The sequence below is a fragment of the Saccopteryx bilineata genome, chromosome 5, assembly GCF_036850765.1.
Source record: "Saccopteryx bilineata isolate mSacBil1 chromosome 5, mSacBil1_pri_phased_curated, whole genome shotgun sequence".
NCBI classification, from domain to species: Eukaryota; Metazoa; Chordata; class Mammalia; order Chiroptera; family Emballonuridae; genus Saccopteryx; species Saccopteryx bilineata.
The window spans coordinates 123,311,720-123,527,310 of NC_089494.1; the positions used below are offsets into that span (position 1 = coordinate 123,311,720).

Sequence of the window (215,591 nt, forward strand, 5' to 3'; positions counted from 1 at the left end):
TTTCTGGACACTGACTCTCTCCCAGTCCACGCGAGTGCCCCCCCCCCCCGCACTCTAGGGAGGCCAGCCAAGGTTCATGGGCCTCCCTTTGAGTCCTGAGTCTGTCTCTGCATCCCAGGTCAGTTCCCTCTTCAGGAAGCAGCCATCTCATCTAAGTCTGCAAGCAAGCCCCTTGCCTGCAGAAAGAGCTTTATGATTAAAAAAGCAAACCTCGCTCAGCCTGTACACAGCATCACAGTTTAGAGTCTGGGTCAGGGCACATACAGGAATCAACCATGAATGAATAAATAAGTGGAACAACAAATCAATGTTTCTCTCTCTTTCTTCCTCCTTCCTTTCTCTTTCTCTCTCTCTCTCTAAAATCAATAAATAAAATTTTTAAAGAAAAAAACAGTGATGGGGAGAACCAAGTATTGAATACTTTATAAACAATAGTATAAACAGGGTCGCTTTAAAATGGAGCGGGAGCAGCCATCCACAGCAACTGCCTTGCCTGTTTTATGTCTTAAATCTTTGCAGTGGTAAAAACAAGACAAAAAACCTTTGGACTAGGACTAAAGCAACCTTGTGTCTCAAAAACTGTTTGCCAAGATAAAAAAAAAATTATTGTGACTACTGGACTGATGACCACTGGACTGAAAATTAAAAACTTTCTTTAGAAGTAGCATCACTACCTGACCAGGCAGTGGTGCAGTGGATAGACCATCGGACTGGGATGCAAAGGACTCAGGTTCGAGACCCCGAGGTCACCAGCTTGAACGCGGGCTCACGTGCTTTAAGCAAAAGCTCACCAACTTGGATCCAAGGTCGCTGGCTCAAGCAAGCGGTTACTCGGTCTGCTGAAGGCCCACAGTCAAGGCACATATAAGAAAGCAATCAATGAACAACTAAGGTGTCACAACGAAAACTAATGATTGATGCTTCTCATCTCTCAACTAATGATTGATGCTTCTGATCTCTCTGTTCCTGTCTATCTGTCCCTGTCTATCCCTCTCTCTGACTCTCTCTCTGTCTCTGAAAAAAAAAAAAAAAAAAGTAGCATCACTGCCTGACTAGGCAGTGGTACAATGGATAGAGCGTTGGACTGGGATGCGCATGACCCAGGTTTGAAACCTTGAGGTAGCAGGCTTGAGCATGGGCTCATCTGGCTTAAATATAGGCTCACCAGCTTGAGCACGAATCACCAGCTTCAGCATGAGATCATAGACATGACACCATGCTTTCTGGCTTGAGGCAACGTTTGCTTGCTTGAAGCCCAAGGTCGCTGGCTTGAGCAAGGGGTCACTCTGCTGTAGTCCCCCAGTCTAGGCACATATGAAAAAGCAATCATTGAACAACTAAGGAGGAATTAATGCTTCTCATGTCTCTCCCTTTGTCTGTCTGTCCCTGTCTGCCCCTCTCTCTGACTCTGTCTCTGTAAAAAAAAAAAAAAAAAAAAAAAAGTAGCATCACTATATTAGTTCATCTTCACCAATAAAAATGCTTTCTTTCTATTGATGTAATTATTGTCCTCTCTTTCTCATAGATACCCATGGCCTTTGTCTCCTTAACTGAACATTATTTGGGCCTGACCTGTGGTGGCGCAGTGGGTAAAAGCGTCGACCTGGAATGCTGAGGTCGCCGTTTCGAAACCCCAGGCTTGCCTGATCAAGGCACATATGGGAGTTGATGCTTCCTGCTCTTCCCTCTGTTCTTTCTATCTCTTTCCTCTCTCTGTCTCTTTCTCTCTCTGTGTCTCTTCTCTCTAAAAAGATGAATAACTTTAAAAAAAAAAGTTAAAAAAATAAATAAATAAATAAATTGCAGAACATTATTTGGGCTTCTGCCTGAATCAATGCTTGTAAACACTTGTTTGCCTCTCACTTTGGAAGACCTTTTATTTTAGATGGACACCTATAAAGCCAGTTGCCAGGGCCTCCATCACAGTAACCTGGCCCATGCAAGTTCCACTAGAATCAGACAGTCGGTAATGAAACAATGGAGCCAAGAACTGGTGGGCCATTAGCTTTAATCCTAGCTTGCACCCGGCGAGCAAGTAAAACACACACTGGGCTCCAAAACCCACTCATTCAGTGCTCACAAAGCTACTAACTTATCCGAGTTTCCTAGAATCAAAGGTTTCTAGCTCACCAGACTTATTCACTTCTGTTCCCCATCTCCTTCTCTCTGCACAAACTCTGCACAAACTGGCTTCTTACTCAGCACTCCACCATCTTGGCTGCTTCTCCTGGCCTCCTCCACATGGCCTTTCTTGCTCTCCTCTCTAATACTTATCTCAGGAACCAAGAGAGAGCAAGGTCCTGGTCTGCCCCACTTTATAGTGTAAAAACCAAAACCTTTTAATCCAATATAAAAACAAGGAAGTCTCCGATACAAAGTCACTCATCTGAGGTATAATGGGATTCCTCATGAGAGTGCACCACCCCACATCAAAAAGGGTGGGAAAGGCTTAGTCCTAACACCAAGCCCCAGGCTACAAGTGTCCTGCCTGCCCACAGCCTACCCCCAACACACATTAATATAATCATGCCCATCCCAAGCAAGAAGGGCAACTAATATCACCTGGGTGACAGGCTTCCACGTGGGCAGTGCCATCTTTAACAAAGTGAGCATAATATATTTTATCTGCCCAACAACACCTTTCTATGATGAAGTGCTACTGACAAGACATTAAAGTGACTTCGAAATTAATATAAAACCATTTAGGAAATCTATTCTGAGAAAATTATTAAACAAACAAAACAAAAACCCTCCCTCTACCTAAGGGGGGTAGAAGACATTCCAAAGAACTTGGGTGTGGGATATTATGGCTTGGTAGAGTTTAATGAAATTGAAGTCTATCCCTAGATTCCCAATGTCTCATCTCCGTTTGTCCCTTCATAAAAAAAGGTCCCGCCTATTACTCTTCAGCAGGCCCAATACAAAGGCTTGTTCAGAAATCTTGGGCAATAATTCAGACCATATCAAAGCTTAGTACAGTCTAGTCTTTGTCCTTACCCAGCTAGCATAGTCTGCATTCCCAGCTGTGCTCTGGTTGGCCCTGTGTCCAGGTCTGAGCCTACATTTGAGAGTCCACATGGCTGCTGGCCCGTAAGTGGCTGCCAGCCCAGGAAGCTCTTAGAGCTGCATGGCTACTTGGAGAACTCACTAACCAATGGGGTGAGCACATTACCAAATTAGAGAGAGGAGAGAGAGAGCTCCTTTGTCAGTTTTGGGTTATATTATCTCATTGGGGAGGACTAGGCATCTTTTAAACTAACCAGTCAACTTCCCAATCTTTCATGGACTGTGCTGAATCGTCCCCCTAATCCATCCATTTCCCAGACCTTCCAGGGTTCTGTGTCCCTATCCAATCTTATCCTTTTCCCAGGCTAGGCTGACAGGCCTTTATGGCCGCTATCTTGGTTCCTGCTGTGCTGCCTCAAAGTAGAAGCTCCTCCCCCTGTGCTATCTTGACTTCTACTGCACATGCATCCGGCAGAGTAATTTCTCTCCTGTTGCTATTCCCCTAGTTGTATCCTACAGAGATTGAAAAGCTAGTCCTCCCTAGACAGGGGAAGAGTGTTAATCTCATCGTGGGGCAAGGGTGAAACTGTAATTTCCTAGTGAAGCAAGCAGTTTTTATTTATTTATTTATTTATTTATTTATTTGTATTTTTTCTGAAGTTAGAGGCAGGGAGGCAGAGAGACAGATTCCCGCATATGCTGGACCGGGATCCTCCTGGCATGCCCACTAGGAGGCGATGCTCTGCCCATCTGGGGCATTTCTCCATTGCAACTGGAGTCATTGTAGCATCTGAGGAGGAAGCCAATGGAGCCATCCTCAGAGAGATAGAGGGAAAGGAGAAGGGGAAGGATAGAGAAACAGATGGGCACTTCTCCTGTGTGCTGTGACCAGGAATCGAACCCAGGACACCCACATGCCAGGCTGATGCTCTACCACTAAGCCAACCAACCAGGGCCAAGCAAGCAGGTTTTTTAAAGTCTGATTCCCTTTGCCTCTTCCCCTTATTAATATCTGGCTACTGCTGACCAGGCAGTGGCACAGTGGATAGAGCATTGGACTAAGTCACAGAGGACCCAGGTTTGAAACCCTGAGGTCCCCAGCTTGAGCACAGGCTCATCCAGCTTAGTGCGGGCTCACCAGCTTGAGTGCAGGATCGCTGGCTTGAGTGTGGGATCATAGACATGACCCCATGGTCGCTGGCTTGAGTGTAAAGGTTGCTGGCTTAAAGCCCAAGGTCGCTGGCTTGAGCCCAAGATCACTGAATTGAACAAGGGGTCACTGGTTTGGCTGCAGTCCCTGATCAAGGCACATATGAGAAAGCAGTCAATGAACAACTAGGGTGCCACAGTAAAGAATTGATACTTCTCATCTCTCTCCTTTCCTCTCTGTTCCTCCATCTCTCTCTCTCTAAAAAAAAATTATTTTTTAATTAGGAAATTATAGATTCTTAGATTTGAAAATACTGGATTGGTTTGTGAAAGAATAAGTGTTTATATGTATCCTAAAAGTCTTTGTGGAATTTAAAGCTTTACTAAGTCCAGAATTATAAGTGCTACAAATTTGTAAAAAGTATTATTTAAAGGTTACATGTGATTCTTTTCTACTTAGATTTATAAACTTTGAATAATAACTTATTTTAACTTTTTGCTTGTACATCTCTCTAATTGAAAACACAACAAAATCCACTACTCACAGCACACAAAATTAAGTAAGTGCAAAATATCTGTGTCTGGGTTTCTGATAAGAACAGATACTACACTTGATCTTAGCCAAAAGGCCGAGAAGCGATGTGTGTCTGGGTTTCTATAAAACAAAACATTATGTGGGCAAGCTGGAGTTGAGGACAGAGGAAATAAAGTAAAAATCTCTAGGGAAATAGCCAAAATTTCAGGATCAATGTGAGGTTTTCAAGGTTTATAAACTGGTGGGTCCCGGACTGTTGGCTCAGTGGTAGAGCATCGGCCTAGCATGTGGATGTTCCGGGTTTGATTCCCGGCCAGGGCACACAAGAGAAGTGCCCATCTGCTTCTCTACCCCTACCCCCTCTCATGCAAGCGTTCTGTCTCTGTCTCTCTCTCTCTATCTCTCTCTCTTCTCTCTCTCTCTCTCTCTCTCTCACACACACACTCTCACACACACACACACACACACACACACACACACACACACACACTTCTTCTCCCCTCCTGTAGCCATGGCTCGATTGGAGCAAGTTGGCCCGGGGCGCTCAGAATAGCTCCATGGCCTCCATCTCAGGCGCTAAAAAATGGCTCCTATTGCAACGAAGCAAGGGCCCCAGATGTGCAGAGCATCGCCCCCTAGTGGGCATGCTGGGTGGATTCCAGTTGTGTGCATGCAGGAGTCTGTCTCTGCTTCCCCTCATCTCACTGAGTAAAAAAAGAAAAAAAGAATCTGGTGGGTCTCAAGTCAGGATCTATAAGGACAAAGGAAATTAGGTAACATCTGGATTCTGGATGAAATTAACAGAGAATTGGGTAAAGTTTCCCTGGCAGGGTGAGAGAAGATCAGGAAGGCCCGTTTTAAAAGTCCCAAATGGCTCGAGCAGGGGGTTACTCAGTCTACTGAGGGCCCGCGGTCAAGGCACATATGAGAAAGCAATCAATGAACAACTAAGGTGTCACAATGCACAACGAAAAACTGATGATTGATGCTTCTCATTTCTCCGTTCCTGTCTGTCCCTGTTTATCCCTCTCTCTGACTCTCTCTCTGTCTCTGTAAACAAACAAACAAACAAAATTTATAAAAGGCCCGGAAGGGTACGGGCACATGTGGGCCTGCAATGTGTGGGAGGAGCAGTCTCCTCTTCTTATTGTCCCCTCCCCCACCCTTAGGAACCTTTGTGACAAGGCCACAGCTCTGTCACATACTAGCCTAGGGTTCCGCACCCAAGTGAGTGCCAGTGCTCAGTTCTCTGAGTGCAGCATATGATGCAGATGACAGAGAATACTCTCTCTTCTCTGAAGAGTATGATTGCCACCTGGCAGAGCTCTAGCCCTTCCTTGGTGATTGATATCATCTTCGCCATCGTATGTGGAATGATGCTCTTCCTCCTGTTACTCCCCTGGTTGGAGAGTAACCCATCCTTACTCCCAGCTAGGAAACATAGAAACACCAAGAAGGTAAGGAACCTCTGGCCCAGTCCCAATGGATATTTTTTCTTTATTCTTATTTTCACTTTTCTGAATCATCTGGAGAGACTCCTGAGATGGGAAATAGAATGACTTTATCAGGAAAGAATAGAATGTCTTCGTTCTAGGAACAAGCCGAGTTGGGGTTAGAATGGGCATGAGGATTTCTACTGAATGATCAGAGAAAAACCAGAAATCTCAGACCAGGAGTCCAGAGGTGGTGGAAGGCTCTACAGCACAGTCCTAAATGCAGTGACCCATGGCCGAGGACTGCAGACTAAGAGCTGGATCTCTGCTGGGGGACAGGCTCAGAGCCCTGGTTCACCAGCTGCCTTCCCATGGCAGGTGTCTAAGGAGCCTCTCTTCTCTTGGGGCTGACCCCAGGACAGTGACCCGCGGGAGCCCCTGGGAGCCCCTGAGCAGAGGCTGGAGGGGGCTGTAGTCTCAGGAAGCAGCGTCCTACCTGAGATGGGCCTCAGCGTCTGAGAATGTGTGTATTTCTTAAGCAGAGGAACAGGGATGGAAAATATCAATGGCAGATATCACATAGAAAGTTCTTGCTTACATACTTCAGAGAAAAAAACCAAAATATTTTATCCACATTGAAAATAAGTATAAAACCAGCTTTTTTTTTTTTTTTTTTTTTTTTTGTATTTTTCTGAAGCTGGAAACGGGGAGAGACAGTCAGACAGACTCCCGCATACGCCCAACCGGGATCCACCCGGCACGCCCACCAGGGGGCGACGCTCTGCCCACCAGGGGGCAATGCTCTGCCCCTCTGGGGCGTCGCTCTGTTGCGACCAGAACCACTCTAGCGCCTGGGACAGAGGCCAAGGAGCCATCCCCAGTGCCCAGGCCATCTTTTGCTCCAATGGAGCCTCACTGTGGGAGGGGAAGAGAGAGACAGAGAGGAAGGAGAGGGGGAGGGGTGGAGAAGCAGATGGGCGCTTCTCCTGTGTGCCCTGGCCAGGAATCGAACCCAGGACTTCTGCACGCCAGGCCAACACTCTACCACTGAGCCAACCGGCCAGGGCCAAAACCAGCTTTTAAACCAATGTGGTTTTATTTGTCACAAAATACTCACTGTACCATGAGTTTTGAAGTGTTTTTGGAGAATAAAATAAAAGCTAAGAATCCAAAGAATGTTTTAGCATTAAAGAAACTTTGATACTAAAAAATAGCAATAATAAGTAAAAAGGAAAAACCAGAGAGCCCCATTAGTTAACATAGACAGTCATATTGTTCACAAACACTGAGTGTCTGCAGCTTGTCTGGAGAGAGGAGAGTGAGGATGTGGACCCAGCCCTCATTTTCTCTTGTCTTTCAGTGTCCAGGGGTGCCCAGGTCAAGGAGAAGCAGGAAGAAAGGTGGAGTTTTGAAAGGTGAGCTTCTGTCCCTCAGCCTGTACCCCTTGAAGGCCAGGGCCAGGTGTCTGAGGATGCCAGCAGCAGAGCCTGTCTCTCAGGAAACAGAGCTCTCAGGTGGGCAGGCTACTGGGCAGGAGGTCAGGAACCCAACACAACCCAGGTCCCATGCTTGAAGTGAAGCCTGGAGGGCCTGGAAGTGGTGTCTCCCTAGCAGGGCTGTCCCAGCAGGGATGTTTGGGCTGTTGTGGGCCAGCACTGCCTGCCTGGGAGGTTGAACCTCCAGGTCCAACTGTGGGCACTTTGTTGACCTTCTCTCAGATTCCTAGTGAGGTGACCCCTGTTCTCTCTCCCCCACAGGTAAGTTGTGAGGGCCACAGGGGTAGTGGATGTAGAAGCACTTTATAAATGACACAGCACTACCCATCAAGAGTCTTGCCATCACTGTCAGAGGTCATGTGGTCTTGGCCCTGATGCTTGGGCTCCAGAGTCCACTCTCCCAGGCGTATCCCCTAAAGGGCCATGCACTCAGCCTCCTGTAAGACTCCCAGGCCCTGCACCACCATGTGACTCAGTCTCCTGATTTCCAGCCTGCAGAGATTGCCTGCAGGAGCTAGAAGAAGTTCAGGACATGATTCTTCTTCTTGGAAGGTAAAGGATCTTCTTCTTCTCTCCTGGGCCCTCCTTTCTGAGATGTGACCTGTGATGTGACTCCAGGGCTGCACCTGCCTTGGACTGACCTGGGTGGTGGTAGTGGAGGAGGGAGGGAATTGGAACAGGGTATGGCTACAGCCCTGGGGTGAAGGATAGCAGGAGCACTGGGAAGTTGCTGTGGGGCCATGAGGACCCAGGTGCCCACCCCTGCCAAGCCCTCCAGGTCCTCCCAGACCCTTTTGCTCCTGACTCAGCCTGTGCCTCCATCTCCAGCAGACACCTGGGGAGGCCCCCGGACAAGGGCAGCTTTTGTCAGCGCTCAGGTCAAGACCTGCCTGGTGAGGTGTGCAGAACAGCGCCTGAGGGGGCCCACCGGTGTTGCGGGGAGCCTGTGGAAGATGCTTCTCCTGCCATATCCACGTCGGCTTCCCCAGCCCCTCTGACTGAGTGCCCGCTACCTCTGGCCTCTACCCTGTCACCAGACCCAACAGCCTCCTCAATTTCTGTTCATCCACATCCATCCCTGAGTGCCTCTCAGCCACCAGAGCCTTCCTTTCCCATGGACGACCTTTCACTTTCCCATTCCCCCTCACATCCCCCTGATTCAGAGGCTCACCCTCCACCTCCAACAGCCTCCTCTGCTCTCCCACCACCAAACTCCACTCTGACTCTTCCCCGGTTTGACTCAGTGGTACTGCCACTGGGCACCAAGCCACAGAGCTCGGCTCCACCTACCCTTCATTCAGCTTCTCCCATCCAAGCCACCTCAGGTCTTGGGCACTCAAGCTCTCCCACTCTGGCCCTGTCTTTGTGGCAGCTGACAGCCAAAGCCTTATGCCTCTCAGCCTCATCACAGTTCAAGTCCCAGGGAGAGCACCTATCTCATCACCCACCAGAGGCCTTGTGCAGGGGAGACTCCACAGGCAGACAGATAGAGGCTGGTAGCTCCTCCTTGCTCAGGTCTGAGAAGCACAATGCCCTGGAGATACAAGTAACAAAGACAATCAAGGTAAAAATTTGGAAGGAAAAAGAAAAGGACGGATTATATGCAAAACAAATGAACCCCAATGCTGAGCTGTGCACCACAGCTTCCCAACCCCTCGGGAGCACAAAAGGCAAACCAGAGCAATTGCCCAGACCTCAGCAACTCTCATATCACAGGGTGTTGGAAGACCATCTACAGACAAAATATGACCAGCTTTTCTGGGGTCTCCCCTCTCTGCACAGTGAATCCCTGATGGTTACTGTCTGGATCTCTGAGAACTTTTCCACATTACAGTCTCCCTCTCTCTTATTCAATGGAACCTCAAATGCCTGCCCAATTCCACTGCGAGCTAAATTATCTCCACTGCTTTCTCATTCCCAGCCCCTGTCCTACCTGGAATTCCAAACTCAACCCTTAATTCCAACCACACCTCAATTCCAGCCCCCACCTCTGGCTCAGGTCCAGACTGAGGGCCATCTCCAATCCTCTCTACCAACCCTACCACCTTATTCTCCACCTCACATTAGGGTGTGTGGAGTATCTTGCCCGACAGCCCAGAATAAACCACAACCTCTAATCCCTGTTGGGATTCAACAACCAGAATGGCCCTTGTTGCAGAAGCAACTAGAAACTGGGTGGAATTTATCCTGTGTAGTGAGAAGGTCTCACCAAGTCTTCAATGTCTTCACTGCCAATCTTCCCAAGGACAGCTCCGTGATCTCCATCTTTTCTGAGAATTTTCCAATCAGTTCTGAGCTCCAGAAGCAACTGGAAGAACACCTCCAAAAGTTGCTTATCCAACAGCACCAGGAGCAGCCTCCCAAGATCCAAGAGTCTCTGGAACGAAGGCAACATGAGGGTAAATCAGTAGGGGCATGCCAGGCAAGGGGTCAGCATGGGCCCTCACAGCCCTCTTCATTCACAGGTAAGAGCAGCAAGGAGGCACAGAAGGTGGGACTCCAGGTAAGCCAGGATATGGGCAGGGGTCTAGGGCATATTCTGGGGAAGATCCCAAAAGATCTCTCCAGGGGCCCAGAAAACTCCCTAGTGATGTTTCAGAGGGTAGAACCTGAAGATTCAGAAAGAGGCTTGATGCATATGAAGAGTGACTCCGGAAGTGATTTACTGAGGAAATTAGACAAAAATGTAGAAAACATCTTGAAAGGACATTTGGGCAGCAAGAGCAACAGTTTGGTCCCTGAGAGTGTACATCAATCCTGGCTTCCTATCAACCACTCTTCTGCCAAGTTCCACACTCACACAGAAACCAAAAATCTGGGAATCTTAAAAGGTTGGGAGCCCCGTGTGAACAGCTCCCATAGGGTTTCCTTTCCTGATACAAACACTCAGGAGGTGCTGGAAGCACACATTAAGAAATTCCAGGTAAAGCACAGGTGGGGCCTGCCCCTCAAGGTCCTCAGGCTCGTGAATCTCCTTAAGTTGAAAAAGGCTCAGGCTTTGCCCATTCTGCAGTCTGCCTTTCCCCCCTCACCCACCTGTGCATCTGGGACCCACTGGATAGTCAAGTGTGCCGAGTTCCTGGGAAACCCTCCTCAGTCCTGTCCAGGAGAGGATGTGGAAACAGAAGAGTCAGCTCCCACCCTGGTGAGGCCTCTCCTTGCACCCTCACCTGTGTGTGAGGAAATCCAGAGGGCTCTGGGAGGGACCCCATCTGGTGGTGACCCTGGGCCCTCAAAGGCCTCTCTGACCAAACAGGAGGACAGGCCACCTTCTCAGTCTCTCACACTCACCTGGCAGAGTGGGCCTGTGGAGTGGGCCGAGAGAGGCAGCCTAGATCCCAGTCCAAGTTCAGCAATGTCCATGAATGATTCAAGAGGGAAGAGTTGGGGCCAGGCCTCGCAAGACTCCTGCAATAAGGGAAAAATACTGGAGATGAACTTAGGATCCCAGTTTCTGAGGGCCAAAGAGGCCAGGGACACAGAGGAGGCCAACTTTTCCCCTGCTCTTCATCCAGAGTCTACTCTCCAAAACAAAAATGCACATTTGAGGAGTTTAGAGGCTCCAAGGACCAGCACAAGCCCCTCAGTACCTAGGATGTCCATTCTCCATGACCCAGCAGAACCATGCCTTAACAAAGAGCTTGTTAATGCATTAAAGTCTAAAGTGAAGGTACAGTCAAAGAACCAACCTCAAGACTGTCCCACACAAATGCCTCTTGCTGCAGAAAACTTGGCTTCTCGGGTGCCCCTATGCCACACCCAGCGAGTTCCCACTGGAGACAGGCTAAGGCTAGCTCCCTATGTGTTATATGGTCCTAAGGCTTCCCAAAGGAGCAGCCTAGAGAAGCGGGAACCCAGGATCTCAAATATTCAGGGCTCTGGGAAGAATCGGTGCAAAATGACTACCCCTACTTACAAGAGTGAAAACTACAGGAGGCTCAACCCGGGAGACCGTGCAAAATGGCTTGAAAACTTGGGGACCTGTCAAGCTAGAAGCATGTGCCCTAATGCCCAAGCCAGGGGAACAGTAGACTCTGTTTGGAGGAAATACCCTCAGCTCTGGCCAGAGAGGAAACAAGTTCCTCCAGAAAGCTTCTTCAAAAAAAGGATGAGGTTCTTTTATCAGTGGATTTCCCCTCATAAAAAACTCGAAAGTGAGGATACTCTGCAAAAATACAGGCCCCAATCGGCCATGGCCCAGAGCCAAGGACCAGCCACATGGAGACCAATGATGCACAGCAAGACTGCTGAGGCGCAGGCACTTGTGACAGCTGTGGGACAGAAACTAATGGACAAAACAGACACTGACCATGAACTCCATACCACAAAGTTAAATGAGCACAAACAGGAACTACAAACCCCAGTATGTGGGTGTTTTTGCCACCGCAGTGTTCCCTTCTACCCAGAGAAAGGGAGAATGATGACTTATATGGCCTGTGGTCACCAGGCCAACTCCAACAGCCAGAGTTGTTCCACTGCGAAAGGGCAAGTCAGACACAGACTATCCTTGAAAAGTGCCAAATTCAATGATGAGCAGCCTGGCCCCAGTGACCTCCCATCCCTGTCCTCTAAGAAGGCTTTGTTTCCAGTCAGTCCCTGCCAGTATAGGCCAAAGATACCAGGTGTCCTAGGCCACCATCAACACTGCCCAAGGCACTGTCCCTTTCGGGGAGGTGTCTTGCCTGGTCAACCACAAAATGCTTCTCTAGCCTTTCCTGGTGGGAAAACATGTCCTCAGGAAAAAAATTCAGTCCATGTAAAGAAAAATTTTTTCTCATTAACACATTAAAGATATTTAATGTTCCCTAATATATGTTTCTTTCTCATGTGGGGTGGTGTGGAGGCTTCTGTCTTGATGTGCTCATGTGCACTTTGGCTTCTAGGAGGAAGGGTTTGGAGGGAGGCTGACCGTGGCATTGCAAGCTTGCTCCTTATCCCAAGTCTCTTCATTGCACCTGAAGTTTTCACAATACTGTCATTACATAAACAACAAAACTATTCTACAACTAAATGAGAAAAACTCTTGAGGACTACACCCGAGGATCTGGTTCAACCTATCTTTCTCCTGACCTTGGGTTTTTTCTAGCCAGCAACCTTTGGGCTCAAGCTGCGGAGCTTTGAGATCATGTAGCTGATTCCCTTGTTCAATCCAGAGACCCCACACTTACAAGCCCATGCTCAGAGCTGGCAATCTCGAGTCTTTGAACCAGTTATCCCAGTCTTCTAGGACAACGCTCTAACCACTGTGCCACCACCGGTCAGGCCAGAACATACTTAATGGAAATTGACACTTCTAACAGCAAGTGTGTAATAGTGAATACAATTCCCACACATGCAGTTTGGTTCTGCTCCTTGATCTGGGCTAAGGTCTGCCACCATTGCTTGCGTCATCAGTGTATGTTTCACACAATTGTTCCAGGATGAATCCGAGAGTCAAGAAAATTTACCAACAATTTGAATATTTTGGCACCATTTTTCATGGTGATCAGTGCAGATCTTCAATGATCATTGGTACTGATACTGGACAAATGCAAGGAAAACAACAAGCCTGACCATTTTTGTTGTTGTTGGTCCATTGATTTATGAGACAATAGTGCTGGGAAGTTATCAACTCAGTGTCGTGTTTGCATCTTTAACTGTGGAATTGGAAATTGGTGGGGCTACCATTTCTTTCATGGCATATCTTAACTAACAACTTGCACAGATAGATGGGCTTTGTTTGAAAGAACTGTTAAGAGGTAGGTGAGGAGCCATGTGTTTCCAGGAGGATTTGGATGCTCTGGCTTGCAGCTGACCTTGTCAGACAGGGGCTGTAATTTATCAGGAAGGTAGCTAGTGTCCTCAGCACTGCCGCCATCTATTGCATGACCGGAATACAAGGGATAGAAAGGGGACATGGACAGTGGACACCCTCACAGATAGCGCAGAGCCATCACCTGCTGCCTCCTCCCCTTCATTGCCCATGGAAGGTGACGGCTTCCTGTATAGTAGATGCTATTGATAGCACACTGACCATCTGAGGAGGCTCAAATACCAACTTCTCACTACTCAACAGTCAATGGAGAAATGGAGGGTAAGCCTGACCAGGAGATAACACAGTGGATAGAGCATCGACCTGGGATACTGAAGACCAGGTTCAAAATCCCCAGGTCACCGGCTTGAGTGTGAGTTCATCTGGCTTGAACACGGGGTCGCCGGCTTGAACGTGAGATCATAGACATGACCCCCTGGTCTGGCTTTAGCTCAAAAGTTGCTGGCTTGAGCAAGAGGTCACTGGCTCAGCTGGAGCCCCCGGTCAAGGCACGTAAGAGAAAGCAATCAATGAACAACTAAAGTGCCGCAACTATGAGTTGATGCCTCTCATCTCTCTCCCTTCCTGTCTGTCACTATGTGTACCTCCAGCTCTCCTTTGCTTTAAAAAAAAAAAAAAAGATTGGAAAACTCAAAAAATTTCAGTAGGTTCAGTAGGGTTTAGGGACTGCCTGCTACTTCTAATATGTTAGATTGCTTAGGCTCAGCCTGGCTTCACATCACTCAAGGACTCTCCTGGCAAACAAGTGCAGTGGGTATATCTAGAAAGCAACCAGTCTGGGACAAATGTGTATGTTTATTTCAAATAGCCTTTTGTCTAGGAAAAAACAAGGTTCTACATCATGCTGGTAATAGATAGTGTCAATGTTGTATGAGTTAGGACTATGTTTGGCATGACATAGGGTTGTCTTTCACATTAGACAAATTTGACAGGTCAAGGCAGGAGTCTCTGGAGAAACACCTTTATAAGAACAGAGCTTCTCTCAGCAAACATCACTTTCTGTATTCACCAAACACTTTCCTAAAGTAATGCAAACTTTAGCCCTTGGACATAAAGCTGGCTATTGAACCTTGTTTACAACAAAGCAGTCTGAATTTTTGAATCCCAAGATTTTGTTTGTATTTTAGCCATATATTTAAAGTATTGATGGAAGTAGGTGGAGAACAGTGTGTATAATGTGCTATTGTTTCTTTAACAAAAGAGAACCTTTGACACATATTTGCTTGTAAAAGTATAAACATATATGCAACCTTGGGAATGACACACAAGAAGCTAGTGAGATTGGTTTCCTCTAGGAAGGAGAACTGAGGGGTAGAGAGACAGTTGTGGAAGGGAGACTTTGCACTGTACATTGTTTTATAACATGTGAATGTATTCCTTATTCAAAAGAATAAAATTTAAAATGTAAAATGGAAGGACTCCTGGGAAGCCCAAACTCTGAGTGCCTGGCTTCTTAATCAAGATCAGCACTAGGCCCAGCTGAACTAGAAGATACAGGCCTGGCACCTGGCCCTTGGTAACAGCCCAAAGCAACAGCCTTACACCTGGTGCCTGCCACTGCTGACACACATACAAGAAGGCCATCGCCCAACTTAATAGCAAAGGTCCTGTCACTTTAGGGACACAGAACTCATCAGAGCAACTGTTACAGCATGAACATCTTATAGGAGGAAGTTTTTCATTTCAGGAGATGCCTATTGAAGTATTTTATGATGAAGCATCCTGATGCCTGAACTTACTTTGCCTGAACTTACTTTCCAATGGTCCAGGGGGAAAAACATGGGTGTGTGCAAACACAATCACACACACAAGGGGCTATGTAAAAGCACAAAGAAAACAGAAAGTTAAAAGACTATTGTGCAAATTTTGTTGTGTTAAAACCTATGGAATCCAAGTGGATGAAACATAGCTGTTCTTGTTGTCACTGTTTATACTCTTGGGGGAAGGGTAAATATTTCTAAATAAAAAGGCATGAAAATAAAAATTATATATTAAAGTACTTCTAACAGTCCACTTAAAGGGGAAAAACAAAATGATGCAGAGCCTTGTTTATTCCTAGACAAAAGGCTATGTGAAATAAACATACACATTTGTCCCAGACTGGTTGCTTTCTAGATATACCCACTGCACATGTTCACCAGGAGAGTCCTTGGGTGATGTGAGGCCAGGCTGAGCCTAAGCAATCTACAATAGAATTTATCTGCAGCATGACTACCACATGGATAAATGTGGGTAGTGGGCAGAGGCTGGTGGGAAGTCAGATCAGACAGGGTAAATCAAGTATAGCATCCCTGCTCAAAGGACACTAAACAACACCAGTGAACTTAAGATATGTGGTTGAATCCTGAGACCCATTCCCCAGAACTGCTGGTAATTTAAGGTTCCAGGGCTACTTCTCCTTCTCTTCCTTGTTTATGGGGCTCCCTCTAGAGGTCAGAGTGTATCACTGACAAAAGTATTGGGCAAGAGCTAAACTGCACACTGTTCTCTTTAGTATGATCTCTCCCACAAAGCGGGTCAGTTGGAAGAGAGTCAGTAGTGGTCCTTGACTGCCACTAGGAGATACCATTCTGTTCCCATGGGAGTACATAATTCCCCCAATGTTGGCAGGTGGACAAGCCAGAGGGAGTGCAGTGTGCATAGGAAAAACACAGGAAGTAAAAGATCCTGATTACTGTGAACTGGCAGCTGTGGGAGGTGGACACGACCTATATGGCTATTGATATGAGCAGTGGGATGTGGACATCTTGGGTCTACAAGGCCTTGTATGTTGCCAAAAATTCAGGTCATGATCTGGGGGTCTAAATGTGAAATGATGTGGTCAAAGAAGTCACAAAAGTAGGCCGGACTCCCTCAGAAGGCAAGAACAGGTCTGTAGGGCCAGACACTACAGGATTCCCATTCTATCCTGCTGATAATTTTAGCTGTTTCTTTTTTCTTTTTTTAAGCTGTGTTTCTTATGTCCATTCACCTGAACTGTGTGCTACACAAGTGAGCTCCCCATGAGGGCTGTGTGCACCCTCCTGTTATAGTTGAAACTTGATTGCTGTTGACACATCCATTAGTGAAATTTACCCCCAGGACAATCAACTGTGAGGACTAACCCAGTCCACAGCAGAGGATCTGCTGTGCCAGGGCTGACCCCACAGAGCAGGACTTACTTTGTTTGGCAGGGCTGTGGTGCCCAATGAGTTGGCATTTTAGTGCATTGCTCATGGAGGTGATTGGGTGGTGTTTCAACACAGTCTGAAACTGTGCACTGGGTGCACTGTCTCTGACACCTCCCAGAAGGTATAGGCCTAAGTCAGCCACCACCTGTGTGCCCTGTCCAGGGCCACCTGCCATGAGCTACAAAGCAATCTGCACATAGCTGCTACAGGTGTTGGGTTTGGAGATTCCCAGGAGAGGCCAAGCTGCTAACCAAAGCTGGCTCTCTCTAGTGCCAAGCCCAGAGCCATTTAAGAGGCACAGGACATACCAAGGCCATATGCTACTTGTTACGAGTTTGCGATTTTTAGGAAAATTTGCAGCATGAACCAAGACATGCCTTGTATGAAAGAGCCACTGGAAATGGCTTGCGTGGATCTGCAACTTGAGTGGGTTGGGTTCTCAGGAAATTATTAGGGTGATTTTGGGACGTCTATAAATAAGAAATTAACCCAAAGGTACAAATACTACAAGCAAAGTGTAATGACAAGTATGGCTCTTAGTTTCAAGAGGCTGTTAAAATTTTTATCTGGGAATTCTTTATAATAAAAAATTCAACAAAGCAAATTTTTAAAAGCCTATATGAGTGGGAAAATGACTGAGAGTTAGATTGTGGTCCTGAGACAAGTCTTTTGTGCGGACTTTGGAATGCCTGGTCCTGCAGGGACAGAATGCTGCCCTTGCAAGCACTGGAAAGATTGTTTAAAGGAAAACAGTTGATCTCTATGGCCTTTTCCTTACATACCTGAAAGATATTAGTTAATTACCTTTCTATGCACCTGAACCAAGGCTCTGTTAATTTACCTAATGAGCAAAGAGACCAATAAATTCTATGAGAAGACCAGGCAGTGGCACAGTGGATAGAGCGTCGGACTGGGATGCGGAGGACACAGGTTTGAAACCCCGAGGTTGCCAGCTTGAGCGCGGGCTCATCTGGTTTGAGCAAAGGCTCACCGGCTTGGACCCAAGGTCGCTGGCTCAAGCAAGGGGTTACTCAGTCTGCTGAAGGCCCATGGTCAGGACACATATGAGAAAGCAATCAATGAACAGCTAAGGTGTCGCAATGAAAGGTTGATGCTTCTCATCTCTCTCCATTCTTGTCTGTCTGTCCCTGTCTCTCCCTCTCTCTGGCTCTCTCTCTGTCTCTGTAAAAATAAATAAATAAATAAATAAATAAATAAATAAATAAATAAATTCTATGAGGCTGCAGAGATCTGGGCTCTCAGTCCTAGAGGCTGGGAGTCCCCTGAACCCATCTTTCTCTGTATGTTGTGTCTTGTGTATGTTTTTTCTTCAGTTCTGCAGTGCCTTCCTTTCATGTACGCCCACGGGTGAGCTGGTCTCAGCATATATGATCAATTGCTATTCTTGTATTTATACAAATAACAGGTCAAATTTATTGAAACTTAATTTATTTTGCAAATAAATTACTTTGTTTATCTTTGGTAACAATGAGGGTGGCTTTAGAGAAAAAAATCACATTTCAGTAGGAAACTATAATACACATTTATGGATATTAAATTCTAGTCCTGCCTGACCAGGCGGTGGTGCAGTGGATAGAGCATTGGACTGGGATGCAGAGGACCCAGGTTCGAGACCCCGAGGTCGCCAGCTTGAATGTGGGGTCATCTGGTTTGAGCAAAAAGCCCACCAGCTTGAGCCCAAGGTTGTTGGTTCCAGCAAGGGGTTACTCGGTCTGCTGAAGGCCCGCGGTCAAGGCACATATGAGAAAGCAATCAATGAACAACTAAGGTGTTGCAACGCGCAATGAAAAACTAATGATTGATGCTTCTCATCTCTCTCCGTTCCTGTCTGTCTGTCCCTATCCCTCTCTCTCTCTGAAAAAAAAAAAAATTCTAGTCCTATGAACTTCTTTAAAGTTTTTGCTATTTACCTTTAAACTGGACTGGATCTTGAATTCTAATTTTTTGTGGGTTTTTTTTTTTTAAATTTGGCTGCAGCCCTCTTAACTAACATTTTCATTTTTCTCCCTTCCTTTGATATGGAATCATTGAGAGCTAAAACTGCCCTTTTCCCTGACGCCCTATAAGCTGCATCTGGATGACTTAATAAAATTTTAGAGTAATCATCAGAGCAACTCTTGCTTGGACAATCTCCATGACTGATGTAAGTAAGCCACACCTACAAAAAATTTTTCCTGAACACCCGATGACATCACCAGAGACATTTAAATTAAAAACCAAAAAAAATCTGTCAGATTGTCACTGTCTGCCCTAACTCTAGCAAAAAAAGCTATGAGCCTGATATCTAGAAATCTTAACTGGCAGCCCTCCAGGCTCTGAGATTGAGTTCATAATTTGTTCTAATTATAAACTTGAGGGTTTTTTTGTTTGTTTCCATAGACATGTCTCTTGTTACTAAATAGCTGACTGCTTGCTTACACAATATAGGTTTCACTTTGAAGACTCATATACATCCCCACCTTCTAGGACAAGGGGAACCAGAGTTTACCTACTCCAGTATCCACATGGGATACTGATTTTAAAAAGCAGAAAACTTTTCCTGGGGTGGCAAAAGAGATGAGGTAGAAGGAAGAGAGGAGATTTAAAACATGAGAGGGGGGCTTGCCTGGTCAAGGCACATATGGGAGTTGATGCTTCCAGCTCCTCTCCCCTGTCTCTCTCTCCCCTCTCTCTCTCTCTCTCTCTCTCTGTCTCTCTCTCTCCTCTCTAAAATGAATAAATAAAATAAAAATTAAAAAAAAAATAAAAAAATAAAACATGAGAGGGACTTAACCTGCCTACATTTGGGGCTTTAAAGGTGGAGTAAGGGGGCGGGCCCAAGAAATGTGGGTGGTCTCTAGAAGCTAGAAACAACTCTCATACAAAAACAGCAGGAAAACAAAAATCTCAGTCCTACAACCACAAGAAACTGAATTCTTCCAGTAGCTCAGATAAGCAACGAAACTGCTTCTCCCCTAGATTCTCCAGAAAGGAAAGCAACCAACTAACACCTGGTAAGAATCACATCAAATGGATGACCTGCACAACAGTAAGATAATGTATGGGCTTTTTTCAGTTGGTGGTAATTTGTTATTACAGCAATAGAAAACTAATTCAGATATATACCATTCACTTTACAAATGAGTGAACTGGAATAGAATAAAATTTCCCTGGCTGAGGATTTTCCAAAAGTGTATCTGGACTTAACGGAACCACAAAAAGTTATTTGTCTTTCTCTAGATAACCAGTCAGCAGATATGGTGACTTTTGGTGTTCTTGGTTTAAACCACCCAAACTATCCTGTGTGGTCAATATCATTTTCAAGAGTCAAAATACTAATAAGCCTCTGAAAGTGGCTGGGGTTGAGTAGTTGACAAGTGTGGAAGGTTCAGTCTTACCAAAGCACAAGGAGGTTGTCTTCAGAACACCAAACTCAGTGAATGATAATTCTAAGCCCAAGCAATACAACCATGGGTGAAACATCCATTTTCCTTCAAGTGTAAGGGACTGAAGACTTGGGTGAATATAGCAGCAGAGGTTGTCTGTCCCTGGTAACTAAGGAAAATTCAGATTTTCTTTATGTACTATGATGTGTCCATCATCATACTCAGTAAATATTTATCAAATCCTTCCTGTTGATGGGAGATATAAAGATGAGTAATTTCTCCACCTACTACTGGAGTAGAAAGTGTAATGCCATAACAGAGGCACTAAAGAAGTTTCATGGAAGTATCCTGCACTATGTGGGAAGGAGAGGAATTCAAAGAAGGCTTCTTGGAAGATATAATTATCATTTGTGGACTCTGAGAAAGAAGACACCTACTAAGAAGGGCTCTTGGTGGCTATCTAGGCTTAAATTTTTAAAAAAGAAAAAAAAAACCTAGCCTGAATTGCATAGTACATAGAGCGTTGACCTGGGATGTTGAAGGAAAGCCAAACCACCAAGTGACTTTCTGTTCCTATCCTGGGGAAGTGAAGGTTGAGACCAAGTATACATGACTGAAAGCAGTAGTGTCCAGGGCAGGCCTAAGGATGTGGATGCTTGGCCCTGCTGGAGCTTTCTGCAGGTCAGGAATCAGACAGCAGATGGTGTGGTATGTCTCAGAAAGGTCAAGAGAAATCTAATCAGTTTTTGCAAAACTAAATAATAAAACTGTACAATGTATTCTGTTAGTTTCTTATGCACGATGTCATGTTTCTGCTTAATAAATTGGATAACTGATCTCTCTAAGGCACCTCAATACTGGAGACATTGGGGTCCTCCACTTGCTGTATTGTTGCTGCCTCATTCCTTTGTAGCTCCTCTTCATGAAACCCTGAACAATAACGACACTGGGACATTGAAGTTTCAGGTTCAAAACCCTAAGGTGACCAACTTAAACACGGGCTCATCCAGCCTGAGCACAGGGTCACCAGCTTGAGTGCAGGGTTGCCAACCTAAGTGTGGGATCATTGACATGATCCTAAGGTCACTGACTTGAGCCGAAATGTCACTGGCTTAAAGCCCAAGGTTGCTGGCTTGAGCAAGGGGTTACTGGCTCAGTTTGAGTGACCCCCATCCCAATTAAGGCACATATGAGAAGCAATGAATGAACAACTGAAGTGAAACAAGTTGATGCTTCTCATCTCTCTCCCTCTCTCTTTCTCAAATCAATTAAAAAAAAAAAAGTCTAGCAACCATTTCTGCATAGGAGTCTCTCATAAAAACTGCACTTCAGGAAGAAGCCTGCAATGAACTACCTGCCTCTTCACTGAACTGCCTGCTTGCCTTCTGAGACAGCCCTTAAAAAGAAGTTCTTGGAATCCTATTTCATAGGAAGGAGGCTTTCTCCAACCAATTAGAGTTGCACAGCTCTATATCCATCAACTTCTTCACAGACCAATCAGAGAAGCTCACTTCTGACCAATCAGGACAGTGCCTTTTAGACCAATCAAACTATGACAACTTGGAGTCTTCATTTGCATGAGGATGGACCAATCAGGGGCCAGAATGGGAACTTTTGGCTATATAAGTCAGCTCCCTTGGGTTCAGAGAGCTACTTTTCCTTTCCACAGGCAGGGTTGCCAGTGAAGAACCCTCAGTGGAGCAAACCAGCCCAAACCTCAGCAGACTGGTACAGAATGAAGCAGAGACCTTAACTCATAATCAAGCTGTTGTCACAGCCATGCTGTTATCACATTAACTTGTTTTGCACTGAATAAAAACACCCCTAATTGGAGGATTCTTGTTGGTGATGAATTGGTGCTGATGGCTATCAGTTGACACTTTCCAGGTAGGTGCTGTGGAATTGGCAGCATTCTACCAGATGATAGCTGAAGGTTAAGGCCTACATAAGGCACTTCGGGATTTGGCAAAACCCTGTGGAGAATTGGTGGAACTATGACTGAGACAGGATCCAATGTTTGGCAAGGTCAGAGGATAAAATTATTAAACTCTTTAAATACTGGGATTAGAGGTTTGGAATGTATTCTGAAGTTATTAGACATCGCGAATGGGCCCTGGTCAGGTAGCTCAGTTGCTTAGAGCATCCTCACAATATGCCAAGGTTGTGGATTTGATCCCTGGTAAGGACACATACAAGAAACAACCAATGAATTAATAAATGAGACAACAAATGGATGTGTTTCTCTCTTTCTCTCTCCCTTCTTCTCTAAAATAAAGATCATGGATGTGAAAGACTCAGAGTAATGCTTAAGAAAAAATTGTGGAGGATAGCTTCAGGGTAGCAAGAGATCTCAGTGGGGCAGCATTACTGTAATCCAGAAAGGAAATAATAAAAGTGGAGGCCAAGGCTATGTAAAGGACTGGAAAGAGGGTAGAGAAGTACATATGGTGACTCTGGAAGATGGAAGAATGGAAACAAGAATAAAACTACAGGCAAAGAAGATGGTGATGTCATTAACCAAACCCAGAAATCAGGAGGAATAGAGATGAGGTAAATCAAGAAAGATGTTCAATATGTTAAACTTCAGGGGCTTATAAGACCTATGTGTTGACTAGTACAGCATGTGGAACTGCAGGTATACAACTCACAGAGGGCTACTATGTAGACACAGTTTTGAGTCATTTTCAAGAGCTACTGAAACTGAGAGTGCATTTATTTAACCAGTTAAGATGAGAACAAATCAAGGACCACTGGGGTAAGTTGGGTAGGTCACTGGCAAATTTGGGAAAGCATTTTGAGAAGGGTGGCAGAACAGAATCCATCAAGTGTGGAGACTGACTAGATGAGAGAGTCTGAAGTATATATTACAGCGTTCTTTCAGAAGAGATTTGATAAGGTAAAGTGAGGAAGGAAAAAGGCTTGAAGAAGGAGGAAGGGGTATTTGAGACATCCTGGCAAGCAGTTATCTTACATAGCTGTGCATGATAAGAAGGTATTTGAGACCAGTTTATTTCTTACTAGTCACAAAACTCCAGGCCTAAATTACCACCTGGGAAGGCAGGAGGAGGTCGTAGTGTTTATTATCAAACCCAAATTTTGCTAAGACTTCTACAAGTGTATAAACTCCTACCCTTCACCCCCTACCCACCGCCCCAACAAAACTATATCATCCCATTTGGCTTCTTTGTAATGTGCAAAAACTAAGCAGGAGCCCAGTGCTGGGGTCCAGTGCCAGGAACCGCTCTCGGAATCGGCCTGCTTTAACCCGGGGTGCTCGCTTTCTGCGCCCCCGTCCTTCCACAACGATTAGGCATTGCCGTCTGTGGCTTTCGGTGGTGACATCAAATGCACACGCCGCGCGGGGAAGCGAGCCTCGTCAGGAAAACCTTCGGCCTTTCTATGGCCTCTTTTCCGCTGCACCCAGCCTCCTCTAATATGTTCCTGCGCCGCAGTTTCCTCGGGAAATGCAAGCTAGAGAGAGGGGGGTCTACTCTTTCTACTAAGCTAAGGGAAAAGGTAAAGAGGGGGTGTTACCCCTACCTAATCTGCGGGAGGCCCCGCCCGAACCCGCCTCCTAGCGTCCGGGACTCTATTGCCCACAGGCCTCCGCGGTCCGCAGGGCGGGTCTGTCCGCTCTCCGCTCGCACTGGCGGCGACTGGCATCACAGAGGAGAGCGGGGCCTGCCCCGGCCAATAGCTGAGCAGTTCGTTACGGCGGCGGAAGCAGCGGCGTTGGGCTGAGCCGCAGGAGACTGTGTTCGCGCCCCAGCGGCGGCGAAGGCGGGCTTGGGACTGTGGATCTCGGCTTCACAGACTGAGAGCGAACGGGTACGAGACCACGGCGGAGCGGTGGCCTCTCGGCGCAGCGTCCAAGTAATGGCGGGACAAGCGCCTGGGAGTGGAAGGGGCGGAGAGAAGACCAGAGGGCGGGGCGGCCGAGCCGAGCTGCAGCGTCTGTCCCGCTACTTGTCCCCGGGGAAGGGCAGTGGTGGCCGCTCCTTCAGCGGGTCCGACCTAAGCTCTATGGCGAACTGGGCATGGCGGTTGGGCCGGTGGCAGGCGCCGGGGGTCCTGCGGCAAGAAAAGGAGAGGCGCTGGGTTGGTTTGGGCGGGCTTGGGTCTTGGCGTGGAAGCGGAGCCGCCGGGGCAGGCGGCTGGGCAGTCGGCTGAGCAGTCAGCCCGGGAGTTTGGCTCCCGGAGCAGTTTAAAGTGACTCTCCACATCCGGGCCCTGCGCCCGCCGCTTTTAGACCCCGGCGGAGGCGGGGCCTCCCAGATCTCCGCCCCCTTCGCCAGGAGCACTAGACTTCTCGTTGGCTCCCCCTCGAGGGGGGTTGGCAACGGTGAGGCTCGTTCCTGATTGGCTGGCAGTCGGCGGGAGAGAAGGGCGGGACTAGAGCGCGCTAGTCGCGGCGGATTGGTGCTGGTTCTCGAGTGACGCGCCCGTCGTGGAGCCAATAGGCCGGCGGGGCATTTAGGGGTAGGTTCGTGGGAAGAGGAGTAGAACCGCGCTGCGGCCCAGTGTCCGGGTGAGCGGGTGGAGGGGCTGGACAGTCGCGTGTCCGGGGCGCGCTCAGTACGAGTCCTTCCCGCAACTCCGGAGCCCAGCGCCCCCCCCATGGGCCCTCCGCGACACCCACAGCCCGGCGAAATGGAAGCGGGAGCGGCGGGCGGCGGGCGGTGGCTGCAGGTAGAGAGACCCACAGCTTTTCTTGCGGCTTCTCGACAAGCCTGTTCCTCGCCCCGAGATGTGGTCCTAGAGTCCCGAGGTGTCTGGAAGACGGTCCTCCCATCTCAGCGGGGGTCTTTGGGTGGGGCGGGGATTGCGGCGAATTGGGCATGTCCTTGAGCTTGGCTTCTAAGGGAAAAGTGTGGGTCGACTTTAGAGAAGGCAGTGAAGGTCTCGGGTCCCTTGGCTCAGTGGAGGTCAATGAAGAGTGGGGGAAGAAATCCCTAAACAGAGAATTCCTTTTGGACCAAGTCTGGTCCAAATGTAAGGGTTTCTGATTCTTTCTTAGGACAAGGCATCTCCCCTCCAGTTCCTCCTAAGACATACTGATGACACTGCTGTTCACCTTGGTGTGAGGGTTAATTAAGCCTTTCAAAGGGATTTGACATTTTCCATAAAACTTAACACATACTATGTACTGTGTTCATGTATGTGGCTGTTGTACAGGATTCAGTGTTGATTTTGTAATCAAGCAACCCCCAAGAATTGGTTAGTAACCCCAACACCATATAAACCTTTTAACTATTAATTGAACTATGTACATCCAAAAATTACAGAATTCAGATCATTGCTGCACTGTAGATGAATGGCAAGTAATTTTTTTCTATAAATGATGCATTTGCTTGTGAGAAAAGATATGGGTACTAAAGATGCTTTAATTTTTCATTGTGGATTCTAATCTCAGAGTCCAATAATAACCATATGACTGTATGTCTGCAGGTGGAAATGAGTTCTCAGCAGTTTCCTCGGTTAGGAACTCCTTCCACTGGTCTAAGCCAGGCTCCTTCTCAGATTGCAAATAGTGGTTCTGCAGGATTGATAAACCCAGCAGTTACAGGTGAGATGTGTGATAGTTTTCTGTATTGCTTCCTGCTTTAAAAATATTGCTAGTTTTCTAATTTAAAAATTAGCAAATTCCTTGTGGGACTTTAGTAAATGCTAAGTATCTAATTTAACAAAAGGATATGTTACAATTCTAATTTAAATTTAAACAAGGCTTTTTTCTTCCTGTTTTAATCAATTCAATCCCACATACTAGAGCAGGCATCCCCAAACTACGCATGTGGCCCCCTGAGGCCATTTATCCACCCCACCCCCCTCACTTCCAGAAGGGGCACCTCTTTCATTGGTGGTCAGTGAGAGGAGCACTGTATGTGGCGGCCCTCCGACCGTCTGAGGGACAGTGAACTGGCCCCTTGTGTAAAAAGTTTGGGGACCCCTGTTAGAGTATACATGAAAGTCATAATAAAGCATGTCTGCAAGAACTATTTTTTAAATGTATTAATGTCTTCTTATTTAGTTAAGGCCCAAAGATATGGTAATTGGAGCCCAGAGGTGTGTAAGGCATAGGACTTGCTTTAGAGACCAAAGATGCTGCTAAACATCCTACAATAAGCAGGACAGTGTGTGTCCTTCCCCCCACCCCTGCAACAAAGAATCCAATCAGGTTAACAATGCTGAAGTTGAAGAACTTTAAATAGTCTACTCAGTAAGAAGATGACGCTGCAAAGTGAAATAAAATATTCCTTTTTCTATTTCTTTTTCTTCACTACCTGATTGTTGTGTTCATTATGGTAAATGGTACCCCTATACTGATTGCTCAAACCAGGAACTCTGGCATCATCTTTAATTGCTCTGTCTCTTGCCTGTGAGCTATGGCCCTTTGTCAAATGTTTCAGCCTCACTCTCCATTGTTTTGCTTCCCTTCTGCCAACTTAGTTTTTGTTTTTTGTTTTTTTGGGTTTTTTTTTTTTCCCCATTTTTCTGAAGCTGGAAACAGGGAGAGACAGACAGACTCCCGCATGCGCCCGACCGGGATCCACCCGGCACGCCCACCAGGGGCGATGCTCTACCCACCAGGGGGCGATGCTCTACCCATCCTGGGCGTCGCCATGTTGCGACCAGAGCCACTCTAGCGCCTGAGGCAGAGGCCACAGAGCCATCCCCAGCGCCCGGGCCATCTTTGCTCCAATGGAGCCTTGGCTGCGGGAGGGGAAGAGAGAGACAGAGAGGAAAGCGCGGCGGAGGGGTGGAGAAGCAAATGGGCGCTTCTCCTGTGTGTCCTGGCCGGGAATCGAACCCGGGTCCTCCGCACGCTAGGCCGACGCTCTACCGCTGAGCCAACCGGCCAGGGCCCAACTTAGTTTTTGTTACAAGTTTATTTTAGTTCTGTTTAGTCTTAAAGTAATTTTAAGCTACTTCCTGTATGATACTAGATACTCATGTTTTCTGAACACATTATAAAAAGTTCTTGGCTTTCTTAACTTTAAGAATTTACATATTCTTTGACCATGAGTGTCTCCTGCACTTCTGTATGGATTATACTTGCTACAGTGAAGGGCACAAAGGTAGTGGTCAACAAGTCTTGTAGACCCACTTTGAAGTGCCTTACTCTTTAAATATTTTTGGCACTGTTGTGTCTTTGGTATAAGTTTATAACAATAATTTAAAAGAATATAGCTAAGAAAAATATTTTTTAACATCTGTACTTTACGGGAAATTATATTGCTCATTTTAAAAGCTGTCAGCAATAACTGCTCTAAAATTTTGTTGAGAAGGAAATCATTGACTTAGACTAAAATTGTCTGTAATTTCACTTCTGAATGGTATCTTTTTTCTTCTGTTATCATAAAAAAGGGATTTTTTTTTTTTATTTTTTTTTTTTTTTTTGCATTTTTCTGAAGCTGGAAACAGGGAGAGACAGTCAGACAGACTCCCGCATGCGCCCGACCGGGATCCACCCGGCACGCCCACCATGGGGCGACGCTCTGCCCACCAGGGGGCGATGCTCTGCCCACCCTGGGCGTCGCCATGTTGCGACCAGAGCCACTCCAGCGCCTGGGGCAGAGGCCAAGGAGCCATCCCCAGCGCCGGGCCATCTTTGCTCCAATGGAGCCTTGGCTGCGGGAGGGGAAGAGAGAGACAGAGAGGAAGGCGCGGCGGAGGGGTGGAGAAGCAAATGGGCGCTTCTCCTGTGTGCCCTGGCTGGGAATCGAACCCGGGTCCTCCGCACGCTAAGCCGATTCTCTACCGCTGAGCCAACCGGCCAGGGCGGGAAATTTTTTATAAGCAATATTTTCTGTTGCTCTTATCAAAAGTGATTTGGAATCCTGAGCATATCAGGATTTCAAATACATGTCCAAAGTTCAGAGGAATAGATTATAACAGTTCTCTACTGCTTCAAGATTTTTTTCTGGTAAAAATAAATGGAAAATGAGAACTCTAATGTCTGGAAGGAAATGATAAATGGTTCCAAAAAGAGCTTAATGGGAGATAGTCAGTACATTGATTTTATAAAGTCTTCCTGGACAAATATGTGTGGGGAAAGTTATGAAATCATCCATTTCCTTAAAATTTTAATTAGGGGAAAATCTGTTTGGACAAATTGAGAATGGAAAGACAGAAGTAAACTGTCTTTATTCACAAGCAACATGCACATATGCAGAAAATCCTAAAGAATGTTTGTAAAAAACTTAGAACTAAGTTAGTAATGGTTGCAGGATAAAAATTTAATATACAAAAAACAATTCTATTTACTAGTAATAAAGAATGAAATTTTATAAAACATAGGTACAGTGGCATCAAAAAAGAAATAAAAGCCCACAGAAAACTTAGGGACATATTAACAGGCTACATATGAGACCCAAGATTAAGTAACCATGTAAAACATTGCTGAAAGAAATTAAAGACCTACCTCAATGAAAAGATCTGTCTGCCATGTACATCTCTTTTTAAGATATCAGTTCTACCAAAGAGATATATAGGTTCGAAGAAATTCTAACCAAAATTTTATCAGCCTGTTTTGTGACAGCCTGAATCTAAAATTTATGAAGAAACCAAAGGACCTAGAATAGTCAAAGCAGTTTTGACCAAAAAAAATGAGAAATTTGGAGAACTCTTCTGCCTTACTTCTAGACTTGCTATAAAGCAACACTAATCAAGACAGTGTAATTTTGGCATAAAGATAGAAATATAAATCATTGGAACAAAGTGTGTAGGATCCAGAAATAGACCCACACATAGTGATCAATTGATTTTTGACAAAAAAACATTGGTAATTCAATAGGGAAGTGATAGTCTTTTCAACAACATAGTGCTAGGACATCAGAATATCCATGTGGAAAAAAATGACACTTTAACCTTTACCATACACAAAAATTAACTCAAAATGTATTATCGTGGATCTAATGTAAAACTTAAAATTTCTAAAACAAAACATTGGAGGAACTGTTTGCAATCAAGGGTAAGCAGAAATTGCCTAGGTCACAAAAAACACTACTTATAGAAGAAGCAACTGATACATTAAAAATGATTGCTTGTCAAGATACCATTAACAGAATAAAAAGGCAAGCCATAGACTGAGAAGACGTTTGCAATAAATGCATATCTGCAAAGGATTTATATTCTGAATATATGAGGAACTCATAACAAAATGGTAAAAAAAAACAAACGGCCTGTTATATTTAAATTGGCAAAATATTTGAATAGACACTTCACCAGAGACCCTATTTAAATACCAAGTAAGCACATAAAAGATACTCAACATGCCTGATCAGGTGGTGGTGCAGTGGATACAGTGTCGGACTGGGATGCAGAAGACTCAGGTTTGAAACCTTGAGGTCGCTGGTTTGAGCGCAGGCTCATCTGGTTTGAGCACAGCTCACCAGCTTGAACCCAAGGTTGCTGGCTTGAGCAAGGGGTTACTCGGTCTGCTCTAGCCTCTGGTCAAGGCACATATGAGAAAGCAGTCAATGAACAACTAAGGTGCCGCAGCAAAGAATTGATACTTCTCATCTCTTCCTTCCTGTCTGTCCCTATCTGTCCCTCTCTCTGTCTCTCTCTGTCTCTGTCACATACAAAAAAGATACTCAACAGAATTAACCCCCAGGGCAATGCTGTTTAAAACCACAGTGAGAAACTACAACACATACACTAGAATGACTAAAATTAAAAGACCAACAATTCCAAATTTTGATGTGTCTATAGAACAAGTAGAACTTACATATTATTGAAGAAATGCAAAGTTTCTAGCCACTTTGGGAAATAGTTTGTCAGTATCTTATACAACCCCACAATCCCATTCATAGGTATTTACCCAAAACAAATGAAAACATACATATAAAGACTTATTCTTTAATATTCATAGAAACATAATAGCCAAGAACCAGAAATAGCCCAGATGTTTATCACCTGGTGACTAGTTGAGTACTGTTTTGTTTATTCATACAATGAAATACTAAACAATAAAAAGGAACAAACTTACTGGTATGCACAACAACGTGGATGAACCACAAAAACATGTTAAGAGAAAAGCCAGGCACAGAACCACATGTGCAGTTCAAGTGATCGACAGTGGTTTCTAAGGAGTAGATGTGGGAGGAAGGGAACTCACTGCAAAGGGGCATGAATGAACTTGTTAGAGTGATAGAAAATGTCCTGTATCTTGATTGTGGTGTGGTTACAGTAGTGTACTGTAATGAAAATTTATCTAATTTTATACAAGGAATTAGAGGATTTTATGTGTAAATTGAGCCTTAGTAATGTTTATTAAAAGATTGGCAAGAAAGATGAATATACAGTGTGTCCGTAAAGCCATGGTGCACTTTTGACCGGTCACAGGAAAGCAACAAAAGACGATAGAAATGTGAAATCTGCACCAAATAAAAGGAAAACTCTCCCAGTTTCATACCTATTCAGTGCAGTTCGATGTGGGCTCAACCCAGATTTTTTAGGACTCCTTAGGTAGCTATTCCGTATAGCCTCTACAGACTCATCACTGACTGATGGCCTACCAGAACGGGGTTTTTCCACCAAACTGCTGGTTTCCTTCAACTGCTTATCCTGCCAAGAAATGTTATTCCTATGTAGTGGTGCTTCGTTATAAACGCCGATATTCACGTTGCACTTTGGTCACGTGATTTGGATTTGAATTTAGTGAGCCACAGAACACACTGAACTTTCCTCTGTACCGTCCACATCTTTACTGGCATGGCTGTGGGCTGCTCCGCTGTATACACGGTGTAACGTCATCATCTGCACATGCTGCCACATCATCCTACAGAAACGGAGGGTTTTCCTTTTATTTGGTGCAGATTTCACATTTCTATCATCTTTGTTGCTTTCCTGTGACCGGTCAAAAGTGCACAATGACTTTACGGACAAACTGTATACTTCACAAAGGAAGAGGCATATAAATGGCCTATGATCACAATAAGAAGTTCAGGGCCTGACTTGTGGTGGTGCAGTGGATAAAGCCTCGACCTGGAACACTGAGGTTGCCAGTTTAAAACCCTAGGCTTGCTTGGTCAAGGCACATATATGAGTTGATGCTTCCTGCTCCTCACCCCTTATGTCTCCCTTCTCTCTCTCTCTCTCTCTCTCTCTCTCTCTCTCCTCAAATGAATAGTTTGAAAAATGTTTTAAAAAAAAGTTCGGCATTACTAATCATGGAAATGCTCATGAAAACCACAATGAGAGCCTGACCAGGAGGTGGTGCAGTGGATACAGCATCGGTCTGATATGCTGAGGACTGAGATTTGAAACCCCAAGGTTGCCACCAACTTGAGCAAGGATTTGCTGGCTTGAGCCCAGGGTCACTGGCTTGAGCAAGGGGTCACCCCCAGTCAAGGCATGTACGAGAAAGCAGTCAATGAACTAACGTACCACAATGAAGAATTGATGCTTCTCATCTCTCTCCCTTCCTGTTGGTCTCTCTCTTTCTTCTATTTTTTTTTTTAATTCATTATAGAGAGGAGAGAGAAGGGGAGAGAGAGAGACAGAGAGGGAGAGAGAGGAGAGAGAGAAGGGGGGAGGAGCTGGAAGCATCAACTCCCATATGTGCCTTGACCAGGCAAGCCCAGGGTTTCGAACCGGCAACCTCAGCATTTCCAGGTCGACGCTTTATCCACTGCGCCACCACAGGTCAGGCTCTCTTTCTTAAAGAGGAGAAAAACACAATAAGATACCTGCTTATACACTCACTAGAATGTGTGTATCAAGAATTGGTAAGGATGAGGAACAGCTGGAACTCTGATACACTGATGGTTGAAGAGAAGATCACACAACTACTTTAGAAAGTATTTTGGAAATTTCATAGAAAAATTAAACATTTACTTAGCATTTATTTTATCCATCCATTCTGCTCTTAGGTTGTTGGTGACAATGTTTGTAAAAATATTGTTGAGCTCTCTTAGAGTAACCATTTTATTATATGTAAATTATACCTCAATAAAGTGGTTTTTAAAATAGAAATTTTAAAAATCTTAATGACCTGAGAGAAAATCAGTATATAGTAAAATATTAAATATACATTAATCTTTTCACCTAGCACTTGTACTTTGGAAATATTTTCTTCAGATCATTGAACAAGGACTCAAAGTACATATGGATATTCATCCCAGAGATTTTGTTAATATAAAAATTTGGAAATAACCTAAAAGCCCATCAATGTTATAACGGTTAAAAAAAAAACTGTAATACATCTATGCAATGGAATCTTATATAGCATTTTTTAACTAATAATAGTGTATGTTCAAATTATTGATTTTCATTCCTAGGTATATATCCAATAGAAATAGGTCCTATGTTCACCGAAAGGCATGTACAAGAATATTCTAGCACTGCTATTCACAGTAGCAAAAACTGAAAATTACTTGCCTGACCAGGTGGTGGCACAGTGGATAGATCATCGGACTGGGATGTGGAAGACCCAGGTTCGAGACCCCGAGGTCGCCAGCTTGAGCGTGGGCTCATCTGGCTTGACCAAAAAGCTCACCAGCTTGGACCCAAGGTTGCTGGCTTGAGCAAGGGGTCACTCAGTCTGCTGAAGGCCCGCGGTCAAGGCACATAAGAGAAAGCAATCAGTGAACAACTAAGGTGTCGCAACAAGAAACTGATGATTGATGCTTCTCATCTCTCTCCGTTTCTGTCTGTCCCTATCTATCCCTCTCTCTGACTCTCTCTCTCTGTCCCTGTAAAAAAAAAAAAAAAAGAAAACTACTTAAATGCCTATTAACAGGAAAATGGGTAATTTTCATTTATTTACACAATGGCATACTATATGTACTGAAATTGAAAGATCAGTAACATAGATGAATCTCATACCTGTAAGTGAAAGAAGCAAGACACAATGAGGGCTTACATTTGTTATATGAAGTTTAAAAGTAGACAGTAGTAATCTGTAGTATTAGAAGTTGTAGAAATCACTGGGAGGGATATGGACTGGAATCGTGCTGAACAGAGGGTTTCTAGGGAACCTGGAAGTTTTACTTCTTCATCTGGGTGCTGGTTACTCAGGTGTATTCAATTTGTGGAAGTTAATTGGACTGTACAATTAATATTTTGCGCTTGTCTTTATGAAGTTTTAATTCAAATAAAAAGTTAAGCCTGAGCAGGTGGTGGTGCAGTGAATAGAGCATCAGACTGGAATGCAGAGGACCCAGGTTTGAAACCCTGAGGTCACTGGGTTGAACATGGGATCATAGACATGACCCCATGGTCGCTGGCTTGAGCCCAAGGTCACTGGTTTGAGCAAGAGGTCACTCCCTCTACTGTAGCCCTCCCCCCCATCAACACACATGAGAAAGCAGTCTGAACAACTAAGGTACCGCAGTGAAAAATTGATGCTTCTCATCCTTCTTCCATCTGTCTGTCCCTGTCTATCCCTCTCTCTGTCTCTATCACACACAAAAAAACTAAAAGCCCACCCAAAGTTAAAGAGGTAAGAAGCATCTGAAGTACCAAAATATTAACTGCTGGTGTCTTTGGGAGCAGCTTTTTTTTGTATGTGTATATGTGACAGAGAGAGGGACAGATAGGAAGGGAAAGATAATAAGCATAAATTCTTCATTATGGCACCTTAGTTCATTGACTGCTTTCTCATATGTGCCTTGATGGGGAGGGGAGGAGGCTCCAGCTGAATGAGTGACCCCTTGCTTAAGCCAGCGAGCATGGGATCATGTCTTTGAATCTGTGCTCAAAGTGGTGAGCCCATGCACAAGCTGAATGAGCCTGTGCAAGCTGGCGACCTAGGGGTTTTGAACCTGGGTCCTCTGCATTCCAGTTCAATGCTTTATCTACTGTGCCACCGCCTGATCAGGCTGCTTTATTATCTTTATAGTTTTCTAAATAATTAAAAATTTATTCTTTAAGTATAATCTTTTCATTAAGAAAAATAATGTTGGCCCTGGCCGGTTGGCTTAGTGGTAGAGCATTGGCCTGGCGTGCAGAAGTCCCGGGTTCGATTCCCAGCCAGGGCACACAGGAGAAGCGCCCATTTGCTTCTCCACCCCTCCCCCTCTCCTTCCTCTCTGTCTCTCTCTTCCCCTCCCGCAGCTGAGGCTCCATTGGAGCAAAGATGGCCCGGGCACTGGGTATGGCTCCTTGGCCTCTGCCCCAGGCGCTAGAGTGGCTCTGGGCGGACAGAGCGACGCCCCCTGGTGGGCAGAGCGTCGCCCCTGGTGGGCGTGCAGGGTGGATCCCGGTCGGGTGCATGCGGGAGTCTGTCTGACTGTCTCTCCCTGTTTCCAGCTTCAGAAAAATAAAAAAAAATAAAAAAATAAAAAATAATAAAGTCTGGCTCTGGTGGAGTAGGTCAGTTGGTTAGAGCATCCTGACACGTCATGGTTGCAGGTTTGTTCCCTGGTTAGGGTATATACAAGAATCAACCAAAAAATGCACAAATAAGTGGAACAACAAATCAATGTTTCTCTCTCTCTTGCTTTCTCAAATCAGGAAAAAAAAAAAAAGAAAAAGAAAAATAATGTTAGTGTTAGATGATAAAATGATAGACAATGAGTTACTATTTTCTTTATTTTTTTTTTGTTACTATTTTCACAGACTCTTTTTTTCATTACATTAGTTCCTTGATTTTTTAATTTAATTTTTAAATAGGTTACAAAAATAGTGCACAGTGAAGTCTCTCTCCCATCCTGTCCTTTAGTCCTCTACTTTCTTTCCCTTCAGACATCCAAGATGCTTTTGGAGATATGTTATCCATATACAAATGCCATGAACCAGCGCAACTCTTAATTGATCAGGTCCTGAGAGAGAACAGTGGGGCATGAAGAAATAAACATAGACAAAGAATGGGATCAGGAGGTCTCTGTAGGCTGGTGACCTACAAGAGCACAGACACCCCCAGTCATTTATTTTATAGTGCAGAGAACAGAGCAGTTTGCAAAACATGGGAGTCTCCCATATAGTCACATATCTGAGGTATAAACAGGACCTTTCTCAAAAGTGCATAATCCTTTTATCATGCATAATATAACTAGCATTTCCACAAACAAAGGGTAAGAGGATGGGCATATATATTGCTTCAAGGAGCAAAAACTATCAGAGGGTATGGGGAAGAGTTTAGCCTTTGGCTTAACCCTTAGACTGCAAGGAATTTGTCAGCTTATAGCCTGTCTTCCACATACAAATATAAGTATATATATGTATGTATGTGTTTTATTTTTTTTCAGTGTTCTATACTTTGCTTTTCTTTAACTTATATATTTTCATATATTTTTACATAATACATTGCTTGTAAAAATTAGGGGATCAGGGAATGTACAGATACTCCAGTTCTTTTAGCCTTATGTATAAGTGCATTTTCACCAATGAAATAAAAGTTGGTTTTGCATCTCATTTGCATAATTGAACATTTTTCTTTGTCTTGTTTGCTTTTCTTGTTTAATAAAAAATGCTTTTTTTAATTGCTTCGTACTCATTTTGATATATCCTAATTTTTGTGAGAAGTATATATGCTATAGGTTTTTCTATAAGAGTACCTAAAAGACCTTGTTTTTATAGTTGCATGTAGTCTATTGTGGAGTATACCAGTAATTTATATAGCCAGTCTCCTGTTGATGGACATATAGAGGGTTTTTTTGTTGTTGTTGTTTCAGTTTTTTTACTGGTATAAAATTGCTGAAACAAATAACTTTGTACATAAATGATGTTACACTTGTGCTATGTATCTGTGGGAGACATCCCTGCAAGTGGAATTGTTGAGCTCAAAGGGTGTATACCTTGCAGTAATGATGGAGACTGTCTTGTTCACTCAGTAAGCATTGGGACTGAGAAATTTATTTTGAAAAATTATATATTCTTGGACTTAAGATCTATACTTAAATTATCTTTTTATTGGCCCTGGCCGGTTGGCTCAGTGGTAGAGCATCGGCCTGGCGTGCAGAAGTCCTGGGTTCGATTCCCAGCCAGTGCACACAGGAGAAGCGCCCATTTGCTTCTCCACCCCTCCCCCTCCTTCCTCTCTGTCTCTCTCTTCCCCTCCCGCAGCCGAGGCTCCATTGGAGCAAAGATGGCCCGGGCGCTGGGGATGGCTCCTTGGCCTCAGCCCCAGGCGCTAGAGTGGCTCTGGTCGCTACAGAGCGACGCCCCGGAGGGACAGAGCATTGCCCCCTGGTGGGCAGAGCTTCGCCCCTGGTGGGCGTGCCCGGTGGGTCCCGGTCGGGCGCACACGGGAGTCTGTCTGACTGTCTCTCCCCATCTCCAGCTTCAGAAAAATACAAAAACAAAAAAAAAATTATGTTTTTATTGTGACTCAGGTTTGCTATCTTATCAGGGGAATCTGATGGGCAAATGCTTGTTGTTAAGAAATTCTTGCAAGGAAATGGCCAGTTTATCAATCTAGACTTAACTGCAGGTGACACTTCTATGTGTGCTATTATATTCATTGATATTGGGAGGATGTGACATGCTGTTTTACCCTTAATGTCTTCACTAGTCAACGATGAATCTAGTCGAGATGCTGAAGTCACAGCCAGGGAGCACATGGGTTCTGGTAGCTCCCTGCAGTCCCGTGAAGAGAAGCAAGAGCCTGTTGTGGTGAGGCCCTATCCACAGGTGCAGATGTTGTCTACACACCATGCTGTTGCATCTGGCACGCCTGTAACCGTGACAGCCCCACCAGCACATCTGACACCAGCAGTGCCACTCTCATTTTCAGAGGGACTTATGAAGGTAATGGAGAGGTTTAGAATTCCACACTGAACCACAGCTGAAGGCTGGCTAGAATATTTCTGACAATTATCGCAAAGTGTGTGTTTGTTTGTTTTTTGTTTGTTTGTTTTAACCTATCGGTTCAGCTCTTCAGTGTAACTCTGAGTTCTCCTGTACTGCAGTGCCTTGTGTTGTGCCGCTAGGCAGTTGACATCACAGAACCTTTTGTAGTTATCCATTTAACATTGATTTTATTCAAGTTAATGGGTGTGCTAACTCAGTTTTTACCTTGGAGTGGCACTCTTCAAGGTTTTATTTTGATAGCTTGCTAATTTGGAGGTATCTAAAAATATGGGCATATTATGTTGTGATTATGTTTCAGTTATTGGGAGTTTTGTTTAATTCTGCCCAAACATGGGGGAGGCGGCATTGTACAGAAGACTGAGCTATGAGCCATACATATCTGGGTTTTATTCCCAGTTGTAGTTGTTGCTGTTTGTGTGACTTTAAGCAAGTGCCTTAGACTTGTTTTGCATGTTTCCTCATCTGTACCTAATACTTCAACGGAAAAGCTATGATGATGGGAGATAAAACATAATAAGGTTTCTGGCGTTTTCCCTGGCACTCCCCTGGGTTGATTTGTGTGCTTTTAACTTCAGAATGGAATGCATCACTAGTAAAACACCATTGATGTGTTTCGTGTGGTTTTCTGTTTGCAGCCACCTCCCAAGCCCACCATGCCAAGTCGTCCCATTGCTCCTGCTCCACCTTCCACCTTGTCACTTCCCCCCAAGGTTCCAGGGCAGGTCACCGTTACCATGGAGAGTAGCATCCCTCAAGCTTCAGCCATTCCTGTGGCAACAATCAGTGGACAACAGGTTTTGTTTCCTCTTAATTTGTTTATTTTCTAACTGAGATGCCAAATTGTTGACCATTATTTATTGAATGCCGGCAGTACCTTAGGCACTATACTAAATAAAAAAATAAATGGTCATTTATATCTACAAAGGGAGACAGTAGTCTTGAGGTAGACAGATGGCTGTATGGAGTATGACCACTGTACACGGTAGCCTTTGTCATTTAGCCAGTAGGCATTGAGCATCTGCTATGTATGAGGTAGTGCCTCAGTGGGAGATACAAATCTCCATCAAACAGTCCACATCCTTGAGCTCAGAGTCCAGTGGTGCTTACTCACAGGTTCAGAATCCTGGTGGGTTGAGCACAGTCTCAGCAAGAGTGCTCCTCTCTTAGGAGAACAAATGCGTATTTCATGGCTGACTAGCATGTTCTCAAGCAGCCCACCAATAATGAACATTTATTTATTTTTAAGTCTATTTTAACTTTAAAAATATTGAAATTATAGTCTTGTTGCATCATATGTATTTGATTTATTTAAATATTTTGAATTACCGCCTGACCTGTGGTGGCACAGTGGATAAAGCATCGACCTGGAAATGCTGAGGTCCCCGGTTCGAAACCCTGGGCTTGACTGGTCAGGGCACATATGGGAGTTGATGCTTCCAGCTCCTCCCCCCTTCTCTCTCTCTGTCTCTCTCTCCCCTCTCTCCCTCTCTGTCTCTCTCCTCTCTAAAAAATGAATAAAAATATATATATATATAGTGTTTAAAAAAAAAAAATTTTTGAATTACCAATGAAGAACTGAATCTCAAAATTTTACCTTCCAAGTATTCAAGAAAAAAACTGATATTCTAAAAAGATGGACTGTCATTTTCCTTTCTTCACACTGCTACATACACCCAGAAGTTCTGGTACATACACCCAGAAGTGCTGGGTCAGCACACACCTGAAGAGCACTGAGGTCAGGCTGGGAGGGTGAGGAAGGCGTAGTCAAGAGGTGAGCTGAAGCACCGAGAGGGGAGTGCCTGTGGGGGCGCATTGACATCTCTGGAGACAGAGCTAAAGACTAGGTGCCTATAGCCTGACCTGTGGTGGTGCAGTGGATAAAGCGTCGACCTGGAAATGCTGAGGTCGCCGGTTCGAAACCCTGGGCTTGCCTGGTCAAGGCACATATGGGAGTTGATGCTTCCAGCTCCTCCCCCCTTCTCTCTCTCTTTCTCTCTCTCTCTCTCTCTCTCTCTCTCTCTCCTCTCTAAAATGAATAAATAAAATTTAAAAATAAATAAATAAATAAATAAATAAATTTAAAAAAAAAAAAAGAAAAAAGACTAGGTGCCTATAGTGGCACCTGCAGTGACATGCAAAGGAAGTGGTGATAAAGGGAAAACAAGCTTTGGTCCAAGACCGGTAACAACTATGAAAGACTAACATTAAAGGAGAAAGTCCGAAAATGAACAGTGTGTCATCTGTTACATGGGTTTAACAGCTAGACAGTTGGTGTGTTCTCGCAGTCACTTACATGTACTCTCTGGTGTGAGTCCTCACACAGTGTGCTGTCTAAGGAAAGCTGGATGTCCTTTCCCTTAGGATGCTCACTGTCTGAAAGGAGCAACCTGACCCACACCGGGAGGCAGCTGACTTCCTAGAAGCAAGGTGTAAGCACCAGTGACTAACAGCATTTAAGATAATGTTGTGTCCTGTTTGTTGTAGGGCCATCCCAGTAACCTGCATCACATCATGACCACAAATGTACAGATGTCTATTATCCGCAGCAGTGCTCCTGGGCCACCTCTTCACATCGGAGCTTCTCATTTACCTCGAGGTAGAGACTGCACATTTTATTGAACTCTCAAAATGCAGTATACATTTGGCAGATGATTTGATTGCTTAACTTAGTAAAGTTAGAGGACAGGAGAAATAAAAGCAGTAGACATTTTTAGCATGGTCTACTATATGTTTATTGTAGTTGCATTACAACAAGTTTGTATGTATGTAAACTTAAAGCAATTCAGATTTTTAGTATGGTCTAAAAAGTGTCCTTTTTAGTGAGGAACCTGTCAAGGCTGTGACAGCTTAAACATGGTGTTCATTTTTAGTAAATAAGTCACAAATATTAATACTAAATATAGTATGTTTAAAGTTTAGTTATAACAGTGATTCAGATTTTTTACTCATATAGCAATAAGATGACTTGAGTTCTAATAGGTGTGAAAAATTAAATTTAGTGAATTTTCTCAAATACTTAATCAAAAATTGTTACCGTCTAGTGGAGAATATAAAATCATTGCTTACAAAATTAGATTAATGAATATGAAACAAGGTTAACTCAGTTATAACATAATTTAGTCTCAGGGTGAGGTTCACAGACTGCAAAGGGCCTGTGTAGATGAAAACTTTTCATGAATGTACTAAGAAATCATTGGCCTTTCCACAATGTTGGCATTTGCATTGGTGGTGCAAAGGCAGTGGTGGTGTGGTGATTCAGAGGAACTCTTCCTGTCTGGTGTTTAAGCTGCTGGAGCCTCGGCCTGAATTAGGGCAGCAGCTCCATGCTCTACACTTGCAATTAAAAAAAACACAACGGTGAGTTTCATTTAAGAATGTCCTTGAAGAATAAACTTATTGAATCTCAACCCTTGAGTGTACTTTTTCTTAATTTTCTGTGTGATGAATTAGGAAGTATACATAAAGCACTTCTGCTGAATAATGACAATGAGTTTTAGAAATTCTGATTGTTTTCCCAGTTGAGAACTATTTAAATTTTGAGTCTACTAATAGCAAACCACTCTTTCAGGTGCAGCTGCTGCTGCTGTGATGTCTAGTTCTAAAGTAACCACCGTCCTAAGGCCGACTTCCCAGTTGCCAAATGCTGCTACAGCTCAGCCAGCAGTCCAGCATATCATTCACCAGCCAATCCAGGTACCTCCAGGGTGTAAGACAGCTATGAGTACAGGGCCTGCCCTGAGCCATTCATTCTGCTGGGTACTGTGAGAGTCCTGACCTCAAGTGATTTAGTGTACTTGCCAAGAGGTAGGGAAGGTCATGTGATCTGCTGTAGGAATTTAGAAGAAGTAGTAAGGGAAAGCTTTTTGCACCAATGGGTGAGCTAATGGGGAGTCAGAGAAGTGAGGAGGGCAATTGCAGGGAAGACAGTGATGGCTACATACAATGTTTAGTACAGGCTAGTTAGAACTAAGGGGTTCTAATTTGGATAGGGGTTTATGAACCCCTAAATATTTTATGCAGATATATATACTTTTGTTTAATATTTTTTTATAATATTTTTAGTTTATTGGTAGACATGTCTTGCCAAACCACACTCAGTTGTGGGCTCTCCGGCCATTGCAGGTAGTATATTGAAGGCAAGCACATGCTAACAAGAGTCTCTGCTGCAGAACCTGCGGGCTGCCCAGATGCCTTCTGTTCGTTCTCACACGGTTTCAGGTGCGCAGCTTAGCATAATGCCATCTGCACGCTGCATCATGCACCCTCCACCCCAAACAAAGTCTCCTTCTGCCCTCGTTTTCCCCCTTTGCCCTCCTCCCCTACCTCCATCTCCCTTTACATATGTATATCTTTTGAGGAGGATGGTTTATGCCTTTCAACTTGTTTTCGAGGAAATCTGTGACTTCAGTACTACTGAAGTACAATGCATTACTCAACGATACTGTGGTGTCTCTAAATTTGGAACTCTAAAATATGGAACGTAAACTTGATTTTGTACACTGCAGTGAACCACCAAGTTTTTTTAATGCAGTAATGTATGGTCAAACAAATACCTATGAAAGATTAATCTAACTAAATTACGTGCTGGAGGTGGAAATTCAGATACCTTTGATGACCAAACTGGCAATGTGTACAAAACAGCTGGGTTTAAGACAGTAAGGAAAAGTGCTCATTAGGATACTGGGTAGTACATGTCCAGCCTAGATCATTCAAATGAAGACAAAATAAAAGACCTTGCTGGCTGACAAAATACATTTGGAGACTGATTAGGCCCACCAGGAGTATATGTGATACATAGTGGGGCTTGGAGACAGGATAACCAAGATAGGAAGCTCACTAGTAGGGAGACAGTGCAGCAGCCCTAGAGTGAGACAACAGCCTGTCATAGTAGGTACAGCAGCTAAGAGGTTAGAAGGTGAAACAGAGATCAAGAATGGGCAGAGTTTACAGATTTAAATACATTTAACAAGGTCAAAGAGGAACTACTGAGGAGAACTCGGATGAATGGAAGACTTGACAGGGAACAGGCAGGTGAAGCTCAGTGTGAAACTTGCTTGTCAGGTGAAGATTTCACACACGGACGTACTGGTAAGGAAAGTGTATCCAAGAAGCATCTGGTAGCCTGCATCTTCTACAGTGGAGACTAACACGCTACCTGAGATGACCTGAGAGCCCACAGCTGAGCAGGCACTCTGGAAAACACTTGGTTGTGTGTTAGTGTAAAACAGGGGTCTCAAACTCACGGGCCGCATGCAGCCGCCGAACAATTTTGTGCGGCCCACAGACTAATCCACGAAGTTCAAAATATTTTGGATAAAATTAAGTAAGCCCGTGGATTAGTCTGCGGGCAGCACAAAATTGTTCAGCGGGCCGCGAGTTTGAGACCCCTGGTGTAAAAGGTCTACACCAGGACCAACTACAAATCTGTGGGATTTCTGAATCTGAAGAGTTCGATCCTGGTTTATACTAATAGGACAGAATTTTGATCCAGTTGTATTTGAAGGCACTTGTGTTTTATCCATCTAAAATTGGGTATTTTTTAAAATAATTCTGACTCTTACCTGACCAGGTGGTGGCACAGTGTATAGAGCATCAAACTGGGACGCAGAGGACCCAGGTTCTAAACCCCAAGATCTCTGCTTGAGTGCAGGCTCATCCAACTTGGGTGTGGGGTCGCTGGCTTGAGCAAGGGGTCACTCACTTTGCTGTAGCCCCTCAGTCAAGGTACATATGAGCAATCAATGAACTACTAAGGTGCTGCAACAAAGAATTGATGCTTCTCATCTCTCTCCCTTCCTGTCTGTCTGTCCCTCTCTCTGACTCTCTCTGTCTGTCAAAAATAATAATGCTGACTCTTGTTTTTATAGCAACTTACTCAAAAAGAGGATTCCTTAATTAGAATAACAATTTAATATCATTTGGGCAGTAACATACTTATTTGAAGGCCCACGTTTCAAATTAGACTTTTACTGTTGGCTTACTGTATTTTATTTTGCTTTTTGTTTCTCCTGTCCTGGTAGTCTCGTCCCCCTGTGACCACCTCTAACACCATCCCTCCTGCTGTGGTAGCAACTGTCTCAGCCACCAGAGCCCAGTCCCCAGTCATCACCACAACAGCAGCACATGGCACTGATTCGGCCCTCAGGTAGGTCTTCTCCCTTCTTTCCTCCCTTTTCCTTTCCTTCTTTCATTCCTTCATTTAACTCAATGAATACTTACTGAGCCCTTTTATAAATGAGCTATATGGTGTTCTAGATACTGAGGATAAAAACAAGTTCCTGCCTCAGAGCTTCTATTTGTAGAGTCTGGAGACATACATTATATATATACTTTTTTAGATGATGAAAAACATTTTGCAGAGAAAATTAGGTAGGGTATACAAGATTTGGAGTGACAGGATCAGCAGTGCAGAGGTCTTTTTTTTTTTTTTTTTTTTTAATTTTAATTTATTGTGTTAACATAGATTCAAGTGTTTCATTAAATATAACACCCTTGCCTGACCAGGCTGTGGCACAGCGGATAAAGTGTGGACTGGGTTCGAAACTTTGAGGTTACTGGTGTGAGCATGGGCTCATCTGGTTTGAGCAAGGCTCACCAGCTTGAGCCCAGGGTCGCTGGCTCGAGCAAGGATCACTCGGTCTGCTGAAGGCCTGCAGTCAAGGCACATATGAGAAAGCAATCAATGAACAACTAAGGAGCCGCAACAAAGAATTGATGCTTCTCATTTCTCTCCCTTCCTGTCTGTCTCTCCCTCTTTCTTTCTATCTCTCTCTGTCTCTGTCACACAAAAAAAACAAAAAATAATATAACACCCTCACCCCCACCTCGTGTCCCTATTTACAACCATTTTAACCTCCTCCTCCTAACTCCCCCCACCTTACCTCTGGTATTTGCTGTCCTGTTATCTGTATCTATGTGTTATGTATATAAAATTTCACTAAATCCCTCCATCTTCTCTGATCCCATCCCCTCACCCCCCTTCCCTCTGACAGCTGTCCCTTTGCTCCCTGTGACCCCACCTCTACCTCTGTTCCATTCCTCAGATCACTTTGTTCATTAGATCATACGATATTTGTTTTTCTCTGCCTGGCTTAGTTCACTTACCATCATAATCTCCAGGTCCATCCATGCCATCTCAAAAGGTAAAGTTTCCTTCTTTTTTCACGGCTATATAGTCTATTATTTATATGTACCACACCTTTTTTTTTTTTTTTTTTTTTTTAACAGAGACAGAGAGAGAGTCAGAGGGATAGACAGGAACAGACAGACAGGAACGGAAAGAGATGAGAAGCATCAATCATCAGTTTTTCGTTGTGACACCTTAGTTGTTCACTGATTACTTTTTCATATGTGCCTTGACCGTGGGCCTTCAGCAGACCGAGTAACCCCTTGCTCAAGCCAGCGACCTTTAAGCTTTGAGCTTTGCTCAAACCAGATGAGCCCATGCTCAAGCTGGCGACCTCTGGATCTCGAACCGGGGTCTTTCACATTCCAGTCCGACGCTCTATCCACTGCACCACCACCTGGTCAGGCTGTACCACAACTTTTTAATCCACTCGTGCACTGATGGACACTTGGGCTGTTTCCAGATCTTAACTATTGTAAACAATGCTGCAGTAAACACGGGAGTGCATATGGGATTTATTCCTAAAAGTGGGATAGCTGGGCAAAAGGCAGTTCCATTTTTAATTTTTCGAGGAAACACCATACTGTTTTCCACAGTGGCTGCATAAGCTTGCATTTCCACCAACAGTGCAGAAGGGTGCCCTTTTTGCCACACCCTCACCAGAACTTACTTGTTTCGATTTATTAATGAGCACCATTGTGACAGGTGTAAGGCAATATCTCATTGTGGTTTTAATTTGCATTTCTCTGATGATTAGTGATGTTGAACATATTTTCATATGCGTTTTGGCCATCTGTATGTCCTCTTTGGAGAAGTGTCATTTGCCCATTGGATTGTTTTATCTTCCTGGTATTGAGTTTGAGAAGTTCTTTATAAATTTTGGTTATTAGCCAACCACTTATCAGACCTACTGGTGAATAAATTCTCCCATTTTGTGAGTTATCTTTTTATTTTCTTCATGGTGTCTTTTGCTGTGGAAAAACTTTTTAGTTAGATACAGTCCCATTTGTTTACTTTGTCCTTTGTTTCACATGCCAGTGTAGATAAATTGGCAAAAATATTGCTACAAGAGATATCAGAGAGTTTACTGCCTATGTTTTCTTCCAAGACGTTTATGGTTTCATGAGTTACATTTAAGACTTTTGTCCATTTTTAGTTTATTTTTGTGAATCTTGTAAGTTGGTGGTCTAGTTTCACTTTTTTACATGTGCCTGTCCAGTTTTCCCAACACCATTTATTAAAGAGACTGTCTTTACTCCATTGTATGCTCTTACCCTCTTTGGGTCAAATATCAATTGACCATGAAGGTGTGGGTTTATTTCTGGGTTCTCTGTTCTGTTCCATTGATCTGCATACCTGTTCTTATGCCAGTAACAAGCTGTTTTGAGTATAATGGCCTTGTAGTATAACTTGATATCAAGAATTGTGATACCTCCCACTTTATTCTTCTTTTTCAATATTGCTGAGGCTATTCATGTTCTTTTTTGGTTCCGTATAAATTTTTGGAATATTTGTTCTGTATGTTTGAAGTATGCCATTAGTATTTCTTTTTCTTTTCTTTTTTTTTTTTTTTTTTTACAGGGACAGAGAGAGAGCCAGACAGAGGGATAGATAGGGACAGACAGACAGGAATGGAGATGAGAAGCATCAATCAGCAGCCCTTTGCTGCAACACTGTAGTTGTTCATTGATTGCTTTCTCATATGTGCCTCAACCGCGGGCCTTCAGCAGACTGAGTAACCCCCCACTCGAGCCAGTAACCTCGGGTCCATGCTAGTGAGCTTTTTTGCTCAAGCCAGATGAGCCCACACTCAAGCTGGCCATCCTGGGGTCTCGAACCTGGGTCCTTCTGCATCCCAGTCCGACACTGTATCCACTGTGCCACCACCTGGTCAGGCACCATTAGTATTTTAATAGGAATTGCATTGAATCTATAGATTGCTTTGGGTAATATAGACATTTAATGATGTTTATTCTTCCTATCCATGAGCACGGTATATGCTTCCACTTGTTTGTATCTTCCTTGATTTCTTTTTCAATGTCTTACAATTTTCTGAATACAAGTCTTTTACCTCCTTGGTAATATTTATTCCTAGGTACTTTATTTTTTCTGTTATAGTAGTGAAGGGGATTATTTTATTAGTTTCTCTGACAGTTTATAGTTGATGTATAAAAATGTCACTGATTTCTGAACATTAATTTTATATCCTGCCACCTTGCCGAATTCATTTATCAGGTCTAGTAGTTTTTTGACTGAGACTTTAGCGTTTTCTATGTGCCATATCATATCATCAGCAAATAACAATAGTTTTACTTCTTCTTTTCCAATTTGGATGCCTTTTATTTCTTCTTCTTGTCTGATTGCTGTGTCTAGGACTTCCAGGACTATGTTGAATAAGAGTGGTGAAAGGAGGCACCCCTGCCTTGTTCCTGATCTTAGAGGGATTGCTTTTAATTTTTGCCCATTGAATATGATGTTGGCTGTGGGTTTGTCATAAATGGCCTTTATTATGTTGAGTTATGTCCCCTGTATTCCCACTTTGCTGAGAGTTTTGGTCATAAATGGGTGCTGGATTTTATCATGCTATTTCTGTATCGATATAAGCATGTGATTTTTATTCTTTTGTTTTATGTGATGAGTCATATTTTTTATTTATTGATTTTAGGGAGGAGAGAAAGGGAGATGAGCAGGAGGCATCAACTCATAATTGCTTCTTGTATGTGCCTTGACCGGGCAAGCCCAGGGTTTTGAACTGGCGACCTCAGCATTCCAGGTCAATGCTTTATCCACTGTGCCACCACAGGTCAGGCCATGAGTCACATTTATTGATTTGCAAATATTGTCCCAGCCTTACCTCTCTGGAATAAATCACACTTGATCATGATGTATGATTTTTTTAATGTATTGCTGAATCTAGTTTGCTAGTATTTTGTTGAGAATTTAAGCATCTAAGTTCATCAGGGATATTGGCCTAGTCTTCTTTCTTTGTAGTGCCCTTACCTGGTTTTGGAATGAAGATAATGCTTGCCTCATAAAAGGAGCTTGGAAGTCTTCCCTCCTCTTAAATTTTTTGAAATAGCTTGAAAAGGATATGTGCTAGTTCTTTGAATATTTTGTAAAATTCGCCTATGAAGCCATCTGGTCCAGGACTTTTGTTTGCTGGGAGTTTATTGAGAACTGTATCAATTTCATTGTTGTAATTGATCTGTTTAGGTTTTCTGATTCTTCCAGATTGTTTTGAAAGATTGTTTGTTTCTAGGAATTTATCCATTTCACCTAGGAATTTATCCATTTCACCTAGGTTGTCTAATTTTTTGGCATACAGATCTTCATAGTATTTTCTTACAATCCTTTGTATTTCTGCTGTGTCAGTTGTTACTTCTTCACTTTCATTTCTAATTTTATTTATTTGAATCCTCTCTCTTTCTTGATGAGTCTGGTTAAAGGTTCTTCCATCTTGTTTACCTTTTCAAAGAACCGGTTCTTGGTTTCATTGATCTTTTGTATTGTTTTTTTAGCCTCTGTGTCATTTATTTCTGCTCTGATCTTTATTATTTCTTTCCTTCTACTTCCTCTGGGCTTTACTTATTGTTCTTTTTCTAGTTCTTTTAGATCAGGGGTCGGGAACCATTTTGGCTGAGAGAGCCATGAATGCCACATATTTTAAAATGTAATTCCATGAGAGCCATACAACAACCCGTGTATGTTACTCATTATTTAATAAAATTTTGGTGTTGTCCTGGAAGACAACTGTGATTGGCTCCAGCCACCCGCAACCATGAACATGAGCGGTAGGAAATGAATGGATTGTAATACATGAGAATGTTTTATATTTTTAACGTTATTATTTTTATTAAAGATTTGTGTGCGAGCCAGATGCAGCCATCAAAAGAGCCACAGGTTCCTGACCCGTTTTAGATGTAGGGTTAAGTTATTTATTTGAGCTTTTTCTTGCTTCTTAAGGTATGTATGCCTATAGTGCTATGAACTTTTCTCTCAGGACTGCTTTTGCTGTGTCCCATAAATTTTGAGTTGTTGTATGCTCATTTTCAATTGTTTCAAGGAAATGTTTTATTTCTTCCTTGATCTCGTTGTTAACCCATTTGTTATTTAATAACATAGTATTTAGCCTCCAAGAGTTTGAATGTTTTTCAGTTTTTCTATTGTAGTTGATTTCTAGTTTCATGCCATTGTGATCAGAGAAGATGCTTCATATGATTTCAATATTCTTAACTTTATTGAGACTCATTTTGTGTCCTAACATATGGTCTATCCTAGAGAATGTACCATGAGCACTTAAAAAGAATATTCTGCTGTTTGGGGGTGAATGGTTCTGAAGATATCAATTAAATCCAGTTGATCTAGTATGTCATTAAAGGTGGCTGTTTCTTTGTTAATTTTTTTGTTTAGAGGATCTATCCATTGATATTTGTGGGGTATTAAAATCCCCTACTATTATAGTATTGCTGTTGATTTCACCCTTTATGTCCATCAAAATCTGCTTTATATATTTAGATGCTCCTATGTTAGGCGCATAAATATATAATGGTTACACCTTCCTATTGGATTGCTCCCTTTATCATTATGTAATGACCTTCTTTATCCCTTATATAGCCTTTTTTTTAAGTATTTTGTCAAATATAAGTATTGCTACTCCAGCTTTTTTTTATATTTCTATTTCTGTGAAATACTTTTCTCCATCCCTTCACTTTCAATCTGTATGTACCCTTTCTTCTGAGGTGGGTTTCTTGTTGGGTTCTGTTTTCTTATCTATTCACCTACCTTCTGTCATTTAATTCATTTACATTTAAGGTTATTATTGACATGTACTTATTTATTGCCATTTTATTGTTTACATCTACATTCCCCTTTTGCTCGATTTTTTTTGTTCCCCTTTGCTCTTTTTATAGCAGGCTCCTTAACATTTCTTGCAGTACTGGTTTGTTTGTAATGAATTCCTTCAGTTGTTGTTGTTTGGGGGGGGTTATTTGTTTTTGTTTGGGGTTTTTTTTGGTCTGGGAAGCTTTTTATTTCTCCTTTAATTTTAAATGATAGCCTTGCTGGATAAAATAATCCTGGTTGTAGGTTCTTGTTTTGCATCACTTTGAATATTTCTTGCCAATCCCTTCTGGTGTCAAGTGTTTCTGTTGAAAAGTCAGATGTCATCCTTATGGGGGCTCCTCTGTAGGTAATTAACTGTTTTTCTCTTCCAGCTTTTAGTATTCTTTGTCTTCTTTTTTTTTTTTTCTTTTTTTTACAGAGTCAGAGTCAGAGAGAGGGATAGACAAGGACAGACAGGAATGGAGAGATGAGAAGCATCAAACATTAGTTTTTTGTTGTGTGTTGCAACACCTTAGTTGTTCATTGATTGCTTTCTCATATGTGCCTTGACCATGGGCCTTCAGCAGACCGAGTGACCCCTTGCTTGAGCCAGCGACTTTGGGTCCCAGCTGGTGAGCTTTGCTCAAGCCAGATGAGCCCATGCGCAAGCTGGCAACCTCGGGGTCTCGAACCTGGGTCCTCGACATCCCAGTCCGACGCTCTATCTACTGCGCCACCGCCTGGTCAGGCTCTTTGTCTCTTAACTTAGGCATTTTAATTATGATTATGATGTATCTTGGTGTAGGCCACTTTGAGTTAGTTCCTCTTTAATGGGACTCTGTGCTTCTTGAATTAGTGTGACTTTTTCCTTCATCAATTTAGGGAAATTTTCAGCTATGATGTCTTCAAACAGGTTCTCTAACCCTTGTTCTTTCTCTTCTCCTTCAAGTACCGCTATGATGAGGATGTTGTTTCTCTTCAGGTTGTCACAGAGCTCTCTTAGAGTTTTCTGTCTTTTTGAGCCACATTTTGGTTTGCTGCTCTACTTCTGTGCTTATGTTTATCTTTTCTTCTAAATCGCTGATTTGATTCCCTGCTTCATCTAGCCTGCTGTTGATTCCTTCTAGTATAGTCTTCATTTCTGATATTGTATTGTATTTGTCATTTCTGACTGGTTGTTTTTTATGACTTAATTGTCCTTTTTGTTGCTTGCTATCTCTTTAGGTGCTCATTATGTCCATTCATTGTTACTCTGAGATTCTTGAGCATCCTAACAATCATTATTTTAAACTCTGCATCTGGTATTTCGGTTCCTTCCATTTCATTTAGTTTTTGGCGGGAGGATTTCTCTTTTTGATTCATTTGGGTTTGCATTTCTTTCTGCCCATTTTGTCTGTGTATTAGGTAACACTGTCAGGCTGGAATTTTTGTGGTGTCTTTATGAGGAAGATGGGCTCAGTGGTACTGACCTCCAGGCCACCTGTTTTCCTTGTTCTAGGAATGCTTCTTGAGGGTACTATATTCCCTCCTTTTGTATATGAGTATTGAATGCAGTTGGTCCTTTCATGGGCACGGTTATTTCTTCCAGCTGGCTCTAAGGGTCAACCTTGATCATGTGTATTACACACTGTGCAATATCTGTCCTTTTGGATGCATTTATTCTTCCCAGTGTCTTGTGCCTGCTAGACTCCTCCTTTGGGCGTGCTGCTTGTGTCACTGAGTCTTGGGTTGGTGTCATATGTTGTTTATAACCTGCTGTGGGCTACATGTGTACAGATATAGCTCTTTTTGCTGTCTGTGTCTGCATTTTCTGTGCCTGGGTAGTTTGGGAGGGGCCAGTCTGTGTATAAGGATTAGTTTGCTCCTGCTTAGAGAGGACAGCAGCTCTGTAAAAGCCCCAACTCTGTAAGATTTGCCTCCACTTTTCAGCTACTCCACCTCCTCTTGTAGCTGCCTGGTCTTCCTACAGAGACTTCTGTACAAAGACTGCAGTGTGGGCTCAGACTGGCCTCTCCCAACCAACCCCTCTACAGGTTGCAAGCTTGTTGGATTAGGGCAACTGAGGTTGGGAATACGTTAGTGGGACCCCCTACTTCATGGGTCTCTTGGTCAGTAGCTCAGTACGGGGAATGTGGCCCCTACTCCAGAGCCTAATCTCTCCGCCATTACAGGATACTCAAATTTTTTCTCCCGTCAAGGTGAGCAGCAGGTTAGATTGAGTGTGGCCGACAGTCCCCTCTGCAGATGTTCTTTCAGCTGGTGAGACCCTGGGCTCAGGGAGGAAGACTGAGAAAGTCCTCTCCTGGGGCTGACTTTGCCTGCCCAGAAAGTGGCTAAGCCCCTCAACCAGATCCAACAATAGGCTCATAAGGACACACAATTTAAATATCCATGCTCCAAGCCTCTCTCCCTTCCCCCTGTGGAATCTAGCCCAGCAGGGCTGGATATCCAGCACCCAGGCCAGCTTACTGAAGCTGCACTGTATCCAGTACACATGAGCTGCTTTGCTAGTGCTGATCACAGAGAGTAGAACTTGCCTCAGCTGGGCCAGGTGTGAGGAGCCCTTCCTTAGGATACCTCTATAGCAAAGGTTGTTCGGTCCTAAACTGATGCTTTCTGCAGCTTGCCACTGACTGTGCCAGTCCTGGGCCTCCCTAGCAGGAACCCAGCACAGGCCAGTGGAAGACACTTCCAGAGACTAGCCCTCAGCAACCTTCTTGGAGGTACAAGCAATTCAGAGTTTGTGGCTGCCTCTACTGGGCCCAGGTGGGCATGGAAATACCAAGCTGCCCACCTAGGCTGGCTTTTATTCACACTGGTCCTGGAGGAAGGTCTGCTTTATTGGCCAAGGTTCCCTGAGTCCCACCTCCTGCAGCCTCTGTCTGCTGGCTGCTTATTGGGCTCGGCCACTGAAAAAACCTCTGGTAAAGTCTGGATCCTACAGCAATTTAGGGATTAAGAAGGGTGGTGGGTGTGGCTCTGCTGCTCTGACCCAGGTGTCATTCTGTCCAGACTTTTTTCAGGGTATGGCCCTCAAATTCTGTGGGTGTGGCCTCTGAGACCCAGATTTGTGATCTTCTTGCACTCCAGACAGTCTGTACTGAGTTTCCGGTAAGATGGAATTATCAGTCTTAGACTCAGGAGTGTGAGGGGGAAAGCTCTGGCCTCAACACCAGAAAACTGAAGCTCCTCCTGCTTCCTGGCTTCTCAGAACGACCCAGTCGCCATGACTGAAGCAGGAGAAACTCCTGAAGGTGGAGCAGTTGCATTTCCCCAGGCTGATGCCATTTTGAGGGGAACTGCTCCACCCAAAAAAGATGTCAACTGCAGTATTGGAGAATGACTCAGCACAGGGGATCCAGTGGCCGACCCCCACAGTGTCTCTCCGTGGGCCTACAACTTTACACTCTGCTCATGCAACTCCAGTCCTCTCAGTTCTCTCTCCACCAGAGCCCCGGGTAAGTGACTGTGAACAAGATTTTCTACGTGGGCCCTTTAAGACAGAGCCTGTGTTTCCAAGAGCTCCTTCCCTTTCTCGCAGACAGAAACCCACCTCTTTTCACCTCCAAATGCTGTGTGGGCACCTCTTCTAGGCTCTGGGGCTCTAGGCTGGGGCTCCGAGCCTGGGGCTGAGCACCCACACCTCTTAGGACGACGCTCCCCAAAGTGAGAGTCCCTCTGGACCATTAGCCACTGCTTGCTCTTGGGAGCGGGTCAGTTCCTTCCTTGTCTCTGCCCTCCCTACCAATCTTAGTATGGCTTCTTCTGTGATCCTTGGCTATAGACTCCTCTTCGTTTAGTCCAAAGTTGGTTTTTCAAGATGATTATTCTTAAATTGAAGTTGTAATCCAATTTGGTCCCAGGAAGTAGCAGTTGGAATGTCCACCTACTTGGTCTCCATCTTGGAATTTCCTTACTTTTTCTTATCAGGTTATCAGAGAGGGCTTTGTTGATAGAATATATTTGAGTAGAAAATGGAATGATGTGAATATGGCTGTCTGGGGTAAAAGCATTCCATAGTAAATGCAAGGACCTGGAAACCGTGATGTTTCCCTATAAAAGGAGCAGCAGGAGATGAGGTTATAGGGTTCCCAAATCACATGGGGCCTGTGGACTACACAAAGGGTTTGGACTGCTTGGTGCAGTGGGGAGCCTTGGCAGTGCCATGATAGGAAGTTTTAGTTGGATAAGCCTGGTTGCTGGGTAGAGGAGGGTGTAAAGAGGCAAAGCTGGAAACAGAAATTGTTCAAAAGGGCATGGCAGAAATCTAGCAGAAATAATTTTTGGAGGTGGAGAGACATGGTTAGATTCTACACAAAATGCTGAAACAATTCAGTGGGTTTCTAAGGAAGTGCATAGGGTGGTAGGAGAAAGAAGAGTCAGGATTGCACAAGCACTGGTTGACCTGTGTAGCTGGGAGTTGGAGTTGCATTAACTTGAAATGCGGAACAATGGGAGGAGTCAGTTTGGAGGAGGAAGTCCAGACATCATCAGTTCCAGGTATTGTAAGGTTATCCTGACTTCTTAGCACCCAAGTGGAGATGTTGAAATAGGCTAATATGTACAAGTCTGGAGTCCGGGGAAGAGTTCTGGAGGAGATAATTTAGGACTACAATATCTATGGGAAAGAGGTGTATGAGGGAGGAAATGGCTCCCAGTTGAGAGGTCTGTAGGGAGCAGTGTTCCTCAGGAGAACCAAGCTTCACTGGGGCAGGAAGGAAAGGATATGTTCAGAAAGAGGTTGAAGTCCAGAGGGTACAGTGAATGGCTTGGGTATTTGAAATGGGAAGATGGTATAATTAAGAGATTGACAGAGCTATACAGGGATAAAGTGTGCTTGATGAGGGATGATCTCTGATGATACTTGAAGTGACGCTATTAGGGATGAAGACCTGGAGGTATTGTCTTCCAGATCCCTGGCTGTACTGTGATGATGAGGCTACGAGAAGCTGGTTGGGGACAGCACTAGAATGTGAGCCCTGCCAGGAGCACAGAGTTCTGGTAGTCTTTCTTGATTCCTGCCATTGGTTATGTGGATGCCAGGGAATACCTTTGGCAATAGAAACAAGTAATTCACTAAACAATAGAAGGGTAATAGGTAGGAGAACAGAGCTGTCAGAAACTAGAGACCCTCCTTAGGACTTGATGAGGAGCTGGGGGCGGGGCAAACTAGAAGAGGAAGGAGTCTGGCACCACCTTAATTTCTTCCTGGCTAGACCAAGTACATGGAAAGGAAGCAGTTTTAGACAGAAGGTTGTGTTTTGGGATCTGAGTTTCTCTTGAACTATTAAATGGCTGTGGTTAACAGGTGGCTGAAGAGATAATGGGTTTAGAAGTCAGTCACGTGTCCTACAATTAAGTCTGTGAGATATCTGCAACCATCCAGGGGAAATGAATAGTGAAAAGAGGGCCCAGAACCAAACTGAAGAAAATAACATTTAAATGCAGAACAGCACCTAGGACTTACTTTCAACCATTAGTTCTGTCATTTACTAGCTGTGTGACATTAGGCAAGTTTCTCAACTTCCTTATTCTTAGTCCCCTCTTCAATAAAATGAGGACACTTTTTGGTAATTGAATATATTGCCTGAGGTACAAAGAGATACAGATGTCCAACATAAAGTAGACTGTGTTGTCATTTTAACTTTATATTACCTTTAAAAAGTTAATAGCTTCAGACGGTATGAAATTCAAAAGGTATAAATTTGTATACAATGAAAACTAGGATTAGATTAAGGGTTTCTTAAAACCCTATTATTGGAGTATCTGTCTTTTCCAGCATATTGAGTTTTTAATAAAAAATGGACATTGAATTTTGTCAGATGTGTTTTTTTTTTTCTTTTTCTTTTTCTTTTTCTGAAGCTGGAAACGGGGAGAAACAGACAGACTACCGCATGCGCCCGACCGGGATCCACCCGGCATGCCCACCAGGGGCAACGCTCTGCCCCTCCAGGGCGTCACTCTACCGCAACCAGAGCCACTCCAGCGCCTGGGGCAGAGGCCAAGGAGCCATCCCCAGCGCCCAAGCCATCTTTGCTCCAATGGAGCCCTGGCTGCAGGAGGGGAAGAGAGAGACAGAGAGGAAGGAGGGAGGGGGTGGAGAAGCAAATGGGCGCCTCTCCTATGTGCCCTGGCTGGGAATCGAACCCGGGTCCCCTGCACGCCAGGCCGACGCTCTACCTGAGCCAACCAGCCAGGGCCCAGATGTGGTTTCTATATTTACTGATGCAGCAAATACAGGGTGAGAAAAGGAGGGTTACAGTTGTGAGCACACAGGGTATGGTATGGAGTTTACTCTTGTATTATTACTGAATTATTGCACTTTTCCCATATGAACACCTGTGACCCTGCTTTTGCCCCATCCTGTAGTTATTGTATACCTGTGTGCCAGTCATTGCTCTAGCACTAAAAATACACTAGTGAAGTAAATAGACAAACACTCTTAAGTATCAGATGATTTTTCTAACACAACTCTGATAAATTTCTAATATCTAACTCCTTTTGAATTCTAGAGATAGAAAGTTTAAACAGACAATTTTCCATATAAGAAATAGAGAACAAATTTCAAAGTACTGTTTCCCAGAAAAGTCCCAGACCTAGATTATTTCATTGAATTCTACCAAACACCTAACATGTGGTGCCACAGTGGATAAAGCACGACTTGAAATGCTGAGGTCACCGGTTCGAAACCCTGGGCTTGCCCAGTCAAGACCCATATGGGAGTTGATGCTTCCTGCTCCTGCCCCCTTCTCTCTCTCTCTCCCTCTCCCTCTCTCCCTCCCAAAAATGAATAAATAAAATCTTTTAAAAAAAAGAAATCTTCCAAACCCCTAAAAGCCAGATAAACCACTGATGATTAAATTGATTCAAGACATAAAAAAAGAAGGAAAGTTCTAAAATAGTTTTTTAAATGGTAAGTCTCTGTTACATAGAGTCAATTGTGCCAGTTCTTTGATCTTATTTGTTGTTGTTCATTACTCAGTGGAATGAAATTCTCTATTTCTTTAAGAAGGGCTTATAATAACTGCTCAGATAGCCAGTACTGAAGTAGTAGTTTGGCTGACAAAAAATTGTTTTGATTTCTGTATTCTTCCCTTGAGTGCTTTATAAGTGTTTTCCTCTGCTTCGAGGGCTTGATATTTCTGTACAGAAGTCTTGAGATCAGACTGATTTTTTTCAATTCTTTCAAAGGACCTTGATATTTTTGCCTGGTTGCCTAAGATTCTTTTTTGTGTGTGTGTGTGACAGATAAGGACAGACAGACAGGAAGGGAGAGAGGTTAGAAGCATCAATTCTTCGTTGTAGCACCTTAGTTCATTGATTGCTTTCTCATATGAGCCTTGACTGGGGGCTATAGCAGACCAAGTGACTCCTTGCTCAAGCCAGCGACCTTGAGCTCAAGCAGGTGAGCCTTGCTCAAACCAGATGAGCCGCACTCAAGCTGGCAACCTCAGGGTTTCGAACCTGGGTCCTCTGCGTCCTAGTCCGATGCTCTAACCTCTGCGCCAACACCTGGTCAGGCCCTAAGATTCTTTATCATTGATTTTTTTTTTTTTAGCGTTGTTTTATTTTTTAGTTTATTTTGTGACAGAGACAGAGAGAGGGACAGATAGGGACAGACAGGCAGGCAGGATGAGAGATGTGAAGCATCAATTCTTCGTTAAGGCACCTTAGTTCATTGATTGCTTTCTCATATGTGCCTTGATGGGGGGGGGAGTTTACAGCAGACCGAGTGACTCCTTTCTCAAGCCAGTGACCTTGGGCTTCAGGCTAGCTACCCTACAATCAAGCTGGTGAGCCTACGCCCATGCCGGCAACCTTTTGGGTTTCAAACCTGGGTCATCTGCATCCCAGTCCAATGCTCTATCCATTGCGCCACCACCTGGTCAGACTGTCATTGAATTTTAGCAGTTTTACAGATGTGTGTTATAGTGACCAGTGTGAAGCATAAAACAGTAAGAACTTTGCTTGAATTTTATCTTTATATGCTCATTCTATTTTATTTTATTGGGGGGCATCCAATTATGTATTTTTTGGATCTTTTTAAACTATTTTTCCCTGTTCTATTTACTTTTTTTTATGATCTTCTCGGTCCCTGAGTGTTTAGCATTGTTTCTTGTTCTACTTTTAATTGTTCCTGAAATAGCTAAGTGCTTTTCTTTTGTTTCTCTCTCTGTTTTTGCTTTTGTTTTTTTATTTTATTTATTTGTTTGTTTTTTACAGAGACAGTGAGTCAGAGAGAGGGATAGACAGGGACAGACAGACAAGAATGGAGAGAGATGAGAAGCATCAATCATTAGTTTTTCATTGCGCATTGCAACTCCTTAGTTGTTCATTGACTGCTTTCTCATATGTGCCTTGACCGCGGGCCTTCAGCAGACCGAGTAACCCCTTGCTAGAGCCAGTGACCTTGGATTCAAGCTGGTGGGCTTTTCCTCAAACCAGATGAGCCCGCATTCAAGCTGGCGACCTCGGGGTCTCGAACCCGGGTCCTCTGCATCCCAGTCTGACACTCAATCCACTGCACCACCGCATGGTCAGGCTCTGTTTTTTTTTTTAAGAAATTAAATTTATTGGATGTCATTGATCAATAAGAGTACATAGGTTTCAGGTAAACTTTTTTTTTTTTTTAAGTGAGAGGAGGGAGATAGATTCCTGCATGTGCCCTGATCAGGATCCACCCAGCAATTCCCGTTTGGGGACAAGTGCTCTAATCACTGAGCTATCCTCAGTGCCTGAGGCTGATGCTCGGTCCAACTGAGCCACTGGCTGCAAGAGGGAAAAAGAGAGAGAAGGGGTGGGAGAGGAGAAGAAGAGAAGCAGATAGTTGCTTCTCATGTGGTCCCTGACTAGGGAATGAACTCAGGACATTCACATACCAGGCCAGTGTTCTATCCATTGAGCCACCTGGCCAAGACCATGGTAAACATTCCTATAGCATTGTTGTTGTGTGTTTTTTGCATTTTTTCTGAAGTTTGAAACGGGGAGGCAGTCAGGCAAACTCCCGCATGCGCCCGACCGGGATCCTCCTGGCACACCTACCAGGGGGTGATGCTCTGCCCATCTGGGGCGTCGGTCTGTTGCAACCAGAGCCATTCTAGCGCCTGAGGCAGAGGCCACAGAGCCATCCTCGGCACCCGGGCCAACTTTGCTCCAATGGGGCCTTGGCTGCAGGAGGGGAAGAGAGAGACAGAGAGGAAGGAGAGGGGGAGGGGTGGAGAAGCAGATGGGCGCTTCTCCTGTGTACCCTGGCCGGGAATCGAACCCAGGATTCCTGCATGCCAGTCCGACGCTCTACCACTGAACCAACCGGCCTGGGTGTAGCATTTTAACTGTTGATTATGTTGTGTGCCCATCACCCAAAGTCAAATCACTTTCTGTCATCATACGTTATCTATGTCCTTGAATCTCAGTTTTATGTCCCACCTATGAAATCCTGTATTCTTAGCTTTTTCTGGTTTCCTTATTTTCTTCAGTATAATGTTCTGAAGGTTCATCCAGTGTTTCTGTTTCTCTGTTGAGCTCTGTCGTTTAACTTGTCTTCTGCTGTTGTCGTCACTTCCAGGGAGCTCTTACCTCTTTACTTGTGCTTTCATTTCATGGAAGCAGTCATATGTTGCTTCTTGGATCTTGGAACCGATCTGGGTCCTGCTTCACTGCCAGCTCCCACTGTTACAACTTACAACAAGAGGTTGGTCTCCTCTGTCAGAGGGTGCTCCTTACTTTGGACAATTATACTTAATTGGGTTTCACCCCTTAAATTGTGGCTGTGGAAATCCTCTCTTAATTGACTCCTGTGTCACTTGGTTATTACTACATTGGCAGTTCTGCTACCTACTCTGGGTTGTTTTGTCAAAAATGGAGGATGCATTCTTAGTTTTGGTTTTCCTTGTTACTATTCTCCAAAAAGAGAAGAAAATATCAAACTGCTGTTCTCTGTATGCAGTACTACTTGTCTTCACTCCAAAGAAGTCAGATAAGGATCACTAAACACTAGAGGTGGTCAAAGTCCACTTGTTATAAATTAACTCCTTATTTTTTTTTTATGACCTGTTCTTAAATTGAGTCTGTGTCCCTAGAGTCATCTTTGAGGCCATTAAATACAAAAAACTGATCACTGGGAGAAACAGTGATGAAGATAACATAACTTGAAAGCTTTTCCAGCTAGCTGACTTTACTTCATCTTTTTCACCCTTTGGTGAGGGCAGGAGACATTACAGTATGGACTCAAGAATGTTTGAGTTAGCCTGACCAGGCGGTAGCGCTGTGGATAGAGTGTCGGACTGTGGATAGAGTATTGGACTGGGTTGCAGAAGACCCCAGTTCAAAACTCCGAGGTCGCTGGCTTGAGCGAGGGGAGCAATCAGTGAACAACTAAGGTGCCACAATGAAGAACTGATGCTTCACATCTCTCTCCTTTCTTGTATGTCTGTCTGTCCCTATCTGTCCCTCTCTCTGTCTCTGTCTGTCACCCCCTTTTTCTCCCAGTTGCTCCAAATTTGGCTAGTAATAAAATCTCTTCAAGCTGGCCAAGTGTCCTTTTGATACCTACTATTAGTCTTTGAGTACTTTCTTCTCTCTGGTAGTATGAATCAGGCTCTTTTTTACTTTCCTTCCTTCCTTCCCTAGTCTTGACACCAGTCATTTCTCTAAGATTCTTGGTTCTTGTTAGTGGGAATAGAATTTGGAACCCAAGAACTGGGTGTTAAGGGTATACATTACTTCTGAGATGTCATAGCTTTTGGATTGTTTCTGTGAACAGCTGTAGTCAATATGGTAAAGACAGGTCTTCACCTGATATTTCCAAACAAAATTTAACATATGGTTTTTTCTTGCTTTCTTAGATTTTATATTTGTGTGTCTTTTCATTGAAAACCTGGTGTTCTAAAGACATTAATATAACTACTTGGTTTTTTTTATCCTCAAGATACAGAAAAAAAGTAGTTTTAAAGTAACAGTTTAGAGTCCCAAGACCACTTGTCATAAATTAACCCCTTGTTTTCTGTAGATTGCCACTAACAGTAAGACAACTGAATAAAGTTTAAGATTTTTTCACGACCTGTGGTGGCGCAGTGGATAAAACGTCGACCTGGAAATGCTGAGGTTGCCAGTTCGAAACCCTGGGCTTGCCTGGTCAAGGCACATATGGGAGTTGATGCTTCCAGCTCCTCCTCCCCTTCTCTCTCTCTGTCTCTCTCTCTCCTCTCTAAAATGAATAAATAAAATAAAAATAAAAAAATAAAAGATTTCTTCACATTCTTTTTATCATCAGACTAGATCCCACTAAATAGAGTGGGGATGTGTTCCAAAGTCACTTCAAGTGATTCTTTTCCCGTTGGAATATAAAATAACATTTTCTTTTTCCTAATTTATATTCACATGTTTCCAAAATATAAACCAGAAAAGGTATACAGTGAGGTATGTCACTCTTCTCCCTCCCTTTGCTTTCTTAGGTAGCCTGTTAATTTTTTTATTCTTTTTAGTCTATGTTTATTATTATTTAATATGTAGTTAGAAGTATTTGTTTAAATTTGTTTTTTATTTTAGATTTGCCTTTTTGAACTATTTTAAACATGGAAAATATTGATTTGGTTCAAAAATTAAAGCAAATGTAGTCTGACCTGTGGTGGCGCAGTGGATAAAGCGTTGACCTGGAAATGCTGAGGTTGCTGGTTCGAAACCCTGGGCTTGCCTGGTCAAGGCACATATGGGAGTTGATGCTTCCAGCTCCTCCCCCCTTCTCTCTTTCTGTCTCTCCTCTCTCTCTCTCTCTCTCTCTCTCTCTCTCTCTCCTCTCTCTCTCTCTTTTTCTCTGTCTCTCCCTCTCCTCTCTAAAATGAATAAATAAAAAATTAAAGCAAATTTAAAGATAAATTCACAAGTACCCCTGTTTCCTCCCAACTTACCATCTGTTCTTGTAGGCTGCCATTTTTAATCATTCTATGATTTGTCCTCTAAGACTGTCTTTTCATGAGAATACATAAGCACACAAATAAACACATTTTCCTTCTATTTTATTTAAAAAAATACAACATGTTATATTTACAGATACTGTTTCTTACCTTGTTTGTTTTTGTTTTCTGTGAGAAGCGGGGAGACAGAGACAGGCTCCTGCATGCGCCCTGACTGGGTTGCACTCAGCAAACCTCTTACGGGGTGGTGCTTTGCCCATCTGGAGCAGCTGCTCCATTGCTTGGCAACTGAGCCATTCCAACACCTGAGGTGAAGCCATGGAACCATTATCAGGGCCTGGGGCCAACTTGCTCCAACCATTGAAGCCATGGCTGCAGGAATGGAAGAAAGACAGAGAAGGGGAAAGGGAAGGGTGGAGAAGCAGATGGTCACTTCTCCTGTGTGCCTCTACCGGAAATTCAACCTGGAACTTTGACACGCCGGGCCAACGCTCTACCACTGAGCTAACCTGCCAGAGCCCTATGTTTTTTTTATTATTATTTTAAGCAGGGGTGGGGACAGATAGGGACAGGCAGACAGGAAGGGAGAGATGAGAAGCATCAGTTCTTAGTGTGGCATTTTAGTTGTTCATTAATTGCTTCTCATATGTGCCTTGACTGGGGGGCTCCAGCTGAGCAAGTGACCCCTTGCTCAAGACAGCGACCTTGGGCTCAAGCCAGCGATCATGGGGTCATGTCTATGATCTCACATTCAAGCTGGTGACCACAGTTTCAAACATGGGATCTCAGCGTCCCAGGTAGATGCTCCTATCTGCTGTACCACTACCTGGTTAGACTGCATTTTTCTTTTATAACAGTATGTTCTGTAGATGACTTTAAATCAGTACATAGGCCTGACCTGTGATGGCGCAGTGGATAAAGCGTCGACCTGGAAATGCTGAGATCGCCAGTTCAAAACCCTGGGCTTGCCTGGTCAAGGCACGTATGGGAGTTGATGCTTCCAGCTCCTCCCCCCTTCTCTCTCTCTGTCTCTCTCCTCTCTCTCTCTCTCCCCCCTTCTCTCTCCTCTCTAAAAATGAATAAATTAAAAATTATTTTTAAAAAATCAGTACATAAAGATACCTTAATCATTCTTTTTGTCTGTGTTGTACCCCAGCTTAGAAATGAGCTGACGGACATTTTGGTATATGCTATTGTATATTTGTGAGGTGTTTTTTTGGGGGGGGTTGTTTTAATAATTTTGAGAGAGAAAGAAACAAGAAGGGAGAGAGATGAGGGGCGTCATCTCATAATTGCATCACTTTAGTTCATTGATTACTTTTCATGTGGGCTTTGACTAGGGAAGTGCCAGTGTCCCCTTGCTCAAGCCAGCGACCTTGAGCTTTTCATGCCAGTACCTTTGGGCTCAAGCTGACGAACTTTGGAATCGGGTGGATGATCTTCTCACTCAAGCCACTGACCCTGCAATGATGAGCCCACACTCAGGGCTGGCAACCTCAGCACTGCTGTTCAGCACTTTATCCACTGTGTCACCACCAGTCAGGCTGTGAATGTATACCCTGAAGGTATACATTTGTGGAAGTGGTAGTGCTAACCAAGTAGTAAATGCCCCAATCTTCTCTCTTAAAAAATGTCAATAATGTTACCTATTTCAGAGATCATTAGGAGAAATAACTGTATACTCTGTGTAAAGCATACCTGGCATGTAATATGCATTATAAATACAGGATGGGCAAAAGTAGGGTTACAGTTGTTGTATGGAAATGACACAAATAAATAGTACAATAATTACTGTTTATTTGTATACACAACTATAAACCTACTATGCTTAACCTGTATAATACTCCTGAGGGTATTTTTTCATTTGAGCTTGACTTCTTAAAATAGGTATGTGTTTAAGTTTGAATAAAGGAGACATTTTCCAGGTGTTTCTGTTGGTATTGTTTTTTGTTTAAAGGATTTTCAGAATTGTTTCTATAAATAGGTTCTTTTTTTGTGACAGACACAGAGTGAGGGACAGATAGGGACAGACAGGCAGGAAGGGAGAGAGATGAGAAGCATCAATTCTTCGTTACGGCAACTTAGTTATTCCTTGATTGCTTTCTCATGTGTGCCTTGACCCGGGTGGGGGGCTACAGCAGACTGAGTGACCCCTTGCTCAAGGCAGCAACTTGGGGCTCAAGCTTATGAGCCTGTGCTCAAGCTGGTGACCTCAGGGTTTCAAACCTGGGTCCTCCATGTTCCAGTCTGACGACCTATCCACTGTGCTACCGCCTGGTCAGGCTATAAATAGGTTCCTTTATCCTAAAATTTGTCATTGTGTTAAATTATGTATACATGTATCTCTCAAGGTTTTTCATTGTAAATGCTGAGAGTGCCTGGCTTTCATGGCACTGTACTTGGTGAGCTACACAGTCAACTATTAAACATCCAGTCTCCAGTGGTATACTTTCTCCTCAGTTCTACCCCGTTCCATAGTTGTGCCTGCGTCCAGGCTTTCAGCTTTCCTTTGAACTCGAATGATAGGCCATTTGGTTTTCTCTCTGCAGGCAGAAAGCCATCCTTTATCAACTTTCTTCATCACTAGCTCACTTGGTCTGATTTTAAAGCATTTTGAGAAGGGATCCTTATAATGAAAACCACATTTTCTTCTCTCTACTTCATATTCACATGGTTCAAAGGTATAAAAACATAAAAGGATGTAGAATAAGGAGTATTAGTCTCTCCTCTGTACCCCATCTACCAAACTCCTGTGGACCTTTCTTTTTCTAAGGTAACCTGCTAATAGTTTTTTAGGTATCCTTCTAATGTTTCTTAAATACAGTTGAATTCAAATGCAATTCTTTTATCTTTTTACACTGATTTTTTATTCTTTTTCAAGTGAGAAGAGGGGAGATAGACCACCAAATGCACCCCAACTGGATCTACCCAGCAGCCCCAATCTGGAGCCAATGCTTTGTCCATTTAAGAACCATGCTCACAACCAAGCTATTTTTAGCACCTGAGGCAGAGGCTCCACAAAGCCATCCTCAGCACCCTGGGTGATGTGCTTGAACCAGTTGAGCCATGGCTGCAGGAGGGGAAGAGAGGGGAGAAAGGGTAGGGGGAGAGAAGCAGATGGTCACTACTCCTGTGTGTCCTGACCAGGAATCAAACCTGGGATATCCACATGCTGGCTGACACTCTACCACTGAGCCAGCTGGCCAGGGCCTATATTGTTCTTTTAGTAGCAACAATGATCCATTGTATAAATGGGTTTGAGGTTGTTGCTAGTACCTTACTATCATAAATACTGTATTTCTCCATGTATAAGATGCTCCCATGTATAAGACACACCTTAATTTTGGGGCCAGAAATTTGAAAAAAAATGTATTACATAAAATTACTGAACTCAAGTTCTATTCATTATAATTCATACAACTGCTCATCACTGTCAAAACTCCCATCTATCAACTTGTCCTTATCTGTGTTTGATTACAAATCACTGTCTTGAACAGTGAGCACAAAACCAAGTGTGAAAAAGGGGGAAATGCAAGTAAAAAAAAAAATCTGCATATCTACAACCACTGTATAAGACGCACAGTTTTTAGACCCCAAATTTTTGGGGGGAAATGATCTTCTTTTTTTTGGTATATTTCCAAAGTGAGAAGCAGAGGGGAGGCAAACAGACTCCCACATATGCCCAACCAGTATCCACCCAGCATGCCCAGCAGGGGGCGATGCTTGGCCCCTCTAGGGCATTGCTCCACTGCAATCAGAACCATTCTAGCACCTGAGGCAGAGGCCATGGAGCCATCCTCAATGCCCAGGCCAACTTTGCTCCAATGGAGCCTTGGCTGCGGGAGGGAAAGAGAGAGAGAGAAAGAAGGAGGGGGAAGGGTGGAGAAGCAGATAAGCGTTTCTCCTGTGTGCCCTGGCTAGAAATTAATCCTGGGACATCCACATGCCGGGCCGATGCTCTAGTGCTGAGCCAACGGGCCAGAGCCTATGTGCTTCTTATACTTGGGGAAATACGGTAATATTGTAGTATATGTAGCTTATATGCATATGTGCAAGAATATCTGTAGGATGAAAATTCCAAAAAGTGATTAGACAATTATATGTGATTATAATTTTAATTTTATTTATTCAGTGAGAGGAGGGGAGGCATAAAAAGATTACCACATGCTCCCCAACTGGGATCCACCCAGCAAGCCCACTAGGCAGTGATGCTCTGCCCATCTGGGGTGTTGTTTCGTTGCTCTGCAACTAAGCTCTTCTAAGCACCTGAGTAAGAGGCCATGAAGCCATCCTCAGCACCAAGGGCAAACTTACTCCAATCGAGCCATGGCCCTTGGAGGGGAGAGAAAGAGAGAGAGAAGCACAAGAGGGGAAGATATAGAGAAGCAGATGGGCGCTTGTCCTGTGTGCCCTGACTGGGAATCAGACCTAAGACATCCACACACCAGGTTGATGCTCTACCACTGAGCCAACTGGCCAGGACCATGATTATAATTTTGATACCTACTTTCTAATTGTCTTTGTTGAGGTTTACAGTCCCTCCAGAATGTTTGAAAGTGACTGTTTCCTTACAGCTTGAATACCAGAGTATGCCATCAGTTTTTTTGTATTTTTGCCAAGCTGATAGGTGAATGATGACCTCACAGAGTATTTTAAATTACATTTTCTTCCTTTACTCATTGATTTCTTGGAGCTCTTAGTACATTCAGAAGGTCACACATTTACCTGTGGGTCTTTTGACTTTGGTTGTATGTTTTGCCATGTAGGATGTTTGCCTATTTGTTTACAGAGAAAATTTACTGATCTTTTATAGCTTGTGGATTTTGAAAGCTTTTAATTGTTAGAAAGGCCTTCTCCTACTCCAAGGTTATAAACGAATTCTCTTACGTTTTTCTCATGTACCTTTTTTATTGTTGTTAAATCTTTGATCATTTTAATACTTATCCTGGTATATTGTGCAAGGTATGGATCCAATTTTATTTTTCCCAAATAGCCACATATCTTTCCAACATTATTTATTAAATAGTTCTCCCCCCTCTAAGTTGAGATGCCAACTTTATTATACTGTCCAGTGTTCTTGCTGTTGTTGAGTTTCAGTAGCTGGCTGCCAATTAATTTGATTTGCTTTCTTCATTGATATCCTTTTCAGTCGTTAGACAGTCATAACTAACTTTTTACCATTTGGCAAAAAAAATGGTAGACCTGTGGTGGTGCAGTGGATAAAGCGTTGACCTGGAATGCTGAGGTTGCTGGTTCAAAACCCTGGACTTCCTGGTCAAGGCACATACAAGAAGCAACTACTGTAAGTTAATGCTTCCAGCTTCTACACCAGCGGTTCTCAACTGTGGGTCGCGACAGCGGTTCTCAACTGTGTATTTTCCGATGGCTTTCGGCGACCCCTGTGTTTTGGTCGTTCGACCCCCGCCAGGATCGCGACCCACAGTTGAGAACCACTGTTCTACACCCTTTCTCTCTCTCTCTCTCTCCCTCTCCCTCCCCCTCTCTCTTCTCTCTAAAAATTAGTAAATAAAAATTTTTTAAATTTAAAAGAAAAGAAATGATATAAAATTGCAGGGCGGGAGGGTCAGTACTTCAAGGGTCACAGATTAAGGTGCCGTTAATCAAGTTTGTCTGTATTCTTCCCTCACAACAGGGAGAACTTGGGAGTGTCTTCAACTTCATCTGTAGAGTAAAGTGTGTTTATTGTAGTAATGCTTACTTGAGATTGTGGAGTATTGATTAACTGTGTGAAGGATACTGAGAATGGTCTAGGTTTAATGTATGAAGCTCACAGTAATTTAAGAAGAGAAACTTGATGGACCGTTTACTTCACTGGTTCAACAGCAACCTCACAGACCTCTAAAAAAAAATACAATTCTATGATTGTGGTCCAGCACAAGGTAGTAGGTGGTCTTGGTGCACAAGTGATAATTCAAAATGTCTTTGCTGTCTTCTCAGTCGGCCAACTTTGTCTATCCAGCATCCACCCTCTGCAGCAATTAGTATTCAGCGTCCTGCCCAGTCCCGGGACGTAACAACAAGGATCACACTGCCATCTCACCCTGCCTTAGGGACGCCAAAGCAGCAGCTGCACACCATGGCTCAGGTAAAACCAGGAGTGGGGAGTCAACTGTGTGATTCTTCTGTGGGCTGAACAAGACCTTTGCCAAACCTGCTAAGAGCCTGAATGTAGTGAGAGCACTGATGTGTGTACACTAGATCTAGTGGGACATCTTCTTGGTTACAACTCTGTGTCTGGGTGTTCCCCACAGAAAACAATCTTCAGTACTGGCACACCAGTTGCTGCAGCAACAGTAGCACCCATTTTAGCAACCAACACCATTTCTTCAGCAACCACAGCCGGTAAGTCTGCCACCCTGCTCTTTATTTCTGCCAGGAAGAATGAAGCATAGTGGTGGGTTAATTTTTCATTTCTCAGTTTCAGTTAGAGGAAAAGAATATGCTATAAAAATTCTCTTAACCTTTCCCAAGGGTTTTTCTCAGGTTTTTGAGAATCTATAATGTGTGCAGAGAGGCCATTGTTGAAGAGTTTTTTTCCTCCCTTTTTAGGATCTGTGTCACACACACAAGCCCCCACGAGTACAATTGTTACCATGACGATGCCCTCACATTCATCCCATGCTACTGCTGTGACCACCTCAAACATCCCAGTTGGTAAGTGTTGTTCATACTTCAGACAAGCTTAAAAGGCATTTTTCAGCCCCTCTTACCAGTTCTTATTGATGAAGAGTATTGATTTTTTTTTATTGTTGTTGATTTTCAGAGTAACAGTGAATTTAACTTCTAATATTCTTGATACAGATTTGGCACTGACAGTAGGGAGGAAAGGATAATAATCTTTGAGAGCTCAAAGTAAACTATTTTAACTCTAGTTGTTTTTTTTAAGTTTTTTTTTATTTTATTGATTTTAGAGAGGTAGGTAGAGAAAGAAGCATCTATCTGTTTTCTGCATGTGCCCTAAATGGGAATCGAACTAACAACCGTTATGTATCGGGACAATATTCAAACTAACTGAGCTATCCAGCTAGGGCATATTTTAAAGAAATAAATTAACTTTACTGACATTGTTACACAAGAGCACCAGCAAAAGCAAGAGAAGCAAAGATGTGGAATGAAGAGAACTCTGTGCAGTGATAGATTACTCAGGAAAATCACCTACTCAGGGTGATGCAACAGTGGAAGACAGCTAACCCTCAAGTGGGTCACCCCAGGTTTCCATCTGAGTGCTGCTGCAAGATACAACAATCCTAAAGTTCCTTCTCCGCTTTTTAAAATTTAAACGTGTATACTTAGAATATTTAAAAAATGAAAGGTTTCTGCCAGCCACACTTCCGTCACTAGGCGCAGAGATTGGCAAATTTTTTCCATAGGACCAGACAGTAAAAGACAGGCCTCATAGGTCTATGCTACAACTATTCACCAATAGACAGTATGTAAACAGATGGTCAGACTTTGTTTCATCAAGACTTTATGGACACAAAGATTTGAATTTCATATCATTTTTATGTGTCACAAAATTCTCTTTTTTTAAGTCCCCCACACCACCACCATTTAAAAGAGTAAACCTATGCTTAGCTCACAGGCATTAGGCAGGATTCGGCTCATAGGTCCCTAAGGTCTATCCCAGAGGCTGAAATTTTACTGTCACAGCGTCTGAGGCAGAGACTGGCCTGTGGAACTAGTCTCTTTCATTTACCAGACACAGGTGTTAGTTTCTGCTGTTGCCTTTGTTCTATAATAACGAGTGTGTCATCTTACTGTTCTCTACTCCCAAAGATCTGGGGCTGCTACCATATTTTTAATATACTATACTTTTTAGAAATAAGGCTCTTTTTGTTAGATGACACACTAACTTACTGAATTGTCAGAATCTGGTGACCAGACACAAATTTGGTTTCCCTCCTGCTGTGTTCGAGTCCTGGTGTGGGTTCTTCTTTCTACTTTCTTTCTTCACATGTGAGACAGGCTACAGCTTCACAGCCTTCTTATCAAACCTGGAGAACACTTTTTCAGAAAAAAAGTTGTACCCAGGAAACCCTTACTCCTCTTTTAAATAACTGGGCCATGCCAGCCCATAAATTGGTCCTGAGCCCCACAGAAGACTTTTAGCAGAGAGGATATTGCTGCTGGGTCTTTCTCATGTGACAGCTCACTACAGCTTGGCACCAAACTTTTCTCATATCCCTCTGAAGTTAATTTCACTGCAGTGAAAAGAAGTTTGTTATGTGTATGTGTTACTTCAGCAGTAATGCACTTTTCTTGAAAAAGGTCATTTTAAACAAAAGAAAAAGATCACTGAATGTTCCATAGTCATGTGAGACCAATTCTGGCTGTGCTTATCATTGTCATCAGTTCTCCTTCGTACCCTCACCTCAGAGCCATCTGTTTACTTTTACAGCCCAGAGTGTCACTAGGGGATCCACAGCTGTGAAGGAAGTCAGACCAAGGAAGGGGCAGTGTGCCAATCGGGACATCTCGAGTGTGGCCTTCTCCCCTAACTGTGAAACATTGTTTCAAGATTAGTTCTTGTTAATGTCACTACTTCTTGGCAAGAGATCACAGTGTGGGTGTCAACTCACTAAAAAGACCAAGAGACAGAACTGCTTTATTCGTTTTGGTCAAAACTACCAACTTTTTACCTGTCCTAAGTTACTGTACTACTGTATTTTGTATCTCACCAGCTCATTTATCTTTGAACTTGAACCATTTACTGAATTCTAGGTATGAAAATCATTTGACAAAGGTGTCCAAACAGACTTAACATCTGCTACTTAATGTGATTGGTTTCATCTAACTTCTGTCAAGTTTATGCTCTAGTTTTGTTTTCCTTTTTTTATAGTAAACCAAATACTTCTATTTTTTTTTCCCCATTGATTTATGAGGGGTGGGTGGAGAAAGATGGGAGAGAAAGAAGCATCAACTCATTTCACTTTGTGCACCGCTGGATTACTTCTCATACGTGTCCTGACCCAGTCTCAAACCAGCAACCTTGGGGTCTAACCAGCAACCCCAGGATCGGAATTGCAACTTCGGTACTCCAGGACAACACTTTATCCACTGTGCCAATGGTCTGGGTTCAGATACTTTTGTTACATCATAATAGGATCCATGTACAAAGGTTGAGAAGGATAACTTGACATTAGCCCTGGAGTACTGATCTTCCAAGTTTGGGGACAGGAAATATATCCCTAAGTGGCATTGTCCAGGTGAGATGAAATATTGAATTTAGCTGTTGTTACTAATGAGACTACATTGAGTCAGGAGTAAAAATACTGATGAATGATGAACCTAGGTTTTTAATCTTTTAATGAATGCTCGTTTCCAATGGCATGTCTTCCTGATTTTCTCCACGCTCTTGCCTACAGTGACCATATTCTGAGAATTATAAAAGGCAGATTCAGACGGTCACAGCATTCAGAAAACAGGATTATCTTTGGAGGTAGCATTATGGCCAGCTTATGATTCTGCATTGTATTTTCCTTATGTGTTATTTATTTTTAATAATTGAGAATATGGCTTTTTTTTCTTTTTAACTAAGACGAGGGGAGATGGAGAGACAAGACTCCTGTATGCGCCCCAACCAGGATCCACCTGGCAACCCCCGTCTGGGGCCAGTGTTTGAATCAACTGAGCTATCGTCAGCACTTGAGGCCAATGTTTGGACTAACCGAGCTATCCTCAGCGCCTGGGCTGATGCTCGAACCAGTGATGCGGGAGGGGAAGAGAAGCAGGTGGTCACTTCTCATGTGTGCCCTGATTGGGAATCGAACCTGGAGTATCCACACACCAGGTCAACACTCTACCACTGAGCTAACTGGCCAAGGCCTGGCTTTTTTAATTGGAAAAAAAGTATAGATAAGGGTGGGACAAAAGTATGTTTACAGTTGTGAGGACATGAAACAGTTTATTGTTTATACAAATAACAGTAAACCTACTTTTATCCCACGTATATAGTCACCAGCCACTGGATAGTTACCTGCCACAAGACAGCGGCATTCCTACTGGAAGTATTATTTTCTCCTGCCTTTTGTGGGCCCAGAGGAAAAAAGGCTTAGTTGCTTTCCACTCAGCAATCTATGTGCTACTGATAGAAAATGTGTCATGCCAGCTTCTCTCTGTTAGCAAATAAATGCCTTAATTAGTGGTCACATTGGGCATCTCAGCCATCATCCTGCAGAAACTTCTCCATCTGTGTCCCTCAGGAAATAGCTGGGCATCGTGGTGGGTTTGTGTTGCTCTTTTTGGTGTTCATTGCATCGCACTTTGGGTAAGGTGGTAGCATCATCCTAGTCTCTAGTGGTTATGTGCCTCTCCCAGGGTCTTGACACAGATGGAACCCCTGTCCCTCTATATCTGAGGTCAGAGCTTTTCTTCGCAAACTTTCAGGCATAAAGTTAACAGATAAGTCTATAAGAACTATAAAGTATGTCCCAATTCAGCTATACCATCTAAACAAACTTTGATTGCAAATTATAGTGCAAAAGCAAATGTTGAGCCTTACATTAAATTTGAAAACTATTTTGGTTTTGCTATAAAATATTAGATAAAAATCACAGGACATTCAAAATTAAGTGATTATCTGGAATAGTCCTCAAAGACGAGGAAACAGAGACTTGGAAATTAAAATGATCTAGGCCCTGGCCAGTTGGCTCAGCGGTAGAGCGTCGGCCTGGCGTGCGGGGGACCTCGGAGGACCTGGGTTCTATTCCCGGCCAGGGCACATAGGAGAAGCGCCCATTTGCTTCTCCACCCCCCCCCTCTGTCTCTCTCTTCCCCTCCCGCAGCCAAGGCTCCATTGGAGCAAAGATGGCTCGGGCGCTGGGGATGGCTCCTTGGCCTCTGCTCCAGGCGCTAGAGTGGCTCTGGTCTCAGCAGAGCGACGCCCCAGAGGGGCAGAGCATCACCCCCTGGTGGGCAGAACGTAGCCCCTGGTGGGCGTGCTGGGTGGATCCCGGTCGGGCGCATGCGGGAATCTGTCTTGACTGTCTCCCCGTTTCCAGCTTCAGAAAAATACCAAAAAAAAAAAAAAAATGATCTACTCAGTACTGATTAGCTACTTGTTACTAATTAATTATGGGCCCAGTTACTCAAAGAGGAAATATAAAGTCTTTGTCATTTCTGTATTTATATTTTTGTTGAGTTTTTTATTTTTTTAATAAAAGTTTTCTTTGTTTAAAAATATGGGGGTTCTTGAAGAAGCCAGGTCAGGGGGAAGGGGCTTGGTTGGAATCTTTTTGTCAGAGTATTAATGTTGAACTCTGCTTTGAAAAATAGCAGGGTAAATATATTACCAGATCATTAGAGAAATAATTTAGTTGAACCTCATCTTTCATTTTCTATTTTAATTGACACTGAAAACGCGGACTTCAGATTATTCCTGGCCAAGGACCATTCGGCTGGCCAGTGAGATCGTGTGAGCAGGAAAGTAATGGGGTCTCACTCTTGCAGCTAAGGTGGTGCCCCAGCAGATCACACACACCTCTCCTCGAGTCCAACCTGACTACCCCACGGAGAGGGGCAGCCTACTCCCCATCTCAGGACATCGAGCCTCTCCAAACCCTGTGGCCGTGGAAACACGCAGCGACAACAGGTAGGAGGGAATGTGCCAGCTTGCTGCCTCGTTGTATCCATCATTGTTTTGATTTTTCAGTAAAACAGTATCCCACAAATATGGCATATACTTCCTTATAATTTTCCAGTTTCCCCCTGAAAATAGTACATTGTGTTATTTCTTTTAGTTTTATGAAAATGTATATATTCAACCATCATCCTTCTGGTAGATGTTGTTCTCTTAGTTTTTTCTGTTTCTGTGGTTATTTTGAGAGTACAGTATATAGATAGCATTATAACCCTTTATCCCTAAATACTTCCATTTTCATCCCTAAAGAACGAAAACATTCTCTTAACCATAGTTGTTATCTCTGAAACAATTTTTTAGCTTTCTATTCTCTTTCATACATTCATATTTTTTCAAGGGTACAGGTAGACCAGTTTTTGTAGACTATTCTTCCATTGGGTTTGTCAGAATGTTTTCTCATAGACCAGTGGTTCTCAACCTTTCTAATGCCGTGACCCCACAATACAGTTCCTCATGTTGCGGTGACCCCAAACCAAAAAATAATTTTGGTGGCTACTTCATAACTGTAATTTTGCTACAGTTATGATTCGGAATGTAAATACCTGATATGCATTATGTATTTTCCGATGGCTTTAGGCGACCCTGCTGGGGTTGTGACCCACAGATTAAGAACCGCTGTCATAGACTCAAGCTGCATTTTTGGAGCAAATGCCACCTGGGTGATACTTTCTTCTCCTTTCTGTTATATCAAAGAGCTCATACTATTCCTTTGTCCCATTATTATGTCAGCATTGATTACCTAGTGACTGATGTTCGCCAGGCTTTTCTACTGTAAAAGGGGTATTTTTCTTTATACTTTGAGGTTATAAATATTCTATTCCCCAATAAACTTTCACTTAATAGTTTGTCTATTGATGATTTGTGGCTGAATCAGTTAAAGGTTACATTATGGTGGTTACCAAGTAGTGACTTTTTCTATAGTTTCTTTCACATTTAACAGTTGGCATTTTTATATAAAGAAATTTTCTCTCATCTAACCCCATTTCTTTATTTTGTTCTCCATATTATTTTTTTTCAAATCAGTGTTGGCTCATGGATTTGATTTTATTCACAACTAGTTGTACAGTCTTTTGTGTCATCTATTGTGATGCTCAAGTTATCTCTGTGTTGTTCCTTGGAAGCCCCTCCAGACTAGCTCCTGTGGTTTTTGCCATGTCCTGGTCATTCTAGCCCTTTCCACCACAATAAGATTCTCCAACTTCCTCCTTTACTTTGAGCCCTGGAATTCTGGTTCCTTTTCATCATTTAGAAACCCAGATAACCTGACCAGGCAGTGGTGCAGTGAATAGAGCATCGGACTGAGATGTGGAGGACCCAGATTCGAGACCCTAAGGTCGCCAGCTTGAGCAAAAGGTTACTCAGTCTGCTGTAGCTCCACGGTCAAGGCACATATGAGAAAGCAATCAGTGAACAACTAAAGTGCCACAATGAAAAACTGATTGATGCTTCTCATCTCTCTCCATTCCTGTCTGTCTGTCCCTGTCTATCCCTCTCACTGACTCTCTCTCTGTCTCTGAAAAAAAAAAAAAAAAGGAAACCCAGATATAGACATTATTTCTGTGCATTGTTCCTGAATAGTCATTTCTTTTAAGCTCTTTCAGCAGGCAGGGGTAAGAAGTCTGTAACATCTTTAAAACTCTATTCTGACCTGTGATGGCAGTGGATAAAGTATTGACCTGGAACACTGAGGTCGCAGTTTCAAGACCCTGGGCTTGCCCGGTCAAGGCACATACAGGAAGCAACTACTACGAGTTGATGCTTCCTGTTTCTCCCCGCTCTTTCTCTCTTTCTCCCCTGCCCCCATCCAGTAATCAATAAATTAAATCTAAAAAAAATAAACACAACTTTTTATTACATCTTTACACCTATAGTTCAACCCCATGGCCTCCCATTGCATGTTTCCATCTCCCTTCTCCCACAGGGAGCACAGGGTAAGTTGCACATGAAGTCATTTCAGGGTTGGATCATTTTGACATGATCTTGTTTGATTGTTATGATGTATAGGAGTGGTAATAGGTTTTAGTGTATTGTGTATCCATTCTCTTTGCTGAACATGACTATTAGCTCTAAAAGTTTGTAAATTCTTTTGGATTTCCTGTAGATGTTTATTTCATCTACAAATAAGGACAGTTTAAGGATGATGGAGTTTCTTCATTTATGTTTTATATACTTATGTTTTTCTTGCTGGCTAGTGCTTCCAATAGGATACTGAATATAGCAGATACAGTGAGATTCCTTATCTTGTTCCTGGCCTGAATGGGAAGTCTTCTGAAATTTCATTGTATTGTAAATACAGCTTTCACTTTGAAGAACAAAGTGTCTTTCTGTTCCTGCTTTCTTAGACATTAATATCAAACATAAGTATTGAATGCTATTCAATGTTTTGTATTTTTTACAAAGTTTCAAATTAGTATTCTCTTATAATTTTTAGTATGATTTAAAACACTAATAGAAATTCTGATATTGAATTATTTCTATCTTTCTGAAAGAAACCTTATTTGATCTTGATGTGTTTAATTTTATATAGTACTTGGTTCAATTTTATTTAGGTATTTTTCTGTCAATATACAGAGTGAAATTTGTTTATAGCCTTTTTTCATACTTATTCTTCCTGTTTAGTTTTGATACCAAGACTATATTATTCTAAAAAAATAAGTTAGGTTACTTTACTTCTTTTTCTGGTCTCTGAATCTGTTTGTATAAGTTTGGGATTATCTGTTTTACATATTTTTCCATAAAATTTGCCAGTAAAAACAATCTGATCTTAGAGTCTTTCAAGTGGAATTGAGCAAAGAAGACTATCATTGCTGTTTGTTTTTTCTTTTTGTGTCAGTTTTGCTAATTATTCCATGTATGTTTTACATTAATTGATATTTATAGTATTCATTTATTTAAAAGTATTGCTCTGTAGATCTGTGTTCTTTCATGTAACTGTTTGAAATGCAGTGGGGAATGTTGGTATGAGAGAGGATGAAGATCTGGGGGATGGGAGTGTTTGAAAGTAAAGAAGAAAATAGACCCATTTGGTTTATTATTATTTATGTTCCACCTATAGACCATCTGTTCCTGTTCAGTTCCAGTACTTTTTGCCAACATACCCACCTTCTGCATACCCACTGACTGCACACACATACACCCCAATTACCAGCTCTGTGTCCACCATCCGACAGTATCCAGGTATGAGCCCACTGTTAAGATGACTTTAACATTTTAATTTTTCAAGCAATGAAATAAAAATCACTCATTGAGTATTTAGCATGCATTTAATTACTCTAGCTTCTATATTCAAATTTAGATAAAGCCAAAATATGAAGGTTTATGGTTTAAAATCACCATTTCTTTGTTCTGTGATAAGGTTGTTGTTGTTGTTAGTGATATATGCACAATTTTTGTCCCATCTTGAGGATAATTATGTTAACAATTTCTGATACACCTTAGAATTGTAGTACTGTATAAACAAAGGTCGGCTCTTATAGGGCTTCTGTTGCTTTGTGGGGTGTGTGTTGTGATTTTTGTTTTTGTTTGGTTTGTTTTTTAATTTTTCCATTGATTTGAGAGAGGAGGAGGAGAGAGGGAGGGGAAGAGAGAGAAAAAGAAACACAGAAGCATCAACTCATTATTCCACTTAGTTGTTCCATTTAGTCATGCACTCATTGGTTATTTCTTGTATGTGCCCTGACCAGGGATCAAACCTGCAACCTTGGCATTTATTGATAACCTGCCGTATGCCAGGCTTTATTTTTAAAGCTGACTCTTAAACAGAGCTTGCTTTCAACAAGCTTGGAGTCTAGTAGGGAGGTGACATGAAGAGATAATTATAAGTTGCTTATAAGTTCTGCTTCTGAGTTAAGAGAGGTTATTTCTACATGAGGTGGGAGGGTTGGAAGTCAGGAATGGTGATCTAAAGGAAGTCATATTTGGAAAGCATGTCTCAAAGTAGATAGGACAGAGCCGTGGTGGGATCGTAAAAAAGCATGTTTCTGCCTGTGAAGAAAGTGTCAGCATAGAACATGTGCTTGGAGCAGAGTGCTTCAGTCTTGGCCGGAGCACAGTGTGAGTGAGGAGGCAAGTTTTTCAAGACGGGACCTGGAACAGGCTTGGAATCGTGACTAGATTTCTTGTCTGTAACAAGCAAATGACCAAGAACTATTATTGAACAGAAATAACAAAGGTGCACTTCTCAGAAAGAAACTAATAATGCTCTGTGGATCACTTACAACAAAGAGCTACAGTATCGCACTAACTATGCATTTATGTATACTAACTTTTCACTACACTTTCCCATCTCATTCATTTAAAAAAATCTTTTTTTTTCTGTATGATGTAAAACTTTCAATTACATCTTTCTTATTTTAGGTATAAAATTGACATATAACATTAGTTTCAGGTATACAATATACTATAATTTGATAATTTCTTGTGATGAGAACTTTTAAGATCTACTCTCTCAGCAACTTTCTAATATGAAGTTCAGTCACCATGCTGTACATTCCATCCCCAGGACTTAGTTATTTTATAACTGGAAGTTTGTAACTTTTGACCTCCTTCACCCATTTTACCCACCCCTCACATCTTACATACCCTCCCTGCACTCCCCACACTCCTCCCCCTTCTCACACTTTTCCCAGCCAGCCTCTGGCAACAACCAGTCTGTTCTCTGTGTCTTTGAATTTGATGTTTTTATTTTTTCTTAAATTCCATATATATCTGACTGACATTCACTTAGCATAATGCCCTCAATGTCTATCCATCTTGCAAATGACAGATTTCCTTCTTTTCTATGGCTTAATAATATTCGTGTGTGTGTGTGTGTGTGTGAGAGAGAGAGAGAGAGAGAGAGAGAGAGAGAGAGATTTATCCACTCATCCGTTGGCAGAAACCGGTTGTTTCCATATCTTGGCTGTTATAAAACATAAATGTGCAAATATCTTTTTCTGGATACTTTTTACAACCAAGAAGAATAGTCATTGTGTTTGTTTTCATTCCATAGGTACTGAGAAATTTCTTTTTTTGTTGCTGCTTGGGGATGCTATTTTCAGTTTTATTTTTGAGTTGGTTTTTAATATACACATAATGTGTTTGCCTGATACAAAAAAAGAAACTTGCTTGTTCTCTTTTTAATGGATTTATGGAATTTAAGATTTATAACTACTATATTTCAGCAATGCCTGTGATAATGGTTCCTAAAAATTAAGACATAATCTTGACTTGGCAGTTATGGATGTATCTCAGAAGTTTTAGATTTTAATTATTTAGCACAATTGCTTAGCTCACATTTGAAATTTAATAAATTGTTGTCTTAACTGGTAGCAGAGCAGTGGATAAAGCATCAACCTGAGATGCTGAGGTCCCAGGTTTGAAACTACAGGGTCTCTGGCTTGAGCGCTGAGTCACCAACTTGAGTGTGGCATCATCAACATACTCCCAAGGTCACTGGCTTAAGCCTAAGGTTGACAGCTTGAGCAGGGATCACTGGCTCATCTTGAGGGTCCCCCCTACACCCCCATCAAGGCATACATGAAAAGCAGTCAGTAAACAACAAAAGTGATACAACTACAAGTTGATACATTTTATTATCTCTCTGCCTTCCTCTCTCTTTCTCTCTCTCACTCTCACTCGCTGAGGGGAAAAATCCCTCAATATATACGGTAGTTTTATGTAGTGATTTTTTTTTTTAGCTTGATCTTGTATAGTAGGAAAATTCTGTTTTTGTTTTAGTGTTTTTCTTTGTGTGTGGACTGTTTCTGATCAAAGCCAGTATGTTTGTAGTCAGTTTTTGCATCATTTTCAGTTTCAGCTCAGGCTCCAAACTCTGCCATCACAGCTCAGACTGGGGTTGGTGTGGCATCCACAGTTCACCTAAACCCCATGCAGTTGATGACAGTGGATACATCTCATGCTCGACATATTCAGGGGATCCAGCCTGCTCCCATCAGCACACAGGGGATCCAGCCAGCTCCCATTGGGACCCCAGGAATACAGCCAGCACCAATTGGCACACAGGGAATTCATCCAGCAACCCCAGGACTTCAACCCACATCAGTGAGCACTCAGCAGCCTCCACCTGAAGGAAAGACTTCGGGTAATTTTAATTTTTGGCATGGAAGGTGGTGTGGAGAAAGAGATACATTGGGTTTAAATCCTAGATCTGCCACTTGTTGGCTTGTGATCTTAGGTAATTCCACTAAGATTCCGTTTCCACTCTGTAACGTGAGACACTTGGAGCTTACCTGGCAGGTCATTAGAAGACTGCAATAGCCTTACAGCCATTTGCACATGGTGAGAAACATTCTGTTAAGCACTCTTAGTTGAATGAACAAATTCACCTTATAATTGGTGCATTCACATTCCATTTAAGATGAGGGAGGTATGTAATGCTATAAAATTAAGATGGACTGGCATGTTGGTACCATTTTGGGGATTGAAAGTGATTGTGTTTTACAAAAATCAGAAGTTCCATATAAATCCATAGCACCCTAAAAGTGCCCGACCTTGCAAAAATCAGAAGTTCCTTGAAATATATACTATTTCTTTATGCATCTTACCTCATTTATTAAAAAATATGGTTATAAAGCTAAGAGAAATAGTTAGGAACCATACAGCAATAGACTTAATAACCTCTCCTACTTTGCCTTCTGTTTTTAGGCACATGAACATTATATTTCTATTTCTTCTTGAAATTGGATAGTCACAACATGGATATTCTAATTCTGGTTTTTTATTTGTCTTATGTGACATTTTAATGATGTTTCTTCTCTTTGTCTCCGTTGTTCTCTCCTGACTTCTCCCTGTCTTCAACAGTGGTGTTGGCAGATGGAGCCACAATTGTCACCAACCCTATTAACAACCCATTCAGTGCTGCTCCAGCAGCAACCACCGTGGTGCAGACCCACAGCCAGAGTGCCAGCACCAACACTCCAGCCCAGGGCTCATCCCCTCGGCCCAGTATACTTCGGAAGAAACCTGCCACAGATGGGTGAGTAGACCCATTAGTGCCAAATGACACCTCTGGTTCTGAGTATAACTGGTAGAACTGGGTTATTGGCAATGCCTATGTTCATCTCTAATACTTCATTCTAATGGTTTTTCCAAGTGCTTGTACCCACTTATCCCTTACCGCTGTGGGCATCATTGCCTTCATCATTACCAGTTCTTACTGGCACACTTGATAAATGTACATTCATTCTTTGTTTATAGTGGTATATTTAATTAGACCTTTATGTTCATTCTGCTTTTGGAGGGTGGGTCATAGAGTTGGTTTTGCTTTATTTTGAAGCAAATTCCAAAAAGGATTGTTTCATTTATATATATTTCAGCATGTATCTCTTGAGAGAGGCACACTAAAAAATATATAGCCTGACCAGGCAGTGGCACAGTGGATGGAGTGTTAGCCTGAGACACTGAGGACCCAGGTTCAAAACCCTGAGGTCGCCGGCTTGAGCACAGGTTCATCTGGCTTGAGTGTGGGATCATAGACTTGAGCCCAAAGGTTGTCAGCTTAAAGCCTGAGGTTGCTGGCTTGAGCAAGGGGTCACTGGCTCAACTAGAGTGTATCCCCCTCCTCATCAAGGCACACATGAGAAAGCAATCAATGAACAACTAAGATGCCTCAGCTATGAATTGATGCTTCTTATTTCTCTCCTTTCCTGTCTCTCTGTCCCTCTCTTTCTCTCTAAAAATATATAATATATATATAATAACCCTTTAATATCATCAAATATCTAATCATTGTTCAAATTTCCAGTGTTCTCAAATGTCACAGATTTTATTTTATATTATTTATCTGAATTAGTATTCTGATAAGATGTAAACATTATGGTTAGTTGATATGTCTCTTAAGATTTCTAATATATAGGTTTCCTCCATCTTTTTTATTTTTTATTTTCTTACAATTTATTTGTTGAAGAAACTTGGTCTTTGGTCCATTATTTTTTCCTCTCTCTCCCTCCTTTCCCTTCTCTCCCTAGATCTTGTTGAATGCATCCCCCTTGTGTTAGTTTCCTGGGACTGCTCTAACAAATCACCACAGATGTAGCGGTTAGAATAACAGATCTATTCTCATAGTTCTGATGGCTAGAAGTCTGAAGTTGAGGTGTTGGCAAGGCTGGCTCATCTGAATGCTCCCAGGGAGAGCCCACTCTGTGCCTCCCTCCTGCCTCCGGCACCTGTCGGCAGGCCTTCGTGCTCCTCCCTGCATTGCAGACTCATCACTCCAGTGTTCAAGCAGTTTTCTCTCTGTGTCTCAATTCACTCTCTTCTCTCTGTTATAGAACTACCAGTCTTTGGATTTGGGGCATACCTTGAATATAGAGCAATCTCAAAATCTTTAACTACATTTGCAAAGGCTCCCCCTGCCTCTTTTTTTAATATTCACCGGTGCCAGATATTAGAATTTAGATGTTTAGATGTATCTTCTCAGGGAACACAATTCAACCCACTTTCCCCATAGTGTTGTTCACCTGTTCTTCTCCATGTTTTCTCTTAAGTTGTTACTTGAGTCATAAAGGCTAAATTAGAGTTACTTTTAAATTTTTTCTCAAGAGTATTTCACAAGTCGGTGATTGAGGCTTTTACCAGGAGATGTGATGTCTAGTGGCCACCCTTTTTGTGACCATAGCTGTCTTAAGGTCAGTGTCTGGATGCACTGATTTCTGGGCGTTGTAACTGATACATTCTGGTTCTGGCCATTTTCTCTCCAACCTACTCATCTAACACTTGCTCCCGTTCAGCCAAAACTAAACATATCAGGATCACTTGTGACTTCTACATCATGATAAACCCAATGGCTAGTTTTCACCCTAAGCCCCATGTGGTCTCTATAGCATGGCAAAGTTGATCTGTAACTATCTTTTGTGTGTGTGTGTGGCAGAGGCAGAGTCAAAGAGAGGGACAGACAGGGACAGATAGGAAGGGAGAGAGATGAGAAACATCAATTCTTCGTTGCGATTCTTTAGTTGTTCATTGATTGCTTTCTCATATGTGCCTTGACGGGGGTGGGGGGGGAGGCTACAGCAGACCGAGTAACCCCTTGCTCGAGCCAGCAACTTTGGGCTCAAGCTGGCAACCTTGGGGTCTCGAACCCGGGTCCTCCGCATCCCAGTCCAATGCTCCATCCACTTTGCCACCGCCTGGTCAGGCTGTAACTATCTTGATCAACTTTTTCACTTGACTTCTAGAAACTTGTTTGGTTATAAATACATGGACATAATAATGATTGTGAACACTTAATATGACTTTAAACTTTAATATTAAGTAGAAAAAAGATAAGATATGTTAGAGCAACTAGAAGAGTCATGGTCATTGCTACCTGGAGAGTGATGAGCAGGAAGTAGGGAGGGATAAGGAAGGGCCTGCTGTGTTTTGTTAAAAGCATCTTAGTACTGGAGAACTTTTTCAGTATCATGCCTACATTACTTTGATAAAATAAAAAAATTAATTTAAGATACTTAGCCAATGTAGTGCTTTTATTTTGCTATAGACATGCATAGGAAATATGTCTTGTACTTCTTACCTTTTAACATCCTCGGACTGCTGTTTTTCAGGTTGGTCTCTTGTCTTTTTTCAGAATTGCAGTTCGGAAAACCCTTATTCCTCCTCAGCCTCCTGAAGTGGCTAGTCCTCGAGTGGAGAGCTCTATGCGGAGTACATCTGGGTCCCCTAGGCCTGCAGGGTGAGCACATACGTGTTACTACTCTTTTTGGTATTTTTCCGAAGTGAGAAGTTGGGGGCAGCAGACAGACAGACTCCTGCATGCACCCTACCGGGATCCACCTGGCATGCCCACCAGGGGGCGATGCTCCCCATCTGGGGCATTGCTCCACCACAACTGGAGCCATTCTAGCGCCTGAGGCGGAGGCCATGGAGCCATCCTCAGTGCCTGGGCCAACTTTACTGCAGTGGAGCCTTGGCTGTGGGATGGGAAGGGAGAGACAGAGAGGAAGGAGAGGGGGAAGGGTGAAGAAGCAGACGGGTGCTTCTCCTGTGTGCCCTGGCCAGGAATCGAACCCGAGATTTCCACATGCCAGGCCAGGGCTGTTAGGACTCTTGCTTCCAACTGCACACAGCCGGGGAGGAGGGAGTCTAGTACGTGTGACACATTTCACACAGCTTCTTTGTGTGCATTTCACATGTGCTAGTTCCAGCCACATATCCTGCATATGCTCTTCAACTTCTTGGACCCTCATTTGCCTCAAATATGAAATGGGCATGTGGATAACATTTACCTCATCAGATTCTTATGTATAAATGAAATGATTCATCACAAGTACTGAGAACCTGTGTCTTGATAAACACCCAGTTATTTTTGCTGTCATAAATGGTATCATAGCAATAGTTAATAGATGATTTTTGTTTTTTTATCTTAACTCCAAAAGTGAAATTATTTTGAATAAAAGTTAGACAGTGTAGCAATATTTAAACTATAATGTAAAAATCATTGTTCTGTTCTTTACTCACCTTGTGAGCCCCACTCCCCAGAATATGGTTGATTGGTAACAGTTTTAAGTACCTTTCCACATTTTTTTCAACACCTATAGATAGATTGACTGATTGTTCCTTATCTTGCTGATTGTTCCTTATCTTTTTTTTTTTTCATTTTTTTTTTTTTAGAGATGAGAGAGGAAGAGAGAGAGACAGAGAGGGAGAGATAGGAGAGAGAGACAGAGAGAGAGAAGGGGGGAGGAGCTGGAAGTATCAACTCCCATATGTGCCTTGACCAGGCAAGCCCAGGGTTTCGAACCGGCGACCTCAGCATTTCCAGGTCAACGCTTTATCCACTGCGTCACCACAGGTCAGGCCCTCTCTCTCTCTCTCTCTCTCTTTCTTTTTTTTTTTTTTTTTTTTTTTTTTTTTTTTTTTTTTTTTTTTTTTTTTACAGAGAGAGGGATAGATAGGGACAGACAGACAGGAACGGAGAGAGATGAGAAGCATCAATCATCAGTTTTTTGTTGCCACACCTTAGTTGTTCATTGATTGCTTTCTCATATTTGCCTTACTGTGGGGCTACAGCAGATCGAGTAACTCCTTGCTCGAGCCAGCAACCTTGGGTCCAAGCTGGGGAGCTTTGCTCAAACCAGATGAGCCCGCACTCAAACTGTGACCTATTCACTGTTCTTAAGCTTACTTTCTAGTGACTGTAGAGGAATAATAAATATGGGAAGAAAAAGAAAGCAGTGTAAAGTGAATGTAAAGTGATGGAGAAAGATGATGTCTTATACAATGCTTATCTCCACAGAGGTTTAGGGCATGAAGGAGTAAGCCACATACTCTGCAATCTTTGTGTCCAGCAGAGGAAAGAGCAGGGACCAAGACTTTGATATAGAAATACTTGGAGTCATAACTTTGCTCAGTAATGCAGGAGTTTTAAAAAAGTGAATACTGAGGTTGGTAGTTGGAAACCCTGGCCTTGCCTAGTCAAGGCACATATAGGAGTTGATGCTTCCTGCTCATCCCCCCTTCTCTCTCACTCTCTCTCTCTTTTCGCCCCCCTCTAAAATAAATAAAATCTTTTTTTAAAAAATGTAACCTGGCCTGACTAGGCGGTTGCACAGTGGATAGAGCATCGGACTGGGATGCGGAAGACCCAGGTTCAAGACCCTGAGGTCGCCAGCTTGAGTGCAGGCTCATCTGGTTTGAGCAAGGCTCACCAGCTTGAGCCCAAGGTCGCTGTATTGAGCAAGGAGTCACTCGGTCTGCTGTAGCAGCACCCCTCCCCCCCATCAAGGCACATATGAGAAAACAATCAATGAACAACTAAGGTGTCCCAACAAAGAATTGATGCTTCTCATCTCTCTCCCTTCCTGTCTGTCTGTCCCTATCTGTCCTTGTGTCTGTCACAAAAAAAATGTAACCCGAAATTGTGCAAAGTTTTTTTGTGTGTGTGACAGAGACAGAGAAAGACAAGTATAGACAGGGACAGACAGGACAGGAAGGGAGAGAGATGAGAAGCATCAATTGTTCGTTGTGGTTCCTTTGTTGTTCATTGATTGTTTTCTCATATGTGCCTTTCCCAGGGGGCTACAGCAGACCGAGTAACCCCTTGCTCAAGCCAGTGACGTTGGGCTTCAAGCCAGCGCCCTTTGGGCTCAAGTCAGCAAGCAAACACTTAAGCCAATGAGCCTACACTCAAGCCACTGACCTTGGGGTTTTGAACCTGGGTCCTCTGAGTCCCAGTCCGATGTTTTATCCACTGCACCACCGCCTGGTCAGGCCAAAGTGATCTTAATCAATGAGGGAAAATGGGATTTTGAGTTTCAAAAGGATTTGTGAAAATACTATCAATTATATATAGGGAAATGAAAAAAATAGTGAAACTAATTTAGTACATTGTAATTCAAAACATTGGACACTGAGAATTAAAATGTTTTCTTTCTTAAGGTGATTCAAGAGTAGTTGACACAGCCCTGGCCGGTTGGCTCTGCGGTAGAGCGTCAGCCTGGCGCACGGGGACCCGGGTTCGATTCCCGGCCAGGGCACACAGGAGAAGTGCCCATTTGCTTCTCCACCCCCCCCCTCCTTCCTCTCTGTCTCTCTCTTCCCCTCCCGCAGCCAAGGCTCCATTGGAGCAAAGATGGCCCGGGCACTGGGTATGGCTCCTTGGCCTCTGCCCCAGGCGCTAGAGTGGCTCTGGTCGCAACAGAGCGACGCCCAGGAGGGGCAGAGCATCGCCCCCTGGTGGGCAGAGCGTGACCCCTGGTGGGCATGCTGGGTGGATCCCGGTTGGGCGCATGCGGGAGTCTGTCTGACTGTCTCTCCCCCTTTCCAGCTTCAGAAAAATACAAAAAAAAAAAAAAAAGAGTAGTTGACACAGTGTGTACCTTCTTTAGGTTGTGTGTCTTTGAATGCAGATGAGTCCCTCTCTGCCTTGTTGAATTGACATACTTCTAAGTTTGGATCCGCTTCTGACATTTTTTTTTTGTTAAACTAGCTGCCATGTGATATTAGTTTCAGGTGTGCAGCAGTGATTAGCTATTTATCTATCTTACAGTGTGCTTACCACATATTCTTCCCTGTATACCCTTCCCCCTTCTCACTCATCCCCCCACCCCCCTCTTCTCTGGCAACCCTTTGTTTGGTCTCTTTGTGTTGTTTATTTGTTTTGATTTTTTTAATTCCACATATAACTGAAATTGTGTAGTGTCTGTCTTTCTCTGACTTATTTCACTCAGCATAATGTCCTTTAGGTCCATCCATGTTGGTGCAAATAGCAGGATTTCAGTCTTTTTATTTCTGAGTAATATTGTTATATGTACTACATCTTCCATATCCATTCATCTATTGATGGATACATAGGTTACTTCCATATCTTGGCTATTTTAAATAATGCTATAATGAACCTTTTTTTAAGTAGTTGAATTTTATTTCCGGCCGAAGCGTTGAACTAAACGTCCTCACATTTGCACCTCACAGACTGGTAGAGGAGCCCAGAGACAAAGTACAGTGGGCAAAGGATGACAGAGTGTACAAGAAAAACCACCAGCCTGACCTGTGGTGGCGCAGTGGATAAAGCGTCGACCTGGAAATGCTGAGGTCGCCGGTTCGAAACCCTGAGCTTGCCTGGTCAAGGCACATATGGGAGTTGATGCTTCCAGCTTCTCCCCCCTTCTCTCTCTCTGTCTCTCTCTCTGTCTCTCTCTCTCTCCTCTCTAAAAAAAATGAGTAAATAAAATTTTAAAAAAATGTAAAGAAAAACCACCACAGACCTGAGTGCAGAGCAATGCAGTGCCAGCAGCAGGAGAGCAGAATGCCTCCTTGTCTGAGCCCTCTGTCCAGGCAGAAACAAAGCCCTTGCACCCCATTGGACTAACCATATGGCCTCCTTGCAGCACTGCAGAAGGACACTGGGGGCAGGGTGCATATAGCTTTCAAATTTATGTTTCTTTTTCCTTCAAATACCCAGAACTAGAATTGTTGGTGTAAGATATTTTTCCTCGCTAAGAAGGAAGGAAGGGACTGTAGCCACAATGTGTGAAATAGCAAGTATTTATTTAGTACAGCGCATCCCGCCCGACGAGGTCCTCCGGTCCTGGGGAACAGAGGCCAGAGGAGTCGCATGGAGTGACTCACATGAGAGATATTTAAAGGATCCCGTCTAGGGTGGTCGAGCTTATATGACGTGGTGAAATCACTGGCTGGCAGACTGCCGCTTTTTTCCAAAGGACCTTTGGGAAGTTTCTTTTGTCGTGCTTGGTTGTGGGCAGTTGTAGCTAAGTTCCAGGATCTGGGTTCCCCACATGACCGTCCCCCATTGCCAACCATACCACAGTTGGGTCATATGGTAGATCTAGTTTTGGTTTTTTGAGAAATCTCTATATTTTCCATAATGACTATCCCAGTTTACATTCCCACCAACAGTGCATGTGAGTTCCCTTTTCTCCACAGCCTTGCCCACACTTTTTTTTTTTTTTTTTCTCAGAGACAGAGAGTGAGTCAGAGAGAGGGATAGACAGGGACAGACAGACAGGAACGGAGAGAGATGAGAAGCATCAATCATTACTTTTCATTGCATGTTGCAACACCTTAATTGTTCATTGATTGCTCTCTCATATGTGCCTTGACCGCGGGCCTTCAGCAGACCGAGTAACCCCTTGTTGGACCCAGCGACCTTGGGTTCAAGCTGGTAGGTTTTTGCTCAGACCAGATGAGCCCACGCTCACGCTGTCGACCTTGGGGTCTCAAACCTGGGTCCTCTGAATCCCAGTCCGATGCTCTATCCACTGTGCCACCGCCTGGTAAGACCCCACACTTATTTTTTATTGACTTTGGTAATGGCCATTCCAACAGGTGTATGTCCTGGTTTTGAGGTGCATTTCCCTAATGATTACTAATGTTGAGCATCTTTTCATATGTCTGTTGGTCATCTGTATGTCTTCTTTGAAGAAGTTTCTCTTTATATCCTCTGCCCAGTTTTTGCTCAGATTATTTTTTTGTTGAGTTATATGAGTTCCTTATATTTTTGGGATATTAATCCCTTACTGCATATATCATTTATACTATATTCTCCCATTCAGTGGGTTCTCTTTTGTTAAAGGTTTTCCTCTCAGTGCAGAAGCTTTTTAGTTTGATGTAGTCTCATTTCTTTTTATTTATTTATTTGGGGGGGCATAAAGACAAGCATAGAGCTGCTCCTGTATGTGCCCTGACAAAGGAATCAAACTGGCAACTTCTGCACTTCGTAATGATGCTCCAGTCAACCAAGCTATCTGGCCAAGGCTTAATTTATTTGTGTGTGTGTGTGTGTTCATTTGTTTTAGAGAGAGAGAGAGGAGGGGGAAAGGAAACATTTATTCGCTGTTACACTCAGTTGTACATTCGTTGGTTGCTTCCCATGTGTGCCTGACCAGGGATTGAACCCACAGTCTTGTCATTTCAGGATGACGCTCTTAACCAACTGAGCTAACCCACCAGGGCCAAAGTTAAGATTTCCTTCTTTTCGCCTGACCAGGCAGTGGCACAGTGGATAGAGCATAGGACTGGGATGCAGAATACCCAGGTTCAAAACCCCCAAGTTGCTGGCTTGAGCATGGGATCACATAGACATGACCACATGGTTGCTAGCTTGAGCCTAAAGGTCACTCGCTTGAAGCCCAGGGTCGCTGGCTTGAGCTAAGGGTCACTCACTCTGCTGTAGCCCCCTAGTCAAGGCACATATTAGAAAGCAATCAATGAACAACTAAGGTGCCTCAACGAAGAATCGATGCTTCTCATCTCTCTCCCTTCCTGTCTCTCCCTCTCTGTCTCTCCCTCTCTGTCCCTCTCCCTCTCTGACCTTCCCTCGCTTTTTTTTGTAGTCCCCCCAATCCCCACCCCAGGCACAGGTGAGAAGCAATCAATGAACAACTAAAGTGCCCCAACTCTGAGTTGAACTTCTGCAGAAGTTGCCAGTTTGATTCCTTTGTCAGGGCACATACAGGAGCAGCTCTATGCTTGTCTTTATGCCCCCCCAAAATAAATAAATAAAAAAGAAATGGGACTACATCAAAAAGATTTCCTTTTTTTTTTTTTTTTTAGCAAGAGAGACAAACAGGAAGGGAGAGAGATGAGAAGCATCAATTCTTCGTTGTGGGTTGTGGCTCTATAGTCTCCTTAATTGTTCACTGATTGCTTTCTCACATGTTCCTTGACCAGGGGGTTACAACAGAGTGAGTGACCCCTTGCTCAAGCCATCAACCTTGGGCTCAAGTCAGCGACCATGTTGTCATGTCTGTGATCCCACGTTCAAGCCAGCAAACCCATACTCAAGCTGGTGAGCCCTTGCTCAAGCCAGTTGAGCCCACACTCAAGCCAGTGACCTCGGGGTTTCAAACCTGGGTCCTCCACATCCCAGTCTGATGCTCTATCCTCGGCATCACCACCTGGTCAGGCTAGCTCGGTTGATTTGAGCATCAGCCCCAGGTGGGGGTTGCCAGGTGAATCCTGGTCAGGGCTCACACAGGAGTCTATCTCCCCTCCTCTCACTTAAAAAAATTTTTCACCTGCAACATATGAGATTCTTATATTCTACAGCCTTGCTAAATAAACTCATTAATTAGCACTAGAATCCCCTTTTGTGGATCTAGCTGCTCCAAACCCTTTCATGTACTTGGTGTTATAAGGTTTTTAAATTTTACTTTTACCATTCTGATATGTGTGTGGTAATGCATAATCGAGGTTTTCATTTACATGCTTCTAATGACTGATGGTCTTGAACATCTTTTAATGGGAAATTTGCTCTCTGAATATTCTCTTTAGTAAGGTGTCTTCTTTATTCATGTCCTGTGCCCATTTTCTAATGGGATTGTGTGTTTTCTCAGTGTTGAGTTTACAGAGTTCTTTATATATGTTGGATATAATTTCTTTTTCAGATAATGTGTTTTGGTGGGGTTTTGTTATTGTTTATCATCTTAACCATTTTTAAATGTACATTTTAATGCTACTAAGCACGTTCACACTATTGGACAACCAATCTCCAGATCTTTGTTATCTTACAAAAAACTGCAGCCCGCTTGACCTGTGGTAGTGCAGTGGAGAAAGCACTGACCTTGAATGCTGAGGTTGCTGGTTCAAAACCCTGGGTTTATCCAGTCAAGACACATATTGGAAGCAACTGCTATGAATTGGTGCTTCCTGCTCCTCCCACCCCCTTTTCTCTCTGTCTCTTTCCTTTCTCTAAAAAAATCAAATATTTTTTTAAAAAAACACTCTGCAGCTCTGCCCGTTATTCCACAATTCCTTATTTTCCCTCCTCCTAGCCCCTGGGAAACACCATTCTACTTTCTTTTTCAGTAACTCTGACTACTGTTATTCCACTTTCTTTTTCAGGAACTCTGGCTATGGTTGTATGAGTGGAGAGCCACGCGGTATTTGTCTTTTTGTGATTGGCTGATTTTACTCAGCATCATGGTCCTATAGTACATCTGTCACATATATTTCCTATATATTTTCTTTCGATCTATACCTCTTGTTTCCAGCCTCTTGAAATGGTCTTTAGCAAAGCAGAACTTATTTATTTTGGTGAGGCTCCATTTATCTGTTTTTTTCCTATTATGGAGTGTGCTTTTGGTATCATGTTTTAAGAACTCTTTCCCCTAAATTTAGGTTTTCTTTTGTATTTTCTTATGTAAGTTTTATAGTTTCACATTTAAACTTAGCCCCTTGTTGTATTTTGTATATGGTGTGAAGTTTAGGTCAATGTTGAATTTTTTGCCTGTGGAAGTCCAATTGTTTTTGGCCTTGAACTTAAGAGGTACTGTTTCCTGTTGATATCCTGAATTTTCAGCAGTAGTAATATACGTAAGCAAACCTTTGCGGCTGTTAAGTGAAATATTTTACTTAAAAATAATGTTTATGGCCTGGCCCACAGTGGATGGGGTACCAACCTGGAACATTGAGGTCACCTGTTTGACACCCTGAGCTTGCCCAGCACATACGACACCATCCAATGAACAGCTATAGTGAAAAATAATGTATGTGAAGAATTTGTAATGATATAAATGAATTGTATTTATAAAACTGAAAAAAAACTAGGACATACACTTTTTTCTTTTCCTTTTTTTTTTTTTTTTTTTTACAGAGACAGAGAGTCAAAGTGAGGGATAGACAGGGACAGACAGACAGGAACGGAGAGATGAGAAGCATCAGTCATTAGTTTTTCGTTGCACACTGCGACATCTTAGTTCATTGATTGCTTTCTCATATGTGCCTTGACCACAGGCATTCAGCAGACCGAGGAACCCCTCGCTTGAGCCAGAGACCTTGAGTCCAAGCCGGTGAGCTTTATGCTCAAACCAGATGAGCCCGCGCTCAAGCTGGCGACCTCGGGGTCTCGAACCTGGGTCCTCAGCATCCCAGTCCGACGCTCTGTCCACTGCGCCACCGCCTGGTCAGGCAGGACATATACTTTTAAACACTTTATTTGTAGCTACTTTAGATGCTTGAAGTATTTCTGGTAAAAGATACTGGAAAATTGTAAGAGTGATGGTTAAATGACTGGGTTGTGTGAAGTGAAGGGAATTTTTTGTGTGTGTGTATGAGAGAGAGACAGGCAGACAGAGAGCCACTTAGTTATTCATTGATTACTTTCTCCTATGTGTCTTGACTGGTGGGAGGCAGGTTCCAGCTGAACCAGTGACCCCTTTCTCAAACCTGTAACCTGGGGGTTTCAAACCTGGTATCCCGCCTTTGCAGGTCAGCACTCTTATCCACTGTGCCACTACCGGTCAGGGAGAGAGAAATTATTTTAAATTTATATTCTTTTGTATCATTGCTGTGTATATGAGTTTCCTGTTTTATAAAAATGGGTATAAAGAACCTACACATAGAAGTATGAATACAATTGTAATTAATCCAAAAACCTTGTAAGATAACATGCATTATTAAGGAATTCTGGGAGGAAAATGCACAACATAATGAAAATTGGTTGTTTTTTGATGACATGACTTTGATTTCTTTAAAATGTGCTTGGATTTCTAAATTCTATTACTGCCTATAACAACATGGTGGATGGGGCAAGGAGAGGATTTTTTTTTAACTGTAATTTCTTTTAAAACTTTAAAGTTCGGCTTTTATTTTATTTCTTTTAGTTTTGCTGTGTGTTTTACAAAAGGAATTGGACAAATATTCATTCTCTGAGATGTTGCAGGTTAAGGAAGTACTCTGTTGTTTGCTACATTATTTTTGCTTTTGTGTTTCAGTGCCAAACCTAAGTCAGAAATCCATGTATCAATGGCCACTCCAGTCACTGTGTCCATGGAGACTGTGTCCAGTCAAAATAATGACCAGCCCACCATTACAGTCCCTCCCACCGTGCAGCAGCCTCCACCAACCATTCCAACCATGATTGCAGCAGCCAGCCCCCCATCACAGCCTGCGGTCACCCTCTCAACCATTCCTGGAGCAGTACCCATTACCCCACCCATCACAACTATTGCTGCTGCCCCTCTGCCATCAGCAGCTGTGGGTGGCAACCCCTCCTCTCTGTTGGGCCCTCCTGTACCTGAGGTAAAGGTTAAAGAAGAGGTGGAGCCAATGGACATCATGAGGCCAGTTTCTGGTAAGTTTGTTCACAGAATATTCTTTATTGGCAGGTGCTTCTTCCCCTTTTCCTAACTCTTCTCCAAGTCTATATTTAGGTTACCCTCAGCCAAGAATGCTGCTGACTCCATTCCCATTTTAAATTTGCATTTTATTTTTTACAATTTTTAATAAATAGAAGCTCCTTTTGAAGATTGAAACCATTTTGCTGGTTTTATAATTTTATTTCTTACCAGAATTATGAAAAAGATAAGTATTTCCCCAAGGATATTTATATATCCTTTAGTATGTGTTTTTTGTGTTCATTAAGAAATTATCACCATATAAGTAGGGTCAAGATACAATCGAAGTATGATTGGAAGAGGGTTCAAGAGAAAGCTTGGAGAGAAGCATTGGAGATAGTGGGTACAGACATGACTTGAGGAATCTGTTGCAAAGGCATGGAAAAAGGAAGTGCAGTATCTAAAGAGAAATGATGCCCAGAGGAGGTTATTTCTAAGATGGGGCAAATCACAGTTTCATATGGGCATGATTCAGGTGAGAGGAAAGAACTGATGATGCAGGAAAACCAAGCGAGAATCCTGGAGCCATGAGGAGATAAGATGGAGAAGGCTGCTGTGCACATGAAGAGAGGTGCCTGCTGAAAGCACAGTGAGAAAAGAAATGCGTGATCTCAGTGCTGGTGAAGAAGAGGTACATCAGCTGAGACTCAGGCTGGAAAAAGGAGGTCCTAGAGGTGTGAGGGAGCAGACGGGTGAAATAATGATCATGTGGAGAGTGAATGGACTTAGCAGCTACAACCAGACTGGTCCCATAGCAATAAAGGCCCACTGGAGGTTCATGAGCATGGTAACAGACCAGTCAGCATTGCTTTGTAGCTTCCTCTACAACCTTCAGCTGCATAGGTACAGACTGCAGGAGAGCTGGATTTAACCGAAGTGACTACAGTGAAGCAAGAGCAGTAACAATGAATAGAGTAAACAAAATTGATGATAGAAGTAATACTAGTGATTGGAGAGGTGATAGCAAACAAACAATAGGATGAGTGGATAAGAATTCCCAGTGGGACTGCAGGCTGTTGGGGACTGGTGACTGAGAGGACGGACCTGGAAAGGTAGTGGAGAAGCAGATGCTAGCTAGATGGAGACGTGATGGCAGTGTTTCAGGTGTGCCTATTGGGAGTGGGGTTGCAGTAGAGGAGGAAGAGGGTGGCAAAGGATACAGTGGAGTGAATGGAAGAGTTGAGGTGAGATTCTGTCATGATTTGTGCATCCCAAGACTTATAATCCATACAAGCCCAAATCAGCGTTCCCTCCACACTGTACCCCACTTACATGGAGGCAGTGCAGATGCACTGTGGGCACTGCAGAGCATGAGCTCACAGCCAGAAAGCCTCTGCCAGCTCCCAGCTCTGCCACAATGGACTGGCATGATCTGTGCTTTATGCTCTCATCTTTAAATTGGGGATGATAAGATAATGCATACTAGTACTACTACAGATTTTTTTAAGATTATACAATTTAATAACTTCTAGGAATTAATGCTCAAAGTCTTGAAAAATAGGCCTTAAACGTGTAGGGTTTTGTCTGCCTTGGAGCAAATCCTGAGGTAGTCTGGAGACGGGGCACAAACTCCACAGGATCGCTAGAGATGTGAGCTCCTACCACCCCTAGAATCTGACCCTGGTGTTCTTTGTGTGTGTGTGTGTGTGTGTGTGTGTGTGTGTGTGTGTGTGTGGCAGAGGCAGAGAGAGTCAGTGAGAGGGACAGATAGGGACAGAAAGACAGGAAGGGAGAGAGATGAGAAACATCAATTATTCATTGTGGCTCCTTAGTTGTTCATTGATTGATTTCTCATATGTGCCTTGACCGGGTGCTACAGCAGACTAAATGACCCCTTGCTCGAGCCAGCGACCTTGAGTCCAAGCTGGTGAGCCTTGCTCAAACCCAATGAGCCCGCGCTCAAGCTGGCGACCTCAGGGTCTCAAACCTGGGCCCTCCGCGTCCCAGTCTGATGCTTTATCCACTGCGCCACCACCTGGTCAGGCCCCTGGTATTCTTGATTCACAGTAGCTGCTAGAACTAGCTATGACAATGCAAAGATGAGAAATGGAGGGCCATGCCTTCTTTTTTTTTTATTTTTTTTTATTTTAATACTTTATTGATTTTACAGACAGAAGAGAAATGGGAGCATGGAATGGGAAGTAACAACTCATAGTTGCTTCATGTTAGTTGTTCATTGCTTGCTTGCTGTATGTGCCTTGACCAGGGAAGCCCAAGGTTTCAAACCGGCAACCTTGGCATTCCAGGCCAAAGGTTTATCCACTGCACCACCACAGGCCAGACCCTTCTTTCTTTTAAGGTAACTTCTTAGAAGTATTACAAAAACTTCTGTTTTTATGTCATGTGGCCACACCTAACTGCCAGGGAGGCTAGATGTTTCAGCTAAGTGGCAACATGCCCACCTAAAAGTGGGGTCCTTATGCTCAGGAAGGTGGAATGTGGCATGTTAGGAAGCAGGTGGCAGCCTTTGCCACAGTTAGTGCTTAGCACAGTGTCAGGCACAGAAGAAACTTAATGTTTCTCTTTCCTTCTTCCTCGTCTCATTGGTAGGAACAGGTGAAGCTTTCCCTTCTCTATGTCTGGGTTCTCATACTCATGGTGTCCTTTTACCTGTGACAGCTGTTCCTCCACTGGCGGCCAGCACTATGTCACCATCACTTGCGCTGCTGGCTAACAACCTGTCCATGCCTACGAGTGACCTGCCTCCTGGTGCCTCCCCAAGGAAAAAGCCCAGAAAGCAACAGCATGTGATTTCCACAGAAGAAGGGGACATGATGGAGACAAACAGCACTGATGATGAAAAGTCCACTGCCAAGAGTCTTCTGGTGAAGGCTGAGAAGCGCAAGTCTCCTCCCAAGGAGTATATTGGTAATGGTCATAGTGACTAGTGTCGTGTGAAGCTTTCTCACTGAGTCAAGGATCAGGCCCAGAGGCTGCTTACAGTCAGGTTTCACTATGGCTTACGTACTGGAGTTGTGCCTAGAGGATGGTTGTAAATATATAATAAGCTATTGAATATCTCCTTTTTCTTCCCCTTTGAACAGATGAAGAAGGAGTGAGGTATGTCCCAGTGCGTCCAAGGCCTCCCATTACTTTGCTCCGTCACTACCGGAACCCCTGGAAAGCTGCTTACCACCATTTTCAGCGATATAGTGATGTGCGGGTCAAAGGTCAGATTCTCCCAGAAATATCCAGTGTTCGTGCATGAAAAATGGGTCTTTCACTTGCCTATATTACAGTCACAGTTTTTCAGTTTCTAAAACTTTTTAAGCTTTTGTTTTCAAATCTTGAAACTTTGTTTATCTTAGGCAAAATATACATTTGAATATAAAATTTGGAAAATTATCTTTGACCTGAGAAAGCTTTGTGTACTTCAGTGGAAACCCAGTCTAATGAATAAGTGACAACATTGTGTTTAGTAAAATTCATGTGTTAATCAGCTCTACAAATAGTAGTGGATGACCTCCTTCGCCCCAGAACACTTGTGGACAGAGCTATACTAGATTCTTTTGACTCAGTCCATAGTAGTTCCTAGGATGCTCAGATGTGTATCCATCTTAAGCCCCAGGAAGTTTTGTTTTCCAAAAGACCACTGTTTATTTAACATGTGTAACTCTTATAATGGTCTAGGACCAACCCTCATTAAATATTTCTGTTGTTGAACTTTTTTTGTGTGTGACAGAGCAGAGAGGGACAGACAGGAAGGGAGAGAGTTGAAAAGCATTAATTCTTCATTGCAGCACTTTCGTTGTTCATTGATTGCTTTCTCATATGTGCCTTGACGGGGGGGGGGGGGGGACTATAGCGAGCAAGTAACCCCTTGCTCAAGCCAGTGACCTTGTGCTTCAAGCCAGATGAGCCCATGCTCAAACTGGTGACCTCAGGATTTTGAACCTGGGTCCTCTGTGTCCCATCTGACGCTCTATCCATTGTGCCACTGCCTGGTCAAACAAACTTTTTTTATAATTTTTTTTTTAAATTGATTTTCATAAAAGAGGGAGGAAAGAGGTGTCTCGATCTGTTCCTGTATATGCCCTGACCAGAGATCGAACCGGCAACCTGTACACTTTGGGTTGATGGTCCAACGAACTGAGCTATCTGGCCAGGGTGTTGCTTTTGAACTTAAGAATGACATTTTGATAAGCCCACATGTAATGAAAATGGCTGGTAGTAATTCATAAGTATTTGTACTGATACACTTTATGTGTCATTGATCTCAAATAGAACCATTGCACAAAGAAGTGTAAGTTTTCAGAGAGTTGCCCACATTTCTCATTCCCCCATGTAAATTCTCCTGGGAAAGTTCTCTGAGGATTTCCTTGTAGCCTCAAGATAAGTCAGTATTGGGTGATACTATACTCCCTGTGAGCAGGGAGAGGGTCCTAACAGTTGAGGCTCTGAATGGAGGTACTAAGGGATAGCACATCCCAGCTTTTCTTTTTCACGATTGTCCCCAAGGTTTGAAAAGAGGGCAGGACTCTCAGGGGTCAGTCAGAGAAGGAGAAAAGGCTGCCTTTGGTGGAGGCAGGACACAGACCCCTGAGCATCTCTTCATGCCACAGGAGTTCCTTAGCATGGCAGCAGAGCGTTTAAAGGCTTCCCTGGTAACGTTTTAAGCCATACTAAAAGATTCTTACTATTTACCAGGATTCACTCTTCTTAACCGTATCAAGGAAAGTAATTTGACAGCAAAAAATATTCATGATTCTTCCTTCAGTCTTCTATTTGAATATGTACATATTAATCATCTTTGTGCCAAGTCTCTTGACTGTTAAGCTTTGGTTGAACTACTTTTCCTAAGCTTTAAAATTATATTGATGTAAATAAATCAAGATAGAATAGTAGAAAATGGTCAGGTGATTCACAGAAAGGAAAGAGAAACAGTATCAAGAAGCACAGAAAACAGATAATAATGTGGCACACTTAACATTAGTATCAGTCACTACTTGAATGTGAGTATTCTGAACATACCAGTGAGAATGCAGGATAGCAGAGTTGATGGGGGAAAAAGATCCACCTATATAAATGCCTGTAAGAAACTCACTTCACATACAGTGACAAATGGAGAAATATGTGCGATGCAGAAATTTTAAAAAGCAAGAGTAGCTATGTTAATATCAAATAAGTGTAGACTTCAGAGGAAAGAAAATTACAAAAGACAAAGAAGAGCATTGTGTACTATTTAAAAAATGTAGGGACAAAAACCAAGAACTGCAGGATATATGAAACAAAAACAGTAAGAGGAGAAATAGGAACATGTTCAGTGGCAGTAAGAACTTCAACACCCCATTCTCAGCAGCTGATAGAAGTACTTGACTGGCCTGACCTTTCATGGTGCAGTGGATAGAGAGTTGACCTGGAACACTGAGGTCACTGGTTTGAAACCCTGGGCTTGCCTGGTCAAGGCACATATGGGAGTTGGTACTTCCTGTTCTCCCCCCCTCCTTTTCTCTCTCCTTCTGCCTCCCTTTTCCTTCCGGTTCCTCCCTTTCCTTCCTTCTCCCTTCCTCTCCCTCTTTCCCCCTCCTTCTTCCTCCCTCCTCTCCCCTCTCTCTCAAAAAATGAATAAATTTTTTTTAAAGTACTTAACAAACCACAAAACAATGTCTAATGAACATTTATAATTTATACAGGATTTGAACAACAGCAGAATATAAATATTCTCTTAAGTGCACAGAATATGTGAAGATAGTGTCCTGCGTCAGAACGCAAGCAGATTTAATAGAATTAAAATCACACAGAGCAAAGAGTTCTTCAACAGCCAGTCTGCGAGTTAACCACCCTCATGTTGTATGAAAATTATAGCCCCAGTGATCTTAGTCAAATTCACATATGCTCAGGGTGATCTCTGCCTTAGTGCTCCCCGAAATAATTCTGTTTTCACTGGTCCCCAAATGTGAACAGGTTGAAAACCACTGACATAGCATATCTTCATTTTCATTAATGGAATCAAATTAGAAACCAATAACATAACAAAAACCTTCCAAACTATGGAATTACACAACACACAGATTCTAAGTAATGGGTCAAAGAGGAAATGTCAAGCTAAATTTTTTTTTTTTTTTTTTAGAAAAAGTCCAATTACTATCTTTATTTTAATTACTTCTATGGATACCGTCTTTTTTTTTTTTTTTTTTTTTGTATTTTTCTGAAGCTAGAAACCAGGAGAGACAGTCAGACAGACTCCCGCATGCGCCCAACCGGGATCCACCCAGCACGCCCACCAGGGGGCGATGCTCTGCCCCTCCAGAGCGTCGCTCTGCCACGACCAGAGCCACTCTAGTGCCTGGGGCAGAGGCCAAGGAGCCATCCCCAGCACCCGGGCCATCTTTGCTCCAATGGAGCTTTGGCTGCAGGAGAGTAAGGAGAGGGGGAGGGGTGGAGAAGCAAATGGGTGCTTCTGTGTGCCCTGGCCGGGAATCGAACCCAGGATTTCTACACGCCAGGCCAACACTCTTACCACTGAGCCAACCGGCCAGGGCGGATATGGTCATTTTTATAAAAAATCATAACAGACAAAAGAAAAAATTCACAATGGAAAATCACCTGTTTGAAAGATCTAAGTGAAATATTATTCTGTGCTTTTTTTGTTGTTATTTTTTTATAAATAAATTTTTATTTTAATGGGGTGACATCAATAAATCAGTGTACATATATTTAAAGAAAACATGTCCAGGTTATCTTGTCATTCAATTCTGTTGCATACCCATCACCCAAAGTCAGATTGTCCTCTGTCACCTTCTATCTAGTTTTCTTTGTGCCCCTCCCCCTCCCCCTCTCACTCCTTCCCTCCCCCCGCCCCCTGTAACCACCACACTCTTGTCCATGTCTCTTAGTCTCGTTTTTATGTCCCACCAATGTATGGAATTCTGCAGTTCTTGTTTTTTTCTGATTTACTTATTTCACCCCGTATAATGTTATCAAGATCCCACCATTTTCTTGTAAGTGATCCGATGTCATGTCATCATTTTTTATGGCTGAATAGTATACCATGGTGTATATATGCCACATATTCTTTATCTAGTCTTCTATTCTTTTTTTTTTTTTTACAGTGATTAAAGTCTTTAAGCAAACTCTTGGCCAATACAGCAAGAATCCATAAAAGAGTAGTATCCTTAACATGTTCACCAAATCCAAGTTGGCCTCAACACCATGCCAAATCCCTGAAAAATGCAACCCAACCCCAGATCACTCTGTTAGGAGCTGTCACAGGGAGCAGGAGTCCAGGAAAAGTCCGCATGGCACTGGAGTTGTTGTCACAATTCTGTACTTTGCAGCTCACGTCCAAGTCCCAATGACCGCTGCTTCTGGCTGGTAATGATTCAGGTAGACTGGAAATGCCATCTGCAGCATGCGTGGATATGGAGCTTCTGTTCTCCTCTGCCTGGAGAGATGAAATCAGGTTGCTTTTCCCTGGAGCTCTGTGACTGTGGCTTGGTAAAGAGAACCTTGGGATACACTAAGCTGGGTGGCAAAGGCAGGTTCATAATCAAAGTTGGCAAAAGGGGGAAAGAGAGCTCTAAATTAGGAGTAGGTCCCAGCCTGAAATATGAGTGGGGCATTGAGGTAGGAGGGATAAAGGAAACACTATATATTAAACAAAGCAGCAGAAAATAGGACTATCAACACCCACAACAGAGATCTTTGAGGGAAGAATAAAAAACCTGACTATTCAGGCAAGACTTAGTTAATTGGCCCTTGTGCAAATGAGATCAGTTTACTGCTTCTTGGAAGAAGTACCCTAGGCTCGTCCACAGTGTCGTAGATGGGCCAACGGCCCTGGGCACCTTCAGCCTTCCGTGGCAAACCCCAGCTTTCTGGGCAAGGTTAGGTCATAGGTGGCTGGAGCAGGGCTGGAAGAGACTGAACCCTCCCTTCGAGGAGTGAGGGGGAAGCCTACCTTCCAGTGTCCCTGTTTCCTCACAACAAAGGCATGTAAGTCTGGCAGGCTTTAGCTCAATGACCTTCCTTTCCACTATTGAAGCAGGACCCAGATGGCATCCTATGAGACCCCTTTGGGGCGTTGGAGCCTTTAAGGGCATATCCTAAAAGCTGGTAGTTCCCCTGATCTCTATTGGGCTTTTTCTGCCTTTTGGTATCTTTTTTTTTTTTTTTTATAATTTTTATTCATTTTAGAGGGGGTAGAGGGGAGAGAGAAAGGAGGAGGAGGAGCAGAAAGCATCAACTCCCATATGTGCCTTGACCAGGCAAGCCAGGGTTTTGAACCGGCAACCTCAGTGTTTCCAGGTTGACGCTTTATCCACTGCGCCACCACAGGTCAGGCTGCCTCTTGGTATCTTAAAAGCCATGCTCAGAAGATCTCGCTGAGGAGTTTGAGAATCCCCATCCGCCTATATAAATCTTTTCCATATATCTGGAGCTATTTAGAAAAAGACAAAACAGTGTTATTAGCTGGATCAAATAAAGAAGGTAGTAGTTTACAGGAGAAAAAGATTTGGCGTCTCCTGTTCATCAGCATTCAAAAGAAATTTAAATTTTTTTTAAGTAAAAAGCATGATATGGTAGACCCGTAGGAGTTCCAGGATATGACTACCCCCTTTTAAATTTTTTAAAATTGACCTTAAAATATTTGCTGGGTACACTTTAATAATACCTTAACTTTAAAGATTGTAAGAATGACAAAATACAGTAAATGCTTTTGCTCCATATGTAGGAGCATTTTCAGTTTAACCAGTTTAGGAAATCCAATAATAGAACAATGCATACAGACAATGAGCTATAACATGTTTAGCAGCCTTTCCTGTTCTGACAGAGGTTACTATAAATCCAGAATATGTATCCACTGTGATGTGGACATAGGACTGTTTGCAAAATGAAGGTATATGAGTAACATCCATTTGCCAAAGTTGTCCTGGTATGGGGTCCTTGAGAGTTAACTCCAAATGAAGGGGCAGTATTTGGAGTATAGGACCCCTTGGACAGGGTTTCCCAATCTGCCGTGCTGCTTCCCGAGAAAGTTGAAAATGTTTACACAGGGCTGCAGCGTTCTGGTGATGAATAGTATGAGACTGAATTGCTCGATCTGTCATGGTTGCTCCAAATAATTTTCTTTCGGGTAGCTTGATCAACAAGGGCATTCCTAGACCCTGGCCAGTTGGCTCAATGGTAGAGCGTCGGCCTGGCGTGCAGGATTCCCTGGTTCGATTCCCAGCCAGAGCACACAGAATAAGCGCCCATCTGCCTCTCCACCTCTCCTCCTCCCCTTCCTCTTTGTCTCTTCCCCTCCAGAGCAAAGCTGGCCCAGGAGCTAAGGATGGCCCCGTGGCCTCTGCCTCAGGCGCTAGAATGGCTCTGGTTGCAACACAGCAACACCCCAGATGGGCAGAGCATCCCCCCCTGGTAGGCGTGCCGGGTGGATCCCGGTCAGGCGCATGCAGGAGTCTGACTCCTCCCTGTTTTCAACTTCAGAAAAAAAAGAAAAAGGAAAAAATAAAGGGCATTCCCTTGTGCTAAAGCTCCAGGGAGCATGGAGTGATCTCGAGTATGTCCTATAAAACATGGAGCTCTAAGGCCCTGGCCGGTTGGCTCAGCGGTAGAGCGTCAGCCTGGTGTGCAGGGGACCAGAGTTCGATTCCCGGCCAGGGCACATAGGAGAAGCGCCCATTTGCTTCTCCACCACCCCCCCTCCTTCCTCTCTGTCTCTCTCTTCCCCTCCCGCAGCCAAGGCTCCACTGGAGCAAAGATGGCTCGGGCGCTGGGGATGGCTCCTTGGCCTCTGCCCCAGGCGCTAGAGTGGCTCTGGTCGTGGCAGAGCGATGCCCCGGAGGGGCAGAGCATCGCCCCCTGGTGGGCAGAGCTTCACCCCTGGTGGGCGTGCCGGGTGGATCCCAGTCGGGCGCATGCGGGAGTCTGTCTGACTGTCTCTCCCCGTTTCCAGCTTCAGAAAAATACAAAAAAATAAAATAAACAAAAAAAAAAACATGGAGCTCTTTGTTGATATACAAGTCTTTGAAGAAGTAGAAACTGCTGAGATAGTTCATCCGCAGTTGTCCCTAAGACAGCAGTCTTTATAGTGGAAACAACCATAAGTAAATATTTGCTGTCTGTATATAGATTAAAGGGGGAATATGGCAAATGTTAAAAAACCATGATAATGGCAAATAATTCTAGACTTTGAGCTGATTTTAAGTTGACAGTTTCAGTATAAAGTTGTCCATTGATTTTCAAGAGCGATTTGCCATTTTGTGGAAGTTTCCCAGAGCCATTGTTGTTGATCCTGTGAAAAAAGGAACAATAATAATTTTGAGGCTCAAAAACCTATAAGCTGTAAGGATCGCCTATGCCCCTTGATAATCCAGGAGGCATCAAGATCAAAATACAGAAGTGTATTCCATGGGCTATTAGATGGTTCAATGTGCCCAAGCTGTAGCTGCTCTTGTACCAATTGAACAGCTGCCCTAAGTTTCTCCTGAGAAAGGGGCCATTTGTCTACCCATACAGGATTATCTGATTTCCAAGTAATTGGGTCGGCACAATGCATTATTGAGGTAGCAGGAGCTACCAAGGCCCCTATGCTAAATTTTGATATCCTAATCCACACCTTCTGGTATTGGATGCCACTTCTATGTGGGTAAGGATTCCTCGCTGTTCCTTCCCTAGTCCCTTGGTGGGCAAAAATCCCCGATCAAGCATCTGAGTACTGACTAGGACTGACAAGCAACGCTCCCATATTTTTCAAAACATCTCTACCCCACAAATTCACTGGCCATCCAGGGAGCACATAAGGCTTAAAAAATCCAGAATGACCTTCTTAATCTTCCCAATATAGAAAACTAGAACTTTGTTGAAGGGATTTACTCTGCCCTATACCATGTAATTCTGTGGCTGCTGCATGAGTGGGCCAGGAAGGAGGCCAATGTAGCTTAGCAATAACAGATACATCAGCTCCAGTATCTAAAAGTCCTTTAAATTTATGCTCATGTATTGTTAGTTCCATTTCAGAGCGTTCCTGACCTATTTTTTTTTAAATGCAATTGGCAAAATCAGAGGGGCCAAATCACCAATTTGCCTGGGGCCCCTTTTCCAGGATGTGGCCTGAGAAGCAGAATTAGCATCCTTATACTATTCTTCTAACTGCCTGAGTTACCTATGAGACACATTCTTTTTTTTTTTTTTTTGATTAATTTTGATGGGGTGACATTAATAAAATTGTCTTCCGTCACCTTCTAACGGGTTTTCTTTGTGCCCCTCCCCTCCCCCAACCCCCTATCTATCTTCCCCCCCCACCCTGTAACCCCAACACTGTTGTCCATGTCTCTGAGTCTCATTTTTATGTCCCACCTATGTATGGAATCATATAGTTCTTAGTTTTATCTGATTTACTTATTTCGCTTCATATGATGTTATCAAGGTACATCCATGTTGTTGTAAAAGATCCGATGTCATCATTTCTTATGGCTGAGTAGTATTCCATAGTATATATATACCACAGTTTTTTAATCCACTCGTCCTCTGATGGACACTTGGGCTGTTTCCAGATCTTTGCTATTGTGAACAATGCTGCCATAAACATGGGGGTGCATTTCTTCTTTTCAAACAGTGCTATGGTGTTCTTGGGGTATATTCCTAAAAGTGGTATAGCTGGGTGAAAAGGCAGTTCGATTTTTAATTTCTTGAGGAATCTCCATACTGTTTTCCACAGTGGTTGCACCAGTCTGCATTCCCACCAGCAGTGCAGGAGGGTTCCCTTTTCTCCACATCCTCGCCAGCACTTATTCTGTGTTGTTTTGTTGATGAGCGCCATTCTGACTGGTGTGAGGTGATATCTCATTATGGTTTTAATTTGCATTTCTCTAATAATTAGTGATGTTGAGCATTTTTTCATATGCCTTTTGGCTATCTGTGTGTCCTCTTTGGAAAAGTATCTATTCATTTCTTTTGCCCATTTTTTGATTGGATTGTTTGTCTTCCTGGTATTAAGTTTTACAAGTTCTTTATAAATTTTGATTAACCCCTTATCAGACACATTGTCAAATATGTTCTCCCATTGTATAGTTTGTCTTTTTATTCTGTTCTTATTGTCTTTAGCTGTGCAGAAGCTTTTTAGTTTGATAAAGTCCCATTTGTTTATCCTGTCTTTTATTTCACTTGCCTGTGGAGATAAATCGGGAAATATATTGCTGCGAGAGATGTCAGAGAGCTTACTGCCAATGTTTTCTTCTAAGATACTTATGGTTTCACAGCTTACATTTAAGTCTTTTATCCATTTTGACTTTATTTTTTTGAATGGTGTAAGTTGGTGGTCTAGTTTCATTTTTTTGCAGGTAGCTATCCAATTTTCCCAACACCATTTGTTAAAGAGGCTGTCTTTACTCCAATGTATGCTCTTACCTCCTTTGTCAAATCTCAGTTGTTCATAAAAGTGTGGGTTTATTTCTGGGTTCTCAGTTCTGTTCCATTGATCTATATGCCTGTTCTTATGCCAGTACCAGGCTGTTTTGAGTACAATGGCTTTATAATACAACTTGATATCCAGAAGTGTGATACCTCCTGCTTTATTCTTCCTTTTCAAGATTGTTGAGGATATTTGTATTCTCTTTTGGTTCCATATAAATTTTTGGAATATGTGTTCTATATCTTTGAAGTAAGCCATTGGTATTTTAATTGATATTGCATTGAATTTATAAATTGCTTTGGGTAATATAGACATTTTAATGATGTTTATTCTTCCTAACCATGAGCACAGTATATGCCTCCACTTGTTCGTATCTTCCCTACTTTCTTTTTTCAGTGTTTTATAATTTTTTGAGTACAAGTCTTTAATCTCCCTGGTTAAATTTATTCCTAGGTACTTTATTTTTTTGGTTGCAATGGTAAAGGGGATTGATTCCTTAATTTCTCTTTCTGACAGTTCATTGTTGTATAAAAGTGCCTCTGATTTCTGAGTATTGATTTTATATCCTGCCACCTTGCCGAATTCATTTATCAGGTCTAGTAGTTTTTTTACTGCAACTTGAGGGTTTTCTATATACATTATCATATCATCTGCAAATAATGATAGTTTTACTTCTTCTTTTCCAATTTGGATGCCTTTTTTTTTTTTTTTCATTTTTCTGAAGCTGGAAACTGGGAGAGACAGTCAGACAGACTCCCGCATGCGCCCGACCGGGATCCACCCGGCACGCCCACCAGGGGCGACGCTCTGCCCACCAGGGGGCGATGCTCTGCCCATCCTGGGCGTCGCCATGTTGCGACCAGAGCCACTCTAGCGCCTGAGGCAGAGGCCACAGAGCCATCCCCAGCGCCCGGGCCATCTTTGCTCCAATGGAGCCTTGGCTGCGGGAGGGGAAGGGAGAAACAGAGAGGAAAGCGCGGCGGAGGGGTGGAGAAGCAAATGAGCGCTTCTCCTGTGTGCCCTGGCCGGGAATCGAACCCGGGTCCTCCGCACGCTAGGCCGACGCTCTACCGCTGAGCCAACCGGCCAGGGCCTGGATGCCTTTTATTTCTTGTTCTTGTCTGATTGCTGTGGCTAAGACTTCCAGGACTATGTTGAATAAGAGTGGTGAAAGGGGGCACCCCTGCCTTGTTCCTGATCTTAAGGGGATTGCTTTTAAATTTTGCCCATTGAGTATGATGTTGGCTGTGGGTTTGTCATAGATGGCCTTTATCATGTTGAGGTTTGTTCCCTGTATTCCCACTTTGCTGAGAGTTTTGATCATGAATGGGTGCTGGACTTTATCAAATGCTTTTTCTGCATCTATTGATATTATCATGTTGTCTTTCTCCTTCCTTTTGTTTATGTGATGAATCACACTGATTGATTTGCGAATATTGTACCAGCCTTGCCTCCCAAGAATAAATCCCACTTGATCATGGTGTATGATTTTTTCCATATATTGCTGGATCCAGTTTGCTAATATTTTGTTGAGGATTTTTGCATCTAAATTCATCAGGGATATTGGCCTAGAATTTTCTTTTTTTGTCTTGTCTTTGCCTGGTTTTAGAATCAGAATTATGCTCGCCTCATAAAAAAAGCTTGGAAGTCTTCCTTCCTCTTGAATTTTTTGAAATAGCTTGAGAAGGATAGGAGTTAGTTCTTCTTTGAATATTTGGTAGAATTCACTTGTGAAGCCATCAGGCCCAGGACTTTTCTTTTTTGGGAATTTTTTGATAGCTTTTTCCATCTCATTTGTTGTAATTGGTCTGTTTAGGTTTTCTGATTCTTCCAGATTGATTTTTGGAAGATTATATGTTACAAGGAATTTGTCCATTTCATCTAGGTTGTCTAGTTTTTTGGCGTATAGTTCATAGTATTTTCTTACAATATTTTGTATTTCTGTTGTGTCAGTTGTTATTTCTCCACTCTCATTTCTAATTTTATTTATTTGAGTCCTCTGTTTTTTTTGGTGAGTCTGGTTAAAGGTTCATCGATCTTGTTTACCTTTTCAAAGAACCAGCTCCTGGTTTCATTGATCCTCTGTATTGTTTCTTTAGCCTCTATGTCATTTATTTCTGCTCTGATCTTTATTATTTCCTTCCTTCTACTAGCTCTGGGCTTTACTTGTTGTTCTTTTTCTAGTTCTTTTAGATGTAGGGTCAAGTTGTTTATTTGAGTTTTTTCTAGCTTCTTGAGGTATGCCTGTAATGCTATAAACTTCCCTCGGGACTGCTTTTGCTGTGTCCCATAAATTTTGAGTTGATGTATGCTCATTATCGTTTGTTTCTAGGAATTTTTTAATTTCTTCTTTGATCTCATTGTTTACCCATTCATTATTTAATAACGTGCTATTTAGTTTCCAAGTGTTTGAGTGTTTTTCAGTTTTTCTGTTGTGGTTGATTTCTAGTTTAATGCCATTGTGATCAGAGAAAGTGCTCGATATGATTTCAGTCTTCTTAAATTTGTTGTGCCCTAACGTGATCTATTCTAGAGAATGTGCCATGAGCGCTTGAAAAGAATGTATATTCTGCTGTTTTAGGGTGAAAGGTTCTGAAGATATCTATTAAATCGAGTTGATCTAATATGTCCTTTAAGTCTGCTGTTTCTTTGTTAATTTCCTTTCTTGAGGATCTATCTAATGATGTTAATGGGGTATTTTTTTTTTTATTTTTTTTTTTTACAGAGACAGAGAGAGAGTCAGAGAGAGGGATAGACAGGGACAGACAGACAGGAACGGAGAGAGATGAGAAGCATCAATCATTAGTTTTTCATTGCGCATTGCAACACCTTAGTTGTTCATTGATTGCTTTCTCACATGTGCCTTGACCGCGGGCCTTCAGCAGACTGAGTAACCCCTTGCTGGAGCCAGTGACCTTGGGTTCAAGCTGGTGGGCTTCTTCTCAAACCAGATGAGCCCGCACTCAAGCTGGCAACCTCGGGGTCTCGAACCCGGGTCCTCTGCATCCCAGTCCGACGCTCTATCCACTGCGCCACCGCCTGGTCAGGCGTTAATGGGGTATTGAAATCCCCTACTATTATAGTATTGCTGTTGATCTCTCCCTTTAAGTCCATCAAAGTCTGCTATTTAGGTGCTCCTATATTAGGTGCGTAGATATTTATAACAGTTATATCTTCCTTTTGGATTGCTCCCTTTATCATTATGTAGTGACCTTCTTTATCTCTAACTATGGTCTTGGTTTTAAAGTCCATTTTGTCTGATATAAGTATTGCTACCCAGCTTTTTTTTTTCATTTCCGTTTGCGTGAAATGTTTTTTTCCATCCTTTTATCTTCAGTCTATGTGCATCTTTTGATTTAAGGTGTGTCTCTTGTAGACAGCATATGTATGGTTCCTGTTTTCATATCCACACAGCTACCCTATGTCTTCTGATCTGATCATTTAATCCATTTACATTTAAAGTTATTATTGATGTGTAATTGTTTATTGCCATTTTATTCTTTAAAACTGTATTCCTCTTTGCTATATTCTTTTTCTCCTTTGATCTGTTTACAACAGGTCCCTTAGCATTTCTTGCAGCCTTGGTTTGGTTGTAGTGAATTCCTTGAGTTTTTTTTTGTCTGTAAAGCTTTTTATTTCTCCTTCAATTTTAAATTATAGCCATGCTGGATAAAGTAGTCTTGGTTGTAGGCTCTTGTTCTGCATAACTTTGAATATTTCTTGCCATTCCCTTCTGGCCTCAAGTGTTTCTGTTGAGAAGTCAGAAGTCATCCATATGGGGGCTCCTTTGTAGGTGATAGTTTTTTTTTGTCTAGCACCTTTTACTATTTTCTCTTTATCACTTAGCTTTGGTATTTTAATTATGATGTGTCTTGGTGTTGATTTCTTTGGGTTTCTCCTTAATGGAGTTCTCTGTGCTTCCTGAACATGTGAGATGTTTTCCTGCCTTAATTGAGGGAAGTTTTCAGCTATGATACGTTTGAACAAAGTCTCTATCCCTTGTTCTTTCTCTTCTTCTTCAGGAACCCCTATGATGCAGATGTTATTTCTCTTCATGTTGTCACAGAGCTCTCTTAGAGTTTCCTCAGACTTTTTGAGTCTCTTTTCTTTTTTCTGCTCTGCTTCTGTGCCTTTATTTATCGTGTCCTCTAACTCGCTGATTCGATTTTCCGCTTCATCCATCCTGCTTTTAATTCCTTCCATTATGTTCTTTATTTCAGATATTGTATTTGTCATTTCTGACTGATTCTTTTTTATTATTTCAATGTCCTTTTTTATATCTGCTATCTATTTAGGTGTTCGTAATGACCATCTATTGTTATTCTAATATCTTTGAGTATCCTAGCAATCGTTACTTTAAGCTCTGCATCTGGTAATTGGGTTATATCTGATTCATTTAGGTCCTTTTCTGGGGTTCATTTGTGTCGCATTTCTCCCTCCGCATTTTCTCTTCACGGGAGTGGCTGTGATCACGTGCTCAGGTGCACAAGCCTCGGTGGCCTTGACCTTTGCCCCGCCCCCATGGGTGGTGTTATGCTCGGTCCTGAGGGCACTGGCAAACACCTTTGCTCAGCTGCAGGTCTCCGCCTGTTTCCGGGCTTTCACCCCGCCCTTGCAGGAGGAGCCCGCTCATGGAACCGCTACTAGGCTTGGCTCTACCTGCCGAGGAGGACTGCGTGCCCATGCTCAGCTCAGTAGCAGAACTCCGCCTGTTCTGGGATTTTGGCTCCACCCCCGCTGGAGGAGCTGGCTCCCAAGTCAGGCCACAAGCCTAGGTTGCACAGGTGGGGCAAGGCTGTGCTCCTGCGCCCTTACTCAAGGGCTGGTATTCACCCCTCCGGGGTTCCCTCCCTTCTCCCACAGGCTGGATTACAGGCAGCCGGCAGCTGGGCTTGACCGCTTTTGCCCGCCTACTCCTCCCAAGCGGGGCAAGACTGAGCTCACACGTGAGCCCAGTGGTGGCCACCCAGCTTCTGCCCCAGCCAACAGAACCATGCCTCCACGTCCTGCCGCCGCCCACCCTCTGGCGAGCTCTCAGCCGTGTGGGGTGCGGGCACTGTAGATCAGACCCTAAGACTCCCTACTGTAGCCCCGAAAGCTCCCTCCTCCTAAAGCGACTCTGCTCTGAGTGCCGCGGGTGTTGGGCAGATAAAATGTATTATGCTCACTTTGTTAAAGATGGCGCTGCCCACGTGGAGGCCGTTAACCCAGGTTATATTAATGTGTGTCTCTCTGTGCTGTGGGCAGGCAGAATCCTTGTAGCCTGGGGCTTGGTTTTGGGATTAAGCCTTTCCCACCCTTTTTGATATGGGGTGGTACAATCCCATCATGTCTCTGATAAGTGACTTTGTATTAGAGACTTCCCTATTTTGTATATTGGATTAAAGGTTTGGATTTCTACACTATAAAATAGGGGCAGAGGCCCTGGCCGGTTGGCTCAGTGGTAGAGCGTCGGCCTGACGTGCAGAAGTCCCGGGTTCGCCCTGGCCGTTTGGCTCAACGGTAGAGCGTCGGCCTGGCGTGCGGGGGCCCCGGGTTCATTTCCTGGCCAGGGCACATAGGAGAAGCGCCCATCTGCTATCCACCACTCCCACTCTCCTTCCTCTCTGTCTCTCTCTTTTCCTCCCGCAGCCAAGGCTCCATTGGAGCAAAGATGGCCTGGGCGCTGGGGATGGCTCCTTGGCCTCTGCCCCAGGCGCTAGAGTGGCTCTGGTCGCAACAGAGCGATGCCCCGGAGGGGCAGAGCATCGCCCCCTGGTGGGCAAAGTGTTGCCCCCTGGTGGGCGTGCCGGGTGGATCCTGGTCGGGCACATGCAGGAGTCTGTCTGACTGTCTCTCCCCATTTCCAGCTTCAGAAAAATACAAAAAAAAAAAATGCTCACCAGCTTTAGCCCAAGGTCGCTGGCTCGAGCAAGGGGTTGCTTGGTCTGTTGAAGGCCCACAGTCAAGGCACGTATGGGAGGGCAGTCAATGAATAACTAAGGTGTTGCAATGCACAATGAAAAACTAATGATTGATGCTTCTCATCTCTCCGTTCCTGTCTGTCTGTCTCTGTAAAAATAAATAAATAAATAAATAAATAAGATAATCTTTAAAGAAAAAAAAAATAGGGGCAGAATGGGAGCTTGCGCTCTTGGTTCCTGGGATGATTAGAGGAGAGAGCAGAGCAGAGAAAGGCCACGTGGAGGAGGCCAGGAAAGGCAGCCAAGATGGCGGAGTGTTGAGTGAGAAGCCAGTTAGTGCAGTTTGTGCAGGGAGGGAGAAGGAAGGAGATGGGGAACAGAGATGAATAAGTCTGGTGAGCTAGAAACCTTTGATTCTAGGAATCTCGGATAAGTCAGTAGCTTTGTGAGCACTGAATGTGAGTGGGTTTTAGAGCCCAGTGTGTGTTTTTTACTTGCCCGCCAGTTGCAAGCTAGAATTAAAGATGGTGGCCCACCAGTTTTTGGCTCCGTTGTTTTTTTATCGACTGTCCGAATCCAATGAGAACCTGCATGGGCCAGGCTGCTGTGATAGTGGCCTTGGCTACTGGCTTTACAACGGGGGAATTTGTTTGGCTGCTCTTCTGCTTACCTTTGCTGGTATTGCTGTTTCCGGGGGAAATATTCACTTCAGATTTGGGGAGTGACTTGTCCCAGGGGTTAGGGTGGCTATCTCCCAAAATGTTTCTCCCTGTGCCTCCTAGATTACACTCTCTTCCTGCTACTCTGGTACTCTCCTCTCTCCCCGTCCCCCGGAGCCCCAGGTGAGTGGTTGTGAGAGAGGTTTTCTGCATGGTCCCTTTAAGAAGGATCCTGGGTCTGAGAAATCAGTCTCTTTCTCGCAAACAGTATCCTGACTTGTTTCCAGCTAAATACTGTCCTTATGCCTTTTTTGGGCTCTGGGGCTCAGGACCCTCCCCTCTTTGCTAAACTTCTCGCCACATAAGTCTCTCCCGGCTGCTGTTCGCTCTAGGGAGCTGGGCATCCCTCTCCCCATTTCCGCTTTTCCTACCATTCTCGGTGTGCCTTCTTCAGTGTTCCTTGGTTGAAGAGTCCTCTTAGTTTAGTCCAATGTTGGTTTTTCCAGATGATAGTTCTTAAAATTATTCTGTAATCTACTTTGGTTCTGGGAGGTGGATGTTGGTACATTCGCCTACTCCAGCGCCATCTTGTCTTCTCTAAGATAAATTTTTTAAAATACATAAAGTAAATGAAAATGAAATACAACATAATCAAAATATATAGTAGGCAACTAAACAAGTACCAACAGGGAAATTTATAGTACTAAATGCAACTCATCAGTCAACTCATCAGTCAGCAGAGCCTACTATCAACAGTACAACAATTGAAATTTCTTTTTTTGAGAGCCCAATTTTTTTTTAACTTAAACTATATAGGTAGGTACATTCCTTATCGAGGTAGCGCCCACACGTGGTATTTTGTGGAAGAGCTACACTCAAGATGCCAAAGAGCTGCATGTGGCTCGCGAGCCACAGTGCTGACCAGGGTATTAAACAAAAGGAAAAATCTCCATCAATGTTCCTACATCAGGCCCTGGCCGGTTGGCTCAGTGGTGGAGCGTCGACCTGGCGTGCAGAAGTCCCAGGTTCGATTCTTGGCCAGGGCACACAGGAGAGGCACCCATCTGCTTCTCCACCCCTCCACCTCTCCTTCCTCTCTCTCTCTTCCCCTCCCGCAGCCAAGGCTCCATTGGAGCAAAGATGGCCCGGGCGCTGGGGATGGCTCCTTGGCCTCTGCCCCGGGCGCTGGAGTGGCTCTGGTCGTGACGGAGCGACGCCCCGGAGGGACAGAGCATCATCCCTTGGTGGGCGTGCCGGGTGGATCCCGGTCGGGCGCATTGCGGGAGTCTGTCTGACTGTCTCTCCCCGTTTCCAGCTTCAGAAAAATACAAAAAAAAAAAAAAATCCTACATCAAAAAACTAAAAAGAGCCTGACCAGGCAGTGGCGCAGTAGATAGAGCGTTGTACTGGGATGTGGAAGGATCCAGGTTCGAGACCCCAAGGTCGCCAGCTTGAGCGCGGGCTCATCTGGTTTGAACAAAAAGCTCACTGGCTTGGACCCAAGGTCGCTGGCTCCAGCAATGGGTCACTCGGTCTGCTGAAGGCCCACGGTCAAGGCACATATTAGAAAGCAATCAATGAACAACTAAGAAGTCACAACGCGCAACGAGAAACTAATGATTGATGCTTCTCATCTCTCTCCGTTCCTGTCTGTCTGTCCCTGTCTATCTCTGCCTCTGTAAAAAAAAAAAAAAAAAAAAAAACCTAAAAAAAGAGCCTCATAAACTCACAGAAAACATATGGAAGAAAATAATAAAGATAGCAGAAATTAATGAAATTGAGAACAGGAAATTACAAAAGTCAAGAAAACAAAAACTGAAAATGATCAATAAAATTAAATCTCTAGCAAGACCGAAAAAGAAAAAGGATTACAAATAACAGGATTGAAACCTGACCGCTGGTGGTGCAGTAGAGTCGGCCTGGGACACGGAGGTCCAGGGTTCAAAACTGCGAGGTCACCAGCTTGAGCGCAGACTCATTCAGCTTGAGCACAGGGTTGCCAGCCTGGGCATTAGATCATGAAAATGATCCCATAGTCGTTGGCTTGAAGCCCAAGGTTGCTGGCTTGAGTAAGGGGCCACTTGCTCTGCTGGAGTCCTCCAGTATAGAAAACTAGAAATCAGTATTCCTCATGAATATAGAAGCAGAAATACTGAACAAAATAGTAATAAATTGACTCCAGCAATATGTAAGTAGCATGTCCACTCTTTCCCTCTTTTTTTTTTTTTTTTTTTTTTGTGGCAGAGACAGAGAAAGGGACAGATAGGGACAGACAGACAAGAAGGGAGAGAGGTGAGAAACATCAGTTCTTCATTGCGTTTTCATAGTTGTTCATTGATTGATTTCTCATATGTGCCTTGACCAAGAGACAAGGGGGGCTACAGCAGACCGAGTGACCCCTTGCTCGAGCTAGCGACCTTGGGCTCAAGCTGGCGACCTCAGGGTCTTGTACCTGGGTCCTCCATGTCCCAGTCCGACGCTCTATCTACTGTGCCACTGCCTGGTCAGGTTCTTTCCCTCTTATAGGATATGAGTCATTGGATTCAGTGCCCACCTTACCTTAATCTTTATTATGTGCGGCTTAAGTGTCTGTCGCCAATAGCTTCTTGTTTGCTTGCGTAACTGTACTAGACAATGGGGTGAAGTTGCCACGGCTGAACGCAAATTGAGCGGGTCAGGGGGAAGGTGAACATTTGTTTGCATTGGCAATCATCTGCTTTTGAAACAATTTAAGGCTGAACGCAAATTGAGCGTGTCAGGGGGAAGGTGAACATTTGTTTGCATTGGCAAGCATCAGTTTTACTTAAAAACTACGTCTTAACGTAATTTCTTTTAAGAATGCCTCCTAGAAAATACAGCACTGAAGAGGAGAGAAAAGGAGCTAAAGCTGCACAAAAACGGCTTTCTCGACAAAAACCACTGAGCAGAGAAAGACAAGGCTTGCTTCAGTTGCAGAGCAAATGCGTCTTTCTCGGCAAAATGAGACTGATAAGAATAGAGAAACAAGGCTTGCCTCAGATGCAAGACAAAAAAGCCTGTCTCGACAAAATGAGTCCCTTGAACAAAGGCAGGAGAGAAATGCAAAAAAACGACAGAGTAATGCTGACCGAAACGCAAAAAGGATTAAAACATATTTAAGTCACCTTTATTTATTGAGCTAGCGGTGGCTCTTAAGAAATGTACCGCCAGTGGTTTCCTTCATTGCACTCTACTTTAAGCAATTAAGCAAGTAGAAGGGGGAAACCCCATGGAGCACTAAGCAAAGGGGCGTCCTCGCCGCCTGCCCTGGGTAATTCAGTTTGAATTAGCAGACACCTTTGCACAAATCATTTTAATTACAATTTATAATATCTAGAACAGCGGTCATTTCATATGACCGCTGGGCTTTCTAGTTTCAGTATAACTACTTTTTTATTACATCTGCAGAGACCCTACTTCCAAATAAAGTCACACTTTAGGTACCAAGGTTGAAGACTTCAGTATATCATTTGTGGGGTACGGAATACAATTCATCCCACAACAAAGGCTAAAGAAGAAAAATTACATGATTATATTACTTGATGCAGAAATGTTCTCTCTTGCCTGACCTGTGGTGGCGCAGTGGATAAAGCGTCGACCTGGAAATGCTGAGGTCGCCGGTTCGAAACCCTGGGCTTGCCTGGTCAAGGCACATATGGGAGTTGATGCTTCCAGCTCCTCCCCCCTATCTCTCTCTGTCTCTCTCTCTCTCCTCTCTAAAATGAATAAATAAATAAAAAAAAATAAAATAAAATAAAAAAACAGAAATGTTCTCTGACAAAATTCAACACTTTTTTATGTTTATTTTATTGATTTGAGACAGAGACAGGAACATAGATCTGTTCCTGTCTGTGCCCTAACCAGAGATTGAACCAGCAACCTCTGCACTCTGGGACTATGCTCTAACCAACTGGATCATCCAATCAGGGCTCAACACCTTTTTTTTTCTTTTTTTTAATAAAAACTCAATAGGAAGAGTAAGAAGTCTATAGAAACCTACAGTTAACATTATACTTAATGATGAAAGACTGAATGCTTCTTACCTGAGATTATCAAAACAGACAAGGCTGTCCTCTCTCACCACTCTTACTCAGAATAGAACTGGAACTTCTAGTCATACCTTAAGGCAAGAAAAAGAGATAAAAGGCTATACATGTTGGAAAGAAATAAATAAAACTGTCATTATTTGTAGATAACATTATTATCTACATAGAAAATTTAAGGGTTTCTTTGGAAAGAAAACAATCTGTATAATACAAAAATTAGTTGTAATTTTTAGATACTTGTGATGAACTTATGAAAACTTTGAAAAAAACATGCAATGTTTATAGATTAGAAGGCAATACAAAGATGTCAGTTCTCTCTAGATTGAAGAATACATTTAATACAGTTCCTGACAAAATCGCAGGCTTTTGTAGACACAGTAAAGCTTATTTTAAAATGTATATAGAAAGGCATAGGTGTTAAAATAGCTAAAATCTTGAAAAATTAGAGAAAAGCCTATGTTTTAACTACAATAATCACAAGAGTGGTATTTGCAGCAGGATAGACAGAGGTGACTATAATAGAAGAGAAAACAGAAATAAATCCACATAACAAATGCTTTCTCTCATACGTGCCTTGACTGGAGGGGGGTGGCTCCAGCTGAGCCAGTGACCCCTTGCTCAAACCAGCCATCATGGGATCATGTCTGTGATCCCACACTCAAGCGGGCAACCTCAGAGATTTGAACTTGTGTTCTCACCTTCCCAGGTTGACACACTATCCACTGCGCCACTACCTGGTCAGGCCACCTTGCATTATCTCTCAATCTGCCTTAAGTTGTATCCGTTCTCTTTTGCACCAGTTCAGATGTACTGTTGACTCCCTCTGGATTTAAAGTTTTTCATTGTACTTTTTAACTCCAAAATTTTCCCTTCTATTTTTTTTCTTTCTCTTTTACATTCTCTCTTCAATGTGACATAATCATCTTTTTACTAATGCTTGTTTTTCATTCCATGAATTTATTCATAATGCCTGCTTTGAAATCTTTTTCTAGTAAGTGACATCTGGTCATCCTCACAAGCAGTTTCTGTTGCCTTCTTTTCCCCTATGTGTGGATCATACTTTCCTGTTTCTATTGCATTACTCACCATTTTTGGTAAGAAAACAGGACATTATTTATATTATTTTTTAAACATTTTATTGGCCTTGGCTAGTTGGCTCATTGATAGACTGTCAGCCAGCACATACAAGTCCTGGGTTCAATCCCTGGTCAGGGCACACAGGAGAAGCGACCATCAGCTTTTCTTCCCCTTTCTCGCTTCCGTGTGTGTATGTGTGTGTGTTTATTTTTCCTGAAGTGAGAGTGGGAAGAGAGACAGACTCCCACATATACCTAACCGGGATCCACCTAGCAAGCCCACTAGGGAGCGATGCTGTACCCATCTGGGTTGTTGCACCATTGCAACCAGAGCCATTCTAGCGCCTGAGGTGGAGGCCATGGAGTCATCCTCAGCACCTGGGCCAACTTTGCTCCAGTGGAGCCTTGGCTGTAGGAAAGGAAGAGAGAGATAAAGGGAAAAGAGAGGGGGAAGGGTGGAAAAGCAAATGGGTGCTTCTTTGTGTGCCCTGACTGGGAATCAAACCCAAGACTTCCACATGCCAGGCTGACGCTCTACCACTGAGCCTACCTGCCAAGGCCTCTCTCTTCTCTTCTTGCAGCCAGTGGCTCGATTGGTTCGAAAATCAGTCCCAGGCACTAAGGATAGCTTGGTCAGTCCAAGCAAGCATCAGCCCCAGGCAGGGTTGCCAGGCACATGTGGGAGTATGCCTCCCTATCTCTCTCCCTCTTGCTTAAAAAAAAGGGTGAGGGGGATTTTATTTATTGATTTTACAGAGAGGAGAGAGAGAGATGGGGATTGAGAAATATCAACACATTGTTGCTTCATTTTAACTGTTCATTGATTGCTTCTTGTACATGTCTTGACCAGGCAAGCCTAAGGTTTAACTGGCAACCTCAGTATTCCAGGTCAGCACTTTATCTACTGCGCCACCACAGGCCAGGGTAGACATTATCTAGATAATATATTGTAGCACCTCTGGGCACTGCATCCCCACCTGGTTTGTTACTGTTATTTGCTTCTTTATTCGTTTAGTGACTGGCTGGGTTATTTTAGTGGTGAAGTCTCACCACCCACCCACACCTTCAAGATTGAAGCTGCTGTTGCTGTTGCTGTTGCTTCTCAGGGTGGTGCAGCTTTGGGCATGCATGCCCAGTCTCCTAGGACAGAGTGGCACTGTAGGCTCTTTCCCTCTCTTCCTGATCACACCCAGCAGATACACCCCACTGATTGCTGGCTATATGTGCTCTGCTAGAACACAGCATATTCTGGAATTTGCCTGGGAACACAGAGGACATTTCTCAGCAAAGTAACCCGTTAAACTGTACTTGTCAGAGTGGTTTCTGAGGTCCGTGGTGGGTATTTGTTCTGCCCCCAAAAGGGCTTCTCCCAGATTTCGTTCTTATTCTGTCCTCCACACTTTTCAGCCCCCAGTCGGGCTGTGTCCTCATTAGATCTATGAGTTTCCTCTCAGTTGCCTTTCACTGCAGCCTCCCTCTTCTCAGGGCACCTTTATGCTGGACGTCACCCTTTTACAAATGGGATGAGATGAGAAGCTACCTGTTGTATGGACTGTTTGCCCCTCTAGGAAGAATCTCTGAGACTAGGGCTGTGGAGGTGGGAGCTGGATGTCCTCATAACCTTCTCTCTGAGTAGCTCCCTGCTCTCTAGGAGGCAAGTACTCTGGATGGAAGAGGAGTGAGCAGCTTGAGATCTCTTGACTTGCCTCCCTTGGTGTGAAATCAGCACTTCACAAGCCAGAAGGCGGGCTTCTGGCATGCCAGTGTTCTCAGTATGTCTGGCCTGAGGTACAGTCTCCATTCCATGAGCGGGGCTGAACAGGGGGAACCGCACATCTCATTGTGTTCACCTGTGACTTAGCCTCAGCAACAAGTATCCAACTCCTCCTGGGAAAAAAGCCCTTTGCCTGGAGGACAGGGAACTCAACTTGTGGAATAGAATCTCTGCCTCACTAAGCTGGGAGGAGGGACAAACAAGGGAACGGTCCCCTCAAATACCACAGACTTAAAAAAAAAATACCACAGACTTGGTTTTACCACATGTTAGTAGATTTGCTTGAATAAATGTTTCTGCATTTGCTATTTACCCTTAAAAACTTTTCCTGAGGTTTATATGGTTATTTTAAAATTTTTCACCAGTCTCACTAGGGAGCAGGTTAGCATAACATGCTTATACATTACTGAGCTACTCTGTAAAATAACTTAGTGATTTCATAAAAAGTGAAATCTACACTTTTCCCATTACCCAACAATTGAACTCCTGAGCATTTATCCCAGAAGAATCAAAACCTATGTTCACACAAAAACCTGTACACAGGTGTTCATAGCCACTTTTTGTAATAGCCAAAAACTGGAAACAAGCAGATGACTATCAGTGTGCAAATAGTTTAATAAACTGATACTACTGGATACTACTCAGGAATGAAAAGGGAAGAACTGTTTATCACACACAGCTTGGATGGATCTTGAGGGCATTATGCTTATGCTTAGTGGGAAAAGCCAGTCACTAAGGGACATATACCATGTGATTCCTATCTGTTTCACATTCTCGAAATGAGTATACAGAGAATGCTAGGGGTAATGGTGTAGAAGGGGTGGTGTGACCACAGGGTATACATGCTAGAGGTCTTTGTGTTAATGCACAAGTTCTGACTCTTGACTGCAGTGGTGGTCACAAGCATCTGCACTCGTGCTGAAACTACACTCCACGTTCGAAGCGATTTCCTGGGTTTGACATTGCGCTGGAGTTACGTAAGAGGTAGCCAGTGGGGTAAACCTGACTTCTCTATACTATTTTTTAAATAGCTTTATTGAGATATAATTCACATACTGAATATATAATTTAGTGGTTTTTAATGTATTTACAGAATTGTGCATCCATCACTACGGTTAGTTTTTAAACATTTTTATTACCTCAATAAGGAACTCCACACCCTGTAACCTTCATCCCCAATCCTTCCATCTTCACTCCCCCTACCTGTCAACCCTGGGCAACCTCTGGAATACTTTCTGTCTCTAAATTTCCTGACGTTGCACGTTTAGTATGCGTGGACTCACAACATGCAGTCTTCTGTAGCTGGCTTGTTGCACATAGCATGTTTTAAAGTTCATCCGTGTTATAGCATGTATCAGTACTTCATTACTTGTTATTGCTAGATAATAGTCTAGTTTATGTTAATACCACATTTTGTCCATTTATCACTTGAGGGGCATTTGGGCTATTGCCACTTTTTGGTTATTATGAAAATAATACTACAAACATTTGTACAAGTGTTTGTGTGGATATCTGTTTTCATTTCTCTTGGACATATACCTAGGAGTGCAATTTCTGGGTTGTTTGATAGCTCTATTTAACATTCTAATAGCTGCTAAACTTTTTTCTAAAACAAATACATTTTAGTCTTCTATCAGCAGTGTATGAAGCTTCTGATTCCCCACATCCTCACCACAGCTCACTATTTTATTATACTGTGCTGGTTGGCAGGAGATGATTGCATCAGGGTGGTTTCAATTTGCATTTCTCTAATGCCTAATGCATCTTTGAATGTTTATTGGCCATTTGTGTATATTTTGGAGAGATGTCTGTTTGCATTATTTGCCCTTTTAGTTGGTTTGTCTTTTTATTGAGTTGTAAGAATTCTTCATGTGTTCTAGATAAAAATTACTTATCAGATTGATCTCTATACTATCTTTGCAACTTCCTATGAATCTGTATTTCAAACTAAAAATATATATATATATATTTTTTTTTTTTTTTGCATTTTTCTGAAGCTGGAGACAGGGAGAGACAGTCAGACAGACTCCCGCATGTGCCCGACCGGGATCCACCCGGCACGCCCACCAGGGGGCGATGCTCTGCCCACCAGGGGGCGATGCTCTGCCCATCCTGGGCGTCGCCATGTTGCGACCAGAGCCACTCTAGCGCCTGGGGCAGAGGCCACAGAGCCATCCCCAGCGCCCGGGCCATCTTTGCTCCAATGGAGCCTTGGCTGCGGGAGGGGAAGAGAGAGACAGAGAGGAAGGTGCGGCGGAGGGGTGGAGAAGCAAATGGGCGCTTCTCCTGTGTGCCCTGGCCAGGAATCGAACCCGGGTCCTCCGCACGCTAGTCCGACGCTCTACCGCTGAGCCAACCAGCCAGGGCCATTTTTTATTTTTTAATAATTGTAATGAAGTCCACAAATGCATCTAAAATGTGAAATCAGGCCCTGGCCAGTTTGCTCAGTGGTAGAGTGTCAGCCTGGTATGTGGATGTCCCAGGTTTGATTCCTGGTCAGAGCACACAGGAGAAGCTACCATCTACTTCTCTCCCCCTCCCTCTGCCATTTCTTTCCCTCTTCCCCTCCTGCAGCCAGTGGCTCAGTTGGTTTGAGCATGACCCCCGGCACTAAGGATAGCTTTCTTGGTCTAAAAAGTCAACTTGAGGCACTAAAAATAGCTCAGTGTGGGAGCATGGCCCTAGATGGGGTTGCCGGTTGACGAGTGGTCTTGGTCAGGGCACATGTGGGAGTCTGTCCCACTATCTCCCCTTCTCTCATATTAAAAATAAATAAATAAAAAGATTAGCATTTAAAATTAAAATTTTTTTAAGTAATTTTAATTATCCATGTCATAGATAAATGTTTTAAATACTAGTTACACCGTAACTAAAATTTCTCAGGTATAGCTGAAGTCACCTGTGACAAGCTCCCTTCAATCCTAGTTTGTCTTTCACTGGACTTTTCTAAACAAATTTAAGTTATTCAGACTTAATTTTTGTGATTTCTCTAAGATCTAGGTAACACTAATGAACTTCTAAGGCTTCATACCCAACTCTCCACATGCTTGCCTGCATCACACAGGACCAAGATTCTAGCCTCCTAAAGACCATTTTTCCTCTTTTAAGAGGTTAGATTAATAGCTTGACATCTTTTGAATTCACTAGATTAACAGAGCATGCCTTTAAAGCATTCTTATTGGATGGACAAAAAGAGAGCTTTTGTTCATGTTGTGACTTCTCTTCCTAATAAATTCAGAGTATTTATTTATTTAAAGATATTTAAGAGGGACAAGTAAACGATGATGGAAGATGATTTGACTTTGGGTGATGGGCACACAACGCAGTCTATAGTTCAAATGCTATATACATTCACCTGAAACCTATGAATTCTTATTGATCAGTGTCACCACCACCCCCCAAAAAAATCTTGATAAAGATTTTTTCAATATTTTTTTACTTGAGTGGCTTGAACACCAAAGGTTTTAGCTTTCTATAAACTGAAGTATACTTTTTATTTTGTGATTCCAGAGGAGAAGAAAGCTATGCTGCAGGAAATAGCTAACCAGAAAGGAGTGTCCTGTCGTGCCCAAGGCTGGAAGGTCCACCTCTGTGCTGCCCAGTTGCTGCAGCTGGTATGTGGGGTTTCAGCAGCTTTCCCACCGAAGAGAGAAGCAGGTGTTGGGGAAGTCTGAATTCAGAGCATTTTCTCCTGAACAATTCTGAAGCATTCCCAATTAACATGGGTCACAATAGAATTTTTAGGTGTGCTATGTAATAGAACTATCATATCTGTTTTCATAGATATATTATTATGTAAATATATCTTAGTGTTGGTACCCAGAACTAAAATGTATTGCCCTGGCCGGTTGGCTCAGCGGTAGAGCGTCGGCCTAGCGTGCGGAGGACCCGGGTTCGATTCCCGGCCAGGGCACACAGGAGAAGCGCCCATTTGCTTCTCCACCCCTCCGCCACGCTTTCCTCTCTGTCTCTCTCTTCCCCTCCCGCAGCCGAGGCTCCATTGGAGCAAAGATGGCCTGGGCGCTGGGGATGGCTCTGTGGCCTCTGCCTCAGGCGCTAGAGTGGCTCTGGTCGCAATATGGCGACGCCCAGGATGGGCAGAGCATCGCCCCCTGGTGGGCAGAGCACCACCCCTGGTGGACGTGCCGGGTGGATCCCGGTCGGGCGCATGCGGGAGTCTGTCTGACTGTCTCTCCCTGTTTCCAGCTTCAGAAAAATGAAAAAAAAAAAAAAAAAAAAATGTATTGAACACCTAAGGTGTAAGACCTGCAACTAAGTTTCACTGTTATGTACGGCCGTGACGTATGAAATGGGGAGCCTCAGATGGCCTCAGTGTAAGCACCTCCCCCCACACTCTGCTCTTTATCTTGGGACAAGGTACAGTTCTCACTCCTCCCAGAATCTCAAGCTTCCGTCCTCCAGCAGTTTGCGATATTGCTTAAGTAAGCCAGTCACATCCTTCCCGGGACCTCTCTCCCTGTTGATAGGTACAGCCTGCCTCCTACAGCCTCTGCTTATCCACTGTGTCCTGAGTCATGGCCCCTGTGTCCTGCGGGGTGTGCAGTGTCCTCCTCCCCCAGCCTTCAGGTCACTGGTAAACTGCTGTTGAGCTCATGGGTCCAGGGTCGATGAGCGTTGTGTTTTCAATCATTTCCAGAATCCTAGGACAGGAATCTTTCCTTCTCCAGTGAGTTTGATAGGATGTCAGTCAAACAGTCTCATGCAGTTTTCCATCTCTGGAGTAGCTGTGACCTGAAGAGCATTGTTACAAGTTAATTTTTTTTTTTTTTTTTTTACAGAGACAGAGAGTGAGTCAGAGAGGGATAGACAGGGACAGACAGACAGGAACAGAGAGAGATGAAAAGCATCAATCATTAGTTTTTTCACTGCGCGTTGCAACACCTTAGTTGTTCATTGATTGCTTTCTCATATGTGCCTTGACTGCAGGCCTTCAGTAGACCGAGTAAGCCCTTGCTGGAGCCAGCAACCTTGGATTCAAGCTGGTGGGCTTTTTGCTCAAACCAGATGAGCCCGCGCTCAAGCTGGCAACCTCGGGGTCTCGAACCTGGGTCCTCTGCATCCCAGTCCGATGCTCTATCCACTGCGCCACCGCTTGGTCAGGCACAAGTTAATTTTTAAAACAACACAAACACATACATACACACAGTAGTTCAATGGCTGGTTCTGTAGTTAGCAGAGAAGCAGACTTATTTCCAGAGGAACTGAATTCTGGGCAGAATATTTAAAAGTCACCCTTGTAGACGGACTGAATTATGGCAAGTGGTAATGTAAATTGTTATTTACCAACTTAGTCATTAAGAAAAAGGATTTTAGCCTGACCGGGTGGTGGCTCAGTGGATAGAGCATTGGACTGGGATGCGGAAGGACTCAGGTTCGAGACCCCGAGGTCGCCAGCTTGAGCGTGGGCTCATCTGGCTTGAGCAAAGAGCTCACCAGCTTGGACCCAAGGTCGCTGGCTCCAGCAGGGGGTTACTTGGTCTGCTGAAGGCCCACGGTCAGGGCACATGTGAGAAAGCAATCAATGAACAACTAAGAAGTCGCAATGCGCAATGAGAAACTGATGATTGATGCTTCTCATCTCTCTCTGTTCCTGTCTATCTCTGCCTCTGTAAAAAAAAAAAAAAGAAAAAGAAAAAGGATTTTAGCCTGACCAGGCGGTTGCGCAGTGGATAGAGCATCGGACTGGGATGCAGAAGGCCCAGGTTCAAGACCCCGCTGTCGCCAGCTTGAGCACAAGCTCATGTGGGTTGAGCCAAAAAAAAAAAAAACTCACCAGCTCGGACCCAAGGTCGCTGGCTCAAGCAAGGGGTCACTCGGTCTGCTGAAGGCCCGCGGTCAAGGCACATATGAGAAAGCAATCAATGAACAACTAAGGTGTTGCAACGAAAAACTGATGATTGATGCTTCTCATCTCTCTCCGTTCCTGTCTGTCTGTCCCTATCTATCCCTCTCTCTGACTCTCTCTCTGTCCCTGTAAAAAAAAAAAAAAGATAGATAAATGATTTTATCACCCAAACAGCTCTCATACTAGTCAGAGTGATTTAAAGTGGGTTTATTTGGCCTGACCTGTGGTGGTGCAGTGGATAAAGCGTCAACCTGGAAACACTGAGGTTGCTGGTTCAAAACCCTGGCTTTGCCTGGTCAAGGCACATATGGGAATTGATGCTTCCTGCTCCTCCCCCTTCTCTCTCTTTCTTCCCCCCTCCTCTCTAAAATGAATAAAGAAAGAAAGAAAGAAAGAATGGGAAGGGTTTGACTTTAAAAAAAAAGTAGGTTTATTTGCCTGAAGTTGACTCCAAAAAAAAAAGCATTTCTGAGGTCACAATTGTAAGGTATCCGCCCCCCCTCTCCCCCCCCAGGAAGAAGGAAGGGCAAAGCCACGAAGTGTGGAATAGTGAAAGATTTATTCAGGGCGCTTCCCGGAGGAGGTTCTCTGGTCCATCAGACAGGGGCCAGAGAAGTCACATGGGGGGATCCAAGTGGGTGTAATTTATAGCGTCTGTAGGGTGGTCGGGCTAATATGATGTGGTGAAATGTCATTGGCTAACAGAAGGTTGCTCTTTTCCAAAGGACTCCTGGGAAGTTTCTTTTGGCGCGCATGGGTGTGGGCGGTTCTAACCAAAGTTCCCACGTCTGGTACCTCATGTGACCTTCCAACCCATTACCAACTGACCTCACATTCTGACCTTTTATGTTAGATAGGGGCGACGCTGTTTTCCTGACTTTCTGCTGGTTAGGGGCGTTGTGGGGAAGGGAGGTCAGAAGGAGGTGGCTCTGAAGGGAGTCGCATATATGGGTGTAGGAGCATCTGGTTGACCGTGAATCAAGAAACCTTGCAGATAGGGCCCTGTAAGAATTTTAAAAAGAGGAGTAAATATGAGTAATATTCTGATAATTAGAAGATGACTTAGGATAGGGGCAGCTCAGGTGAGGATGGGTGACTGCCATTAGGAGTTAAGCAGGTTGTAGGAGAGATTCTTGTGCGGTTTCTCTTGCAGACGGTGGAGAACCCCTATGCTTTCTTCCATTGGGCCAGTCTCATTGAACAGCATTGCTCCCTGCTTTAGCTCACTATGGTGGCAGGTTTCTGGTGGGAGGGACAGGAGCAACAGGGGGATCTGCAGGGCCCAACCTTTTGGTGAAGCGAGAGACATGGTTATAAATGAAGGTAGTATTGATTATGGGGGAGCCCTTGGTAGTGAGAAAGATGTTGTCAGCTGGATAGTGGCTTCGAGACTTTGTAGAATGTCCTGGGTACAGGGCATGATGACATAGCTAAGAAGGAGTGCGAAAAGGGGATTCCGTCCAAACTGCATGTCAGGGGTGGCGTGCAAAGGGGTAAAGAAGGGGTCCCATCCACTCCTAATACTGAGACCTGTGAGTGAACTAGAGGTCCAGAGTATGATGGCAAAACAGAATAGGTAGCCCCTGTGTCCACAAGAAATGAGATGGACTTATCCGCTACCTGTTGCATTACCCTGGGGCTGGGCAAGGGTCATGGGGGTCTCCGAGTCTGGGCCACGTCAGTCGTCTATGAGGCCTAGGAGTTCAAGCAATGCACCCACCTGGCTGGCTAGGCCTCCCATTTGGGTGGCTTGTCCTCCACATAGAGGCGCTGAGGAAGAGCCTGTTGCCCAAAGGGGCAATCGCTCCGCCAGTGACCAAACTGCTTGCAGTCAGGGCAGGGCTTAGGGGGCAGCCAGGCAGGCAGGGGCACTGCCGGGCCCAGTGACTCTCCTTGCCACATTTAAAGCAAGCTTCTAGTGGGATTCCTCTTTGCGGCCCAGATTTCAGTCGGGCGCCTCCTGTGCCTTGACCCTGTTGCTCTGCTGGCCTCAGGGCTGCCACAAGAGTCTGGGTTTGAAGTGTTACCTTCTGCTGCATGCGGGCCTGGTGAGCAGCCTTGGCCTTTTCCTATTAGTACAGGTCTCAGATAGGAGTCTGGGGGTAAAAATAAGAGGAGGGGGGTTCCTGGGGAGCCCAGCACCCAGATCCAGCTGGAAATGCTGGAGTCAGAGGCAGGACAAGGCCAGGCCTTCCTATAAGGCGATTGGGGTTAGGCCATGGGGTGAGGAGCCCTGCAAACCCACCTGAGGGCTAATGGCTGGTAGAGGGTGTCTGATGGGGGAGGGGCTTAAAAACAGTGAAGAAGGGAGGGGCTCCTGGCTGGCAGGGGAGGAGAAAGAGGGACTGGTATTTGCAGGTGAATGAGAAACAGGATTTGGCAAAGGGATTGGAGGATCCTGATAGGACAGAGGGAGCTGTGCAGGAAGGGAAGAGAGTTGGGGGTCAGCGAAGGAGGAAAGATCAGAAGTGGAGGGTTTAGCTGAGGTTTCTCTGGGAAAAAAGGGCCTGCACCGTGTAGCAAAAGGCACAGAGATTAGGATGGGAGCGCAAATATTAGAAACCCTGAATGTAAGGGATCTCCAACCATTTCCCAGTTGTTTTGGCGATAGTTAAATTAGTGAGGATGTTAAAATCAAAAGTCCCTTCAGGAGGCCACCTGGTCCGATTATCCAGTGGGTTCTGTGGCCTGGCCAGAGCAGAGAAGAACAGTTTCCTCTTCTTTAGGGAGGGAGAGATTTTGGATAAGGCAACTCCAGGAGTGTTTTTGGATCAAGTTTAGATTCCTGTGTCCCACATGGCCACCCTCAGTCCTCGGAGTGATCAGAGATGAGAATTGGCATCCCGCAAGTCAAGCTCTGGCCACCAGACAGTTAGGTAGAGTAGGTTTGTCCAGGACGTCTCCACGGGCACACACACACTCAGAACAGATAAGAGGTCCCTGACACAGCTGTAATTTCAGACACGGAGTCTCAGCAGAAAGAACTGAGGGGAGGCTGGAGGCAGGGGACTTACCGCACCATGTGCCAAAGTGGGTGGGAGGTCAGAGGTCCTGGTTCTTCCTCCGAAGGGAAGGGGAGAGGAGCAGCCCCAGTGGGCTTCAACTCCTCCTGGGTTTCGGCACCAAATGTAAGGTATTTTGCCCCACTGAGGAAGAAGAAAGGGCGTAGCCACGAAGTGTGGAATAGTAAAAGATTTATTCAGGGCGCTTCCCGGAGGAGGTTCTCTGGTCCACGAGATGGGGACCAGAGAAGTAGCACAGATTTTTCTGTTTGGGGGTAATTTATAGCGTCTGTAGAGTGGTTGGGTTAATATGACGCGGCAAGATAGATGGTCGCTCTTTTCCAAAGGACTCCTGGGAAGTTTCTTTTGATGTGCATGGGTATGGGTGGGTCCAGCCAAAGTTCCCGGGTCTGGTTCTATACGTGACCTTCCTCCATTGCCAACCAACCTCACAACAATACCTTCCCCTTTGTGTGTTGCAGACAAATCTGGAACACGATGTTTATGAAAGACTCACCAACCTACAGGAAGGGATTATCCCAAAGAAAAAAGCAGCAACCGATGATGACCTACACCGAATAAATGAACTGATACAGGTTTGAATGAGCCTTTTCCTTTCCGATCATCCACTTTATGAAGCTATTTACTGTAAAGTTTTACTTCTTTTTTCCCTTCCTTCACCCTCTAATATGTTGACTTCAGCCTGCATTACCAAGAAACACTAAAACATTTTTCTGTGTGAAAGCCTCAAATGGTCTCAATCCAAAGATGAGAAGATCTTTAAAAGGCTAATCGTTTTCAAGATGACTGATACTGGCCTGTCTTTTATTTCAGGGTAACATGCAGAGGTGTAAACTTGTGATGGATCAGATCAGTGAGGCCAGAGACTCCATGCTGAAGGTTTTAGATCATAAAGACCGTGTCCTGAAGCTTCTGAATAAGAACGGGACTGTCAAGAAGGTATCAAAGTTGAAGCGAAAGGAAAAGGTTTAGATCCAGAAGAATCAGGACTTTGGAAAAAAAAAATTCATGAAGAATGATGGTGGGGGGGGGGGAGGGTTTTGGTTATTTTCAAAATGGAACATTGAAATAAAGGAAGTGTTCCTAATTCACATGTGGAAGCAAAGGGACCCAGTGCACCCAGTGTCACGAGAGGGTCAGAGTTGATCTGACGTGGTGACTTCCATTCTTTCTTTACACATATCTCTCTTAGACTGTCATGACTCCACACATTGGTGTCCACCAGTTGGAACCAGGGACACATGATGGCTGGCATTTTTCAGATTTCCAGTCTAAAAACTGTATTTATCTGATGGATTACTGTAGGACCCATGATAGATTACCATACTGAGCCTGGACTGAAAGTATCCACTTGGACCACCTGTTATCTATCGACACTGAAAGTCAAACCTCTTCCTCTCCCCAGCTGGTTCTTATTCTATCTGACCTTCAGGTGCCAGAGCTGGCCTTTTTTCAGCAGTACCAGGGCACCCTGAGATCAGGCACATTACATACTCTAAAGGGTTTGAACTATCCATACTGTCATTTTTTTTTTTTTTTCTGAAGTTGGAAACAGGGAGGCAGTCAGACAGACTCCTGCATGCGCCCAACCGGGATCCACCCGGCATGCCCACCAGGGGGCAATGCTCTGTTGTGACCAGAGCCATTCTAGCGCCTGAGGCAGAGGCCATGGAGCCATCCTCAGCACCCGGGCCAACTTTGCTCCAGTGGAGCCTTGGCTGCAGGAGGGGAAGAGAGAGACAGAGAGGAAGGAGAGGGGGAGGGGTGGAGAAGCAGATGGACGCTTCTCCTGTGTGCCTGGCTAGGAACCCGGGACTCCTGCACGCCAGGCCAATGCTCTACCACTGAGCGAACTGGCCCGGGCCCATACTGTCATTTTTAAGAACCATTTCAAAGTGAAATTATTACATTGTTCTGCGTGTGTCAGAGTTGGGTTTCTGTGAAGGCTCAGAGCAGGCAACACCACACACTGCTCTGAGGTCCTTGTTCTGAAGTGCATTCTTGGTTATCTGTACTTCTGTAGCAGGTGTGATGCTATTAATTGTATGTACTGTCCATCTCCCCCCAGTGTTAATAAAGGACTCAAAGAGGTTTTGTACATGAGCAGTTTGCATCGTTTTATAAAGTTAATCATTACTGTGCTAAACTCTGAATACTGACCCTGCTGGAGTTTCTTATACATGTTGAGGCTACTCTGTAAAAGTTTTGTCATTCCACAAAGCGTTCCACTTCTCCCAGTGTTTTGAAGATGTCACAGTGGCTCTTAGCTTAAATACAGGACTATAATTGTATCCTGTTGCAGATATAAACTGGTCAAATTTTATGACAACTAAGGTTGTAGTAGTGGGTGTGGAGCTTCCAGGATTGTGGGTTTTCTTCTCAGGGTTGCTGTTGCTTCCTGTTAATTTTCTGGTATGGTCAGGTGACCCAGGCTTGCTTCCTAGATACAAGCAACCATCTCTCCCTTCTAGCTGGGCGTTCTCCTTTCAGCTAGACACGTTTCCAGTTGCCAGCTTGGGGCTGGTTTTTTTCTCTGTGCCCTGACCTAAACAGACCTAGGACATGAATATGCCATTTCTGACCAGGTCTTCAGATCAGCACTCTGGCTCCATTTAGACTGGCTGACCTGAGATAGCCTTCAAATTGGAATGGCAAGGTCTCACCTGATACAGGATTAGAATAGAAAGGAGAGCCAGGCTTTCAGCCATTCTCGGTTAGGACACACAGGCCTGCATACCTTGGCTAAAGAAGCCCTGGGAGCAGTCATGCTGCTTCACTGGAGTGTTTTGCTGGGATGTGGAGCCAACTGTGAAAGGTGGCACTGATTGTTTCCTTGGCGCCAAACCCTGTGGCTAAGCAGAACGGCATCATCAGTGCCTAGCACCTCAGCGATTGCATGTGGTATGCTGGGGGTCTATTCTTTCTAAAAGGAATGTCGCTTTCATTTAAACAAAACTTCAATAACCCTGGTCAAAGGAGTCTCGTTGCAAGCTGCAATGTTAGTGCAAGTTGGAATAATAGTGTTTTCAGTATTGCTTTGCCTGTTGAGGACAGTTAAGATCAGAAGTTGGGAGAGACAAGGAGTAATGAATCTTGCCTACGTGCACCTTATTGAAAACCAATTAGTTTTCTTGCCTGACCAGGCAGTGGCACAGTGGATAGAACGTTAGACTGGGATGCCGAGGACCCAGATTCGAGACACCGAGGTCGCCAGCTTGAACATGGGCTCATCTGGTTTGAGCAAAAGCTCACTATCTTGGACCCAAGGTAGCTGGCTCCAGCAAGGGGTTACTCGGTCTGCTGAAGGCCCGCGGTCAAGGCACATATGAGAAAGCAATCAATGAACAACTAAGGTGTCGCAATGAAAAACTGATGATTGATGTTTCTCATCTCTCTCTGTTCCTGTCTGTCTGTCCCTATCTATCCCCCTCTCTGACTCTCTGTCTCTGTAAAAAAAAAAAAAAAAAAAAAGTTTGCTTGAAAACTAATTGACAATACAGAAGCTAAACATTTTAGCAGTGGTCCCCAGCCTTTCTGGGGCCATGGGCCGGTTTAATGTCAGAAAATATTTTTACGGACTAGCCTTTAGGGTGGGATGGACCAAGATAAGCGTCAAGAGTGAGTCTTAGACGGATGTAACAGAGGGAATCTGGTCATTTTTTAAAAATAAAACATCGTTCAGACTTAAATATAAATAAAATGGAAATAATGTAAGTTATTTATTCTTTCTCTGCGGACCACTACCAAATAGCCCACGGACTGGTACCGGTCTGCGGCTTGGGGGTTGGGGACCACTGTTGTTTTTTGTTTGTTTGTTTTGTTTTTTTCTGAAGTTGGAAACGGGGAGGCAGTCAGACAGACTCCCACATGCGCCCGACCGGGATCCACCCGGCATGCCCACCAGGGGGCGACGCTCTGTTGCAACCAAAGCCATTCTAGCGCCTGAGGCAGAGGCCACAGAGCCATCCTCAGCACCCGGGCAAACTTTGCTCCAATGGAGCCTTGGCTGCAGGAGGGGAAGAGAGAGACAGGAAGGAGAGGGGGAGGGGTGGAGAAGCAGATGAGTGCTTCTGTATGCCCTGGCTGGGAATCAAACCCAGGACTCCTGTACGCCAGGCTGACACTCTACCACTGAGCCAACCCACCAGGGCGGGGGGCCACTGTTTTAAAGTATACAATTTGATAAGATGTGACAGATGTGTACATATTTGAAGCCACCAGAGTCAAGATAGTAAACCTACATTCAGACCCATAAGTCTCACTGTACTTCTGTGGTTTCTGCCCTTGCCTGCCTCCCTGTCTTCCAGAAAGCTACTTTCTGTCTTTCTGTCACTCTGGAATGTATGAATGGAATCAGCCAGCAATAGTGATTTTTCAGGGAGTCTGGCTTCTTTACACATCATAATGGAAATTTATGCTGGGTTACATCGTGTTGCTTCTTTCAATAGTTCATTGCTTTTTTTTTTTCCATTAAATGTATTGGGATGACATTGGTTAATAAGGTGACATTTTTGCATTTTCTGCTGATGAGCAAGCATTCCACTGTATAGATATTCCACAAGCTGTTTACCCATTCACCAGTGAAAAGATGCTCTGGTTGTTAGTGGTTTTGCTGTACAGGGACAGCTGTTTTGCATATTTGTTTTTTGTATGGACATACGTTTATATACAACTTTTTTTTTTTTTACTTACCTGATTTTAATAACATGACTTAAAACCCCTACATTGCATGTAAATAAACATCATGCAAAATAAGTAGATGAATACTGTCTTCTTTTATTATTTCATTATTTATTTTGCAGAGACAGAGAGAGGGATACGTAGAGAGAGACAGGAAAGGAGAGAGATGAGAAGCATCAATCATCAGTTTTTCATTGCGACACCTTAGTTGTTCATTGATTGCTTTCTCATATGAGCCTTAACAGTGGGCCTTCAGCAGACCGAGTAACCCCTTGCTCAAGCCAGTGACCTTGAGTCCAAGCTGGTGAGCTTTGCTCAAACCAGATAAGCCCGTGCTCAAGCTGGCGACCTCGGGGTCTCAAACCTGGGTCCTCCACATCCCAATCCGACCTTCTCTCCACTGCGCCACTGCCTGGTCAGGCAAATACTGTCTTAAACAAACGTGAAAATAGGCAACTTTCCATTAAATAAATGAAATTTTTTAGCAAGTTTTGCCTTCCATAGCCTTTGAAGACAAGAAACTATCATTTAAACAGTATTTTAAGTTTGTTAAACAATTTTATATCCTATGCTCAAGTCAGCAACCCCAAGCTCAAGCTAGTGATCCTGCACTCAAGCCAGCAACCTCCGGGTTTCAAACCTGGGTCCTCAGCATCCTAGGCCGATGCTCTATCCACTGCGCCACTGCCCGGTCTAATTTTGTTTTTTGGTATGCATCTCTCCACTTTTTTCAACACCACTTTATGAAGAGACTGTCTCCATTGTAGATTTTTTAACTGTCCAGAGGAGGCAAATCTATAGAGATAGAAAAGAGCTCAGCGGTTACAGGGGCCTGGAGTAAAGAAGGTCAAGAAGTGGCTGCTAGCCTGACCGGGCGGTGGTGCAGTGGATAGAGCGTCGGACTGGGATGCAGAAGACCCAGGTTCGAGACCCCGAGGTCACCAGCTTGAGCCCAAGGTCGCTGGCTCCAGCCAGGGGTTACTCAGTCTGCTGAAGGCCCACGGTCAAGGCACGTATGAGAAAGCAATCAATGAACAATTAAGGTGTTGCAATGCGCAACGAAAAACTAATGATTGATGCTTCTCATCTCTCTGTTCCTGTCTGTCCCTCTCTGACTCTCTCTCTGTCTCTGTAAAAAAAAAAAAGAAGTGGCTGCTAAAGGGCATGGGCTTTTCCCTTTTTTTAAATTTCCTAGAGAGGCAGAGAGCGAGAAACAGCAATTTGTTGTTTCACTTTTTTATGCATCATTGGGGTTGATTATTGTATGTGCCCTTAACAAGGATCAAACCTGCAACCTTGGTGTATTCGGATGATGCTCTAACAGAGTAACCCAGCCAGGCCCCATGGGGTTTCTTTTTAGGGAGTGGGAAATGTTCTAAAATCAATCATGCTGCCTGACCAGGAGGTGGTGAAGACAGAGCGTCAGACTGGGATGCAGAAGACCCAGGTTCGAGACGAGGTCACCAGCTTGAGCGCGGGCTCATCTGGTTTGAGCAAAGTTCACCAGCTTGGACCCAAGGTCGCTGGTTCCAGCAAGGGGTTACTCGGACTACTGAAGGCCCGCGGTCAAGGCACATATGAGAAAGCAATCAATGAACAACTAAGGTGCCGCAACAAAGAATTGATACTTCTCATCTCTCTTCCTTCCTGTCCTTATCTGTCCCTCTCTTGTCTCTTTCGCTCTAAAAAAAATCAATCATGCTGCCCTGGCCAGTTGGCTCAGTGGTAGAGCGTAGGTCTGGTGTGCAGGAGTCCCGGTTTCGATTGCCGGCCAGGGCACACAGGAGAAGCGTCCATCTGCTTCTCCACCCCTCCCCCTCTCCTTCCTGTCTCTCTCTTCCCCTCCCGCGGCCAAGGCTCCACTGGAGCAAAGTTGGCCCAGGCACTGAGGAAGGCTCTGGCCTCTGCCTCAGGCGCTAGAATGGCTCTGTTTGCAACAGAGCAACACCCCAGATGGGCAGAGCATCGCCCCCTGGTGGGAGTGCCGGGTGGATCCCAGTCGGGCGCATGTGGGAGTCTGTCTGACTGCCTCCCCGTTTCCAACTTCAGAAAAATACAAGAAAAAAATCAATCATGCTGATACTTTATACAATGCTGGATATACTAACAACTGGATTGTACACAGGTTAATTTTATGGTATAGAAATTATATCTCTAGAAAACTTTTAAATACACATAAAGCAAACAGCTCTTCTGTACAGCTTTTTTTTTTTTTTTAAGGTTTGAACAAGCATTATTCCCATTTTCAGATTTTGAAAATGGCTGCATTGGATAAAAAACTCATTCTCTTGCTAGTAAGAGGTAAGGTAAAGTTGTCTTTAGGAATAACATTAATTTGAGCCTAAATGCTATGAAATTTATTTAGTGCTTAACACCCTTCTCCCAGGTCTCCTTCTCCATGTCAAAGGAGTATTTTCCAAAAAGTAAAGTGTAAGCTGAAGCGTGTTTACCTAACATTATGTGAAGAGTGAGCAGTTTGCCATGCCAAAAGGTGCCTTTTTGGGATATTGATTTTATGTTGGTTATTTTAAAGAAATACAAGACTCAGGAAGAAACGTTGACCTCCCCCCTAAATGCATAAAAGGAACTTAGATAAAGGAGCTGCTCCATATTGAGGCCATTATCACAGAAACCTGTATTTTAATTCAAACTAGTATGTGATAGATGGGGAAGAGCTTCCGGAGGTTCCTTTCATCAAAGTCCCATTGTTAACGACACTTCAGACAACATGTTTGTCAAACATTTGCTTCTTCTAAATTGCCTTCTTTCCCTTTGAAGTCCCAAACCACAACTTCCTACCCCCTTCTCCTTAGTTCACATGGCACATAAGCCTTACATGCCTTACATGTACGTACAAAATAAATTTGTTTTCTCCTGTTAATCGGTATCATTATGGCCAGAGGATATGCAGGTTGTCATTGGATTCGGGCAGACAGAATAGTGGAGAAAAAAAAAAATGGTGGGCTATTACTTTTATTAAAGTCTTGCACCGGCCAACGAGTAAATAGGAAGGGAAAAGATTTCCCTCTTCATTCAGAGCTCCCAAAACCCAGACACATAAGCCAGTTCTAAAACCAGAAGAATCTTCTCCGGTTTCTCCTAGACTCAAAGGCCCCAACAGTCTTAGCAGAGCTCACAAAGCCCATCAGCTCTAGTTCCCCATCTGCACACCTTCTCTTTCCCTGCCTATGTAACTTCTCTCTCTGCCAAACTCTCTTCTTCAGCACTCTGCATTCTCTCTCTCTCCCTCTGCCAACATGGCTTTTTTCCGCCTCTTCTCCTTCTCTGTTCTTTTCAAAACTTTCTGGCACGAAAACCTCTCCTCCAGCAAACATTAGAAAACAATGGCCCTTCACAAGCAGGAAGGTAATCTGCAATTTCACAAACCACATATACCTGGTGCTGCCCAATGCAAACTATAAGTGAGCAAACATAAAAATCTTTTTTAAAAACTTATTTGACCAACATGTCAATTTGATTGTACACCACGCAGAAGAACAGAGAAGGGGAAGAGGATAATTTTTTTTCTCCTTTGACATGTTCAGGGTTTGGGTTTAGGAATGACCTCAAAAGCCCTCTCTGCTTGATGCCCTAGGACAGTAGTTTTCAAACTTTTAGAAGTTGAGGGTGCATTTAAAATCCTACAAAATGCCTGGCCAGGCAGTTGCACAGTGGATAGAGCGTCAGACTGGGATGCGGAGGACCCAGGTTCAAGACACCGAGGTCGCCAGCTCGAGTGCAGGCTCATCTGGTGTGAGCAAAAAACTCACCAGCTTGGACCCAAGGTCGCTGGCTCCAGCAAGGGGTTACTCGGTCTGCTGAAGGCCTGCAGTCAAGGCACATATGAGAAAGCAATCAATGAACAACTAAGAAGTCGCAACGTGCAATGAAAAAATAATTGATGCTTCTCATCTATCTCCGTCCCTGTCTGTCTCTCCCTATCTCTGCCTCTGTAAAAAAATAAATAAAATCCTACAAATAGGCACACTATTTGTATATAGGCACACTATATACAAATTTCTGAGAAATATGTTATAATAATTAAGTCAAATATTAAAGAGAGAGAGACGATGGCAGCAGAGTAGGCATATGCACAAACTCCCAGCTCACACCACCAAACTGGATTACAAATTAATTTAGGAACAATAATCGTGAAAAACCAACCTTGGACTAAAAGAACAGGTCTCAAAAACCAAGGAGCAACCTGATTTGGCGGCGGTGCAGTGGATAGAGCGTCGGACTGGGATGCTGAGGACCCAGGTTCGAGACCCCAAGGTCGCCAGCTTGAGTGCGGGCTCATCTGGTTTGAGCAAAAGATCTCCAGCTTGGAACCAAGGTTGCTGGCTCGAGCAAGGAGTTACCCCGTCTACTAAAGGCCTGAGGTCAAGGCACATATGAGAAAGCAATCAATGAATAAGTAAGGTTTTGCAATGTGCAACGGAAAACTAATGATTGATGCTTCTCATCTCTCCGTTCCTGTCTGTCTATCCCTGTCTATCCCTCTCTCTGACTCTCTCTCTGTCTCTGTAAAAAAAAAAAAAAACACAAAAAAAACAAGGAGCAAAGAAGAATTCACATTGATCCTGATAGGGAGTGATGGGGTGTGGTGGGGCTCCCCTACTTCCAGGAGTGAGGGGAGGCTGAGGCTGAGAGCCCAGAAGGGCTCTCATTACAAGGAGAAAGACCCTGAGAGACAGGGGCCCTCAGTCTCAGAACCGGAGACCCAGCCTAGAAATCCAGGGACTGGAGGAGACAGACGGAAAGCATTGAGAAGGGAGAAGAGCAAAGTTCTGTGTGCGGGAAGCGGCAGGGGTGTCTTAAAGGGACAGAGCAGAAAATATCGCTCACAGTCTGCAGCCCTGCAGACAGATGATGGGAGAGCAAGACAGATGGTGACAGGCAGAGGAATGCATGGGATGACCTGAGAAGCTGACTCATCCAGTGCAGAGGCGCCCAAAGCTGGGGGAGGGGTTGATACCTCCACACAGCACAAGTCTAAAGTGGTTCCAGGTGACCCACCTCCAGAAAGCTCTCCAGCTCCAATCAGCACAAAAGACACAGCTGAAAGCAGGATGAAGGGTGGAGGGGCAGTAACTCAGGTCTCCAGGGAGATCTGAGATACACCTCCCCCTACTGAAGCTGAGGAAGCAACCCACCCCCAGAGAGAAGCTGGCAGATCTGGCCTTCAGAGTCTCAGGTTACACCCACCACATTCCTGGATACAGTTTCAAATAAGCCCGCTGCTGAGATACGTAAACAAACCTACCACTGAGTTAAGTAAACAGAAAACAAAATAAACAAATCAAGACTTTATTTAATTTTTTTCATTTTTCTGAAGCTGGAAATGGGGAGGCAGTCAGACAGACTCTCGCATGCGCCTGACCAGGATCCACCCGTATGCCCACCAGGGGGCGATGCTCTGCCCATCTGGGGCATCACTCTGTTGCAACCAGAGCCATTCTAGTGCCTGAGGCAGAGGCCACAGAGCCATCCTCAGCACCCGGGCCATCTTTGCTCCAATGGAGCGTCAGCTCCAGGAGGGGAAGACAGAGACAGAGAGGAAGGAGAGGGGGAGGGGTGGAGAAGCAGATGGCTGCTTCTCCTGTGTACCCTGGCCGGGAATCAAACCCGGGACTCCTGCACGCCAGGCTGATGCTCTACCACTGAGCGAACCAGCCAGGGCAACAAATAAAGACTTTAAAACCACTCTACTAGGTAAGGAGATCACAACTGGAACAAGCCTGCAAGCCATACACACAAAAACAATGGGAAGACAGAGAAACATAAGTCTTATGCTTCAACAAGAGAAATACTCAGAGATCTGGATGAAATGGAAGTAATCAAATTACTGGATGCAGAGTATAAAATAATGATTGTTATGATGCTTAAGGATCTCAAAGATACAGTGGATGAACTTAATGCACACTTCAATAAAGAAATTGTAAGCATCAAACAGGACACGGAAATCATAAAGAAGAACCAGACAGAAATGACAAACACAATATCAGAAATGAAGACTACACTAGAAGGAATTAAAAGCCGGCTGGATGAAGCAGATTATCGAATCAGCAATTTAGAGGACAAGATAAGCGAAAGCGTAGAAGTGAAACAGCAAAAAGAAAGGAGGATCAAAAAGTCTGAGGTAACTAACTCTAAGAGAGCTCTGTGACAACATGAAGAAAATATCCACATAATATGGGTTCCTGAAGGAGAAGAGAAAGAACAAGGAATAGAGAAAATCTTTGAAGAAATTATAGCTGAAAATTTCCCTAAATTGATGCGGGAAAGAGTCACACAAGTTCAAGAAGCAGAGAGAACCCATTAAGAAAAACAAAGAAACCCACACCAAGACACATCATAATCAAAATACCAAAGCTAAGATATAAAGAATATTAAAAGCTGTAAGAGTCTGACCAGGCAGTGGCACAGTGGATAGAGCATTGGACTGGGATGCAGAAGACCCAGGTTTGAGACCCCATGGTCGCCAGCTTGAGTGAGGGCTCATCTGGTTTGAGCAAAAGCTCACCAGCTTGAGCCCAACGTCCCTGGCTCAAGCAAGGTGTTACTCGGTCTGCTGAAGGCCTGCGGTCAAGGCACTTAAAAAAAAAAAAAAAGCTGTAAGAGACAAACAGTCAATCACCTACAAAGGAACCCCCATAAGGATGATATCCAACTTTTCAACAGAAACACTTGAGGCCAGAAGGGAATGGCAAGAAAAAAATCAAAGTAATGCAGAACAAGACCCTACAACCAAGACTTCTTTATCCAGAAAGACTATTCTTTAAAGTTGAAAAAGAAATAAAAAGCTTCCCAGACCAAAAAAAAAAAATCTCACAGAATTCATCACACCCAAACCAATGCTGCAAAAAATGATAAGGGGCCTGATGTAGACAGAACAACGTTGGGGAAATATACATATATAGTAAAAAGAGAATGTAGATTTAAAGAAAAAAATGGCAATAAACAACTACATATCAACAATAACCTTAAATGTAAATGGATTAAATGCTCCAATCAAAAGACATAGGGTAGCTGAATGGATAAGAAAACATACATATGCTGTCTACAAGAGACCCACCTCGCCTGACCAGTTGGTGGCGCAGTACACAGAGTGTCAGACTGGGATGTGGAGGACCCAGGTTCGAGAACCCAAGGTCGCCAGCTTGAGCATGGGCTCATCTGGTTTGAACAAAGCTCACCAGCTTGGACCCAAGGTCACTGGCTTGAGCAAGGGATTACTCGGTCTGCTGTAGCCCCACAGTCAAGGCACATATGAGAAAGCAATCAATGAACAACTAAGGTATCGCAAAAAAACCTGATGATTGATGCATCTCATCTCTTAGTTCCTGCAGTCTGTCCCTATCTATCCCTCTCTCTGACTCTCTCTGTCTCTGTTAAAAAATTTAAAAAAGAGACCCACCTCAAAACAAAAGATACACATAGACTGAAAGTAAAAGGATGGAAAAAAATATTTCATGCAACTGGAAATGAAAAAAAAGCTGGGATAGCAATACTTATATCTGACAAAATAGACTTTTTTTTTTTTTTTTTTTTTGCATTTTTCCGAAGCTGGAAACAGTGAGGGAGTCAGACAGACTCCCACATGCGCCCGACTGGGATCCACCCGGCATGCCCACCAAGGGGCAATGTTCTGCCCCTCTGGGGCGTCACTCTGTTGCACCAGAGCCATTCTAGCACCTGAGGCAGAGGCCACAGATCCATCCTTAGCGCCCGGGCCATCTTTGCTCCAATGGAGCCTCGGCTGCAGGAGGGGAAGAGAGAGAGGAAGGAGAGGGGGAGGGGTGGAAAAGCAGATGGGCACTTCTCATGTGTGCCCTGGTCAGGAATCGAACCCAGGACTCCTGCATGCCAGGCCGATGCTCTACCACTGAGCCAACAGGCCAGGGCCTGACAAAATAGACTTTAAAACAAAGACTATTCAATATATAGTAAGGGATAAAGAATTTCCCTACATAATGATAAAGGGAGCAATCCAATAGGAAGAGATAACCATTATAAATATCTAAGCACCTAATATAGGAGCACCTAAATAGATAAAGCAGACTTTGATGGACATAACGGGCGAGATCAACAGAAATACTATAATAGTAGGGGATTTCAATACCCCACTAACAGCACTGGATAGGTCTTCAAGAAAGGAAATTAACAAAGAAACAGCAGAGTTAAGGGACACACTAATCAACTGGATTTAATAAATATCTTCAGAACCTTTCACCCTACAGCAGCAGAATATAAATTATTTTCAAGTGCACCTGGTACATTCTCTAGGATAGACCACATGTTAGAACACAAAACAACTCTCAATAAATTTAAGAAGATTGAAATCATATCAAGCATCTTCTCTGATCACAATGGCATGAAACTAGAAATCAACTACAATAGAAAAACACTCAAACACTTGGAAACTGAACAGCATGTTATTAAATAACCAATGGGTCAACAGTGAGGTCAAGGAAGAAATAAAAACTTCATTGAGACAAATGAAAATGAGCATACAAGTCAAAATCAGTGGGACACAGTAAAAGGGACTGTCCCTGAGAGGGACATTCATAGCATTACAGCCATACCTTAAGAAGCTAGGAAAAGGCCCTGGCCGGTTGGCTCAGCGGTAGAGCGTCGGCCTGGCGTGCAGGAGTCCCGGGTTCGATTCCCTGCCAGGGCACACAGGAGAAGCGCCCATCTGCTTCTCCACCCCTCCCCCTCTTTTTCCTCTCTGTCTCTCTCTTCCCCTCCCGCAGTGAGGCTCCATTGAAGCAAAGATGGCCTGGGCACTGGGGATGGCTCTGTGGCCTCTGCCTCAGGCACTAGAATGGCTCTGGATGCAAAAGAGCGACACCCCAGAGGGGCAGAACATCGCCCCCTGGTGGGCATGCCGGGTGAATCCCGGTCAGGCGCATGCGGGAGTCTGTCTGACTGCCTCCCCGTTTCCAGCTTTGTAAAAATGAAAAAATAAAAAGAAGCTAGGAAAAGCTCAAATAAACAACTTAACACTGCAACTAAACTAAACAATGAACAGCAAGTAAAGCCTAGATAGAGGAAGTAGAAAGAAGGAAATAATAAAGATCAGAGTGGAAATAAATGTAACATAGAGACTAAAAAACCAATACAGGCCTGACCTGTGGTGGCGCAGTGGATAAAGTGTCGACCTGGAAATGCTGAGGTCGCCGGTTCGAAACCCTGGGCTTGCCTGGTCAAGGCACATATGGGAGTTGATGCTTCCAGCTCCTCCCCCCCTTCTCTCTCTCTGTCTCTCCTCTCTCCTTCTCCTCTCTAAAATGAATAAAAAAAAAAAAAAAAAAAAAACCAATACAGAGGCTCAATGAAACCAAGAGCTGGTTCTTTGAAAAAGTAAACAAGATTAATGAACCCTAAGCCAGGCTCACAAGAAAAAAAGAGGAAGGACTCAAATAAATAAAATCAGAAATGAAGGCGGAGAAGTAACAATGGACACAGCAGAAATACAAAGGATTGTAAGAAAATACTATAAAGAACTGTATGCCAAAAAATTAGACAACCTAGGTCAGGCATGGCCAACATATAGCCCGTGAGCTGAATCTGGCACCAAAAATGAGTTTATGCAGCCAGCAATTAAATTTTTAATATTCTCCGCTACTTTAAAATCTCAGCTACTCAGAAGCGGAAGCATCTTTGATTATTAGAAATCGAGATACTTAAGAAAATAGTAATATGTGGAAAAGAATTCTATGTGTGACTAATCTAAGGTTAACTTCAAATAATTGGTGGAATGGATTCTAGATCAGTGTTTCCCAATGTGGGGCCCACGCCCCACAGGGGGGCAATTCGATAGTTAAGGGGGGCAATTTGAAAATGGACTCGACACGATTTTAACTCTTTCGCCCCGGGACATTTAAATGCAATGCTAGATATCGGTGCCAAATTTAACAAAAAATGCAATTCTTAAATAATTGCGGTAAATAATTATTAAGTATAATTTTGTTTGATGAGACCAAAATATCAACTGGGTATTGGCGTCATCAAGTAAACTTCGTCCTGGGTACACCGCGGAGCGGGCCATCTGCCGCGGAGAACCCGGACATTTTAAAAACTCGCTAAACAATTCAGTTATTCTCACCTAATTGGCCCATTGCAACTTCTGTAGTGTTTCACATCATTCAGTTGGTGTTATTTTGAAATAAGTGTCAGTCAAAACTAAACGGTTCTTCAAAAAGATGACAAAGATGTAAAAAGCTATGCCACTCAGTAACAATACTGTTAGCAGAAGAATAGACAAAATGAGTGAGGATATTGAAAAACAACTTATTGAAAAGCTGAAAACAAAATTCTCCTTGCAAATGGATGAATCAACTTTGAGAGACAGTGAGGCAGTATTGATAACTTACGTAAGATATTTGATAAAGGACATTTTGCTGAAGAAATGTTGTTCTGTAAAAGATTAGAAAGCACCACTACCTCCAAAGATATATATAAGCTAAAAAACTATTGATACTTAGATGTCAATGATATACCAATGAAAAATATAACATCTTGTGCTGCAGATGGTGCTCCCAATATGATGGGCAAGAAAAATGGCTGCTTAAAATTGATGAAAGATGCGAATCCAGAAATGATTCTTGTGCATTATGTTATTCATAGGGAAAACTTGGTAGCTAAAAACATCTCACCTGTTCTGAATGAAGTATTACATACAGTAATAAAGTGTGTTAATGCTATTAAAGCTAGTGCCAAATGTGAGCATCTTTTCAAGCTATTTTGTGAAGAACAAAATGAAGACCATGTGAGACTTTTACTTCATACTGAAGTAAGATGGCTATCTAAAGGAAACTATTTGAGGCCCTGGCCGGTTGGCTCAGCGGTAGAGCGTCAGCCTGGCGTGCGGGGGACCTGGGTTCAATTCCTGGCCAGGGCACATAGGAGAAGCACCCATTTGCTTCTCCACCCCCCCTCCTTCCTCTCTGTCTCTCTCCCCCCCCCCCAGTCAAGGCTCCATTGGAGCAAAGATAGCCCAGGCGCTGGGGATGGCTCCTTGGCCTCTGCCCCAGGCGCTAGAGTGGCTCTGGTCTCGGCAGAGCGACGCCCCGGAGGGGCAGAGCATTGCCCCCTGGTGGGCAGAGCTTCGCCCCTGGTGAGCGTGCCGGGTGGATCCCAGTCGGGTGCATGCGGGAGTCTGTCTTGACTGTCTCTCCCCATTTCCAGCTTCAGAAAAATACAAAAAATAAATAAATAAATAAATAAAATAAAGGAAACTGTTTGAAAAGATTTATGGAACTGTTTGATACTCTTAGTGATTTTTTAAGCGACAAACTTGAAATGAAGTATCTGTTAACAATAGATGGTAAAGCATTTTTGAGTTATTTAGCTGATATCTTTGAAAAACTAAATATATTAAATAAGCAACTTCAAGGAACAAATAAAACTCTTGTCGATGCAAAAGCAAAGATATTTGGTTTCATTACCAATATTGAGTTATGTCAGAAACATATTAACAACAAAAACTTTAAACAGTTTCATTGGCTCCAAAAATGTGAAGTAACTGATACCACTTTACTTGTTATTGTCAATCATTTGAATATTCTATCGGCTGATTTAAAAGAAAGATTTTCTGATTTAAAACAAATTGATTTCCCAACATGGATGATGCAGCCAATGTTAGTGGATTTGTCTGATATATCAAATATGCAGTATCAAGGAGAACTCGCAGAATTGCAAAATGATGAGTCAGTTAAAGCTTTATTTAATATCAAAGGAGCGATGGCATGGGTTTGTGAGGAAACAGAAATCAAATACCCAAATTCAACTAAATGTGCAAGAAAACTATTGCTACCCTTTCCATCTTCATTTTTAGCTGAATGTGGATTTAGTGCTGTAAATGATTTACTGGTAAAAAAAGAAATCGGCTGGATATAACACAACGTGGAGACTTGAGACTAAAGCTAACCAAATTGGAACCTAATATAAAATCTCTGTGCAGCAAGCATCAAGCGCAAGGATCACACTAAATTAAAATAATAAATTAATATAGAAAAATCTGTATTAAAATTATTTGGAATTTAAATTTCTGTTTTTATTTTTTTTTTTTTTTTTTTTTTTCTTCTGAAGCTGGAAACAGGGAGAGACAGTCAGACAGACTCCCGCATGCGCCCGACCGGGATCCACCCAGCACGCCCACCAGGGGCGACGCTCTGCCCACCAGGGGGCGATGCTCTGCCCATCCTGGGCATCGCCATGTTGCAACCAGAGCCACTCTAGCGCCTGGGGCAGAGGCCACAGAGCCATCCCCAGAACCCAGGCCATCTCTGCTCCAATGGAGCCTTGGCTGCGGGAGGGGAAGAGAGAGACAGAGAGGGAAAGCGCGGCGGAGGGGTGGAGAAGCAAATGGGCGCTTCTGTGTGCCCTGGCCGGGAATCGAACCCGGGTCCTCCGCACGCTAGGCCGACGCTCTACCGCTGAGCCAACCGGCCAGGGCAAATTTCTGTTTTTCATGATATGTTTTGAAATTTTACTTACTGTGTTTTGTTAACAATTTCATAGTGATTTCTTCCTAGAACCTATCATTTATGTTTATTAAGTGAACAAATCAATTTTTTTTTTGTATTTATCTGAAGCTGGAAACGGGGCGAGACAGTCAGACAGACTCCCGCATGTGCCCTACAGGGATCCACCCGGCACGCCCACCAGGGGCGATGCTCTGCCCACCAGGGGGCGATGCTCTGCCCACCCTGGGCGTCGCCATGTTGCAACCAGAGCCACTCTAGCGCCTGGGGCAGAGGCCAAGGAGCCATCCCCAGCGCCCGGGCCATCTTTGCTCCAATGGAGCCTTGGCTGCGGGAGGGGAAGAGAGAGACAGAGAGGAAGGAGAGGGTGGGGGGTGGAGAAGCAAATGGGTGCTTCTCCTATGTGCCCTGGCCGGGAATCGAACCCGGGTCCCCCGCACACCAGGCCGACACTCTACCGCTGAGCCAACCGGCCAGGGCCCAAATCAATTTTTTAATGTTAAAAATTATGTATGTTACATAGGGGGGGACATAAAAATTTTAGAAAGGTTAAGGTGGGCATGGTACAAAAAAGGTTGGGAAACACTGTTCTAGATACTTATTTTTTTAAAAAATTCCATTATAAAGATTTACAACTTTTGTACTTGTCTGTATTCAATATGAACTGTTTTATATTTAGTGGCAATGTGAAACCCACATTCTTTTCTTTTTTTTTTTTTTACACAGACAGAGAGAGAGTCAGAGAGAGGGACAGATGGGGACAGACAGACATGAACAGAGAAAGATGAGAAGCATCAACTCCCATATGTGCCTTGACCAGGCAAGCTCAGGGTTTCCAATCGGCCAACGCTTTACCCACTGCGCCACCACAGGTCAGGCAACACACACACTTTCTTAGTAAGAGTTAGTAAATTCAGCAGGTCCTGGAGCAAATGTGTTAAGTATTTTCATTCTTGTGTTTATGAGAAACATGAGCCCCATGTGTCCTAATTTTTTTTTCAATGTTTGGGCATATATTTGAAAGGTAATCTCTCATTTCCTCATCAATACATTGAAGAATTCCTCTCTTTTTACTCTTAATCGTGTTGAGGGTAGAAAACCCTAATTCACATAAATAGGATGTTGAAGATCGTAGTAAAATGTTCAAAGCTTTTTTAGATATTTTGCCACATATTCTTCTTTTATAGAAATCCAAAAGACTGCAAGAGAAAAAGGTTTAATCATCAACCCACAATCAGTGGATATAGCTGCCAGTTCTTCTTCTTCTGTTAATTTTAAACCAAAATCACTTGAAGCTTCCATGAATGGGTTTTTAATCCAATTGTATTGTTCAGTGTTAAGTGATGGAAAATAAGAACCTAATTTTTCTTCTAAACTTATTATATATATGTTCAACTATTATTGGAAGTGTTTCATTTATGCAAATGTTATTTACCAATGAAAACATTTCCAAATTACCTTCAAAACTTTTCTTGCCTGACCAGGTGGTGGCGCAGTGGATAGAGCATCAGACTGGGATGCGGAAAAGACCCAGGTTCGAGACCCCGAGGTTGCCAGTTTGAGCACAGGCTCATCTGGTTTGAGCAAAAGCTCACCAGCATGGACCCAAGGTCACTGTCTCGAGCAAGGGGTCACTCGGTCTGCTGAAGGCCCATAGTCAAGGCACATATGAGAAAGCAATCAATGAACAACTAAGGTATTGCAACGAAAAACTGATGATTGATGCTTCTTATCTCTCTCTGTTCCTGTCTGTGTGTCCCTCTCTCACTCTCTGTCTCTGTAAAAAAAAAAAAAAAAAAAAAACTTTTCCAAATCTGTAGTTTTCTCTGAAACACTTTCATTTTGTCAGTGGATGTAAGAATATTTTCTTCTTTCCTTTGCATGCTAGTATTCAAAATATTGAGCTGCTGATATATATTGGCCTAATACTGTAACCTAGCAATCCAAAATTCTCACTGAAGGAGGTTACAAAAATTTGTTTCATCTCTTCAAAAAACGCAAGAAGTTCCTGTACTTGTCATAGCTCCTGTACATGGGTACTTTTCCCCTTGACAACCACCTCATCTCAGTGTGTAAAAGCAGCCATCTGTGTTGTAAATTGATATCGATACAAAGTTTTTTGAATAAATGCTATTTGATATGTTTTGTTTTGTTTTTTTGTATTTTTCTGAAGTTGGAAACGGGTAGGCAGTCAGACAGACCCCTGCAAGTGCCCGACTGGGATCCACCCGGCACGCCCACTAGGGGACGATGCTCTGCCCATCTGGGGCATCGCTCTGTTGCGACCAGAGCCATTTTAGCACCTGAGGCAGAGGCCATGGAGCCATCCTCAGCACCCGGGCCAATTCTGCTACAATGGAGCCTCAGCTGCAGGAGGGGAAGAGAGAGACAGAGAGGAAGGAGAGGGGGGAGGTTGGAGAAGCAGATGGGCACTTCTCCTGTGTGCCCTGGCTGGGAATTGAACCCGGAACTCCTGCACGCCAGGCCGACGCTCTACCACTGAGCCAACCAGCCAGGGCCGACAGGTCTTTTTTTTTTTTGTATTTTTCCGAAGCTAGAAACAGGAGCAGTCAGATGGACTCCCGCATGTGCCCGACCGGGATCTACCCGGCATGCCCACCAGGGGGCGGTGCTTTGCCCATCTGGGGCGTCGCTCTGTTGCGACCGGAGCCACTCTAGCGCCTGAGGCAGAGGCCACGGAGCCATACTCAGCGCCCAGGCAAACTTTGCTCCAGTGGAGCCTTGGCTGCAGGAGGGGAAGAGAGAGACAGAGAGGAAGGAGAGGGGGAGGGGTGGAGAAGCAGATGGGCATTTCTCCTGTGTGCCCTGGCCAGGAATCGAACCCAGAAGCCTGCACGCCAGGCCAATGCTCTACCACTGAGCCAACCGGCCAGGGCCAGGTCTTTTTTTAATAAAATTTACCATCTGAACAACTTGATCTTAATTTTTTTTAAAATATTTTATTTATTTATTTAAATTTTTTTATTTTATTTATTCATTTTAGAGAGGAGACAGAGAGGGACAGAGAGAGACAGAGAGAGGGGGGAGGAGCTGGAAGCATCAACTCCCATATGTGCCTTGACCAGGAAAGCCCAGGGTTTCAAACCAGCGACCTCAGCATTTCCAGGTCAATGCTTTATCCACTGCGCTACCACAGGTCAGGCCGATCTTAATTTTTCTCATAATTTTTCTCCCCAAGTTTTTGCCATCAAGGCCTCCCTATGAAGAAAGCAGTGAGATATGATAACATTCTCATTTTGTTTTTTTACAAAAGATGTAAGACCCTTAACGCAGCCTTCCATGGAAGGGGCGCCATCTGTACAAATGCCTACATACGACTTCCATGTTCACTGTCATTTATCAAGATAGTTATTCAGAATGTTAAAAACGTCTTCACCTTTTGTAGACACACCTAATTCTTTGCAAAAAATAAACTGATTTAGCCCTGGCCGGTTGGCTCAGCGGTAGAGCGTCGGCCTAGCGTGCGGAGGACCCGGGTTCGATTCCCGGCCAGGGCACACAGGAGAAGCGCCCATTTGCTTCTCCACCCCTCTGCCGCGCTTTCCTCTCTGTCTCTCTCTTCCCCTCCCGCAGCCAAGGCTCCATTGGAGCAAAGATGGCCCAGGCGCTGGGGATGGCTCTGTGGCCTCTGCCTCAGGCGCTAGAGTGGCTCTGGTCGCAACATGGGGACGCCCAGGATGGGCAGAGCATCGCCCCCTGGTGGGTAGAGCGTCACCCCTGGTGGGCGTGCCGGGTGGATCCCGGTCGGGCGCATGCGGGAGTCTGTCTGACTGTCTCTCCCTGTTTCCAGCTTCAGAAAAATGAAAAAAAAACAAAAAAACAAACAAAAAAAACTGATTTACTATTTGATATTCATTAATAAAACGAATGAATGGTAAGAATGCACCATGTTGGTAATGTCTGTGGACTAATCAAGTTGCAATGCAAAATTTGAATAATACTGAAGCTTATTACTGTATACATTTTTCTCAATATCAGAAGACATTTCTATAATATGCCTGTAAACTATTGTTGGACAGAGGAATCTTGCTTATTTTCATTGCTGCTTCATTTCCTAGCATTGTCATGACCACTTTTTTTGCATGCAGGCAAAATAAGTGACTCACCTACAGTATGAGCTTTCATATTTTTTTTTGCTATCAGTTCTGAGACTTGATAAGAAGCAATTTGAGCTTTATCAAAGAAACAGTCATTATACTTTTAAAAGAATTTGCTGCTTTTGTTTGCTGTTCAATCTCTTGAAAAAACTTAACGGATTTATCTTGTAAATTAGAGTGTATAGTTTTAAAATGTTTACTCAATTTATTAGGAAGCAATGATTCATTTGCCATTTTACATCCACATACTAAACATAGTGGTAAAGGATGATCTTCACTTCTGGTCCAAGTGAAACCAAAGCTTAAATAACTTTCATTATATTTGCGAGTAGGCCATGATTTTGCTTTCTTACTTGCAATTAACTTTTGCTCACTTCCAGAATTGTATTCTTTAATATCAAGCTTCTTTTTGAGAAATGTATCCATTTTATTTGGGTGTACTTATCTAAAAATAATATAATGATGTGTTAATAATAAACGTAGTAATGATGTGTTAACGAAAAGAGTGGTGACTCAGCAAGCAGTGGGGCAGTGCATAGAGAGTTGGACTGGGATGCGGAGGACCCAGGTTCAAGACTCCGAGGTCGCCAGCTTGAGCGCAGGCTCATCTGGTTTGAGCAAAGATTACCAGCTTGGGCACAAAGTCGCTGGCTTAAGCAAGGAGTTACTCGGTCTGCTGTAGCCCCATGGTCAAGACACATCTAAGAAAGCAATTGAACAACTAAGGTGTCATAATGAAAAACTGATGATTGATGCTTCTCATCTCTCTGTGTTCCTGTCTGTCCCTCTCTCTGTCTCTGTAAAAAAAAAAAAAGGCGGTATTTCCATAATGAAATGGTATAATAGAGTAACTATATTTTTTATATCTGGGCACATACTGCGAACCAGTGCAGCTAGTAATTCCAGGTCATGAGTGGGAACGGTGTGAAATTAAGAAAATACGAGGTCAGGAGGACCCTGTAATTGTTGCTGGCAAGAACAAAGCATGCCCAAAAATCGCATCTTGCTTTATTTATAGGGCAAAGTGAGGCCATTAGCAAATCTTAACTTTGCACCAAACAAAGGATAGAAAAAATTTGCCTCCAGTCTTTCCAGGGAACATGGAGGGGTAATGTAAACAATCCAGCACCACAGTTTAACAGCCTTATGCAATCTAATCAGGCAAGTGAGGTGGGGGTTGGGCAGACTGTCAGCTTACAGCCAATTCCCCACACCTCTGTCCCTCAAAAATCTAAACTCCAGCCCTGGCCGGTTGGCTCAGTGGTAGAGCGTCGGCCTAGCGTGCGGAGGACCCGGGTTCGATTCCCGGCCAGGGCACATAGGAGAAGCGCCCATTTGCTTCTCCACCCCTCCGCCGCGCTTTCCTCTCTGTCTCTCTCTTCCCCTCCCACAGCCAAGGCTCCATTGGAGCAAAGATGGCCCGGGCGCTGGGCATGGCTCTGTGGCCTCTGCCTCAGGCGCTAGAGTGGCTCTGGTCGCAATATGGCGACGCCCAGGATGGGCAGAGCATCACCCCCTGGGGGGCAGAGCACCGCCCCTGGTGGGCGTGCCGGGTGGATCCCGGTCGGGCGCATGCGGGAGTCTGACTGTCTCTCCCTGTTTCCAGCTTCAGAAAAATGAAAAAAAAAAAAAAAAAAAATCTAAACTCCAAAATTCCTTTTGGTGTTTTTTATTTATTTATTTATTTTTAAGACTTTATTTATTCATTTTAGAGAGGAGAGAGAGAGAAGGGAGAGGAGCAGGAAGTATCAACTCCCATATGTTCCTTGACCGGGCAAGCCCAGGGCTTTGAACCAGCGACCTCAGTGTTCCAGGTCAACGTTTTATCCACTGTGCCACCACAGGTCAGGCCCTGTTTTGGTCCCCAACAGGAACATATTTCTCTGGAATACCATTGGTCACACCTGAAAATCTTCTAGGGTGCAGCAGTGTGCCCTGGCTCACATTTTGAGAATTGTTGGCTTAGTGGATGAAGCATCAGCCTAGTGTGCAGACATCCCAGATTTGAACCCTGGGCAGAGCACATATGAGAGGTAACCATCTGCTTCTCTCCCCTCCCTCTTCTATCCCTCTTATCCCACAGCCCATGGTTTGACTGATTTGAGCGTTGGCCCTAGGCACTGATGATAGCTCAGTTTAATTCAAGCATCAGCCTGACAGGGTTGCCCAGTGGATCTTGGTAAGGGCTCATGCAGGAGTTTGTCTATCCTTTCTCCTCTCACTTATTTTGTACCTGTTGTACAAAGCTGCAATCTCTTCCACTGTCTCTCATCCCTTGCCAGGTTCTCTTTGAGAGTCCCAGGTCCAAGAGGCACCAGCCAGATGTTGTTTGTTCAGTTTTTGTTGCCTACAGGCAACTATGCTAAAAGTCTGTAGTATAGTAAGTCCCCAAGCAACACATATCTGACACATGTACACTCATACTTGCAAATAGATCACCATAAGGACTATTGGTAACAAACTGCAGTCGGACATAAGTGAAAATGACATCATAGAGTTACTTGACTCTCATGGAAAGGAACTAACCACTGAGGACCTTATAAAACTTGAGCTGCAGATGATATCATTTAGGGAAGAAAAAGGGACCTGGAATCTACAGAATCGAAAGTTTTCTACAAAAGAGTTAGCTGATGCTTTTCATCTCATTGAAGCAGTAATGGAAAAGTTAGAGGAGCAAGATTTTGATATAGAGAGGTTCACCAAAATTGACCAGTTATGGAAGAACTGAGATGCTACAGGTCCATTTGTGAAGAAAAGAAAAGCTCTGTGCAAACCTCCCTGGATGCCTACTTCAAGAAACTGGCTCAAGCAGCAGAATCAAATCCTGACTCTCCTAACACCAGTTCCATCCTCTCCAACAAGTCCATCATCTTCTGCATCATCCAAGATTAAGGTTGTATTTGAAAATGTTAAGTATTTAATTTTATTTATTTATTTATTCATTTTAGAAAGGAGAAGGAGAGACAGAGGGAGAGAGAGAGAGGAGAGACAGAGAGAGAGAAGGGGGGGGAGGAGCTGGAAGCATCAACTCCCATATGTGCCTTGACCAGGCAAGCCCAGGGTTTCAAACCGGCGACCTCAGCATTTCCAGGTCGATACTTTATCCACTGCGCCACCACAGGTCAGGCGAAAAAGTTAAGTATTTATATGCACAGAAAGGTACAAATAAAGACTATGTTAAGATGAGCATCTGTGTAAATTGCATTTAATAGGTAAACGTATCTGTTCCAACTCCCATACAAATTCAACTTGAGAACAAACCCACAGAACCTATCTCTAACCTGGGGGCTGTCCGCAGTACATCTCCTTACACTTGAGTACACCTCCTTACACTTTAGTACCTGTTGCATTTCTTACTAGATACTGCTCTTTGCTCAACGAGTACAAGCATGTTAAGGATTCCTTGGCGCATAAACACAATAGCAAACCGTAAAACGGTGCCTCCCGGGGTTCGCGACTTAGTGGGCCACAGCAGCGCCCCCTCAGGCCATCAGATGAGGTTAGGGCGGGCGGAGACGCCTTCACTGCACCACCCGAGATCACAAATGGAAATGCTAAGTCGTCCATTCATATCACATAGCAAGTTGGTAAAATGGAAATCTTACTCCAAATTAAAAAAGAAAAGTTTTTATTGTTCTTTTGGAAACCCTTGCCCTGTTAGCGCGAAGGAATGTGTTAGTCGGTTTACTGAACGATCCTGTCCTGTGCGTAAACCACGGAAGTCACTTCCATCCTGGAGACACCACGTGAAACGGTTCTTGCTGGGGCTAGCACCGCCGGGAAGCCTCCCTGAGGCCTGGTGGCTAGCGGGTCGGCTGGACTCAACGGCACTCAGAGCGAATCTCGGCTGTGGTGGAGACGACGACCGGGGCGAGAAAGGGAACGTGAGCCGAAGGCCTGTCTGGGGAGAAAACCAGGCAAGCAGAGGGCTGTACCCGACGCGAGGAAGGGCAGAGCGGGGCAGCCAGGCACTCAGGCCGCGCCGGAGCCCACGCCTGCGGCCCGCGCTGTAAGTCACCGCGCGACCTGCGCTTGCTCACGCGCTCCCAGGGGCGGAGGGGTCCGACGTGCACCGCTCGGCCTACGCCGTCGTTTGCGGCGCCAGCCTGCTAGGTTCTTCTAGGTCCCTGCTGCGCGGCGTTATATGTTCCAACTCCCTGGAATCCGCCCCACTTCTGCAAAAATGTATACTAAAGTAAACTCCAGCCAATAAGGCGCGTCGGCAGTGGTCGCGTGACGGCAGAGGCGCCGCTCTGTAGGCGCCTCGATCTCTATGGTGTTCCGGCCGACTCCAAGGCGCAAGTCAGCTGGAGCACTCCCGACCTTCATCCTCCATTACCTCACTGCCTCTGGTGGCTGCTGGGATATCGGAGGACTCAGTCCCGGCACGACGGAGTCCTCCACCTCCCGGGAAATACCTCCAGTCCTCACTGCCGCCACCCGCCTGCTGCCTTCGCCCCGCCCCTCCCGCGCCGTGCGTTCGGCCGGCTCGCGGGCCCACTTTTTTCGGGAGCCCCCACGCTGGCACATGGCTCCATGAAGCAGGAGGAGACAGAGCGCGAGAGGTCCCGTCCGCCCCGGCCGCGCCTGGACCAGGAGAGAAGGTGGGGAACTCGGGCTACGCCTGCCCGCCGGGCCCGCCGGGCCTCCTCACCCGGGGAGCCCAGCTGCCGGGTGCAGAGGTCGAGGCGAGGGTCCGAGACAGAGCGGCGGGGCCCGGGCGTCGGCGGAAGGTGGCGACGGGCGGGCGAGGACTGTGGGCCGCGTGTCCCCCCGGCGGCGGTGGTCAGCGGCATTGCGGGGAGGGGCGGGCAGATGGACGCCCCCGTCCCGGACAGCGGGGCCTGCGGGCGAGGCTCCTGCCGTCTTCCGCACGCCCTCGGGGACACAGTCGCGGGGCTTGGCAAAGTTTGGGGGTCCCTGGCGCTCCGCGGCGCCGCCCCTCACCCCCGCTTCGCCCGCCCGGCGTCCAGATTCCAGTCCCGCGGTCCGGCTCTCCTACCCGTCGCCGGGCGGCCTCCCCAACTCCGTCCGCTCCCCTACTCTCCTCCCCACCCCCTTTCTTTACCTTTCACCTTTGCTCTTGGCCTGCTCTGCCACTGCCCGCCCGGCCTTGCCTGTCCCCCTGTCTTCTCTTCCTTTTGCTTTTTCACACGCACTCTTTTCTCTTTTTCCTTCGCTTCCTCATTTCTTTGCCAGCCCTACCCTCAAGTCTCTCCTTCCCTCCATCTCTCACTGGGTTTTATGCTTCTCTCCGCCCCAGGCTCTGGGGTTTGCCCTTCAGTCCCTGCCCTTCTCTGTTCTGCGTCCTGATCTGAACTCACTTTGCCACACTCTCCTCTATCCTTTTTATCTATCCTTTTTCACTGCTCTCCTCTTGGATAGAATGGGTGGGGCCTGGACTCCCCTGTTTACACCTTTGGGATTAGTTCTATTCTCTACTATTAGGGGCTGGGGACTGTTGGTGAATAGATTTATGCAAGACTAAGAGTAAGGATGGATGACCCTTAGCAACAGTTATCTTCTCCATCTGTGGGTGACAAGATGGCATGTCCTCAGGACCCAGCTAGGCATACTGTCCAGTGATTCTGCAGCACCATCATTGCATTGGAATTTGGGATACCTTTGTATTCTGAAACCAGTGGAGAGCCTTGAAATGGTATATCTTGGTCAGAAAGCAAGTTTTCATCTAAATTAGCAGTGGATGAAAGTTTTAATATGTCTCCTTTTCAGGTTCAGTAACACTTTTAATCCTCTGTCCCCACTGCTTGGTGATGATGCCAAAGATGAGGTGATTCAGTCTGTGAGATGGCCATTGCTGCCTTATATTTAGATTTTTACTTTTTTTTTTACGTTATCATTTTTAGAGAGGAGAGAGAGAGAGAGAGAGAGAGAGGGAGGAGCAGGAAGCATCAACTCCCATGAGTGCCTTGACCAGGCAAGCCCAGGGTTTTGAACCAGCGACCTCAGTGTTCCAGGTCAGCACTTTATCCACTGCGCCACCACAGGTCAGGCTCGATTTTGAAATGTTTTGAAATAAGGAGAGCCTGGTCCTTAGCTATTTGTTGGTTTTTGAAATTGCTCTGTTGAGTTGTAGTTTTTCAAAAACCATCTCTTACCTTTGCACTACATTGACTTTATTCATTCACTGCACCTGCATTTTCATCTTAGGTACAGGAAAGAGGAATGGAATCGGAAGGAAGAAAGTTCATTTCAGAGAGAAAATAGCTCCCTGCCTCTGTTATAGCTATTTCCTTGGCACTGCAAACTTTCGACCTTCAGTGAGTATTGCCTTGTATATTTAGACTAGTTTCACCGTATTTTTGTTTTAGGCTTGTGTTAGGACTTAGGTTTTACTTTGTTCACTTGTATTTTTCTACTTCCAAAAGGGGCTTCTAATGTTGACTAAGTTCCTTCTACTTGCTCTCTTTTAAAATAATTTAAATATGTAAAGACAAGTTTATTGGCCGTAATCCCAATAGAGTGTCCTACATGGTGGTGTATCATTGTACTCAGCCTCTATGTCTTTGGTAGATAAGTCTGGCTCCACCCCTTTTCCAACTTATTTATTTATTTATTTTTAAGACAATCAAAATGCAGAAAACTCAGAGGTTATTGCAGTTCCTAGCAAGGTCAATTTTTGGTTCTTTTCCATACAGCTATAATCCAGAGATTTTTGGAACATTTTGTCTTAAATCTATGTGATACTATTATTTTGAATATAATTAAAATTCTATGTATAGACAAAATTCAGGTAAATTTTTATTACTGTTGCATCCCCTTGAGTTTATTAATAACGGTATGGTAACTTGTAAGAGTTTTGCAGAGACTTCACATCTTCTTGGAGCCTCACAAACCCTCTGTGTTGGAGGCCGGGAACAAATATTTTCTTTGAAAAAAATGAAAGAACTGAGGTTCAGGAAACATAGTAAAAGGAGGGGATCTAAAAACAAAACAGAACTTTTGACTTATATTCATGTTTTTCTGTAAGCTAAGCTGATATGAAAATGTATAGTTCAGTGCAGTTTTCTATATTATAACTTTTAAAGAACTATAAAGCCAGAGCTGTATTTTACAGGGAAAATTTTCACACAGCAAGTATTTTGTATATGTTGTGTATGATAGGGTTTCAAAACTATAGAAATGATTATTTGAAATGATTACCAGAATGTTTGTGGATTTTCATCTGACTATTTTTTGGAATAGTTCCGTAAGTAGGCCAGGATGGTAGCACAGGTGCCATCTCACTACTTGTATGATGCAGTTTTTAAATTGAATGTTCGCTTAACTTTTTTCTGTCACAAAGGAAATATTCCCTTCTTATAAAGCCTGATTTGAACAGACAACTGGACCCTAAAAGAAGAAAAAATACTGAGACCTCATTTTTCTTTGCCTCTTTCTTACCATACAGATCTTTTTTCCTTGTTACAAGGTCATGCCCCCTAATAAACTGTTTTGAGGCTTGCCTTCAAAATGTGAAACTAGATTTTTTTAAATTTTTTTGTATTTTTCTGAAGCTGGAAACGGGGAGGTAGTCAGACAGACTCCCGCATGCGCCCGACCGGGATCCACCTGGCATGCCCACCAGGAGGCGATGCTCTGCCCATCCGGGGCCTTGCTCTGTCACCTGGGGCAGAGGCCAAGGAGCCATCCCCAGCGCCTGGGCCATCTTTGCTCCAATGGAGCCTCGGCTACGGGAGGGGAAGAGAGAGACAGAGAGGAAGGAAATGGGGAGGGGTGGAGAAGCAGATGGGCACTTCTCCTGTGTGCCCTGGCTGGGAATCGAATCCGGGACTTCCGCACGCCAGACCGAACCGGCCAGGGCTGAAACTAGATTTTTTTTTTTTAAACTCTAGGATTTTCTAGCAAATTTAATCTGGTTACTGTTTTGAAATCTAACTGCTTTGATGCAGTAGTTCTGTATCAAGAACTCAATTATATCAAGACTTCTATGATAATAAGAGTATTTAGTAAGTTTAGTTTCTTTTTAGTATAAGCTTAAAAGAGAACGCAGGTAGAACAGAGTGTATACAGCTCTCAGACAGCCCAATGTCCTTTCTTTTTTTTTTTTTTTTTTTTTCTTTACAGAGACAGAGCAAGGGATAGACAGGGACAGACAGACAGGAATGGAGAGACGAGAAGCATCAATCATCAGTTTTTCATTGCGCGTTGCAACAACTTAGTTGTTCATTGATTGCTTTCTCATATATGCCTTGACAGCGGGCCTTCAGCAGATCAAGTAACCTCTTGCTTGAGCCAGCGACCTTGGGCTCAAGCTGGTGAGCTTTTGCTCAGACCAGATGAGCCCGCGCTCAAGCTGGCGAGCTCCGGGTCTCGAACCTGGGTCTTCCGCATCCCAGTCCAACTCTCTATCCACTGCGCCACCGCCTGGTCAGGCCCAGTGTCCTTTCTTTATGTTTTTCTGGCATTCATAATGAAAAGAACAGTATTATTAGAAGTCATTGGTCTCCAAAGAGGAAAAGAATTAAGGTTATTGGAGTAATAATCACATATTAATAATATGACCTTTTATACTACAAGGTGGTTCTTCATATAATTTTATTATGAAGGCACTTATTTTTGTAAAAGTGGTAAGAACTGAGAGCTATGTTCTTTGTTTTTCTTTTTTTTTTTTGTATTTTTTTGAAGCTGGAAACGGGGAAAGACAGACAGACTCCCACATGCGCCTGACGGGGATCCACCTGGCATGCCCACCAGGGGCCGATGCTCTGCCCCTCCGGGGCGTCGCTCTGTCACGACCAGAGCCACTCTAGTGCCTGGGGCAGAGGCCAAGGAGCCATCCCCAGCGCCCTGGCCATCTTTGCTCCAATGGAGCCTCGGCTGCGGGAGGGGAAGAGAGAGACACAGAGGAAGGAGAGGGTGAGGGGTGGAGAAGCAGATGGGTGCTTCTCCTGTGTGCCCTGGCCGGGAATCGAACCCAGGACTCCTACACGCCAGGCCGACGCTGTACCACTGAGCCAACCGGCCAGGGCCAGAGAGCTATGTTCTTTTCGTAACCAACCTTACTTTTATTAATAGAGGTAGTGGTAATATTGCTTATAGCAGATACCTTAATAATATGCCAGCAAGGGAGGGAGGTCCTCTGCCCCGCCAGCCACTTGAGTCAGGGTATTCTCATGGCCTCCCCTCAATGCTGGTCTTTATACTTTGTTTGTAAACATCAGCAGCTTATAAGACATTATTTGTTTTAACTCCTGAAACCATAACTTGCCCTCGAGGCAAGTAAAACTGCCCCATTATTCAAAAAGAAAGAAAAAAAATTATTTTTAAGTGCAGTTTAGAAACCAGGAGTGACCTGTTAGAGAAAAGCCTTGAGCATTTTAAAATTAAATATCACCTGAGGCCAAGTCCCAGATTGTCCAGTTAACTGGTATGTTTTAGCAAAGAAGACAGCTACCAGCATAACTCAAACCAAGAAGTTAAAGTTGGGGGTATTTGACCTAATTTTTCTTTAAAGATTTTATTTATTGCCTGACTAGGCAATGGTGCCGTGGATAGAGTGTTGGACTGGAACTCAGAGGACTGACTCAGGTTCAAAACCCTGAGGTTGTTTAGCTTGAGCATGGGCTCATGCGGCTTGAGCACGAGCTCACCAGCTTGAGCACAAGGTCTCTGGCTTGAGCATAGGATCATAGACGAGACCCCATGGTCGCTGGCTTGAGGCTAAGGTTGCTAGCTTGAGCAAGGGGTCACTTGCTCTGCTGTAGCCTCCCCCTCCCCCCACCGTCAAGGCACATATGAGAAAGCAATCAGAACAACTAAGGTGCCGCAACAAAGTATTGATGCTTCTCATCTCTCTCCCTTCCTGTCTGTCCCTATCTGTCTCTCTCTAACTCTGTCTCTGTCAAAAGAAAAAAAGAGATTTATTTTAGAGAGGTAAGAGAGAGAGTTAGAGAGAGAGAGAAGGGGGGAGGAGCAGGAAGCATCAACTCCCATATGTGCCTTGACCAGGGGAACCTCAGAGTTCCAGGTTGACACCCCATCCACCACGCCACCACAGGTCAGGCTAATTTTTTTTTAATGATTTTATCTTTTGACTTTTAAAAGGCAAAAGATTTATACGATCTGAAGAGAAACCAGAGCATTATCTTTTGACTTTTAGAGTAGATAGAGAGAAAAAGGAGAGGAGGAGTAGGAAGCATCAATTTATAGTAGTTGCTTCCCATATGTGTCTTGACTGAGCAAGCCTTGAGTTTCAGACCGCTGACCTCAGCATTCCAGGTTGAATGCTTTATCCACTGTGCCACCATAGGTCAGGCTGACCTAATTTTTGAATGAATTGTCCATATTGGCTATCCATTTTGCCCTCTGAATTAAACCCATTCCTAGGTTTGGGCCGAATAGAAGTGACATTATTGATGCCGTAGATGGCTTATAATTTAACTTTGGTTTCTGACACACTCCTCAGTTTTAGAACATTATGATGAAACCAACTATCTAAAGATTAGCTTGGCCTGACCTGTGGTGGCGCAGTGGGATAAAGCGTCGACCTGGAACACTGAGGTCGCCGGTTCGAAACCTTGGGCTTGCCTGGTCAAGGCACATATGGGAGTTGATGCTTCCTGCTCCTCCCCCTTCTCTCTCTCTCTCTAAAAAAATCAATAAATAAAATAAAATAAAGATTAGCTTGTTCCATATGCATTTTTTAAAAATATTTTTTATTCATTGAGAGGTGGGGAGGCAGAGAGACTCCTGCATGTGCCCTGAGCGGGGATCCACCCGGCAAGCCCACTACCAGGCAATACTTCCCATCTGGGGTTGCTGCTCCATTGGTTCCCAACTGAGGCAAGGCTGTGGAGCCATCTTTAGTGCCCAGGGCCAACTTGCTTGAATATCATTCAAGCCATGGCTGTGTGAGGGGAAGAGAGAAAGAAGAGGAGCAGGAGTGGGGGGGTGGAGAAGCAGATGATCCCTTCTCCTGTGTGCCCTGACCGGAATCAAACCCAGGACTTGCAAACGCCTTGCTAATGCTCTACTGCTGAGACAACCTGCTAGAGCCCTAAGCATTTCTATAAAAGGCAAACTTAAATTACTAGTAGATCTGTAGGTAAGATTGCTGGTGTGTAAACTATATGCAGGGCACTGTGTTAGGTGTTGTGAAGGATTAAATACAAATGCCATCCAGCCTCTGGGAGTAAAGGTAAGGAGCATTTCATTGCTGGCTGGGATTGAAGTGGCAGTAGAGCCCTGCTCAGCTTCCCTGCAGAAAGGTAGGGAGAGTCACCATCTGGCCTTTGTTGTGCACCCTAAGGAAGGGCAGGACACCTGAATGTTGCATGTCAGGTAGGAGTGTGGTGAATTTTCAACACTGAGAGCATACTTTATTTGACACTTACTAGATTCGAATGTCTAAAGCGAAGAGGTAAAACAATAATTCTTTTCATTTCTCTAGCTTTTTGTGGAAGAACTACTTTGTCTCCATTTGGTAGAAATTCATTTTACCTAGCTTATTCTTGTTGATCTCAAGTTGGAAGAGGAAAATGAGGTCACTGCTACTGGCTTTTAAAATGGCCCTGAATTTAGCTTTAAAGTAACCACTTGAGACCTGTGGTGGCGTAGTGGATGAAAGTGTCGACCTGGAACGCTGAGGTCGTCAGTTCAAAACCCTGGGCTTGTCTGGTCAAGGCATATATGGGAGTTGATGCTTCCTGCTCCTCTCTCCTTTCTCTCTATCTCTCACTCTAAAATGAATTTTTTAAAATCTAAAAAAAAAAAAAAAATTAACTACCTTAGACTTGAGAGGGTCTTGTGGATATATATGTCTGTAAAGCAAGGGTTTTGACACCTGATTTCAGTTATTCCAGATGAACTGACCTCACAGTAATCATTTTTTTCCTACTATAATCAAAGTACCATTGTTGGTAGTTTTTATGAGGTTTTGAGGAAGAGGAGGAACAAAGTTCCACATTATTTTAGAAGAGATGATGAGTATGTTGTCAGGGGTATTTTTGTCTTTAAAGCTGGTCAGACAGCAAGTTAGTCTGTTGTATTGCAATTATATTATTCTGAGATATCTTGCAGTGTAATGTCAGAGGCCAGGCTGTTGGAGGAATGAGTATCTCTGGTCTTTGTAGGGGGTCCTGGAAGCTGAGCCTGGGACTGCTTGATTGTGGTGAGGTGAGATGCCTACTTTGTTGGAGTAGGGTTAGAAGAGTCTCCAACCCAGAGAAAGGTTTGATGAAATTGGTTGATAGTGCTTAATGTTGTAAATAAAAAGTATTTAATACCAGCACCGTATTTTACATCATATTTTTTGTTGTAGTTCACTTCATACTTGCTTTATGCTGACAGATAAGTAAAATATTGGCCCCCTTAGGAACAAATGATTCCTAAGGAGGAAATGATTCAATGGAGGAGGGGAGATGGAGTGAATACGTAGGCTATAGATGAAATATGATTAGCTATATGGTGAAAATTATTAAAGCTGGATATTGGGTTTGTTATGCTGTCTTATGTTTTGAATTTTCTATAGATGTAATTTAATAATTTTTTAAAATTTAATGAGAAGAGGGGAGGCAGAAACAGACTCCTACATGTACCCTGACCAGGATCCAAGCATTAAGCCCACTAGGGGGCGATGCTCTGCATATCTGGGCCCTTGTTTCATTGCAACTGGAGCCACCTTTTAGTTCCTGAGGCAGAGACCATGGAGCCATCCTCAGCGCTTGGGGCCAACTTGCTCCAATCAAGCCACGGTTACAGGAGGGGAGAAGAGAGAGAGAGAAGTAAGAGGGAGAGGAGTGGAAAAGCAGATGGTTGCTTCTCCTGTGTGCCCTGACCGGGAATCAAACCCGAGACATCCACACAACCAGCTGACACACTACCACTGAGCCAACTGGCCAGGGCCTAATTGAATAAATTTTTAAAGCAATGCCTTCTATTCTGTCTTTGATACAGAATGTCTCTAGTTATGCCTTTGGTCACTAATTGAAAATAGTGATTGAATTGTTTGCTTAGTGGCCTCCCAAGATCCACAAGATTTGAGTTGGTCCTACTGATTTAAAATTGTAGTGGGACATGGCCCTGGCCGGTTGGCTCAGCGGTAGAGCATCGGCCTGGTGTGCGGGGGACCCGGGTTCGGTTCCCGGCCAGGGCACACAGAAGCACCCATTTGCTTCTCCACCCCCCCCTCCTTCCTCTCTGTCTCTCTCTTCCCCTCCTGCAGCCAGGGCTCCATTAGAGCAGAGATGGCCCAGGCGCTGGGGATGGCTCCTTGGCCTCTGCCCCAGGCGCTGGAGTGGCTCTGGTCGCGGCAGAGTGACGCCCTGGAGGGGCAGAGCATCACCCCCTGATGGGCAGAGTGTTGCCCCTGGTGGGCAGAGCTTCGCCCCTGGTGGGCAGAGCTTCGCCCCTGGTGGGCGTGCCGGGTGGATCCTGGTCGGGCGCATGCGGGAGTCTGTCTGGCTGTCTCTCCCGTTTCCAGCTTTAAAAATAAATAAATAAATAAATAAAAATAAAATAAAATTGTAGTGGGACAGTGTGGGGGAATTGTTAAATGTAATCAGTTGTGATCCTGACCACAGCAAATCAGTGATTACCAGGCAGCCTCCTGGTTATGAATGAGCGAGGCTCTGTAGATTTGTTCTTTTTTTTTTTTTTTTTTTTTACAGAGACAGAGTCAGAGAGAGGGATAGACAGGGACAGACAGGAACGGAGAGAGATGAGAAGCATCAATCATCAGCTTTTCATTGCACGTTGCAACACCTTAGTTGTTCATTGATTGCTCTCCCACATGTGCCCTGACCGTGGGCCTCAGCAGACCGAGTAACCCCTTGCTGGAGCCAGCGACATTGGGTTCAAGCTGGTGGGCTTTTTTTTGCCTCAAACCAGATGAGCCTGCGCTCAAGCTGGCGACCTCAGGGTCTCGAACCTGGGTCCTCTGCATCCCAGTCCAACACTCTATCCACTGCGCCACTGCCTGGTCAGGCTGTAGATTTGTTCTTAAGTTGAATTTGTATGTAAGTTGGAACAGGTACATTTACCTATTAAGTGCTGTTTAGAAAAATGTTTGTCTTTTTTTTTTTTTTTTTTTTCTTTAGGTGAGAGGAGGGGAGATATGCTGACTCCTGCATGTGCCCCAACCAAGATCTGCCTGGCAACCCCATCTGGGGCTAGTGCTCAAGTACCAAGTTATTTTTAGCACCTGAGGCTAATGTGCTCCAACAGAGCAGTCCTCAGTGCCTGAGACCATGCTTGAACCAGTCCAGCCACTGGCTATGGGAGAGGAGGGGGTAGGGAAGGGGAAGAGGGAAGAGGGAGAAGCAGATCACTTCTCCTGTGTGCCCTGACTGGGAATAGAACCCAGGATATTCATATGCTGGAGGCTGATGCTTTGTCTACTGAGCGATGGCCAGAACCATTTTATTTTATATTTTATTTTATTTTGACAGAGAGAGGGACAGAAAGGAAGGGAAAGAGATGAGAAGCATTAATTCTTCATTGAGGCCTTATAGTTGTTAATTGATTGCTTTTTTCATATGTGCCTTGACAGGTGGGGGGGCTACAGCAGAGCAGGTGACCCCTTGCTCAAGCCAGCGACCTTGGGCTTTAAGGCAGAGACCTTTGGTCTCAAGCCAGTGACCCTGGGGTTATGTTTGTGATCCCAAACTCAAGCCGGTGACCTTGAGGTTTCAAACCTGGGTCCTTTGTGTCCCAGTCCGACGCTCTATCCACTGCACCACTGCCCGGTCAGGTAGATGGTCACTTCTTATGTGTGCCCTGATTAGGGATCAAACCCAGGATGACTGCACGCTGGGCTGACACTCTATCCGCTGAGCCAACTAGCCAGAGCCGACAGATGTTTGTCTTAATATAGTATTTATTTTTACTTTTCTGTGCATATAAATACTTAAACATTTTCAAACCTACAGAACCTATCTTGTCCTATTCCCAGACTTTAGTTTTTCTGTGAAATCTTTATATTGCTTTATTGAGAGGTGTTTTGCTGGTCAGGTAGTTGATAACACCTGCTAAGTAACAGCTGAGCTGCCATCATCTCATAACATTTAGCTTTTCAGGTGTGCTTTGAAGTAATGAGAGAGGAAAGGTTTTTTTTTAACTTTTGTGTTTCATCCCTTTGTTCTTTGAGTTTCAAGGCGTTCTAGAAGCAGAGCCCCAGGGCTTGTGGGCCTGTGAAAGCCCCAGTGCTCCAGAGACAGCTGTGCCGCATCACTCACTCACGTACTGGCCCCTTCCCTGCAGTTACATACAAGGTAGGGGGTCTAGATGAGAGCTCAGAGAAGCAGTCACAGCAGTTATGTAAACACAAGGGACAGTGTCAAATGAACTCTTAATTGTCCAGATGATGGTTGAAGTGTTAGTTTTGAATCACCCCTCCTCCACTTCATTTTTGTTGGCAAGATTCTGCAAACTATTAGGCTAGTTGTTAGTATACCCTTGGATGTAATTTGTTTTTCATTGTGCCCTTAGGACAGGCACTGGATCCAATGGCTATTATTGGCAGGCCTCACACTTCTTTGTGACTTAGTAAGGAACCCAGGCCTTGGAGTCTTAACAGATAGATTGTTGTCCCAATTCTAACTCTGCCACTTAGTGGCATTCTTGCTTTGGGCAGGTTATCTGCTTTATGAAACCTGAGGTACCACCTCTGTAAAATGATGGTAACAGAGTCTGCCCTGCTGACTGGTTTTGAGGGTTTTGTGAAACACTGTTTTAGAAAGCACCTGTTCAGTGCAAGCACAGCACAGTGAAGGCCTGGCCCTCCAGGAGTTCCTTACTGGTAGGAGCAGCCAAACAAAACCCAGATGGTGAGAGCAGCTGAGTCAATGGACAGGCACTACCTGCCAGACATTATTTTAGTACTTTATGTGCATTAAACTCATTTTAACAACCACATGAGGCAAGTCCTGTTATTATTATTGTGAGGAAACTGAGTCAGAGAGGTAATCCTGAAGGAATTAGAATTTGAACCCAGGCCAGTTGGCTCTGTAGTCAGTCAGCATTTTCAACCAAGATATTTGCTTTCTCTTAATAGTCAGAACGAGACAATGAAGTCTGTGCTCAGAAACATTATAGTTTTTGGAGGTTTTAATGGATCAAATGCATAAGGCTTTCTCAAAAAGAAGCCAGTTTCAAGCCAAGCATTGAAGTGTGCAAGCTGTTATTCCTTGGCTGCAAACAACTTTCATCTCACTAAGAATTGCCCGAGATGCCTTGGCTGGATAGCTTGGTTGGTTAGAGCGTCATCCAGAAGGACAGAGGTTGCTAGTTCAGACCCCAATCAGGACACATACAGGAACAGATCGATGGTCCTCTCTTTCTCTCTCTTTCTTCCCCTCCCTGCCTCTCCTTCTCCCTATATTCCCCTTCATGTCTCTCTAAAATCAAATTTTTTTTTTTTTTTTTTTTTCATTTTTCTGAAGCTGGAAACAGGGAGAGACAGTCAGACAGACTCCCGCATGTGCCCGACCGGGATCCACCCAGCACGCCCACCAGGGGCGGTGCTCTGCCCCCAGGGGGCGATGCTCTGCCCCTCCTGGGCATCGCCATATTGCGACCAGAGCCACTCTAGCGCCTGAGGCAGAGGCCACAGAGCCATCCCCAGCGCCCGGGCCATCTTTGCTCCAATGGAGCCTTGGCTGCGGGAGGGGAAGAGAGAGACAGAGAGGAAAGCGCGGCGGAGGGGTGGAGAAGCAAATGGGCGCTTCTCCTATGTGCCCTGGCCGGGAATCGAACCCGGGTCCTCCGCACGCTAGGCCGACGCTCTACCGCTGAGTCAACCGGCCAGGGAAAAATCAAATTTTTTTTAAGAGAGAGGAGGGGAGCCAACGAGGCAGTGGTACAGTGGATAGAGAGTTGGACTGGGATGCAGAGGACCCAGGTTTGAAACCTCAAGGTCACCGGCTTGAGCGTGAGCTTAGTGGCTTGAGCGTGAGGTTGCTGGCTTGAGTTTGGGATCATACACATGACCCCATGGTCGCTGGCTTGAGCGTGGGGTCACTCGCTCTGCTCTAGCGCGCGCGCGCGCGCACACACGCACACGCACACATACACACACCCCGTCAAGGCACATATGAGAAAATAACTACTAAGGAGCTGTGATGAAGAATTGATGTTTCTCATCTCCCTTCCTGACTGTCCCTCTCTCTGTCTCTCTATCTCTCTCTTGCAAAAATAAAAAATAAGTGAGAGGAGGGGAGATAGACTCCTACATGCACCCTGACCGGGATCCACTCAGCAACCCACTTCTTGGCATGATGCTTGAATCAATAGGAGCTTTCCTCAGCACCTGGGCCAGTGCTTGAACCAGCTGAACCACTGGCTGTGAGAGGTAAAGTGAGAGAGAAAAGGGAGAGACAGAGAAACAGATGATTACTTCTCACATGTGCCCTGACCGGGGATCAAACCTGGATGCCTGCACACTGAGCCAGTACTTTCCACTGAGCCAACCAGTCAGGGCCAATAAATAAAAATTTTAAAAATTTGGCCCTGGCCAGTTGGCTCAGCGGTAGAGCGTCGGCCTGGTGTGCGGGGGACCCGAGTTCGATTCCCGGCCAGGGCACATAGGAGAAGCGCCCATTTGCTTCTCCACCCCATCCCCCCTCCTTCCTCTCTGTCTCTCTCTTCCCCTCCCGCAGCCAAGGCTCCATTGGAGCAAAGATGGCCCGGGCGCTGGGGATGGCTCCTTGGCCACTGCCCCAGGCGCTAGAGTGGCTCTGGTCTCGGCAGAGCGATGCCTCGGAGGGGCAGAGCATCGCCCCTGGTGGGCGTGCCGGGTGGATCCCAGTCGGGCGCATACGGGAGTCTGTCTGACTGTCTCTCCCCGTTTCCAGCTTCAGAAAAATACAAAAAAAAAATAAATTTTTTTTTAAATTTAAGATTTGGGCCCTGGCCAGTTTGCTCAGTGGTAGAGCGTCGACTTGGCATGTGGAAGTCCCAGGTTCCATTCCTGGTCAGGGCACAGAGGAAAAGTGACCATCTGCTTCTCCACCCTTCTCCTTAACAAAACATGTTTTTTGTTAAGAATCAACATATATTAAGAATGTAAATATTTTGAAAATTTTGTATTCCATTCAACTTAGTGACAAGTTGTTTGTGTAGAAATGCTGGCATTGCAAATGGGTAGGGTAAACATCTGATTCGATTTGAAAAGTTGTAGAATTTATAACCAAAACTGTTGTACAGCATTGTGTAAAAAGGTAGTTATGTGCTATGTGTTCAAATCATAGAGAAAATTTTAGATAAAATAATACATATATAATTGGGAGAGGGCTAAAATAAACATGCAATGACTTGAAAAACAGTATGCTTTTCTCACCTCAGCAGAATTTTATAAAGTTTGTTATATTTGGTATTGAAATAACTAGAATCTACTATATTTTACTGGTTTGTTGATTATTGACACAGCAGAAAGAGGATCTTGGTCATGTTATAGCTATACACTTTTACCTTAGGCTTTCTTTTTTCTTTTTTGTGGCAGAGACAGAGAGAGTCAGAGAGAGGGACAGATAGGGACAGACAGACAGGAAGGGAGAGAGATGAGAAACATCCAATTCTTCGTTGCAGTTCCTTAGTTGTCCATTGATTCATTTCTTATATGTGCCTTGACCGGGGTGCTACAGCAGACTGAGTGACCCCTTGCTCAAGCCAGCAACCTTGGGCTCAAGCTGGTGAGCCTTGCTCAAACCCACTTGGGCTCAAGCTGGCGACCTTGGGGTCTTGAACCCGGGTCCTCCGCGCCCCAGTCCAATGCTCTATCCACTGCGCCACCGCCTGGTCAGGCACTACCTTAGGCTTTTTAAGAAAAAAAAAATTCGGCCCTGGCCGGTTGGCTCAGTGGTAGAGCATCAGCCTGGCGTGCGGAAGTCCACAGGAGAGGCACTCATCTACCTCCACCCCTCCCCCTCTCCTTCCTCTCTGTCTCTTTCTTTCCCTCCCGCAGCCAAGGCTCCATTAGAGCAAAAGATGGCTCGGGCGCTGGGGATGGCTCCTTGGCCTCTGCCCCAGGCGCTAGAATGGCTCTGGTCGAGACAGAGCATCGCCCCCTGGTGGGCGTGCCGGGTGGATCCCGGGCGGGCGCATGTGGGAGTCTGTCTGACTGCCTCCCCATTTCCAGCTTCAGAAAAATACAAAAAGAAAAAAAAAAGAAAGAAAAAAAAAATTCAGCCTGACCAGGTGGTGACGCAGTGGATAGAGTGTCGGACTGGGATGCAGAGGACCCAGGTTCGAGACCCCGCGGTCGCCAGCTTGAACGCGGGCTCATCTGGTTTGAGCAAAAGCCCACCAGCTTGAACCCAAGGTCGCTGGCTCCAGCAAGGGGTTACTCGGTCTGCTGAAGGCCCACTGTCAAGGCACATAGGAGAAAGCAATCAATGAACAACTAAGGTGTCGCAATGAAAAACTGATGATTGATGCTTCTCATCTCTCTCCGTTCCTGCCTGTCTGTCCCTGTCTATCCCTCTCTCTGACTCACTCTCTGTCTCTGTAAAAAATAAATAAATAAATAAATAAATTTAAAAAAATTCAGACCCTGGTTGGCTGGATGGCTTGGTTGGTTAAAGCATTGTCCTGAAGCTAAGAGGTTGTTGGTAATCCCTGGTCAGGGCACATACAGGAACAGATTGATATTCTTGTTTCTCTCTCACCTCCATTCCCCTCTAAAATCAATAAAATACAGTAAACATTAAAGAAAAAAAAGTTAGTGCCTCATCTGTGGTGATGCAGTGAATAAAATGTCAACCTCAAATTCTGAGGTCACTGGGCTTGCCTGGTCAAGGCACAGATGAGAAACAACTACAGCTTGATTCTTCCTGCTCCTCCTCCCCTCCCCCTTCCTCTCCCTCCCGTTTCCTTCTCCCTCTTTTCCTTCTCTTTCCCTCTCCCTCTCTCTCTTTCCTTCTCCCTCCCTCTCCTTTTCCCTTCCTCTTCCCCTCCTTCTCCCTCCTTCCCCCTTACCCTCTCCCCTTCTCTCCCCTTCATTTTCTCCCCCTCCTTCTTTCCCTCTCTCCCTCTCCTTTTCTCCTCCTCTTCCCCTCCTTTTCTCTTCCTCTTCCCCCTCCCTCCTTTGGCCCCCTTTCTCTAAAATCAATAAATCTTGTAACAAAAAAAAGAAGATCCTCTCCTTCACATTATGTCAAGCTGAGTGATTTGCATATGTCTGCTTTGCTAGGCAGAATGACTACCTCACAAAAGGACTGTGTAGCTTGGGTCATCTGTATGAGTAAAGGTTTCTAGGTTGTAGCTCTTCTTGAATGAGGTCTTAAAAGAATAGAGAGATGTGTAGAAATTGGAGTTCTGAGAACCAAAGAAACTGAGCAGGATTGGAGAACAGTAGCTGTGAGAGCAGAAAGATGGGAGCCTTGTGTTAGAAGGTGTATACCTGAGTGCTTTTTATCTTCACTAAGGTCTGGGGCAGATGAGAAAGATCCTGAGAGGATGTGGTTAACAAGGGAAAGCATGATGTTCTTCTGGGGTCCTTTGAAAATGGAGTGGTTCAATTTGGAGCCTTTGAAATGGTAGAAAAAGCAACCTGATGAAGAGTCTGACGAGTCATGTGCAATCTCCTAGTCAGTCTCGAAATGTCCTCTATCATCCAGCTTCACAATGGCTGCCTCCCCACCCTCCTGGGCAGGAGAGAGCCCTGTAGCCTGCCTCTGTCCATGTGATCGTAGCTTTATGGAAAATAAAGGCACTGCTCCCCTTTAGGGAAAGGTTGGGAGTTCCTGGCTTAGAACTTAGGGCCTCTTCTAGCCCTGCTGGTCTGTGACCCTTTGTGACCATGTGAGACGACTGAGAAAGAATTGATGACTCTTGCCTCTCCATGGAGATTCTTTCTCTTTAGTTTTTGTTTTCTCCTTTTAGCTAATTTAAATTAATGCTTACCTAATCTCTTTTTGGTTAGGGTTCTGTAGCATTCCAGACCCTGAGCCCTGAATCAGGATGGGAAAAAGACGTTGTGTTCCTCCACTCGAGCCCAAGTTGGCAGCAGGCTGTTGTGGGGTCAAGAAGCCCAAGTTATCTGGAAGTGGAACGCACACTCACGGGAACCAGGCCACAACTGTCCCCGGTTCTAGTTCAGGACCTCTTCAAAACCACCAGCATGTGGATGGCAGCAGTGGTCGGGAGAATGTATCGGACTTAACTCTGGGACCTGGAAACTCTCCCATTACACGAATGAATCCCGCATCGGGAGCTCTGAGTCCTCTTCCCCGACCCAATGGAACTGCCAATACCACCAAAAATCTGGTGGTGACTGCAGAGATGTGCTGCTACTGCTTTGATGTCCTCTACTGTCACCTCTATGGCTTCCCACAGCCACGACTTCCTAGATTCACCAATGACCCCTAGTGAGTAAATCTCTCAGGGCAGGGGACAGTGAGAAGGCATGATGGCATCTTTCTAATACAGGAACAGGATGATGAGAAATGTCCAACAAGATCTAGGACGTCCCTGGATTCAGTGTTGGAAGGGGACTAGGTTATTTTGGAGGAGGTGTGGGCTTGTTGTTAAAGTGGTGTTCTGGAAATCAGTAGGATATATTTTTTTTTGCTCCTTTGTTTCTTATGGCTATGGGTAGATCATTTAATCCTTCAAGTGTAGAGGTCACACTATCACACCATTGTGGACCCCAGTAGTGCTCAGTCCAGGTGCATTAAGGAGTGTCTGAGGGCCAGGCTGGAGACTAGAAGCTCGTTTAGTGGGAGCTTGATGCTCTCATGCTCACTTTGTTCATCAGCAATCCCGTGGTAATCCCGTGGGGCCGCTGGCACCCCACTAAGAATGGCAGCATCTGCTTTACTGTTTTAGTTCAAGACTGCTGTTGGTCCCCAGCCCTCACACGTGTCCTATGTGAACAGGGAACATATATGGAGCATACAGTAAAGGCGCATAAGCCAGTGTTTCTCCTTTCTCAAAATTGGAAGCAGCTCTGGACTACCTGGAAAGAGCTTTTGAGTTTTAATTTTTGGAGGTGCTTTTGGAGCACTCTTTAACCTGAGGTCATTCACTTCTTAGCTGTCAATACTTAACTCTAGGACCTGGAAACTCCCATTACATGAATAAATCCCACATTGGGAGCTCTGAGCCCTCTTACCCAAACCAGTGGAACTAAGGTAATATGTAACCCCACTGGTCAGGGAATGGAGGGACATGAAGACAAAGTCCTTGATTTTGGGAGACTTGCTGAGTTGGCAAACCACAACCCAGTTAAATAGTGTGTGGCACACTGTGGGCAGAGTCAAGGGGAAGTCACTCCTGTGTGATAGAGGAGAGGAGATATAGAGAAAAGGTCCTAGCTGTTCAGGGCAATATTGCCATAGGGCACCGTGGTCAGAAAAATCCGGCTGAGCAGGTGGAGGTCTTCAGCCTTGATCTGAGTGGGATCAGCTCTAGCCTATAAAGGAGAGGAACACAAGTTTGGAGAAGTAGGTGGTGGCTGAAGCGTTGCAGGGTATGGGCTGTCATATCTAGGGGCTAATGTTTCCATCCTATACACAGTAAAAAATTTGAGAGGTTTTGAGACAAACTGGCTGGTGCATGCTGCTGAAGTGTTTAGTGCAAGGGGAAGATGTGTAGGTGGAAGATGTGCTTTGTAACAATCAAAGAAGTAAGTAACCTTAAAAATTTAAGTTTTTTAGAAGTGTTTAACTGAAGAATCTTAAGAAGTAAAGGAATAGGAAGAGGGACAGACCTGTGACCTCTTTCTAAAACACCTGTCCCCATCAGTCTGATCTAGCCTAATGAAGTATGGTTTAGGCCTAGAAAGAAAAAGTGGCAACTTCTGCTAATAATAATAAGCTCTCTTTAGGAAACATTATTTTTCTTTTCTGAACATTTATGAGCAGGAGATATTTGTAGTTGCTAGCAGAAATAATCATGGGGACAATATGGGGTTGTAGGGAAAGCTTGCATATAAGGAGAAAAAATGGACAGGGCCATGTATCCTCATGAAGGATGCAGCTAGGGAACTTATTCAAATTACAGAAGAGGAGAGATACAAGAATTAGAAGGGGGAAAAGTAGAGTCCTGGACAGAGGAAGAGGAATATAGCACTTACATGTGGTAACTGTCATAGAGGCACATAGGAGAGGCTGTCTGGAGAGCCTTCCTTCATGGTGTCTTGTGGAGTCCCTCTCCGTTTCCCTCCAGGATTGCATGACTCCCAGAGAGGTAGAGAGTCCTTCAGATAGCTGGCAATTCAGAAAACAGTCCTTTTGGGGAACAACAGAAATGAACAGGAATAAAGCCAAGGTTTTGTTCTTATCCATGATTGATTTGGGGCTGGAGAGTGTTTTGTGTTTGCTTTTTTAGTCCGCTCTTTGTGACATGGAAGACAGGGCGGGACAAACGGCTTCGTGGCTGCATTGGGACCTTCTCAGCCATGAATCTTCATTCAGGACTCAGGGAATACACGTTAACCAGGTAATTGCATGAGACATAAGATGGGTAGATAAATTTTCAATCAAATTTACCTACAGAATTGGAAAAAAGTGCCTGACTTTATGTCGTCTGAGTAATAAAGAGTGTTCTCTTTTTAGTAATCAGGAAATGAGGCTTTAATCTGGTGAGTCACTTACCATTCATTTCAACTATAGACAATTAATAGCATCAAGTTGGTTTCTTAGCATATTAGTATTAATAGATAAGAGAGGTTCTCTGTGTAGCTTAAGTTGTAAATATTCAGGCACATGCTCACAACTCCAGAGTAGCCTCACGTAGGTTTTCTGTCCCCTTCCAGTGCACTTAAGGACAGCCGATTCCCCCCACTGACCCGAGAGGAGCTGCCTAAACTTTCCTGCTCTGTCTCCCTCCTTACTAACTTTGAGGATGCCAGTGATTACCTGGACTGGGAGGTGAGAACAGCCGCATTTGGAACTCTGCGTCTCTCGTTGCATTTGGGTTCGGGTTAGTACATGGTAATGTATCTCCTTTATTGAGAGGGCCTAAGAACATGGAAGCTGAGTTTGGAAGCAGTTGTGAGCCAGACAGGTGGCGCAGAAGGTGCTGCAATATTAGAAGCAGAAAGAATTATAAAGGCCTTCTTCTCCATCTTCCCAGTCCACTCGGGTTCACACCCTGCTCCCATGTTTATTAAATAATAATGAGGCCTGACCAGGCGGTGGCACAATGGATAAAGTGTTGGACTGGAATGCAGAGGACCCAAGTTGGAAACTCCGAGGTCACCGGCTTGAGCGCGGGGTCACTGGCTTCAGCAAGAGGTCACTCACTCTGCTGTAGCCTCCTGGTCAAGGCACATATGAGAAAGCAATCAATGAACAAGCAATCAACGAACAACTAAGATGCCATAACAAAGAATTGATGCTTCTCATCTCTCTCCCTTCCTGTCTGTCTGTCCCTATCTGTCCCTCTCTCTGACTCTGTCTCTGTCAGTAATAATAATAATAATAATATGGATCCAGCACAATATTCCAGATCCCTTTTGGTAAGCCCTTGAGTAAAAGTTATTTAGAGTCATTTGTGAAGAGTTATGAACCCAAATCAAAACCCTGTGTCATGTTTGTTTAATGGAATAGATTGAAGGTGGAATACTTAAGATTATTAGAGGAACTATTGAAAGAATTTATTTCGGTAACCTTGATGCTTTATGACAAGTGGATACATGTGGAATTACATCTTCTCTCAAGCTAAAGTGTTTTTGGTTTCTATACCTGAGAGAGTGAGTGATGAAAATGAAGAGGTTCTTTTATCAGAGCTGGTTCAAGATGGTCAGGGGACAATGTCAGTTTGTATCTGGATGACTAAAGTTCCCTTAGAATAAGTAAGTGCTGCCTGACCTGTGGTGGCGTAGTGGGAATGCTGAGGTCGCCGGTTCAAAACCCTGGGCTTGCCTGGTCAAGGCACATATGGGAGTTGATGCTTTCTGCTCCTCCCCCTTCTCTCTCTCTCTCTCTCAAAAACTAAATAAAGTTAAAAAAAAAAAAAGAATAAGTAAGTGCTGTTTATTTGGCTGTGTTTTATTCTGTAGGTAGGGGTCCATGGGATTCGAATTGAATTCATCAATGAGAAAGGCGTCAAACGTACAGCCACATATTTACCTGAGGTTGCTAAGGAACAAGGTGAGTTGGACAAACAGAATTTTAGTGAACAATACTATACATAGTATTGCTGACTTAAAGGCAGGAAAATAACGTGTGTTGTCTTTCAGCCGGACTGCAAGTAAGAATGAGTGCCTTTCTTACTCTTAATATCTATCAAAATTCTTGTAGAATGAGAAACTCTTAACAGATACAGAAGCTGGGCAAAGAAAAGGGGTAAAGATTTCTTCTACTCGCTTGTTTCACTTTCAGAGAAGAGATTTATTTTTTGTCCTACAAGACTGGTAATTATAGCAAAATTCTACCAAAACTTGACCATATTGTAGAATTCATAGTAAAGGAAAGCTGCCAGAATCAGAGGGATTTGAACTCTTGGTCATTAATTATTAATATTATAGTTGAAAAAATGTAGGCCCTAACCAGTTGTCTTAGTGGCAGAGCGTTGGCCTTGCATGTAGATGTCCTGTGTTTGAGTCCCAGTCAGGGCACACGTCTACTTTTCCATCCGTCCCCCTTCTCCCTCTTTCTCCCACTCCCACTCACTTCTCTTCCTGCAGCCATGGCTCGATTGGTTCGAGCACATCAGCCCCAGGCTCGGAGGATGGTTTCCTGGAGTCTCCACTTGAGGCAATAAAAATAGCTCAGTTGTGAGCATGGCCCCAGATGGGCAGATCATCAGCCACAGATGGTGGTTGGTGGGTGGATCCTGGTTGGGGCACATGCAGGAGTCTGTCTAGCGCCCCTCCTCTCATAAGACATAATTTCTCCTGTTTTCTGTTTGTTTGTTTTTTTTTCAAAGAACTTGGTACTGGGAGTTGAGGGGGGAGTACAGTTTTTAAATTGTGACATTAAAGGTAGGAAAGGGGTTGGGCAGGTTTTCTCTTTAAAAGAATACAGTGGTACCTTGAGATACGAACAGACCAACATACGACTTTTTTTTAAGGTACGAGCTGTGACTCAGTCTTTAATTTTGTTTGAGATACGAGTGAAATTCTGAGATACGAGTTGTGATTCCGAAAGCTGCCGCTAGTTGGTGTGTTGGTGCACAGGTCCAGTATTGGCAGTTTGATATACGAGTTGACTGACTTCCGAGCTCAGTTACAGAACGAATTAAATTTGTATCTCAAGGTACAACCTGTACCTTTAAATGTTGCTTGTGAGTTCTGTAATAGGTTATCTCATTTTCTTTCTTGGAATTACTCTTGTTTTTTTAATTAACATGTAAACACATACATACAATATTTGTCAGATGTGCCTGACCAGACGGTGGCGCAATGGATAGTGTTGGACTGGAACACAGAGGACCCAGGTTTGAAACCCTGAGGTCGCTGGCTTGAGGGCAGGTTCATCAGGCTTGAGCGCAGGTTCATCAGCTTGAATGTAGGGTCGCTGGCTTGAGCGTGGGATCATAGACATGACACCATGGTCACTGGCTTGAGCACGGGGTCACTCGCTCTCCTGTAGCCCCCCAGTCAAGGCACATGAGAATGTAGTCAATGAACAACTAAGGTGCCACAACAAAGAATTGATGCTTCTCATCTCTCTTTTCCTGTCTGTCACTCTCTGTCTCTATGTCACAAAAACAACAAAACAAAACAATATTTGTCAGATGTGAACCTGGAATAGAAAAAAAAGTCCTCAATATGTCAGCGAACTAATGATATGGACAATGGTTGCCTTGTTCATTGTAACTGTGTATATGAACTTTTTCAAAAGCAATATGGGCCTGACCTGTGGTGGTGCAGTAGGTAAAAGCATCGACTTGGAATGCTGAGGTTGCCGGTTTGAAACCCCAGGCTTGCCTGGTCAAGGCACATATGGGAGTTGATGCTTCCTGTTCCTCCCTGTTCTTTTTTCTCTCTGTCTCTTTCTCTCTCTGTGTCTCCTCTCTCTCTAAAAAATGAATAAATAAAATGTAAAAAATTAAAAAAAAATAGAATTACAAAAGCAATATGGATGTGATATATAAAAAGGAAGCCTTTCATTCACCAATTTGAAATCATACATCTAACTTTTCTATACAAGGTGGCACGTGATAAGTATTTTCTAATACTGAGATGTAATGATAATTTAGGTAAACAATCAAATTACTTTTGCCATTTGAAAACTGATTGGGGTGATGGGCACACAACATAATCAACAGTTCAGATGCTATAGAAACGTTTACCTGAAACCTATATACGCTTATTGGTCAATGTCACCCTGTTAAATTTAACTTTCTAAATAAAATTTTTTAAAAACTGGGATAATTAAAAAATAGCACATACTGCAGCAATTCAGGGAGTTTTCTTTGGTTTTCAAATTGACATATTTGGTTTTACCTTTTGAAAATGTGCAAGAACGATGCAATAGTATACTTGTGAACAGTATACTTTCCCACCCTTTCTAAAGGAAAAACTTCCTTCCTATTGTCAGTTCTCTATAATAGGAAACAGGACTCCTAGAAATCAGAATGGAGTTCACACAAAGAATATAAGCTGCAGAATTTGAATTCCCTTTCCATAGAACAGCTCTCGTTACGAGCACTAGGTCAACAGGCCAGGCTTTGTCCCTAGATACTTATACTGGGGTCACCTCTGACAGGAAAGTCACAGGAGCAGGGGTTCTGGGGACAGCCATATGGCATGTGTTAGGCCATAATCACATGGCCTCAGGCTGACCAGGCGGTGGCACAGTGGATAGAGAGTCAACCTGGGACACGGGACCCAGCTACAAAACCCAAGGTCGCTGGTTTGAGCACGGGATTATAGACATGATCCCATGGCCTCTGGTTTGAGCCCAAAGGTGGCTAGTGGCTGATTTGAGTCCAAGGTTGCTGGCTTGAGTAAAGGGTTACTCGCTCGGCTCTAGCCTCCCCGGTCAAGGCACAGATGAGAAAGCAATCAATGAACAACTAAGGTGCCCCAATGAAAATTGATGCTTCTCTCTCTCTCTTAACTTCCTGTCCCTGTCTCTCTGTCTCTTTTGGGGGGAGAAAAAAAATCTCATGTCCTCAGGATTTTTCCTGGACTGGTAGTGAGGCAAACCGCTCAGTGCCTGGGTCCCAGGCTCTTCCCCAGCTCTCGCTGTGTTAGAGCTGCCCCACTCTGTCACTCTATCATTGTGCCCTGACTTCACTGTGTCTCTCTCCTCAGACTGGGACCAGATCCAGACGATAGACTCCTTACTCAGGAAAGGTGGCTTTAAGGCTCCAATTACTAGTGAATTCAGAAAAACGATCAAACTTACCAGGTAAGCCCCTGTCTCATTTTCTTTGTCATCTTAGTTGGGTTTGGATGGAGGGCACTTTTGATGGAAAGGGAAGAGAACGTTTTTCTCTGCTATCTCTAAGCTGGGAAGTGTGCTGAGGCTCTGAGGAGGCAGGGAGCAAGACCTAGATCCCCTGTACCCTGGCATCGTCAGGGCTGAGTGTCAGAGGGGGCGGGGCTAGGCCACTGAGCAAGTCATGGGTGGTGTCTATGCCAGACTCACTTGGGGCAGGGGCCAAGTGGGGAGATGGAAGTCAGAAAATAAGGCGCTCAGTGCTGAAGGCCAAGGTCAGTTGAAGTTACATGTAGTCAGGTGACAGGGACCAGGTGACATGTTAAAGGAATAGTCAGAAAATTTTTTTTTATAAAGAATTAAAGGGAAACACCTCTGTCTGAAGCAAATGTTTCTTTGGGGAGGCTGCCTAGTGTGGTAGAATGTACATGAAACTCAGCTCTGTGAACTGGGTCAATTATTCTGCCTCTCTGAGTAGAAAAAGATTTCCTGTCTATAAAAGGGAAAGGAGAATATTCGCCTTGAGTTGTTTTAGGTTCTGGTAAGGAATTTCTAGTCCAGGGCCAGGTAGCAGATGTCAGTTCTCTTCCCATCCCTACTGAAACTGAAAACACTGAGAGGTTTGGCTTCTGTGGGCCTCTGGCCTGTTTGTAAAATGCTGAATAATCATATAGTAACCACACGGGTCTATTTGGAAGATAACCTAGTGTTTTTGAAATGCTTTGGATTCAAAAAAAAAACCCTTCAAATACAAGGCATTGTTATTATTATTATTATTATAATTTATTTGAACAGCCATTTCCCTGTCAAAATTCAGGAATAATCACCTTGCAGTGGAGGAGTGATTACAGTGGGAAAGAGATGGCTCTGGGTAAGGACTGTCACACCCAGCTCCTGTGGTCTGTAGTAGGCTCCATAGGTTTGTAACACCCCATGCTTTGCATTCTGACTCATGGCTCTTTTTGGAGCAAAGCCAAAGTGCTATATGACATCTGTTCTAAGGACCCAGTGAAATGAAATGGCATATTCACCAGGAATTGGAACCCATCCTGTATAGGCCCAAGATCCTCTAACCCACTTCATGAGAATTTGACCCAGAATTAGGTGTCTGTGCCTTTTGGTTATAAATAACTTGTTTGTTGCTTTTTGCAAATTGAGGTTGCATTTCTGTCAATTTACCATTTTAAGCTGAAAGATAATGCAGTTCACACTGAGCATTGGTTGTAGTCATTTTTCAATCTGCCACCCATATAATCTGACTGGAAATACTTCCTTCAGCCCTGGCTGGATAGCTCAGTTGGTTTAGAGTGTAGTTCTGAAGCGTTAGAGGTTGCTGGTTCCACCCTGGGTCAGGGCACATACAGGAACAGATCAATGTTTCTGTCTCTCCCTCTCTCTCTCTCTTTCTCTCTCTAAAATCAGTAAATTTTAAAAATAATTAAATAGTTCCTCCAGACCCAGTAGCAGATTGCTTAAGAGCAGCCTGATGATGAGCATTTATAGTGTGTAAAGGTGGGATGTGCGGAAAACATTCTCGGGTATTGTGCTTTTTCATCTTGTTCATTTGTAATAACATTGTTTTCTTGTGCTGTCTTTCATTTTCTGTAAGTCAGATTGCTCTTGGTCTTCCATTTAATTCTTATAAAATGTAGAATAAGCTTTTGGTTTTCTCTGCTGAGTGACTTTACTAAATGAATTGTTTGGAGTTTATAATACCCTTCCCTTTCTTTTACACAGATACCGAAGTGAGAAGGTGACAATCAGTTATGCAGAATATATTGCTTCTCGACAGCACTGTTTCCAGAATGGCACTCTTCATGCCCCGCCCCTCTACAATCATTACTCCTGACACACGGCTGCATGACCAGTCCCACCCCCCTGTGGCCACCAATGGCTATGACATCATTGGAGCAGATGCCTCCTCTTCCTGGTCCAGTTACTTCTATTACTGCACCATTTTATGATGCTAGCTTCCGTTGCCAAGTCTGCCTCCAGCTGACTGGGGGTGGGGGGAGGCAGGGTTATATTGAATGAAGCAGAACTTGAGGGGCCCAAGCCTTATCTCAGCTTTTCCTCATTATGGGGTTCCGTTGGATTGGGGCTCCTCCATGACTAGTGAGAATTGCCATGTGAGTTCAGAAGACCGTTGACATGCAGGTGGCTGCCTGTGTTGGCCATGCAGTGGAAGCTGGAATTGATTCCTGAAGGGGCACCTTTGTAGCCTCCCCAGATCAAGTAGGTATTCCTCTGGCAGTCTGTGCAACGGAGACCAACAAGAAACATTTTTAGGTTGTTTTAAATTCCTTTTTTTAAACTTCCAGTTTATTGCATACCAACAGTTGATTACAACCTCCATGCTTCATAAGTGGACTCCATGTTAGGGTTGAACGTGGGCCTCGTTGAGTCCTTTGAGGCTTCTGGACAGAGACCCACATCATGATCGAAAGCCCTTTGGATGGCGTGGCAGATCTCATCGCTCACTCAGCCTCGAAGGTTTTAATTCTGGTCCTGCTGTCAGGTGGATTTTCTGGTACTCTTCTTGCATTGTCTCCTGGTATTGAACAGAGACCTCTGTGGTAGAACCTACTGAGGAATGGACTGCAACGCCCATGGGAGGTCCTGATGTCATTGCTGCATGTAGTGGGAAAGGAGAGACCTCTTCCTCACCACCTGGCTACCTCACTCCTCTACTGGTAGCAGTGCCTATAGCTAGGTCTAGGTTCACAGAAGACATAGTGGTTCAAACAAGCACCTAGGTTGGGCTTGTCACATTGTCACAGGAGAGAATCTAGGGTCTCCAAGCTGTTTTTTTCTTTACAGGCAAACATCTTTAAGGGACTTGAAGCAGAGAAGTTCCTTTTTCTGATTTTCTACAGGGAAATCAGAAATGAGAAGACAGTGGATGATCCAGTCCTTGACAGGACTTTAGAACAAAGCTGTGTATTAAAACAAGGTGAATCGTTATCTTGCCTAATATGCTGGGAATCTTCATCCCACCATGGCATATCTCCCCAGAGTAGCTCATTTTATTCTAGATCACTCAGATTTTCATGTGGCATATTTCCGTTTTTTACTGTTGCTGGCTCTAAATAGCTGTCAGGTTTATTTTCCCTCTTGCAGTCTTCACTCATTTGGTAGCAAAGTTTATAGAAGTTGATAACTTTGAAGATGCTTTGGAAACATTGTTACAGAGGCACTGCTGCAAGTATGCACAGGAAGAGGTGTCTAGCTGGAAGAAAAGACCCAAAGGGTGATACACTGGTTTTGACAACATGCTTAGAGAACTCTGGAAGTGGACTGGATGTTAACCTGGTGGACCCAATGTTTTGATTTAATTTATTTTTTAAAGTTTATGTGGTGATGGTGTGGCTTTCTATCTAGAAGATGCAAATAGTCAAGTCAAAATAATCTTTTTTAGTTTTCTGCTACCAGGAATGGGGAGGAGAGCAGGGATACATCTAAGAAACAACACATTATAGGCATTGCTGTCTCATTTCTTGGAAGGATGAATAACAGAGCAGATGTGCTTGGCATCATCCTCTGCTCATGAGGATATGAAATGTGCAGGGGAAACGGGCCAATGCCAGGACGCCCAGGCTGGGCTGCATTCTCACATCCTGGCACTTTACCCTGGCAGAGTTAATGAGAAAAGCTACTGGCAGTGAAGGGATTGTTTCATGATTTCCTGCTGCTGAGAATAGTACGTGTCTTGTTACAAACGTGACAGCAGTTTCTTTTAGGTGCCATGAATTGATGTTGGTGGTCAGCTTGGTAGTCAGCTCGGGACTAAACCCACCCACCTTCAATTTGTATAACAGTATTGATACATAGGGCTACATTCATTACTGTTCAAGTGTTCTATGTTAAAAGTTGTGTTTAATTTCTAAAGATTGAAAAAAGCAAAAAAAATGGTGCTAAAATTTTATCCCTGAGCATGCTCAGTGAAACTGGTCATGCAAGTATTTACAGTGCCATGCTCCTCAAGCCTATTTTTTCTTGTAGAAATGTTGCCCTATTTGTCTCCCTATTGTATAGTATTCTTATTTTATTTTATTTTATTTTATTGAGGGTGGAGTAGGATACCTGCCATTTAAGAAAATGAGCAGAGAATTTAAAACCCACAAAAGGGGGGAGGGGTCAGTGCACAGGATTGGGCTGATTAACCCAGCAGCACACTACAGTGGGCTCAGTTTTAGAGAAGCCTCACTCCCTTTACACTCCCTCGCACTCCATACAGGTTCAGCAATGGAGATGCTCGAGATCCTCTTGCTTGTGTAGGGGTCTCAGGAGTTGACCAAGGAATATTTGGCTCTGTAAAGAATGGCACTATAAGCCTCCATCCTAAATAGGGCCTAGTCAGGAAGTGGTCTGGAACTGTACATTCATGGCCCCTCGTGAAGATGTGTGGCAGGTGGCACTCAGGAAAAATACTAAGTCTGGATCATCCATGTGGCTACTTTGCATAGGATTATGACTCCTAACTAGAACTGAGCTGCCCTGCACACACTTAACAAGTGCAGTGATGAGGGAGGCCAGCACATGGTGTGAATGGTACGTTTAAAGAAAAGATTTTTTGCTTTGTGTCATTTGTTTTTGAGCTGCTCAAGCTGAATAGTAGGTGACCACTGTTTCCAAGAAACTAGCCCACTGTGGCTGGCTGGGTTCAGAGTTTGTTTCATCCCTAGCTGTGAGTGCCTTTTGGTCTGGAAAGTTAGCTTATGTCATAATACCCACAGCTAGGACGTTCTCTGTAATTATGAATTGTGTTTTCCATGAAAAGAGAATGTCTTTGATCACTAGAGTTTGTCAGTGTTGGATTGTTTTCACTGTGAGGTTCTTAAACTTTTTTGCTTCATAATTAATATTAAAGAAATTCATGTTAGAAACCCTTTCAACATGAAAGGTTTATAATTGAGATATAACATTTTATTGTTTATAATAAAAATCATCTACACAAAAGTCCTAGGTGTTAATTTTAATATTTGCACAAGATCTGTTTTCCATGTTAACATCTACAATTTCACTATTGATGTTATCTTCTGTTGAGATTCTGGAGTCTAGGGAGCTTGTGGTTTTTTGTTTACTTTTCATCTTTATTTCCCTAAAGCAAGAGACTTTATATGGCCTTCAAGTACAAGGACTTCAGACCAATTCTTAATATTACCCTTGGTTGCCTCTTGGCTATATAACTTCTCAGTGCAAATCATTGAACTCTTTAATGAAGTAATGTAGAAAATAAATCATAATGGGTAAAAATTGTTCTTTGTCCTGTGTTGGGTTTTTTTGGAGGGGGGATTGGAATACTGGTAACAGTTATTTTTGAAGACAGCCAACCAGATGGTTTTCAGTCAGGCTGCATATATTGTGTGGTCATGACCTCAAATAACCTTGCACTTGTATATTTATTTTCTTGTGGTTAGTAACAATGCCATTGGTTTTTTAGAGCCAGGTTTCCTGAACAAGGGTTCATGAACCCTTTAAAGTTTGGATTTTGGAAAGAAGTTTCATAGATCTCATTAGATTGTCCAATGAAACAGACCTTTCCTATAAAGTTAAAAACAAGAAGAGGAAAAATGCTCAAATTTAAGATATCATTTGGCGCCTAGCGTGCGGAGGACCCGGGTTCGATTCCCGGCCAGGGCACACAGGAGAAGCGCCCATTTGCTTCTCCACCCCTCCGCCACACCTTCCTCTCTGTCTCTCTCTTCCCCTCCCGCAGCCAAGGCTCCATTGGAGCAAAGATGGCCCGGGCGCTGGGGATGGCTCTGTGGCCTCTGCCTCAGGCGCTAGAGTGGCTCTGGTCACAACATGGCGACGCCCAGGATGGGCAGAGCATCGCCCCCTGGTGGGCAGAGCTTCGCCCCTGGTGGGCATGCCAGGTGGATCCCAGTCGGGCGCATGCGGGAGTCTGACTGTCTCTCCCTGTTTCCAGCTTCAGAAAAATGCCAACAAAAAAAAAAGATATCATTTGGCAACATTAATCCAAACAAAGACACTGGGACAGTGTTGTATTCTGACCATAAGGAAAATGTTTATTTTTCTTGGATGGCCCAGAAAAGATGAGATGTATTTGGAGAAAATGACAAGTAGTGTTTCAGACATACAAACATTCATATTCTGGGATTGTCTTCAGTTTAAAGTTTTAGGCCCTTATACTTGGCAGAACACAGAAGCATATGGCCACATGTTCGATGTTAGGGTTAGATGATAATTTCGGAAATAAACTATGAGCAATTGATTAAACAGTTTGGTATAACTTGGGTGTGTGAGAGGAAGCGTTTCTTCAAGAGAAATTAAGATTCTAGACATTAAAATTCCAGATTAGCCTGACCTGTGGTGGCGCAGTGGATAAAGCGTCGACCTGGAAATGCTGAGGTCGCCGGTTCGAAACCCTGGGCTTGCCTGGTCAAGGCACGTATGAGAGTTGATGCTTCCTGCTCCTCCCCCTTCTCTCTCTCTGTTTCTCTCTCTCTCTCCCTCTCTCTCTCCTTTCTAAAATGAATAAATAAAATAAAAATTAAAAAATTCCAGATTACCTGAAATACAAATAGCATAGAACTCCACATTACTGTTTTGGGTGGGGCTTGGGTGGTGGTAGTGGTGGTGGTGGTACACTAATGAAGTTTGCCATATTAACCATCTCATTGTCTGAAATGTGAATTAAGTCATTTGGTTAGAGATCAGTGCTGCTAATTTGAGTGGGGATAAGGAGGTACTTTAAAGTTGTTTCCAAATTAATTTGAGATCTGTGACCTTGGTTTTAATATCTGGCTTTGAAAATACTTTTATTCATTGAGCTGGTTGAAGGACTTGACTCTAAACCAATACCTGTAGTAGCATCCTGAGGAATGAAATATAAGTCCCATTCCTTCTCAGTATTTTTCCTTGTTCTAAAATGAATCTGACAAGGATTCTAGGGTCTCTGTCTTCCTGTTGCTTGCTCGCTCTGTTCCCATATAGGTTCTGTAAATGAAAACAGATTACCCCTCTGATTTCAAAACTGTTAACTATTGATAGGGAACCACATGAGAGAATTCTCAAGCTCACTCAGTCAGATTTCCAATCCCCTACCTAAGTCTGGCCAGTCTAGTCCCCAACCAAAGAAGTAACCCAGGGTGCTGATGTTGGAACCTTCACAGGCTAGTGGTGAGATACACTTGAGATCAAATCTTGGCCCTGCCGTTTATGAGCCAAACAGTTATTACTCTGCTTTGTGACAGGAGTAGGAATCTCTAAGGCAGCCTGTTGAAAATTATTTGCTCAAGCTCCAGCACAAGCTGGAACGGCTGGATGACTGTGACTTTCCAAACTGGGAAATGGCCAGTGTGAACTCCCCAGAACTTGAAACTATGATGGGCACAGACAAGAAGTGTCAGACTTGGTGTTCTCAGCCCTTCAAGTCGGACAGGCTTTCTCAGAGGTGGGTCCTGAAGAAAGTCTAGCTTGACCTCAAGAAGAAAGCTTCTCAGGCAGTCAAACCATAGTGCCAGCACAGCTCGGTGGGGTGGACACTGGCACAGACAGATGGGACTTAGAATCCAAGTCTGGGAATCCAAGGACAGTCTTTTGGAGGTTTTTGTACCTGAAGTAAAGGACTGTTTGCAGAATCATACAATCATCACCCCTCCCCCATATACCCCATTCCTTTCTATCTCTAGAGACTATTAATAGCAAAAGGGAGGTAACATGTTTATCCTTTTGTCTTCTGCTGTAGCACTTAACAGACTTCCAGCAGCAAGTGCCAAAGATTTCTTTAATTTATGAAAGGAATTAGGAGATTCTGTACATTAACCCTTGGTATAAGGATAACTAGGAAGTGTTATTCTAGTTTAAAGGCAGAACACCTGGGTCCAAGGTAGAAAACTAGTGATTTCAGTCCGCAAGGGATTCTTTGAAAAGTACTCGGCCCTGGCCAGTTGTCTCAGTGGCAGAGCATCAGCCTGGCATGTGAATGTCCTGGGTTTGATTCCTAGTCAGGGCACACAGGAGAAATGCCCATCTGCCCTCCCTTTCACACTTCTCTCTTTCTCTCTCTCTCTGCCTCCAGCCATGGCTCGATTGGAGCAAGGTGGCCCCGGATGTTGAGGATGGCGCTAAGAAGAGCTAAGTTGCTAAGCAATAGAGCAATGCCCCAGAAGGGCAGAGCATCACCCCCTAGTGGATTGCTGGGTGGATCCCATATGTCTGTCTCTGCCTCCCTGTTGCTGAATTAAAAAAAAAAAAAGATGAAAAGTACTCTTGAAGGTGGAAATTACGTTTTTGATTGAAAAAAATGATACAGCAACATTAGTGAACAGTGTATTATAACATTATAACATTGTTCTGTTTGTGTAATTCCTGTGACATGTAAAGAAGTTGAAATATGAATTTACCTTAATGAATATTCTGCTATGTACCTAACAATTTTGTTCATGTTACCCCTCCTCCATCGCTGACCACATGTTGAGAAGTAGTGTCCACCATGCCAGCCTCTGCTGCTAGATCCTCTTGGACTCACCTACCCCCAAACAGAAGTGACTTCTTGCTCTCTGTATTCTACAGCACTTTCTGTGACTTTCTTACATACCACTTGCCACTTTTTGTCTTTTACTGTGGAAAGCAAGTCCAGATCTTGGTGAGCAACCTGTGATGACAGATTGATCACTGATTATCTTCTTTTTTTTAATTTTTAAAAATTATTTTTATTCATTTTAGAGGGGGGAGAGAGAGAGAGAGAAGGGGGGGAGGAGCAGGAAGCTTCAACTCCCATATGTGCCTTGACTGGGCAAGGCCAGGGTTTCGAACCGGCAACCTCAGCATTCCAGGTCGACACTTTATCCACTGCACCACCACAGGTCAGGCTTTTTTTTTTTTTAAAGAAGGGAGGGAGACAGGGAGAGAGACAGAGAAACATTGATTTGCTGTTCCACTTATTCATGTATTCATTGATTGGTTCTTGTATGGGCCCTGACTGGGGATTGAACCCGCGACTTTGAGACATATAGGGATGATACTCTAACCAACTACGAGTGGGCCAGGGCAACTGACTGTCCTGTGTTTGTTTTTTGTGGAGTTTTGTGGTTTTTTTTAGCAAGAAAGACAGGAAGGAAGAGATATGAGAAACACACCTCGTACACTTTAGTTTATTGATTGCTTTTCATATGTGCCTTGACTGGGGGGCTCAATTTGAACCAGTGACCCTTTGCTCAAGCCAGTGACCATGGGCTCATGTTGATGATCCCATGCTCAAGCCGGCATCCCATGCTCAAGCTGGCTAGCCTAAATTCAATCTGGATGAGCACACATTCAAGCCAGCGACCTTGAGGTTTTGAACCTGAGACCTCAGCGTCTCAGATCAATGCTCTATCCACTGCACCACTACCAGTTAGGCTGACTGTCTTTTTAATCCCAGAGCATTGCTTATAAATGTTTACAATGGTTTCCTAAATTAAAATGTGGACAAACCAAGCTGTGGAACATCACTATATTATTTATGTCTCCTCTCTTCACCTGTTGTCTTCTCTACTAGTGTGTGTGCAGAAGATACCTAATGTAGAGTATCCAACTAGCCCTTGGGCCAGTAAATAGTAAGGTACAGTAAGTAATAGTTGCTCTGTAAAGGCCTGTTGAATGGTAGATGGAAGAAAGAGGCCTACGCTGAGTTCCAGGCCCATTTCTGACACCTGGCTGCTGCATGTCCTAGGACTACTCAGTACATCTATTCACAGCTTGAATAAACTGTGTATGAAAGCACTTCAAAACAGTAATAAGCTCTACCAGTACTATATAACCTACTATTATTTTACTTGTGGACCAAAAAGGGGCCACATACTAAACCTGACAAGCTCAGGGGGGGCCTTCACAGCAGGCCTTACAAACTCGGACCAAAAGATAGTCTGAAAGTAAAAATTCCTAACTAAAAGTGGGTCATGGTGCATAGTCACATCCTAGGCCTGTAGCTTCCTTGACAAAGGTCAATCATTACCTTTAAACTTGTCTATTGTCTTTGTGCATCTAAAATAACATAACTTTGAAATGTCAGATTTTCTTTTCCAGGCCCCTCAAGGCACACCCACCACACTAGAGCAGGAGACAATCTCCATGAGCTGCAATGTTAGCTACCCTATACCCACTAATGTAAAAGAAGTGAGTGTCTCTCCATTTTACTTTTTATCTAGTCTCATCCCCTTAAACTACTACCAATGGATTTTGTGTAACCCTCCTTATGTCTCCTTCATTCTTTTTATATTCTTTTCTTTTTTAAGTGAGAGGAAGGGAGATAGAGAAACAGACCTAGCAATCCCCGCAAGGGGCCAATGACCAATCAAGCTATCGTCATTGTCTGGGGCTGATATTAGAACCAGTCAAGCCATTGGCTGCAAGAAGGGAACAGAGAAGGGAGAAAATGAGGGGAAGAGAAGCAGATGGTCACTTTTCATGTGTACCCTGACTGGGGATTGAACCCAGGATGTTGACATACTGGGCTGACGCTTTATCCACGGCCATCCTTTGACTTTTTTTTTTTTTTAAACACATGTTTTTTTGTTGTTTTTTTGTTTGTTTTTTTCTTTTACAGAGGCAGAGATAGACAGGGACAGACAGACAGGTACGGAGAGAGATAAGAAGCATCAATCATCAGTTTCTCGTTGCTTGTTGCGACTTCTTAGTTCATTGATTGCTTTCTCACATGTGCCTTGACCACGGGCCTTCAGCAGACTGAGTAACCCCCTGCTGGAGCCAGCGACCTTGGGTCTAAGCTGGTGAGCTCTTTGCTCAAGCCAGATGAGCCCGCGCTCAAGCTGGCGACCTTGGGGTCTTGAACCTGGGTCCTTCCGCATCCCAGTCTGATGCTCTATCCACTGCTCCACCACCTGGTCAGGCTCCTTTGACTTTAATGTATAAAATAAGCTGCAGAACTGCCATTCTCTGAAGCATTATCTCAATCTGTGGAGATTTTGCTTACTTGCACTTGTCAGGTCGGCTCAAATAAAGTGTTTTTTTTTTGTTTGTTTTTTTGTATTTTTCTGAAGTTGGAAACTGGGAGGCAGTCAGACTCCCGCATGCGCCTGACTGGGATCCACCCAGCATGCCCACCAGGGGGCAATGCTCTGCCCCTCTGGGGCGTCGCTCTGTTGCTACCAGAGCCATTCTAGCACCTGAGGCAGAGGCCACAGAGCTATCCTCAGTGCCCGGGCCAACTTTGCTCCAATGGAGCCTTGGCTGCTGGAGGGGAAGAGAGAAATAGAGAGAAAGGAGAGGGGGAGGGGTGGAGAAGCAGATGGGCGCTTCTCCTGTGTGCCCTAGCAGGGAATCGAACCCTGGACTCCTGCATGCCAGGCCGATGCTCTACCACTGAGCAAACCGGCCAGGGCTTCAGATACAGTCTTATAAGACCTTTTCTCAGGCTGAAAGTTCATTTGTCAGCATACCCAATACATTTCTTATGGAAATACAGATACAAAACAAATTAATTTTGTAAAAATTATATTTATAAAACAAAGGAATATAATGTACATATTCTTGTCTGGTAATTATTATTATTATCTTTTTATTGATTTTAAAATCAATAAAAAGAGAGAGAGGAGAGAGAAAAAGAAAGGAGTATTGATCTTTTCATGTATGTGCCCTGACTTGGGATCCAACCGTCAACCTCTGCACTTCAGGATGACACTCTAACCAACTGAGCTATCTGGCCAGGGCAGTAATTCTTTTATTTTATTTTTAAAAATTTATTGATTGCTTGATTTTAGAGAGCAGTCAAGGCAGAGAAAAAAACATCAATGTGTTGTTCCACTTATTTATACGTTCATTAGTTGATTCTTGTGTGTGCCTTGACGACTTGACCCTGCTACCCATATGAGGAAGATGCTCTAACCCAGTGATCCCCAACCCCTGGGCCGCAGACCGGTACCAGTCCGGGGGCCATAGAATAAATAACTTACATTATTTCCGTTTTATTTATATTTAGTTCTGAACGATGTTTTATTTTTAAAAAATGATCAGATTCCCTGTGTTACATCCGTCTAAGACTCACTCTTGACGCTTGTCTTGGTCACATGATACATTTATCCATCCCACCCTAAAGGCCGGTCCGTGAAAATATTTTCTGACATTAAACCAGTCCGTGGCCCAAAAAAGGTTGGGGACCACTGCTCTAACCAACTTAGCTACCCTGGTGGTAATTTATTATTTGCCTAAACATTGTTCACCGCTGAGACAAGTAGTGCACTATTATGTACTTTATTTATTTAATTGAGAAAGAAAAGGACAGAGAGAGATGAGAAGCATCAGCTCGTAATTGCAGCACTTGAGTTGTTCATTGATTGCTTCTCATACATGCCTTGATCATGTCTATGATCCCACACTCAAGCTGGTGACCCTGCACTCAAGCTGGCAACCTCCAGGTTTTGAACCAGGGACCTCAGTGTCCCAGGTCAATTCTCTACCTACTGTACTACCACCTGGTCGGGGTGACTATGTACTTTATTTTACAACCTTGTTTTCTCTGTAGTTGAAACAGCATCCTTTTTCATTTGCTTGCTGTTAGGTTTAGGTTCAGGGCTCCTTTAAATCCAGAGCCCATTTAAAACTCAAATTTCCCTCACCCAACTTCCCAGTAGGGCTTAAAACAGAACATTCTCATCCCCCACTGTAAGGTTGTAGGTAATTTGCTTGCTATTCTCTCTCTCAATGGCTTCCTGGCCATTACTTTGAAATATAGCAAAAAATTTACCTTTGCAGGAATGTCAGAGAAAGCTTACACTGGGAGGGACCTAACTGACCATTAGGGGAGTTTAAATCACTATAATTGCTTGTGAAAGCCTAGACACAAGCTCAAAGGCATCATCAGGTCCAAGCTGTTCCTGGGAGATTCCTGACCTCTTGGCTGTCTTCAAAATTTACCAAGGACACCAGAAAGGACCACGCTGATTAGGCCTGTGCTACATCAGAAAGCACTTGTGTGTCTGCAGCTGAATCCCCCTCCTCCTGCTATAGTCAGGTCACTGACTAAGGCAGTGGTTCTCAAAGTGTGCACCACGGCACACTGCTGCACCCTGGAAGATTTCCAGGTGTGCCCTGTGGTATTCCAGAGAAATATGTGCCTGTTGGGGACCAAAAAACCAACAGGGTTTTTGGAGTTTAGATTTTTCGGGCACAGAGGTGTGGGGAATTAGCTGTAAGTTGACAGTCTGCCCAACCTCCACCTCACTTGCCTGATTAGGTTGCAAAAGGCTTTTAAGCCGTTGTGCTGGATTGTTTACACTACCCCCCATGTTCCCCAAAAGACTGGAGGCAAGCTTCTTCTATCCTTTGGTGTAAAGTTAAGATGATATGTATGGTGGGGGTTTTCTGCACTCAACACAAGAGTAAAAAGAGAGGAATTCTTCAACGTATTGACGAGGAAATGAGAGTTTGCCTTTCAAATATAAGCCCAAACATTGAAGAAATCACTAGGACACATCAGGCTCATGTTTCTCATAAACACAAGAATGAAAAAACTCTCCATTGGAGCAAAGGATGGCCCGGGTGCTGATGGCTCCATGGCCTCTGCCCCAGGCGCTAGAGTGGCTCTGGTCGCAACAGAGCGACGCCCCAGATGGGCAGAGCATTGCCCCCTGGTGGGTGTGCCAGGTGGATCCCGGTCCGGCGCATGCAGGAGTCTGTCTGACTGCCTCCCCGTTTCCGGCTTCAGAAAAATACAAAAAAAAAAAAAAGAATGAAAAAACTTAACACATTTGCACCGGGACCTGCTGAATTTACTAAATCATATAAAGATTGTGTGTGTGTTTGTGTGTGTGTGTATGTATAAAGATAACTTTTTTGTTGTTTTTTATTTTTTTTATTTATTTATTCATTTTTAGAGAGGAGAGAGAGAGACAGGGAGAGAGAGGAGACAGAGAGAGAGAAGGGGGAAGGAGCTGGAAGCATCAACTCCCATATGTGCCTTGACCAGGCAAGCCCAGGGTTTCGAACCGGCGACCTCAGCATTTCCAGGTCGACACTTTATCCACTGTGCCACCACAGGTCAGGCTGTTTTTTTTTTATTTTTTTTATTTTTTTTAAAGTTTTTTTTTTTTTTTTTACATTTTATTTTGTTTTTTTTGTTTTTTTATTTTATTTTATTTATTCATTTTAGAGAGGAGAGAGAGAGAGAGACAGGGGGGAGGAGCTGGAGGCATCAACTCCCATATGTGCCTTGACCAGGCAAGCCCAGGGTTTCGAACCGGCGACCTCAGCATTTCCAGGTCGACGCCTTAATCCACTGCGCCACCACAGGTCAGGCTGTTTTTTATTTTTTTTAACCCCTCTGTTTTATGAATTCTAAGAAGCATAACAAAAAATGTAACATAAAAATATTTTTAAATGTCAGAATAAAGTTAATTTTGTCATTTATTTTGGGTTTTTTTTTAGATTTTTATTTATTCATTTTAGAGAGGAGAGAGAGAGAGAGAAGGGGAAGGAGCAGGAAGCATCCACTCCCATATGTGCCTTGACCAGGTAAGCCCAGGGTTTGGAACCGGGGACCTCAGTATTCCAGGTTGATGCTTTATCCACTGCACCACCACAGGTCAGGCTATTTTGTTTAATTACTATAAAAGCATGCTTGGACTTGATATTTTTTTCTTTAATATTTGACATATTATAATATATTTCTCAGAAATTTGTATATAGTGCACCTACAATTATTTGTAGAACTTTAAATGCGCCTCGACTTCAAAAAGTTTGAGAACCACTGGACTAAGGCCAATAACCCCAATATGCTAAACTGAGGATGTCCAGGTGCATCCAACCACATGCCAGCAAATGCCTGCAGCAACCCCTATATCAGGAGTACAGAACCTGTGGCTTCTGAGCCAGATGTGGCTCTTTTAATGGCTGCATCTGGCTCGCAAACAAATCTTAAAAAAAAAACAAAAACCAAAAACAGCCCTGGCCGCCTGGATCAGCGGTAGAGCGTCGGCCTGGCGTGCAGGAGTTCTGGGTTCGATTCCCAGCCAGGGCACACAGAAGAAGCGCCCATCTGCTTCTCCACCCCTCCCCATCTCCTTCCTCTCTGTCTCTCTCTTCCCCTCCCGCAGCCAAGGCTCCATTGGAGCAAAGTTGGCCCGGGTGCTGAGGATGGCTCTGTGGCCTCTGCCTCAGGCACTAGAATGGCTCTGGTCGCAACAGAGAGACGCCCCAGATGGGCAGAGCATCGCCCCCTGGTGGGCATGCCCGGTGGATCCCGGTTGGGCGCATGCGGGAGTCTGTCTGACTGCCTCCCCGTTTCCAACTTCAGAAAAATATAAATGGAGTCTGAAATGTGTTCTCCTACACAACGGTAATGATTATGCAGTGGTTCCAATTGGTTAATCAACTCACCTGCAAGAAGAGTATGATGACATAAAAATTGTCCTCAACTTTCTGAAGTATTAGGAGCATAAGTGGATCATTTGTGTGGATCTTAAAACGGTAAATTTCCTGCCTGACCAGGTGGTGGTGCAGTGGATAGAACATCAGACTGGGATGTGGAAGACCCAGGTTCGAGACCCCGGGGTCACCAGCTTGAGTGCGGGCTCATCTGGCTTGAGCAAAAAACTCACCAGCTTGGACCCAAGGTCACTGGCTTGAGCAAGGGGTTCCTCAGTCTGCCAGAGGCCCGCAGTCAAGGCACATATGAGAAAGCAATCAATGAACAACTAAGCTGTCACAACAAAAAACTAATGATTGATGCTTCTCATCTCTCTCCATTCCTGTCTGTCTATCCCTCTCTCTGACCCTCTCTCTGTCCCTGTAAAAAAAAGAAAAAAGAAAAGGTAAATTTCCTGCTAGGACAGCAGAGAGGTTTCTCGAAGTATTCTTGTTTTCTGTGTTTGTGGGACAGCCGAGCTTGGGAGAAACACTGGGCACAGGAGTGGAACCGAAACGTGTAACTCTGGAAGTAGGGATGCAAAATATTGTGAATGAACCTGTAGTTAATTGAGACAGGATCATTTTTCCCCCACTTCACATCAAACTTGGCTTAATGAGGCAGTTTGTTAAGGCTTTTTTTTTTGTTCAGGCTTTGAATAGAGAAAGTGAATGCTTTCAACATATTATTTCTGCTTTTCCTGCCTTGTGTTTCGAGAAGATAAAAGCAGGTATATTCGATGGACCTCAAATCGAACCCTCATACGTGATGAAGAATTTGCCAGGAAGATGAATAAGGAGGAGAAAGCAGCATGGCAGTCTTTTGTGGCAATTACAAAGAACTTCCTTGGCAATAAAAAAGCAGAAAACTTTGAACTTCTGGTTCAAAGGATGCTGTTGGCTTTCTGCAACATTGGATGTAACATAAGCGTTAAGATTCCCTTCCTTGCCTGACCTGTGGTGGCGCAGTGGATAAAGCGTCGACCTGGAAATGCTGAGGTCGCCGGTTCGAAACCCTGGGCTTGCCTGGTCAAGGCACATATGAGAGTTGATGCTTCCAGCTCCTCCCCCCTTCTCTCTCTCTGTCTCTCTCTCCTCTCTCTCCCTCTCTCTCCTCTCTAAAAATGAATTAAAAATAAATAAATAAATTAAAAAAAAAAAAAAAAAAAAAGATTCCCTTCCTGGGCCCTGGCCGGTTGGCTCAGCGGTAGAGCATCGGCCTGGCGTGCGGGGGACCGGGATTTGATTCCCAGCCAGAGCACATAGGGGAAGCGCCCATTTGCTTCTCCACCCCCCCCTCCTTCCTCCCTCTCTCTCTTCCGCTCCCGCAGCCGAGGCTCCATTGGAGCAAAGATGGCCCGGGCGCTGGGGATGGCTCCTTGGCCTCTGCCCCAGGCGCTAGAGTGGCTCTGGTCTCGGCAGAGCGACGCCCTGGAGGGGCAGAGCATCGCCCCCTGGTGCGCAGAGCGTCACCCCTGGTGGGCGTGCCAGGTGGACCCCGGTCAGGCGCATGCGGGAGTCTCTCTGACTGTCTCTCCCCATTTCCAGCTTCAGAAAAAATACAAAAAAAAAAAAAAAAAAGATTCCCTTCCTGAACAGTCACCTTGATAAGTTTCCCAAAAATCTTGGAGCTGTTAGTGATGAGCAGACTGCTGCTGGAGCATCAAAGGAGATTGTCCTCAACAAGTACACAAACACAAGAGCTACAAACGCCAATTTTTGCCTGAATAGAATTTAATAAGTGTTGCACAGCCTGACCAGGCGGTGGCGCAGTGGATAGAGCATCGGACTGGGATGTAGAGGACCCAGGTTTGAGACCCTGAGGTCGTCAGCTTGAGTGCCGGCTTATCTGGTTTGAGCAAAATCCCACCAGCTTGAACCCAAGGTCACTGGCTCCAGCAAGGGGTTACTCGGTCTGCTGTAGCCCCCTGGTCAAGCACATATGAGAAAGCAATCACTGAGAAACTAAGATGCCACAACAAAGAATTGATGCTTCTCATCTCTCTCCCTTCCAGTCTGTCTGTTCCTCTCTCTGTTTCTGTCACAAAGAAATAAAAATAAAAAAAAAATAATCCTGCTCCATTGGAGCAAAGATGGCCCGGGCACTGGGGATGGCTCTGTGGCCTCTGCCTCAGGCGCTAGAGTGGCTCTGGTCGCAACATGGCGATGCCCAGGATGGGCAGAGCATCGCCCCCTGGTGGGCAGAGCATCGCCCCTGGTGGGCGTGCCAGGTGGATCCCGGTCGGGCGCATGCGGGAGTCTGTCTGACTGTCTCTCCCTGTTTCCAGCTTCAGAAAAAGTGAAAAAAAAAAAAAAAAATCCTGCCTGACCATTGTTGGCGCAGTGGATAGAGCAGGGGTTGGGAACCTATGGCTTGTGAGACAGATGTGCCTCTTTTGATGGCTACATCTGGCTCGCAGACAAATCTTTAATAAAAAAAATGTTAAAAATATAAAATATTATTGACTGACCAGGCGGTGGCACAATGGATAGAGCGTCGGACTGGGATGTGGAATGACCAGGTTCGAGACCCAAAGGTCACCAGCTTGAGCGCGGGTTCATCTGGTTTGAGCAAAATTTCACCAGCTTGGACCCAAGGTTGCTGGCTCAAGCAAGGGGTTATTCGGTCTGCAATCAAGGCACATATGAGAAAGCAATCAGTGAACAACTAAGGTGTTGCAATGCACAATGAAAAACTAATGACTGATGCTTCTCATTTCTTTGTCCCTGTCTATCCCTCTCTCTGACTCTCTCTGTCTCTGTTAAAAAAAAAAAAAAAAAAAGGCCTGACCTGTGGTGGCTCAGTAAATAAAGTGTCGACCTGGAAATGCTGAGGTCGCCGGTTCGAAACCCTGGGCTTGCCTGGTCAAGGCACATATGGGAGTTGATGCTTCCAGCTCCTCCCCCCCTTCTCTCTCTCTGTCTCTTCTCTTTCTCTGTCTCTCCCTCTCTTCTCTAAAATGAATAAATTAATTAAAATATATATATATATAAAATGTTTTCATGTATTACAGTCCATTCATTTCCTACCGCTCATGTTCATGGTTGCGGGTGGCTGGAGCCAATCACAGCTGTCCTCTGGGACAACACCAAATTTTTTTTTTTTTTTTTTTTTTTGCATTTTTCTGAAGCTGGAAACAGGGAGAGATAGACAGACGCTCACAAGTGCCCAACTGGGATCCACCCGGCACGCCCACCATGGGGCAAGACTCTGCCCACCAGGGGGCGTTGCTCTGCCCATCCTGGGTGTCGCCATGTTGCGACCAGAGCCACTCTAGCGCCTGAGGCAGAGGCCACAGAGCCATCCCCAGCGCCCAGGCCATCTTTGCTCCAATGGAACCTTGGCTGCGGGAAGGGAAGAGAGAGACAGAGAGGAAGGCGCGGCAGAGGGGTGGAGAAGCAAATGGGCGCTTCTCCTGTGTTCCCTGGCCAGGAATCGAACCCGGGTCCTACTCACGTTAGGCCGACCCTCTACCACTGAGCCAACTGGCCAGGGCCAACACCAAATTTTTATTGGATAATGCGTATTGTACACAGGTCGTTGTATGGCTCTCACAGAATTACATTTTAAAATATATGGCGTTCATGGCTCTCTCAGTCAAAAAGGTTCCCGACCACTGGGATAGAGCATCAACCAGGAATGCTGAGGTCCCAGGTTCAAAACCCAAGGTCTTCAACTTGAGCGCGGGTCGCAGGCTTGAGCGTGGGATCAATATGATCCCATCGTCCCTGGCTGGAAGCCCAAGGTCGCAGTCTTGAGCAAGGGAGTCACTGGCTCTGCTTGAGACCCGGGGTAAAGGCACATATGAGAAGCAATCAAGGAACTAAAATGATGCAACTAAGAGTTGATGCTTCCGCCTCTCTTCAAAAAGAAAATAAAACATTAAAAAAATAATTCACTAAAAGCAGTAAAAATTTTTAAATGACTAAGCCATCGAAACAACCGCCACTGTGTGTTTTCGGAGTCACTTACCCAGCTTCTATCCACGGGAGTTGCTACGATCAGCGCATTCCGCATCTCCACCAGTCTTTAGGCACGGTTCATAAGTGAGCAAACAAGCTGGGAAAGGTCAGCTGAACAGCCCCAGAATGGGCGGTACAGGTAGGCATAATGGTGAACAGGAGTATGTTTCTCCCCTCCCAGGCTTCAGTCTTCCCGACCCCTCCCACCCCTCAGGCCTGCTCACTGTGTCCGGCCCCCACCACCCCGCCTCTCGGCCCCGCCCTTCCATGTCCAAGTCTCGGTCCCACCCACCTCGCCCCTTGGCCCCGCCCTTCCGTGCCACGCCTCTGGCCTAGTGTACTCTTCCGGCGGCGGCGCTGCTTGTTGGCGCTCGGTGTAGTGATGGCGGCTGGTGGTAACGACCCGCGGACTGGCGACGTAGAGGAAGATGCCTCACAGCTTATCTTTCCCAAAGGTGGGGCTCGGAGCTTCCCGCCTGTCCCGCCGTTCCGTGGTGGCTGCAGGCCTGGTACAACCCCGCGCCTGGTGCAAGGCCCAGCGGGACGAGGCCCGGGCCTGTCCGGCGCGGTGGTGCGAGAGAGGGCGCCGGGCTCACTGGCCACTCGCCTCCGTAGGTCAGCCCAAGGGGCCGCGGAGTGCCAGAGAGGAGTGTCAGAAAAGGCTGCCGGCGCTGGAGTCCAGTCAGTAGTGCGCTTCTCGGGGAGAGCCCGCGGGTACGGAGCTCGGCTCCACCGCTGAAGGGAACGCGGCGTCTGGGCGGCGCAGTGAGGAGTCAGGAGGGCGTCAGCTCATTGCCGGCCGCGCTCGGGAAGTGAGAGAGGTTCCGCCTCCCCCAGCCGCGCTCTGGCGTCGGAGTTGAACGGACGTTGTGTGGGCAGCTCTTAGTATTCACAGGCGATTTTGGAGCTCCGGTCTTCACCGGATGCAGCCTTCCCGTGTGAGAGGTCATGTTGTGCTTTATTCAGGCCGCCACGGAGCACGGGGAGACGACGCGAGCAATGAGTCGGTGTCTGCTGCCCGCAGGGGCTCCTCTGTGCGCTGTGATGTCTTTTGTATATAGAGGGAGTTTACAGTTGCAAAATACCGGATCTTATAGGTACTACAAACCAGAGTGAGCGGGAGAAGCCTTAGCAATACCATCTTGTTTCATAAGTTATTACGTAAATTTTATTATGTAATTATATAACATACTGTGAAAATTAAAATTTTAATTTAGTGTTTCCCAATAAAAAGTGGGACTCCATACTCTTTCTTCCACAGAAAACTACTGTAAACAGCTTAGTGCTTGCTTTTCCAAAGTAATTTTATGTTTATTCAGATATACTGATACACTTTTCTCTTTTCAAAATGGGATTATGCTATAGAAATACAGCTTTTAAAAATTTTGACAGCATATTGTATAAATCTGTCATATTTTAACATTTTATTTATTGGTTTTAGAAGGAGAAAGAGAGAGAGAGATGGGAGAAGGGAGCAGAGAGTGGGAAGCATCAACTCGCAGCAGTTGCTTCCCATATGTGCCTTTACCCTGGGCAAGCCTGGAGTTTTGAACTGGCAACCTCATCATGCAAGTCATTGCTCTATTCAGTCTGCCACCACAGGTCAGGCTGTCCTATTCTTTTAAAGGGTTAGGTGGTACTTAATAGTTCTACTGTAATACTACATATTTCTCTATTGATAGAGAAGTTGCTTCCAGTTTTTTTTTCTTCTTTTGCAAGTGGGAGGAGGGGAGATAGAGAAATAGATGCCTGCATGGGTATTGACCCAGTGTGTGGAAGTTCCAGGTTGGATTCCTGGTCAGGGCACACAGAAGAAGCAACCATTTGCTTCTTTACCACCCCCTTTCTTTCTCTCTCTCTCTCTCTCTCTCTCTGTCTCTGTCTCTGTCTCTCTCTCCCTCCCTCCCTCCTTCCCTCCCTCCCTCCTGCAGCCAAGGCTTGATTGATTTGATACATTCGTCCTGGGCGCTAAAAGTAGCTCAGTTGTGAGCATGGGCCCTAGATAGGTAGGCAGAGCATCGGCTCCAGATGGGGGTCACTGGGTGGATCCTGGTCAGGGTGCATGCGGGAGTCTATCTCCCCTCCTCTCACTTGGAAAAGAAGAAAAAAATAAATAAAACATTGCTTATATAGCCTCATTGCTGGTGGTAGTGCAGTGGATAGAGCATCACTCTGAACACTGGCTTGAGATGGGATTGTCTACTTGATCTCAAGGTTGCTGGCATGAGCAAGGGCATAGTTTGAGGGCCCCCCCCCTTTTTCCCTTTTTAGAGCAGATATGAGAAGCTATCAGTGAACAACTAAAATGAAGCTACTGTTGCAGGAATGTAGGAAGTGACTCCAGGAGGACAAAAGACGCTCAGACAACTTGCTGAAGGAAAAGGGATTTATGTAGCTGTCGGGCAACATGACCTAATAGGCTTCAAAACACAAGTTCCCTTAAGTCAGATTTCTTACATCTTATATACTTTTTCAGTGTTCATGCACAAGGTGCATGATTCCTTTGTTTGTAAGCATAGGTAACCCTCAGGAGGCATGAGGGAAGTTTCAGACCATTTATTTTAACTATATATTTACAAATCCTGTTTTTCTTGCTTTGTGCTGCAAATTGTTCCAGGAAGTCAATAAGGTAACTAATTAAACTGTCTGACTCAGTCATTCCTGCAAGCCTTCTCCCTCCTCACTACTATGGGTTAATGCTTCTTAGCATTCTCCTCCCTCTCTCCCTTCCTGTTTCTCTCAAATCAACTTTTTTTCTTTTTTTGTGACAGAGACAGAGAGGGGGACAGATGAGAAGCAACAATACTTTGTTGCGGCACCTTCCTTGGTCGGTGATTGCTTTCTCATATATGTTCCTTGACGGGGGAGGGCGCTACAGCAGAGCGAGTGACTCCTTGCTTCAAGCCAGCGCCCTTTGGGCTCAAGCCAGAGATCATGGGATCATGTGTATGATCCCACGCTCAAGCCAGCGACCCTGCATACGAGTTGGTAAGCCTGTGATCAAGCCAGCGACCTTGGGGTTTCAAACCTGGGTCCTATGTGTCCCAGTCCAATGCTCCATCCACTCACTGTGCCACAGCCTGGCCAGGCTCTCTCAAATCAAATTTTTTTTTTTTTTGTATTTTTCTGAAGCTGGAAACGGGGAGACAGTCAGACAGACTCCCGCATGCACCCAACCGGGATCCACCTGGCACACCCACCAGGGGGCAATGCTCTGCCCATCCGGGGCATCGCTCTGTCGCGACCAGAGCCACTCTAGCACCTGGGGCAGAGGCCAAGGAGCCATCCCCACTGCCCGGGCCATCTTTTGCTCCAATGGAGCCTTGGCTGCGGGAGGGGAAGAGAGAGACGGAGAGGAAGGAGAGGGGAAGGGGTGGAGAGGCAGATGGGCGCCTCTCCTGTGTGCCCTGGCCGGGAATCGAACCCGGGACTTCTGCACGCCAGGCCGACGCTCTACCACTGAGCCAACCGGCCAGGGCCTCAAATCAATTTTTAAAAAATTAAAAAGATTGCTTATATAGTTGTTGTTTTTTTACAGAGGGAGGGATAGATAGGGACAGACAGACAGGAGCGGAGAGAGATGAGAAGCATCAATCATCAGTTTTTCATTGCAACACCTTAGTTGTTCATTGATTGCTTTCTCATATGTGCCTTGACTGTGGAGCTGCAGCATTCTGCGTAACCCCTTACTCATATGTGCCTTGACTGTGGAGCCAGCGACCTTGGGTCCAAGATGGTGAGCTTTGCTCAAACCAGATGAGCCCGCGCTCAAGCTGGTGACCTTGGAGTCTCGAACCTGGGTCCTCCGCATCCCAGTCCGATGTTCTATCAACTGCGCTACCGCCTGGTCAGGCTATATAAGTATTCTTTTTTTAAGTGAGAAGAGGGGAGATAGACAGACTCCCGCATGCGCTCTGACCCAGATCCACCTGGCAACCCCCATCTGGGGCTAATGCCAAGCTATGGAAACACCCTAAGTGTTCTACCAATAGATAACTAGATAAAAAACAAGTGATACATACATATATACAATGGAATATTACCTAGCTGTAAAGAAATCTTGCCATTTGGGAAATGGATAGACCTAGAGGGTAGATATTATGGTAAGTGAAATAAAGAGAAAAACAAATATTGTATATTTCATATGTAGAATCTTAAAAAAACGTACAACAGACAAAACTAGATTCAGAAACAGAGACCAGAGGGATGGTTGCCATAGGGAAGGGGGATGAGGGCGTGAGTGAAAAGAGGAAGGGGAATACAATCAATAATAATGTAGATTTGCACAGTGACAGATGATTACAAGAATTAGTGGGGTAATCACTTTGTAAGGTATGAAAATGTCAAATCACTATAATATATACCTGAAACATAACTACAATGTTATATACCAACTATACTTACGTTTTTAAATAGTAAAAAAAAAAGTGAGAGTGTAATAACATGAAATAAAAAAATTGAGTTATGTGAACTAGAGAGAAATAATTGTTGATTGTGCCCCATTTTGAAACTGGTAACTGGCTTAATTAAGATAATGATGTTTCGTTTAGTAGCATGTCTAGGTCAAGTTCTTGGATATCGGAAACTCTGGCCCAAATGAGCTTTTTTAGTAGCTCGTGAACTCCGTTGTGCCTTGTGGTATACAAGTCTGGGGGAATTTAAAGTTGTTGGATTTCTGCAGTTGTTGGATGTCTGTACACTTGCTGTGAGCCTCAAGTGCAAAAATCAACATTTAGACACTGACTTTTGAAGGGATATTTTCAGCTGACATTTCTACTTCTTGCAAATAGAATTTGAAACAGCTGAGACACTTCTAAATTCAGAAGTTCATATGCTCCTGGAGCATCGAAAGCAGCAGAATGAGAGTGCAGAAGATGAGCAGGAACTGTCTGAGGTCTTCATGAAGACTTTAAACTACACAGCTCGTTTCAGTCGCTTCAAAAACAGAGAAACCATTGCCAGTGTCCGTAGGTGAGTGCTACAAGGAAGTTTTTATTAATCCAAACTACTGGACATCTGCAACTAGAATGCTGTTACCCCACACACACACCACCTCTATCATCTATAGGGTTAACGTATGTAAAATAATTTCTTTGTCAAAAATTTAAAAATTGCGTCTTTCCAGGTGGTGGCACAGTAGATAGAGCATTGGGCTGGGATGTGGAAGACCCAGGTTCGAAACCCCAAGGTCACCAGCTTGAACCCAAGGTCGCTGGCTCGAGCAAGGGGTCACTTGGTCTGCTGAAGGCCCACTGTCAAGTACATATGAGACATCAATCAATGAACAACTAAGGAGCCACAACGAGGAATTGATGTTTCTCATCTCTCCCCCTTCCAGTCTGTCTGTCCCTATCTGTCCCTCACTTTCTCTCTGTCTCTGCCACACACACACACACACACACAAATTTGCTTATAAGGCCAAATTTCTCATTGGCTGCCTTCTCCCACAACTCAAACTCTAGTTAACTCTCTTCAGAGTAACTACTGATAGCAGTTTATTGTTAGCCCTTAAGATCTTTTTTATATATATAATGTGGCTATAAAAATAAAAATTAGCCGGGTGGATCCTGGTCGGGTGCATGCGGGAGTCTGTCTGACTGCCTCCCCGTTTCCAGCTTCAGAAAAATACAAAAAATAATAATAATAATAATAAAAATAAAATAAAATAAAAATTAGAGCATTGTCTTGGTCAGGTAGCTCAGTTGGTTAAAGTATTGATTGTCCTGATATGCCAAGGTTGCAGGTTCCAACGCCAGTCGGGGCACATTCTTTATGTTTTTATTTTATTTATTTATTTTTAATGTTTTTTATTCACTTTTAGAGAGGAGAGAGAGAGAAAGAGAAAGAGAGAAGGGGCTGAGGAGCAGGAGGCATCAACTCCCATATGTGCCCTGACCTGGCAAGCCCAGGGTTTCGAACTGGCAACCTCAGTATTCCAGGTTGACACTTTTATCCACTGCGCTACAACAGGCCAGGCGGGGCACGTTCTTTAGAATCAGCTAATGGCCTGGCCTGTGGTGGCATAGTGGACAAAGTGTCAACCTGGAATGCTGAGGTAGCCAGTTCAAAATCCTGGGCTTGACAGGTTAGGACACATAGGACAAGCAATCAGTGAACAACTTAAGTGAAGCAACTATGAGTTGATAATTATTGTTCTTACTCCCATCTCTACTCTCTCTGTAAAATCGATAAGTGAATTTTTTTCCCCTTTGTGGGACAGGGACAGACAGGCAGGCAGGGAGAGAGATGAGAAGCATAAATTTTTGTCCCAGGACCTTAGTTTTTCATTGAATGCTTTCTTATATGTGCCTTGAGTGGTGGCCTACAACAGAGCAAGTCACCCCTTGCTCAAGCCAGCGACCTTGGGCCCAAGCCAGCAACCATGGGGTCATGTCTATAATTCCATGCTCAAGCTAGTGACTCCGTGCTCAAGCCGGCAACCTTGGTGCTTCAAACCTGGGTCTTCCCATCCCAGTCCAGCATTCTATCCACTGTGCCACTGCCTGGTCAGGCAATAAATAAAATCTTAAAGTCAAAGAAAAATGGCTGACCCGTCATGGCACAGTGGATAAAACGTCATCCTGAAATGCTGAGGTCATTGGTTTGAAACCGTGGGCTTGCCTGGTCAAGGCCCACATGAGAAGCATCAACTTGTAGTTGATGCTTCTCATTCCTCCTCCATTGCCTCTCTCTCTTCTCACTAAAATCAATAAATAAAGTCTTCTAGAATCAATTAGTGAATGTATGAATAAGTGTAACAAATCAGTGTTTCTCAGTTCATTTTCTCTCACTAAAATCAGTAAATTAAAACAGCATTGCCTGGCCTGACCTGTGGTGGCGCAGTGGATAAAGCGTCGACCTGGAAATGCTGAGGTCTCCGGTTCAAAACCCTGGGCTTACCTGGTCAAGGCACATATGGGAGTTGATGCTTCTAGCTCCTCCCCCACTTCTCTCTCTCTCTCTCTCTCTCTCCTTTCTCTCCTCCCCCCCCTCCTCTCTCCTCTCTCTCTCTCTCTCTCCCTCTCCTCTCTAAAAAAAAAAAAAAAACAGCATTGCCTGACCAGGCAGTGGCACAGTGAATAGTGCATTGGCCTGGGATGCTAAAGACCCATGTTTGAAACTCTTGAGATAGCCAACTTGAGCATGGACTCTCCAGCTTGAACATGGCGTTGCCAGCTTCAGCATGGGATCATAGACATGACACTGGCATGAGCCCAAAGGTTGCAGGCTTGAAGCCCAATGTCTCTGGCTTGAGCAAAGGGTCACTGGCTCAGGTAGAACCCCTGGTCAAGGCACATATGAGAAAGGAATCAGCAAACAACTAAGGTGCCACAACTACGAGTTGATGCTTCTCATCTCTCTCTCCCTTCCTGTCTGCGCCCCACCAACTAAAAAAACAACAACAGAAAAACAGGGAAAAGTGGATGGACAAAAGATGTATATCGGCCCTGGCTGGTTGGCTCAGCGGTAGAGCGTCGGCCTGGTGTGTGGGGGACCCGGGTTTGATTCCCAGCCAGGGCACATAGGAGAAGCGCCCATTTGCTTCTCCACCACCCCCCTCCTTCCTCTCTGTCTCTCTCTTCCCCTCCCGCAGCCAAGGCTCCAGTGGAGCAAAGATGGCCCGGGCACTGGGGATGGCTCCTTGGCCTCTGCCCCAGGCGCTAGAGTGGCTCTGGTCGCGGCAGAGTGACGCCCCGGAGAGGCAGAGCATCGCCCCCTGGTGGGCAGAGCGTTGCCGCCCGTGCCAGGTGGATCCTGGTTGGGTGCATGCGGGAGTCTGTCTGACTGTCTCTCCCCGTTTCCAGCTTCAGAAAAATACAAAAAAAAAAAAAAAGATGTATATCATATATAGTCTTTTTTTTTAACAGAGAGAAGGATAGACAGGAACAGAGAGAGAGAGATGAGAAGCATCAATCATCAGTTTTTCGTTGCGACACCGTAGTTCATTAATTGTTTTCTCATATGAGCCTTGGGGGGGGGGGTGCTACAGCAGACCGAGTGACCCATTGCTCAAGCCAGCGACCTTGGGTCCAAGCTGGCAACCTCGGGGTCTCTAACTTGGTTCCTCCACATCTCAGTCCAATGCTCTATCCACTGTGCCATGGCCTGGTCAGACTCTTTTTTGTTTTTTTGTGTTTTTTTTTGTATTTTTCTGAAGCTAGAAACCGGGAGAGACAGTCAGACAGACTCCTGCATGCGCCCGACCGGGATCCACCTGGCACGCCCACCAGAGGGCCACGCTCTGCCCCTCGGGGCGTCGCTCTGTCACAACCAGAGCCACTCTAGCACCTGGGGCAGAGGCCAAGGAGCCATCCCCAGTGCCCGAGCCATCTTTGCTCCAGTGGAGCCTTGGCTGCAGGAGGGGAAGAGAGAGATAGAGAGGAAGGAGAGGGGGAGGGGTGGAGAGGCAGATGGGCGCTTCTCCTGTATGCCCTGGCCGGGAATCGAACCCGGGACTTCTGCACGCCAGGCTGATGCTCTACCACTGAGCCAACCGGCCAGGGCTCTTTTTTTTTAATGTTTATTTTGTTGATTTTTTTAGAGCAGCGGTTCTCAACCTGTGGGTCGTGACCCTGGTGGGGTCGCCTAAAGCCATCAGAAAATACATAATGCATATCAGGTATTTACATTTCAAATCATAACTGTAGCAAAATTAGTTATGAATTAGCCACCAAAATTATTTTTTGGTTTGGGGTCACCGCAACATGAAGAACTGTATTGCAGGGTCACAGCATTAGAAAGGTTGAGAACCACTGTTTTAGAGGAAGGGAGACAACAAGAGAGAAACAGGAAACATTTGTTCTTGTAAATGCCCTAACCGAGGGATCAAACAGGCAACTCTGCACTTTGGGCATTGGTGTTCTTTTTTTTAATTTATATTCTAAAACACAGAAAAATGTTTAGAATGATATATTAAGATTTTGAGTTTTGTTTGGGTGGTAATATGGGTAGCTTTCAATTTCTGGCTTTTCTGTATTTTCTAAAATTTGTATATTAACTAATATGCTTGTAGTAGAGTGATACACAGTGTTTTGTTTCTGAACAGATAATTAATTTTCTCTGAAACCATATTTACCAGTGATGAGCTCTTACTTTAATAGGTAGAGGAATATAAATCCAAGATATGATTTACATTGACACTGTTCTTTATTTTTAATTTTTTTATTTATTGAGAGGAAAGAAACAGTGCTTTTTTACTTTATTTATTTGTTTGTTAATTTTTTTTTTTTAAGATTTTACTTACTGATTTTAGAGAGAGAGGGTAGATGAGCAAGAAGCATCAATTCATAGTAGTTGCTTCCCATATGTGCCTTAACTGGACAAGCCTGGGGTTTTGAACCGGTGACCTCAGTCTTTCAGGTCAATGCTCTTATCATCTGTGCCACCACAGGTCAGGCCATTGGTCAATTTTTGTATGTACCCTGACTGGGGATTCAAATGGCTACCTTGGTGTATCTGGATAATGCTCTAACTGACCTACCCAGCCAGAGCTTGACAGTGTTTGTTTTCTTTTCTTTGTTTTTTTGTTTGTTTGTTTTCTTTTGTTTTTGCAAGAGAGAGACAGACAACAGACAGGAAGGGGGATAGATGAAAAGCATCAATTCTTCATTGTAGCACCTTAGCTGTTCATTGATTGCTTTCTCATATGTGCCTTGATGGGGGTGGAGGGGTGCTCCAGCCAAGCCATTGACCTTGGGCTTCAAGCTAGTGACCATGGAGTCATGTCTACAATCCCATGCTCAAGCCAGTGACCTCGGTGTTTTGAACCTAGGTCCTCCACATTCCAGACTGATGCTCTGTTCACTGTGCCACTGCCTGGTCAGGCTTGACAGTGTTCTTTTTATACTGTTTGGCATTTAAAATAAGATGCAGGGATTTTGTTTTGTTTTGAGCTTTTATTCATTTTTTAGAGAGAGAGGAGAGGGAGAGAAAGAAAGAGAAGGGGAGGAGCAGGAAGCATCAACTCCCATATGTGCCTTGACCAGGCAAATGCCCGGTTGCTAACTGACAGTCTCAGTGTTCCAGGTCGATGTTCCATCCAGTTTGCCACCACAGGTCAGGCTTTTACATTATATTTTAGATTTTATTTATTCATTTTTATAGAGAGAGGAGAGAGGGAAAGAGAGAAGATGCCGTTTAAAAAAAATAAGATGTGGTTTACACATATATTTGTACAAAGTAAGGTATGCCTGTATTTATTTATTTTTTGATAAAATTAAAAGAATTTATTCCAAGTCAAATACCTCTATTAATAGATCAGGGGGCATCTAACAGCACATCTTTGACATAAAATTAATAACAAAGGAAGGGTGATAAGAAGAGCAGAGAGCAATAAAATACCTTCCTGGGAGAAAGGTTGTATAGTCCTGAGGACTATAGAGCGCTTTTTCGAAAGTTGCAGTGGCAAAGCTTATGTGCCTGAATATGCTCTATTCATTTTCTGTCTCTGCCTGATTTCGTTCTAACTTCTTGTTCTCCAGGAATAGGAACAGGAACTGATTTGAAAGTGGGATTTTGCAGCCACTCTAACCATAATGGAAAGATTGCAAGTGCTTTACTTTTTCTCTTTCTTGCTACATTTGATCCTCCTTTTCCTATTTATTTGATTTTGATTTTTTTTTTTAATCCTTTTCCTTATCATCAGCTTGTTGCTTCAGAAGAAGCTTCATAAGTTTGAGTTGGCCTGTTTGGCCAATCTCTGTCCAGAGACTGCTGAGGAGTCCAAGGCTCTGATCCCAAGGTTGGTACCGCTTATAAGTTCTATGTGTATTAGATATATTCCTGCAAGTAGAATTACTGTGTCTAAAAAGTTTTTGCATATAAAATCTGACTAGGGGCCCTGGCCAGTTGGCTCAGTGGTAGAGTGTCAGCCTAGTGTGCAGGAGTCCCGGGTTCAACTACCGGCCAGGGCTCACAGGAGAAATGCCCATCTGCTTCTCCACCCCTCCCCCTCTCCTTCCTCTCTGTCTCTCTCTTCCCCTCCTGCAGCCAAGGCTCCATTGGAGCAAAGTTGGCCCGGGCACTGAGGATGGCTCTATGGCCTCTGCCTCAGGCACTATAATGGCTCTGGTTGCAACAGAGTGCATTGTTAGTGAAAGCAGAACCATGACAACAACATGTCAGTCAACAAGAGACTGGATAAATAAATGATTATATGATTATACGGTGTTTATTACATTGCAGTGGAAAATGATGAACTAGAACAACATGGAATAATGTCAAAAAATGCTAGAAGTAATTTTGAGCAAAATACAGTGTGTTCGTAAAGTCATGGTGCACTTTTGACCAGTTGTTGACAGGAAAGCAACGAAAGACGACAGAAATGTGAAATCTGCACCAAATAAAAGGAAAACCCTCCCAGTTTCTGTAGGGTGATGTGGCAGCTTGTGCGCATGTGCAGATGATGATGTAACACCATGTATACAGTGGAGCAGACGAGGGCCATGCCAGTCAAGATGTGGATGGTACAGAGAAAAGTTCAGTGTGTTCTGTGGCTCGCTAAAAATGAATCTGTGACTAAAGTGCAACGTGAATATCGGCACCTTTATAACAAAGCGCCACCACATAGGAATAACATTACTCAGTGGGATAAGCAGTTGAAGGAAACGGCAGTTTGTTGGAGAAACCCCGTTCCGGTAGGACATTAGTCCATGACGAGTCTGTAGAGGCTATACGGGATAGCTACCTAAGGAGCCCTAAAAAATCTGCGTGAGCCCACATCGAACTGCACTGAATAGGTATGAAACTGGGAGAGTTTTCCTTTTATTTGGTGCAGATTTCACATTTCTATCGTCTTTTGTTGCTTTCCTGTGACCGGTCAAAAGTGCACCATGACTTTACGGACACATTGTAGTTATAAAAATGTGTTAATACATGTAGTGTGATGCCATTTCTTATAAAGTTTAGAAACTACTGCATGTTGCTTATAGATATATTTATATGTACGTATAAGTATAAAAATATGTATAGGAATGAAAAATACCAAATTTAGGACGATGGTTACTTCTGAGGAAGAGAGGTGAAGATGTTGGGATGGGGGAGTATGCACAGTCATCAAGTTCTTGTTAAATTTATTAAATCTAAATCAAGGAGAGATAATTCTTAAGATTAAATTTTTTATATCTTTCATATGTTTGAAATAGTTCATAATGTTTTTAAAAGGAAACCCGAGAAATAAATATAGCTGAAAGGTAAAAGTGTTTAGGGATAAATGGAGAGGTGGGAACCTGGTGCTCCAATATGGCATGCATTAAAAATGAATGTGGGGCCTGACCAGGCGGTGGTGCAGTGGATAGAGCGTCGGACTGGGATGCAGAAGGACCCGGGTTTGAGACCCCGAGGTCGCCATCTTGAGTGTGGGCTCATCTGGTTTGAGGAAAAAAAGCCCACCAGCTTGAACCCCAGGTCGCTGGCTCCAGCAAGGGGTTACTCAGTCTGCTGAAGGCCCGTGGTCACGGCACATATGAGAAAGCAATCAATGAACAACTAAGGTGTTGCAACGCACAACGAAAAACTAATGATTGATGCTTCTCATCTCTCTCCGTTCCTGTCTGTCTGTCCCTGTCTATCCATCTCTCTGACACTCTCTATCTCTGTAAAAAATAAATAAATAAATAAATAAATGAAAGTGGGGGCCCTGGCCGGTTGGCTCAGTGGTAGAGCATTGGCCTGGCGTTCAGGAGTCCCGGGTTCGATTCCTGGCCAGGGCACACAGGAAAAGCGCCCATCTGCTTCTCCATCCCTCCCCCTCTCCTTCCTCTCTCTCTCTCTTCTCCTCCTGCAGCCAAGCCTCCACTGGAGCAAAGTTAGCCCAGGCGCTGGGGATGGCTCTATGGCAAGGATCCCCAAACTACGGGCCGCATGCGGCCCCCTGAGGCCATTTATCCGCCCCCGCTGAACTTCTGGAAGGGGCACCTCTTTCATTGGTGGTTAGTGAGAGGAGCATAGTTCCCATTGAAATACTGGTCAGTTTGTTGATTTGAATTTACTTGTTCTTTATTTTAAATATTGTATTTGTTCCTGTTTTGTTTTTTTACTTTAAAATAAGATATGTGCAGTGTGCATAGGGATTTGTTCATAGTTTTTGTTTGTTTGTTTGTTTTTGGTTTTTTTTGTATTTTTCTGAAGCTGGAAACGGGGAGAGACAGTCAGACTCCCGCATGTGCCCGACCGGGATCCACCCGGCATGCCCACCAGGGGCGACGCTCTGCCCACCAGGGGGCGATGCTCTGCCCCTCTGGGGTGTCGCTCTGCCGCGACCAGAGCCACTCTAGCGCCTGGGGCAGAGGCCAAGGAGCCATCCCCAGTGCCCAGGCCATCTTTGCTCCAATGGAGCCTTGGCTGCAGGAGGGGAAGAGAGAGACAGAGAGGAAGGAGGGGGGCGGGGAGGAGAAGCAAATGGGCGCTTCTCCTATGTGCCCTGGCTGGGAATCGAACCCATGTCCCCCGCACACCAGGCCGACGCTCAACCGCTGAGCCAACCTGCTCGGGCCTCATAGTTTTTTTTTTATAGTACGACCCTCCAACAGTCTGAGGGACAGTGAACTGGCCCCTGGCCCCCTGTGTAAAAAGTTTGGGGACCCCTGCTCTATGGCCTCTGCCTCAGGCACTAAAATGGCTCTGGTTGCAACAGAGCAATGCCCCAGATGGGCAGAGCATCACCCCCTGGTGGGCATGCCGGGTGGATTCCGGTTGGGCGCATGCGGAGTCTGTCTGACTGCCTCCCCGTTTCCAACTTCAGAAAAATACAAAAGAAAAAAAAATGAATGTGGGGAGCACAGTCAGTTACTAAGACACTGTTTCTTTTGGTTTTCTTCTTATAGCCTGGAGGGGCGGTTTGAAGATGAGGAGCTACAGCAGATTCTCGATGATATCCAGACCAAGCGCAGCTTTCAGTACTGATCTCCACACATCATTGTGCTGCTGAGAAAACCACATCCCTAGCATGGCACCGGTCCCCTCAGCATCGGAGGTTTACTTGCACAGAAATTCTATCACAGAAGACACTTGGGCTGCTTCTAGATATAATAACCCAGCTTGGTCTTGGTTTGGGTTGTTATTCAGACTTGACTGTTGAATTATGATGATCATGTCATCTTGGAGAGGCCTTGCACTGGCTGCTTATAGCATCTAGTGCATGCCTCTGGAAAGAATGAGGTAGGGTGATGTGCATATAAACTATGCTATTGACTACCTCATACCATGGATTTTGGCCTCTGTTTTTTGATTTCTAATATTTCATGTTTTAATTTAGGTGTACTTATAGTTTTTAAAACTAAATTACAACATATAAAGCTGGTATGGGAAACAAGAATCTTATCTAAATGAAAAAGGAAGACTTAGCCTGACCAGGCGGTGACACAATGGATAGAGCATCGGACTGGGACGCAGAGGACCCACGTTCAAAACACAGGTCGCCAGCTTGAGCGCAGGCTCATCCAGCTTGAGAACAGTGTCGCAGGCTTGAGCCCATAGGCTGCTGGCTTCAAGCCCAAGGTCACGGCTTGAGCACAAAGTTGCTGGCTTGAGGAAGGGGTCACTCGCTCTGCTGTAGCCCCTTGGTCAAGGCACATGAGAAAGCAATCATTGAACAACTAAGGTGCCGCAACAAAGAATTGATGCTTCTCATCTCTGTCCCTAGCTGTCTCTCTCAACTTTATCTCTGTCTCTGTCAAAGAAAAAGAAAAGGGAAAATTAAACCAGACTGATATCATTGTTTGAGATTCTTGAAGATAGGATGGTAGTGGTAATGACTGCAAGAGAGCATTCAAATTATTGTGCTTAACCCAGAAGACAGAAGAAGCGTACATGGAAAGCAGTTATACTGAAGGATGACTGTGCTCAGTATTGTGGAGCCCATAGCCTTGAGGTAGACAGGTACTTTGCCTTTTTCTTGCACTGCTACAGAATGTAGTTTTGGAGTCAGTGATTCTACAGTGTTTTGTCACTCCCAAATTAAGATGTTTTTCCTTAATAGGCCAAATGTGAAGGTTTGAATTTTTTGAAGTCTCCTTGTATATGGTATCCTGTCCAAAGCTTTGACTTATTGCTTGGCAACAGGTGTTACATGATCAGGATTATTTAGGAGGAGCCTGCCCCTTTGTGAGTTACTACAGTGAAGTCACTTAATCTGACATGAGGCCTGACCTGCGGTGGCGCAGTGGGTAAAAGCATCGACCTGGAACACTGAGGTTGCCGGTTCAAAACCCTGGGCTTCCCTGGTCAAGGCACATATGGGAGTTGATGCTTTCTGCTCCTCCCTCCCATCTCTCTCTCTCTCTCTCTCTCTGTCTCCTCTCTCTAAAATACATAAATAAAAAATCTAAAAAAAAATGTTTAAAAAAAATCTGACATGAGTAGAGAATTTTTTTTTTTTGAGAGAGAGAGACAGGCAGGTGAGAGACAGGGAGGGACAGAGAGCGAGAAGTATCAACTTGTAGTTGCTTTCACTTTAATTGGCACTGATTGCTTCTCATTTGTGCCTTAACTGCTTGAATCAGACCTCGGGCGTAAGCAAAGCCTTGGGTTCAAGTCAGTGACATTGGGCTTTTCATGCTAGCGACCTTTGGAATTGTGTAGATGATTTTCTCACTCAAGCCAAGTAGTCCACACTGTAACTTGCTCCTCGGCATTCTGGTCAACACTCTGTCCACAGCACTACTACCAATCACCATTTTTTTTTTTTTGTATTTTTCTGAAGTTGGAAACAGAGGCAGCCAGACAGACTCCTGCATGCACCCAACGGGGATCCACCCAGCACGCCCACCAAGGGGCGATGCTCTGCCCATCTGGGACATTGCTCTGTTGCAACCAGAGCCATTCTAGCACCTGAGGCAGAGGCCATAGAGCCATCCCCAGCGCCCAGGCCAACTTTGCTCCAGTGGAGCCTCGGCTGCGGGAGGGGAAAAGAGAGACAGAGAGGAAGGAGAGGGGGAGGGGTGGAGAAGCAGATGGGCGCTTCTCCTGTGTGCCCTGGCTGGAAATCAAACCCAGGACTCCTGCACGCCAGGCCGACGCTCTACCACTGAGCCAACCGGCCAGGGCCTACCAATCACCATTTATTTTTATTTTTTTATTTTATATTTTCCAATCACCATTTTAATAGCTAAATATTCTAGCTTTGATTTTTCTGAAAGGAAATAAGCCTGATTGCTTCACAATTTGTCTACTTGTTGGCTCCAAATGAATTCATATCCAAAGAAAAGTTTGAGGAAAGAACAAAGTTGGATTTAAAAAACATTTTTTTTTTAATTTATTGATTTTATTGGGAGAGTGAGACAGGACCATCCACCTGCTCCTGTATGTGCTGTGACCAGGGATTGAACCAGGAACCTCTGTGCTTCAGGATGATGCTCTAACCAATTGAGTTATTCAGCCAGAACCTGATATGGCTTTAAAGGTCAAGATAGCCTGACCAGGTGGTGCTCAGTGGATAGAGCGTCAGACTGGGATTTGGAGGACCCAGGTTCAAGACCCCGAGGTCGGCCCTGGCCTGTTGGCTCAGCGGTAGAGCGTTGGCCTGGTGTGCTGGGGACCCGGGTTTGATTCCCGGCCAGGGCACATAGGAGAAGCGCCCATTTGCTTCTCCACCCCCCCCCCCTTCCTCTCTGTCTCTCTCTTCCCCTCCCGCAGCCAAGGCTCCATTGGAGCAAAGATGGCCCGGGCGCTGGGGATGGCTCCTTGGCCTCTGTCCCAGGCGCTAGAGTGGCTCTGGTCGCAGCAGAGCGACGCCCCCGAAGGGCAGAGCATCGCCCCTTGGTGGGCAGAGCGTTGCCCCTGGTGGGCGTGCCGGGTGGATCCCGGTCGGGCGCATGCGGGAGTCTGTCTTACTGTCTCTCCCGTTTCCAGCTTCAGAAAAATACAAAAAAAAAAAAAAAAAAGACCCCGAGGTCGCCAGCTTGAGCCCAAGGTTGCTGGCTCGAGCAGAGGGTCACTCGGTGTGCTGTAGCCCCCCGTCAAGGCACATATGAAAAATCAATCAATGAACAAATAAGGTGCCGTAACGAGAGATTGATGCTTCTCATCTCTCTCCCTTCCTGTCTGTCTCTTTCTCTCCTGCTCTTAAAAAAAGAAAAGCCCTGGCCGGTTGGCTCAGTGGTAGTGCGTCGGCCTGGCGTGCAGAAGTCCTGGGTTCGATTCTCGGCCAGGGCACACAGGAGAAGCACCCATCTGCTTCTCCACCCCTTCCCCTCTCCTTCCTCTCTGTCTCTCTTCCCCTCCCGCAGCCGAGGCTCCACTGGAGCAAAGGTGGCCCAGGCACTGGGGATGGCTCCTCGGCCTCCGCCCCAGGCGCTAGAGTGGCTCTGGTTGCGGCAGAGAGACGCCCCGGAGGGGCAGAACATCGCCCCCTGGTGGGCAGAGCATCGCCCCCTGGTGGTAGTGCCGGGTGGATCCCGATCGGGCGCATGCGGGAGTCTGTCTGACTGTCTCTCCCCATTTCCGGCTTCAGAAAAATACAGGAAAAAAAAAGAAATTAGTGCAAGAATTTGGTACCATACCAACGGGTACTGGTATTAGACTATGAAAACAAAACCAAATTGCTTATTCCTTAAGTCTCCTGAATTATCTTTAAAGAGAGGCAGTTATAGCCTGACCAGGCAGTGGTACAGTGAATAGAGTATCAGACTGGGATGCAGAGGACTTAGGTTTGAAACTCAGAGGTCACCAGCTTGAATGTGGGCTCATCTGGTTTGAACACAGGTCACCAGCTTGAGTGCAGGGTCTCTGCCTTGAGCGTGAGATCATAGACATGACACTGTGGTCTCTGCTTTGAAGCCCAAAGTCGCTGCCTTGAGCAAGGGGTCACTAACTCTGCTGGAGCCCCCTGGGCAAGGCACATATGAGAAAGCAATTAATGAACAACTAAGGTGCCACAATGAAGAATTGATGCTCCTCATCTCTCTCCCTGTTTGTCCTTATCTGTCCCTTTGTCTCTGTCACACACAAAAAAGAGGCTCACCTGGCCGGTTGGCTCAGCGGTAGAGCGTCGGCCTAGCATGCGGAGGACCCAGGTTCGATTCCCGGCCAGGGCACACAGGAGAAGCACCCATTTGCTTCTTCACCCCTCCGCCGCGCTTTCCCTCTCTGTCTTTCTCTTCCCCTCCTGCAGCCAAGGCTCCATTGGAGCAAAGATGGCCCGGGTGCTGGGGATGGCTCTGTGGCCTCTGCCCCAGGCGCTGGAGTGGCTCTGGTCGCAACATGGCGACGCCCAGGATGGGCAGAGCATCGCCCCCTGGTGGGCAGAGCGTCGCCCCTGGTGGGCGTGCCGGGTGGATCCCGGTCGGGCACGTGCGGGAGTCTGTCTGACTGTCTCTCCCTATTTCCAGGCTTCAGAAAAATGAAAAGAAAAAAAAAAAAAAAAAAGAGGCTCAGTTACAGGTGCTGGTTGGCTCCAAGCAGTAGAACAGAGGGTGTATGTGCTACCCAATGAGAGCAGTGCAATGCCCACTTGTGTTCAGATGTCTGAGCTACGTGAGAGTGGGGAAATATGGAAAGGACTGGAATATAGTTAGGCAGAGATAAACTGTAGTAAAATGATTTGATTCAGATTTTTTTTTTTTTTTTATCATTTTGAAGTGAGAAGCGTTCAAATCGACCTGGCGTGTCCACTAGGGGGAGATGCTCCACCCATCTGGGCCATTGCTCCAATGCAACCGGAGCCATTCTAGCACCTGAGGTGGAGGCCATGGAGCCATCCTCAGCACCCGGGCCAGCTTTACTCCAATGGTACCTTGGCTGCGGGAGGGGAAGAGAGAGACAGAGAAGAAGGAGAGGGAGGGGTGGAGAAGCAGATGGGTGCTTCCTCTGTGTGTCCTGGCCAGGAGTCGAACCTGGGACTTCCACATACTGGGCCGATGCTTTACCACTGAGCCAACTGGCCAGGGCCCATTTTAAATATTTTTTTTTCATTCTTTTTCAGACTATTTGGTTAACTCAAGTTCTTAGTGTATGTTCTTCATTTGTTTTGTAATTATTTTGATCTTTAATGAGATTGCTTTTACTGTGAAAATGTGTCAGTGTTGGAGAAATGTTTCTGCAGACTATTTTGTACGTCTCCCAGGCCATAGTATCAGTGGCCTGGGACTATTTCTCAATAATTTGTCAGCATGGGGGTATCCATGCCATACAGACAGTGTAAATTTGAGTTCAATCCCACGTGTGGCACAAATTTCAGTTCTTGATCTCTCAGAGACTTTTTCTTTTACTCAAGAGCCATGGATAGTGACAAGCATCCTTCTCTTCCTGTGCCTGTGGGTGGAGGAACCAACCTTTCTCTAAGGACACAGCCTTTCAAGTTCAACTGAATTCTACTTGGAGGATAAACTGAAGCGTAGCCCGTCAGACCTGATACCACCTCTTTAACTCCAACCAAGGTTACTGTAGAATCACTTTGAATTTTACCACTCTGGCTTTTAGTGCTGAATTCTTTTTTTTTTTTTTTAGATTTTATTTATTCATTATAGAGAGGGGGGAGAGAGAGAGAGAGAGAGAGAGAGAGAGAGAAGGGGGGAAGAACAGGAAGCATCAACTTGTGTCTTGAACAGGCAAGCCCAAGGTTTTGAACCGGCAACCTCAGTGTTTCCAGGTTGACGCTTTATCCACTGCACCACCACAGGTCAGGCCAGTGCTGAATTCTTTTCTTGCCCCTGGAGATTTCTCTTGTTCTCCTGGAAGCTCAGTTGTACATTAGCGCGCGCGCACGTGTGTGTGTGTGTGTGTGTGTGTGTGTGTGTGTGTGTGTGTGTAGCACTGCCTCTCTGGAGCAGAGCATGCTGTTTCCTTTTGAAAAGACCCTTCTCTCTTCTCTACTTGATACGTGGTTTCTAGTCCTTCAAGACTCCGCTTAGCCTTTCCTCTATCCATACTTCTGTAAATGTCCTGCAGCTTTAATTGCTTATGCTCTCCACTTGCACATCAGCTACATTTCAAATGGCCTTCATTAGTTGGATAAATATATATTGGAAATGTAATAGATCTCTCAGACAGTATTCTAGGCAGCAAGAATACAGGGACGAGCAAGGGCAACAGGATTCTTTCAGGAAGCTTACCGTTTGATAAGGTAGACAATGAAGTGAACACTGCTCACAAAAATTAGGGAATATTTCAAAATTAATATGA

The 215,591-nt window shown here is 44.3% G+C and overlaps 3 protein-coding genes, 1 long non-coding RNA gene and 1 pseudogene across 14 annotated transcripts; 3 read left to right on the top strand and 2 right to left on the bottom strand.

Annotated features, from left to right (window-relative positions):
- Positions 1-4,682: 4,682 nt before the first annotated feature.
- On the bottom strand, positions 4,683-4,796 carry LOC136306996 (U2 spliceosomal RNA; annotated as a pseudogene).
- Positions 4,797-23,636: 18,840 nt separating this feature from the next.
- Positions 23,637-131,290, top strand: SAP130 (Sin3A associated protein 130). Of its 5 annotated transcripts, none has more exons than XM_066280455.1 (21): positions 23,637-23,860; positions 25,436-25,553; positions 36,447-36,682; positions 37,381-37,539; positions 39,230-39,341; positions 40,314-40,438; positions 42,766-42,890; positions 66,563-66,710; positions 66,877-66,967; positions 67,175-67,279; positions 72,074-72,215; positions 75,319-75,440; positions 78,055-78,345; positions 79,065-79,239; positions 81,829-81,933; positions 91,433-91,791; positions 94,454-94,702; positions 94,879-95,004; positions 121,176-121,279; positions 127,016-127,129; positions 127,368-131,290. In XM_066280455.1, the coding sequence occupies exons 2-21, from the start codon at positions 25,442-25,444 to the stop codon at positions 127,524-127,526; spliced, it is 3,159 nt and encodes a 1,052-aa protein (XP_066136552.1). In that variant the 5' UTR covers positions 23,637-23,860; positions 25,436-25,441; the 3' UTR covers positions 127,527-131,290. The 5 variants fall into 5 exon arrangements, with proteins under 5 accessions (XP_066136552.1, XP_066136550.1, XP_066136553.1 ...); XM_066280453.1 differs by having other exon boundaries at positions 23,638-23,815; XM_066280456.1 differs by lacking the exon at positions 23,637-23,860 and adding an exon at positions 24,448-24,466.
- Positions 131,291-151,065: 19,775 nt separating this feature from the next.
- AMMECR1L (AMMECR1 like) lies at positions 151,066-181,399 on the top strand. 7 transcript variants are annotated; one of them, XM_066280460.1, is made up of 10 exons: positions 151,066-152,450; positions 154,018-154,127; positions 161,907-161,989; positions 163,297-163,353; positions 168,728-169,172; positions 171,136-171,246; positions 171,563-171,677; positions 172,811-172,901; positions 176,015-176,111; positions 177,879-181,399. In XM_066280460.1, the coding sequence occupies exons 5-10, from the start codon at positions 168,766-168,768 to the stop codon at positions 177,988-177,990; spliced, it is 933 nt and encodes a 310-aa protein (XP_066136557.1). In that variant the 5' UTR covers positions 151,066-152,450; positions 154,018-154,127; positions 161,907-161,989; positions 163,297-163,353; positions 168,728-168,765; the 3' UTR covers positions 177,991-181,399. The 7 variants fall into 7 exon arrangements, with proteins under 7 accessions (XP_066136557.1, XP_066136556.1, XP_066136558.1 ...); XM_066280459.1 differs by lacking the exon at positions 163,297-163,353; XM_066280461.1 differs by lacking the exons at positions 161,907-161,989; positions 163,297-163,353 and adding an exon at positions 162,956-163,079.
- On the bottom strand, positions 170,453-195,655 carry LOC136338274 (uncharacterized). Its single transcript, XR_010731939.1, has 3 exons — positions 195,484-195,655; positions 171,666-171,828; positions 170,453-171,035 (listed from the first exon to the last, which is right to left on the bottom strand). It is a non-coding gene; the product is annotated as an uncharacterized lncRNA (long non-coding RNA).
- A 128-nt stretch (positions 195,656-195,783) lies between these two features.
- Positions 195,784-209,680, top strand: POLR2D (RNA polymerase II subunit D). Its single transcript, XM_066232453.1, has 4 exons — positions 195,784-195,928; positions 200,264-200,444; positions 206,119-206,214; positions 209,297-209,680. Exons 1-4 carry the CDS (start codon positions 195,856-195,858, stop codon positions 209,373-209,375), a joined length of 429 nt encoding a protein of 142 aa, XP_066088550.1. The 5' UTR covers positions 195,784-195,855; the 3' UTR covers positions 209,376-209,680.
- The last annotated feature ends 5,911 nt before the right edge of the window (positions 209,681-215,591 follow it).

What these genes read in the sequence shown, in the direction of transcription:
- SAP130 (XM_066280452.1), top strand. Translation starts at nt 24,605, where the DNA reads ATGGGCCCTCCGCGACACCCACAGCCCGGCGAAATGGAAGCGGGAGCG. An exon ending in GATAAACCCAGCAGTTACAG is followed by an intron (nt 25,554 to 36,446) that starts GTGAGATGTGTG and finishes TGTCTTCACTAG; the next exon opens with TCAACGATGAATCTAGTCGA. An exon ending in AGCTTCTCATTTACCTCGAG is followed by an intron (nt 39,342 to 40,313) that starts GTAGAGACTGCA and finishes CCACTCTTTCAG; the next exon opens with GTGCAGCTGCTGCTGCTGTG.
- AMMECR1L (XM_066280460.1), top strand. Translation starts at nt 168,766, where the DNA reads ATGGGAAAAAGACGTTGTGTTCCTCCACTCGAGCCCAAGTTGGCAGCA. An exon ending in AGGGAATACACGTTAACCAG is followed by an intron (nt 171,247 to 171,562) that starts GTAATTGCATGA and finishes GTCCCCTTCCAG; the next exon opens with TGCACTTAAGGACAGCCGAT. An exon ending in TGAGGTTGCTAAGGAACAAG is followed by an intron (nt 172,902 to 176,014) that starts GTGAGTTGGACA and finishes CTCTCTCCTCAG; the next exon opens with ACTGGGACCAGATCCAGACG.
- POLR2D (XM_066232453.1), top strand. Translation starts at nt 195,856, where the DNA reads ATGGCGGCTGGTGGTAACGACCCGCGGACTGGCGACGTAGAGGAAGAT. An exon ending in ACAGCTTATCTTTCCCAAAG is followed by an intron (nt 195,929 to 200,263) that starts GTGGGGCTCGGA and finishes TCTTGCAAATAG; the next exon opens with AATTTGAAACAGCTGAGACA. An exon ending in ACCATTGCCAGTGTCCGTAG is followed by an intron (nt 200,445 to 206,118) that starts GTGAGTGCTACA and finishes CCTTATCATCAG; the next exon opens with CTTGTTGCTTCAGAAGAAGC.